The 288,358-nt window shown below is 40.3% G+C and overlaps 2 protein-coding genes across 9 annotated transcripts; one reads left to right on the forward strand and one right to left on the reverse strand.

Annotated features, from left to right (window-relative positions):
* Positions 1-7,387: 7,387 nt before the first annotated feature.
* MTFR1 (mitochondrial fission regulator 1) lies at positions 7,388-45,445 on the reverse strand. 6 transcript variants are annotated; one of them, XM_037892529.2, is made up of 9 exons: positions 31,852-31,986; positions 30,285-30,491; positions 28,349-28,447; positions 26,255-26,294; positions 20,036-20,154; positions 14,576-14,817; positions 11,169-11,427; positions 10,815-10,983; positions 7,388-9,355 (listed from the first exon to the last, which is right to left on the reverse strand). In XM_037892529.2, the coding sequence occupies exons 4-9, from the start codon at positions 26,279-26,281 to the stop codon at positions 9,296-9,298; spliced, it is 876 nt and encodes a 291-aa protein (XP_037748457.1). In that variant the 5' UTR covers positions 26,282-26,294; positions 28,349-28,447; positions 30,285-30,491; positions 31,852-31,986; the 3' UTR covers positions 7,388-9,295. The 6 variants fall into 6 exon arrangements, with proteins under 6 accessions (XP_037748457.1, XP_037748454.1, XP_043395500.1 ...); XM_037892526.2 differs by lacking the exons at positions 26,255-26,294; positions 30,285-30,491 and adding an exon at positions 45,179-45,445 and having other exon boundaries at positions 31,852-31,995; XM_043539565.1 differs by lacking the exons at positions 26,255-26,294; positions 30,285-30,491 and adding an exon at positions 45,179-45,384 and having other exon boundaries at positions 7,388-9,358; positions 10,836-10,983; positions 31,852-31,995.
* A 4,656-nt stretch (positions 45,446-50,101) lies between these two features.
* Positions 50,102-174,720, forward strand: ARMC1 (armadillo repeat containing 1). Of its 3 annotated transcripts, none has more exons than XM_007061443.4 (7): positions 50,105-50,417; positions 55,819-56,008; positions 61,910-62,001; positions 86,743-86,932; positions 91,169-91,285; positions 91,390-91,464; positions 92,029-94,245. In XM_007061443.4, the coding sequence occupies exons 2-7, from the start codon at positions 55,835-55,837 to the stop codon at positions 92,218-92,220; spliced, it is 840 nt and encodes a 279-aa protein (XP_007061505.1). In that variant the 5' UTR covers positions 50,105-50,417; positions 55,819-55,834; the 3' UTR covers positions 92,221-94,245. The 3 variants fall into 3 exon arrangements, with proteins under 3 accessions (XP_043395504.1, XP_007061505.1, XP_043395503.1); XM_043539568.1 differs by having other exon boundaries at positions 50,167-50,577; XM_043539569.1 differs by lacking the exons at positions 86,743-86,932; positions 91,169-91,285; positions 91,390-91,464; positions 92,029-94,245 and adding exons at positions 156,270-156,359; positions 170,638-170,692; positions 174,103-174,720 and having other exon boundaries at positions 50,102-50,417.
* Positions 174,721-288,358: the final 113,638 nt, after the last annotated feature.

A 288,358-nucleotide genomic window follows, 5' to 3' on the forward strand; every position in this document is an offset into this window, starting at 1 on the left:
CTGCACCCCAATCCCCTGCCCCAGCCTGGAACCCCCTCCTGCACCCAAACTCCCGCCCAGAGCTTGCACCCCTCACCTCCTCCTGGACCCCAACCCCGTCCAAGGCTCAACCCAGAGCCCCCTCCCACACTGCAAATCCCTCGGCCCCAGCCAAGAGCCCGCACCCACTTCCCAACCCCATACCTCAGCCCGCTGAAAGTGAGTGAGGGTGGGGGAGAGCAAGTGACAGAGAGAGGGGGGATGGAGCGAGTGGAGCAGGGCTTTGGGGAAGGGACAGGGCAACACTGGGGTTGCCCTTACATTCAAAAAGTGATCTTGGGCATAAAAAGGTTGGAGACCACTGATTTAAATTTTGTAAACGGGAAGCAAAATGAACTGTGGCTTGTGTTCAGCAACAATCCAGATAAGAATTACCAGGAACTTCAGATGTACTTCAGATAGGTTAAAGTTGGGCCATGGAATTTAGTTCAATGGCACATACCAAAATATATTACCACATCATTTACGACATATTCAATCGTTTCTTGTAATTTGAGTAATGTGAAAGACATAATGGCTGATTCATCACGTTCCTTTGTGATGTGCTGTCTAAAAACCAGAGATGTATAGAAAGGACGTTATAATTAGAGCTGGTCAGGAGCTTTTTGAAATGTTTTTAGTTGGAAAATGATGACTTGACTAAATGAACATTTCCACAAAATTCACTTTAAATGAACCTTCCATTGGGAAGGTTTCTTGGGTTCACAATGGAATTTCTGATCAATACCAGAATGAGTATATTCCTGCCCCAGAATATCCAATAACCCAGTGGTTAGGGCGCTTACCAGGGATATGCGGGAGGCTCAGGTTTAAGTTCCTGCTCTGCCTGATTTAGATTAGGGACTTGAATGTGGGTCGCCCACATCTCCGCTGAGTGCTCTAACCACTAGGCTATGGTTATTAGTGGATGGGGGAAGGGGGTCTCTATTTTTCAGTGAAAAACCTCAAAGGGCCTTAGTTTTATTCTGCATCTGACTGAAGAAAAATGTCAAAACCAAGTCTTTTGCAAAATGGATTTTTGTTTTCTGGCCACCCTTAGTTGTAATTGAACATTTTGGGTTTCCTTAGGCATTTATTTTACTATAGATTCCAGAAATACTTCAGTTAAGCCTATTAGGCTTGAAGTAAATGTGCATTAAGAGAAATTTGCATGTGTTACTTCAAATACCAATTTTTAAGCAGGTGGTATATGAACGAATAAAGTTTGGGAACCACTGATTTTCAACATTAAGTGACCTGAAAAGAATTTTTTTATGGCATTGCTGTTCACTTCATGATTAAAAAAGGGAATGGAGAGAGTATATTTTTTAACCTAAGGAAGGTCTTTTTTTCCTGGAGATCTCTGAAAATGTGAACTGAAATCTTGCCTTCATATTGTTTCTGCCCACTGTTGAGTTAGTCACTAGAGTTAAAAGGTGCTTGCAAAAAAGCTATTTGAAAGTGAGACATAACACTGAGCAATCCAAAGGAAGAAAAGGTTACTGACCTTACAGTAACTTGATTTCTTCAAGATGTTTTGTCCCTATGGATGCTCCACCATAGCATGCATGCACACCCATGTACTCTCTACCGTAAATGCAGAGCAGTTTCTGCGGGCCTGCAGACACAGCAGCACCTTGTGCCTTCAATGAGGGCATGTAAGGAGGCACATGGACCCACCACCACTCAGTTCCTTTTTGACCACGAAGTAGAGCCTCCACAGAAAGGGGAAAGAGGGCAGGGAGGTGGAACACCCATAGGGACAAAACACCTCAAAGAACTCAAATTACTGTAAGGCAAGTAACCTCTCTGAGTATATGTTCCTATGGGTGCTCCACTGTAGGAGACTCCCAGGCAGTAACTCAATGAGGAGGTTCGACTGTTCAAAGGACTGCCAGAAGTAGGATCATCCCTGGAAACAGGTAAGATGGCGTAATGCTTGGCAAAGGTACGGATGAAAGACCACGTTGCAGTCCTACAGATTTCTGTTATGGGATTGTATTTCAGTAGAGCTATGGATATGGACAGGGCTCTAATGGAGTGCACTATGAGGGCTATATCCCAGCAGATTTGTAGCAGGGTAAAATGCAACCCAAAACCCACTTTAACAGTCTTTGAGTGGAAGTGGGTTGTCCCTTCATCCTCTTCAAATGATACAGATAATCTAGGAGAGGCCTGGAAGGTCTTAGTTCTGTCAAGGTACATAGTGAGAGTCCTTCTGACATCTAGTGTATGTAGGCTCGCCTCCTCTCTGGAGGCGTGAGGCTTTGAGTAAAGCACTTGTAGATGGATCTCTTGATTTAATATGGAATTATAAAGAGACCTCAGGGAGGAAGTGAGGATGGGAACACAGTGTAATCTTGTCTTTATAGAAGGTAGTTAATGGCAGATCTTCCATAAGAGCAGAGTCTGTCACTTTTCAAGCTGAAGTGATAGCCGTATGGAACCAAGTCTAAGGGAGAAGTGGAGGAGAAAACAGGCAGTCATCGGTTCAAATGGAGGTTTTCTCAGGCCATTGAAAATCAAATTAAGGTCCCACTGGGTGGCCAAGGGCTATACAGGGGAAACAAGTTGTGTAAGCCCTCAAGGAATCTGGTGCTAGTGGGATGTGCAAAAACTGAGATGCTTCGATAGGCGAGTGGAAGACTGTGATAGCAGCCAAATGTACTCTGAATGAGCTCATTGATAGACCTAGTCTTCAAATTCAACAGGCAAGTCTAGGGTTCTGGAGAGCAGAATGTCTGATGCTTGAGAATAGTGAAGAGAACACCAGAAATTGAAGAGTTTCCGCTTTTGAAGGTAAGTTTTGCAAGTACTAAGTTTCCTGATAAAACTGACTAGACCTTATCCAAACAGGTTAGCACCATCCTCGAGAATCATCTAAGAACTGTGCTCTCAGGTTCAGGAAAAAGGGGTTGGAATGGATCAGGGTCTCAGAGTTCTGTGACAGGAGATCCTTCGTGAGATGAACTCAAGAGAGGCACTGCCAGAGGGAGGTGAAGGAGGTTTGAGTGTACACTTGTCTTGGCCAGGATGGTGCTGTGAAGATAATCATTGTTCTTACTTGTCACAGTTTGAGTAAGGTTTTGAGAATCAGAGGTAGAGGTGGGTAAGCATATAGCAGGATATAGGGCTATGGTGTTATCAGGGCATCTCCCAATGAATTGTGACTGTTTCCTCCCTTGGAGCAGAAAAAACAACATTTTGCATTGGATGGAGTAGCAAAGAGGAGGTGGTGCACTCTGCCTTAACTTTTATTACAGTGGTTAATATGCTAAGAGGCTGGAGCCTGAGTTTCAAATTCTCACTGTCTGCTGTGGCATAAGGGCAGTCTCCTGGAAGGTGGGAGACCCAGCTACTGGGATCTGGGGTATTCTGGGGCTGGTTTCTGTGTCTCCTGTTGGAGGTGTCCCTCTGCATATACTTTGGTCTCTGGCCCAATGAATATTCAGAGTAACTAGTGGTTAGGGCACTCAGCTGAGACACCCCTCCCCCCGGGTTCAATGAATAGTTATTTATATACAATGGAATGGTTTCATTGACCAATGTGATCCCACAGTACCTTATTGTCCAGTGGGTAGGGTACTTGGCAGGGAAGCGGGAGACCTAAGTTCTAATCCTTTCTCTATGGTGCACGGGGGAGGGGGGGGCGGACTTCAACCTGGGTCTCCCACATGGTGAGTGAGTGAAGGATGGGGACAGTTTATATACTTAACTCCCATAGAGAGTTCATGGCTCTGAATACCAAGTGGAGGGAGGTGGCTCCCTATGGCCAAGACTTATGCTCCTAAATCTCTTTGAGTGATGGGTCTTAGGGTATGTCTACACTACGAAATTAGGTCGAATTTATAGAAGTCGGTTTTTTAGAAATCGGTTTTATATATTCGAGTGTGTATGTCCCCACAGAAAATGCTCTAAGTGCATTAACTCGGCGGAGTGCTTCCACAGTACTGAGGCAAGCGTCGACTTCTGGAGTGTTGCACTGTGGGTAGCTATCCCACAGTTCCCGCAGTCTCCGCTGCCCATTGGAATTCTGGGTTGAGATCCCAATGCCTGATGGGGCTAAAACATTGTCGCGGGTGGTTCTGGGTACATGTCGTCAGGCCCCCCTTCCTTCCCTCCCTCCGTGAAAGAAGGGGCAGACAATCGTTTTGCACCTTTTTTCCTGGGTTACCCGTGCAGACGCCATACCACGGCAAGCATGGAGCCCGCTCAGCTCACTGTCACCGTAAGTCTCCTGGGTGCTGGCAGACATGGTACTGCATTGCTACACAGCAGCAGCAACCCATTGCCTTATGGCAGCAGATGGTACAGTAGGACTGGTAGCCATCATCGTCATGTCTGAGGTGCTCCTGGTCGCCTCTGTTAGGTCGATCAGGAGCGCCTGGGCAGACATGGGCACAGGGACTAAATTTGGAGTGACTTGATCAGGTCATTCTCTTTAGTCCTGCAGTCAGTCCTATTGAACCATCTTATGGTGAGCAGGCAGGCAATACGGATTGCTAGCAGTCCTCTTGTACCATCTTCTACCGGGCAGGCAAGAGATGAGGATGGCTAGCAGTCCTATTGTACCATCTTCTGCCGGGCAGGCAAGAGATGAGGATGGCTAGCAGTCCTTCTGCACCGTCTGCTGCCAGCCAAAGATGTAAAAGATAGATGGAGTGTATCAAAACAAGAAATAGACCAGATTTGTTTTGTACTCATTTGCAACCCCGCCCCCCCAGCCCCCCGTCTAGGGGACTCATTCCTATAGGTCACACTGCAGTCACTCACAGAGAAGGTGCAGCGAGGTAAATCTAGCCATGTATCAATCAGAGGCCAGACCAACCTGCTTGTTCCAATAAGAACAATAACTTACGTGCACCATTTCTTTTTGGAACCCTCCGTGAAGTCCTGCCTGAAATATTCCTTGATGTAAAGCGACCCCCTTTGTTGAGTTTAACTCCCTGCACGCCAATCCTGTAAGCCATGTCGTCAGTCGCCCCTCCCTGCGTCAGAGCAATGGCAGACAATTGTGCATCTGAGCTGAGAGTGCTGTCCAGAGCAGTCACAATGGAGCACTCTGGGATAGCTCCCGGAGGCCAATACCATCAAATTGTGTCCACAGTACCCCAAATTCAACCCGGCAAGGCTGATTTAAGCGCTAATCCACTTGTCAGGGGTGGAGTAAGGAAATTGATTTTAAGAGCCCTTTAAGTAGAAATAAAGGGCTTCATCGTGTGGACGGGTGCAGGTTTACATCAATTTAACATGCTAAATTCGACCTAAAGTCCTAGTGTAGACCAGGGCTTAGGCTACACCCATCTCCTTGGCATTTCCTAGTATTTGGCTTAGGCAGCTCCTTGCTCAGCAGACCGGTTTTTGTGAACCCCATTCTTAGCAGAATTTTAGGCTGGGATTTTCAGTTATAGCCCTCAGTTAACTAATCTAAACAAACAAGTTAGCTGACTTGTTTGGTGGAAGGGAAGGTTCAGAGTTCAGTTTTGACCCCTAAGCCATGTCTCTGTGCATTATGAGTGCAAAACATTTAAATGCCCTTTTGTAAACTACTCATTGTGTTACTAAGTTACATGTGCTACCGGTCTGATAAATTAGGATTACAACTGAAATATCTCATTTGACAATTTGACTCATGAGCTATGAAATTAGTAAAGTGGGGACCATGTTACAAACCTTAAGATACTGTTTCTATAGGCAGTGCAATATGAAGGTAAATATTAACCTGATTTTGGAGGGTGTGAGGAAGCAAAATGCAAGGTTAACAATATGGACTAGCTTCATAATGAGATATAGGCATTACAGTGCCTAACTTGTAGGCACCTAGAAAAACACTGGGATTCCTAAAGTCTAGGTAAGCCAGCACAATAGGCAGCTGCCTGCCTAAACTAATCAATGGGAGATGCTGAGCAGAGCCATGTTTCCTAAGCCCTGCCCCTCTCCTGGAGTTAGGCACTTTTTTTTTTTTTTTTTGGAGGGGGGCAGAAATGAGGATTGCTGTCCACCTTAATTTAACCCAGTTGTCAAAGCACTGCCTCTGTATGTGCAAGACCTGGGTTGATTTCTGCCTGCAGGGGGAGAAAAAATTTGAGCAGGTGTCTTTCACCTCTCAGTGCTCTAACCATTTGAGAATGACCTATTCTGCAGTGGGTCTTCCTCTAATCTCTGGTTGAAGCTGTATATAAATACATACTCACTGGAACAGGGGAACTGGCTCCTGGGTCTCCCACCTGGGAGTGTCCTAACCACCAGCATTACTCATTCTCTTCTCTCTCTGGCCCTATGACTTTATGCACCCTGGATAGTTTCAACAGGAGAGCATGAGAAAGACCTATCAGAATAGCCCAATCATTTGCACACTTTCTGGAGCTGGAGTTGGAGATGACTGTTCAAATCCTTCTTTTCACCATAGTCCCCACCAATCAGGCAGAGGGGGAAATTAAACCTGGAGCTATATAATCCTGCGGGAGTGATCAAACTACTGGGCTCATAAGCACCTCCTTACAGAGTTTGAATGGGCCCTGACCTGCTAGGTGGCCTCAGCTCCTGCCTACTGGATTGGGCCCGGCAGATGAATGCTTATCTTCCCCTGCTTTGTGTATCATGCCAGGGCATAAGTGTCTGGCTGCCTAGAATGAGGCACCAGTGTACATGCCCAGAGACAAAAACTTAAGCACTTAAGAACTTTTTCAGCAAAAATTTAGGCACTGATTTTAGGTGCCTACAGAGGTAGGAGGAAACAACACAGGTGTTTTGTGAGTGCCAAGGGCACTTAAAGTGCTCGATGAAAGTGGAGATAGAATGATCCACTGAAAAGGTTCCTTGGATTGTATAGCATTGGGTGGAACCTGCTGATTTGCAAACCTCTACATGTGTCAAGCCAAGAAAATAGGGTAACCCACCTGAAAGCATGGTTACTGAGGAGTCTGGGAGAAAAAAAGTCTTGTGGAGGAGGGGAAGGAAATGCTAATCAATGTTATTGAGGAATGGATCTCTGAACTCCGCTACATAACTAAGAGGAAGGAAGTCTGGAAGAATCCATACTTAGGCACCAAAAGTAAAAAGGAAGTGGCCTTTGCTCACTTGCCTCCATAGAACAAGCAGCTGCAATTTAAATTCAAATACCCACACTGCTTTTCCCAGCCTGTTTCCACCATGCTGCTGTGCAGGAGTAGCAGGTTTTCATAGCACACACTCTAATCCGGTGACATAGGAGTAAAGTGCCATACTGGAGCTGGATACTTTTAATATCTTAGGAGGATGCAACTAGACTCCCTTCAGAGCTCTACCACTTCTGAATTTGTTTTCAGACTGACCATTTCTCCCCGCAAAGCCAGCCAACTAATGCACATATGATCAAGACAGACAGTGCCTAAGTCAAGTCAGCATTTTATTTTTTCTATTTTGTACATCTCAGTGTAGCACTAAATACAGAACACTCTTTGGAGACCAAGTAATGGGACTTTGCTCTTCTAAATGCTTTGAACAATATTTTTTTCAAAGTAAAAGGAATTTTTCGTTAAAACTTTTTTTTTTTTTTTTTTTACTTTTAAACAGCTTTGTAAATACAACACTTTCAAGTATTATATCAGAAATAAAGCCCTTTGTTGATCATACTATTTAAATCTCAATTTGTTAATACTGACTAGCATGAAGGTGGATGGAAAATGCTGCACTTTTCTAGTAGTTGGAGGGAGATGGGGGGGGGGAGTTTCAAGAACAAGCACTCACATCACAACTCCAGTAACCAGCTGTTCCTTTAAAACAAGATTGCTGACTCACCTTCTCTACCTGTATTTATCCACATTCAAAAGAAACTTGCTGTCAGTTTACTTGATATATAGCCAAGCTAGATCTGTTGTGTTCCTGCTTGTTAGTCCTGTGAATGCCAGAATGTTTTCTACCCAAATTTCAATACTTGAGAAAACTGGATTGCATTTGTGTACAGAAAGCCTCAGATTGTTTTCCCCTGATGATCCAAGCTCAGTGCTGATCAGGAGAACAAAGCTGCCATACAGCAGGTGCCTAGAGGATTTCCCCAGGTGGTCCTCAGGTGACCCACACCAATGCTTTCCTGGAACTAGTGCAGGGATCGTAGTCAAGATATCCCTGACTGCTGAAATATTATCTTGGGGCCATGGGCAGTTATCACAAATAAGGGTAGCCTTCAGTCTCTTCTGCTTTATGCTAAGGGACTAACCCAGCACAAGACCTCCCCATTAACTGTGTAGAGGGTAAAAACATCTCTGTGTGTCAAGCACTCCCCAGCTGCAACAGAGAACAGGGCCTCTGAAAGCAGTAAGATTTTACTGACAAACACCCTATAGTTCATTTTATAAGCACTCCATTTCTTCTCATCTCTACTACTTTGTGACTTCCACATTTGCTCACTCAGACACATACCCTGACATTCTGTCTGAAGTATTTTAATCTACACTGCTATTCTACCCTATTTCACACACATTGGTCTACTTTTTGACAGAGGACTGAACCTGAAGCTAGCTGTGGCCAGTTGCTCAAGATCAAATTCACCTTTAAGGCACTATATGTATTGGAGGGAAAAAATAGAACATTCTGCATTGAGAGAAGGGCAGTCTCATTTGAGAAATCTTGCTATTTTTGAAATGCTCTATTCCATACCACTCAGCTTTGTAACAAGTAAAATCAATGAAGCTTATCAGAGATTATCTGTTTCTCCTTCATTATTAACTGAACAGTTTGATACCCTTGCATGAGCTGTTTATGCTTTTTAGGCTAAAAACAGCAAAAGCTGTGTTAAACTAATGAGATCTCATTTGGAACTGAAGTTGCTAGTCTCAAACTAAATTCTGCAGTGCAAGAAACTTGTTACATCAGCTATTACATGAGAGATAAAATGACTGACAGTACTTCATTCCCATTATTATCATTTACACGAACTGTCTGAAGACTGTCAGTCACGTATATAAAAACATTTGTACAGATAAATTAGTGTTAAAATAAAACCACCACAGAAAAGTCTTAGTATTTTAGGTATTGAAAGCTAGATTTTAAAGTTTACTTTATAGGTTTAAAAACTTGTACTGTCTCTCAACTCAACCCTCTTGTTAAAAGTCACATAAGGACAAGTATCTCTAGACTCCAAAATGTAAAACAAAGGCACTACGTTTTTATAATTTGATATCAGTATTTTTTTTGGTTTGTTTTGTAGGAGGGCACTAAATACCAAGAGACACTTATTACATAACACTGATTTCTAATAAAAGCAGCTGAATAGTCTCTTGTAGTGATATAAAAGTAGTTAAGATTTTTCAATTAAAGTCTTCATTTTTCCTGTAGGCTTCAGCATGTGTGGTCCAAACTGAAAAGGGAAAAACAAGTACATTACAATATGTACAGATCCTGGAAATTGTAGCATCATTTTATAATCCAAATTCATAAGTGACCCTAGAACTCAAGCAGAGGCCATCCATCATTTGTCCACTTTGCCTTGCTGCCATGGATGCAAACGGGATTTGATTTAGATGCATTTTACCCACAAAGTTAACTAGAAATTGTCTCACAGGGGAAATGCATATCAGGAACCAAGTGAAGTTACTCAGATGAACCAGATGACTCCACTCCCAGAACAAGTCTGCTGACAGATTTTTTCCTGCACCTGTTGCAAGTCCTCTGTAAATCACGTATAATGAAATGTGAGGACCAGACTGGGGGAGTATGGGGCGGGGGCGCGAGAAGAAGGCTGCCTAAGGGCCACTCCCAGTAACTGATAAGGTTAAAAATGTTACTAGACCACAACTAGTGTTAGTCACCACCACAATATTCTCTGTCAAAGGCTTCCAGCCGGTTCTATTAGCCTCTGATGTTTACCATCCAATCCCTTGCCCCAACAAAAGATGGATCACAATCTCAGAGTGGAAATAGTAATGAACATTCCATGCCACAAGTCAAATATTAATTCCATGTTCTCTCAAGTCTTGTGACATTTGTGCTCTTAAAATTCCCAGCTCCTGGAGGCAAGTAATCAAGTAATAGCAGCCCTTGTTACAAAAAATTATAGCCCTCATGGTTGTAGAGAAGAAATGTGACCTGAATGTACACCAGAAAACCCAACCTTTATTATTTTAAGTCTCCTGATTTTTGAGTGCTTATGGTTGGTAATCTAGTTCTTCCTCAATCAGGCCCAGAACACAACCAGCTGTATGAGTAAGGTTATTAGGCTTTCTACCTCTTTTGTTGTTTGCTTTCACTTTTGTTTTCCAAGCTGAGTGAAGGGCAAGAGATTAATCTGATCATTTATTTGTTCTCCCTTTCTAGCCCACCATGCTCAATGACTGCTTACCAGACTGCAGGCAAAGTTTACTGCCCAGCAAAACTGGATTTCACTAGAAATGCGGAGAGATGCATTGCAGGCACTACTTGAAAGAATTTCTGAACACTTACCATTGGAGTTTCACTTCAATTTCAGTCTTTTTAAAACACAATTTAATGAGTTTTCCCAGCACCATGATTAATGTATTTATTTTTAAAATGGAACCCAGTTGTCTTTTAAGGTCTTAGTGATGCAATAAAACCTCTCTACCTGCTCATGGTTTACCTGGTCAGCAGAAGCCCTAGATAAAGTTGCCCCCTGCAGTGCTTTGAATGGCTGTCTCTCCACTCCCCAGCACTCCTGATGCACAAGCCAAGCTTTCTGGATTCTCACTGGGGTTCTGTGGAGCTGGTCTGAGAGCCAGCTAAGGTTTTTGAAGAGAGATTTACCTCAGCTTTAATGTATGTAGGACCAAATCCCAGGATGTGTCCAGAATCTCAATACTCACCAGCATCATTTCAGGCTTTGCCTTTGTTTCAGACTCTGGAATCTGTTTTTCCGTTTCACTTTGGTTATCACTTCTGTATCGATAAGCAAATTTCTTTTTGAGAGCTTCAGCTATTAGTGCTACAGGATCAGTCGGGTCAGGTGATTTGCATGTTGTGCCTTCTGCTGGTCTTCAAAGGGAAAGGGAAATTAACAGTCACAGCAAGTCTTTAGAATGTAGTTAGAGCATCTTTGCATTTCCGTGCTGCCTTTCAAATGTTAGATCAGCAACAGTCCAAAATTCAAATGTTTCTCCATGAAAACTACTGAGTAAGACTTTGCATTAATAAAATTACACAACTTATTGTGTACTCACCTTTTCACTGCACGCAGTTTGACACTGTTCATGTCTTTGAGGATCTCTAGCATATTTGGTATTTCAGGCTTCTTTGGACCATTATCTATCAAAGTCTGTCCCGCGTTTATTTTCTTGCCTTTCCGCTCTTTAATGAGATCAATAGCAGACATACTCCGATGTACCCCAGAAGGTGGAAGAGGCGGTGGAGGAGGAGGAGGAGGAGGTGGTGGTGGTGGTGGTGGTGGTGCAGGAGCTGATGCAGTAGGACTTAATCCAGCTAAAACACACCAAGACATTCATTCCCCGTAAGAACTAAATGCCCTTTTAAAGAAAGCTTGATACATCAAGTATTTTGAAAAGGAACAGATTTGCTGCATATCAATTTTTTCCTCAAAGGGTTGTCTTGTCACAAGACTACTGGCCCGGTTTAAGTCCTAAACCGCCTAAAAATGACAGCATTAAAACAATCACCTCAGCTAATTACTGTTCCAAAAGGATGTTCAGTTCCCAGTTCAGATACTAACAGTAGATGCACATCCATGTCAGACCTACAAAACTTGTTCAACACCAGGACCCGTTTCCACCAACTCTGCCCCCTGTTGGGGTCTATCAGTATTTAATGATGCTTGGAGAGAGTTTGAAAGGCAATGCAAAGTTATATTCTTAAGGCAGCCACTGTGCCTGGAAGAAATCACTGTTTAGAAATAATTTTACACATTAATGACAGTTTGGCCGGACAACAGCAATGAATGCACCCCAAGTAAAAATTCCAATTATACTTGTCATTTGCCAAGACAAGATTCTAAATGAAACTGTTTATTGACTGTAATCACAATCCCTAGATAAGCAGTAGTTATTCGTGCTGTTTTCAGAAAGGAAGGACTTCTCTTGTGAGATTCTTAAACCTGAATGGCAGAGGTCAGAAAGTTGTGTGAAGCCCAGTTAAAAAGTCTTCACCTTGTTTCTGTTACCGCCCATGTTTTTCTTTAAGTTTTTTGAATGTCTTCCTAAGACTCAAGAGGAGAGATTTGGCAACTAACTGAACCAATTAGGTTGTAACAAAAATCTAAAATTAAAGCTTCTTGCACCACTTTAGGTGAATATTAAGTCAGTGTTACAGGAGTCACCAAAGATATTACACAGGTCTTGGCAGAGAGTGAGAACTTCCCAAGTGTTTTGTTTCTAAAAGACGTCTATGGAATTTAAGTCACTGACTCTGCTCATGCAAATTAGGACCTTATTTTTATTTAACAAAAATCTTCACCCCACCCACCCTTAATTAATCTTAAAAGTGAACCAAACCAACTATCTGGGACAGACAGATATATAATGTTAACATATTTAAAGCAGTTGCCATATTCTACCAGAAGAGGGAGATAAAGGAAAATGTTATTTAAATTGAAATCTAGATTGAAAGCCTTCTACTGAACAGAAGGAAAAAAATCACACCTAGAAAAAATATTAACCAAGGGCATGTGTCATTTAGGTGATTATTAGCATTTTAGCAATTTGGTATGTTTAGAAGTGTGTTAATTTCAAGCTACTGTTGCTTTCAAAAGGAGGAATGGAACGGAATTATCTTTCAAACTATTTCAGTGCAATGAGTTAATTGCACATATAATGGTCACATTATTTCCCTATTCGCTCCCAGATTTGGATGCTGAACTCTACAATCTTGTCAGGAGAGCCAGCATTCATGATCTAATGGCTAAAGCCCAGGAAAGAATCAGTATACCTATTCCCAGCTTTCCCACACACCTGCTAGGTGACTGTGGCCAAGCCACTTAAGGGTGAGAAACTGCGTCAGAGGTTCATTCCTATCTGTAATGGGTACAGAATACAGAATAGGCCCTACTATCCTTGTGAGCTGCAACAATTCAAGTTTGTAAAGCACGCCAAGTATCTCAGTGGAAGGTGCTATATAATACAAAGTATTGTTGGGGTTCGAAGGGATGCTGACTATGGGACTGAGGTTAGGACATTCATATCAGGGGCCCTGTATGATTTTTAGCTTCCATCTGAACAGAAACTGGCACTCAAGAGCCCTCAGACCAACATGTGATCCCAAGAATGGCTCCTGTAGCAATTCAACCCTTTCCTCCTGCCCCAAAGCCCTTGTGTGTTATTGCACTGACTTATATGAGCCCATTTTCATGGGGAGGATTTAACTTGTGAACTTCTGCCCCAGAGACAAGTGAGTCAATGATATTAGAAACCAATACTAAGAAATAAGCAGCCATTGTAACAAGTTACAATTCTCTGAAGAGTACTAGGTCTGTTATAAGCTGTGAGAAGATATCACAAGTACTGTGCTTACTTATTCTTAGTCATGTAATAAGCACTGAAGTTCGTTAGAGATTTCTGCTGTCCTTGAACATTTCTAGCAACATGTCACTGTTTCGTAAGCCATTTGAAATATGTATTATATTCCAAAAGCATAGTATCTCAGTGACACTAGACCTCATGACATTACTGATACTCTGTGGGACTTAAGTATCCTAATAATACTTAACAGCTATATTATGCCTTTGGTTTCATTCATATTTGCGCCAAGCTTTGTTCTAGAAATCCTATTAAATGCTAATTATCTGCAGAATTCAGAACTCAAGACACTCTGCACAAATATTTGAAGAAATGATTTTTAAAAGTACGAAATATAAGAATCTGGAGGTGTTGGTCCCCCTCTACCATTGGAGAAACATCTGTGTGGTCCCTGTTAGTATACTGTACCCACTCTCTTGAATGTGGGAAGTGAAAATAACGTGAAGTCCAGGCAGAAGGAGGAGTTAATACTAAACCTGATCTGCAGAAGGTTAGGATAGTGAATATCTGAAGTCTCATCTATTTGATATTTAATAGATAAATTTTGACCACCAGTCAGGCAGGTTTTTGGGAGTTGCCATCACACCACTACATGCACGTCTATCAGCTACGACTCGGTGGTGAAAAACACCATTTGCTCTTTACAATGGAAGTCAGATAACATGACTACGGCTCACGGTCAATCAAGTTTTAGGTTTCCACGGCAGTTCACTACTGCATATGAATAAACCCATTCATGTACAACTGGGCTAGTAAAGGGCACACACTGTTTTCCTCTCACAGGTTTCAATTTCCATCCCACAACTCCAGATGGAATTTTAAAAAAAGAGCCTTTTACCCATCACCTGCAAGTTTACTTTGTACTGTAGTTTCACAGTAAGACAGCACAGATATCCTGGAATCAAGCCTCAGTGAGGCTCTGTACAACCACTATAAATGAAATTTGGTGCTAGCACTTCTTACAACCCTACAAACTTCACTATCAATCCTGCAATATCTCACAAAAATGACTTCATTATACTTACATGTATCGGTCAATCAGTTTTAAAGGAGCAGATTCCTTTTTAGCTAATTTGATATGAAAGTGAGACAGAGTTTAATACCTGCTGGCAGATTCTGCTGTTCTTGCAAGATTACAATTTTGGCTATTTGTGCCCTTAAACTGGCAAGTTCATTTTCTAGAGCACTAATCTTCTGCAGAGCTTCATCATTCTTGGTCACCACACCCTTGGGGGCTGGCTCTTCTTGTAATAGGTTTGGTAAGGATACTTGTCTACTTGGTGGTCTTCCAGAGCAATATGGTTCATGTGGAAGAGGTGGAGCCGATTTTGACCAGACTTCTGATCTGTAACAAAGCAACAATTGTCACATGGGGCTGGTCTGTAGTAAGTGCTTCTACCAAGTCTTCCAAGCTGCTAAGAGGAGAGAGCAAAACAGTTAAGTGTAAGCACTGAGCCAAACATTAAGATTGGACCTTCAAACCGAACTACTTACTTTTGGCCTTTTAAGAAGGAATCAAAAAACCCTCAGGTAAACATCTTCTCACCTGCTTCAGAAGTTTTTATATCCCTCTTTCTACAATGAAATACTTGCAAGTAACGTCTGGCAGAATCTGACTCATAGATCCCTAAAAACTAAAGTTGAAGTGGCATTGGTTTTAAGTTTTTGTTGTTTGTGTGTGTTTTTTTGGAGGGCGGAGCGGGGTGCGGGGGGGGAGGAGAGGATGGAATGCTGCCTCAGAAACACTGAGAGCCTAGTAGTGCTACAGACATTTACTAGTAATTATGATATACAAGTTATATAAGCAACAAAGATCTTGATATGAACACATTCCACCTTTGTTCTAATAGTGTGAATAAGAGAACACAAATTTAAGCTAAGGCAAGATTCAGGCTAGATATCAGGAAGGGCTTATAATCAAAGTAATTAGTATGTGAATCGGCCTAACAAAATAGTAAATACTACTAATAAAAGGGACACTATCAAGTTAAGTTAGGCCCAAAATTAAGGTTTGGTAAAAGTAAACTTTTATTAATAAACGAAGAGAGACCTGTTTATAAAAGCTTTTTGTGATTAAAAAGCTTTCCAATGGAATTTACACGTTCCCCTGCAGTGTTCACAACCTGATATTGCAGCACTAATGTACTGCACAATAACTTAAGTGTCATTTCATTGCCCAAGATGAAAAAGCATACTTGGAATACTTTCAGTTAAATTTGAAGTGTTAAATTACAAGCAAGACAATAAATTTTAGCAGCCCCATGGGTTACACTAAAAAGTTAGAGATAATAGGGTTTTTGACATTCAGTGAATAAAATAGTCTCATCTAGTCTATTACTCAGCTCTTGGCAGGGCAATCTGAAACTCTAAGTATAAATACTAATTTTTCTAGCTCCAATCTGTTTTTCCTCTGAATGCCTTGTATGAACAGTTACTTCTAAGTTTTCACATTTGTTTGCTTTGCTGTTGGAATGAAGCTTCTTTAAAAACTTGCCTTAAAATCACTGACAATTTTAGATTTTTTCCACCTGAGAATTTTTTTGTATGCAATTTGTTCCTTTTGAGATGGAATAGCTTTCCATGTTCTACAAAGTCCACTTTCCACCTATACTGTCCCGCTGCATAGACAACCCTAGTTTGATAGGATTCTTCAGATTCTTGTTCTCAGAATTGTCAAGGGGCATGAAGCTTTGTGGCAAAGTTTAATGTTACAAAAGCTGTTTAGTAGGAGAATAATGCATCGTAAGAAGAACAGGGGAGAAGAGAAGCCTCATGCACTAAAAAAATTCTTTTTATGAGTCCCTCCCTTCATGGTATGTAACCAGTAAAGGAATGAAAACATAGGCTGTGTTTGCTGCTTCCCTTCTTATACCTGTCAAAGAAACCCAGAATATTTTAACACTCTGATATTAAAATATAGGAAGTTTCCTGCTTATTTGATTAGCTTTCAAGATCTGAAGTTGATACCAAGGTACCAGAAATATTGTTCAAGGCAATAGTACAACTAATGCTCATTACTGAGATAGAGGATTACAAGAATGAACTAAGATACTGTAGCTGCAGAAGAAAAGCCCATATATTTAATTAACTCCCACTTGAATTCTTACCATTCCTCAAGCATATCAGGATCTTGGGTTTCTGTGGCACTGCTTGGTCAAACACTGGGGAAAGAATTCTGAATAGAAATAGGACTTTTTGAAATACCTCATCTGCAGATTTCAGAGTAGCAGCCGTGTTAGTCTGTATTCGCAATAAGAAAAGGAGTACTTGTGGCACGTTAGAGACTAACACATTTATTTGAGCATAAGCTTTTGTGAGCTACAGCTCACTTCATCGGATGCATCCAATGAAGTGAAAGCTTATGCTCAAATAAATGTGTTAGTCTCTAAGGTGCCACAAGTGCTCATCTGCAGAATGTGCTTTAAGTTACCCAGTTCATGGCCCTGGTTTAATCAGAGTTTCAGTTGTACTCTTATAGTAGTATTGGCTGCCCGGCCAATATATTTGTAGCGCTTGCTCCTATTTAAATGGAGAAAGCCCATACAGGAGATTTTAGGGTCTTTTAAGGCTAAAAGGGACCCATTAGGATCTTACTTCCTGCCTAACACGGGCCACAGAACTTAACCCAGGGATAACAGACAAACAAGTAAGGTGGACGTTGCAGGCTTTGCAGCTAGTCCATCCTTCATAGAAAAGTAAATTAACTGCAGACAAAAGAATCCCCAATTGCTGTTTATTGCGGTATCTGTAATTCATACTCTATTTGTATGTTTATCACTGTTGAGAAGTGCTGAATTGACAGCAATGGAAACAATATCCACAGAATACATACTGCCTAGACAGGAGCAGGTACAGTTTTTTTGGATTCTTGGATGTCTGTCCACCCAGAGCTGTACTAAGACAAAACACTCCTCCTTTCACTCAACATCTGAACTGGTGACCTAGAGGGGGGAGGTTTCAAATCCTATTACCAGCTATCTGCAACACCCAGGTCCTGCCTATTTAATATTATTACTTTGACTTTTGAACTGGGGACCACTACTTTACAGATTGCACATTTATCTCTAATAGTTTTAGGACTGTTCTTATTTTTAAGGTAATGCAAAATTAAAATAAAGAAATAAATAAAATAAAATAAATGTTGTATCCTCCCAGGACAGAATGCAGGATTTTCATAGGGTTCCTGGAACCATAAATCCTGGGTAGCATCTTGGATTTACTCCAGAGGACCTTATCCCCTTGGTTCCCCCGACAGCTTTTAAAGCTTCATTTTGTATTGAAAAAGAAGAGCTGAACACTAGCTATGTACAACTGGAATGTGAAGTATTTATTCAACACAATTAATCCATACCGATAAAATATCTGCTTAAGAGTCAACATTTCAGTGTGCGTAGGTGATGAATTTCATTGTCTGGCCTGGGGCTATTATTGCCAAGTTATTTTTACTTCCTTCAGTGCTGACTTAAATCATGCCACTGAATTTTTGAATTAACAGCACTTTATTCACACAGATTAAATGAAAGACATTCAATAATACTTCAAATTGATTTGATTTTTTAAAAAGCTTATTTAAATACTGTAGTAAAGGGACTTTATATAATAAGGTACTTTGATGCACAGTAAGTTTATTGAAATATATTTGTTTCAGTAGAACATTTGGAATTTACCACTTGAAAAATACATGTCTGAAATGTGACTATAGCATTCAGTGTACAGGGGGACAAAATGATGTGCAGTTTAGTTCTGCAAGGCTGTTAATAGATCTGTTTTTGACAATGTAGAGAAAGTGGATCTCATCCTCTGTTAGCAGGTATATATATTGACATAGGGACATCAGCCTTCATAGTGAACTACTTGTTAAGCATTTTATGGGAAGTAGATATTGCAAATACATATCTTTATATTTATGTGGGCTTCTTGGACCAGGGATTGCCCTTCTAGAGAGTGTTTGAAAGCACCTACTGAACATTACTGTAATTAATGTTAAATATTTCACATGTACAAGTAACAAGCCAAATTTAAGACCCTGTCTAACAAAGTAATTTTTAGAGCTACCCTGTAAACTCACCGTTTGCTGTCCAACTGTCAACTTTTGAGTTCAAGGATAAGATCACTTTACACAATGTTCCTTAGCGAGTTCTCCCCAAATAGCAATTTCAACTAACAATACCCAAGTTCCACAACAATCTGTAGGTGCTTCCTTGAAGCAAAGAGCTGCTCTTCCCATTGATACTATAAAGCTGAATGACTGTACAAGTCAGCTCTCACACAAGAGCCCAGGAGTTGAACAGCCATTCCTTGTGCTGAAATGTACCTATCAAAGGGATTTATCTCTGAAAAGTCAAGTTGATGGATTTCTGCTACTCCCTTTGGAGTTATTGACATCAACAGTGGCTTGCAGCCATATTCCTATTATGCAATATTTCACTATAGCAAGTTGTGTTGGAGGGCACTGAGGTCATCACTAAATTCATGCTTTTAAAACAGGTGTCCTTTGGAGGAAGCTACTACATCTGTGAATACCAAAGCCATCAGTCAGGGCCCTCAGATGCTCCTTATTTAAAGTAAACAGAAACCTGGTCTACTCTAGAAAGCCTATGCCACTGAAGCCTGCACCAGCATGACTGAACCAGTGAAACCTGTAATAATACAGTGTCCACAATAGCCATCTCATTCCAGGTGTATACAGAGCACTATACCCATAAAAACACTCCCTGCCCACTGCAGTAGTACCTGTCCTACAGCTGTGGGCGAGGCTCCCTAGTCACTGCCTGCCCATTTTCATGCTTATAAAAATTAAGTACAAAATGCAAGTGTGTGTGTGTTTTTACAAGCACAAGTGTCTCTGCTCTGCACTGCAGAGCCTTAACCAGAGAGGTCAGTAGAGGCAGGTCAGATATTGAGGGACACCACCAGAAAGACCAATTGCACAAGTGTAGCTGAATCCCTATTGCTTGTTTAGCACTGCAATCCCACAGAAGCAAGGTTCAGGACCAGCAGCAATAACCCCTGCTCAAAACAAGTGCAGCAACAACAAAAACAAGAGAGCGTTGACAATGGTCCCATATCGTAGAGAGCATTTTTGTGGGGACACAACAGTGATATGCAAAAAGAAAAGGAGTACTTGTGGCGCCTTAGAGACTAACCAATTTATTTGAGCATAAGCTTTCGTGAGCTACAGCTCACTTCATCGGATGCATCCGATGAAGTGAGCTGTAGCTCACGAAAGCTCATGCTCAAATAAATTGGTTAGTCTCTAAGGTGCCACAAGTACTCCTTTTCTTTTTGCGAATACAGACTAACACGGCTGTTACTCTGAAACAGTGATATGGGTGCCTGCAATGCTAGAACTATCTAGTGCATAGCCTGTGTTTCCTGGATCAAAGCCCCATGTCCGCTCAAGTTGTGGTCCTTCTATTCATAAACCTGACTTCAGTTTCTTCCCTCCTTGCTCCCCACAATACTGAAATCCGTGCACACCTATAGTGTTAAGTACACTAGATAGCAAGTGCTACGATTTGAGGGGAACCTATGATGAAATCGAGGAGATTTAACAAACATACCTGAGCCTTGTAGAGACTTCACTTTCTTCTTGCGCAACCCATCCCACATCTGCAAAAGAGGCTACCGTGTCTTCTCTGAGATGTTTAGAGTGGTTTCTTTCTGTAGAGTGAGAGGTAACCTAGAATTTTCAAGACAAAAGTTCATTTTTTAAAGTTAATAAGGGATTGTTCCTTTTGAAAGCACTCTCCAACCCATTTTACAGTTGCATTTGAAGGAGTACAAGAGCTTGATACTGTATGTAGCTATCAAGAATACACACAAGACACCAGGGATCTTAGCATACTTGGTACTAAGATAGTATCCAAAGCCCTAAGATAGTATCCAAAGCCCACTGAAGTTAAGGACTTCCACAAGCATTGGATCAGACCCCTTGTTTTTACTGAGATTATTTTTGCTATTTAAAAGGTCATGGCAAGTTTCCTAGGCTATACCAGCTTATTTAGCACTATAAAGCCAATGCAAGTTATTTGTTATATAGGAGATAAGCAACAAAAGTACTTCACTGGCACAGGCAGGCAAAGTATTCCAAGTCTACAAACAGTCACCACTCAATTATATTATATTAAATCATACGTTTTAATAGTCAATTTAATAGGGTCACTAGAACTTCCTATTTTGATCAGATTTATTTAATGTCATTTATTTTGAGAGTGAAATATTTTAGGTGGTACTCGACCCTTCCCTCCTTCAAAACTGATGTTCTCTCTGCAAATGTCAGGACTTGAAAGAAGTTAGTATTTACATGACCACTGCAGAAATCAGAAAACTGAAAAAAACTGACACAAGTGAGCAAGTTATTGAAACTTCCCAGTCCAACCATTACAAGTCTTTTAATGTGCAAGAGGGAGGGAAGAGATGGGAGGGAATGGGGACACGACACGAAGGTTTTAACGAATTGTCTGTCCCTGTGAGCCCCGTACCAAACAAACTCAAACTGCTTTTAAAATGGGATCTGTTGTATTTGTTTAAAAACTTTGCAGTCATGGGGCAGACAAAGCTTCAGAGACTGGAACTGTTTGTACAACTGATTTAAACCTGCTTTCACAGGGTTTAACTAATAGATGAGAATTATTTTGGCCACCAAAACAGTCTACAGCAGCAGCTCAGACTAGCTTTAAGACCAGTTTGAAAGGCTGGAAGAGGTTCCCCAGTGAAAGCAAAGCCACGTAGTTTGAACCTGTATACCCACCCCAGGTGATCACTATTACCTTCAGTACACTAGCAAACCGAAATAAAGTTGAAAATGGTTTTCAGCAACAGTTCATCCCGAACCAACAATGAAAAATGGTTTCAGTGTTATATAGGCCAGGCAAAACCTGTTCATATTTCAGAAAGCGGGCTGGCTGTGTCTATACTTCTGAACTTCATGCCTGTAACTCACCCCAGTGCAGCTCTACCATTGCTAACACCAGGAGAAGCTGCAGCATAGATGGGGTGCTTTTACTACCTGCCGAACTAGCATACCATATCAGCTGTGGGTGAACACTTTTCACAAAGCAATCACTCTGTATCTGACTTCAGTCCTCATCCTCAAAGGAAACCTGCACAACACTTTCAAGACATGAGCCTGGGAGCTCATAAGTTTGCTATATACTAAAACTCATGGACTCAACAGAGACACGAGATTTATGGCTTATTACAAGAATCTATACTACACTAACCACTACAGCTGCCTTCCCACTTCTTCCTTACTTCTGGGAGAATTCTGTGCCACTGCTCAATGCAGAATTTGCACTGAATTAATGTTCCGCACAAATTTCATTCCCCCCCCACAGAATTGGTGCTGCAGAGCTGCTGGCCCCCACTTGAGACCACTGGGCCCAGTAAATAAAATGCAGGACACTACTGGAGGGGCAGAGGAGGGGGAGCTGGAGGGTTCTGGACAGCTGTGGTTACCAACATATCCTGAAGGAAGGAGGTAGAGTTCAGGAAACTCTATACAAGCCCAGGATCCAGCATAAGACTGTTTCTTTCTCTGGAGCCCTGGGCTCTGGGACGAGAGAGTGTGGGTGTCTGGGCTTGAGGGGGGGCACCCTGTGGCTGGGCTCTGGGACGAGGGTGTGCGGGTGTCTGAGACCCGAAGGGTAGAGTTTTCCCCCCCAAGATGTGCCAAGCTGACACATATGACAAACCCAGACTGAGGTGCCCAAACAAAAGCATAACAGAGAAACAGGAACTGGGTTGTTGTAGAGATTTCTTTAACTCTCTACTACTGGGGGAATCTTTTTTGTTATCTGTATTGTTACAGACATACTTATGAACAGGTATTTTGACAAATAAAATCTGCAGAATTTTGCAGTTTTTGAAATTTTTTGGTGCAGAATTCCCCCAGGGGTACATCCCTTTCCTCCCTATGACTGGAGGAGTGTTAACCAGCCACTTCACCTTGAATGTTTAGCATAAGTAAACACATCTCAAGGGATCAATCTGTCTCATCTTGTATTTAGCTGTGACACTGGGTACATTTCCCAGACCTGAAGAGCAGCTCTATATATTCTGGAAAGCTTGTCTCCCTCGCTAACAGAAGTTGGTCCAATAAAAGACATCACCTCACCCACCTTGTCTCTCTAGGGGCATGGCTACACTTGCAGATGTAGATCGCTTCGCAGAGCACAGTATGGAAAGTGCTGCAGTCTGTCCACACCGACAGCTGATAATGCACTGGCGTGGCTACATTTGCAGCGCTTGCAGCGGCATTGGGAGTGGTGCATTATGGGCAGCTATCCCAGCATGCAAGTGACTGCAACATGCTTTTCAAATGAGGGGTGGGGTGGGATGGAGTGTGACAGGGAGTGTGTTGTGTGTATGTGGGGGAAGAGAGTGGGTTTTGGGGGTGCTGAGTGTGTGTCAGCATGCTGTCTTGTAAGTTCAGACTCCCCCGCCTCTCTCTCACTCACTCAAGCAAACAGTAAATGTTTGCTTTTTCTCCGAGCTGTAAGCAGCCAGCTTCTCTGAAACGGAGCTTTGAAAGGGCATTTCTGCATTCCTACAGCCGATTTCACAACAATGACAAGAGTGGCCACTTGACTTAAGGGGATTATGGGACGTTTCCGTAGGCTGATCAGAGCGCAGTAATGCAACACCTCGTTCACACTAGCGCCGCGGCGCTCCAGTGAGGGCGCAGCAACCGTTATTCCACTCGCTGAGGTGGAGTACCAGCAGCGCCATAGCCGCAGAGTCAGCGTGCTCTACATGCCTTGCCAGTGTGGACGTGGAGTGAGCTAGGACGCCCGGGGCTCCACTACTGCGCTGTAACTCGCAAGCGTAGACAAGCCCTAATATCCTGGGACCGACACAGCTACAACTCTTCATACAAACTAGCACTTACGTTATCAGTAGTACTGGAGACGCTGCACCTGTAGCTGATGATGATTGAGTTCAGTAGACAAGGCTAGTAATCCTACTTACAACTCTATTAACATTGCTTCGTAGGTAGCAGACGGGGTGGACAGGCCAAATTTGAATACGTGTTGCTGCAACCGTATGTACCAGGTTGCAATAGGTGGAGCAGGGACCTGGACCCAGGCCCAGGCCCAGCCCCATGGCACAAGAACCACCGCTGAGGGGTAAGCGTGGGGAGAACTCGCTCTCCAACCCCTCCCCTGGGGCTTCTTTTCTGCACCCGGCCAGGAGCAGTGTGCTTGCCTAGGGCCCCACAACCCATCAGAGGGTCGGGATTTACCGATTGGGAAACACTAGCATAGAGTACTGCATTACAACTCTCACTGCTCCATTGGAGGTGTCTTTTGGTTAAAAGAACCAAAAGAAGTTAGGACCAGATATGACACCTGTATTCACATTAAGGGTGATAAATAGAATATCACAATTAAAATACTTCTAGCCATTTAATCCGTGTTGTCACAGATTTTTCTTGTGATATTGGACACACCAGAGCTATCACCATGACAGGATTAATAGTTAAGATTCAAATAACAGAGACAATTTGCTCTTACCTCAGGAACTGTGCTTTAGAAAAGAGATTAAATTCTATAAATCACATTTACGAAGTCAAGTTACCTAAACATCAGTGGTGATTGAAAGCTGAATCCCACATATTTAGAAACAAGTTTTGCTGGTATATTGAGAGTTTTTTGTACTTGCCCCCCCCCCCTTTATTTTTTTAAACTCTAAGGAGGTTTGTACGAAAATAGAATCTTTGCTGCTTGTGTGCTCTCTCTCTCATTCATATATATATCTATCTTATTTCTGACCACCTTAAGATCTCCATAATAGCTAACTGCAACATCATAGATGATTTGGATGTCTAGAAAAGAAAAAAATTGCAACATGAGCTTGCTCTCTATAATTGAAGTTTTCCAAAAAGCTTTGTATGAAGCGTGAGCAAGTCTTTAAATGAAAGATTTAAAATAGTGCATAATCCACCTCCAAGAATCTTTATTTTATCCTCTATTACATCAGATTTCAATACATTTTCAAGTCATATACTACTTCACCAGCCCCCTCTGTGGCTTCCTGACCGAAGATAGAGTCTGGATCACTGCTTTAACATCATGAGCAGTGGGGAACCAGGGAGCTGACAGGCATCTCCCTGCAGGTGCTATGATGTATGATCCAGCTAGGAGAGACAGCAAGAGGCCCATGCCAACTGATCTCTTCTACAGGACACACTAGGTAGCAGGAGTTGAGCCAGGGAGGGCAGCGTGCTGCTAGTGCCAGAGAGAAAGGACCCAGCTTTGACCAGCGGTCTCAGGTTTTTCTCCCCAGCTCTCAGCCCATCCAAGGCTAGGTCTACACTTGGAGTGAGGGTGTGATTCCCAGCTTGCGTACACACACTCACATGAGTTCTCCTCAAGCTAGTGAGCTAAATATAGTCGTGTAGCTGCAGTAGCACAGGCCGTGGCAGCACAGGCTAGCTGCCCGGAGTACAGACTCTCCTGGACCCCGAGTATGTACTTGAGGATGGCTAGCCCATGTCACTGCTGCCCATGCTACTACTTGGGGTGGCTAGCCCATGTTACACTGCTATTTTTTTAGCACACTAGCTCAACGAGAGCTAGCATGAGTATGTCTACGCAAGCTGGGAATCATACCCCTCGTGCCAAGTGTAGACGTAGCCTAAATGCATAATATGTGAACATATCTACTGGAATTACTTGAGTTCCCACCCCCCCTGCTCACAGACACCTCTCAAAGCTACCTCCCCTCCCTCCCCATAAAAATTAAGTACAACTGTTCTGCTCTGGGTGTTGTCACAGCACGCTCCCAACCACTTTTTGCCTTCACTCAAGGTATGGCTGAAGGCACTGGAGAAATACCATCTAAAGTTTCTGAAGCTTAGAAAGTTCTGAATAAAGACTTACTAGTCTGGAATCAACACCTTGGGATATTTTAAACAAACACTGGGAATAACTTCTCTTTGAGCAAGTTAACTACATCCACGGCCATGTTTGTTGGGTTAGTGCATTAGCCTTTCACTTGGAAAGCCTCAGATGAATACTAAGGTCAAAAAAGTTTGACAAATTCAACTTATTTCCCTAGCAGATGCTTGTCTGACAAAGGCAGACAATACAATACAACTGGGAATCATTAGTGCACAGAAAAGAGACATAGGACTAGAATGTTACAATTGAACAATAGTGGATTTAAGGGCATTGGCTGAGCTGGATGAGGAAGCTTGCGCAGCTCCTCTGTATTAAGCCTGGCCCTAACTTGTACTAGTTCCTCAACTACACTCATGAATAAGGATAGACTGAGTGAGCCAGACACTCTCACTTTTACTCTTCCATACCTCCCCTTACAGCAAGTGATTTACAGTGTCAGGTGTAGTTTATATAGTACATGCATTAAGCTGCTACATTATAGGTTACTGAATACTAAGAGCCTCGCATACAATATGGAAAGTCAACTGCATCTGCCATTACATGTTTGTTTGGTTTTTTTTAATTCCAATGAAATCCTCAGAGACCAATAGAAAGGAAAGCAATAGCTTTCCCTAAGACATTAAACCCTCAAATAAAACTTTAGGCTATGTCAGTCTCTATTGTTTTAAGATTGGTGGAATGAAGGCTTGCCATGTTGTAAAGCACATATGAACATGGTAGTAACAGATACATATCTCCAACCTGTTTATCAGAAGTTCATGGTGAAATGAAGACTTGTAGAGAATATGGGTTATGGTTCTTAGCTGGAGTTAAGACACACTGATTATAGGCATGCACTAATGGCTGAAACAAGTAATTTAAAAAAAATTAACTTACAGCAGGTTCAGTGCATGGTCCTTTCATACTATAGCTAAAGCTAGCAGGAAAGAAAAAAGGAAAAGAGATATCTATAGGAAAGTTTCAGCATAGCAACAGTCTAAAAGGAAAACAGTCAAGACAGGTGCTGAAAAGAACACTCAGAATTCCATCTTCTGAGTCAAACACACAGAGATACATAATTCTGGTTTCTAACATGTTGGACAAGACCAAAAGACTTGTATACAGTGCTTTAAACAAACAACTTTAATGGGATTTGAAGGTTTAATTTACAAGATTTCAAAGTCAGTTCACTAGAACAGCTGTGCTTCTACTTCTTCAGATCATCATCTTTCATCCACTGTATTATCACAATCAGATTTATATACTAAAGGTAAATACAAATTTTAAACTTAAGTGACTTTATTCCTGAAGTAGTTTATTCTTCAAAATGTCTGTGAAATGCCAAATACTTCATTAATAATAATGCAAAGTTTAGATTGAAATATTAATATTTGATTCATATAAGAAGCAGGAAAGTCAAGTTAGGGCTCCTACAGGCACAGTGTTCTTGTAAGAAGACAATACAAGACACAGGGTTTCCTCTCATCCTATAAGAAATGAAGTTATCTGGCTAATAAAATGGTAAGGAACTTAATTTCTCTTTAATAGCAGAGGGAGGTCTTCCTATCAACATCACCCATGATATTAACTCCTATGCTATTAAAGAAAATTAGAGAAGCAAATATATTTTAAGCAGTGAAAAGCCTACATTTGTTTGAATTACTAAGCCTTAAAATGGACATTTCCCAACCACGAAACTTTCTACACAAAGCCGCCTTCTCCTCTCCCCACATCTCAAAAAGACTGATGCGGTTTCTTTCTCAGCTCAAGAATTTCAGCCCCTCCAAATTATCCTATTTGGAAACTTTTCTTTGCTATCCAAAACAGAGTTTTAGAAAGCACGTGTTGCAGTTTCTGTATTTTCCATCTGTTCCAGAAAGACTTCTTGTTGCAACACAAGGAGGACAAAATAACCACCTCTTGTTTATATCATTACCATCCCCCCCCCACCCAACTTCCTAGTCTGTTCACATTAGAAGTGCACAATTCAGAGTGCAGCACAGAATTTGACATTCTTTCACCTACACAGTTCAAGTCTACATTTAAAGACTGAACAAATAGTGAGCTCACACTATCTTGTTTACCATGTTCACCTTCAGAGAATTTGTATCATGTGCATAAGCAACATGTATTTACTTTCCACTCATTCTTAAGTAACATTGTTTGCCTTTCCATTACCCAGATTTATAAACCCAATTTATCAGTTAAATACAGCTTTGGAAGTGATGTCTGATGATACTTATTTTTTGGCCACAGCGGAGATTGCTTTTTTACTTTTGTAGCCAAAAAAGTCTCTTGCCTTGGAAGAAAGCAGTCAAGAACGGCAAGCTGCTAAGTTTTCCTGAAGAGGTTTTTTTGTTTTGTTTTTTTTTTTTTTTAAAGAGAAACATACAATAAATTCTGTGGTGAATGCCCCCAGACAATAAAGGCATTCAGGAGATTATGAACTTGCCTCTTACATCCTTAGAAGTCAACGCAGAGGACTCTCACTTTTGTGAGGAGCTAGCATACGCTGCAGTAGCAACGTTTACCACAGCTCCACTACAGATTGGAGCAGGCCAATTGAAGTAGAGCTCTTTGAAATACTGCTTATTTTTAAAAACAGGGACTACTTTACAGACAAAGCTCTACAAGAGCCACACAGTGCTATTTTACAAATTAACATTCTTAGAGGTTCAATGAAGCGTGTTGGAAGTGTCATGGTATAAACACCAATGTCACATTTGCTGGGGTATCAGAGTAGAAACTGAAGAGACTAGACTTTGGCAAGACATGGTGGTGGACAGTGAGGAGGAGGGAGGAAAACTAACTTTGGTATGAACAAGGGGCCTCTTCTACTCTGCTTATTTGAAGCATCCAAGACATAACCTACACATTTTGTTTTAAATGCACCTGCAGATCAACTTTAAAGTCCTCTAACACAAAACAAACGCCATAGAGAAAAATGGAAAAGTATTTTAAGAAGGTTTTTAAACTGTGGAGAATTCCTACCTGAAACTGAACTCTTGGGCACTGGATAAGAGAGAGATTAGTACCAATTTTCCTTACAATACTTCGAGATGAACCATAAGGCTTTCCTGACCAGAGCACCTGAGGGAAAAAATTCGGTGAACTGTTATAGTACTTGTTAGATCATTTACCCAATATACAATTAAGATACAATAAAGTTATTTGCTCCATCCAGCAATATTTGTACTGTATAATGTTTAAATGTACACATACCAAAATTACATATTCCCCTGCAGCATGGAAGACATGCTATGGACTCAAATTCCTACTGGTGACCCACACTATTTTGACAGTCATACTTTAACTTGCTTGCATCAGCACAAATAATTTTAAGTATTTGCAGCATGTTCAATGCTATTCAAAGACAGTCTTCTGCCCTAAGGAATTCACATTCTATGTGACAGACCTCAAGTCACAACACATTGAGACACTCAGAACAGAGCTAACTTTTTTTTTTCTTTAAATAGATAAAGCATGTTAAGTTGGGGGAAGAAAAGGAATTTGAAGTAGGTCAAATACCTCCTTCCAAGACATGGACAAAAGCAGAGTTTAATAATTATAAAAAACCCTAATAAGTTATCCCTAGCTCTGTTTCCCAGCACATTCTCTTTCTCACCTTAGAATGAAAGCTCTTTGGGTCAGGGACTGCCTTTACTTATGTATCATACAGCACAAGGCACACTGATGCTGCTAGGATCGCTACCAACTAGCACAGGCTGGCCAAGCAGTTATGGGATTCCTTGATAGTTTATTGTGAAAGTTTGCATGTTCTATTAAACATACTGTAATGTATGCTATGCATCTTAACACTTGAACTGTGCCCCTGCAAACACTACATACTCTTATGGACTCAATAATTACACTGTCTACCTGCTTAAGATGAAACGTTAATATTATCTTAGAATTGATATGCAGACCTGTCCAGTCTTTGTTAAATTTAGGCCAGGGATCATCGAGGTAACACAGTATAGCTATTCTTATGTCAATACCACACTAATAATGACGAAGGGTATCTACTCAAATCAGAAGGGTCTCTAGCACACTGAGACTGGGGCTCTGGCAAATAGCATATCAGCACAAATTCAGGATTCTGAAAATAAGAAATCTGACCTCAGTATCAGAGAGAGGAATTGTTTAGGCAGTACAGTACTGAATAATGAGAGGAAGTTTATCATTTTTTCCCCTAACAGTGAAATCTAGACTACAGGCTACATAACCAGTGGAAGTCACTCAAAATTGGATTTGAGAATGTACCTGAACATAGTGTATAGTGGGGAGAGGAGGAGAATCAGCAGCTGATAAGAGGAAGCAAGTAGGCTAGGTGACTTAACTGCCTCAACCCCACAAATGAGAAATGTTATAAAAATCTACACCACTTGGTGTTTGGAAATTTAATTGTTACCACAAGCCTGCTATGGAAGAGAAAGGGCAGGAGGAGGGGGACAAAAAAGGGAAAAAAAAAGAAAGAAAGAAAGAAAGAAAGAAGAAACTGGAGCTGTTCTTTCCCATATTAAGAATATTTTTTAAAAACTGGACCCAAAGATATAGGACAATGACTATGTCAATACAGATTGGTTTGATGCTATGAATTGGTTGTGAAGAGGATCCAGTGAGGTTGCTCAGGATTTCTACGGTTGTACATCTCAGTTTTGTGTTCAAAGAACTGGTGTCTGGTATGAATTTGTGTTCCTATTCTCTAACCTCTATTTTAGATCATCATAAGGCACTAATTAGGTCATATGTAAACTGAGTTTTATAATTTCAGCTTGCCAGCTCTCCTGACAAAAAGGTCATCAATCTACAATAATCTGGCAAAATAAAAATTTAAATATAATACAATTGCAAATCTTCCTTTCCCACCCTCCCTGTGCATTTAAGAGGAAGAATATGTAGGAGGTCTCACAGCGGAGGACTGCACCTAAGCTACTGCTTCTGTTCAGAGTGGCTCCCGACCGTGTCAATAGGAAAATGGTTGCTGTGCAACTGTTTTAGTTTTGATCTGCTGCTTCTGCTGAGCAGTGAAAGGGCTACAGTGCTGCATGAGGCAGGGTGTCGAGAAGTGTACATGCTCCTTTCTGCTTCCCCTCAGAGAATGCAGCTCTTCTGCTCTTGCACATAGCACAGCCTTCAAAGAGAGAAGCACAGACAACACAATTAGGATCACAATTAGTTTTGTGGTGCTTTGCTGGGGGCTTGGAAATTATGGCAGGAATAAGAATATGTTATGGGCTCCTGGGAAGGAGGGAAAGAAGAGAAAGATTACAGTGAAACAGGAAATTTTATGGGGTGTGGAGAAGAGGCAAAGGGGAAAAGAACATGGTGTGGTTGGCTGGCTGATCGACAACATGTGCAAAACAAGGTCAAGAATGGTCTCTATCACCATTGCCCCTCCCTTGAGGTGGGGAAAGGTTTTGGGATAGGTGAAGCCAGGAGAGTACCACTTCTGCAGCTCTCAGACCTACTAGAATGGGAGAAAGGGGTGTTACTGAACAGACTACAGGGTATGTCTACACAGCAATAGTGAGTCCGAGCTCAGGTATACAGACTCAGGCTCATGCTACAGCACTAAAACAAAACAACAACAACAATCATGCAGACATTCTGGCTCAGGCTTGCACTCTGAAACGCACCCACTTCCCTGGGCTTCAGAGCCTGAACATCTACATGGCTATTTTTAGCTTCTTAGGGCTTGTCTACACTGGCACTTTACAGCGCTTCAACTTTCCTGCTCAGGGGTGTGAAAAACATCCTCCTGAGCACTGAAAGTTTCAGTGCTGTAAAGTGCCCCTGTAGACAGTGCACCAGCTATTCCCCTCATGGGGGTGGTTTTTTTTTTTTTAAGAGCGCTGAGAGCTCTCCCAGCAGTATGCTGCGACTACACAAGCCACGGCAGCACTTTAACGCTGCCAGTGAAGACATGACCTTAGTAAGAGCCCGAGTTTGTGGTCCAGAGCTCAGACTCATCGCTGCAGGTATTTTTTTTGCCATGTAGACATACCCGCAAAGACTTGCTAAGTACCACTGTGTTTTACAAGCATTTCAGGAACCTGAACTGGTACTAGAATAGCCAAGAGACTGTATGGGAGGTGAACCTATTGCATCATACTAGTTTATATGGAAATTAATTCCCCCTTTGAGAAAAAACAAGTAAATGTCCTTTCAATTTCAAAGTGTTTAGAAAACCCCTTCTTTGTGCACCCTGCATGGCAGTGTTCCACTATAAGTTATACGTTTTGTCATTAAAGCCAGCAGGAACACAACAGCCTGTTTTAACTTTTAATATAGCAACTATGATCATATACCGAAGCATTAGGTTTCATAACCTTATGTCAATCAAGTTAAATTAATTAATGTAAGAATTATACCAACACTGCATAAAATTTAAAATGCAGTCCCATGTGCTCTCACTGTGAACTATATATTTAAGTGGATTACATTTGAAATATTTGCACTTAATAGAATTTCAATGAAACTGGAACACTTACTGATTCCATGTTTAGTCCAACTTGTGCAAAAACCATCCTAATTACACGTTTAATCCAGCAGATCATCTGGAGTGGCAAAAAGTCTTCACAAACTGGTATTTAAACCTTCCAAACCTACAGGGCTGCTGAGGTTCCATAGTCCCTCTGAAATAAAAGGCAAACATTGTAAAAAGGCTTTCTTGAAGTCCGACAAAATTACACACATTCCAACAATGATCAGTAGAAACTGACTCTGAATGCAGAATTTTTCAGCAACAGCTCTTCCCAGTACTTTCACAATAGCCACGTATTCTAAATAGGCTCTAGATTTTAAAACAAAAATATGTCACATTTAAGGCACTAAAACTGCTGTTGCAGAATGCAGTAACGGTTTCCATGGCATAATGGCTTTACTTCAGCAATAAGCAGGAGAAGGTCCTAAACATAATTATCTGATAGTAAGTGAGCAAGGGTCACTTGGAACATCTGTAAACAGCGAATGGCATTTTGGACACCATCAGTTTACAAGTAGCTTCTGTCAAATCCCTTCCCTAGTAATTGTTACAACTAAGATTACTGTAAATAGATTAGAGAAACAAGGAGTTCTCCTCACAATCTTGTTTACTGTGTTACTCTGTGTTGTTTTAAGTTGGCTTCAAAGGCCAGAGCAGAAGATGAATAAAAGTCCAACCCAAGCCTCATTCTTTTATCACAAAAGTATTTGTGCTGCCACTCGATGACAATTAGTTACCACTCTAGATTCTGGATCATTTTTGGCTTCATCTGACAGTTTATATGCAAAGTCTAAGTCACTGAATCATTCTGAACAACAGGAATATTGTAGTATGAACTATATATATTGATTTGTTGGAAGCTAATAAAATTCCTTAGCCCTGGTCTACACTGCGGGGTTAGGTCGAATTTAGCTGCGTTAGGTCGATTTTAAAATGAATGCGTCTACACAACCAACCCCGTTCCGTCGACCTAAGGGGCTCTTAAATTTGACCTCTGTACTCCTCCCCAGCGAGGGGAGTAGTGCTAAAATCAACCTTCCTGGATTGAAGTTGGGGTAGTGCAGACAATTCGACGGTATTGGCCTCTGAGAGCTATCCCAGAGTGCTCCAATGTGACTGCTCTGGACAGCACTTTGAACTCCGATGCATTAGCCAGGTACACAGGAAGAGCCCCGGGAAATTTTGAATTTCATTTCCTGTTTGGTCAGCGTGGCAAGCTCAGCAGCACAGGTGACCATGCAGTCCCCCCAGAATCGCAAATGAGCTCCAGCATGAACCGAAAGGGAGACACTGGATCTGATTGCTGTATGGGGAGAAGAATCTGTGCAGGCCGAACTCCGATCAAAAAGAAGAAATGCTAATATATATGCCAAAATCGCACAGGGCATGGTGGAGAGAGGCTACAATAGGGATACACAGCAGTGCCGCGTGAAAGTTAAGGAGCTCAGGCAAGCCTACCAAAAGACAAAGAAGGTAAATGGTTGCTTTGGGTCGGAGCCCCATACATGCCACTTCTATGATCAGCTGCATGGCATTCTGGGGGGGACCCTACCACTACCCCACCACTGTCTGCGGACACCTGCAAGGGGGGAGTCTCACGCAACAGGGAGGAGGATTTTGTGGATGAGGAGGAGGAGAATGCGCAGCAGGCAAGCAGTGAATCCATTCTCCCCGGAAGCCAGGACCTTTTCATCACCCTGGAGCCAATACCCTCTCAAGGCGGGATCCCCAACCCTGAAGCCGGAGAAGGCAGCTCTGGTGAGTGGACATTTGTAACCACAGTACAGGATTTAAAAGCAATAGTGTTTAATTTGCCCTGAAGAATTGGGATGATTCGTGGCCAGTACAGCTACTGGAAAAGTCTGTTAACATGTCTGGGGATGAAGCGGGAATCCTCCAGGGACATCTCCTGGAGGTACTCAAAGCCTTTGCAGAAGGTTTCTGGGGAGGGCTGCCTTATTTCGTCCTCCATGGTAGGACACTTTACCATGCCAAGCCAGTAGCAAGTAGTCTGGAATCATTGCAGCACAAAGCATGGCAGCGAATGGTCCTGGGTTTTGGTCACATTCAAGCAACATTTGGTCTATATCTTTCTTTGTTAGCCTCAGGAGAGTGATATCATTCAAGGTCACCTGGCGGAAATAATGGAATTTTTGTAAGGGAACAGTAAAAGGACCCCGTTCATGCTGGGTTGTTTGCACTTGGCTAAAGGCATCATCCCAGGGAATAGCCACGCAGTGGGGTGGGGGGAGGTGTGTGCTGCACATCCACCTGAAAACCTCAGCCCCTCCTTTTAAAATGTGATACCCAACCGGCTTTGCTTGCTATGGGAAAGGAGGGTGCTGCAGTTTGAAACATTTCCCACACGTTATGAAGGCGTAAGAAGCCAATGCCACATACCAAAAGGCTTACCGTGGCTGCCTGGAAACCAAATTCTGTTGCCCAGCCGTTTGTGATGTGTCACCATACCGGCAGGTGCTCAATATAAAAGGCAAAATGCGACCTTGTACCTAAAGCACATTTGCTGTCTACTGTGAATTGCTTGATTCACTGTGAAAGAGTCTCCCTTTTGTTCTCAGAAATGTAACATCTTAATTTTACTCTCCCTTTTTATCTTCCCCCAGGTGTAAATGTTTCTACGCTCCCCCTATCATCTCCATCCCTGAGGTTATCACAGATTAGAAGATGAAAAAAAACGTACTCGCGATGACGTGTTTTCCGAGCTCATGCAGTCCTCCCGCACTGATAGGGCACAACTTAATATACGGAGGCATTCAGTTGCAGAGGCCAGGAAAGCATTAAGTGAGAGTGAAGAGCAGAGGCAGGAGGCGATGCTAAGGCTAATAGGGGAGCAAATAGACACAATGAAGCATCTGTTGGAGCTGCAGGAAAGCCCACAAGAGCACAGACCCCCCCCTCCCCAGCATCCATTGTATAACCGCCTGACCTCCTCCCCAAGTTCCATATCCTCCTCAGCCAGGCGTCCAAGAACGCGGGCTGGGCAGGCTCTGGGCACCCAGCCACTCCAGAGGATGGCCCAAGCAACAGAAGCCTGTCATTCGAACAGTTTTGATTTGTAGTGTGGCTACAATAAACAATGTGGCCTTGTCCTTCCCTCCTCCCCCACCCCACCCCACCCGGGCTACCTTGTCAGTTATCTCACTTTTTTTTTTTTTAATTAAGAAAGAATGCATGGTTTCAAAACAATAGTGACTTTATTTCCTTTGCCAGCTGTGATTGAAGGGGGGAGGGTGGTTAGCTTACAGGAAATTAAAATCAACAAAGGGGGTGGGTTTGCATCAAGGAAAAACACACAGCTGTCACACTGCCAGTCATGAAACTGGTTTTCAAAGCCTCTCTGATGCGCAGCGCACCTAGCTGTGCTCTTCTAATCGCCCTGGTGTCTGGCTGCTCAAAATTGGCCACGAGGCGATTTGCCTCAACCTCCCACCCCGCCATAAATGTCTCCCCCTTACTCTCACAGATATTATGGAGCACACAGCAAGCAGCAATAACAATGGGAATGTTAGTTGTGCTGAGGTCTAACTTGGTCAGCAAACAGCGCCAGCAAGCTTTTAAATGTCCAAAGGCACCATTCTGTACTTGCTCAGCCTATAGCTGAACTGCTCCTTACTACTGTCCAGGCTGCCTGTGTACAGATTCATGAGCCATAGGAGCAAGGGGGAGGCTGGGTCCCCAAGGATAACTATTGGCATTTCAACATCCCCAACAGTAATTTTCTGGTCTGGGAAGTAAGTCCCTGCTTGCAACTGCTCAAACAGCCCTGAGTTCCTAAAGATTTGAGCGTCATGCACCTTTCCCGGCCATCCCACGTTGATGTCGGTGAAACGTCCCTTGTGATCCACCAGTTCTTGCAGCACCATTGAGAAGTACCCCTTGTGGTTTATGTACTGGTTGGAAAGGTGGTCCGGTGCCAAGATAGGGATATGTGTTCCATCTATTGCCCCACCACAGTTAGGGAACCCCATTGCAGCAAAGCCATTCAGTATGACCTGCACATTTCCCAGAGTCACTACCCTTGATAACAGAATGTCAATGATTGCATTGCCTGCTTGGATCACAGCGGTTCCCACAATAGATTTGCCCACTCCAAATTGATTCCTGACTGACCTGTAGCAGTCAGGCGTTGAAAGCTTCCACAGGGCTATCGCCACTCACTTCTCAACTGTCAGGGCAGCTCTCATCTTGGTATTCCTGCCCTTCAGGGCAGGAGAAAGCAACTCACAAAGTTCAAGGAAAGTGGCCTTATGCATGCAAAAGTTTCGCAGCCACTGTGAATCATCCCATACCTGCAACACTGTGCAGTCCCACCAGTCTGTGCTTGTTCTCCGGGCCCAGAATCGGCATTCCACTGTATCAACCAGCCCCATTGCCACCATGTCGTCCCAATTGCCACAGCCTGTGCTTTCAGGAATGTCTGTGTCCATGTCCTCCTCACAATCATCCTCGTGCTGGTGTCTCTTAGCCAGGTTCTGCACATACTACAGAATAATGTGCAAGGTGTTTACAATGCTCACAAAAGCACCGGTGAGCTGGTGAGCACCGGGCTCCATGCTTGCCATAGTATGGCGTCTGCACGGGTAGCCCAGGAAAAAAGGCGCAAAGCGATTGTCTGCCGTGGCTTTCACAGAGGGAGGGAGGGGCAACTGACGACATGTACCCAAAACCACCCGCAACAATGTTTTTGCCCCATCAGGCATTGGGAGCTTAACACAGAATTCCAATGGGCAGCAGAGACTGTGGGAACTGTGGGATAGCTACCTACAGTGCACCACTCCATAAATCGATCCTAGACACGGTATTGAGGACACACTCCGACTTAATGCGCTTAGTGGGGACATACACAATTGACTGTATAAAGTCCATTTCTAAAAATCGACTTCTATAAAGTCAACTTAATTTCGTAGTGTAGACATACCCTTAGTCACCGTTAAAAAAAAAAAATGCTAAAGTACTGGGAAAGAAATGACATGCAGGAAATATTCTCAAGCCAGAGGATTAGAAGAGACATGAGAATGCCTGCAAGCGTAATAGTTAGGACTGCCAGTGTTTCCATTACAAACATGTTTTTTCCCCAACAGTTTACAACTCCTATGCCAAGTTTCCATATGCAGTTATTACCAAGAACTCAGCTCTAAAGTTTTTTTTTTTTTTTAAGGTGAGGTTAAAAAAGCTGGTTTGACTGAGTTCCTCACCACTACCACAAGTAGTGTAGATGTTTAAGATTTTTTTGCACTTGGCGAGAGATTAAAGTTTGATAGAACAGCTATTCTACAACAGAGTTATTTAGAGAAGTTGACTATTTATAATTCAGTGTGTAAACCACTTCAGTTTTAAGCAAGGTTTAGACCAGTGATACTCAGACCTCAGTGGTTCAGGAACCAAATTAGCACTCAGTGTTACTCAAAAGAACCACAGTAGTGTGAATTCATTGTTTTATTTACTATTTTAACATTCATAATTCTCACAGCAAAATGACTGATCAAGTTTTATTTTATCAACTGCAATTGGTTAATAACATAGTAAAAGCATGCTGATTAATAATTAAAATCACACAATGTTTTAATATGACATGTTACAAAGAACCACAGGAGACACATTAAAGAGCCACTTGCAGCTCTCAAGCCTCAGTCTGAGTATCACTGGTTTAGATACTTAAGGCATTCTAGGGTTCAGGGCACCAATTTTACATCATTTAGTTCCTTGCTGAAGGTGGTCTTGATCTGGCTCTCACAGAAGTTAATGCAAGTTGTACCATTTACATCAATAGAATCAGAACCATTAAAGCATGAAAATCTGTTTCAGATCTACTGCATGCTAGCACTGAGTATCCCTCTAGAACGCTACATTAACCCAGAACAAATAGTCTTAATGTTTTTATAATCTCCAATTAAGATGTCATCTAAAAGAAAACAAAATACTCAAACAATATTTCACCTTGATGTTTTTATGAGATCCACTCATTTTCTAGAGTTATCACAACCACCCCAGACATTTGTTTTACCTATATTCTACTGCACTCTACCCTTCTTCATAAATTACAACTCTTCCACAATCTACTTATATCCCAAGAATGCAAAGATTTCATCCTCAATGAAATTGCTAGACAGCAATAACAGAAATTTCTAGAACGTGTCTCGCCTGTACTTTATGTAGCTGCCAAATTTGAGAAGGAGAAATTCAACATTTGTTCACTTTACCATCCCTAGCAAAAACCTTCATTTGAACTACTTTAAGTAGCAGCAAGATGTTATCCTAAAGAACAAAAGTTACTTGGCACAGTTTTCTATCTTTTCTCTTGAAACTACAGACATGGATAATATTTAATGTTGGCATACTCATCAGCATGACCAAGTGACGGTCGCCTCCTAAATGTAGGTTATAGTTTGGAAATTCCTGCTGCCAAGTGCCTAAGAAATAAAAAGAACGAGGAGTACTTGTGGCACCTTAGAGACTAACAAACTTATTTGAGCATAAGCTTTCGTGGCCAATGCATGAATCCGACGAAGTAGGTTTTACCCCACGACAGCTTATGCTCAAATAAGTTTGTTAGTCTCTAAGGTGCCACAAGTACTCCTCATTCTTTTTGCTGATACAGACTAACACGGCTACCACTCTGAAACTTAAGAAATAAAAGTAATGCACTGAAATAGCCTATTCAACTTAGCCTTCCTGAGAGGAGAAACTCAAGCGACCCATTTTTGCAGACTTTGGGTGTTCATTTAAAAAGTTTCTAGCTTTTATGTTTGCAAAATAACCCTCTAAGTATTAAGTTAACAAACAAAATGATTCAGTAATTGCTGCTGCTCATAGCTTTCTCAAACAAGTGAAGAGAGACTGGTCAGTCTGACAAAGGGCATTGGCAACCTTGGGGACTGCAGATAAACTGACAAGAGTCATGTCAATTTCTCCTTTATATTTACAAAAAGAACAGGAGTAGGTTAGTCTAAGGTGCCACAAGTACTCCTGCTCTTTTTGTGCATACAGACTAACACGGCTACTACTCTGAAACCTGTCTTTATATTTACAGTAATTCAGAATACTGCAATACCCCTGCTGTAAGATGCAGCACTTCATTGGTAGTTATTAATTCAGGTTGTGAAGGCTATAAGCAGCTTGTCTCAGAGAAGGAAGACTCCCAACAGAATCTGGGAGAAAAGCAGTGAAGATTAATATCCCACTCCAACTAGGTAAATTTGGAAGGAAAGAGGGAAACCCTCCCCCTCTTCCCCCCAACAGCAAGAAGTCCTCCTTTATAGACACCTGCTTACCCAAAAACTGACACAATGTTCAGTGACCCTAATCTGGAAGGAATTCCAGACACACTTCTACTCCCCAGGGAGTGCTGTATTTCTAACATGAGCCTTGCTATGCTCTGCTTCCCCCATTTTTCACATTTGCCTCTGTCTTGTATATATTACCCAACATTTTTATATCAGACATTGATTTATAAATTAAGGAAATAATACTGATTATTTAATAACGAGTTAGAGTAAATCTAAAAGCACTTTTCAGATTCAAACAGAAAACAATGTACTGTGGAGAAAAGTTATAATGAAACACTCAACCAAGGCTTATAGCGCTACACAGAAATGGAGAGAAGAAAAAAAATTAAAACAGACACCACCTCGACGTAGACACATTTATGAAAAAAGTAGCTTCAAGTCTTTTATCTGTCTGAATCTCTGTCCACAGTTGTCATTTTCCACCTTTTAAAGTGAAAGAGTCACATTTTCCTTCCTAAAAATCTCCCCTTCCCACCCATTTATGTGAAACCTATGCAGGCAAAAGAAGAAACTGACTGCATATAATCAATTTACTGTATTTGTATAAAGTGTTGTAAAATGCACAAACTAAACAAAAAGAAAAAAAATATAAAGGAAAACCTCTCTAATCCCGTACAGAGAACAGAGGTGTTACTTGCAGGTACAAGATTAAGAGAAATATAATCTTGAAGTAGGCAGTTTCCCTCTAAAGCAGATACCTTAAAATCGGGTTTACCCACTTTATCAGGGATGCATGTCTGCAGTTGTTAATGCTGGCACATGCCCCAACATCATCTGATGAAATGGCACCTATAAAAGCGAGTATACCGAGGTCATGTCTACCTCGGGAACTATAGCAGCTTACCTAAGCTCTGTAGCTATGCCACCATAACCCCATAGTGTAGACACTGACTACAGCACCAGATGGTGTTTTTCTGCTGCTGTAGAAACATCACCTCTGTGAGAGACAATAGCTAGGTCAATAGAAGAATGCTTCCACGCACTTAGCAGTGTCTACACTAGGAGTTAGGTCTGCATAGCTACGGCGCTCAGGGGGTATGGATTTTTCCACACTCATAGCACCATAGCTACATTTACCTAAACTTTAAGCATAAACCAGGCCTGAGTGTCAAAGAAAGAACGAGATTTCAGACAAAAAACCACTGCAGCAGTATACTGAAGAGCCATCAAGAATCTTTTAATGTAGGACCAGCTTGAAGACTATCCATTTCCCAAACTAGTGCAGACTAGATATTTATAAAGGGTGACATGACTAGTAAGCAAAGATTGCACAGTCACTACTAGGAGCTACTTATTTCTGAGCACCAGAGTAACAGTCTTAGTGCTTGTCTATGCTCCAGTTTCCAGAGAGATTCCAACAAATAAAAACAAATGCTACAATATATTCTAAACTTTATATTTAAGTTTTATAAAACAGAAGCATAACAAAGTCATAGTATAGAAGAATGACAGTGTCATATCTTGCCAGCTACAAAAGAGTAATTTAAAGAAAAACCCACATGAATTTAGAGGTTTGACTACTTGTCTTCAGAAGTATCTGTTCATCACAGATCTAAACTTCACTATCCTGATGTTCATAAACAGAGGCTCCTCCTCTTGCTTTTGCACTCAAGTGCATCTGTTTTTTCAGAGACAACAGAACTACAATTCAATTTCTGCAGTTAACTAATAATTTATAAATTACAATCACACCATGTTGCGAGATCATAAAAAACATTCCACGATCATTTTCCACTTGGAATGACTTTAGTAATTACTTTGACGTCGAAATGAACTGGACTGGAATCAAGCTACTGTAAGCCGTCATATCCTGTTACGAATCTGAAGTCACCTAGCTTCCATATCTGAATTGTGCTAGATGCAGTCACATGTAGTGCCTACATATGGCAAACTGAAATAAAACACTGCTATCTCCATACAAGGTACCAGATGTCCTCAGACAGGAAAAATGACCGAGCCTGCAACCTCCCACTTTGAAATGCTCTTATAACATAAGAACGGCCCTAATGGGTCAGACCAAAGGTCCATCTACCCCAGTATCCTGTCTTCCGACAGTGGCCAGTGCCAGGTGCCCCTGAGGGAATGAACAGAACAGATAATCATCAAGTGATCCATCCCGTCGCTCATTCCCAGCTTCTGGCAAACAGGGACAGGAATGATGTCCCTAGCCTATCCTAGCTAATAGCCATTGATGGACCTATCCTCCATGAATTTACCTAGTTCTTTTTTGAAACCTGTTATGGTATTAGCCTTCACAACATCCTCTGGCAAGGAGTTCCACAAGGAGTTGACTGTGTGTTGTGTGAAGAAATACATCCTCTTATTTGTTTTAAACCTGCTGTCTACTAATTTCATTTGGTAACCCCTAGTTCTTGTGTTATGAGAAGAAGTAAACAACGCTTCCTTATTTACTTTCTCTACACCTGTCATGATTTTATAGACCTCAATCCTATCTCCCCTTAACCATCTCTTTTCCAAGCTGAAAAGTCCCAGTTTTATTAATCTCTCCTCATACAGAAGCCATTCCATACCCCTAATAATTTCTGTTGCCCTTTTCTGAACCCTTTCCAATTCCAACATATCTTTTTTGCGATGGGGCGACCACATCTGCACACCGTATTCAAGATGTGGGCGTACCATGGATTTATAGAGGCAACATATTTTCTGTCCTATTATTTGTTTGCTTTTTTGACTGCAGCTGCATACTGAGTGGATGTTTTCAGAGAACTATCCACAATTATTCCAAGATCTTTTTGAGTGGTAACAGCTAATTTAGACCCCATCATTTTATATGTATAGGTGGGATTATGCCTTCCAATGTGCATCACTTTGCACTTATCAACATTAAATTTCATCTGCCATTTTGTTGCCCAGTCACCCAGTTTTGAGAGATCCTTTTGAGGCTCTTTGCAGTCTGCCTGGGTCTTAATTATCTTTAGTAATTTTGTATCATATGCAAAATTTGCCACCTCACTGTTTACCCCTTTTTCCAGATCATTTATGAATATGTTGAATAGGACTGGTCCCAGAACAGACCCCTAGGGGACACCACTATTTACCTCTCTCTGTTCTGAAAACTGACCATTTATACCTCCCCTTTGTTTTCTATCTTTTACCAATCCATGAGAGCACCTTCCCGCTTACCCCATGGCAGTTTACTCTGCATAAGAGCCTTTGGTGAGGGACCTTGTCAAAGGCTTTCTGAAAATTTAAGTACACTATATCCACTGGATCCCCTTGGTCCACTTGCTTGTTGACCCCCTCAAAGAATTCTAGTAGCGAGGCATCATTTCCCTTTACAAAAACCATGTTGACTCTTCCTCAACAAATTATGTTCATCTATCTGTCTGACAATATTGTTCTTTATTATAGTTTCAGCCAGTTTGCCTGATACTGAAGTCAGGTTTACAGGCCTGTAGTTGCAGGGATCACCTCTGGAGCCATTTTTAAAAATTAGCTATTAGCCATTAGCTATTGTCCAGTCATGTGGTACAGAAGCTGATTTAAATGATAGGTTACAGGCTACAGTTAGTAGTTTTGCAATTTCACATTTGAGTTCTTTCAGAACTCTTGGGTGAATACCATCTGGTCCTTGTGACTTATTGCTGTTTAATTTATCAATTTGTTCCAAAACCTCCTCTAATGATACCTCAATCTGGAACAGTTCCTCAGATCTGTCACCTAAAAAGAATGACTCAGGTTTGGGAATCTCCCTCACATCCTCAGCCCGTGAAGACCAATGCAAAGAATTCATTTAGTTTCTCCGCAATGGCCTTATTGTCCTTGAGTGATCCTTTAGCACCTCAATTGTCCAGTGGGGTCAATGGACGTTTAGCAGGCTTCCTGCCTCTGATGAACTTACTTTCTGAATCTTTGGCTAACTGTTCCTCAAATTCTTTTTTGGCCTTCCTAATTGCATTTTTACACTTCATTTGCCAGTGTTTATGCTCCTTTCTAGTTTCCTCACTAGGATTTAGCTTCACTTTTTAAGGATGCCTTTTTGCCTCTCACTGCTTCTTTTACTTTATTGTTTAGCCACAAAAGGTGGCTCTTTTTTGGTTCTCTTACTATGTTTTTTAATTTGGCGTATATATTTAAGTTAATCCCCTATTATGGTGTCTTTAAAAAGTTTCCATGCAGCTTGCAGAGATTTCACTTTTGGCACTGTACCCTTTAATTTCTGATTAACTAGTGTAGTTCTCCTTTCTGAAATTAAATGCTACAGTGTTGGGCCACTGTGGTGTTTTTCCTGTCACAGGGATATAATATATAACTTAATATTATGGTCACTATTACCAAGTGGTCCAGCTATATTCACCTCTTGGACCAGCTCCTGTGCTCCACTTAGGACTAAATCAAGAATTGCTTCTCCTCTGGTGGGTTCCAGGACCAGCTGCTCCAAGAAACAGTCATTTAAGGTGTCAAGAAACTTTATCTCTGCATCCCGTCCTGAGGTGACATGTATCCAGTCACCATGGGGATAACTGAAATCCCACATTATTATTATTATTATTAATTATTATTATTATTGAGTTTTTTATTTTTAATAGCCTCTCTAATCTCCCTGAGCATTTCGCAGTCACTATCATCATCCCTACTGCTATATTCTTATTATTAAAGCATGGAATGTCTATCCCTAGAGATTCTATGGTACAGTTTGATTCATTTACGATTTTTAGTTCATTTGATTCTATGCTTTCTTTCACATATAATGCCTTTCACATATCTCCCTTCCTCCCTTCAAAGCTCTCCTTAGAACTTGTGGATGTTAACTCAAGGTTTGTTTGATTCTTTTTTTTAATATTAACAGTTACCTACAATCTTGTACTTGTATCTGATTTAGATTGCAAAATCTCTGGCAGTGACCACAGCACCCCGCTCTGCCGACACAGTGACACAGATCTCTCTGTCAACACTCACGAGATTAGCAAAGTGGGAAGGAAAAGATCTGTAAGGCTAGTAAGTGAAGAAGCAATAGGAATTTAGTAAGCCAATTGGTGTGTATGCCTGTACTAAACACTGTTCATTCAGGATCACCTTTAGGTCCCATTCATCCTAAGGCTGGAGCTGTAATAGCAACAGCCATGCTTGAAGCAGGGCCTCCCTGGAGCTGCATATAAAGTTGGTTTCTACTGTGCCGTCGCGACCAGCTGATCAGAAAGGCCATCAGAAAGCTGTTCAGAAAGGCATTCCACTGAATGCATCCGATGAAGTGAGCTGTAGCTCACGAAAGCTTATGCTCAAATAAATTGGTTAGTCTCTAAGGTGCCACAAGTACTCCTGTTCTTTTTGCGAATACAGACTGACACGGCTGCTACTCTGAAACCAATCATCAGGCAGGCTCCCTCCAGTGAGCTGACGGAGGCTACACGTGGCTGTTACTAGCACCGATGGCCCTGCTACGGCTCACAGGGTCGCACTACGGGAGGGCGGAAACCACAGACGCTCCCAGAGCTAATAGTCACCGGTAAGGGCGGGGTCCCCTGTAAGTGCCGCCACCCAGGGAGCGCGCCTTGGCCAACGGAAGTGGGGGACCCCCGCGCACAGCCTCCGAGGGCCCCTCCGACTCGCAGTTTACCCTTCCCGTGTTTCGCCCGCCCTGAAGGATCCGCCCGCCCGGGGGCAGGGAGAGGGGCTTGGGGCGGAAGGCCTGCTCGCACCCAGGCAGGCCAAGGAGCGTGTGGTAGGGGAGCGGGGCAGGAGGTAGGGACCCCGGCTCCCCCCCGCTGCCCAGCAGGAGGGAGAGCCTGTGGGGAGAGGATCGGCACGTCAGACTGAGCTCTGAACCGAGCTGCCCGCCCTCGCCCCAGGACGCGGCTCTACCGCGTCCCCACCACCTCCGTGGCTCCGGGCCCTGATGCCCCGCGGCGGTTTCCAGCGAAGGCGCCGCGCCCCCCCAGGACCATCAGGCTCCCGGCCCCGACAGCGTGCGCGGACTCACGGGAGGGGGAGCCACACACGCGACCCGAGAGGTCCCGGTACTGCCGGCTACCTGGCAGCGCCCAACGCAACCCCGCCCAGACTCACCCGCTGCCCCGCCAGGGCCTCCGCGCTCACTCGCCGGTCACCGGCTCTTCGGTTCCGGAGGCTCCGCTTGGAGCTCAGCCCCCTCCGCACAGCCAATCGCGAGCTGCACGGGACTGACCAATCGCCGCCGCGCCTGCGAGAGGCGGGACCTAACCTACACCTCACTCGCGGGCCAGAGCGCCGCAACCGCAGCGGCAGCCGCCGGGCTCCGGTCTGGGAGTGACAAGTTGCCGCCTTCCCCGCCCAGGGGCCGGGCCACCCGCCCACGCCCGCGATTGAAGGGCGCCTGCCAAGAGTCAATCCCGTGACGTCGCCTCCTGGGCGGCCCAGCAAGCCCTGATTGGCCGTTCAGTGTGCGCGCGCGGGCCCGGGATCCTGCGCGCCGTGGTGACATGCTGCTGGCCCCGGTGGAAGAGTCAAGGACAAGCACCCGGACCTTGTTCCCTGCGTGATCCTGTCTCTGTCTGTCCGATCAGCTGCGCTCTGGGACTGGTTCTCCCCCTTCCCTGGATGGTGCTGCGGTTTGGTCTCCTCCAGCGCTGGGTGCTGTTGTGTTTGGGTTTCCAGCACAGCACAAGAATTATTATTTTTTAAAAAGTTAGTGAATGGTTTATTTTAAACCCATAAAATAGTTCTCTTTGTGTTACTATTATTTTAACAAATGACTAATCTGGGGCTAAAATTAATCCCTCGCTTTTACTATTCATGGTTTTGGTGCACAGAAAAGCAAAGCACTTTGTCCGCTCTGCACTTGTATGGCTCATTGGCATGGTGTGACACTGGGTTTGTACCACAGGAAGCCTGGTTGAGCTCATCCTTTTTTCTGAATACTATTGAATACACCCCTGCTGGGGATGATTTATATATCCATTAAAGCATTCCTGAAGAATGAAGTTCTTACTTTTAGTTGGTGAGAAAGGGCATGCATGTTTGTTATAAATTAAAGGCGGCTGATAGCGTCTATATGTGTATCAAAAAAAAAATCTATTCTTGACCCTTCTAAAAGCTCTTGTGACAGATATTTAACTGCATGTAATATCTTTAGGGACCATGTTTTTTATGTATGTATCACTGTGGACATTATATGCAACTGCAGGGCAGGAGGGTGACCACAGCTCCTCTAAGAAATAAAAACAGCGGGGAGCGATTAAATCGAGTCATAGAATCATAGAATATTAGGGGTTGGAAGAGACCTCAGGAGGTCATCTAGTTCAAGCCCCTCCTCAAAGCAGGACCAATACCAACAAAATCATCCCAGCCAGGGCTCTGTCAAGCCGGGCCTTAAAAACCTCTAAGGATGGAGACTCCACCACCTCCCTAGGTAACTCATTCCAGTGCTTCACCACCCTCCTAGAGAAATAGTTTTCAGAGTAGCAGCTGTGTTAGTCTGTATCCACAAAAAGAATAGGAGTACTTGTGGCACCTTAGAGACTAACAAATTTATTTGAGCATAAGCTTTCATGAGCATCCGATGAAGTGAGCTGTAGCTCACGAAAGCTTATGCTCAAATAAATTTGTTAGTCTCTAAGGTGCCACAAGTACTCCTGTTCTTTCTAGAGAAATAGTATTTCCTAATATCCAACCTAGACCTCCCCCACCGCAACTTGAGACCATTGCTTCTTGTTCTGTCATCTGCCATCACTGAGAACAGCCTATCTCCACCCTCTTTGGAACCCCCCATCAGGTAGTTGAAGGCTGCTATCAAATCCCCTCTCACTCTTTTCTTCTGCAGACTAAATAACCCCAGTTCCCTCAGCCTCTCCTCATAAATCATGTGCCCCAGCCCCCTAATCATTTTCATTTCCCTCCACTGGACTCTCTCCAATTTGTCCACATCCCTTCTGTAGTGGGGGGGACCAAAACTGGACACAGTACTCCAGGTGTGGCCTCACCAGTGCCGAATAGAGGGGAGTAATTACTTCCCTCTATCTGCTGGCAATGCTCCTACTAATACTAGCCCAGTATGCCATTGGCCTTCTTGGCAAGAAGGGCACACTGCTGACTCATATCCAGCTTCTCCTCCACTGTAATCCTCAGGTCCTTTTCTGCAGAATTGCCGCTTAGCCAGTCAGTCTCCAGCCTGTAGCGGTGCCTGTGATTCTTCCTTCCTAAGTGCAGGACTCTGCACTTGTCCTTGTTGAACCTCATCAGATTTCTTTTGGCCCAATCCTCCAATTTGTCTAGGTCACTCTGGACCCTATCCCTACCCTCCAGCATATCTACCTCTCCCCCAGCTTAGTGTCATCTGCAAACTTGCTGAGGGTGCAATTCATCCCATCATCCAGATCATTAATAAAGATGTTGAACAGAACTGGCCCCAGGACTGACCCCGGGGCACTCTGCTTGATACTGGCTGCCAACTAGACATCAAGCCGTTGATCACTACCCATTGAGCCCGACAATCTAGCCAGCTTTCTATCCACTTTATAGTCCATTCATCCAATCCATACTTCTTTAACTTGCTGGCAAGAATACTGTGGGAGACCGTATAAAAAGCTTTACTAAAGTCAAGATATATCACATCTACCACTTACCCCATATCCACAGAGCCAGTTATGTCATCATAGAAGGCAATCAGGTTGGTCAGGTATGACTTGCCCTTGGTAAATCCATGTTGACTGTTCCTGATCACCTTCCTCTCCTCCAAGTGCTTCATTCAAGTGCTTGAGTCACTCAGGTTGTAAATGCCTCCAAAGAGGTACCACCATATAGTGTTTCAGACTGGGTTTTCCAGCAGACAAAGGGCTTTTTTGGCACGAAAAGGTGAGCTTGACCCAGCACAGACAGAATGTTCTTTCCAAGGGAGGGGAGCAACTCTAGGGGAACAGGGGAAGGATTGGAAAGACTGTGGTCTACTGAGTCCCATAAGACTGGTTGATAACTCCTGGTACATTTAGTGTGTTTAAATCAGTTTACTGGTTTTTTTGTATGTTTTCTCTGTAATGATTTGACCATAAGAATAAATGTATTGTGCTTTGTGAAGGTTGGCTGGTAATGGTGTACATACACTGTTGTAGGCCCTGAAGAAAGGTTAACTACAGGTGCTGGGACTTGGTCAGAACTGCTGGGGAAATCACAGTGAGGTGCAGAGGCACTGCAAGCCTAAAGCCCTGGTCCAAGGGGGAGAGATGTGGGTCTCTGCCTGAGAGAGGTGATGGCTGGAGCCTGAAACCTTAAGTAGGCGCCCTGGAGGGGGGCAGGGGTAGGAATCAAAGGTGCTGTTCACCGTGAAACTGTGACAGCTCTCTTGGTCTGCTTTATTTTAATTGAATTGAAAAATGCATCCCTATTTGTCTCTTCAAATTGGCCTTTTCATAGATTATTGTGTATGTTACTCTGTTCAGACACCACTCATACGACAAAAGAAATGCAATTTAATAGTATTGCTGGAATTCTTAAACCCAACACACTGAGCTGTGAGTAAAGCAATGTTTTTCAAAGTGTAAGACTTATCACTAGAGAGAGGGAGAGAGGACTAGTAGGTGCAGGAGGTGCACACACAGATCCCTTACTTGTTCAGAGTCTCAACTTTCATTAAAAAGAATGGTCGGTTTGGAAGGAAAATTTTCAAAATTTTAAGTGGATATCCATATAATCTTGCAGAGAGTCTTAAGGTGTGGACTGCTCCATTCTTTTCAATAGGTGCTAACTGAAATGCCAGTGATACTTTATATGTCAATATTGCTAACAATTTCACTGCTCAAGAAAGCACGTAAGAAAGGAGAGAAGTATAATATTATGAAAATCTACATAAGTTTTTCCATGAAGGACTAGCTAGCTGTGAGGGTGCAGAAGATGTATACATTAAGATGGGTAGGCCTCTATCATCGCAAACCAAGGTTGCAAGAGGGGCATAATTGGTTTCATTTTCCGAAAAGAGTAGAGCGGTTCAGCTTTCCAAATTTTGGAACACAGTAACATTGGATTAAACAGTCAATTTAAATTTAGCTTCAAATTTAAATGCTGATAAAAAAAAGCTTTTATAAAACCTAAAAAAATTACAAATGTTTCCACAAATAAAAAAAATCAAACAAAAATGAAAACTTTTTTTAAAAAAAATTAACATTCACCTGCAATGGTTATAGCAGAAAAAGGGCCTGATTGTTTCTTGTCAGTTTCAAATTTGAAACTTTTCATTGTACAAGCTGAGAGAAGTGCAGAAGTAAACAAAAAGCATAAATAGTGTAAACGGGATTTGTAATATTATTTAACTTTAAAATCTAATCTAAATTGATAATAGAAACACAGGTAAAGATATTCGTCTGCAACGTTTTGTTTGTTTAGTTGACAGTGGTCTTTAAAGAGGCATTTCAATCAAATTATTTTGCCTTAGATCCGTAAAGTGACAGGATTCTAGATTACCGGATCTGTTCTAGTTTTGCAGTGCACTCTTTGTGTCACGACTGGTTCTATGAAACCAGGGATTTTGTTGCACCTTCTGTAGAACTGAATAAGGGACACTGAATACTTTCCCCTACTTGGAAGCTGTGCTGTGATCACAATTAAGGCACTTGAATGGGAGAATATCCCCTGCCATATATGGAAAGGTTGACTGTATTGAAGCCTTTTGTACCACAGATTGCCTTGCATTACATTTTCAGTAAAAGTAGTAACCTCCCGTGCATATCAGGGTTATCCACAGTAGCCCACTACTGCCTAGATTAAATCAATTTATACAACGCTGCCAAACTTCAGGGGTTTGAGCATGCGGCGACTACAGCATGCAATGTTCCTGAGGGTTCACAGAGACTGCGGATCCCAGCATGCAATGTTCCAGCGGCACGTCAGTAGACAACAGGTAGCAAAACGCAAGGCATCGCTGGACCAGAGTGGCCAACAAACTACACTGTGGAGCATGCAGTGCTCCTGGTAGAGCCATAGCCGCACCGAGAGTATATATCCCATCATGCATTTCTCCAGCGGGAGCCCGGGCGCGCCAGGCACAGGCACTGGAACGTGTAGTTTCCCTGGGCTGACCCTAGTGTACCCACAATGCCCTAGGAGCGGCCAATCAGACTGTGGTGTAACAACGTTTGCTGTGAATGGCGGAGGGGCGCTGTTCGCTTCAGCCAATCGGGGTGCCGTAGGTGGTCCCGGTGGGTGCCGTGTGTGTAGAGGATCTGAATTCCCTTCCCCCCCTATTGTCCCCCACTGACGCCCGTTACCAGGCCTCAGCGACGCAAAGCCCGGCCCGGGCACGATGCTGAGGCGCCCGGGCCTGTGAAACCTTCCTGCAGCGGTAAGTGGGCTGGGGAAGGCGCCTTGTCCCGGCGGAGCAAGGCAGGAACTTGGGTCGGGTCCTGAGAAGAGGGTGAAGCAGCTGGAGGGGACAGGGGGCCGGAGTAAGGGGAAGTGGACTTGCCCAAGGAGCGGGTCGGCTGAGGAGGCAGCTGGAGACGGTGAGGCGGGAGCAGTGGGGTTTAAAGGCTGCGACCCCGGGCACACACTTTTCAGGCTGGAAGGGGTGTGAGGAGAGTGATGGCCGCAGGGGTTGGGTTGGCCTTTGTGCAGCGTGGTACGGCCGGGGGCGCAGAATCTGTAGTTGCTGAGGGTTGGGTGCGGGCAGCTGAGTTAGCGGACTAGGTCCAGTGGCAGGATCTAAACAAGTCCTAGCGGTTTTTTGCTCCTTCGAGCAACAGTTTTTCCCACTAGCGAAGAGGGAAGAAAGTAACTGGGTTATTCTGGACTCAGTCATCTGTTGCTGCTTTTGCAAATTGAGTGCTTATATGCAACAACCTTACTAGTTTCCACATTACTGCAGTTAGGAGGGTTTGGATTATTTTTTAAAAAGTGTAGGGGATGGGTTTCTGAAAATGATGTTTTTCCATGAGTATGAGTAATAACGCTACATTCTGCGATGCCCTAACCAAGGATTTCAAAGCACTTACAAATACTAATGTGTTCTCACAAAACCCATGTGAGGTCAGTAAATATCTCCAGTGTACAGATGATAAGGAAACTAAAGCAGAGTGAGATTGTTATTTTCTGAGATCACATAGAAAGTCTGTGTAAAAGATGTGAAAATAATTTAGGAGTTATGATGTCCAGACAGGTTTCAGAGTAACAGCCGTGTTAGTCTGTATTCGCAAAAAGAAAAGGAGTACTTGTGGCACCTTAGAGACTAACCAATTTATTTGAGCATAAGCCTTCATGAGCTACAGCTCACTTCATTGGATGCATACTGTACTTAATCCACAGATTCTTGCTATTTTGGGGGGGGGGGAGGAGGAGGATTAGAAACATGGCTTTGCCTTTTTTAAATTAAAAACATTGTATAAAAATAACAGAATTATTTGTATGCAGTGTTGTTGTAGCCTTGTTGGTCCCAGTAAGTTAGAAAGACAAGGTGGGTGAGGTAATGTCTTTTATTGGACTAGCTTCTGTTGGTGAGAGAAACAAACTTTTCAGCTTACACAAAGCTCTTCTTCAGGCCTGAGTTAATTTCTTAGACCTGAAAGAAGAGCTCTGTGTAAGCTCAAAACCTTGTCTCTCTCATCAACAGAAGTTGGTCCAATAAAATAATTATTTGTAGTATATAATAAAAGGGTATGAATGATCTGATGCATTGAGCATGGGACTGGAAATAAAGCACTCTGGTTACAATCTTAGCTCTGTAATTGACTTGATGTCTGGTTTTAGGTAAATTACTTAAAGTATCTGTGCCTGTTTTGCCATCTATAAAGTGGGAATGATAATAGTTAACTGGTTTACAGGGATTTTGTGAAAATTGTGTGCAGAATGCTTTGCAAATGTAAAATGCTAATTATTATGTGAAATGGTAGCTTCTTATTTGATCTGTATAGATCTTATGGTGTTAATGGAAAAATTAACCTTGAAGCTGGTCATTTGCACCAGTTCTTCACTTTAACACTCTGTGTGAAGGAAATATTAGTAATATAAACGGACACCATCACACCTGAATCTCACATTGGTCTGAAAACTTTAGTACCGGGCAAACTGGTTGAAACTATAGGAAAGAACAGAATTATCATACACATAGGTGAACATGATTTGTTGGGGAAGAGTCAACATGCTTTTTGTAAAGGGAAATGATGCTTCACCAATCTACTAGAATTCTTTGAGGGGGTCAACAAGCATGAGGACAATGGGGATCCAGTGGACATAGTGTACTTAGATTTTCAGAAAGCCTTTGACAAGGTCCCTCACCAAAGGTTCTCAACCTTTTTCTTTCTGAGGCCTCCCCAACATTCTACAAAAACTCCACGGCCCATCTGTGCCACAACAACGGCTTTTCTGCATATAAAAGCCAGGGCCAGCGTTCGGGGTTAGCAAGCACAGCAGTTGCCTGGGGCCCCATGAAGCTATGTTTCCCAGGCGGCGGGGCTTCGCCTTTCTGCCCTGAGCTCCAGCAAGTCTAATTCCGGCCCTGTTTGGCGGACCCTGCGAAACCGGCTTGCAGCCCCCCAGGGGGCCTTGGAGCCCTGGTTGAGAAACACTGTCTTAAGCAAAGTAAGCAGTCATGGGATAAAAGGGAAGGTTAAAACATATAAAAGGAAGTATTGCTTTACACAACACACAGTCAACCTGTGGAACTCTTTGGCAGAGGATGTTGTGAAGGCCAAGTCTATAACGGGGTTCAAAAAAGAACTAGGTAAATTCATGGAGGATAGGTCCATCAATGGTTATTAGCTAGGAAGGGCTGGGATAGTGTACCTAGCCCAGGAGTTGCCACATGCGGCTCTTCAGAAGTTAATGTGCGGATCCTTGTATAGGCACAGACTCCGGGGCTGGAGCTACAGGCGTCAACTTTTCAATGGGGCGGGGGGGTGCTCGCTGCTCTGCCACAGGCCCTGCCCCCACTCCACCCATTCCCACCCCTTCCCATGAGCCTGGAATGCCCTCGCTCCCCCCGGGCCTCCTGCACGCCACAAAACAGCTGATTAGGAGGTGTGAGGAGGGGGGGAGGGGCTGCTGGTGGGTGAGAGGCACGGGGAGCTGATGGGGGGGGCTGTTGACATATGGCTGTGGCTCTTTGGCAATGTACATTCGTAAATTCTGGTTCCTTCTCAGGCTCAGGTTGGCCACCCCTGCCCTAGCCTGTGTTTGCCTGAAGCTGGGAATGAGTGACAGGGGATGGATTACTTGATGATTATGTGTTCTGTTCATTCCCTCTGGGTCACCTGGCATTGGCCACTGTCAGAAGACAGGATATTGGGCTAGATGGACCTTTGCTCTGACCCAGTATGACTGTTCTTATGTTCTTAACTTTTGAACCTACTATAGTTACAAGTAAAACCTAAGATTTTTTTCTTTCTTTTTGTGTGTGTGTTTATTTTGAGTATTTAATGACTTTCAGGGTGGATAAAAATCAATGATTTAAAAAAAAATCAGATTTTTTTTATTTAAATCGGATTTTTTTTTTTTTTTGATAAAATGCTTTTGGAGGAAAAAAACCTATCTAAAGATAGATATATTATGGCTCAAAGATATCTCATCATGGAATAGGGATTATAAATTCTAATTCTACAGTATGAGACAATATATTCATGTAATATTTAAGAAAGTTTTATATTGAATTCCAATAAGTTCATGGATTAGGGACTCAATCTTATGGGGCTCCAGGGGCTTTTGTATAGATTATTTAGGTTAATATTTCCATCTACCCAATGGGACTCAGTGCTCAGTCTAGAAGATACCATCAGAGATGCTTAGTTTTGCTGTTCTCAAACTGTGGATTTGTGTCTCCAGAGATAACATGCTTGTTAACAGCAAAAAATGTTTTTAAATAAATAATGTATAGAGGTGAGAAATAACAGACCTCAACCCTATTGCCCCTCTGCAAATTTGTGTACACAGAGTCAATCCCTTACCTTTCTCTAAAAGTGCAAAATTTCAAAAAGTTCAATGAATAGAAGATTGTTGGGGATGGAATAGATCTAAAATATTTCATTTAACTATTTTAGTTAAAAACAATTTTAACAAAAACAAACCTGATTTTAAAAAGCTTGAATGTTTAACTAAATTCAAAAATCTAGAATACATAATGTTGTTTTAATTAAAACAATTTAAATGTCTGTCTGGTGATGTTCTCCTCCTAATACAGCATGTCAAGAAAATCCTCCAAATATTAATGATTATCCTGTTGAACTGGAGATAGTTCACCTCCCAGTGACTTCATAAATATCTGCTTCAATTATCTTTGGTAAATGAAATAACCAAACAATCATTCATTTTCTGATATAGTTATAAAACTAATCTGAAAAGTTTTCAAAATAAATTACTTTAAAAATGTCTAGTATGTACCTTCCAAAAATGAAACCTACATCTGTCTCTGAGTTGTGAAGAATATGTATTAAGGTTATAACAACCCACAAGAATGCACTTTTATGTAGAAATCCATGATTAAATTGAGTCGTCTTGACTTGTGATTTAAATCATGATTTAAATCCACCCTGATATGATGAGTTTCACTGTTTCCTCCACAGAGTGTTTCTTTTTTTCTGAAAAGGTCTTTATAAACTTCAAGATGAGAGCAGAAGAAACTGTATACAATTTTTCTTCAACATTTTTTTTAAAAAAACAGGGCATACTGTTTAAAGAGTGATCTGTTAGAAACTTGGATTTTTTTTTTTTTATAAAAAATCAATCCATTTAAAAAGAAAAGTCAAGCTGACAATGTTGCTTTAATCATACTCATGAGTATTAAAGTTAAGTACTTGAGTTAGTGCTGTCAAGAACAGGTCCGTAGTCTGTACTCTACTTGTCAGTCTCAGAACAACTGAGGATCCGTCCTCTGATCTTAACTAACTTTTCACCTCAAGATATGGTTCCTCCACTAGTGAGGGGCATCCCATAGGAAAATTTGTGCTGTTGCTATCCAGGATGTAACTGTTCTCTCTTTAGGCAGCTTTAGAGTCCAGTGCTGTCCACCCAACATCTCCTTCATTCAAAATCAAACTGGTTCCCCTTGTCTTTGGTAGGAGCAAGATAAAGCCCATGCCTTATTTATTTATTTTAAGACAGAGAATACCAAAAGTATTCAGTAGAGAGAGAATACCAAAGGTACTTTGTAAGGGGCTTGAATTTGTGCTGGGTTATACATATTTGATATGTAATTCCAGAATGAAGTAAAACGTTAGAAGTGCCTGATGACATGGATACAAATTTTGATTTGCTTTTTTCGTACACATTTGTTGTGTGTAAGAGATTAATATGAAAGCTGAAACTTGCAGTTTAAAACATTTATTATGGAAACATGGATTGTATGTTTCTTTACAGATTTACTTTAGATATAATACAGAATTGGGATGATACGTTTTAGGTTTCCATAGACAGTGTCATCGTTAATAAACTGTTGGTTCTTCATCTATGACCATAATTGGTCTAAACAGTATTTGACAATACTTTTATCAATTATTGCCTATGTATCTTCTGTAAAGGTTGTCAGGCCTAAAAATTATACTTGAAGATTGAACTAGTAGACAATTAACAAAAATTGTCGTTCTCTGTATATGGACTCTTATATTTCCAGTTTCAGTGGTATAGAGTCCACATATTGTGAGTTCCATTTGTCTGTATGCCCCTAAGAACAAGACAGAGTGTTGCATTCTATATTGACTGCAGTTTAATCAGAGATTCATTAATAATGAACTGTTACTAATACAGAATTTATTCAACAGGTGTTGGCATAGGAAAATGAACTCCACTATGAGTGAGGAGCCTGATGCGCTAGCAGTAGTTAACCAGCTGCGAGACCTAGCAGCTGACCCTTTAAATAGACGAGCCATCGTTCAGGATCAGGGATGTCTGCCAGGCCTTATTTTGTTTTTGGATCACCCTAGCCCTCCAGTTGTTCACTCAGCGTTACTAGTAAGTAATTGATTTTTTTTTTCTTTTAGATCAGTGGGCTTTTTATTTGCTTTGTTTGCTGCTTGTACCTTATGTCAAATTATTGTCACTGTCGTGCTTAATTTTCTGCCACCCCCATTTCAACAATTAATGAGTGACAAAATCATTCTGAAATTGGAGAACAAGTTGTTATAGATTAATTTACTCTGTGTGTGTGTGTGTTTTAGAAGGTAACCTTCTAACTTTGCGTATGCAGAGGGAAAAGCTATAATGTAGCTTGTCACATGTAACTGTATGCATGCTTCTCTTCAGACTTTGCTTGTACCTGATGAATGTGAATAATGTGACTCTTAAAATCTAAGTACTAAACTGACATAATGCCTTTTCTCTTGATTGGAAGTGGGTGAATAAAAATCAATTTTTTTAAAAAAATCATAATTTTTTTATTTAAATAGATTTTTAAATTTTACTTCATGTTGTATTATGTATATAGTGCTAGCTTTTTCCTGTCTTCCCATTTCATAGTTTTAAATTCCTAAAATGGATGGGTTTGTTTTACTTGTTTCTTTAGTTTTCCTAATTGTTAGTAGAGTTTCAGATTTTACATAGATTTCTTTTCCTACTGAGAGGTTCCACACTTTAAAAGCTCATCTGTTCTGATAGGGAGAAGTCTATGGCCTCATTAACATCCTTATTGTAAAAACAACACAAACTTAAACACAAAATTGATAAACAGAGATAAATATAGCCTGTGCTATATTTGCAACAAACTTCACCCTCAAATACAGTGAATTTCCACAAATCAAGAAACCTGAAATGCTTCCACCTGCTATGCTTCTCCATCAAGGTTTGCAATTTGAAGTCAGGTGACTTAGGACCACAAGTCCCATTGAGTGCTTTTGAAAATTCCACCTGCAGGTGCCATAATATTGTCTTTGGAGAATAAGTTTGGGTTCCTGTTTCGTCAAAAATTTGACCTGCATGTATTTAAAAAAATCACTCTAACTGTATGTATTAACAATGAGAAGTTCTTTAGACTTTTAACACTGAAGCAATTTCTGTTTGAAGTTACAAAGATTTTATGCCACTAAGTTTTTAATACAAATACCATCTTAGTGCCTGATATTGCAAACACTGCCAAAAGGAGAGGATTATAGTTACTTCATAGGAGCATTTTGCCTATTAATGTGTTAATATCTGTAAAGTGACTTGATATCCTCAGATGGAAGAAGCTGTATAAATGTGGATGTCATTGAAATCCAGCAACCCAAGAGTGAAGAGCTTAAAATGAGCGATTATCTTGAGTCCCTACTTGATTCTACATTAAAAAAATCAGAAACTTTATGGTTAACTAGGTGTATCTAATCCTTTTTTTAAAACTTGAACTAAGATTTTCAAAAATTAAATCCACATTGAGGTGACTAAGCAAAGTCCTAAATCAGGAAGGTTACTTAAACCTATGCTTATCATCAATGGGGCTACTGATGTGCTTAATGTTTGTCACATCCTTAAGTATGCTGAATTGGGCCTGATCTGTGAAATTCAGCCTGACTCTTTCATCTGACTTGAGTAGGCTTTGGATCAGGCCCTAAATGACCTCATTTTTGAAAATGCTGACTGAGCATCCAGCAGCTCCCATTTGTAACAAATCATGTAGTGTTACAGAATGTGTGATTTGAGCTAAAAATCTTTGATATTGAATAGTGAGCCAAAGGAGAAGTTAATATAAGCAAAACAATTAATCTATTGCTTTGCGAATAGACAGCTGTTTGTCTCAACATGGAAATACTGTGCTCAGGTCTTTAATTCCAATGACTGTTTAGACAGACTTCTAGAAGTGTTTGAATAGCGGTGCAGAGAAACTCAGACTATAAGTGGAAATGATTAGTAGAGTTTGATAGAAGTATATGAGTCTCCACATCTTGGCAGGATAGCAAAGGTTGTAATTAAACTGTCATAAATGTAGAACCAGAGACTTTAAAGGACTTTAGATTACTCAGATGGAAATAAAATGGCCTTGCATTCTAACTATGAAACATGCCAAAAATAAAGGTAGGATTTGAGAATAAATGTTAGAAATACATCTTTGGAAAGAACAATGTATAGCTACCATAAAAATAATTAAGGGACTAGGCACACTGTTGTGAGGTGTTCATTGAGCAACAGACCTGCTGTATGATTCCATTTAGGGAATGAGTCAACTTTCACAATTTATTGTCACAAAACCAATTATGTAACACACTGAGTACTTGTGCAAAGTCCTCAGCTATTTGGTTATATCTCAGGTATGAGTCTGTCATGTGTGGTCCTGGAATGGAGGTAGATAAGCTAGTGCTTTTGAGGAAAACCTTCAAGCACAATACTGTATTGACCTTGGGAGCCACCTCCCTTTCCCCCCACAAAAAGGTAGCACTGGAAATACAATACATCTCATCAGCTGAGAAATTTGAGATTATAACCAAGAAAGTGGTATTGCAAACAAAGCAGTGCCAATAATCAGTTGCTGGAAACCTCTAGTCAGCAGTATCAAATTTTGCAGAAAAGTTCATCTGTAAAGACAAGAAAACAAAACCTTGGGCAGCAAATAAGTCCATATCACAGGCTTGGGGAACAGCAATCAAAGCTCTACCTGGATACGAAATAGATTAAAGCTATCAAATCATTAGCTGTAAGGTGCCTCTGAAGCTTTGCCACAGTCGTCATCTTAAAAACCTTTTTCAGATTTTTCTTTTTTTCTTGTCATAGGAGAGTAATTAGCAGTATGCCCTTGAGGTAGTTTAATAAAATGAAATTTCTGTTAAAGTTATGGCATCGTGAACAATGATTCCAAACACATCAGATGAACATTACATATAATATCCAGGAATCCCATGAACGAGATACATTTTTCACTTTCTAGCTGTTGATCAAAAAAATGGAGAAACTATGTAATACAAATAAATTGAGACTTGGAGGCTGAAAAATCTTTGAGTTCTTTCGCCTGGTATTTCCGTCCCACTTCAGTACTCCTCTTTTTGTTTCAACAGCTTTTTGATAAAAGAGCAGTATCTATTCTGTACATTGTGGCACATTCTACTGCTCTTCTTTTTATTTATTTCTTCGGTTTGAGGCTACAACATCCTCTTTGTGGCATGCCCAAAATCTTAAAAAATCACTCTTTATTAGAAGTGGAGCCCTAGCAATAGCAATGATTAAGGCTACTCAAGGGTTTCCTTTATAAATCTATGTTTACAGTCAGACTATTATCTGAAATGTTGGTTCTTTTTTTGAAGTATGAGTATAAACAGTAGAGCTGCTGTTGAGTATTCAGAAAGTAGATACATAAACTACTTTCTCTCATTAAGAATTTTTATTAAATATGGCTTTTTTTTATGGCTGTAATGGTGATGTGACTGAGGGCAGAAGCGTCTTAGAAGAAGCCCCTTTGAGTGTTCTGGTGAAAGTTGTTTTTGTTTTCATTGAGTTTTGAGCCTTTAAAAATTGCACATTGCACTTGGGCAGTAAATTAACATGCTAGTAATATTTCTTACCGCAGTTCTCCAGTGTGGAAGATAGGATGCCTTGTGCATATATTGTAGTTAATTTGGTTGTCTACTAAAAGTTCAAATTTAGTTGAAGCTTTCACGTTGAATAAGGCAGAGATCCTGTGGTGCCCTGCCTTGTTCAAAGTGTTTTGGCTTGCACAGCTGAAAACTGGGGGTGGTGTATCTCATCCATATTTCTGCAACACTGAAAATTTTGCTTTTTACATAACATTTGCAATGGCACGAGATGTAGGCTCCCAAGAAGGGTTCCACAGGCACCTTTATCTTGCTGTTCAAGGGACACATTAAACAAGGTGGGGATCCCCCTTGCCAAACAATTCCAGATTATCCTTTTTTTTTAAAGAGAAAATGACAAATCTAAGGAATGCCATAAATACTGTAGCATATCCTTAACAGATTTTAATCAAAATACGGTTCTGTGGGTAAGTTTGCCTGCATTAAGAAGGTGTTGCACATGCAGTCTTACAACAAGCTGTTCAGCACCCCTGTGAAATACTTAAGCTGTGTTGTCATTTATAAAATGGAAATAAGGACAGAGAAAGCAAGTGACTTTACCAGTGTTTCTTCCATAGAACCTGGGAGCCTTGATTCCTAGTCCCCTGCATCAACAGGCACATTTTTCCAATAGATCTACTAGGAGGGTCACACACTTCTTGAGCAGGGAGCATACATCAGGGGCTCATTGTATTCCTCCATGCCCCCATAAGCTCCTTGTGTGCCACCCTTCCATCCCCCTTCATTTCGGGGTTCCCTGAAACTTCTCCATATCTCTCTAGTAGTAGGGGTTCTGTGTGCCCCCATTCCTCCCTTCCACCTGTACCAAGGTCCCCCAATTTCCTCCCACCAGGGAGTCTGTGTCCATCATTTCACCACTCTGCCGTTATTACAGTTATTTATCATTTGTATTATCATAGCAGCCAGGAGTTCCAGGCATGGACTAGGACCCCATAATACTGACGCTATACAAATACAGAACAAAAAGACAATCTCTACTCCAGAGAGCTTAAAAAGAGATAACAGCTGGGTACAACCAGACTGGAGAATACAACAAAGCAATGAGACAGTATTGGTCAGTGTGATCACTGGTGGTCAAAGTTTTTGTAGGCCTCTGAGCAAACTGGAGTTTATAGGAGGGTTTTGAAGGAGAATAATGAGTTAATTTTGAAAATGTATATGGGGAGCTTTTCCAAAGCATGAGGAGCACCCTGGGTCTCCCATTTTCCCGGTCAAACCAGGGTTTCTATGTGCATCCCTTCCCCCGCTTCCTCTCCCCTTCCATATTATGGTTTTCCATTCTGCCCCAATGGGAGAGTCTCTGTGCCCCCCATTCCTACTTCTCTCTACATGGCAGGATCTCTGTGTGCCCCCCATTTCCCTATTCACCTGTATGCTAGGGACTCTGTATTCCTCCCTGCCCCCCATTTCCGTATTCACCTGTATGCTAGGGACTCTGTGTGCCACCCTCCCAACAATACCAGGGTACCCTAACTTCTCCTCCCACTGCCAGGGGTTCTTTGTGGCCCCCCCTCCCCATTCTTCCTCTCCCCCATGCTAGATTCTGTGCACACATTCACATTCCCCTTCCTCTCCCTGCCATTATTATTTGTCTGAGAGAGAAATCATTCAGGACATCAGTGTGTTAAACTCTGTTGGGGATAGGCAGAAATGAGATGGGGTATTGTTATACCTGAAGGTTTTAATGGCTGCTGTCAACTAGTTGATAGATCTGTAGACAATTTCAGAGGTGCTTTAAAGCTGTAGCTGTGCTAAACAGATGATCATGTTTGGAATTGATTGGATCTGGTGTTCAAAAATACATACAAACAGAGAGCTGCCATTGAGTTATGCGTAAGGTTTTCATGAGTTCAGCCAACTGTTTCTGTATTCCATGAAAGAGGAGACCCATGAGAATAATCAGTATAAGAACTCTTAAATGCAAACTTTGAGTGTCTCAGAAAGATTTTCTTTTCTTGGGACCCCACCTCCAGAATGTGTATTGTATTGCATTTGTGAATCTCAGAAAGGGTACATTTCAACTATTTCTTTGTATCTATTAACAATGTTCAGACTTTCCCTAATACTCACAAAAGAGAGTGGTAACGGTGGCAGTCTTCTGTTCCAGGTTCTGTCTGAATATTCTAAAGAGGCATCTTGTGCCTGTAATTGCTGCTTCTTTTTTGCACGTAGCACGATGTGGCAAATGTCTCTGAGGTGGAGCTGGTGCACTGAAATTGCATATTCTAACTATCCAACACCTTTTTTTTATTTTAGAACTATAAATTGTTAAATAGTTAATTATTTGAAATATCAGAAATAGAAAATAATGATGAAATAACAGAAGCAGCTTCTGATGGCTATTATCCTTCTTTTCTTTTAGGCTCTCCGGTATTTGGCAGAATGCCGGGCCAACAGAGAAAAGATGAAAAGTGAACTGGGTATGATGCTGAGCTTACAAACTGTAATACAAAGGTAAGTCTGTAGGGGCTGCCAGATCTGAAAACAGACAGGCCACATTGTTTTGTGTAATAACAAGTTAGTATCAAATAAAACTCTACCACCTGAATTTATGTAATGAATTTCATGACTGTATAGCATGCATTTGTTCCTCTTTGGATCTTATGGTTTAAAGCTATTACTAGTTTGAATTTTATTCAGTATAACAGATCAATTAAATGTTATTACACTACAAGTGCCCAGTTGAAAGGAGCTTGCCTACTGAGGGAGGTTTCAACTGCTCAGAGTTCAGTTCTATATACTATAGGTTCTTATATCGCTTTCATCACTGTAGTATCCAAGTGCCTTCCAGTAATGAATTAAGTGACTTGACTAACATGTCACTTGTGGTTCATTCTTTCGCTCGTAGTCTCTCCAGAGGGAGACTAGTGTGTGCAGTATCGTGTTTTGTTTGAGTGGGTTTTTGTGTACCTGCTGCTATGTCCTTGAGAAAGCAAGGTTGATATGTGCCTTGCACTTGAAGTGGAAGATGGTGAGATTTGTAATCGTCCTTAATTTCTGTGGGAGTTAGTTTGTGGTCTTGGATCAACCTGTGGGATTGCTGTGTCTCCTGCACAGATTAAGCTTTACCTTTATGGCAGAAAGTTCCATTGTGCCTCAGGAGAAGAGTTGTTGACCACACTATTCATCCTGGAACTTTAGAGAATCTGTTAGATATGCTGGACCCAGGGAAAGTTAATATGTGCTGCAGAATTTGAACAGTCCTTATTTAAAAAGAAAAGAAATCAGAATAACCTTTAAATTGTACCAGGTGTCAAATCTCTTTTTTTGGGGGGGGGGGAGGGAGGATTCTTTTATTACTAACAAGAATACTGCTATCTAGTTACTAAATCTCATAGTAGTCATCCACCTATTTCAGGACTACATTAGTGATCAGTGTAGTAAGCGAGTAGTCCCTCATATTGACACATACCATTTTTATTTGCCTCGGAAAACATGGTGCTGTCTTAGTTGGTCAGAATGACATAGTTGAGCAGGACACCTTAATGTGATACTTTTGTGTCATATCAAAGCTAGAAATATTAATATAAATGTTGAAGTTGTCAACAGTGATCATTCAGAAAGAGCTAGTGAAACATTTCCAGAAACTCTTGGAGAAGAATATATGAGCCAACTGGGTGCATTTGTTTGAGAATACTCTAAATCTAAATTTCAGTAAAATGAGCGACTCACAAGGTTGGATAATGGTTAGCTGAAACCACCCAGTTTCTTTCATATAAATCATTGGAAGTCTGTCATTAATACTCAACTGGTAAAATAGTGAAAGGAATTATTTAGGGTTTAAACCAGACTTGAGCTGTTAGGGATTAGGATGAGATAGACCTTTTTGCAGGGCAGGTTATGTCACATCTGCCTGCGGTGGGGTATTTGCACCTTCCTCTGAAGTATCTGGCGCTGGACACAGGATACTGGACTGGATGAATTACAGGTCTGATCCATTATGACAATTTCCATGTTCTTGTAGTGGTAGTGTTCTTGGTTTTTGGTAGTTTCACAGCATGGGGTAGATGCTGTATAAGGCTCATACCATTTCCAAAATTGGATGATCTTCAGTTCTAGAATTATATTAAATATATGAATATATATATATATATAAATGTATGAATTTCAAGAAGGACTTTTCTGTAAAGGATGGAAAAATCAGCTAACGAGTTAAGCTTTCAAAGTCCTGTCCTCAGACTTTTGTATCTTGCAATACAATTTTGACAGAATTCATGTCATGTTACAGCAACTGAGAACAATAATGGTGCTATCCCAACTATTCTGGAATTCCTGCAGGTAGGACTGAATGAAAGCTTTGATATCAGTATCCTTCAGGTTCAGGCATTTGTGGGCAGTGCCCCTCTGGCTTCTCACCACTGATGTAAGGTTAGGCCCTCAGTCTTGGAAGCCTGAACCTAATTCTTTTTTCATCTAAAAAAAGATTTGTAATTTCTCACCTACTGCCTTTGTACTTTCTCCTTTCCCCTAAATAAACTCCCAACCCTCCACTTTCAATTTCCCTTTCTACCAGATTGCATCATTGGCAGAGCAAGGGAGCCAGGTTTGTGTTTTGTTTTGTTTTGTTGTTTATTTAAAAGCAGGCAGGAGGCTGCACACTCATTCTACAGTTATAAATTATATCCAGGTCTTGTTGGATGTGATGTTTGTTCAGGGACCTGTGTCCAGTCTATTACTCTGACCAATACAAGGATGTAATCAGACTTGCAGCTCTCTTCTGCGTTCAGATGAATTGACACTCAGGTGCATATGGGTTTTTTGGTTGTCTGAGTGACTACTACTCTGAAATTAGCATCAGAGACATCCAGACCACAGAAACACATTTCCTCATCACCTTCCGTTCCGCGATCCCTCCACAACTCAGCAAATTAGTGTGGTCTGCAAACTTCTAAATCATTAATTTCAATGGTTAAACATTTCTGAGTTGGTGGTTGGTTATTTATTTGTATAGTCGTAGCGCCTAGGAACCTCCTTGTGCTAGGTGCAAACATGGAACAAAAAGATGGTCACTTGTCCTAAAGAATTGACAATCTAAATAATGATTCATTTGAAGCTAGAGAAGTTCTCATATGAAGAGAAACAGGAAATCTAACTCCTAGGAACCCCCAGACGGCAAGAGAAATCTTAATTAGGATTGTACAGTCTACATTGGTATCAGCGGATCACAGAAAATGGGTAGAAAATATTTTTGCATGGGTGCACCCATGTGTGCTTGTGACACATCCAAGTTTGCTTACTGTCATTCTCTGCTTATAGGTCTGTTTTATGCCTCACTTCACAAATTACTGGGCCTGTAGAATTCTCTGTTCAGATTTTGAAGGTTTGTTTTTTTTTTTTTTAATTGGTGTTATATCTCAATTGTTGAGGTTATTCCACTACTTAAACTGGCTAGTATACTGATTCACCATTAATATTACGTCACAATTAAGGAACCGAAAAGGAGTTTTAGGTTCACTATTATTTTGTTTTGCCCTGTACATAATTGCTAGTCTCTTGCTAGCATAGAAATAATAGTAAATATTGGGGGCCAGAGTCATTCAGCTCTAGAGTCCTGTGTCAGGAGAAACACAAAATGTCAACTCAGTGGAATAGTAAAGTTGAGTTTAAAGACATGTTTTGGGGTTTTCTAGGTTCTTTCAGACTTACTTTGATTTGGAATATGTTTTATAAAGCTTTGTGGATATTTCATAAGAAGGTTGTTATAAAATGCTGCTTGTTGCAATAGCATATGGGAAATCCAGGTTAAAACTGCATGTTTTCATAGAAAACTTTGAAGAGCCATTTTATTTAGAAACACTTCTATCTACATGTCCCATATTTTCTACATTCTTCTGTATTAGTAAGATTTGTATGAAAACAATATTTTAGCTTCTCAGTAGTTCTTCTATTCCTGCTGATTGTCCTTCACTGTAGCTTGATTTTCCTCTCCCTTATGCTTACTAAATCAAGAGTAACGTCATTTTAATGGACTTAAATTATCATAGTGAGATGAGAGTCCAGCCCTTGTAGCCCTAATTCTTTGTAATGTTATTCTTTCCTCAGCAACCAGTTGTGTTATAATTGGAAATTGAGGTATTTTCAGGTGATGAATAAGCAGCTGGAGTAAACACTTTTAAATGAAAATCTTGTTTCCATTCAATTTATTCTTTGTTGTGGTAGTGTCCTCATGAGGACCAGGGACCTGTTGTGTAGTGCATTAGGAAGACATGATTCCTGTCCTGGTAAACTTTACCAATGAGAGAGAGAGATTGTGTGTGTATGTGTTTGTGTTTAAAATAATAATAATTAAAAAGGGAAGGAATGGAGAATTTTCTCAAAACTAAGTGTTTCAGAGTTTTCCAGGAGGCATCAGCAGCTCTTTAATGTTACATACTGATGTAGTCATTGGTTTCCTGGTGTGGGGAACTTAATGTGTCTGCTTGGACTTTATAAAATATTATTAGCAACTTCTAGAATTAATTAGGATTTATAGCCTATAAGAAAATACTCATGTTCTGTTCAGAATGAAAGTGACTCTTGATGGACAGTAAAGATTAAAGTTCACAATTATTTCATAATCTTTGAGCATCATAATGGTACTCTTTCAATATAACTGACGTATTAAAAAAAAATACTGATGAGTAATCAATATACCAAATAGCTCTTATTGCAGAATGGCAAATTGCTGAGAGTAAAATTCCAATTACTTAGCTAAAAGAGCTTTTCAAGATAGTCTTCCTTTATCAGGGTGTCATGTTTAACAAGCTGAACTAAAGCCAGCGTATTAATCAGCTCTTCCAATTTATTACTTGCCTAAGAAGATTAGGGCAATTAATATGTGTTTAATTATACAGAGTCCCTTGCAGATATGGTGAAATGCATGCACTTCTGTAATTCCTGACTTCTTATTCAATTTTAATTTTGGGTAGTCTTAATTACCTATAGTTTTTGAAAATTTAATTACTCCCTGGAACTGGCAAAGCTCAGATGTATTATGTTTAGCTTAAAAAAAATCAAAGTAATTCAGGTAATATTTGCTGAAACTGATACAATAAGAGATGCAGAATCACATTGGTTTTATTTATGTTCATTGTATAATGTCTTCCTTTTGATTTTGGGGGAAGGGGAGAACGCTTGGGGGGAAAAAGAGTAAAGTCCAAATAAAGCAAATCTGAATATTAGAGGGGTAATAGGAGGGGAAAATGTTGGTTGGAGAATTGTCCTTTTAATTTTATGCAAATCAGTGTACAAATATTTCATGTACTTGTCACATATCTGCTGTATACTTTAAATATGTTAGTTTAAATATTTAAACTTGCATGTCTAAAGGAGGGTCAATAGGGTCCTTAAAAGTTGCAACAATTTGTTCTCTGTGTTATGTATACCCTCAAGAAAAGGAGGGTGGGAGTGATGAAAAACCTTATTCTTTTTTGTGATATCTTCTGTGAGGGGAGGATCAACTGTGCAGTGGTTGTGGGCATATACTAACAATTGTTGCATTTTCTGTGTGGGAGCTTGCATGTTTGTAAATCTCCATCTTCACTATTCTTGTTAACATAGAAACTGATGGAGCAACTGCTCTCTGAAACGCTTGAAGCTGAAGTTTGGTAATTATAACATATCATCTTGTACAAGCATAATGTAGATGTGCAAACCCTATTTGTATTACTCTGACTTTCTTGGCCCACACCCTAACCTGTTTGTTTGTCTCATCCATGGTTTTGTTTTCTAGATGGTAAACTCTCTGGACCAGAGATTCATTTTCCACAATGGGAGACCCTGTCTAGTAGGCCTTTAGGTACTGTCGCAACATAACTGTTAATAATAGATGGTCACAGCAAGGAGCTGGAAAGACACTCTGTATACTCGTTTGGTCTCTATTTGGAACCAGCTCTAGTAAGTCAAATTTTAGGTCTACTGGTTACAGCAGGTGTTAGATTAAAAAGAGTGTTTTTCAAGACTTAAAACTTAGTGGCGTTCCAAGCTAGTTGGCTCTCAGGTTTTCTGGACAGCGTAGAGGACAGCAAACATGTTATGCATTTCTATGATGATCTGTCTTATAAACTGGCTCATTATGAGATTGTACTTACAGATTGTTTGCAGGGAACAGGTGTGTGGTGATGTCATCCAACCATCATGTTTTAGGTCTTCCGGCATGTCTTTTCCATCATGCTTTCATTGGGTCAAATTCAAAGATGATTCTTGCAGGGAAGTTGGTAGACTTTCCGAGCAAATGACCTTACCACGTTAGAGAGCCTTGGGCGACTGAGAGCCGGACCTGTTTAGTTAGAAGATAGATCTGTTCATGTGGCTTAAATTTGAACCACTGAATATTTTAAATCACTCAGAGATGCTTCAACTGAATAGTGTCCAACTTCTTTTCAATCTTGACCACCAAAGCCTTGTATTATCCTCAGTTTTGTGCTCTGCTTATCAAGATCTTTAGTTTTCAAAGACGCTGTTGATGAAGTGTTCTATTAACAAGGCTTCTGCAGTGCAGGTTTCAATTTTCTCAGTGCCACCCAGATTATCCGATTAACAGAGCTGAGGTAGGTGAAATTACCGGCACTCTTAACTGTGTGATCACATGTTCAGAATTGCTGACCAAAAGAATTGTGGTTTTTGCCCTAATTAATTTTCAGGCTGACTTTTGCCCATGGATTTTTCACATGGCAAAGTGCCACAACCAGCTTGTCCATTGATTCAACAACTAGCGCAAAATCATTGGCAAAATCAATGTGGGTAAGGCTCTTGTCATCCAGGGGTATGCCTAAGATGCATTTACTTAATGTCTGGTCAAGTATTCCTAGGCTGCTCCTATTACTAGTCTGACCATAAGCAGAGCAACCTCATAAGACTTGAAGTGGACAACTATTTTGAAGAGTGAATCAAATAATTTTGTTTTTGTCAGCATTGTAGAGTAGATTTTATAGCTGGGCTGGTAAATAATAACAGTTTTGCAAAGCTAAAGTTCATTTGCAAAATCACACGTTCTCTGTGATCAAAGCTCAGTGAAATATCATGCAATATATGTGGCATCAGTTTGTTTAGTATCTCTCCTTGGAGATATAGGGAGTGTTGTTTGCGTAGTATTTCTTGTCATTGTGCTATGTCTGTGCGTTCAGTGCTCCTGCAGAACATACAAAAAATCACTCTCTGCCCTAGGACATTTACAATTCAAGCAGACACATGCCAGAACTAAAATTATATATGTAAAGCACTAAATAGCCAAGCAGTGGAGATTCCTGGTAGTGCAACAGGTGTTATGTTAATCCTAACCGTTCAGAAACAACAAGGAATCCTTGTGGCACCTTAGAGACTAACAAAGTATTCCTCGTTGTTTTTGCTGATGCAGACTAACATGGCTACAACTCTGAAACCTAACAGTTCAGGGTTTGATAGCCAACTCTAGTAGGTTTCATGACAGGAGTGTGGTTTTTGAGGAGGGATTTGAAAAAGAAAAAGATGGATGCATAAAAGGTAGACTGCAAGAGCAATCCCATTAAAATGATAGACTTGAAATTTCAGACCAAACTTTATAAAGATTAAAATAAGGTTTATTTGTATTTGCAAGGATTATTATAACAGATCTGAGTTGCCTTCGTTATTGTCCATATGCATCTCAAAATAAACGAAAAATTAGCAAGGTTTGAAAATGAGAGGTGATCACTGGGCAAAATCTGAAAATGGAACAGTTTGTAAGAATCCGCTGCCTATGTTCAAAAAGGTGTTGCTCAACCATTTTATCAAGCTGTATGATGCTAAATGGATAAAGACTTTTTCTGTGCTGGTTACTGAAGAAAGTGGACGTTATTCTTGTATTAGCTTATTGGCAGAGAAAGGCTCATAATCATTGTTTAGTTTGAGCTCTGTGCCTTCATGGTTAAATGCGAAGAGGACTATAAAATTGCAAAATGCACTAGCAGTTTAAACATAATCCTTGGTCACAACCGAGGAATTTTGTGAAGCGGTTAAATGTAATCTCAAAATAGAAAAGTGAGATTTGAAATTTATTGCGAGAACATACTAAGTCTGAACTGGTATAATAGAAATAAACTTGTTAATCTCTAAGGTACCACAAGTACTCCTTTTCTTTTTGAGAAATAAACTTGTTTGGCAAGCACATTGAAAACATCTGTATTCAATCTGCTGTTTTAGAAACTCTGATGACAAGGGTCAACCAATAGCATTAGTTTAGGGGATCTCCATGTAATTTGGAATTTTCAATGTGTTCTTCAGCATTTAATGTTTCATTTTACATCACAAGTGTCTGCCCCTTCTATCTGTGAAGTTTTCTTTCTACATATAATCAGTGCAATACTGTTTCCCTGGTCTTCAGGGACAGACTGAAGCAATAGTTTTGATGTATATGAACAATCCATTCATCTCTGTAGTGTAAAAGCTGATACCGAACAATTTAAATATCAACTGTTTTAATTGCTGATCATATAAAAAACATCTTGCTAATTTGCTGAATTTAATGTGTCAAGATTAACTTTAAAAGGCATTCCAGGGGAAAGACCTATTTGCATCTCTAAAACCTGCGTCCATTCTGTCTGTCTGTATGAGGGAAGGAAGGGTTGCACACTCAAGATTGGAATGTGGAAGAGAAAGGAGGACTCATGTAAATTAGCAGAGAGGAAGGTTTAATAACAGGAACACAGAGTGTCTTTAACACTAATTAAACCTTGCAGTCAGCCAATGTCAAATACATTCTAGAAATACGGTGTCCTTCCTTGGTAGCTGTTCAGTTTACAAGACAAAATGCTGAGGCAGGTTCTTCTGCAGAATTGCCAACCCCAAATGTTCACAAAATCTAATATTTTTACATAATCTCATGATTTTTTTGTTCTTTTTATTTGCCTTCAGCTTTTTGAGCCTTTAGGGTGCAATAGGGTCACATTTTGAAGCTTTTTTTCCACAGTCGCAAGGGATAGAAACGTACTTTTTCTTTAAGAATGAAGGCTGAAATCATCACACATCCACTTGACTCAAGGAGCTAGGGCTTTAAGAAAAACAATAATTATCATCAAAAACAACGAGGAGTCCTTGTGGCACCTTAGAGACTAACATATTTATTTGGGCATGATCTTTCATGGGCTAAAACCACTTCATTAAATGCATGGAGTGAAAAATACAGTAAGCAGAATATATAGATATATATGTGCCAGCAATGCCCCTCTGCCACGTACACTGTCCAAACAGTCTCTATGCAAAAGAATAAATGGACACAAATCAGACATCAAGAACTGTAATATTCAAAAACCATTAGGAGAACACTTCAGTCTCCCTGGACACTCAATAACAGACTTAAAAGTGGCAATTCTTCAACAAAAAACCTTCAAAAACAGACTAACGAGAAACTGCAGAACTGGAATTAATTTGTAAACTCGACACCATCAAATTAGGCCTTAATCAAGACAGAGTGGATGGGTCACTACAAAAAGTAATTTTCCCTCTGCTGATACTCACACCTTCTTGGCAACTGTTGGAAATGGACCACCTTGATTACATTGGCCTCGTTAGCACTACAAAAGTAATTTTCCTTCCCTTAGTATTTACCCCTTCCTGTCAACTGTTGAGAATAGGCCACTTCCACCTTAATTGAATTGGCTCATTAGAACTGACCCCCCACTTGGTAAGGCAACTCCCATCTTTTCATGTGCTATAATATATATTCTGCTTACTGTATTTTTCACTCCATGCATCTGATAAAGTGGGTTTTAGCCCACGAAAGCTTGTGCCCGGATAAATTTGTTAGTCTCTAAGGTGCCACAAGGACTCCTCATTGTTTTTGCTGATACAGACTAACACAGCTACCACTCTGAAATAATTATCATGAGACTCATGACAGAATCATGAGTGGACGACACTGCTTCTGTGATATGCTGACTCTGACAGCTCTCTGGAATAAAGAGCAAAAATTGCCAAAATATTTTTTTTAAAAGGGGCTGCAGATTCTTTTTTAGTGAATTTAGTACCCGTAAAGATGCCAGATTGATAGTGTTGGAGACCAAAGTCACTTATCTGTGAAAAAGGAACAACACAGGCAGTTGGCAGTACAAATTTCCCCACCCTTCCTTGCCAGTATTGGGCCTCCAACCCGAGCTTGTGGGGAGCATCTCCACATGTGATGCCAGTCTACATGCCCCATTAGTCCTTGGCCCCTTTTGTTGAGTGTCAACAAAAATGCCAGTTGTCATGTTGGTTTTTATGAAGCAGGTGCGGGTCTATTAGGAAGTGGACTGAGATCACTAATTTATTGTACACAACCCAGCAAATGATAGAAATGTTGTGTAAGGGCTTGTCTACATGGGGAAACAGACTAGCATAGCTCTTGGGTTATTCTCGAATAGCTCCCCATGTGGACACTCAAATTATTCCAGAATAAAGTGATTTTTATGCTGGAATAGAGAGTTTATAGTGAAGTAATTATTCCAGAAAGAACACACTTTTATTCCTGAATAATGAGTACTCACAGTGAAGTATTCTGCAATACTTATTCCAATCAATTTCCCCATGTAGAGAAGTCCTAAGTAGCAACTTTGGACAAATTACAATGGTGACCTATTTTCATGCGTTAGGGCCAAAAGGGAACATTCTGATCTAGTCTAACCTCCTGTATAGCACAGGCCATGGAACTTCCTGAAAATAATTCCTACGGCGTAGCTTTTAGAAAAACATCCAATCTGAAGTTTAAAATTGCCAGTGATGGAGATTCCACCATAACTTTTGGTAAATTGTTCCATTACCATTCATTCCAGTCCACCGAGGGGTACAGAAGGTTTTTGAAGTTTTAACACATGTTCCATTCTCTATATCACTGGTTCTCAACCCACGGGCCACATGCAGCTTATTTAGCTCACAGCTGTGTGCTTAAAAAAAATTCAAAATTTGCCTCTCTGGTCTGGCAGGGAGCGGTGCTAGCTTATGGGGGAAGACACCGTCTTGCAGCCTGCACCAGCGCTTCTGCCATCAGGGGGCTGGTGAGTGCCATAGGGAGTGGGAGAGTGGGTCTGTGGGAAGGTTTGAGGGGGCGCTGGGACCCAAGGGTTTTCTGGGGTGCTGCAGCACCCCCAGATTTTCAGTGGGGCTCTGCTCCTAGCCCCGCTTCTTGGGTCCTGGCTGCTGGCCTGTGCCGGGTACTTCGCTCCTGGCCTCAGTAATGTGAGGTTTCTCATAAAAGTACACATTGTGATATCAACGTGGAAGTAGTTTTAGGAGCACTGAAACAGGAAATAATATTATTACCTAAACAATCTTCATTTTCAAGTACATTCTCTATATTGCATTGATTAACATTAGCAGTGTTAATCATCTACCCCTTTGAAAATTTTCTAGATTGTAAAGCTATTTGTCTCTCTTGCCTTACCACAAGTTTCTTCTTCTGGTAATTTTAAATTCTATGAGAGCAAGACTTTATTTTATGGGAACTGAGCTCCAATTCAGCGTTCCAGGAGCATGAAAACTTTAATGCGGAATCTGTTTCTGCATTTAACTCTTTCCAGAGTTTTCTACATTGAAAATCTTTTGAATAAATCCTAGCTACAGTATTTAGCCTCATAGCTCCCAACATAAGCAAAAGTTACAACATACATGTGTGAAATGAAGTAATTAAATTCAGTGTTGTTTTTTTTTAAATATATTTCTGCAGATAACAAGCCCTTTCTTTTCAGTGACAGCTAGCCAACTGGACACTTTCATCATGAATGAATAGAAATAGTTCATCATACTGATGCTTGGTAGTAGTACCACAACTTGACTCTTCAGGATTTTGAAAGCCCACAGCTCTTTGCTATTATGACTGCATGTTGGTATCAGGCTTTTCCTGTTCATTCATGTTATGACTGGGATTAGGTTAATTCTTAACCTTTTCAAGGCATGGTTTTGCTTTTTATTGGTAGGTTTCAGAAAAATAAAACCATCTGAAATTTACCACTGAAAACCAAGATTAAGTAATCCCGTAAATATTTTCCTGGAAAGGTACTTATTTTTTAATAAAAAAATGTTAACCAGAAGTAGAGTTTTCCCTCAATGCTATCAGCACTACTGTTAATCTTGCTCTTTCAGGATGGTCACTGACAAAGGGCAGGAATGACTTTATATACATCATTAATGTCATAGAGTGGGGGTGGGATAGATAGAGGAGGTGCTCCTCATGTTACCATTAAATCATTGTAGCAGAAGTACCATGAAAATGATTCTTGCCATAAACATATATTACATTAAGTGATCGCTGTTCACTACTGGGACAAGCTGTTTCAACTAAATACTGTGAAACTCAGCATGAAGTTCTATTAGAGAGACAAGGTAGGTGAAGTAATATTTTTTGAAAGCTTGTCTCTCTCACCAACAGAAGTTGGTCCAATAAAAGATATTACCTCACCCACCTTGTCCCTTCAATATCCTGGGACTGACATAGCTACAACACTGAAGTTCTATGTCTATTAGGCCCAATTTTATCTAGCAAATGCTAAAAGCCTGAAATTTCATTGAGTAATAGGGCCTGATTTTGATGGAATGTGTCCATCTGGTAGATACCAAGCTGTGGAAGTTTAAATACTGACCTCCCTTTTAGTGTGTGTGTGTATATATAGCAAGAGTTAAATGAAATTGGACAAATAGCTGGGATAAGCATATGACATCTGTTTAAATCTATTGTTACACTATGGTTTAAAGTTTGTATTCTTTTCTGGTGATAAACGGATAATAGGCTGAACTAGTGAACACTCGATGCCTAGTTAGCATTGTGTATTTTTATTAAATAGTAAAATAATTACATTGCAATAACAAGAGATTAGTGGTTTTGCACTATTAACGCTATACACGAAGGGGAATTAATTTATTGCTTTCAGGAGCATTTGTGAGACTATAGATATAGCATGCAAAAACCTACATTTGGTTCCTCGAGAGTACAGGTTCATCCCACAATTTAATATTCATGTCATAATAGAATGGGAACAGATGATCAAGGAAACTGGAGAAATTTAGAGTGATTACGTAAATGTCATAAAATATTTCTTGAGCACACTGTCTTTGTCTTGCATAAAATGGACAGTCTAAATGCAGAGCTCGCTCTTATTGAAACTTTCCCTAGTTTAGTATATCACAGGTAATTTGTAAAGTTAGTATGCTAAGGAGATAACAGATCTGCTGCTTGTAATTCATCTTGCAGGTCTGTCATACCTTTCCTTCATGACCAGTAAAATTTTCTCTTTTTCAATACCCTGTAGCCTTGGGGAAGGCACATTAATCCTAGCTCTTCTACCGACTGCTTTTAATATTTCTTTATACTTTGCAACCCTTACTAGCCAAGACTTCATGCCTCTAACTTAGGGGAGGTATAACTACCAGTCACACATTGTACAGCTAATGTAACAGATGTTTGGCAAGGTTATTTATTTTTTTTAAGATATATTTAAGACAGAACGTCATTATGTACAATTAAGAACCGTACAAAGTGTTACACTCTCCTTTTAATGTGTAAAACAGATCCATATAGATTGTCCAAAAATATTTAACAAACTTGCACACACGGATTTATTGCTTTAACTGGCAATTGTATTGATTGGCATTTATAGTAAGAAATGCTATAGCCAAGAGTTGTTCTTGAAAGCTCTACTACTGCTCACCCCAAAAGGCTTGGCAACACATGTTGCACTCAGGCCCTGGTAGCCCTCAATGCTGTCCCCATCCCTGGCGAGGACTGCCTACAGGTAGGTTGTGCTGGGACCTTGTTATAACTCTTATGTTCTGGAGCTACTGGAAAGACAAATCGTCCAAATTTGCAGTGCAAATTCTCTCAATACCATGAGCACAGCATGGCTGGATTAGAAGAAGGATCCATGGGTCTTAAAAGACCCCGAGATATGTTTAGGATTTACTTTAAAACTGCCAGTTTAAGCAGCAGTAGCACACCTGCTAGACTGACCAATACAAGTTTGGCTTATCTTTGCATAAGATCTATAACATGTCCACCACCAGATTACCCAAGTTTTTCACCTAAGCAGACAGAGCAGTGATAATTTTGGTATGAGGCCAGCTCGAACGTCACACTGCCATACACAGATGAGGGTCCCAGGTTCAAATCTAAAATTTCACACTAGCAAGCTTTTAATTTCAAAAGACCACCCCCACATCCCATGCACAAACAAATTATTTAGCATCAGCTTAAAGCTATACATTCAGCGCCAACACAAAATGAGTGTGGCGTGTGAAGAGGCAGAGGAAAACGGGTTAGGGCTTAAACTGATTTAAGATTGCAAGGCTGAAGTTCTTCAGACCATATGTGTTTAAGATGCAGGTTAATTGTCAGGCAGAGCTGGGAATAGAACTCAGATCTCTGTGACAGACCCAAGTCTCATTCATGTTGCCACGCTTCCTTTTAGGTGAAATAGGCTCAATTAGGCTAGGTTTCTCAAGGAAATAACAGAATGTGGCTCTCTTCCCTCTCTAGTAGCCCTCAAAATTAGAGACGTTTGAGTCTGTTACTGCCCCCATGCTAGTGAAAATGGTCCTTTTGCTGAAGTGATAGAAGTACATGTTTTAGTTTTAGAGATCCCGGGTTCAGCAGCTGACTGCACTTGTCTGTGTTTAAACCACTGGCCCATACTCTGCCCCCAGAATCAGGAATAGAAACCTGGAATACTTATAGCCAACATTCAGTGCTAATTCACAAATAGTTGTCATCGTCTTTGGGATGTTCCTCATAGAGAATAACAGCATGCCTCCACTACCACTTACTCCTATAACTGAAGTGAAGAGCTCTGAGCTGTGCATCTGAAGGTTGTAGGTTCAAATTTGGATGATGAATCATGTGGGGAAAAATATATATGTTAGTATTAGGATTTTGGTATAGTTTTTGAGAGGATTTTGCATTGCAGAACATATTTGAATGTCGAGTTAATAGTTGTTTAGTGTATTTTGGTTAATGAGTGCAGTGCTTTTAAAAACAGGGTGGGGGGCACGTATTAGGGTATGTTTGAAGAAGACTGAGAGCAGTGTATGTGAGATGGTGGTTGTGTGTGCAGAAAGTGGGAAGACCCTGCCCGTGTAAGCTCTGGAAAGGTCAGATCTTGATTTAATAAATATTCTTTCCAGAAAACTTCACTCTTGAAGGTGTAATAGTAGCACTTATTAGGGCACTGGATGCCTCTGGGCATTGCTAATGAGCTTCAGAGACTTTTGCCTGTAGGTCACCAATATGAAACCAGACACTGGAATTAATGTTATCAATACCGTCAAACAATCAATATCATCAAACACTAGTTCAACCATAAATTGCTTTATTAAATCCAAAGGCTAAATAATATTTGTACAATTGCTCTAAACATGTCTAAAAATCCTACACAATAAGCAATTCCTACCTCCATTCAGTAACAATCATTCATAAGCATTTGATCAAGATACTCATGAAAGGGCTAGACCTGGGTGCTTAAACCCTTCAAGAGTTCACTCTTTAACAAACAAGTGATGTCATTGCAATTGCTGACCTTAGCTAAGAAACAGATTTGGGCACTCTGGGGTTGGACTCTTTTCTTAGGCCTGGACTAGACAAGAATTATAACTGGGTTGCTTTCTTCAAGATAATATTGATATGTTAAAGGACACTACCAGTACATTACTGAACACTTTTAATCACTTCATGACCATCTTCTATAATTTAGAGTGTTTTTCAAGGACTTTTCCTCCTATCTTATCAGTTACCTTTTAATGTCCGCATTCTTCCCAAAACTTGTCTTTTAAACGTATTTTCAAGGCCTTGTTACATTCACCTCCAACCTCTCTGTTTTCAAAGCATTTTCATGGCTGCTAAAAACTCCTTTGTTTTAGTTAAACTGCAAAATATATATTTTCCTTCCTTCCTTACACCAGCCCAATTCAGTTAGGGATTAACAGTTGTTCTTTTCTAATGGATGCTTGGTAGCCCTCTTTATGAGATGAGTTTGGGTCTCAGTTCCAGCTCCCATATGGTCACAAAGTAACTACCACAAGTAACTTTGCTTTGATTGGCAGACTCAGCAGAGAGGCCAAAAATTTCATGGGCCATGGAATAAGTCCCACCTGTTACTTGTAAAGGTAATTCCTCCAGCTAAAGGTTGAGGTATGATGGCTGGGCAGTGTGTTGCTCTGCTGCTGCCCAATAGATAAGCAGAGGGCTTTTTTCAGTAGGGCTGTATGGGCACTCATATTGTTAAAGCTGGAGTTTTTGGTTATATGCAGATATCTCATTTTGTTAAAGCTATCTAATGAGCATATGGAGCTGAACAAACCTAGGCAGCTGTGCAGTTACTGACAGACGGATGAAGGTGAAGAGGAAAACAAATGCTCTTCTCTTGCTGAAGCAATGCAATCTGGGCCCTCCAGATCTCTCTGCCTAATGTGTCAAACCTCTCTAGATCATCTGCTGCTAGTCATGGCTTTGGGAGAGGCTGGAGCTTTCACATCAGCAACAGCATGTTCAAAAGGCCAAGGGTCAACCTAGCACGTAATGTGAGATACAAAGGGGGTCTGGTTACCGTATGGGATATTATCTTCCATTTCCATCCTTTAATTCAGACCTCTCTTCTTCCCAGTACTATGTGGAGGATCCTTTACCCACTGTGGTGAAAATCCAGAGAGCCACCTGGGAAATAAGCTATTGAAAAATCTCCCTCTGAGATGCTAGTCAATTTCAAGTTAGTTAATACTCAAAAATTTCTAGTGATACATATCTTCTAAGAAGTTACTTACCTTTTGAGGAACTGGGTTCAGAAGGGTACCAGAGCATTAGATTCAACTGTCCGCTACTCCAGATTTGTCTCCAGGCCCTGGCTGGATTTGAATGACCAGATTTCTCAAGTGATAACAGTCTCACGGCAGCGGTTCCAGACAAATCACAATTTTATTTTCTTGGCGAGCCTACTGATTCTGTGCAAGAATAATATTGATTGTCTCCTATAGGGAATCTCAAACATTAGTAACTTTTGAGTTATGTAATTTGTCTTCAACAAGTGGTCCAGAAATAAATAAATTCTGTGCAGCCCAGCATACCTATTCCACTTGCTAATTCTCTATACAGGCTTCCTGATGAAAAGGATGACCAATTCTTTACCCACTGAAATCTTAGTCTTAGGACAAGAATTGGATAAGCTTTTTTTATTTTCATTTTCCCCTCATAACTTACTCCTTTTGATTTACTCCCTCTACACTTCTTAGACTCTAATTGACCACATTGCTGAGATCAACCCTCTTGAAGAGCTGCTCTTACAGTCCTAAGAGGCTCTTTCCCTTTGTAGAGGACCCTGATGGCTTGCAGGATTGCATCCATTTATCCACCTGATTTATTGCTGGGCACATGTTAGCCCACCATCGTTACTGAAGTCATAACGGGATCATTCATCAGTTGTGCTAAATTTGACATCATGGCCCTGCCATATAGTGACAGCCAGATGTTCAGGGAACCTTTAGACTAGGACTCGAAGAAAATAAAAAGGTGAATAATGTGCCTATCACACAGGAAAAGTTGGAAGCTTTCGTTTCCAGTTCTAATTTTTATGCCCAGCCAGACTTCAGGTATACCTCTTCATTTGATATACCAGAAAGAATAAGAAGCTCCTGTTCTTGTCAGGTCTGTGGTACTGCTTGTGGTGGCAGTGTCCATCCCCAGTTCTATCAAAAGTCATAAGAACATGAAAACAGCCATACTGGGTCAGACCAAAGGTCCATTTAGCCCAGTATCCGGTCTTCCGACAATGGCCAATGCCAGGTGCCCCAGAGGGAATGAACAGAACAGATAATCATCAAGTAATCCATTCTCTGTTGCCCATTGCGAGTTTCTGCCAAACAGAGGCTAGGGACACCATCCCTGCCCATCCTGGCTAATAACCATTGATGGACCTATCCTCCATGAATTTATTTAGTTCTTTTTGAACCCTGTTATAGTCTTGGCCTTCACAACATCCTTTTGACTAGAGGGGCTTCTTTGCTTTCAACACTTAAGACAGAAGAGTTGGATCATTTGTCAAAAGCAGTTACTTCCTGCTTCTTTCCTTGCTGTCCTGCTTCCTTGTAGTCTGGAGAAGAAATCTAGGGTATTAAAGAGATTATTCAATACCTGTTCAGCAATAGAGGCAATGTTGAGCAACTCTCAGAATCCTGATCAATTTTGTTGATCGAAAAGAGATCTCAAAACGATTACCCTATCTTAGAGAACCAACTCAATGTCCTTAGCAATTATACCATATAATATTTTAGCCTCCAAAATGCTTGCCTACTTTTTACATAATCCCCAAGCAGAAGTAATCCCTATGGTTTTGTCTTGCAAGTCTTCTTCAATATTGTGCTCTGCCTTTTGGATTTTCATCTGTGCTGTAAATTTTCAGCAAGCTAGTGTTAGTGACAGATCCATTTCTGGAAACAAGTGTTGGCAACTTTTCCCTATTTAGCTGATTGCCATCAACATGCCGTGGAGTATCCAATCTTGTGCACCATAGTGCCGATCAAAACTATCCCAACTGACTGAAACTATCTTGAACATAAGAATAGTGAAGCTTATGAGAAATTGGCCATCTGAAAATGAATAGATTGAGGGACAGTTGGGTATATTTGATAAAAGCATATAGTTAAAGTGTATATAGAAAGATTTGTTATCCTATTATAATTTTAATAAAACAAAATTATAACCCTTATTTGAAGTGTTAGTTTATACATTTAACTCTTGAAAAATTCTTAACACCTGCCCACAGTGTGTTGAATTTGTAATGGGTAACTTAGAGCTTCCTTCCATGTACTTTCAATATCGTGTAGGATAAAGTCTCTCTGACATTTAATTGGTGCACTGTGGTGATTGGAAATGAAATAATTTATCAGTTATGGCAAAAATCAGCTGATTTTTTGTGAACCTATATTTAACTGGAGAGTGCCTCTGTCAAGCATATTTATACAGTAGAACCTCAGAGTTATGAGCACTAGAGTTACGAACTGACCAACCACACACCTCATTTGGGACCAGAAGTACACAGTCAGGCACCTGCAGAAACCCCCTCCCCACAAAGGAAGCAAATACAGTACTGTGTTAAAATGTACACTATTAAAAAAAAAAAAAAAGAAAGCAGCAGCATTCTTCTGCGTAGTAAAGTTTCAAAGCTGTATTATGTCAATATTCAGTTGTAAACTTCTGAAAGAACCATAACTTTTTTTCTGAATTATGAACAACCTCCATTCCTGAGGTCTCTAATTACTGTATTTCAGTATTAAAAATATGCATTGTGGCCCTCTGGAAATGCTGACTTCTAACAAAACATACACTTTCCCAAACGTTGTTTGGAAAGACAATTGAGGTTCATTGTAAGAATGGGTTTCTCCAAATAGATGTCTTTAGAGAGAATACTTTGAGTCCTTTCATATTATATATTTCTTTACTGATTTCAGTTGAAGCATTCGATAATAAAAGGGCAGTTTAAATGTGAGGTTTTTATATCAGTGCTTCAGACTTTTCAGTAAGATTCCTGAGACCATATGTAACAGGGAATGTAAATCGCCCTGTGCAGAAACCACACTGGTTAGCTCTCATTTTAGTGTTAAGACAGAAATTCACTCGGTTCAGTACTATGAACATAAACAGCTTCCCTGGGACTCATAACAGGTGCTGTTTTCCATGAATATGTAAACTCATAGAATAGCAAAGGAAGGATTACATTAAATGAAACTTAACTTTAAAATGTTAGGATCCGATTCTTCAGACACTTTCCATTTGGAATAGCTTTGATTACCATAAGTTATCCCATTGACAACAGTGTTAGTAGGATCAGTTACTTGCTCTTTATAAAATTTACTCACTATTTTTGACCTCTTAAATATTTGTGTGTCATGGGGTAGATACACCCCAACACGAGGTGTCAGGTCGCATGCGACAAATAATGGGTTACAGCTCAAGTGGCTAGAATAGATACTAATGTCCTAGCCTATAAAGCAGGGCACCGTGGCCGGAGCCCCACGGGGCTGGAGCCCTTGAGTAGTGCCTGCACCCTGAGGTAGGTATGGGGCAGGGCAGGGGAACCCTGGCCCACCCTTCTCCACCAGGTCCTGACCCAGGCCCCTGTAAAATCAGGAGTCTGCAGTTTGGCTCAGTTTCCTATTTTGACAGTTGTGTTCCCTGGGTTGCTTCCTACCCTTGGTTCCTGCTCTGTGAGTTTTCCTGGGGGCGTCAGCGTTCCGATTCACTCTTCCTCCAAGGTCTGGTGGTTCTGCCGTTGATCCCAGCGGGTTGACCTCCATGGTCTGTAGCCCCTGCAGCTCCCTGGCAGGAGCCTCCAGTATGCATCTGCTCTCCTCCTCAGCCAGCCCAGACTGAGCTAGACCACTCCCTTTTATATCCTGTCTCCTGGTTGAGCATGCCCGGCAGAGGCAAGGGGGGTGGCCTCTTTGGTCCACAGTGTGCGGTTAACCTGAGCGGAGTCAGTGCAGGGTAGGTACACCCTGCCACACACTCTATCCCTCAAGCAAGGACCCAGCGAGGGTCCTTCTCCTTCGTCTTCCCCTCCCATTCAGGAAAAGAAGTCCGCATTAGCATGATCCCTACCTATAAGGTGTAGCACACTGAACTTGTAATCTTGGAGGGAGAGGTACCACCACATAATCTGGGCATTCGAGTCCTTCATGGTGTTGATCCAACGGAAAGGTGCATGGTCCGTGATGAGGCGGAAGGGGCCCCCTCATAGGTAATATCTTCGGGCCTCAATCGCCCACTTCACTGCTGAGCCCTCCTTCTTGATGGTGGAATATTTAGTCTCCCTGGGGTGTAGCTTCCGGCTCAGGTAGAGCATGGGGCGTTCCTCCCCATCCAGCTCCCGTGACAGTACCGCCCCAAACCCCACTTCTGAGGCATCCGTCTGTAGGATGAATGGCTTCGAAAAATCTGGGTGAAATAGATACACCCCATCACAAAGTGAAAGATAAGAACCCTGTGATGAACTGTACAAATTTAGTTGAGCGCACACACCATTGCTTCAGAGTTTACTGTATTTGCAATTAAGTTATTTTATTTTTTTTAAACAGGATCTATCTCACACATCCTCTCCTGACATATCACATACTACTTTGATCCAGTGTTGACAGTACTGCTAGAGCTTTGATTTAACTTCATTGTATTTTAGTCTTTGCTAGACTGTCTTGCCTGTTTACATTTGACTGTATTTATTCTGTGTATTAGTGGTTTACATTTTTATATTTTTTATTTTTATTTTTCCAGTAGCACCCATAGTGTTCTAGGTGCCATACAAACACAAAAGAACATAGAAGTTTTAAATATGGTATTGGTTTTACAATATATAGAGTGTATTTCCCTGGTCATGATCAACTTATTTTTCTGCCAAAAAGTGTTTAATTTTGTAATGATTGTATTAGTTTTTCATGCTTTCATCCTTAATTAATTATGTGGTGATGTTATATTGTTAGTCCCTTTAACTGAAACAGGAACAGGTTGGTGCAAGACTTAGATTTTACTCTATTTTACCAGCACATTAGAAACTGTAATGTATTTGGCATAATGCTATTTTTTGTTTGTAACTTAGTTATTGTAAGTATTGGCAGTATTGCATTATGTAGATGGATACTTCATATAACTTTTCTTTGACTGATATTCCTATTTCTGGTTTGTGTCTCTGATTTTATACTGTGGTGGTATCACTTCAGCTGGCCTCTCTTTGACTGTTCATTTATTTAGTTTCATTTTACTGCTATTGTTATAGTACGTATGTGATGTGAACTGAATCTTGTTGAGTAACTCGCTCCGTCAAGTAATACTTATGGTTGCGGGCAACCTGCTACAAACCCTTTACATTTTTAGAAAATTAGTTATCTGCAATTTATACTGTTAAGCTTTCTTAATGCATTGATTTACAGTTCAGTATTCAAATAGTGTCTAAACCTTTTCTGAAAAATAGAAACTCTTACGTTTTATCATCTTTGTGTGAACAGAGATTCTGGTACCCAATCCCAACTCCCATTAACTTGAATGGGAAGATAGTTTGTGTTCCCCTGCAGACTGATGAGTAGAAGTTGTTAATGATAATACATTTGTTCAATGTTTTTCCATAGCAGTTTTATTACTTTTTAAAAAAAGGATTGTTTTGGGGACAACCTAGAGAATACTTTTTTAATGTGTCTGTAAAAAATAGCAGATTTTGCTTTTTGTGCTGTCAAATTAGCAGGTTATTTTAATAATTAAGTTATATGAAGATAGCTGGAATTATATAAGAATTCCTGCCAGCTGTGATATTGGGAGCACTAAATATATGCAGCTTACTGTTACATTATACATTAAGTCCCATTTCATTATTAGATAGCATACCATTCAACTTCGAATTTTAAGTTTCTGTGCCTTTTTATGGCTAACGTTTTTAGTGGGATTTTTTTTTTAAGGAACTTTCATTATTGTAGTCTCTGTCTTTTCTGAACTGATTATTTTGTGTTCCATGATGTACTCTAAGGCTAAGATAAGAAACTTGTACAGTAACTCCTCGCTTAACATTGTAGTTATGTTCTTGAAAAATGCAATTTTAAGCGAAACGATGTTAAGCTAATCCAATTTCCCCATAAGAATTAATGTAAATTGTGGGGGTAAGGTTCCAGGGAAATTTTTTCAGCCAGACAAAAGACATTATATACATATACAGGATACATTTTAAACAGTTTTAAACAAACAATGTAATATAGGTATAAATTTTAAACAAACAATTTAATACTGTACTCAGCAACGATGATAGTGAAGCTTGGTTGAGGTGGTGGAGTCAGAGGTTGAAAGAGTGTGGATCATCCAGCTGCTCCTCTTGCTGTTCTTTCCAAAGTGCTGGGGGGTGCTCAACCTCTGGCTCTTCCAGCCGTCGCTGCACTCCCGCCCTGCCTTTTCCTACCCCTGCTCCACCTCCTCCTCCCGAGTGCCCCATGTCCTCGCTCCTCCCTGTGCCTCCCGCCTGCAGCTATCAGCTGTTTCGGGGTGTTCAGGAGGCTCTAGGGGGGAGGAGGAAGGCTGCGCAAGGGGTCACCCCCAGAGCCTCCTAAATGCTGCGAAACATCTGATTGCTGCAGGCGGGAGGTGCAGGGAGAGAGGGGAGAGTTGCTGATCTACGGGGCCACCAGCAGGCAGGAGGCACTGGGAGGGTGGAGGGGAGCTGTCAGCCCATCCTGGGTCCAAGCCCCCACAGCCAAACAATGTTATAAGCAAACATTGCGCAACATTAAATGAGTATGTTCTCTAATAGATCAATGACGTAACAACAAAACAACATTAACTAGGATGACGTTAAGTGAGGAGTTACTGTATTTAGGAAAAAGCTTTTGGGAAAAAGTTATACTGATTGTGAACTGGCCAGTTAAGTTTAATGGAAAAACAAATTATATTTGAAAGGGAATAGGTATTACAGAAGACTTTGCTTCTGTGTCTTTTAATTTTGTTGGACACAATTTAACATAACAAACGGCTGTTTAGTGTTACGGTGCCCTGTTAAGCTGTCATTTTCTTGAAAGTTAACTTATCGTTCCTTGAGGCATCAGCTCACATGGCACTGCTGTCAAATTTTAGCACCTAAATATAGACGCCATCCTTCAACTTCAAGCTGTGGACGACATGTACGCATTTTGTCCAATGAATCTGAGTATCATGGAAAAAAAAGCATGCATTTTTTTATATGACCTCGATTTACTTAAGTATGTGTTTCCTTGTAGAGGGATGAACTTAAGCATGTGCCTAATTTTAAGTGACTGTTTAAATGCTGTAGTGGTTCAGGCCCCAGTGTCTTGTTTTTTATCATCTTTAGGACAAACCTCACGGTATCACTTAAATTAAAGTGCAGGCATGGTGAACATTGTACAGATACTCAAATAAGATAGTTCTTCCCTAAAGAGTTTACAATCTAAAAGACAGTCACAGGGAAGAGAAGACAAGACTCAGTAGGAGACCCAGAGGGAGGGAATTGACTAAGATTTTGCTCCAACATTATTCTTCTGTGATATGAAATTGGGATGGAGGTAATGTTTGACCCGGGCTAGTTATTGGGATGAAATAGTAAGGAAGAAAGCTTCAAAGGAAAAACTTAGCTATTTACTACAATATATTTATGCCTATGATTGGCCACAGTAAGATGCATTGTACGATGTTCCTGTAGTGTTGTTTTTATTCATTCAAAATATTATAGTTTATTAATGATGGGTCAAATCCTGCCCTCCATTGAAGTCAGTGAAATTAATTCAGTGATGAATTTGGCCCATTAAATTCAGTTGTGATTAAGCATGAGAAAATAATGAAAGATGTCCAGTCTAATATCTAAATTCATTTCCTTTAAAGCTTCCCATATAGCTTATGCCACCAATTTTAACCTACTTTTAACTTATTTAATAGGGAATATCTCCACAATGCTATTTTTAAAGATCCACAGTCGAGAAGGGTGTGGAATGGTGGTTAGAGCAGGGACCTGGGAGTCTGAACTTGTGGGTTTTAGTCCCTGCTCTGCTGTTGACTTTCTGCAGAACTTTTGACTTGTTACTTAATCTCTGTGACTCTATTTAAAATGTAAAACTCCAGGTAAAATGGGAATGGTACCCCACAAGGTAGGTAAGAGATGGAATACTTATCTCTAAGGCAGTTTGATATCCTCTCGTACAGGGGCAACTATTTATGTTATATCTACAGCTGCATTTGCTTTCTTTTTGTAGCACCAGCTATGTCAACATAGTTCTGGGAACTGAGATTAATCAAAGATGCTATTAAGCAAATAGAACACAACATGGTTGCATTGTGTATCCTAATCTACATGTTGTGGGGAGGGGGGGTTATCAAAGTTTGTCAATCAGTTTAATTATTGTGTTTGCAAGTTTCTAAATAGATATGACACATAGCAGAGAGAGAAATAAAAACTAAAAGAGTTCTTGATATATCATTTAAAAATAATGGTGCAAAAGAAGCTCACAGGTATAAAATTAACATAAACATTCTGGCTTCAGTTTCAGGCTGGTAATAGCACTGGCATATGGATGATGGAAGTGGGTTGGGTAGACCCTCTCTTTTATTTTATTTTTTTTAAATTAAGGAATCTCTTCTTCTAACTGCATATTAGCTATATAAAATGCTTCCGTAGTGTGCTGATCATTCAAGTACTGAGTCATAAATGGGGCAGCTATTTGAAATAAAACTGTGAAAATAGATCCTTATAAATCTCAATGTATTATTTTTTCTTTAAGGACTACTACACCAGGAGAGACTAAACTTTTAGCCTCTGAAGTCTATGACATCCTTCAGGCTTCCAACATGTCAGACATGGATGGTGTGAATGAAATGAATTCTTGCCGGCGGAAAGCTCAGTTTTTCCTGGGCAGTACAAATAAACGTGCTAAAACAGTGGTTTTACATATAGATGGCCTTGATGATTCAGTAAGTAAATCCTAAGTACTTATCATTAGGAATCAGACTGGAAATGATAGGGAAATACTGTGATAATGTACATGCATGTTATATTCAAACATACTTTGCACCAAAAAAGAAGGGCATTCAAAGAATGCTTTTATTACTTTCATGTATGCCAGCAACTCCTGTGAGTCATATTTTGAAATACTGATATATAATTTAAAGACATTTAATGCAAGAAATATTTATGGCTAGTTGCTTTGTAACTTTGTATTTTTAAATAATTCCATTTCCATCTTTGCCAATTTTGTTTCCTGTTTCAGTCACCTTTAGAATAAATGAGGTACTGCCTTTTATCAATCTCGATTCATGATATTTCTCTGTGGTCAGAGCACTGGAATCAAAACCATTCCTTATTTTTCACAATTGCCTGTACAGCATGAGAGATTCTAGCCACTGACTAATCTTCTATTATAACTCTAATGTAAGGAACGTTGAATTTTGTTAGCGTCCTTTTGCTACATCTTCTTGTAGTCTGTGAGATGTTTTCTACTATAGTGACCACTATAGACTGGCACTTGAGATAGTGAGATCTCACTGAGTCTTTATGTAATGTCAAAATAACTTCTACAGATTTATCCACCATACCCTGTGTACAACACCCCAGGGCTATGTTTGCTTTTTTACGGCTGCCAAATAGCATGTAGATTTTTTAAGCATGTTCTTCACAAATGCCCTCAGGTCTCTGTATCTTCAGCTTTGTACCCATTTTAAATGATCAGACCTGATCCTTTGTTCTGTTACTTTACGTTTTTCCAAGTAAGCATGTCTGGGAACCCAGTTTATCAATAGCATTCCCTTCCTCATATTTTCTTGTCAGTACATTTAGCTCCTTTTGAAATTAGATTGTACTCCAAGTCATTTGTATGTGTAGTAAAGAAATAAATACTTACCTTGGAACCCTTCACTTGTTCGTTTATCAGCATCACTTGCTTTTGTATCTTCAAACCAGTTTTTAATACATTCCAATAGTATGCTCCTATTATGTTTACTAACATTGTAGATCATTTGTGCATCAGAGTCTCTAAAGCTTCTCTAAAACACAGATAAACTCTATCCACTTCTCCTTTGTCTGCCAATTCAAGTACATATAATCCTGTAAATGGACTGAGGCCAGCAGGTCTGAAGACCTCTTATCTGTGTTCCCTGACAAATGGAGCTAATGCAGCTCTTTGCAATTTCACTTTTTAAGCGTTGTGGCAAAGATATTCATTGCTATCCTAGTAAAAAGTGTATAACAAGGTATTTAGATGTTTGGATCCAGAGAGCAGAACTTCAGGCTTCTCCGGTTGCCTGGAATACACCAGCATGTTTTCTCAGCTCATTATTAAAGGAAAAGAAGAATCTGGCTGTGTGCTGGCTGGATTAGCTAATGTACATAGTTCTGAGTTTCATGAGACTATCAAAGAAACCCTACTGATATTCAAGGTGCCTGGAATAACACAGCAGCAGTAAAACATCCCTACAAAGCAGTTTTAAGTGTTAGAATAAGTTGGGAACTATACAATGGTAGAGGATGTGAACAATAACAATAATTTAGCTTTATATAGCACTTGACAAAGAAGATTCGGTCTGAGGTATGTGTGTAACTTCATCTATGTGTATGCGTATGCATGGCTGGCCTTAGCATTTTTTGCCAGGTCTGTGAAACATTCTTACTGTCAAATAACTAACTTCATCCCTGCCAAAATTAAAGCAAAAAAACCAGCTTCTGTCTGCAATGCTTCTTCCCTGCCCCCATAATTGACTCTTGTCTCCAGCGATGACCCATTACCTACCTCTGTGTATTCATGTGAATAAATAGCAGAGTCTGTTTTTATTAAATTATTTTTCTTTTTAAACTTAAGAACTATTTCAGTGTATCAAACAAATCTGCAGGAATTCAAAGTTTTGAATAGACTTGTCTGATTTTTTGGGCTTGCAAATTCATATGTCAGAGTTGACCTACTTAAGGCTTTTTACCAGTTCATGTTCTGTAAGAGTGATTGGAAATCCTGTAAATCTTTCTTGACTTGTTGGAGACCTGAAATAGTTCTTGATCAGTTCATTCAAAGTAAAGCTACATTCTATAGAGTTTGATAATGATCTCAGTCAAAAAACAAAAAATGTAGTACAACAGAAGTCTGTTGATTGATCTACTGCCGTCTAATCTTCCCAATAAGACTTCATAGTGGTAACAAATGGGTAGTCTGTATAATTTTAGCCGGAGTTGGCAGGATTTTTTGTCAGCCCCAAATAATCAGAATCTTTTATTAATTTTTAAGAACACTACACGAGAGGCAGCCTTAGCACTTTTGGGCCCACTTTTTGTTATCCCTCCCACTCCCCCACCAACTGTAAATGACTTGTCTACCATAATTACTGGTAAGGGGGGAGGGATAGCTCAGTGGTTTGAGCTTTGGCCTGCTAAACCCAGAGTTGTGAGTTCAATCCTTGAGGGGGCCTTTAGGGATATGGGGCAAAAATTGGGGATTGGTCCGGCTTTGAGCAGGGGGTTGGACTAGACGACTTCCTGAGGTCCCTTCCAACCCTGATATTCTGTGATACTTCACGGTACACAGAGTTGGCCTGATGGTTTTGGGAACAGTTGGCAAGATGAGTCTTTGATATGCATCTTGGACTTAACTGACTCATTATATAAAACATGGATACCTGAGTTACCTTTAGGTTTTGTTTTCCCCAACCCTAAGTTCCATGCTGTGGTAGAAGGATTGCCTAGCTGGGATTTGTTCATAGTTATCAATGGAAAGGACAGTTGTCCAAATAGCTGGAGGTTGCCAAGTCTCCAGCTAGTGAAGGGATTTGTACACACTCTGGTGAGGCTTAGCATTCATGTAGTGTTTTACAACTTAAAGTAGTAAACTATCTGTGGAATAGGTATTACTCCATTTAGGGAAACAGAGGCACAGATTATATGATTTGACCAAGCTCTCAGAAGGAGAGACTGTGTCAGTTAATATATGTATCCATGCAATCACCCCTTGTTTAGTCTACTAAACCATGTTGCCTCTCACCCTTTTGTGCCTTCCCTCCTCGTGGCCAGAGGTGGTTTTATTTGTCTTTCACTTGTACAATGCAGTTTGCCCCCCCACACACACTTTTGTGTAAAGATATTTAGCCCAGGCCTACTATATTGCCACAATTCTAATTATTAATGTTCTTTAATACAGTCCAAAATGACATTCATATGTGCATGGAAGTAAGCTGAGTTTTGCCTCTGTATAGTTTAGCTGAACCAATTAGTTAGCAGATTGATGAAATTAGTGTGCTTCTTCCTGTATTGAAACCACTGTTGTCTAAGTACTGCGCAGTAATTACTGTATAATAATATTATAGTGCTTTTCTTTCAAAGATCTCACAGCACTTTTCAATTAAAATTAAATACTAAGGTATATAGAAATCTGATTTTGAACCTAACACTTGAGTCTATAAGACAGTCAAGGTGTGTATATATGTATCTATCTCTGGTAACCCACTACAATGTAGCTTTTTTGTTTGTGGTAGCAGTCTCCCAAATAGATATTTTACTCTCTTTGTAGTAACCATCTTGTTTTCTAAATACTGAAAAAGTAAGAAAACATGTTAAGGTAATGTAGACTAGATGCAACCAGTATAGGTCAATGTAATGTTATTGCACAGTAGGCATTGTCACTTGCTTTAAACATAACAAGCAGTTGGTTTTTTAACCAAACATTTTTTCCCTTGAAATCAGAGTTAAGATTATGCTGTGCTTTGATGTCCATGAGCTGCCACAGATGAGGTAGCTGAAGGATACAACAGCTGCTTTGATGCATTCAGTCAGTATGGATACAAGGTGTCTGATAAATAGCAACTTAAACACTAACTACACATCAATGAGCTCTCCACTCAATCCGGACTTAACCTCAGGGGACTGTTTAGCTGATCATACGGAGAAAAACATTCTTTGCTTTTCAGCACTTTTTCCTGATTATTTACAGTTGATTCCATCCTTGTTTGACTTTTAAAATATAAGCAAAAATGTTGTAAATTTTGTTATGACAAGATTTGTAGCAATATGAAATGTCAGTATATGTTACAAATAATTGTAACCGGCACTATTTATTTTCTTTTGCAAAATTACCTTATTTACCAACTGTCTTAAAAGATGCAGGAGTTTGTCATAACATCCACGGTTATTACTTTTGTATGGCCTTTGCATGTTAATACTTTATTTTTTTCTAGTCTCGAAGGAATCTTTGTGAAGAAGCCTTGTTGAAAATTAAAGGAGTTATTAGCTTTACATTTCAAATGGCGGTTCAAAGATGTGTGGTCCGAATTCGCTCAGACTTAAAAGCAGAAGTAAGTACTTACAACTGTGCTTGCTTTAAGGCCTGTGCATCTGTTGCAGTTCTATAACACTAAAAGTCTTCCTTTATTTTCCTTGTATTTTCTCCCTCTTGTAGGCTTTGGCAACAGCAATAGCATCAACCAAAGTTATGAAAGCACAGCAAGTTGTGAAAAGTGAAAGTGGAGAGGAGGTGAGATACAGTTCCTTCTAACTAGAGGTGGATCTGGCTTGGATCTTTGGTACCTGTACTACAATGCCCATCACTTCTATTCTTAAGGAACTGTACGTTGTTGTACTTGTCAGAGATTCATACACAACATAAAGAGGTTAAAGTGTATACTGCCCAAAGATGTGAATCCATATAATAGTATTCCTAGAAATTATCGTTGAACTGTTAGCAAGAGGTGTAACCGTACAGGACAGCCATCTCCTGCTGACACTAGACTCTCCTGACCTGGAGAGATGAGTCTGGAAACTGAGATTTGGTTTCTGTCAAGAAGGCAAATCTCAATGATGTGGTTTTATTTCACAGCTGTAGAGAAAGATAGTCTGACTTTTTGGTGGTATGTTTTTACCTTAAACCTGTACTTTTCTTGCATATGGTCTAAATAAAGTGGATTGACAATGCCTAATATCTACCATGGCAGTTATTTAGGGAGGTGTTCATTGCCTCTCAGGATGAGGCCCTTATCTTTTTTTGTATTCATTTTGATTCACAGCATTTAACATTTTCTTGAACTCTTCTATTCATCAGGTGCTGGTTCCATTCCAAGATACTCCTGTAGAAGTAGAGCAAAATACAGATCTACCTGACTATTTGCCAGAGGATGAAAGCCCTACAAAGGAACAAGACAAAGCAGTATCCCGGGTTGGGTCACACCCAGAAGGTGCAGCCAGCTGGCTCAGCACAGCGGCAAACTTTCTGTCCAGGTCTTTCTACTGGTGACTTGCGTTGTGGTTAAAGGACTGCATGAACAACCAACAGGGTGGCCAGTTTTCCATTGGTGTGGTGAACTGCCAAGTGCAATTTGCAATAAATTATCACGAAAAGATTTTAGATTACACAAATGTATGCTGCATTTTACATTTTATTGGCCATTTAGCCTGTTAGGCAGGTCAAAGGACAGAGGCCTCAGATCAAGTCGCTTTTGTTTGTTTTCATGTACATTTTATTGTCTCCTTTTTTAAATGGGTCCATTATTAAAAACCAAACATTTATGCTTATGGAGCTTTAAGTTTGACTTCACACGAAGCAAGCGATAGGGAGAACCCATTCAACTCAAGTCTCAGGACCTCTGTGAAAGGAAATTCTTATTAGTTCTAGTTGTGCATGAATCAAAATGCCTTTTTTGTTTTGCCTTATTTCAGATTTATTTCTTTTGGTTTTCTAGACATTGACTCCAGATGAAAATATACTCTGCCTTTGTTTTGCCTTTTATTTTTGCCAACCATGTTCAGAACCAGCATTTCATATTAATTTTCTGTATGAAAATAAAATTGCTACACACTTGAACTTTATAACCCCTTATGTTTGTTGAAATATTTTTCAGCCCTTAAACCACTGGTGAGCTATGAGATTAACATGTAAGGGATTAAATGAGCAGAAAGAAGTATGTATGTATGTATATGTTATACAGTAAATAAACTGCTGTAGGAAAATCATTTCAATGATGGGTGTGAGTGACTTTGTGTATATAGTACCAGATACTACTGACTGCCATTTAGGCTGGTTAAGAAGATCATACTCCCAACAGCTGTGATCTGCTCAACTGCTTATTGCAGTTTCTTCTGAGAGAGAAGGTGGGTTGTTGGCCTTACTCAGTTATCAGATAGTGTCCACTATAAGTGATTATAATGGTAACTGAAACTTTATAAACTTGAAAAATAAAACAAATTGAATGCCTGTTCCGCCACAGTGCCACTCTCATAAATTTTGACTTTAAACTTTTATTGCTTGGCAGAAATCTGATCGGTAGTACTGTAGTTGTTTCCTCTTATTGCCTTCATTATTTTCCCATGAAAGCGCATCAACTTGGATAAGACAAAAACCATACCTGAACAATTGGTTTTGTCTTGTTATTTGCAGACAGTGTAAGTTTAAAGATGTCTTGGTCATTAACATCTTCTCTCTGTTTTGTGACCAGAAAAGATAACAAAAGTAGGTAGAATCTATGAAATTAGATATTGAAATATTAGTAAGCATTTTCAGTGTTCTGAAAACTACAGTACTGCTTTGTTGCTTCACAGGAATACAGCTAAAAAACTGTAATGCTATTATAAAACTGACAAAAAAAAAAAAATAGTTTTTTGTGATGACATCCATGCTATAACATTGGCTACATTTTCAATTTGGAGACTGAGACAAATGTTTGCTCCATAAAAGTTACTCCCCAGTGTTATGGGCAGGGAGTAAAATCATTCACAGGCTGTCATATTAATGCAACAGTGTACAGGAAAGAATAGTGTAAAATAACAACAGTAACAAAAGTCAGAGTTGACCCACTCAAATTCAGTGTCATTTGGGGACGAAAAAGGTTACTTGCAGACTAGATGTCTCTGTTTTTTAATGTAGCTAGCTCATTTTGATTCAGGTTTACACGCACAGATTGAAAATACAAGCTTTCCAGGGCATGTATTGCTTTAAATATGTAATATTACTCATTTTGCTGTCTAGAATGTTACAGTACCAAATGTGTTTGAAAAGCCCTCTGTTCTATAGCCATGAATGCAAAGTTTACTTTTCTCTGTTAACATTTGTTTGCATTTTGTATTACTGCACATCTACTTACTAAATTACTATACCCCTTTGGATATTAATGGTTCAATACAAGTAGGTATTACAGTTTGTGCATTCAGTCTTTAGGTATGCTATTTTTTGACAGTATTGCAGGTCTTGTAAAACAGTTAAGGCATCTGTACAAGTTTTTGAAATATATTGTAAAATAATAAAGGGTAATATAACTAAACTAAACATACTCCTGCATCCTGTGGTTTTTGGGGTATAGTAATGACAATTGACTTCTGTTATGTTCTTGGATTTTCTACTTCTAAAAGCTCATGCTCTTTATTTTTGGATTTCAAGAGAGAGAAACACAAATACCTCATCATAATATCAAATGACCCATGCTCAACCATTTCTTTAGTGTGTTATGTCTTGCATGCGGCAAATATTTTTAGAATGTGCTTTTATTTAAACAGTATTCTTCAAGTGACTGTGCATATTAACATAGGTTTTGTGCTATCTGGTGCAGCCAAATGGTAGGACCTTCTCCCAGCAGTGCCCATTAGAGTGCGCGTGCAGCTCAGCAATAGTGCCTGATTCTCTGCCTGAAGAGGAGGATGAGGAGATACTGTTCAACAAGAGGAGCTATCAGATGGATAGAGACTTTGATCCTGACTTGGCACCTGATGAACATATGGGTATTGCTTCTGTGTCATCTCCTTTTGAGAACATTTTGCAATTCTGTGACCTAGTGGATTCTATGGCATCCACTTTGAACTTACCTTCATTGTTGTGCGAAGACATTACATCTGGTATTCAATGTTTTTGGTGCTATTTTCAGGTGATTAGTGTTACCATCTGTGCTGGATGGTCTCTTGCAGCTTGCTGAGACTATTTGGGCTACCCATGCTTCTTGTCAGCCTGTATCTAAGAAAGCTGAAAAGTTGTATCAGACACCTTATAAGGGTTATTGTATTTTCACTCTCACCCTGTGCCAGACTCTCTAGTGGTTGCTGCTGCCAATAATAGGCTTCAGTCTGGTGAGGCCCATTCAACTGTGGACACAGAAGGGAAGAAAAGAATATTGATGCCCTGGGGCGGGGAGAGAGATTTTTGTTCTTCCTCATCTCCTCGAATTAGTGTGCCTTATTACCAGAAGGGTGATAGCCCATTACCAAGTCCATCTGTGGGAGAAGTTAGCTCTATTTGCACAGGAACTCTCAGATGATAAGAGGAGCTTGGCAAATGCATTATTGATGGAGGGACAACATCTACACACAACATCTTCATCACAGTCTCAGCATAAAAAGAAATAAATCCAATCCAGACCTAAATCAAAACAATCTGTTCCTTCCTCTTCATCTTTACTGAATACAAGGCCTCAAATTTGATGTGAGGATCAACAGTTGTTGACCAATTGGTGAGAATGCATCCCTTTCTTCATTTGGAGACATGTCAGCTCATTTTATTGATACATGCTTACTGCATCAGACACAAGGATCCTAGAAGTTATAGAAAAGGGCAGTGCAATACAATTTGAAAAGTTACCCCCTTTCAATTTCCCCTATCCTTCCCTTTTCAGGGAACCTTCTCATGAGGTTATTCTTCTATCAGAATTTCAGAAATTGCTCCTGATAGGTGCTGTTGAGAGGTACTCAAACATCTGTTGAGTTAACGGTTTTAGTCAACTGCCTGGTAGAGAAGAAAGATGGGGTGGGTTCCATTCAATTTTAGATTTAAAAAAATTGAACAGGTTTGTTCAGAAGTTTTGGTTTTGAATGCTAACTCTAGCCTCCATAATTCCCTCGCTGTCCAGTTATGGATTGGTTTACAACTCTCAATTTAAAGGATGCATATTTCTGTCCAACCAAATTGTCAGAAGTACTTTGTGTTTTGTAATGACGCAAAGATCTTTTCAGTATAAAGACCTACTATTTTACCTTTCTACAGCACTGCGTCTTTACAGAGTGCCTTTCTGTAGTAGCAGCAGCACATTTAAGAAAACAGAGTATCTTTGTTTACCAATATTTGGATGATTGGCTGCTAACGTCATCTTCACAGGAGGATCTCCTATTTCATATCAAATCTACAATATCCCTTCTTATGGCTTTGGAACTGTTTCTGAATGTCAAAAGTCAAATCTCTACTTGACTGAGAGAATTCAGTGAAAAGGCTGTATGCTGGACTCACTAGCTGGAAGAGTTTTCCTTTGGGAACAAACATTTTTTTGAAGATAAAACAGCCTGTTTCAAAGATTCAGTGTGTTGCACCCAGAAGATTATTTTCTTTTTAGGTCTAATAGATCTTATGCCAGTGACCACTTACATTACTCCATTTGCATGCCTCAGAATGAGATTAATGCAGCATTTGGATGTCACACTTTTCCAGACCCCATATGAACAGGCTTCGGATGTTTATCGCCCATGTCTCAGATGTTCTAAATTTGTTGATATGGTGGACAGACAGATCAAATGTTCTCAGAAGTGTCTTTTCAGTCCCTCTTTGCCATCTGTCACAATGACTTCCAATGTATCCAGCAAGGGATGGGGGAACTCAGCCACATCATTTTACAGTTCGAGGCCACTGGATGTCTCAAGGGAAGTACTTACATATAATTATTTTTTTTAATTAGGAGCCATTTATTTGGCTCTCAGATCTTTTCTTCCTCACTTAAATGGGGAAGGTTGTTCAGATAGCAATGAACAATACAACTGCTATGTATTATGTAAACAAGTTCATTCTTTCCTGTTATGTGCAGAGGTAATCAATTTATGGCACTGGTGCATTCTTCACAGTGTCTTTATCTGGTAGCCCGGCATTTAGCAGAGGAGAGCAATGTGTTAGCCGTCATTTCAGCAGGGACAGTTCTCAGATGCATGAGTGGTTCCTGAAGGATTAAGTTTTTTCCAGCTGGGATCAACCCAATGAAAACTTAGTTGCAACCATGTTCAATGCAAAGTGTCATCTGTGCTGTTCAAGAGCAGAAAGGGACAATCAATCCATCTCAGGTGCTTTCTTGCTGCATTGGGGAAGGGACCTTCTGCATGCTTTCCCCTCCTTTTCCATTAATTCAGAAAGCAATGAGGAAGATGAGTCATGACTGATTGCTCCGGGTTGTCTGACAGTAGGAGTATGTGGACCTGCTTCAGATGTCAGACAGAGTCTGCAAGTGTCTCCCTTTGTCTCCACACCTGATATTCCAGCAGTGAGCAGGATCCTTCATCCAGATCCATAGCCTTTCCATCTGACAGCTTGATCTATCAGACTTTGCCTGATCTTGAACAAGCCTGTTCCTTGCTCGTTCAAAATTTATTGCTCAGTTCTAGAAAATAGTCTGTAAGGATGTATTATTTGAAATGGACTAACTTTGTTTCTTGGATGCGAGGAAAATCTGATTAACCAGTTACAGCTTCTGTTCCTGTGTTTTATAGTATTTAATGTTTTAAAAGTCTGAAGGATGATCTAATTCTTCTTCAGAGTTCATTGGGCTGCTCTTTTAGTTTTTCATGTTTTAATCTTTGTTTATGCGATATAGTTCAAAGGTTAATGAAGGGGTTGTCTAACATGATCCCCTTTAAGGGATCCGGTTCCACGTGGAATCTTAATTTGGTTTTATCTATACTTATGAAACCACTTTTTGAACCCTAGGCAGCGTTCTTTATTAAACTTACCTATTAAAACTGTTATTGCTATAACATCAGCCAGAAGGGTGAGCAAATTGCATTCTTTGATGGTTAATTTACCTTTTACTACTTTCCATACAAACAAGGGGGTTCTTAGACCAGATCCCAGGTTTTTTACCACAAATAGTGCGAGTTTCATATCAGACTATTAATTTACTGGTATTTTTCCCAAAGTTGCATACTAATAAATGGGAATCTTTTTTACTTTAGATGCTAGAAAGATTCTAGCATGTTGTCTAAATAAAGCTAGAATTCTAAGGAATCATCTAAGTTGTTTCTTATGCTAAGAATTATATGCATCATAGTATATCCAGGTGCAGTTTTGTTGTAGCTGTGTTGGTCCCAGGATATTAGAGACACAAGGTGGGTGAGGTAATATCTTTTATGGGACCAACTTCAGTTGGTGAAAGAGACATGCTTTTGAGCTACAAAGAGCTCTTCTTCAGGTCTGAGAAGGGTACTCACTGTCACAGCCAAGTAAAAGTTAGAACAGATTGTTTAGTATAAGTAGTTAACATATATTTTAAGAGACCATTCAAGGTGAAGTGGCCCTCTGCAGTTAACACCTCTGGAGCGTTAGTGAGTTAGATGGTTATAATAAGCCATAAATCCAGTGTCTTTATTAAGACCATGATTTTTAATGTCTAGCAAAGTTATGAATTTAAATTCCCAGGCTTGTCTTTTGAAGAGGGTCCTACGCATGCCTGTCACAACATGTGATGTACCTCATCCAGTGCACTAAATGCCCCCATAACAACAATGTGGATGAAACTAGACAATCACTATGCTCTTGAATGAACTCACACAGAAAAGTGATCACTCCATATCCAGCCTCTCAGTTGTCTTCCTCAAAGGAAACCTGCACAACATCATCAAAAGACAAGCCTGGGAGCTTAAATTAATAATTTTGCTAGACACTAAACATCATGATCTTAACAAAGACAATGGATTTATAGTTTATTGCAACAATCTGTAATCCACTAACCCTTTTTATTTTTTTTTGTCCTATGACTGGAGAGGAGTTAACTGCAGAGGGCCACTTCACTTTGAATGGTCTCTTAGAATATGTATTAACTAGTTATGCTAACCAATTTGTTCCATCTGATATTTAGCTGTGACACTGCATACTTTTCCCTGACCTGAAGAAGAGCTCGAAAGCTTCTCTTTCACCAATAGAAATTGGTCCAATAAAAGATATTGCCTCCCTCAATTTGTCTCTATACTGTATCTGGTCAGATTATTTCCAGATGGGTTAAACAAGGTCATTGAATATAATAACTTAGTAGCTGTCCCTGTGCCTACACTTGTACGGTCTCAGCAAATAGCAGCATGTTCCTACTGGAGAAATCTGTAAGGCTGCTACCATGGAAGTCAATACATATCTTTATTAAACATTATGCTTTGGATTTAGCTTCAAGAGCAGTTGCTAGATTTGGTCAACTGGGGCATCAGTCATCTAATTGGGACTCTCCCTCCTGAGTTTTCAGCACTGCTTGCTGGACTACCCATAAGTGTGACTGTGCAGAGCCACTCAAAGAAGAAATGACCATTACTAGTACCAAGAGTTCTCTGAGGTGACTGCATATTCACACTTCCCACCAACCTTCCCCTCTTTCTCAAAGTACTATTGTGTTTTTTCTCGGTTGGCAGTGGAAGGAGCTGAGGTAGTAGAGTATGCAGTGCCCACAATGTAGCCATGCCCTCAGAACATCAGGAGTAGGTGCACATGTGCTCTAACGGGCACTACTTGAAGTAGGTTCATTCTGTGAGCTGCACCAGGTGGCGCAAAATGCATAAGTGTGAATATGTAGAGTCATCTTGAAGGACTCCAGTAACAAGTAACCTTCATTTTTGTAAAAAGTAATCAGGCACATGCTAGTGTAAGGACATGGGCTCAAGGAACTCATTTTTGGTTTTAAACCAGAATTTTGATAATGAGGGGAAGCTCAGGAGTACACAGGAATTCAGAAAAGAACACATTTAATTCATAAAAGGTTTGGATAGTCTTCACCAATCCCTAGTTTTGGTAAAATGCAAGAAATTAGTAAAGGTTGCCAATTTTAGAAGTCATGAGTTGCTGTCTGTACTGCCTGGGACCGAAATCAGGGATAAGAAAGTCCTTCAAAGCTGGTTTAAGGAGTTAAAATAAAAAGCTTGCAAAATCAGGGGCCTCAGAAAAAGAATTCAACTTGGGAAAGAAGTATTAAGGAGAACAGGTGTCATGTACTCCCCTTGGAAAGCACTGCTTACCAAGCAGGGTGCTACCTTCTGTACTAGTTAAAGAGCCTGGGTTGTCTCAAGGTGTAGCCCCATGTAGAGTGTAGTGTCTTTATCACTACCATATTCTTTCATAATGAGAATAAGTGCTGATAGGGTAGGTAGAGGCAAAATCAAGACCCCTAAATGTGACTCCATGTAAATAGCTGTCAAATACTGTAGAATGTTTACAGCACAACGAAGTACAATATAGGCTGTTCCTTCCCCACTCTCCAAACACCTATGGTTTGTTTCATACGAAAATAGCTGATGTTGCTTAGTTTTGCCATAGGGTATGTAAACTGAGAGGAGAGTAGAGTGGGGGGCTAACTCGAAAGTGAACATTGAATACCTGGGCAGATATAAACTGGCAAGTGTGAAGTATTCCTATAACTGTGTACACAGGAAAATAAAATGTGGGTTCTCCTTTTTGCCTCTGAACCACTCTCCAGCTGTCAACTAGTGGAGTTTACAAATACATCTAATAAAAATTAGCAGCAGCAGCAGCAGCCTTTGCTGTATTCCCCTTGTTTAGGCCTGAATCATGCATCCTCCCCTATTTCTAACTACCTTTTAGTGCCCAAAAATGCAAATGCAACAATTTATTAAAACTAAGCATTGAAAACAAATGAGGGAGAAGAAAATATACCCAACCCCTTTCACACAGATGAAGACTGTGACTCTCCGGGAATAGTTAAGTACACATTATTTAGTTGGAGGGTCACTGTCTCAGTGAGGTTCAGCATCTGACTAGAATGAGAGGTGAAACTTGCTGTTTAAATCTATGTTCTAAAACTTAGTGCAATAGCCTTCCATTAAGTTAAAACAAGAATCAAATATATCTGTCCTTATTTCTTACAGTTTACATACAGCAACCATTGATATTGTTACGTCTAATTTAAACATAAACTTGCAGCAATCTAATTAAAAGAGTGATTTTAAACAAGTATAACTTCGTGTGCTGACACTTGTATCAGTTTATATCTGCCTTATATCCATTTACGGTGCAAGTTATACCTATAAAAGCCACGTTTAAACTGATATAGGTGTCCACACAAGGGTTTGTGTTTCATAAACTAAATCCATTTTTAAACAGATTTAAGTTAACAAGTGCAATTCTCTGTGTGTAGACAAGCCCTTAGTGAGCAGAAGTGCGGCTGAGCCTCTCCGCCAAATAAATCTGAGATCAGCTGAATTAGTCAGTGGGGATGGTTGAAGATATACCTTGAAAACAGCTGTGAATGGATATCCAACTTGTACCACATTTCTTTTTGTAAAATGCAATGGTACAGGTTGTTTTATTGGGGTAGTTCCCAAACATACAATTTGGAGCAGAGCAGTGTACGAACAGAAGGAGGGACATGGTCCCTGCCCAGAATAGTTTTCAAATTGTTAGAGAGTTATAAATGCCTCCACATCTAAATAATTTACAACATTATCCTAATTTTAATAGTGGGCTAATGCTCATGGCTCTAGCCAATTCTCGGTGCTTGTGCTAGTATGACATACAATACTTATGGATTTCCAGGAAGTGATAGTGAAAATGGGTCTAGCACCAATTTTAATATATAGAAAGCATTTTTAATGTGAGCAATAAATGGTGAAAATGTGCACGTGCTACCCAAAAGGCTCTTTTAAATGCATGACATGAAACAAAGCAGAAGTCAATACCGCAGAAACCTTCCATAATACTTCTATGGGGTCACTGCCTTCTTCAGCTGTCACCTTCATCTTGACTGATCTCGTAACCTGGTGCTCAGATAGCATAGTCATAAACATACCATAATTATCTGGGATAGGGAAGTGGTCCACCCATGATCACACAGGAATCTTAAATATTATCAAAGATTAAGCCAGTCTGACTCCCAATTCTGTGCTTTAATTACTAGACTGGGCAGTCTCCCATGTAAAGGGCCTAGGTTTCTTCACTTTCCCCAGAAGACTCAAGCCAAGGGTGGAAAAATTCATTTACTAGTATGCCTGACTACATGTTTCCTACTGAATTACTGCATGCTGCATTTCAAAACAGGCATGCTGGAAAGCTAGTTTTCTTCTCAAATTAGACACTTGTGCTGTTAAAGTTCTATGGAAGGAAGAATCTGTGGCAACAGCCACTCCACACTCCATGATTTCCCCTAAATGGCGATTCTGATCTCTCAGTACCTTTCTGTATACTCTAATTAGGGTATTTCAGGCACTTTGGACACCAGCATTTACCTTACCAGCAGTAAATGTAGGTATAAATTTCAAAGGGCTTTTGTTCTCTTCTATTAAGGTTTTTATTCTGTGCCCATCACCATGGTATCTAAACACTTTCCAGTGATACATTAGGCAATGTGACTAGCATATGTAATGTGGTTCTTTCTTCATTCATCCTACGGGGAAACTTGTATGTGAATTTTTATTTATTAAGGTCAGCTTGAAATCTTGGAATGAAAAGCGCCAGCGTTTGTGACGGTCCTTGGCTTTTGCAGGAGCAAGTTGTATACTCTTGGACCAGCATTTAAGAGTACACTCCATTGCCTGTACACATGAGCTTTACCCTTTTAGCAGACTTTGTGCCACAGGAGCAGAGTTAGTTTAATCTTACATAAGAATGGAATAAAGACGATGTGTAATTGGTATTATTACAAGATTCATTTTTGCTAATAAAATATGAACTACCTCAAAACACTGGCTTATAAAAGCCTACATGAACCGTAGTGATTACGAAATTATACTGCAAATGTGAAAATGCCATGATTAATAGTGATATAGTAATCCCTTTAAAATTCTCTACAATGCTTATAAAATAAAAAAGTTATACATTTTCATGGTGTTATCTCTTTTATTACAATAAATATATGCTATTATGTTTTAGCAAATAACCATTATTGTTTATATACTGTAATTCAGTGAGACATAGTAAAATGACTTTTTTTAAAAGTCTATTTCTTGGTGTATAAAGTAACTGTAAAGCTTACTGATAGTGAATAGGGGCTACTACTTAACTCTCAATTGTTGGCTACATTACTGAAACAATGAAGACATATCACTGACTATAAGAGGGAAAAATAGCAGTCATTTAACATAGCTGAGCATTTACTATCATTTATGCTACAGAAGCAATCTCATTATTAAAGTGAATGTAACCAGTTTTGTTTCTGCATATGTTTAGATGTATTGGTACATAATATGAATTGCTGTTTGTAACAGTAAATTACATGAGCTGCAGGGCTATTTTGGCTGATTGAAATGAAGGTTTATCCAAACCCTTCAATTTAGTAAACAAAGATAAAGTTAATAAAGACTATATATTTTAAACCGCTTTTATTAGTAGCCTTTCAATAATGAAGGCTCATGCCTTCCTGCAAAATTTTGTTCTAAGAAAAAACAATAGATTAAATGGTGCTTGTACATAGAAATCTTCAGTGAGATAACAGGTTATTTTCAAATAACTTCTTTCTTAAGATGAGACCTTGCATTATTTATTACAAAATACAGAATGGTACATTTTATCCGTTCTGATGTGCATGCATTGTAGCTTAAACCTGGCACAGGCTGTTCACCAATCTGGATTTCCTGGAAACATACTGACCTTAGTCGATTGTTTGTGGCTTAGATTGGTGTGTCCAATGTCAGTCAAACAAGATTCTAGTATATTGTGCTATTCTAATCTTTTTCAACTTATCGTGTGTGTGCGCAAGGGGTGGGATGGGGATCTGAGTGCTTCTTTTATTGCAGTTTTGCATTTCATCAACACATACAGTTGATAAAATGAGTAGTTAATAATGCTACCCTCAACCTATAGAGTAAAATGAATTTTGAATCTGATATCAGTGCTGCAGTACTGTAATTTCATAGGCAATAAGGAATTGAGCAACAATTCCTATGTATAATCGAATGATGAAAATCAGACAGCCATTATCATATATATAATTTGACATTCATAAACTATGAAAAGTGAGCTGTGGTTCTCAGAGAGAACACCGAGTAGCTTAAGATTTTTTAAAATAGTAAATGTGACTATAAATATGTTAAAATATGTTTTATTGAGCTATTTCGACAAACGTACACTGGGGAAATCATACATTCTAATGATAGGGACTTTTGTGAAGCACTTTGAGGTCTACTGATGAAAAGTGTTATATAAGAACTAGGTAGTATTATCATTGGAGAGGAAAAGATATCTTATGTGCAAAGCAATGTTAACTGCATTATTTAAGTAAATCAAATTAGCAAAGAAAAAAATTCAACAGGAACTGCCTTAGGTCTGTATGATTGATGTAACTACATCAGATCCTGCTCTTCTAGGGACCCCATCTCTCTCACACAACCTCCTGATGCAAGCTGGAGTGGCTGTCTCAATTTTCTGACCAAAGTCCTATCTAACCCTGATATCAGATGAGCATGGCATAGAATGAGGCTCTAACTGCATTTCTTTTTTGGAAAGCAGTACTTTAGTTCTACTCCTAATTTCCTGGCCCATACAGGTGCATTGCCAGAAGCTGCAGAGTCATATATACAAAGGAATAGAGAATTGTCACAGGGTGACTGGAGAGGAGAAAACATAAACAGGAGGGGATGGGCCTAATCCTGTAGACTTTACTCACATGCAACTCCCATTGAATGAAGAAGAATACATTGGTGGAAGCTAGATGGATCATTGCAGATGTTACTTCCACTAGGAATGCAACTATTTGTACTTTAATATTCTTGTTGTCAACATGGTGGTATATACAGTCCACAGTCCAGAAAATAGGTTTCAGAGTAACAGCCGTGTTAGTCTGTATTCGCAAAAAGAAAAGGAGTACTTGTGGCACCTTAGAGACTAACCAATTTATTTGAGCATGAGCTTTCGTGAGCTACAGCTCACTTCATTGGATGCATACAGTATGCATCCGATGAAGTGAGCTGTAGCTCACGAAAGCTCATGCTCAAATAAATTGGTTAGTCTCTAAGGTGCCACAAGTACTCCTTTTCTTTTAGTCCAGAAAATAGGCATTTACAAGTCACCGTATGGGCAATCAATATCAAAGCACCAATAACTGTATTTCTAGTGAAAGAACAATACCATACCATGGCCAGTCAGACTGAGTCAAAGTCTCTTGTCAATGGCTGATGTAAAAATATATATGCTGCCAGGTGAAGTATGAGAGGTGTGTCTCAGCCAAAATCCTACAGATGAACAGCCCAAAGCTTTGGGAAAATGAAGATCTGGTTTTGAACTTCATGGTTTGAGCCCATTTCTACAAAGGGTCAAACTAAAACCCTGGGTTTAAACATCAGTGAACTTTATTTAGTTTGTATCTGAACCCAGGCATTGTGACTGGAGTCCATCGCTAGTACCTACCTACTTCTAGATAGAAGTGGTAGCGAGCATCAGTTTGGATATCAACTACTGACCCAGTCCACTTTTCCTTTACATCATTATTACAAAATAAGTCCTCCATCTGTATAGAATGCATGTCCTTATTAAACACTAACACTTGCACGGTGTAAAAATTGTCAGTGCTGATGAAAATGTCCACATATAATGCTGTTGTAATAGCAGCGTTGTCCCTTAGCATAATTGTTGAAATAGAAGTATGCTAATTTATCAGTATGCTCCACTGTAATATAAACAAAAGGCCATTGCCACTGAAACACTTTCTGCTGTAGAAATAAATGATGTTCCACTAGTAAAAATGATGTATGTATTTGGTTAATAGATCATGCGAATTATGTTGTGGTATTTAGACCTGTACGCTAATTTATGAAGTAGGTTTCAAATATAGCACATTAGTTGCTGTGATCCTTTGGTAGCTTACATATATTCAAGTGTCAAAGTCTCAACTGAGATATTTAAGTAATTTTATATTTTTTCATATTTGGTTTTAATGACCATTGCTTTATTCAGAATGGGCCCGGTGTGACTCCTATTTAAATACATGGGACTGTAACTAGGCATATGATATAATACAAATACTTATGAAAGAAATAAAAACAGTGATGGGAAAACAGACAAAATTAGCTTGCACTGCTGGAAACGTGAAACATCATCTTACAAATTGATAAAATCAGAAAGCAAAACGGACTGGTCTAGTTCCACCATCTGATATGAGTAAAATGCTCAAACAAATGCAATATGCATGATGAATATCAAGTTATGTTTTAAAAATGCTTTTCATGTTAATGATGTAAAATGGAACAGTAACACAGATAAGGAAATATAAACATGATCATCTTGATAAACGTTCCTTTTCACTTTTTAGAGTTTACTCCAATAATCCATTCTTATGTTAATTGTTAATAAAATAGCACCTTGCAATGCAGTAGTAATATGTAGTAGTATATAAAAGCAACCACTCCTTCTGTAATCAACCCTCCCTAGCACAGAAGTGCCCTTTGGTAGGAACTTCTTCCCAACATACCTTTCTGGGACTAGCCTTTTAAATCCTTCAGAGGAAAGCAGCTGTAGCCCTTCAGTCGCCATTTTGTAATTAGTGGCTGCTTGGTGCATTGCCTTTTCATGGAGTCCTAGACTGCAAGACCAGAAGGAACCATTGTGATCATCTAATCTGATCTCCTGTATAATACAACCCATAGAACTTCCCCAAAATAATTACTAGGCCATATTCTTCCAAGACAGTAAATATTTTTAACTCCTCTTATGTATTTCTCTAGTTTTGTCTTTTCTTTTACCGTGGCACATCCCTCAACGCCTAGTATAGAAAATATGTGTACCAGAATGACTGGTGTTGAAATAACTATAGTGGGTCCTGTTATCCCCTTAGTAACAAGTTACTGAAGTCTGAGCTCTGTACTTTCAGTTTAACAGACAAGTTTTTCTCCTGGTTAACCTCTCCTGTCTCTCTAACTTTCTCTTTTCCTCTAGTCTTTACCGTTATCTCCTACCTGCACTTATCTAATAATACTACAGAATCCTACATTAAAGGTTCTAACTACTGTAGGATTCCTATAGTACTATATAATATTGTAGGGTTAAAATGAATTCTTCAGGGTCTCTTTTCTTATTCCATTTCCATCTCCTGCTTTCTGTTTACTCTTTGTTCCCACCCCCTGCATTTCCCTCTTGCTCTGTCCTCTCCTTTTTGCCTCTTTTTTCCCCCTCTCCCTGTTTTTCCTGCTATCACCTTCTCCTCCTTTCTGTCCCCCTCTAATTTTGCCTTTCTGTCGCTGTAGTTCTTGGAATCTTTCTCCATGGGGATTCTGTGTGTGGTATGTATGCTTGTGAGATCGACTCTCTTGACCATCTGTGTTTCTAGGGCTACACCTGTGCCTTTCATGCCTTCATCTCCCCACCTGAGAACATCTAGGACAGAGAAGCCTTGGCTCAGTGCTGTCTTCCTGCCCATGGTGCAGAGAGAGAACTCCGCAGCGTCTACTGCTACCTCAAAACAACTTGTCTTTGTAGCTTCAGATAGAATTTTTTTCCTTCCTCTCAGCAGCTTCTTATTTGGTTTTGTTTTAAATGTAAACAGTGTGGTTCACTTTAGCACTGAGCTGCCATCCCACCAACTGGTTGAGCTCAAATCTTTGGGCATCAAGCCCTGCCCATCCTGCAGTGGTATTGTTCCTTCACTGGATGGTCATAATTGTTGCCTTTTGTGTGTGGGTGAGGGACATGTTCCAGATCATTGTTCCCTGTGCCAGTCTTCCTCCAACAGAACCCCTCACTCCAGAGATACGTGGCTAAAATGTTTTTCTGTTGGAGCAGTTCCTGAGGGGAGATTCAGAAAGATGTCCCTCTGATTCCCCAAAGGGACTATCCTCGCAAAAATCCCATTCCTTCAGGACCCCAGTAAGTAGGGACTCTATCCCTAAAACTCCTTTGGTCAGTGCTGAGAAGGGACTCTCTAATCCTTCAACAAGGTGCCTTTGTTTTCCCAAATCAAGCTCTACGCTAGTTGGGATCTCAGCTCTGAAGCTTGGTATCACCTCCACTTCACTGAGACTGAGCCGATCAGAAGGTTGTATCATGGGTGACTGTCAGTATTGATCCTCTTTCCCTGAGCATGAGAAACCAAAGAGGAGGAATAAAGTCATGAATCTTCTGACTGTTTTAAATCTCAGCCCCAAAAACCTGATCAATCCACATTGGTTAGTGAGCCAGGCCCTTTGCATCCTTCAGCACTGACTGAAGCAAAGGCAACTCCAGTGCTGTCTTGTGCCAAGGCTTGCCAGGGCTGAGCCCTGGGACCTCAAGGCTTGGTAGTTCATAGCCCCAGCACTTCTGGGCTTGCCATGTCAGTTATGAAAGTAAAAAATTGCTTGAACCCCAGCACTTCTTTCATTACAAATTAGCACTGCCTCTTGGCTCTCTCAGAGCAGCTCCATGGAGCTCAGCTCATACTTTTCAAACCATTATATCCTGGATCTGGCCAAATTTAGCATTGCAGTTCTGCAATCCTTATTTAGTTAACCACAGAGAGGTCTCCTCCACTTCTATTGCTGGGACACTGACAGCTAGCCACCACATATGGGATCTACAAAGATGTGAAGAAGAAGAAGAGAACAGTTTCTTTCCTTGAGGTAACTGTGCTTCTTTGAGATGTTTAGCCTATGCCCAGTCAACCATCCCTGCTACTTCACAGTCCACCTCTGCTGGGATTCTGCTGGGAACAGAGAGTCCATCAGGCCCATTCTGCCCTATGTATTCTGGAGTGGGGACATATGAGGAGAGACACAGTGCAGGTGCAGCCCCAACAGGCTGTGCTGGTCAGAGATTCCAGTCTTGTGTGAGGTGCACACACACTACAAATGGGATCCACCCAGACAAAACATTCAGAAAAATCAGTTACTGTAAAGTAAATACTTGCTTCCTCCAAAGCATACTCTGTCTTTAGCTTTTTGTACTCCTCCCTCTTGCTCTCTCTTCTACTTTCCTCTTTCCCAGTACTCAGTATTTCCAACCTCAAATATTAAAAATCATGAGTCAAGCCCGGCCCCCCCCTTCAAAAGAATGGTTTAAAATTCTGGGATCATTAATAAATAAATGTGGGTTCTTTTTATGTGCCATTTTTTTTGTTGGATTTTGGGTTATTTTTTAACCGTTGAGATGCACTTGGCAGCTTTTCTCTGCAACGGTGAGGGTTAGAAATTCTAATGAAAGTTGAGTTTCCCATAGAATTACTTCTTAAGAGTGGGGACTGTAAGAAAAACAAGCAACTAGCACAAAAGCAGTGATAAAATAGTGAGAGTTGCCAACACCATTTTGTTCACCTCCTACCCTCCACTGTTTAGTTTTCTGCTCCATGCTTTGATCTTAGCTCTCCTTTCTGCTTCCCTGCTCAGTGGTGCTCTTCCTTGCCCAGTTGGGCATATAAGGGCCAGAGAGGGAAGTTCTTTACTATGTGGCACTCTCCTTTCCTTTGTATGGTCCTGTGTGTCTTTTGCTCCAAGCAGAGCAGGGTACCAATTAGAGAAAGTCTTCCCTGCTCTCTCCAATTTGTGTATGTTCACATCTGGGTGCCTGTATCAAATCAGAGATGCTGAATGAGCAGGCCAACTCTGTAGGACCTGCATGAGCGGGGGTCCACCAATGGCTATTAGCCAGGATGGGCAGGGATGGTGTCCCTAGCCTCTGTTTGCCAGAAGCTGGGAATGAGCGACAGGGGAAGGATCACTTGATGATTACCTGCTCTGTTCATTCCCTCTGGGGAACCCGGCACTGGCCACTGTTGGAAGACAGGACACTGGGCTACATGGACCTTTGACCTGACCCAGTAGGGCCATTCTTATGTTCTTTTGGGTCCAGTGTAGAGTCCTGCACTACACAGCCTTACAAAACTGGAAGGATATTTCTGAAATGTGGATATTAGAGAGTGGGCATAGGTGTTTATTGGGCAACTAAATTGTGGAAGTCTCTAGAGTTTCAGGAGATACTTTTTTTTTTCATCCCAGCACTATGAGCTCCCAGCCCCAAAATTAGCTGTGGTACACAAACTTTTGATTACTTTGAGACCATTAGAAAAAGGACCGGGATCATGGGTGGCACATCAGTGGGAGTTCTGCGTGCCCAACAACAGTGGAATGTGGCCCTTATAGAGGGTTTGTAAGACTGAAAATTTTATGTTACTTTGTGTGGAGGTTGCAGTTCTTTACTAGGCATCCTGATTGAGCCAGGACTCTTTGAAGGCGAGAACTTGGAGAGTCTAATATGAGAGAACAACTGACTTGCTTTGTTTCTTTCAACTATATTTGGAAGGAAGTATTAGCACCCTGTCCTTTCAGAAAGACATTACTGTTAGTTTTGATGGGAAGAGCTGTGACTGGTATTACAGCTGATGTAGCTATATTCTTTTGGTTATTGAAAAATCCTGTGGAATTTGCCTAGTTCCCTAAACTCTTAGAGGTTACTTAAATGTTTCCACTTCTATATAAAAAGTTCTTAAGAACAGGCTAATTCTGGGGTTCTACCAAAGGATGAGACTATTTTCAGATTGTACGTTGGAGAAGGGTCATTTCCTTTTATGTTGTGCCTCTGGATATTGTGGCATTGAGTGAACATGAGGCCACATCTGTGTGTCTCAGCTACTTCCCATGCCATAGTTCAGCCTATGTGAAAGGATGCAGGTGAACTGGAGCTAGGTGTGCTGATATAGCTTCAAATTCCTCAAGTTATATTACACGCATCCATTCCTTCTGATATTTTTGTTCTTTGTTTCCCAATTAGCAAAGCTTAAATGTATTTTGACTGTAGTGTTGTACTTTCACTCAGTGATAATGGAGACCTCTGTGCTCTGAACTGTTTAATATAATGCCTTTATTTCAAGGTGACTTTTTATTGACTGACTGATTATGCTGATCTCCTATGGGGTATAAACACACTCTAATTTCTAATTGGGCCTACCATGTTTCAGATTTTTCCACTTCTCCAGATTTGTATTTCTCTACGCATTGGCTCAATCCTATAGCTGTTTCTTGTTTGCATAGTTCTATTGAACTCAGTAGGGGATGCAGGACTGGACCTTTACAATATCATTACATATAGTAAGTTCCTCGTATTAATCAGTTAATAATCATGCACGCTTACAGAAAAGAATTTCAGCATCTTTTTAAATTGTTTTGCAAACTGGGCATGAAGAAATCCTAATGAATGTTGTATCAAAATATGGGCTTCAATATAACTATTGGCCAGATGAAATGTATTCATAATAATTGCTATAGCAGGGAACTTGTAAAGTTGTGTTGTTTGGTGGGCACTGAAAATAAGTCATTTATATGTGGAAAAGGGGGTAGAGAGAGCTTTTCTCCCTATTAGTTTTAGCCACTGAGACAAGAAGCCTGTATTCTTTGAGCAGTGCACTAGATGGCAGCATAGAAATATTATTGCAAGCCCTTTCACAATACTAGAGGATATGGAATTTGACTCTAGAACGGTATAATTTTCCCTTGCATTTTGTTATGCCAAAAAAGTGTGGGTGGCGAAGGGGTTGTTTTTATGAACTGTTAGACCATTTTTCTCATCTTTAACATAAGGTAGTGGATTACTTTCCATCTTTAACTCCCTTTGATAGATGCATTTGCTTGGCTACTAAATTTTGGTGCGATTGTGATTGAATATTCAATTCCTTTGTTTTTCACTGTTAGATCTCAGTCTTATTTTTTACTTTTTACATGGATAACTTGCATGGGCCAGAGGCAAACCTCATCTAACTTGAGTGTCTGTTTTTCATTACAGAGGTAGTATTTGTAGTTATAAGCAAACTAACTTTCTTTAACCTGAGTTTTGAATCATCTTGTAAATGTAAGAAGCTTGTGTGTGTGTGTGTGTGTGTGTGTATATATATATATATATATATATATATAATATGTGTGTGTGTGTTTTTTCCCCCCATGCTGTAAATTCCATCTACTTTTAGTGGCAGAAGGTCTGATCTGATCTTATTTACACCAAACTAAATGTAGAGTAACTCAGCGGATATTATGGAGTGCCTCTGGATTCACACAGGTGTAACTGAGAGCAGAATTTAGCCCAGGATCTTTGTAAATAAACACTGAAGTTCTGGATTATCTTGATATTATGAAGACAATGGTACCTTATCTTTTGAGCCCTAGAGTGATGCTTTGTGTTGAGATCACAGCTTTGATTGGTAAAGCCCAGTAAGATTGCAAGGGTGTTTCTGTTCATATAAGTAAGTATCCACAAGTCTGGTTGTCCTATCCATAATCTCTTGGGTGTGCAAAATTGAGCTGTAAGTCTTTTGTAGTAGCCCATCTCATGTTATTTCTGGAATTTCCTGCTTCTGGTTGACTGGAAACATTATACCATGAGAAGAATCTCTCTTTCTCTTTTTCTCTCACTTCGTGCGGTACAGATAGGAACCTGGAGATGAAGCCATGTGAAAATACACAACAAACCGAGGTCTTGCCTATATACTGGTTTGTATCCTGGCTATATATAAGTATCCTACTGTGGATGCAGTTATACCAGTATAATCGTGCTTCTACTAGTATACCTTACTCCCCTCCCTGTAGCAATACAAGCACCTTTTATACCAGTGTAACTGCATCCACACTAGGAAGAATCTTACTACTTTAGCTACACCAGTATAATTTAAAGTGATACAACGTTTTTGTATAGACAAGCCCTAAGATCAAAATTGCACTCCTGTGTATGTGGTGTTAAGAGATTACTTCTCTCTGACCACTTTTGCGTCAGCACTTAGGAAAAGTGGGTTCCTCAGTTATGAAATCAGAACAAACCAAATTCTTCTTTTTCTTTGGCAGTGCATGTTGCAGCAGTCAGTAAGGTATTTTAATTAGCTTTGGCAGTGCATCAGCTAGACCCAGAGTAGATTAACTGATTTCTGCTTGTCAATATTTTGACACTGGGAGGCCAGATGCCAGCTCTTAATGAGGCTGCAGACATTAGCTAAGAACTGACAACCTCATAGCTGGAGACCAGACCAGGTCACCTGTTATGTTAGTTTTGCTCAAAATTGGTATAATTCTTGAAAGAATTATATTTAATGTTTAGATTCGGTGAAATGTTTCTGTGTTGCTGTGTGTATTAATCTCACTTGTAATATCTATATTCATGTCATAAGGTAATATTTAAGTGTTTGCTCTGAAACTATAAACCCCACAGTCAGGAGAGAAACATTACCAAGTGTGAAATACTAGTTTGCAACAAGAGGTGTTCTCGCCTGCCCAACAAAAGAAGGCCCAATTGACACCAGACATACCATTTTGGAACATCAGAGGACAGAAGACGTTGTTGATTGCTCCCCACCACTTGTGAAGAGGAGATGTGCATGTGAACTTGTCCCATCATCTTGAATTCTGGGGGAAGGGAATAAAAATCCCTGACAAGAAGAAACTGCATCTTTTTGGCTGTTTGAACTCTGAAGGACCAGAGACACTAGACTGTAGCCAGAGATCCCCAGGGACTGCCTCCTGGATCTACCCTGAAAGACAAATTGAATGTACAGATCACTACAGCTTTGTAGATGGTAACTCATTGGTGTGCATATGTTTGCTTGCTTTAACCTGTATATAACTCTGATTCCCTTTTCCTAGTTAATAAACCTTTAGATAGTTTATTACAGGATTGGCTGCAGGCGTTGTCTCTGTCGTAAGATCTAGGGCACCAATTGAGCTTAGGTAAGTGACCAGTCTCTTGGGACTGGAAGCAACCTGAATGTGGTGTGATTTATTTATTTATTTTTTTAGTGTAAATGACCATTTATCACTAAGTCCAGTTTGTCCGGGTGGCAAGATAGACTGGAGAGTCTAAGTGGACTGTCTGTGAATGGTAAGACTGTTATAGTGATCCAGGAGTTCACATTTGTTACTGGTTTGGTGAAATCTAAGAGTAAAACATACCCCACCAACTTGTCCTGTTTTTGACAGTCTGCCCTGAGGTAGGAACTCAGTCATGAGCCATTCCAGACAGCATGACAAATATAATATACAAATTCTATGCCAAACAATGAATTCTCCAGCACAGAAAAATTAACCCACCTTATTTTTATGCATTTACCTATTAGGGCTGTAAGTCCCGTTTACAATGGGCTTCAGAGAGATCAGTTCTGCAACTTTTACTCAGGGTGCATGTGCAGACGTGTGTGAGAGAGATTTCAGAGAGCTCTTGGCAAAGTACTGTGTACCTGTTTTGTCTCCAAAATATTAAATCCAATATTCTACTCCAGTCTTATGTGATATTTTAGGGTTCTTATATGTCATCAGATTGCCACACTTGCAAAGGCTTTAATATTCAATATTAGAACCCACAGTGTCTTTGTATTATGATCTATCTTTTCCCACTCTGTACCGATGTCATACTTATTGACTCTGTTCGAGATTACAAATGAACGTGCAGGTACACGTGCTGCTGCTGTTGCTTTCACTGGGATCCAGTGCTCTTCATGGTCCTCCAAAGCACTTCTCTGGAAAAGAAACTTAAGAGAAAGAAGATTCCCTTACTCAGAAATAGCATTTCCACCATTAAAATGAGAAAGATGTACCTGTTTCCTAGAAGAAAATAAGCCAAAACCACCAAAAAGTGTCTGAAGACACGATCATTCTATACTGACAGAAGCAATAAATGAAAGTTGTGGCTGTTATTGACTGTGCTACCAAATATTTTGATACCAATTACAGTGTAGTGCAGCTAAAGATGTTTTCATCACCATATGAGACAGAAGTACAAATACTGAGTCAGAGAATGAAAGTCAGGATAAGAGCTTGTGCCGCAACAGATGCAGAACAGAAAAGCAGCATGTATAGCAGAACATGATTCAGGAAGGCTGGGTACGGCATTATATATTATGTAGAAGTTGGAAGTTCAGGTCTCACGTTTTGGGTTGAGGGATCACCAAAAAGAGATAATCATCTTCTCCCAAGAGGCGGAATGAAAAGAGAATTAAGCCATAACTTCAAAAAATGCGCCAAATGGCAAGAAGTGGTTACCAAAAGGTCGAGAAGTCTCTGATCCAGAGACTTAAGTGAAGTTATACAGCCCAATGTTTATGCTTTTGTTCAATTTTCTTTATTTAACTAGAACAGGAATATATTAGTAAAGTGAAAATCTCCTTATTGCCTTGTTCCCAACAGTCCTTTCAGAAATATATGAGTCAAATACACTCTGGTGGAGATTTTCCAAGGCACAAGTGGCAATTAGGCTACTAAATCCCACTGAAAGTCAATGCCGTGTATGACTTGGAAAATCTCCCCCCATATGTTCCACTGGATTTTGTGTGTATGACTTCACATATACAGAATTGGAGGGAAAGAAGTGGTACGCAAACCAGCTATAACAGTCCCTCTCCCAACACTAGACAGCAATCAAAGCACAATATATAAGGTTGGCAAGTCCTGAGTGTCTATGTAAAACATAGCCTTTCTGTGTTAATATAGCAAAATCAAGAAGAAGCAATGAGAACTGAGTGCAAGCACAATCCACTTTGTCTCCAGAAACACAGGCATTCCCTACATCCAGAAGCAAAGGAAGAGATGATAGAAGCAGCTCATACAGTGTGACTTCAGGCAAGTCAATGGGAGTTAGGTACCTAAATACGTTTGAGGATCTGGGCTGAAGTCCCTCTGTGCCTCAGTTGTCCATCTGTAAAAGGGGAATAACAATACGTTGCTCTGTCGCAGAGGTTGGGGGGGGGGGTAAATACATTTAAAGAAGTTCAGATACTACAGTAATAGTGGCGTATAAGTACCTTAGCTAGCTAGTTTAGAGTTAGGTAGCCTTTCCTTTCTCCTAAAGTCCTTATAATTGGATCAGGCCCAGCTTAATCTACTTTTCCATTTTTTAGAATTTGAGGATCATTCTATATCAGACACTATTTCATTTATTTTTTTGAGCACCCAAAAATGTTTAATACCTCAGAAGAGCAAATAAAAATACAATTCCTGCAGCAGACAGACTCAATTGACAGGACACAACAGAGGAGAGTAATGAATAGGCAAAAAGAGGGGAGATCAGGATGACACCAGTAAGATCACATAATCACTCAGTTCAGTGAGGCATGTGCACATCATTGCATTACTTGTTTTTTCATCCCCGTGCTTCAAGATGCAATGACATAAGTGAGTTTATAGGAGGGATTTTGATGAGTTCAGCGTAAGTGAGCCTGGGAGAAGGTATATAGATGCTTGACAGATGATAAATAAGGTATTAAGACTGACATAATTAGTGGAACAGAAAAGGCCAGGGAATGCCAAAGAAGACGAGATCAGAGATGTTGACGGGGCTGCGTGATGTAGGGCCTTGAATATAATAATATTGGGATTTGCCAGATTGTCCTAACAAATTTTTGCTTAAACTTGTTTTTGAATGTGTTACCCAGGGTTTTCAGAACCCACAGCAGTGGTAACTTACCTGTTTCACTCCAGGCGGTGTCAGGAATAAATCAATGGGAACACAGCAATTCTGTCTGATAAAAGATTAATGCAAGTAAGCGTGCTCTATCTAAAACTGCAATTTGTTTGATTTAAGCACACACAGACATAAGCAATAGGTTTAAAACATCCCAAATATTTACCAAAAATCTGGAATGGTATTGAGTAATTAACAGGTTTGCAGTGGCCAGTTGCTCACCCACCAGGGAGAAAAGGTGTCAGGAAAAACATCTCCCAAGATGGCTTCAGAGGACTGCTTCAAGTACAAGACATTAGCTAGTCTTTTATAACTTCTACAAAACACATAGGTCATAGTGACCCCTACTAAATCATCACTTTTTCTAATGTTCAATAAACTATTTATCAACAAACATTCCTAACAATCTTCTATAGCATATGTGCTTAAATCCAAGGTTTGAAAACCTTGGTGGATGAAATCTCAATTGTTGACTTTTCTTTCCCATTCTGATTAGCAGAAATTCCCAGCTAGTTTTGACCTAACTTTCAAAAGCCTGCTTTCAAATTACCCATGTACTATGTGGTATTCTATTTTTATTCATTCATGGTGGCTGAAGCACATAATATGGTTGCAATTAGCTTGGGGGCACACACACCCCTCATATCCAGGGTAACAAATAAAGAGGCATTTAGATCTTCGAGAAATTTGTTTTGTTGATGCAGTTCTGTTTAGAAGCTGATAATATCACCAGTAGCACTGATTCTTTGCCTCAAATCTCTCTCTGCCTGAAATGACTTCTTAGGTAAAAAGCTATTGCCTATAGGTTCTTCAAGCAAACCAACCTGACAGCGTGTCAAAATGTTACCAAAGCCAAGGACAAGAAGTTTAAACTTGATGTGTAGTACAATAGGGCTATGTTAACAAAATCTGTGCTGGTTGCTCCATGCACAATTACCTTATCACCTCTTTCACCCAACAAAACACAAAGAAAACCTTTAGAAACTAGTTGAGAACCAAAGAAATGTGCCTCACTTTGACCCTTACCAATTTATGTTACTTTCTCAAAGTTTCTCTTTCAAGATTGGGCTTGAAATCTCTTCCTTTCAGTTCTTTCTCCTTTGTGAGTCCAAATAAAGCTACTGATCACATTGGGTGTGTCTATAACCCTCAGGATGTAATCTCCTCAGGTCTCCTGAAGTAAGAAGTGCTGGATTTGGACAGTATGTGGGTGGGAAAACTTCAAGGTAAACTGGAGATGGTGAAGGAAATCGTGTGGGATACTTAGTAGGTGGTACCCCAGCATGAAGTTAGGTATGGGGTACTGTGTAGGTATAGATGAAGATGTTTAGGTATGGTATAAAACTGAAGTTCTGACTACCTGCAACCAAGGAAATTTCCATAATATCTTTTGCAAGAGCAGAAATAGTGGAGTTAATGTCCTGGTTGACAATGCAGCTTGTGTAATTACATTGTGTATATCTTAAAACTTCACCTTTAGTTTCAAATGAATATAGTGTTCCTCTCCTGCCCTGAATCATTGTGTATTGTTATATTGTTGTCATGTTCTTCAAAGTGATATATGCATATGGTGTAGTCTGTGGAGCACTTTGGGCTCCTTGGTTGGAGGGTCTCATATACATGTCATTACCACATGAGTTGAATCCAGTCTGCTGCTTGGAGAGCAGGCAATATGAATATCCTCAAAATTAAACTTTCACAGTTTCCATCTGAAACCTGCATGAAGGCAAAAACTGTTTCCCATCGCCAGTACTGCATATTTAAAGACTAAAATAGTAGATATGTAGAAAACTTCCAAATCTACATATCAGCCCTACTTATGGCTGAGAGGATTTTTTTTTTTTGTGAACATCCATATAACAAAATGGATCTTTATTATGGAAACTGTTTAGTTCAGAGGTCTAGTATTGTCCTTCTTGGCTGGAATATTACACTAGTCTCCTGGCCATTCGTAGGGCTAAATCCTGATGTCTTTATTCAATTTTTATTCAGGCAAAAATCCTATTGACCTCAATGGCAGTTGTCTGACTAAATACTATGGTCTTTGGGATTTGACCTATTGATAATATGCTTGGTCAGACATTTAATTCAAGCTGCTTTGGACCTTACAGAAGCTTTTAGTCACTGACTTTGTCCTGGTCATCTTTGGGAATGAGGTTGAAAGAGCTCCAAAAAATAAAATCATAACAAATGACTTGATCTGGCAAATGGAAACATTTGTTTTATACTTTAAAAACAAGATGATTTTTTCCTGTCTTTAGTTTCTGTTCACATAGTTTTATAGTTTGCAATCTTCAGTAAGAAGATTTTTCTTTCAGTATCTGTGGAATAATAAACTTGAGTTCTGTCCAGTATGGCCCTGTTGTCATATTTAGCCCCATAAAGCTTGTATGTATTCTCTCCAGAACACTCATCTATTCCCATAGATAGCAGAGGGCAGGCTGCTCACCCTATGCAAGGTAGAGAACTGAGATTGGAAAAGTGCTAGCAATGTGTAATTATTTTATTGCTTAACTTTTTACTTGGCTCACAAAAAAGTCCAAGATGTAATGCAGGCACAGGAGGGGACTACATGTTTGTATAAGTGGATTTGGTTACCACTCCGCAGGGGCCATTGGATTCATAGATTCTGATTTTTATGTTCAAAACTAAATTTCTGTGATATGCTCATCCCAGTGGGGCGGGAAATGAAGTGCGGTATCTTGCTCCATTGCAGCCTCCTTCAATCCCTCCCAGAAAACTGCCCTTAAATGTTGTCCTGTAACCCTGGGATATGCTGCTGGAAGCTATAGCAGGGCTGAATCAAACACAGTGATTCTTGACATTTGTGTGTTCTTGCATGGCTGCAATGCTCTCTGTTCTGTGGATACATAAAGACTCTAGCCTTCAAAACTGCCAGTCCTGCACCTTTCATATCTCTCCCCTTCTCATGTGGGTGGCCAATGTCATCTCTGTGGGTGGACCCTGTCCAGGGCCTTTCCCAAACTTTGATAGTCAAATAGACCTGCACATTTCACAAGCTTCTAAATATTACACAATCAAAGAGCATCGAGTACAAAGCCATACCTAGTATAAGAGGGGTAGCCGTGTTAGTCTGTATCCACAGAAACAACGAGGAATCCGGTGGCACCTTAAAGACTAACAGATTTATTTGGCATAAACTTTCATGGGTAAAAAACCCACTTCTTTAGATGCATGGAGTGAAAAATTACAGAAACAGGCATAAATATATATTGCCACATGAAGAGAAGGGAGTTACCTTGCAAGTGGAGAACCAATGTTGAAGGCCAATTTAGTCAAGGTGGATGTGGTCCACTCCCAATATTGATGAGGAGTTGTCAATACCAAGAGAGGGAAAATTGCTTTTATAGTGAGCCAACCACTCCCAGTCCCTATTCAAGCCCAAATTGATGGCGTTAAGTTTGCAAATGAATTGTAGCTCAGCAGTTTCTCATTGAAGTCTGTTTTTGAAGTTTTTTTTTGGTTGAAGAATGGCTACATTTAAATCTGTTGAGTGTCCCGGAAAATTTAAGTGTTCTCCTACTGGCTTTTGTATGTTACCGTTCCTGATGTCTGATTTGTGTCCATTTATTCTTTTACATAGAGACTGTCCAGTTTGGCCAACATACATGGCAGAGGGGCATTGCTGGCACATGATGGCATATATCGCATTAGTAGATGTGCAGGTGAATGAGCCTCTGATGGTGTGGCCGGTGTGTTTGGGTCCTATGCTGGTGTCACTAGATATGGGGACAGAGAAGGCAATGCAGTTTGTTACAGGGATTGGTTCCTGGGTTAGTGTTTCTGTAGTGTGGTGTGTAGTTGCTGGTGAATATTTGCATCAGGTTGGGGAGCTGTCTGTAAGTGAGGATTGGCCTGCCTCCCAAGGCCTGTGAGAATGGGGGATCGTTGATGATGCGCTGGAGAGGTTTTAACTGGGGGCTGTACGTGATGGCCGATGGCGTTCTGTTATTTTCCTTGTTGGGCCTGTCCTGTAGTAGGTGACTACATGTAGATATTCATGTAGATAATGTCTGGTCCACAACTGAAAACATTAGTCTGAATTCTCAGTGGCTTTTTGGTTCCTCTGAATTCTCAATGGATTTTTGGTTCAACAGTATTTGTGGCCTGTAAATTGAGACCAACTCACTTTAGTTTGCATGAAAATTTGGGGAATGGCTATTGTTCTCATATGAATACCTGTATTTACATGTGAAAAAGGCTTTCAGATGCTATGGTGATGCGAGCAATACAAGTACCAAGGTGGATATTTGTGCACAAAGAAGAGTATTTATTAGTCACTGCTCATTGTCTGTCATTATTCTCCTGTTTAAAAGGATTGTTATCCAATCAGAAAGCAGAAGCAATCTCATGTGATTTAGATGACCAATCACACACCACAGATAGTAAATAGCTGGTGGAAACAACTGATAGGCTAAAATATGTTTGCTTAAACTATGCAGTGAATACTTGGAAATAACACATTCATAGAAATCAGACTCAATTTGTGAATGATTTAACAATTTAGAAAAGGGACTATATTTGTTTTATTTTAATGAAAAATTAGACTAGTTCTATTACAATGTATAAGGACAGAGTAAACTCACAACTACCGGTATAAAGGCAACATCTGCTATAAATCTTGGCTTTGGTCTTTATTTTCAGGATCAGCCTTAGATGTATTTAATACAAATAATGATCCCTAAATTGAAATATCTGAACCTACCTTCTGACAAGTGATTTTTGTAGGACTTGAATTTTTTCTTTTACAGCACATTCAGAAAATGGAAATGAAGATATTCTGAGACATATGTGTTTGTAAAACAAAATAGTTTAGCTTTTCACAGAATGCATAGGAATGAAGTCTAATTCTTCTCATTCCCATATTGCCTCTAGGATTCTTAGTGGAGATCTCATAGAGCACTATATTCCATCTATTTTCTCCAGTGGGATATTTCACCTGGGTTATTATCACCACTATTTTGCTATGTACAATGAAATTAACAATGATTCCATTTGCTGAAATCATATGGAGACTGCAACTGCACTCTGCCTTAGTACCAAATGAGTACAGTGTGCCCTTCAATAATTCTCTAAACTCTCAAATGCCTTGGAAATAATATGCTGGAATATTACTGAACTGTGACTGAAGCACCATTTGTGCTAAATGTGACAGTACACGAATGATATTCCTCAATAAAAGTTCAAACTACATTAATCTTTCACAGAGGTTCATTGACTGGGAAGATGCCTTAGATACAAAATAAAGATACTGTGGCCACATTTCAGATTATTTCTAAGCATTTTCCCGGGGTCTCTCTCCTTCAGAAACATGTACATTAATTTCTCTCTTATATATTTAAACCTAACCGATGGGAAGAATGCAATAAATTATAATATCCCTACAACCATATTAGTAAAAACTTTACATCTACATTTGCTGTAGAGAAATCCCCTCTTGGCCATGGTATCATTAAATATAATATGTAATGGTAGGCAATGTAATATACTTCTTATTTTCATTCCATAGGGATGACCATGCATAACTCATTTGTCGCTTTGCTTTCCTCTGCTATACTGAGTTACAGCCATTCCTGACGTGAAAAAGGGTTTTACTCTGGCAACAGTCAAACATTCTCTCTCATATTCTCCTTTCAACACCCCAATATAATAAAGAGAAAACACAAATGGAGATTCAAATTTTCTGAAATGCCCAGTCATTTAGGTTCCTGAACACCCAATTTTAGATACCTAGGGACTCATTCTGAAAGGCAGTGTGGTTTGGAACATTGGGGAACAATTAAACAACTAGGGCCTAATAACTGGTATCTGAATAAGCACTTTTAGAAATGCAGGCAAAATTGCTGGCCAGGCTTTCTTGGGGTAACTGAAGAATGATTTAGTAATATAGGTAAATTTTGAGCAAAAAGTTCCCTGAAAACCCAAGTCTGGAAAAGATAAGACAATCAAATCAAAAGGTGTGGTACCAAGTCAAAAGCCTTACACAAGTCTAAGCACATTATATCAGCACTATTACCTTGTATCAACTAAATTTTTAATCTCATTTAAGAAATGAGATATCAGATTACTTTGTCAGGCTCTATTTTGCATAAACCCATGTTGATTGGCATTAATTATATCATCCTTCTTTAATTCTCTATTAATCAAGTCCTGTATCAGCCACTCCACCCACTCGCTCCGGATCAAAGACAGACTGACAGTTCTATAATTACTCAGGTGATCCCATTTACCCTTTTAAAATATTGACACATTAGCTTTCTTGCAGTCTTCTGGAATGTCCCAGTGTATTAAGACTTATTAAAAATAATCATTAATGGTCCAGCGTGTTTCTCAGCCAGTTCTTTTAAAACTCTTGGATGTAAGTTATCCAGACCTGCTGATTTTAGTAATGCCTAACTTTAGTAACTGCTGTTTAACATCCTCCTGATATACTAACAAAATGTGAAGAGTGTTATCTATGATAGGACCACATCATCTGTTTTCCCAAATACTGAACAGAAATATTTATTGAACACTTCTACCTTTTCTGCATTATTACTGATAATTCTACGATATCCATGTAGTGATGGGCCAATACCATTGTTATTCTTTTCGTTCCTAATGTACTTAAAAACTCCTCCTTATAGTCCATAACTTTGCTGGCTATAGATTTCTCTTTGTGTCCCTTTGCTTCCCTTACTAGTGTTCTGCAATTCCTAGCTTCTGATTTAGATTCATTACTATCCACCACCTCTTTCTTACATTTGTTAATATTTTTTATAGTTGCCTTCACTTTTCCTCTAAACCAGGTTGGGTGTTTTTAACCAATATAGCCTTCTTCCTCGATTGTGGGATTATGGCTTCTAATAAAGTGTTCTTAAACAATTCCTAATTATCATTCACATTTTTCTGATTAAATTCTTCCTAGATGATTTGGCTTATAATTGTTTTCAGCTTTGTGAAAGTAGCCTTTTAAAAGCACCAAGTGGATATATTACAGGTCTGGACTTCCTTCTGATTGCTCATTATAAATGTGATCAAGTCATGATCACTTGTACCTAAGCTACCATTAATTTTTACTTCTGTGATCAGTTCCTCTTTATTTGTCAAGACAAGGTATAAAATAGAATTCTCCCATGTTGGATGCAAGTTAAGAAATTGTCATCTATAACATTTAGAACTTCCAAGATGTTTCAGTACTGGCAGCATGAGACCTCTAGCATATGTTGCTCATATTGAAGTTCCCCATGATCATAGAGCTTTTTTCCCTACACATTATAGATAGGTGTCAAGGTTCCTCCCCCACTCTGAACTCTAGGGTACAGATGTGGGGACCTGCATGAAAACCTCCTAAGCTTACTTTCACCAGCTTAGGTTAAAACTTCCCCAAGGTACAAATTAATTTTATCCTTTGACCCTGGATCTCCACTGCCACCACCAAACTAACTGGGTTTACTGGGAAACGTAGTTTGGACACGTCTTTCCCCCCAAAATCCTCCCAACCCTTGCACCCCACTTCCTGGGGAAGGTTTGGTAAAAATCCTCACCAATTTGCATAGGTGACCACAGACCCAAACCCTTGGATCTGAGAACAATGAAAAAGCATTCAGTTTTCTTACAAGAAGACTTTTAATAGAAGTAAAGGAATCACCTCTGTAAAATCAGGATGGTAGATACCTTACAGGGTAATTAGATTCAAAACATAGAAAATCCCTCTAGGCAAAACCTTAAGTTACAAAAAAGACACACAGACAGGAATAGTCATTCTATTCAGCACAGTTCTTTTCTCAGCCATTTAAAGAAATCATAATCTAACACATACCTAGCTAGATTACTTACTAAAAGTTCTAAGACTCCAATCCTGTTCTATCCCCGGCAAAAGCAGCATACAGACAGACACAGACCCTTTGTTTCTCTCCCTCCTCCCAGCTTTTGAAAGTATCTTGTCTCCTCATTGGTCATTTTGGTCAGGTGCCAGCGAGGTTACCTTTAGTTTCTTAACCCTTTACAGGTGAGAGGATTTTTCCTCTGGCCAGGAGGGATTTTAAAGGGGTTTACCCTTCCCTTTATATTTATGACAATAGGTATGTAAGGAGCCAGTCATTCTGTTTCCCTAGTGTGATTTCGCGATCTGTTGCAGACACCAACTAATACCCCATATTGTGTTTTATCTGTTAGGATGTTGATTTATAAGCATTCAAGATCACTTTTTTCTGAGTTTTCAGTGACTCGGAAACAGGTAATGCCATTTTTGACATAGAGTGCCACTCCCCCACCCCTTTTGTCAACTTTTTTCCTAAATAGGTTATAACCATCAATTTCAATATAACCATTGGTTTCAGTAATACCAACTAGATTAAATTTTCCTCCTGTTTGTTACCCAGACTCCTAGGAGGTCCTGGGTTCTAACCCTGGTTCTTTCCTGATTCATTCTGTGGTCTTGAGCACGTCCCTTCACCTTTTGTCTCATTTCCCTTCTATAAAATAGGAATACAGATATTTCCAGCCCATCTCACAAAGGTGTGTGAGCATCACTTAGCTATTATCTGAACAGTGCTTTGAACATATAAAAGTGTTATGAAAATGTGAAGCAAGATTTTTCACAAGTCCAGTTGACCTCACTGGGAGCTGCGAGTACTCACCCTTTCTGACAAACACGCCCTAGATGCCTCAAGTTTAGGCATCCAAAAACTGAGGCACCCAAAATTGGGTCTAAATTTTCCCACCCAAGTGACTTGCCCAGAGTCATGCAGGAAGGTTGCATTTCAGCCAATGAGTAACAGATTCAGTTCTTCTGACTTGCTGTCTTGTGCTATAAATACAAAACTCTTTTTCTTCCCTATATACGTATCATTTGTTTTGTCATATATTATCCAGACTTCTGTATTTTTAATGAAGTTTTGACATTCAAACTTGTCTCGGTAACTTCAGAGGTCAGAATCCATCCTGATGCTGCTTGATGATCTGGCTGTGGGCAGCAGCAGTGCACACCGGACTTGACATAAGCACCTGCCCTTCCAAAGTGGAATATCTGGGTGCAGCAATTGGGGAACTGCCCCTTAGGTAGTCTGTAGAAATCCACACTTAGTGGTGAATAAAAGTTAATGCATTTTTTTCCTACTATCAATCTGGAAAGTGCCTGCTTGAGCTCTGATCAGCTGACGGTCTGCTGTCACTTAGTTCATGTTGGAGCAAGAACTTAGTGCATTGCAAGAGCTAGCACAGTGTTGGTGCTATATAAATACAAATTCTGGGATGTTTCAGCATCATTCAGTACAAGGCAACACTGGGAACCGGATGAAGGAAATTAACAAAAAGGCAAGAGAATACAAGTATTTTCTGGAATGCCAGCCCATGTTTGGGTATTTGACTGCTTGTAATACAGCTGAGTCACTTTTTCTTACAGCATTTGTCACCTATGAGGCTCACTCCTGACATTTTACTAGTAAAGAATATTCCTTCCCACACTATATTGTCAGCTGTATTTGGTGCAACAATGTTTAATAAGCTAGTAGGTGATAAGTAAATATTTAACAATATTGTTCTTCAATTTGCCTTGAATGTAAAAGAGATACATTCACAGAATATTCATCTTCCTTAGGTTTGCCATCTCCCTTTGTGTCTTTTCATTTTTGACTTACGGGAGATATACCCATATGCTCTATATAATAGGGTGATTAGTGAGTCTTTATCATTCACTTATTGCACATTGGTTTTGCATCAGCTTGAGCTATAAAACCCTCCTAATGTTTACCCTAAGCTTGTCTCTCATCAATTTCCAATTACGGCCACGTGTATGCCAAAATTTTCAAGTGCTTTCTAATTTTGGCTGCCCGTTTTTAGACAGCTTGGGAATGATTTTCAAAGATGCTGAGTGATCACATTCCCCACTGAGGCATCCAAAATTAGAAAGCAATTTTTAAAATGTTGCTCATGACATCTCTTCCTGATGAGTCAAATGCGGCATCCCTTAGATGCTTTGACCTCCTTTTGGTTTTGAAATACTGTAATGATGCACTGCACACACTTCGATACCTTATCTCAGAACCAAACCTATTCCACCGCTGAAATCCTTGCTCCCTAAATGAGCCTCATTGCCCTTTGATATACTTGCTTTTAAACCTGAACCTCTGTCTTCGGGGTCAGTGCACTGAACAAATTACTTCACGTGTGGCCTTGTTAAAGGGACTTGTAATTTCCTTAGATTTTCAAGTAATTCCTTGGAACTGTATTTGTTGTCTTTTTTTTTTCTCTTGCCATTGAAAACTGGGCACCTGTTTTCTGTTACCTCTAGGATCTTTTACAGGTTTGCATTTACTGAAATTAAAGCTCATAAACTGTATTTTACATCATTACCCTTCTCTGATTAAATTGTCTTCACAATTCGTCATGTTTTTCTTGGTACAGTATTAGTAAATTTTTCTACTTCTCTGCTATTGGGAAACTCGGAATCAGCTGAAAAAGCTTTAAAAACTCTACATGAATGGATGGCCCAATAAAGTAGAGCCCACTGTTGATGACTTGTATACCACATGCCTATAAATATTCAAAGTTCTATTTAATGGCTCACTTTAGAGCATGCAACTCAGAGTACTGTGGTGGCAGGAACACAATTCCTTTCTCTTTAAGACTCAGTCATGAGAGGCCAGTGTGTAAAAACAGTTTGAGTTACAATCTTGTGGTACTGTTAAGAGCGCAGAACTTGAGAACTGGATACTTTGCTCCCAATAATAAAGTGGAGATCACATGGGCAGGATACAACACTGGCATTATTTCAGACAGACATACTGAAACTAGAGCCACATACTCTTTAGTGATTTAATAAAAGATTTCTTTAATTTCAATCACTGTGAAGGAGCTAGTGGTGAGATATGTCAGACCTTGAACAGGAAACTTCTGACACCATGGACTTTCCTGAGGCCCTGCTTGTGAAAAACATAATTTATATTTTTATTTCTTGACAGGAGGCAAACTGCAAAATTCTATTAGGTCAATTTTGGATTAGTGGTGGTTAGTTGGTATTCCTCTTCCCCCAAATGTGAGAGATCTGAATTTATATCTGCACATGTAAAAGGTATTGATGGGATTGAGAATTTACAAACCCATTCATGAAGTATGTATATAGAATCTGTTAACCACTCTTCTCACCTTTTTCCCCCCAAGAAGTAATTTGAAAAATGTAACAATATGCACGCGACAAATAGGATACCAATAAATCATAGTAAGTGCATGATCTATACTAATAACATGTTTATTTGCGGAATGCAGCCTGTCTTCCACTTTTCCTGAGGGAACACACTCACCGTCTGCTGTGGCTAGACTGCTCATTTGCTTGTGGAATTAAGAACCTATTGCCCCTTCTTTTATTGTTTTCATGTGCTGCCTCCCCACCTCCCATGTCCATTGATCCAGCCTAGGAGGCTTTCACATTTCCAAAGTGGCATTTGTAGAGCTTACACCACATTCTGCGTAGGTTGGTAGGATATCTGCTGGATAATTCACTCTAGGTTACCAGTTTTGCTTGCTATGGTCCCCAACCTTCCTTACCTATGTCAACAGTGGCTTAAAGGGTTCATTATGCTCTGGAGTTTAATACTATGGTGTAACTGTCCAATAGGTTACAAGCAATGCAAGCTTCCATTGTATCATGGGTTCATCCTGTAAAGCTCTGTCTGAATTTTAACAGCACTTATATCTGTATATTCTGTTTCTTAAAACCTTCAGTTGCCAACTGTCAGGGTTCCCTCCCCACTCTGAACTCTAGGGTACAGATGTGGGGACCGGCATGAAAGACCCCCTAAGCTTATTTTTGCTAGCTTAGGTTAAAAAATTTCCCAAGGCACAAATTTCACCTTGTCCTTGAACAGTATGCTGCCACCACCAAGTGATTTAGACAAAGAACAGGGAAAGGACCGTTTGGAGTTCCTATTTCCCCAAAATATCCCCCCCAAGCCCTTACACCCCCTTTCCTGGGGAGGCTTGAGAATAAACAAGATGAGCACAAACCAGCCTTGGATTTTTAAGACCCAAAAAACCCAATCAGATTCTTAAAAAAAGAGAGCTTTATTAGAAGAACCAAAAAAAAAAAAAAAAAAGATAAGAGAACAACTCTGTAAGATCAGAATGGAAGATAACCTTACAGGAAGTCAGATTCAAAACATAGAGAATCCCTCTAGGCAAAACCTTAAGTTACAAAAAGACACACAAACAGGAATACACATTTCCTCCAGCACAGTGAATTTCACAAGCCAAAACAAAGAAAACCTAACGCATTTTCTAGCTAGATTACTTACTAACTTTACAGGAGTTGGAGGGCTTGCATCCTTGATCTGTTTCTGGCAAATTCCAGTTTCTGTTGGACATTGCTTTCTGTCATCCTAGCCCCTTTGTTTTTAACCTAGTTATACCCAAGAGTTAGAAAGAAAGGAAGAAAGAAAGAAAGAAAGAAAGAAAGAAAGAAAGAAAGAAAGAAAGAACCTGCTTGTGAATTCCCAGTTTGCTGTGCTGTAACCTGATACCTTTGCCTCTGATAGCTGTTCTCAGCCTACAGAAAAATCCTTTTGTTAAAAACTAACACCTCTGCCTCCAGACAAAGAGACAGAAAACCCTCTAGCTGTTCTCAGCTTAAAAAAATACACACCTCTTCAGGTCTGTACTTTTGGTTCAAAATGATCTCTGGTTCAAAATGATCCCACTGCTCTGCCACCATGTCAGGGTTTCCTCCCCACTCTGAACTCTAGGGTACAGATGTGGGGACCCTCATGAAAGACCCCCAAGCTTATTTTTACCAGCTTAGGTTAAAACTTTCCCAAGGTACAAATTTTGCCTTGTCCTTGAACAGTATGCTGCCACCACCAAGTGATTTAGACGAAGAACAGGGAAAGGGCCACTTGGAGTTCCTTCTGTCTTTCCTCAGCTTCCAATCTGGACAGGAGGAACTCCAAGTGGTCCTTTCCCTATTCTTTGTCTAAATCACTTGGTGGTGGCAGCATACTGTTCAAGGACAAGGCAAAATTTGTACCTTGGGAAAGTTTTAACCTAAGCTGGTAAAAGTAAGCTTAGGGGGTCTTTCATGCGGGTCCCCACATCTGTACCCTAGAGTTCAGAGTGGGGAGGGAACCCTGACACCAACTATAATCTAGTCAGGGTCAGTCAGTAAAGGATGGATGGATGTGTGGTACAGGACTGGAAAGGAAGAGTCCTGGATCCTATACCTACCTTTGCTAGCAATTTCCTTGTGACCTTCTGCAAGTTGCTTAACTACACTGTGCTTCAGAGTCCTCATCAATAAAATGGAAATCACAACTACCTCCCAGCAGGATGGAGGGTTAATTTATTAATGTTTGTGAAGGCCTTTGACACCTACCACCAGTCTGCAGATATCCTACCACTTCTGTGAGTATCTTACAAAATACAACCTGCTTGCAAAACTGCTCACCTATAAAGTGTCAATCCCCTCTCTCCATATCTATGTGTATTAATACTGTTTCATAAAAACAAATTTAAAAACTCCCTCCCAATAAAAGTAATACAGTTCACCTTATAAAATTGGTAGTCTTTGAAAATAAAATATCTGGAGATTGGCCTGAAAATGCATCATAAATGTATTGTTCCAATAAAAGGAAAAGTGAGTGATAATATATGCCACTTCCTACAAAATATCATGTGTCAATATTTCCCCACCCGTGTTCAAATAGTAGTAGTGAGAAGTAAGGAAGTTAAATAGCCATCTATATCTCCCACCTACCTAATTCAAGCACTAGTGTCACTCTCATTGCAGTAAGTAGGAACCCTTCCTGTGAATTTGAAGTCCTGTCTATTCTTCAAAGCCTTGGGGGTAAAATTCTACCATGAGATACAACCATGAAACCCTCAGTGAGGATTGCATGAGTATAAGGTTAGGAAAAGTTAAGGCCAGAACTTGAATTAGTGTGCATACTTTCTGAGTGTTCCAGATTTTGCTTTAAGTTGCACCTTTTGTGTTGTTTAGCCTTCCTTTTCCACAATACTGCCAGGTGAGGCGATCTAAAGGGAACAGTGCAGTGTAATGGGAACCAGTATGCCATGGGTCCCTAGCTCACCTCTTCCACATTGACTGCTTTTCATATTTCTGTGCATTTCACACCCCTTACTATTGACTATGGCTTCAAGTGGTTGCACATGATGGAATTTTCGCTTTTTCCAGTTTTCCTTTTAAACAACTGGTTTATTTGATCTACAGAGTGAGAAAACAAACCATTAAAAACAGTTTTTAATAGTTAAAAGCCATTATGTGCGTTACGGTGTGATGTGCAACAAAACACAGGTGCTCATTGTGATGCTTTCCAGGGGTCCCCAGGGTTATGAGGCACATCACTGCCACCTGCCCTTAGCATGAGGAAGCCCTGTCTGTGCCTGATAGGCCGGGGGGTAGAGGGAGGCCCCCAAATCCACCAGCCATGGGCAACACAAGTGCTGCCCTCTAGGCCTACAGATGCCCTGCTGTTTTTCTACAGATTAACAATAGGTAGATTCTAACCTCTGGGCCCTCCAAGCATCTCCCTCAAGTGTCCAAACCTACAAATCCACTGGACACTCACAGTATTCACAGATTTGGTGCATCCAAAAGAAAAAGTACACCCCAGCTTACCAGTTTCATCTTAGATTGCTGCTTTTCTTATCACATGACACTTATACTGATTTCACTATAAATACATCTAAGTTTATTTAACAAAGCATAGAGATTCAAGTAATAGCAAGTAGAAGCATTGGAAACAAATGATTTAAATGTAAAACAAAATCATAACATGCTTTCTAGAGCCCAGACTTAATTAAGATACTCTCATGTCTTGTAGAATGTTGCTCATCCTTGCAGCATTTTACAGCCAGGCTGGCTGTGACCCTCCTTTGGTAAGACAAACATGCTGTTACCTTGCCTCCTCGGGGAAGGATCCAGTGTGTTCCTTTGCCTCCCAAGATACACAAGTCCCATCCTTTGTCTTCATTCATAAAAAGGACGTACCCCTTCTGTTTTGTTTCTTTATGGAGATTTTCTCCTGTGTAGATTTTGCACTGGTACCTGGCTCAGCCAGCAAATAGGCCTCTGTTGTGAGGCAGACAAACACATACCTGATCAGACAGGGAGATAAGCGTTTAACTCCTGCCTGAAAGGAACCTGTCAGAGGCATGTCACCTCCTGGTGACCTGCTTTAACTCCAAGACCTTAAGAATGCAATTTTCAGTAGAGATACTTAACTTCTTCAGTATTATCCATACCTGCATTTCACAAGGATTCTGATGACCAGTGGGCTCCTAGTTCTCAGTAGAGACCTCACATGCCACCCTCTCGTGAACTATTAGATGTATATCCAATACAGAGGATCTAAAACCCTGTGCCCTCTGCTATTGGCACCAAGAGGTCTGTGGGTCACATCCATATTTTGGTCATTTGTCACATATTTCAGTTGTTTTATTCAGACAGTGGCAACTTTGAAGGTTCAGACTAATGTTAGTGAGTGGAGCCTTGTTTTATTTTAAGTTGACCTACTCCTTTTGTTAATAAATTATCCTGGGCAAACAAGAGTGGCTTTCCTAAGGGGAACAAAGCATAATGCTTGGTGCTTCCTGTTTCTTAAAAAGAGAGAGAAATATCACAGAGAATTCTTTATACCAAAAAGTCTAGAGAACAAAGCTTTTGAACAAAAGACTTGCGTTCCATCTGTCATTTTCACCCACCACTAAATCTACCAAAGACCGAACATTTATCCTACTGAGTGCAATACTCTAATATCTAACCATGGGGCTATTGATCACTGTAGAGCATGGGCCTGGCTGCTTAGCTTTTGGAAACAGTTAACATAGATTTAAATGCGACAGAGGAGGCATGAAGCCATTATTGTTTTATTGGAATGCTCTAGATTGTCTCTCAGCAGGTGAGTTCAGTTCCTTCACTTAAAAGAATAACCTCCTAACCCTAGAACACTAATTAAAGCAGGAGCAGCCTTATTAGTTAAAACACACAACATAAATTAGAACTCTAACTCTATCGATAACTCCATTCAGTAGGGCTGACTTCATGGTTCCCAGGCTATATGGGAAAATCTTTAGCCCTTTTCATCCTTTAATGCATAGGAAGCAGCAGGTTAATGAAGAATTAGTGAGAGCATCCATATGACTTACTTAAAGAACACTCTAAGAATGTGTCAGTTTTACGAAGGCATAACGTTTCCATATGCCCTGCAATCTTTAGGATTTCATTTCAACGGTCAGTCTCAACAAGAAGTAGCATGTGTCTTGCCTATGTTTCTTCATCTAGGAAGAACTTGTTATATAAAAATACCTCTGTAGCAGCTTCATCTGAGGACCTTAACATAATTGCAGACATTAATGAGTTCAGCCTCATAACACCTCTCTGAGGTAGACAGAGATTACCTTAGTTTTAAAGATGAGGAAATTGAGTGTATGTCTACACTACAGACCTTACAGCGTCACAGTTGTACCGCTGCAGCTGTGCTGCTGTAAATTCTCCCGGGTAGCCGCCCTATGCCGATGGGAGAGAGCTCTCCCACTGGCATAATTAAAGCACCCCACAACGACTCGCAGTAGCAATGTTGGCGGGAGAGTGTCTCCCACCAACATAGCGCTGTCCATACTTGTGCTTTTGTTGGTAAAAGTTATGTCGGTCAGGGGTGTGGTTTTTTCAAGTAACAAAGAGGTTAAGGTCCAAATCTTCAAAAGTAGTCACTGATTTTGTGTGCCTCCATTTCTGTGAGACCAACTTGAGACACTGAGGGCCTGGTTTTCAGATGATCTGAGCACCTGCACATTCAGTTGAAATCAAAGAGTGTGGCAAGCACAGGTGGGAGAAGGGAACAAAAAGAGAACAAAAACCATGAGGCTTGGGAATAAAATAGACAGTGAAAATGAGAGCAGAAATTTAGGGAGGGTTGACGTGGTGCCAAGACTCCAAGTGTTTTTCCTTCATGTGACTGATCAGTCCTTACTTAAGTACCATGTGAATATGTGTCAGTCTGAAAAGGTTGTGGCATCAGCAAAAAGGAGTAGACCAATTAGTTCTGCCTCAGGTGTGTACGCTTCTAAGGACTTATCTGCACCCAGGTTTTGTACCAGTTTTGTTTTCTCAAGTTTAGAAACAGATCTAGTTAAACCAATGTGATCCTCTAGTGTGGATGCAATTATACCAGTATAAAGGTGCTTTATAGTAGTAGAGCTGATTCCTTTAAATCTAGAAGAAATTTTCAATCTCCTTAATCCTTAAAGTGCACGATTCAGCTCATAATCATTGCAGTCGTCTGACTCTAGTCTTGGGACTTTCTCAAATTGTGGCATTTGGTTATTAGTCTCTTCATTCACTTTTTACCATCTTGAATGTATTAGGTGCATGTTACAACAGATATTCCTGTATAGGTTTTTAGACAGCCCCCATCACTGTTGTATCTAAGTGCCTCACAATCATTCTGCATTTTTCAGTGTCACATCACCCTGTAAGATAGAGAAGTAGAAACATCCCCATTTTACAGCTGGGGAGCTGAGACACAGAGACATTTAGTGAATTGCTCAAGGTCACACACAAAGTTTGTTGCAGAGCTGGGAATTGAACCCTGGCGCTTTGAGGTAGGTGTGTGTGTGTTTGTGTGTGTGTGTGTGTGTACAATAATAGTGTCCACTTATAGTACTGTTTATCTCAGGTTTTTAAAGTGTAATGATTTCCAGTTGTGTAAATATCTGCATAGGGATGTAATGAATCTAACACAAATGTTCCTTGTCTGGAGAAACGTGAGGATGGGCTCTGGTTTATGACTTGTGGATGTTCCTCTGATCTCTGCTGGTAGGGGCTAGTATAAATGACTTTTATAGAGCAGTGAACTGAAAAACTAGATATACTACAAGTTGTAGACTAGGGGTGGCCAACCTGCGGCTCTGGAGCCACATGTGGCTCTTCAGAAGTTAATATGCGGCTCCTGGTATAGGTACAGACTCTGGGTCTGGAGCTACAGGCGCCAACTTTCCAGTTTGCCAGGGGGTGCTCGCTGCTCAACCCCTGTCTCTGCAACAGGCCCTGCCCCCACTCCACCCCTTCCAGCCCCCTCCCCTGAGCCTGCCGTGCCTTCACTCCTCCCCACTCCCCCCTCTCCCTCCGCGAGCCTCCTGCACACCATGAAACAGCTGATCGGGAGGTGCGGGGAGGGAGTGGGAGGTGCTGATTGGTGGGGCTGCTGGTGGGTGGGAGGTGCTGGGAGTGGGGTAGGGGAGCTGATGGTGGACTGCTGACATATTACTGTGGCTCTTTTGCAATGTACATTGGTAAATTCTGGCTTCTTCTTAGGCTCAGGTTGGCCACACCTGTAGTAGACCAATCAAGCAATGGGCTTCTCCCTGTAATTAATTTGTGACATGTGAGAATTGCTGTTTGTGTAGGGATAGCCTCCATGTACCATGCACCTACTCAAACCTGTCCATGCTTGGTTTATCTGGCCATCTGAAAGTTTTTTCTTGGTATGCAATCTTCTTGCAGGAATGTATCTCTCTGCCTCATTGACTCTCTTTTCAAATCTCATCTTAAAACATATCTTTTTTTCCCCTTGCCTATGTCTCTTAATTTCTCTCTCCCTTGGTTGTTGGCCTTATGACTGAATGGCTTAATTTATTCACCACACAGTCTTTATGACATTGCTTTCTGTAATTAATGTCATATACTGTCCACTCTCTGTGTTGTTTAATTCCATAAAACGTTTTAGGGTACAATTTGTTTGAAAGGCACTGTATGAAATAAAGACACCAGTCTGAAAACGCTTACTCATACAAGTAGCCTCATTAAAATCAATGAGACCACTCATGTGAGGAAGGGATTGCAGGCCTGGAACTTAATATGGTGTGTGTGTGCCACTGACTTGCTGGTTACAATGCTTTTTTAAAAAACATTGTGTTTTAGAAAATAATTTTAAAAAGCCTAGCTGAATTAATTACCACTTCAAGCCCATACCATAGCCAGAAATGAGACCTACTGCTTTGGAGAACTGGGCTTTTCAACACAAGGAGAAGGGGGCAATCCAACACTGTGCTGGGAGTAGTTAAGTGTTTCATGTTCTACCCTACCTTCAAATTTTGGATGCCATCACATTTGTTTATTTTGTTCCTGGACTTGTTAGCCCTGGAAGATGTATCTCTGCATTTGAAATTTCCCTGCTGGAAATGCTAGTTGGCTTATAATATAATGTCATTCCATGAAGGCCCTGCCTTATGGACATGTTGCATCTCAGGCATGCCACAGAAATACAGCCCATGAATAGGTAGGCATTTTTCAGGCATTCGCTGCTGCTAACTGGCAGGTAGCTCTAGCTTTAGCAGTACTCTATGGTGGTTTATGGCCTTCTTCCTGATGCTATTCATCAAATCACGAAACTGCAACATGCCAATTTATGGATCTTACTTTTAATTTTTTATAAATATGTTCTGCAGAATGGTGTTGCCACTGTTAGTGCTATTATGGGCACTAAGCACCCGCTAAAAATGGAAAGGGAGAGAAGTAACTCGGGATAAAAATTGAAATTAAAAAGAAAAAAAAAAGAAACTCCAAGAATCCTTTTCATGTAAGACTAATCTCAGCTGTGTTAAAATATACCCTGCTGGCATGTCTCCTCTCCAGAGTATCTTCAGTTCAGTAGTCTCAAATTATGACATGTATTCCTGAGTATGAAGGCTTTTGGCTGAGGTTGAATAAGCTCTCTGGTAAGACAGATGTTCACTCTTTAGATATGTAATAGAAAATCCATCCAATGTCTCATCAGCACAAAACTGATGATGTGATTCAAGTTCAGGTGCTTTGTCTCCTATGTAAACTTTTATATCTATTACTTGGAAAATGGAATGATGATTTCAAATTGGATTCTAGACGCTGATGGAAACCAGGTCCTAATTCATTGATATAACTAAGTCTTTATATTTATTATGTCCTGAAAAAATAGAAAACCCATAAATGGAGTTTCTCACTTTCTTTTTTTTAACCTTTCTTTTTGCTAAGTTTCCCTAGAATAGCCATTTGACTGTTTCCGCTGTTCAACATGATGGCTGAGCTGTTCCTGCTAAACCCAGTGACGGTTCTTTCTATTGGCCTCACCCTTTTCCATCTCCTCTAGCAGCTCAGGAATGACTTCAATCGTGTCAGGAAATCTTCCTGACAGTAATCCAGGCTTGTTTACACTACAGGTTATTTTGGTATATTTTATGTCACTCTCGGGTGTGAATAAGCCCACCGCCTCAAGCGGCGTAAGTTACACTGACCTAAGCTCCAGTGTGGACAGTGCTATGTCGGCGGGAGAGCTTCTCCGGCTGACATAGCTGCCACCTCTTGTGGAGGTGGTTTTGTTATGCTGACGGGAGAGCTCTCTCCCGTCGGCACAGAGTGTCTTCAGCAGATATGCTACAGTGGCTCAGTTGCACTGCTATAGCACTTCTAGTGTAGACTAGCTCTTTATTGTGCCAACCCAAATTCATCTGTGTACTTCTTGGACTCTGCAGCTGAAAAGTTCTGAAGGGTAATGAAATAGCCCAGAAAAACATATCAGACATTCTGCAGTCTCCCCATTTCCAGGGGCAACCAGCCCGATTTCTATAAATTAGCTCTTTGGAATGGTGTTAAGGGATCCACTTAGCAATTTTCTGACTATCTGAATATGAGAGAGTGCTTTTGACCCAAGTTCCTTTTTCTGTTCTTTTAAAAAAAATTATCCAGGGAGATTAAAAATGACGCTTTGCAGTCTGAAAACTCCTTTTTCTCCCACCCCCATGTTATACCAATAAAATAAAAATCAGCAGGATCTTATTAAAGGGGAAAAGGCAAAATACCACATTTATTGTGAATACAGAAAGAATCATAGTAAGCAGTTAGTTATATCTATAACATTCCATTCAATCTCATATTTATTCACACATTCATTCATACAAACACACACACACAGGTTCTGCAAGGTTGTTATCATAGTTACCAGCCTTAGAGTTGCTCATGCCAAGCCACTGGCCAGGTGGCCTGGACATGAGGAGGGAGCAGGGCCTCGTCAGATGCATATCTGATGCTCCTGGAAGTTGGTTTGCAGAATCAGACCCCAAAGTTCTCACTTTCTAGAGTCCATTTTTATAGGAATTTCTTCCTATGCCAGTCTATGGGAATTGCTTCATCATGCTGTTGCTGAATCAATCAGCAGATGGCACATTCCTGATGGCTCCGTGCTGCTAGATGTTATCTTGTTCTTTGGTTCTCCCATTCTTGAGGCTGTTGGGTGGATTCCAGTCTGCCCTCTGGGGGTCCTCTGGTTATTTCCACTTGATGCCTTCTTCAGCCGATGAACACTGGATTCTTAGGCTGGCACCTCCCTGATCATTCAGTTATTATCCACACCAAGCATCCATCCACATACATCCTCTATCTCTATTTTAATCACAATTGTTAACAAAGCAAGATGAATACAACAAAAGGGCGGGGTGCTGTTTCTGTTGTTACAGAGTATTGCTTTGAGTCTCTCTCTGTGTGAGCAGTTGTTATTACAAAGAATTGCTTTGAGAACAGACTCTGTCTTAGAATGTACTAACACAATTAGCAGCTTGCAAGTTTCACACATAGAGGGAGAGAAACAGTACCAAAAACCAAGAGACCTCTTAATTAGTAATACCATGGAATTTAAACTATGGGGAATCAAACTCATTTGTGATTTTAATACAGAACTTCTTTAATATGATCCAACACCCAAAAGAGAATATCATATGCCGGGGAACAGCAGCAATGAAGCTGTGGACCTCTTTGAAGCACTCCTTACGATGGGGGCATATGAGCGCCATATATAAGTATGGAGTATGTTGTAGAGACTGGTAATATCCTTTCTTCTACACCGGGCCATGCATAAGAATTAAGTCCAATGCACCCCCGTGTTGTGTGTCAGTTTGGGTGTTTATTATCATGAACTCTCCTTACCTTTCCCCCACAGTCAGCTTTGCAACTTGGATCTCTAAAATTTTCTTTTTTTGCTGGGGTGGGGAGGACTGAATTGACCAGTCTGGCCCACAGTTTCAGTTTACTTTCAGAGTTTGTACTACTCTGAAACCTATGAACAATGAGACCTGCTCTAAAGCCTATTGGAGACTCGAGTTGACTTCAGTGGGCTTTGGATCAGATCCATAGTAATGTGTATAGTTGTATTTAGTAGCTCAAAATAGAGCCGTGGGTGAAGTTCTGGTTGATTCTGTTCAAAAAGTGAAAATGGACTTTTTTTTTCATAAATTTTATCTCTTGAGGTTATATTAACAATAGTAATGTAGAGACTTGTTTTTTTAGTAGGAGCCATGTTATGATTAGTACTGTTGGAGCTTTAGTGGAAAATCTGCAACAGAGCATTCATGACATAGGATATGGAAGTTGAGGAAAAATTAATTTTCAAACTAACCAGATGCTGTTAAAGGTGATTAAATGATCGTTCTAGACCCTTTTTGAAATTAGAATGTTTACCTTAATGAAAAAAAAATATTTTCAGCAAATTTGTGGTATCTTTCCTTATAATCAAGTATCACTTAAAGTGGCTCACTGAGGCAAGAAAAATGAGACAAAGTATTTCAATTAGGAGACAAGAATATGACAGTGGTAGAAGAGAGTCATATTTATGGTAAATGTTGTGTTTTTAATTTACATTTAAACTTGGTTTCAAAGTATAAACAGAATGTTTAAATCAGTTACACCCTTGTATTCCAGCCAGTGAGAAATCCAAATGTAGAAACCAAGCCAAAGGCAGCAATTTCTTCTCTTGGAATAAAATAACAGGGCCTGATTTTCATTTTTATTATATAGGTAGCACATGGTTTACAAGTTTTGTTGAAACCCATTTGTGATGGTCTACAGCAGCGTTTCTCAACCAGGAGTCTGGGGCCCCCTAGGGGGCCGCAAGCAGCAGGGCCAGCTCTACTGTTTTTGCTGCCCCAAGCAGTGGAAAAAACTGCTGCGGTGGACGGCAAAAGGAAGAAGCTGCCGCCGAATTGCCGCCGCGACCGGAGGAACTGCCGCCCCTTTCTAACTGCCGCCCCAAGCACCTGCTTGGAACGCTGGTGCCTGGAGCCGGCCCCGGCAAGCAGGTTTCAGGGGGTCCGCCAAGCAGGGCCAACGTTAGACTCGCTGGGACCTGGGACAGAAAGCTGAAGCCCCACCGCATGGGGTTGAAGCCTGGGACCTGAGCCCTGCTGCCCGGGGCTGAAGCCAAAGCCTGAGCAATGTAGCTTCATAGGGACCCCGTGCAATTGCCCTGCTTGCTCGCCCCTAACACTGGCCCTGGCTTTTATATTCAGAAAACCAGTTATTGTGGCACAGGTGGGCCGTGGAGTTGTTATAGTATGTTGTGGGAGTGGGTGTTGGATTTCAGACAAAAAAGGGTTGACAACCCTTAGTCTACAGTACTGCACCTTTACCAAGGTTTGACCAGGTGTAGTTCTGCAGACCATCACAAATGGCTGCTAATAAAACTGTATACCGCGTGCTACCCTGGACTGTTGTTTGTCACCAGTTTACCTCAGTCAATCCTACCACTGCAGAAAGAAGCTATCAGAGAGCAGAACAGGGAAAAGAGGAGTGGAAGCAGGAAATGGAGTTAGCTCTCTAATCACCATTTAACAAGCTGTGAATTTTCACAGGTCCCAGTTAGTTCAGGCTGTCATTTTGTCCAACCGATATCTGAGCAAAATAGTGACAGTTGCTGACTGAACCATTATTGAATAGCTGAATTCTGATACACGTTGAGAACAGGTTTATTGTAGGATTTGCTTCAACCAATATAATCACATCCGAGTCATACAGCTGCTTGTTCTTAATGATACATTTTGCTTTATGAATAAACTGGTTTATCAATTGGTACCCAGCTGTCTGATTAGCGGACATTGATACTGTTTCATATAACTGCCCAGCTCAAGCATAACTGCTGCTTTTATAATATTGTCAATATCTGTTGTGTCCATCTGACTGCCACCCATGCTCGCTATATTCACACGTCAATATTCCTTTGGATATTTTTGAAGAAAAATATTGGCATTTCTGAAAGAAACCAGTAGTAACATTTATTTTCTGTAAATATCCAGAGTCCTGCTAGGGTTCAGTAATGGCCTCCTAAATTTCAGCACAAAACTTGGCAGGTTTTGAAATATAGCAATATATTACATTTCTCTCCTGCTTTCTATTCAAATATCTAACCTAACAAATCAAAAGATATATTTTCTGTAGGGTTGGGGGCCTGCCTGTCTGCCTGTGGTGGATGCAATTTGAAAATTTGGACTGTCTTTGCAAAATGAACAGTGGGAACAAATCTGGATACTTATACTTCTAGCTAGCTGATTTGGGGCTGCAATCCATTTTGCGGATGCAAATTTTGTGGGTACAGATTATGCCTGTAAAGGAGAGACCAGCTACCTGAAAATTTACCTGAACTCTCACAGCATTGTGAGGTAAGGAAGGCATATTTCCATTTTATAAATGGAGAAACTGTAAAATAGATGTTTACCATGCAATAGAAATGAGAGCACAATATCATGTTATGTTATGGTGATATTACCTTTCTATATCTGCAGTTCTGTCATAGCTGGACTAAATTACAATGGACTGAAATACATATTGTAATATGGCTATTGAGTTTCTACAGTCCTGCTTGCTAAAGGCAAATCTATTGTTTACTACACTGGAGTGAATAAATAGAAGAATGAACAATGCATATTCACTAGCTCATATGGTTGTCTGTTGCCTGGATATTTGCTGTCTGTACAGCATCAAAGTGGTTAATTATATGATGTTACACCACATTTGGTTAGTGGCTTAGCACTTTGTATGGATACCTGAGTTATTTCCCCCTGTTTCCTCACATCACTTTCAACTGGTTTAATCCTATGTCTGATTGTGGCACTTTCCACGATGCAGTGTAATTAACCACAGGCAAATATTCAACATATTAGAGCTGAAAAGCAACCCAGCATGCTTTCTATGGCTACGTGACATCTTAGGGTAGGGGGAAGAACAGCTTTATTATCTCCACAGCTTCTTTACCTCTCTTTAGTGAATGACCAGAATATTTGTCGGTAACTTTGCACATAGCTGCATATACCTAAAACATGTTATGATAATATTACTCCAGCCTCATTAAAAAGTCTCCATATACTATAAGAAAGGGAATGTTGGCAACTAGGTAATACATAACAGAAGAAATTAAATGCCTTTGACAGTAATTGCCTGAAGAAAATTTAGGAGATGAGATAGCAACAACACAGCGCAAACAAAATTACACGATTAAAAGCACAATAGCGGCCATATGTCAACTTTGTATTAAGTAAACAATGCTTAGAATGGTCAGGTCATAACTTTTGCTAAAAACCTGGACATGTGGTTGTCAAAACTGGTATTGGACTAGAAAGTAACATGGAAAAAAGTAAAACAACCCCTGCCTGAGATTAAAAATGGTGTGTCAAAATATTATTGATCACAGCAATTGACAATGGGTACTAACTGGAGAAGGAAATGTTAAAAGCAAAAAACAATTCTTTTTCCACTTCTCAGTCTACTTAGAAGTAAACGATACTAATAAAACAAGCGATAGCTGTCTAACAAAGTAATTTTTTTCCACGTGTAAAATCTTGATTTTTAATAGATTTGTATCACATCATGATCTCCCATCTCCAGGACTAAGATGAGTGACAAACTATTATGGTCTGAATTCAGTATGAAGTTTATTTCTCGGTTGTGCGATTCTGATAAAGATTGCGATGATGTCAGCAGTAGCTCTGTGAGTATTAAAGCTTTTTATAAATTATGAGCTACAAATGGCCTCTGATGGAGAACCTCCTTCGTTTCTTATAATGGAGGATATGATATGCCGTATAAATTATGGCCCAATTTATCAAATACTGCCTCCAAAATAGAATATTCAGAGTTTGTACAAATAGCCTTTTATATTTTCAAATATTGTATTTGGTTGTCTGAATACCTGGCTTTTGTATGTAAATGGGAAGGTTGTTGCTGCCTGCAGCTCCATACTTCCAAACATGGGAATTTTTAAAAGTTTAATCGCAACCTTTGGCATTCAGCTGTTAACTTAAGCTGCTCTTTTAAATAGTTATTTTAATGCTTACATTATCAATATGTATATAAAACCTTCTCTTTTAGCTTGATGAAGATTTTTGTCTGGGAATTCACTTTAAAATTCTGCTCTTGATCATTGTGATTGAGATTTTCAAAGCTGACTCAAATACTTAGCCACACAACTCCTATTTAAATTAAATGTTTAGTGAAATCCCCATGTCAGCTTTGAAAATCTCAGTTTATTTAACTCTGCTCCTTCTCAAATGAATTTAGCTGCATGTCAAATACATACATAATTAGCGCAAGAAATGGGTCATTATTAGCACCAGACTACTTTCAAACTAACCTAAAGAGAGAAACAGCTTTTTCAGTTAGATATTATGGATTGTTGTCTATTACTAATCACTTAAAATCTATTAAAACATTTTGTTGCAAGGAACTGAATGGCTCAGAGGCTTGGTAATAGATTTTAGAGCCTTCCACTTTGTAGGTCATTGATTCAAATCTATCTAAACACAGTTATTTGGGACTCGTCTACACTTGAAACTGGGGCTGATTTATCTATGAAAGCATTGTTAAAGTGACAACACCTTCCCAATTGTAAGGCGCTTGTACAGCTGCGGCCCATTTTGTATCTTGTGTTGACAGAAAACTTGTCTACTGTGCAATTTGGCACCTGTCATGAGCACTGCGTACCTGGGCACCATTTATCCAGCTACTATCATGATGTTTTGGATATTTGTATAATTTCAGCATTGTCAAAAATAATGAGCCAGGCCTAAAAAGCTCATTAGATTGGTTTAAAATAATGAAACTTTAAACAAAAACAATTTGGGGTTCTTATTCTACTCAGGGTTATAAGCTGCCCTTTGCAACCAACTATTTTCTAAAAATGAAAGCCATCTCTCGTAATCACTTAACTCCTGAAGGTGGAGCCTAATCAAAAATATCAAATATGAGACTTGTGCTAAAATTATGCGAGTTGGCAACACTGTACTATATTAATTCAAAAACATTAACCCCCCCCCAGTTTTTGCTATTGATTAAATCTTTAGTTTCATTGTTTAATCAATCATTTATTTTGTTAAATGCTACAAAGGAACAGTTTTATTGCTTAAATGAACATACCTACCGATGAATAATTTATTTTGATTCTATGTTCCCTTTTGCTAAAACTGCTAATAAATTTGGAGGAAAGGTTGATGGAAAAAATAATGATTGGTCTCTCCAATTTTGATTGGATAATGCTATATATTGAATAGAGGCTGAATATTTGGTTTATTTTAGGGTTATAAATACATTTGATATGTACTCAATATCGATATAGTAAAAGTTCCCCTGCTGGACTGGGTTAAATAAAAAGATCCATAGATGCATTGTATAATAATCAATTAATCTATTGTTTAATAAAAAAAAAACTTTTACTAGGTTTTTCAGGAAGTAGACAAAATGTTTTGAAAAACAGAGGTTACTACTTGGTTTAATAAAAAATACAATATAATCAGTGCTACATACTTACCAGGAGTCTAAATGTTCATATTCAAGCCATGTTAGGGCTTTCTCATGTTTAAAATCTATCCAGTAGAGTAGGTGGAAGGGTCATAAAGCATTCTGTGAAATCAGGCACTGATATATCACTCTTGAAGGGTGTTAATTTGGTTCTCCAGTTCTGATTTGTTTAGTAGAACATATTAATTGCTTGGTGGACAGAATTAAACTATTTTGTGCTCTGAAAAAAAAAAGAAGGAAATAACTGAAAATAAATAGCTGGATCTTAACAGGAGATTCATTCTGATTGTGGCAGCTTGTTTTGAAGATGGAACAAGATTATTTGATCTTTTGGGATCCTTGGACAGCTGTTAAAAGCAAACCCTGGTACAGATGAGAGATTAAAACAGTGAGATTTTTATTTTCAGGCAAATATTTTTCAGATCACGTTATGTGGTCTGCCTCTGCATCTCAACTCAAGTACAACTTGCCAGTCAGAAAAATGATTTCAGAAAGCAATTTTACTTGAAAGCAAAAGTGCAGGGTTCTGTCACAGCTGCTGGGACAGGAGAGACTTTAGGACCCCAATCTGTAAGTCTGTGTAGCTGGACTCCTTTGCTAGTGAGAATCCACACTGAAGTCAATGAGATTTAACCTGAGTACAGAAGTCCACCTTTATGGAGTCTACAGAAGGATCAGAACTTGTGTGCTTAAACTCAGAGTAAAGATGAGACCTTAAAAACTGAGATCCTGTGTGCTTGCATGATCTTTAGAAATACCCTGGCACGTTGGGTTAGCATAGCTAAAACATAGTATCTCTATGTGAGCTGGGAATCACACACCTAGCTCCTAGTGTAGCCGTAGGGTAGAAGTTTACCCCTGTGTCTTTGGCCAAATGGTAGAACATATAAAGATCGTGAGAGACAAACAGTAGTTATCCATATACTAAAAAGTGAAAGGCAAATGTTATGCTATTACCTCCCAGTTCTTCACGAAACAGATCACATGTAATAGAGTTATAACCAAATGAATTATTTAGAAATGTATCTAAAACATGAAGAATTTAATAGAGAAGGATATCCCTGCTGCAGAACTCTGTAAATTGGTTTAAAAATTGCATAGCAATGCTATCCTTCTCTATTCAATTCTATGGAACATTCCCATAAAGGGTACTATTTCTGATGTATGCTGCTTAATTTCTGTACACATAACAGTCCAACCCAGTTTATTCCTCTGATTTTCTAATAAGCCACAGAATATGGCTTTGTCTTGTAGCTAAAAACAAAAAGAGAACACCGTCCACACGTAATCTGATTTTAATAGAGGTTTGTATTCTCATGATATGATTAAAGTGATGTGAGAGCAGACAGAGGTTCAACATTTAGGGAAATGTTATAGGATATAATGAGCATCTCTACTTCATGGATGTAAACCATCTGAGGCCAGGAAGTCATTTTGATTAGTTGTTACTGTGTATTTATAGTCATAAAGTTGTAAGTGTGCTACCATTCATCTTGATCCAATGTGTTGCATCAAGCCACACCTATTCCTTTTGCAATAACAACGGAACAGAAAGGCCACTTGAGCTCTTGCTTTCTATGCTTCTAGAAACAAACTAAGAATTGATATGAATGTCAAATAAGACAAGATTTTAAGATAAGATATGATTTTAGCCAGTGTTTTTGGTTTGTTTGTCGTATTAGCTATATGTGCCAGACCTGGCCAGTGCTCCCTTTTTGGAAGCTTCTATATTTGCATTCCCATAATTTTTGAATATCCTTATTTGGTTTTCCTTGAAGTTATGTTTATTTTTTGAACATGTCAGGCTTAAGGACTAGAGCGGCTGGTTGCCCGTTCCATCTAATATGTTTTGTGGTGCCTACTTCATTTCTGTAACACCCAACCTTTCCCCCTTTTAAACTACTCGTGTGCTGTGTGACCGAGTGAGGATTCTTGCAGCAGGAAAGAAACTCCTCAGGACTCCCAAGCAAGGCATGGATAAACCCCTCCTCGCTATTACAGGATCTCTATCAGTGTATACTTAAATTGGTAATAGATTAAAGTGCCAGTAGATGGCACTCAAGAATATGCAGCATAGCTCCTTGCTTTTGTAGGACCGATAAAGCTTATTGTGTGCACTGCAAATGACTTCCTCAGGCTGATCTTCACAGCAGCTCTTAACACTCAGTTATCAAATTAATTTTCACCCCCCCCCCGCAACCAAATTCTTTCTAAAAAAGCCAGTCTATAGCCAACCAAATTCTTTTTAAATAGCCACATTCTCCTTATCCAGCTTAATCCTAGCATCTAGTCAGCAAATTCCTATGTGAGCCCAGCATCCTTTTAAGTTCCACCTGTTTACCTGAGATGTATTCAGGCAGTCTAGGGCTACAGCGTGTTAGGTGTTGTCTACATTAGAGAAATTTGCACGGGTGTCACTAAGCTGGCTGTCCCCTAATATAAATGTACTGCACAGATGGAAAATGGGTCTGACCCTGGTGTTGCATACTCCTGTAATGAACTAGACTAAGGACACACTGGCACTTATGTTAGTGTAACTTATGTCACTCAGGGCTGTGGTTTGTTCACACCCCTGAGCGACATAAGTTCTGTGGACATAAGCTAGAATGTAGACCTAGCCTAAATCACACTAATGTAAACTATGTTGATATAGTGACACTGGTGCAAACTCTTTTAATGTAGAGTGAGATTTATTCTCAGCTCAGGAACTTGCTTCCAGATGGGAGTCAGAAACCTGGTCCAGGCTCTTTACTGGAATTTACTCACTGTTTACCTCAGTAGGATTTCTCCCGAGAGAAACCACTCAAGTGAGGTGCATCATGGCTTTGGGGTCTCTTTCAATGTCACAAATATCCAAAAATACAGAATGTGTGTGCACAGCTGCAGAATAGGAATAGGATGAAATTTAATAGTGAGAAGTGTAAGGTCATGCATTTAGGGATTAATAACAAGAATTTTAGTTATAAGCTAGGGACGCATCAACTAGAAGTAACGGAGGAGGAAAAGGACCTTGGAGTATTGGTTGATCATAGGATGACTATGAGCTGCCAATGTGATATGGCTGTGAAAAAAGCTAATGTCGTCTTGGGATGCATCAGGAGAGGTATTTCCAGTAGGGATAAGGAGGTCTTAGTACCGTTATATAAGGCACTGGTGAGACCTCACCTGGAGTACTGTGTGCAGTTCTGGTCTCCCATGTTTAAGAAGGATGAATTCAAACTGGAACAGGTACAGAGAAGGGCTACTAGGATGATCCGAGGAATGGAAAACTTGTCTTATGAAAGGAGACTCAGGGAGCTTGGCTTGTTTAGCCTAACTAAAAGAAGGTTGAGGGGAGATATGATTGCTCTCTATAAATATATCAGAGGGATAAATACCGGAGAGGGAGAGGAATTATTTAAACTCAGTACCAATGTGGACACAAGAACAAATGGATATAAACTGGCCACTAGGAAATTTAGATTAGAAATTAGACGAAGGTTTCTAACCATCAGAGGAGTGAAGTTTTGGAATAGCCTTCCGAGGGAAGTAGTGGGGGCAAAAGATCTATCTTGCTTTAAGATTAAACTCGATAAGTTTATGGAGGAGATGGTATGATGGGATAACATGGCTTTGGTAATTAAATATTCATGGTAAATAGGCCCAATGGCCTGTGATGGGATATTAGATGGGGTAAGATCCAAGTTACCCGGGAAAGAATTTTCTGTAGTATCTGGCTGATGAATCTTGCCCATATGCTCAGGGTTTAGCTGATCGCCATATTTGGGGTCGGGAAGGAATTTTCCTCCAGGGCAGATTGGAAGGCCCTGGAGGTTTTTCGCCTTCCTCTGTAGCATGGGGCACGGATCACTTGCTGGAGGATTCTCTGCTCCTTGAGGTCTTTAAACTACAATTTGAGGACTTCAATAGCACAGATATAGGTGTGAGGTTTTTTTGTGGGAGTGGTGGGTGAAATTCTGTGGCCTGCGATGTGCAGGAGGTCAGACTAGATGATCATAATGGTCCCTTCTGACCTAAATATCTATGAATCTATGAATCTATGAATTTACTCCTTCTTCTGAATCTACCATATCATGGTTATCTCTTTGCTTAAGCCCACCTCTAATTCTGTGCATCTTTTGCAAAGACCAGATTCCAACATCTTACTGAACCACCAAAAAGACACTTACTGTGTTCCATTTCCTATATATCCCATGACATTTCTCTTAAATATTTTAAAGTGATTAAAATGAAGATGCAAATATCTCAATATGTTTGGCATTTCTGAGGATGTGGTGAATTAAAGGAACTCTAGCTTTACTCAGAGCAAACTTCAGCATACCTCATGTACTTGTTGTGAATGGGGAAATGACCTGTTGAAATAATTCTAAAAATAAACTAATGTGCTAAAATGACTACTGGATAAATTTAAAGGTCGGGACACTGAGCAGAAGTTTGGGACTCAATCCTACATGGTGTTAACTGCCCCCAACTTCTGTTGCATTCGGTGGGAATTGGGGGGCTCAGCATCTTTCAGGATTTGGTCCTAAATGACTAATATGATCAGTGCTAAAAGTATAATGGACTTTGCTATATAAGTTAGTATGTAAACTATTTAAGGATATTTGCTGAGAGCACTATATCTAACAAATTCCCTAAGGTTGGTGTGTGGGTGTCATGCCAGTGAAGTACCCAATGGCTACAGCTGGGCCAAAAAGGAGAACGTCCAAGATTCGGGAAGGGATAATCTAGCCTCTGGTTAACTGATGGAAATTTCTTCCTGTATATTGTGGAATAAGTACTGAAAAAAAGAAGAAATGTGAATATAGTCTGGATTTCCAGGTGTCACTTATTTAGCACTGCTAATATGTTTCTAATAGATGCAGATGTGTCAAATGTACCTTTGGAGTCTGTAAGATAAAATCCAATCTCAAATCAATTTTAAAAGTTGTGGGTTTTTTTTTTAAATTATGGTTTTGAACATATACAACAGTGAACACGCAATAATATTAGATTGTGGAGCAAAGTGGGGGAAAACGTGCTCCTCTGTGGTGCACCTCCAACTTACTACAACGATTGTCAATGTATAGCAAGAAACAATAGGTCCATTTAAAAAAAAAACAAGTAAAATGTCTGAATAAATACTCACAAAACAAAAGACAAGTAAATGTATCAAAAGGACTTGTTGTACAACAACGACAGTGGCAGCAATTTTACATAATTTCCACAGGAGAAAGCATGGATTGTGTATTTTCCTTTTCCATGTCACTTATCTTTCCTTATGCTTCATCAAACTGCTTTTACATCACCTTGAATCTTTATGATAATGGGAGTCCAACTTCGCAGGGGCGGAGTAGTTCAGAAAAGGCCAGAATCCGGGAGAAAACTGCACTTAACAAAAAATACCTGTCATTCATAGACTGCAATAATACAGTACCAACACCTATCGCTGAACGCAACATACAGTGGTTTTGCAGTTCTTGAAGTTCAATACCCATGTATCAGGCAGCAGAACAGCATTTGCAAACTCATATCACACAGCATATACAATGCACAGTATGTAGACTCACCCATTGTTGTGTAACAACAAACTGGGCTACAATGGGCTGGATTCTTGGCCTTGTTAAGGCTGCTTTGCCCGGTTTCAGCAGCACAAAGCAGTCTTGAATATGGAGTAACCAGCCAGTCGGGGATCCTCCCCTGTCTATGGCAATCTATGGGTCGTGCAAAGTCAGTTTAGTAGCTCCATCCCTTCCCATCTTGTGCAGAGTGCAGAAAGAGCACCCTTGCCATCTTGTGAACCTTGGCTGCCAGAGTGCTGGTCCTCTACTATTGGGCATCTGTCACCATCATATTGGAGTTTTGGGGCTATTAGATTGTGCAGTTTAAAGCAGCCTGAATTTTGCTGTAAGTTGCTCCTAGGACCAGCCTAGTGCCCAGTGACCCAAGGATTAAAACCTTCTCTACACACACACACAAAACCCAGGCTGTGCCAAGAACGGAAGAGTCTGCCCCAAAGATTTGGGCACTTTATTATTTTTGCTTTATCTTGACCTGATGGTTATGTCCCTTTGTTACCCACATATCTCACTTTGGTATGTGCCTTGCTAATGGGGAAACCCTGAAGTAAAATTAAGAGCAAATTATTCTTTCTCTTACCTAATTTCTGAAGAAGAATAGATCCAGTCTTGTACACCATCTGGTTCAGATTCTCAGGTGGTGAAAACTGGTCTTACTCCTTGGATGATGTGGCCTTCTGTGGCCCATAAGTCTCATTCTTAAAGGGAGTTCTGTGTGCTGAGCTTTTGCAGAAATAGGCCCACAGTAGACTATGTCTGATTTGCATAATTTTTGCTTGTAGATAAATCTTGCTATGAACTACAGAACAAATTTTGTTTGAACTCTGTGTGTGTCATAATTTTTTTTCCTTACTATCCTCAATATGTTTCTGCATTCAGAGTCTGGGAGACCTTCTGCAGCTAAGTTAACACATAGCAATTCCTATGGTTCGTAATAAAAAGCTGTTTAGCCTAGTAAAATTTTTCACAGATGCTAACCAAAGATTGTGTTGGATGAGGTGCTTGGCCTGAATGTCAAAGGTACTGAGTTCAAATCTTGAAAAGGTTGTATGTTTTAGCTTTGTGATTTGTGGGCTTGCTAATGAAAATACAGAACTATGAACCAGATATGGCAGTATTATCACAAATAAAATCAATGTGCAATTATTTTGTTACAATTGTTATTTAACATTTCTATCTAGTTTCATAGGAGCACATGGAGCTTCACACAGAGAATAAAGGCACAGGGGCTGATTCTCTAGTGCCTGGCACCTTAGGTGGTCATTTAGATCCTGCTCTTAAAAAGACAGGCATGTGTTTAACTTTAAACACGAGTGGTCTCATCAAAGTCAACTTCACTACTCATAGAGTTGAGTACATGCACATCAGGGCCTTTGACCTGTGAAAAATGAATGTAAAGCACTGCCAGATTTGATTAGAAGTGTTATACATTCACTTGGCCCAGATGTAATGACTACACAAGGTTAAGGTTGCCAACTTTCTGATTGCAGAAAACCAAACACTCTTGCCCCAGCCCCTACTCTGCCCCTTCTCTGAGGCTCCGTCCCCACTCTCTCTGTCGCTTGCTCTCCCCCACCCTTGCTCACTTGCTCATTTTCACCAGGCTGGGGCAGGGGATTGGGGTGCAGGAGGGGATGAGGGCTCCAGCTGGGGCTGTGGGTTCTGGGGGCCAAAGCTGAGGTGTTCTGGGTGTGGGAGGGGGCTGGGGTACAGGAGGGGATGAGGGCTCTGGCTGGGGGGGGGGCGGGCTCTGGGGTGGGGCCAGAGATGGCGGTTTGGGGTGCAGGAGGGCGCTCAGGGCTGGGGCAGGGGGTTGGGTGCAGGTGGGGGTGCAGGGTGTGGGCTCTGGGATGGAGTTTGGGTGTCAGAGGGGAGGGGACACAGGCCAGAGGCAGGCAGTTGGTGTGCGGGAGTGGGTGCAGGCTCCAGGAGGCAGTTGAGCTGTGGAAGGAGTTCAGGGCTGCAGGAGGGGGTTCTGGGTGTGGTGCAGGCTCTGGCCGCTGCTCACATCAGGTGACTCCCAGAACTGGCAACATGTCCTCTGGCTCCTAGGTACAGAGGTGGCCAGGTGGCTCGGCTCTGCGCACTGCTCTCGCCCACAGGCACTGCCCCTGCAGCTCCCATTGGCTGCGGTCCCGGCCAATGGGAGCTGCAGAGCTGGCGCTCTGGGCAGGGGCAGTGCGTGGAGGCTCCCTTGCTGCGCCTGTGCCTAAGGGCCACAGGGATATGCCAGCCACCTCCGGGAGCTGCGTGGAGCCATGGCAGGCAGGGAGCCTGCCTTAGCCCCGCCGACTGGACTTTTAACGCCCCAATCATCAGTGTTGACTGGAGCTGCCACGGTCCCTTTTTGACTGGGTGTTCCAGTTGAAAACCAGTGGCAATCCTACACGAGGTGCAAGGCTGTAGAAAATTGGCCTCTCTGTGCAAAAACTGGATCTTATGGCATGGGTGTTACAAACATTGATTGCCACATACAAACCAATACAAAAAAGGTAAACAGTCCTCTCTCAGGATTCTAATGTGTATTATAAAATTAACTTCCTACAGTTACACAGACTCCTTCCCTATCAGGAGTAGCTTTTTTAAAAAAAGGTAGTTAAGGGGGTTAGATAAGACCACACTGTCTACAGACTGACAACAGTGAATCGGACCGACTGGTTTATACCAATCAAGGTTCATAAAACCCAGAGGGTTTTTAATTATTAATGAGAAACACATTGTTCAGGGTAAAACAAAATTACAAATTTGTCTGCCCAGTGGTATATGAATTAATGCAGACTGACAGGAAAGAAAGAGCGAGCGCTATCTTGAGTGAATTACTATGAGCAAGAACAATAGGTCTCTGCATTCAGGGGCCTCCATTAGAATATACAGTAGCTGGGCGAAATGATCCCTCTTCTTAGGAACTATGGTAATAAGCCTCTGTGTCCAGTGCAGTGCCTGAGTAGTTTCACAGGCATGTTATACACTCTAGTTTTAACAGGAAAATGCAATTTTGGCAAATATAGAACAAAGCAAATGTTCTGTAAATATGACAGCTGCTCCATAAATAGTTGGATCAAGTTGGATACACCTGAGTTCTCTTCTTAGCTGTCCCGTAGAACTTGGGCCCCAAATCTTGGGTGCATCTTACAGCTCTGGAGAGCCTATTAAATCGTGATGGGCCCTTCTCCTTCAGTGTAAGCAAGAGTGACTGAAAATACTCCATAGGGTTAGGATCCCAGCAAGCTTTCAAGGAAATATTGCAAAACTTTACAGGTGCAATGATTGTTCAATTATTAAATTTTAAGTGTTAATAATAATTATTATTATTATGATAATCCCCATAGGGTTTAGCATAAAAGGGAGTGTTGGCTATTATTACGAGTGTTTAATAAGTGATTTTCTACTTTCAGACAAGAGTGTTAAAATAAGTCACTTTAGCTCTTCCTAGCTTGGCCCCCAAGCCTGAAAACATGTATTCATGTGTTAAACTTTACTCAGTGAATTGAAATAATCCTAGTTACTGTAGTTTGATCTCATGAAGTCAATGGGACTACTCTACTCATGTGAGTAAAGTTAAGAACTTAAATCTTTATTTGATAAATTCAGCAGTATATAGAGGACTACTTCAAATATTCAAAGGGAAAAAAAGAAAGGTTTTAAAGAGAAAATATGGATTTAGGACTACTTTAAAATAACAATACACACAAAATTTATAGGCTGAACTGTTTATACCTTCTGCCTAATGTTAGGCTTTTCAAATCCATATTTGGGCATCTTTATAAAAGTGACTTTAGCGCCCACTGAATCCATGGGAACTGCGGGTGCTCAACATCTCTGGAAATCAGATGATTTTATTTGTCTAAATATGGGTTTGAGCCTAACTTTAGGCATAAAGTTTGAAAATTTTGGCCCAAGCCTTTTCATGCCAGTCTAGAATTACAGATTTTTGGATTCTGCTTTACAATGAGTTTGCTCACATCTGTGTCATATATGAGCTGTAAAATCCTTTTAAAAACTTTTAAAAATTACTTTTTGTATGCAGTATAAACTGCAAAACATTTTATGGTCTCCATGTTAAATTCACCAGACGTGTGGGCACTTGGAATTTAGGCATATACATACTGCATACCCGACATAGGCATGAAGTTTTATTAGTATAAAAATGAAAATTATTTTTGCTGTTGATATACATTGGCCATCCCTGAATTTGTATCCTGGCAAGAATAGATACAAACCCTTATCTGGGGCAAGGGAAAGAGAGCTCTTGTATACAGATTTCAAATGAGTTACATGGAAAATGAAGGCGCATGGCTTAAGCACAGTTCTGGGAGGCAGGAACTGCTGAACTCTAATCCTGTCTCTGATACTGACTTCAGTTATGGCCTGTAGGCATTTACAAATGCCTCCAGTTTTTCACCCACAGTTTTGTAGGCACTAGGAGTGATGCTCAGGCATCTGACTGCATCCTCAAATTGGGTAGTTAGACAGCTAAGTGCCAATTTTATTATTGCAAAATTGCACCTGCAACTGATTGTGGATATGCAGTTGAAGGTCCTGTTGAGACACCTTTCAAAATAATGACAGGTTTCAGAGTAACAGCCATGTTAGTCTGTATTCGCAAAAAGAAAAGGAGTACTTGTGGCACCTTAGAGACTAACCAATTTATTTGAGCATAAGCTTTCGTGAGCTACAGCTCACTTCATCGGATGCATACTGTGGAAAGTGTAGAAGATCTTTTTATACACACAAAGCATGAAAAAATACCTCCCCCCAATAAGCTATTACCAGCAGGAGAGTGGGGTGGGGGGAGGTATTTTTTCATGATTTGTGTGTATAAAAAGATCTTCTACACTTTCCACAGTATGCATCTGATGAAGTGAGCTGTAGCTCACGAAAGCTTATGCTCAAATAAATTGGTTAGTCTCTAAGGTGCCACAAGTACTCCTTTTCTTCTTTCAAAATAAGGTTCAAATCTCTCCGCCTTATTTTCTCTGCCTCTGAAAATGAGGATAATACATATCTATCTGCCTCACAGAGGTGTTGCAAGGGTTAATTCATGCTTGGGTTGAAAAGTGCTAAGAACTCATAGTATTCTTATAAAGGACTAGATCTTTAATTTTAGGAGAAATTTTAAGAGAACTGTAAGTTGAACAGAGTATGCACATCCATGTACTGCCCTTGAATGCATGGGGAGAGCTCCCACTGAAATGCACACATCAATGGGTAGAATTGGGATTAAAAGAGCATTGAGAGACCTCTCAGCTAAATGGCTTTCACAAAGCTGAATTATAACCCCTACTCAATATTCTGCTGCACTATCCTGCAAGGATTTTGAGTGGCTTTAACTTCCCATGGAAGGCAATGGCAACTGGTGTTCAGCACCTCTCAGGATTGGGCCAAATCCTGCTACAACTGATTTATATAAGCAATCCTTATTCTGACAAGTCCTACTGACTTCAGTGGAACGATTCACCTGACTAAGGGTCTGCAGCATCAGGGCAACTAATTTCAGTCATTAACCCTCAGTGAGCAAGGAATTCATATCACATCCTTAAAAAACAAAACATTACATACCCCGGTTTTCTGCTCTTCTGCCTTTGGACATCACAGTCTATCTTTGATGCAAGGCCTTTCTGCTCTCTTCTCATGATATAGATGGGGTAAAAAAGCTGAAGAATTGCTTTTTCATGAAGAGAGTCCCTCATGGTGTATAATTTATATGCTTGGATAATCATAACTTTGCTGGTATCTTTAATAAAATTGATAAAGGATATTAGATGATGTTGTTCTTGTGAATGTATGTAATACGATGTGTTAATCATAACATCACACAATAAATGAATGATAAAATGAAGTAATTGGCTACAATGGGGAATGTTACTATTAATCTTTGCTAGCCATGAATGTCTGAAAATTTCACAGTCGGGTCCCTAGTGATCTTATTGAAAGGCTTTGTGTGTGGGCGGTTGAAAATATGGTACTTGGCCTTTGGTGCCAAACTTTTTGACAGTATCATCTGTCTTTACACAAAAGATGTGGCAGAATATGTTACTTCCCATTTAATATTCAGAGCTCTGTTAATCTTGTCACCAGAATAATATACATGTAAAGGGGAGTGCAGATTGTCGGTAGTCTATGTCTACTACACCCTCCGCTAATGAAGTTGTTGTGTCCAACCTTTGTGTGTGTGTGTGTGTGGGGGGGGGGGGGGACAAGGGGGTCTGAGAACTTCATATAGGAGACTGCTAAATTCAGCCTCTTTCATTTGAGCTTCTTCTGTTTCTCTCATTCAAATTAATGGCCTTGCATGTCTTTTTTTTTTTTTTGACTACCACAGTAATTGGTTGCTATGTAAGTAGTGTTTTAATTTTAAACTTCCAAGATGCTCAATCAGCTTCCCTTGGTTGATATCTATGCTACATTGGATGCAAATAGCTTGAAAGGTGTTTTTCTAGCCAATGGAACCTGCCACACTTGTGGAAGGAATGTTCTCATTTAGGGTAGCAGGTCGCATCACCGAAAGTGTGGGAGAATGGATACAGCCTTATTCTACTCCCCTTCTTGTTGGTGCTTCTTCTCTTTCTACTGCCTTGTCAGGTGAAGCCACTTTAGCCCTGGAGTTACAAGAAAAGGTAGGTAGATTTGAGAATGAGAAAGAGAGACCTGTACAAAGAGAGGTCCTGAAGAAGGGTGGGAGGGGGCCTTGAAAATGAGAGGATGAGACCAAACAAGGATGAGAGTAGGAGAAATAGGAACAAGCACAGAGATATATCAAATGACTGAGGAGAGCTTGAGGCCCAGGAAAATGTTAGCCTAGCATTTATGAGTGTCTGTTTCACCATTAATGTGTTTATCATTTTTCATTCTTTTTAAATTAGGTCCATGAAAGTCAATGGAGAAACCTTGCAAAGGAAACTCAGCACGTGGCTGCCGTGGCATTCTCTTGTGAGCCACCATTTTGGTGTGAGGTAAAATGATGATTGCTTTGCTTTGCGGAGCAAGGGCTCACAGCAAATTCCATCTCTGAACATTTATCACTCTTAAATGATAAAAACAAGAAAACTGTCTCCCTTTCACTTGTGTGTACATGTGTACACACATATTGTAAGCACAGCCATAATGGCCCATGTGCTGTTTAGATACACAAAAGCAGGCAACTTATTATTTTTAAATGGAGTATTTCAGTTCATATTGATAAAGAAGCACAACCCCTCCCCCACCCCCATATCCACATCATTGTCTCTTCAATAGTCAAGATAACACTGAAAAAAAGTTTAGTGCTCAGTAATTTAGAGAAAGTGTGTGTGTGTGTATGTATGTGTATATATATATATATATGTAAAAATAAAAGATAAACTGTAAACTGTTCGTTCTCTCTGTAGCAAACCATATTGCAGATTAACCACTGCTTTCATAAACTACAAGTGGGCCATTTAAAGTATTTCACCACTGGTTAATGTACTGTCTTGTGCTCACTCTTTCTATAGTACCTAGCTTGTGTTTTGTTTTTATTAGAAATTCACCTATCCTTGACTACTGAGGAGAAAAGAAATTATCCTACAGAGCCCTGCAGCCCATAAAATGGCAGAGATTCCTAAATAAGACTGGCCTGAAACGGAAACCTCTGTCTGCCTGCACTGTAATGAAATGCATGACTATAGGAGATAATAATAATTGCAGCAATAGCTCGTTACAGCTCCCAGATGATTTGGTGCTGTCAGGAGTGCACTGTCCTCTGACATCCCAGGAGGCGAGCAGCATCACTGACTGCAGGCCCTGATTGGTGTGGTGAAATATTGCTGGCAAAAATTAAAAGGTCTTGGTGTCAAAATAATTCATGATATGCATATCTTCCATTCTGATGAAACGGCTGATATCCGGATTAGCAAGATAATAAAACTGATCAGGCTACAGTTAAACAATTTAAGTTGGAGAGCTGTTCATTTTGTAGGTGTCACTTGTCAGATCAAGGGGTCAAAGCGGAATGAAAGGCTCTCCCCAGTAACCTTCTGATGATTTGGATCTGGAATGTTCTTCATGATTTGTCCAAAGTTTTCATCACAGTGCTGCCGAATAGCATTACCACAGCAGGCTGTATTCTGACATTCAAATCCTGGGAATGACAGGTTATTAGGAGAAGAGAACTGGCTGTACATACATTAAGCCCCATATCTCTGACCTGTAATTTGAACTGATAGTGATATTGTAATTGAGTGAGTAAAAAGGGGAATTCTTTATTAAAACACAGGAAGATGGAGAAAACGTTTATTTTCAGGAGATTTATGGGTTCATAAAATAAGCTTTTTGATGATGATTTATTTTACAGTTTTTGAAATGCTGAGCTGTGTGCTTAGTATTTATTTTGTGGAACAGCTATTTAAAATAGCTCTCTACCTCTCATATATTCTCAGCCTGTTCTCCAGAACCCACGTCTGTGCAGATGGAAGGATATTTGTTTCATATGGGAGTTCATGTATCTGAATAGTTCAAAGATTATTCCAGTAAAATGAGCCTAGGGAAAATATTGTACCCAGTTAATGCTCATTGCTTCAGGGACCCCTAATGTCCTTCCTTGACACGTTATTGCAGGCTATTACTACACAATGGATCTTAAGTCAGATGGTTATGGGGAGTGGGGCAGAGCTGTACTATCAGGGTAATTGAGTCCATTGTGTGGTAGTGTTACACACTTGAGTAACTAATTTAATGGGATGTGTTTTCATGTTCTTCTGCTCAGGCCTCTTGCTGAATAATTCTCCTGTCAGGTACAGAGCAATTCAGGACAGGTGAGGAGGGTCACAAGGACTCATGATTTCCCCAAGACAAGACTGTTCTGGAACACAGGTGCTCATGCAGCTAGCACCCAAATTAGATTCATTGCCAACAAAACAACTGCCTTTTAACCTGAATATGTTAAATTAGGGTTAAGAACAATTCACTACTTTCAAAGGGAGCAAAGCTGGACCATAAATATGTAAGGCACATAAACAGGAAGACCTTCCTTTGCCAGTTGTTCCTGAAGCAGTTCATTAGTTTTTTTGCACAATTTAGCTTTAAGCTTTTACATAAAGCACATAAATGACATGTTGAGAGAGGTGAACATACTATATATCTGTCTGCTGCAAAGGTTTGCACGTGTGTGAAGGATAAGGGCTCAATTGGGCATCCACTGAAATTGGTGGGAGTTTTGCCCCAATGCAGTCAGTTCTTTGTATGTGTGTTTGCAGAATTTAGCAACCTGTACAGAAAAGGAAATGGGTAACTATGTCACCATAGCAGCTGGACATGCAAGTGCTGAATATTTACAAAGCCCTCCCAATTCCCCTTCTCTTCCAATGAAGGGAAAGCAGACCTATTGCTTGCTGCTATATTTCAGTTGCACCATTTGTTATTTCTGTTCCTAGTGATGAATTGAAATGAAGCCCCAAAGTGTCTACAGTGCTATAGTGTCAACTAGTGCTTTTATTTCTCATCGGTTACAGTGTGGCAATTTAGTGTTGAATGTTTTGTCACATTATAGGCATTTGATAGCTCCGGTTTCACACAATATTTATTTTCACAAGCAAGAATATTGATTACTGACAAGTGATGTACTTATAATTTTGTTAATGGGCATATCCGCTCAGATAAAGGAGGACTTGACTTACTCATAATTCATTAAAAATGAAGAACCCAATCCTGCAAACATTCACATCACTTTAAATGTGTGATTAGTGAGTTCAGACTGCTTTGCCTTTGCATCTGGTGCATTCAAAAGAAAAAAAGTTCACTCAATTTAAAAATCATAACTACCCACTCTGCATGTAATTACATCATATTTATCAGGTGAATATTGATACCTACATAAGTAAAGGGTTGGCCATGAAAGTACAGTGTGGTTATATATTTGTATAATTGTAAAAATTACACCATTTCAGAGTGTAAATTTTATGGCTCCATTCCTGCAAAGAGATTCACATAGGTTGACCCTCACACTCAGAGTACCACTGAAATCAATGCAATTACTCAGCACCTAAAAAATTGTTTTCACAGTCAGGCCCAAAGACTTCCGTTGTATAAAGACAAGACCTCTGACATTGACGCAGACTCCCATGGACTTTGGTGGGACTGTGTAAGGGTCCGTACGCATAAAAGCTTTTGCAGGATTGGGAGGCCATTAGAGTTTAAGCGTTGGAAGCAGTTTCTTTTTACATTGTACAAACATAATATGTGCACAATTTGTTTTCATGATGATTGTTGACCACTGAACTATAAATGTATCAATATTTCCCTGGTAGTTGCAATGTAATCCCAAGCAAAAGAAATAGTTATTTTGATTTTTGAAGTAAATTGAAGCTTGCAAGATATTTTCTTTTGTATGTACCAAGTATAATCACCAAGCAATCTGCAGGAACATGTGTTTGAGTAGTTGTGTAGCCACATTGTATTTCAAGCTAGTTAGAGCAGGATTTTGTACTGCCACTTATTACCCTAGTGGCTGACTGTCTCCCACGGGAATTAGATTGCTATAGTAAGGTCCATAATGAACTTCTGGGGGCCTTCAGCTCATCTCCCTTCTCAGGTATAGGGCCAGATTCTTGCTTTGTTTGCTTTTGTTTTTTGGTGGAGATGTGTAGGATTGGTTATTGTAAATGTCTTCAGGGTTATGGTGGAAAAAAATTATGAAGCTTCTCCTTCCCCATCTCTCCCTCTCTCTGCTTTCCTGGTGCAAACCAAAACCAAATAACTCAGGTTAGTTCTCTTGTTTGTTTGTTTATATAAGTGACTGTAGTGATTTTGTCCTTACCAACAGAAGTCATAGGGAGCAAGAGAGAAAGTCATGCTTGCTGTGGAGAGAAGGCTGCAGTGTTTTGGAATTCAACAACTTATATAAATCAAGAAGCAACAATCCTTGGGATGTTTCATCAGTTTATATATCACAAAACTGAACCAAGATTCAAGATTATGTGTGTGTGTCTCCTCTGTTTCTGCATTTCAGACTAGAATCGTTTTTGAAACGTATACATAAGCCTTTACATTTCTCCTTCTCAGTAAGTAGTGAATCCTGGTCAAAGAGAAACTAATTGCTTATTTTCAATGAATTAGCATGTGTTTGATTCAACTTCATTTCACATATACAATATGTAAATATATCTATTAGTCAATTCAGAAAATACATAAACTGGGCAAGTTTCATCTGTAAAACATATTGCTTGGTAATATATTTTTATATTTAAATTATACTTTGTTATACTGTCCAATCATGCTATAATGCGATGGGCCCATTCTTAACATAACAAATATATTGGAAATACTATAACATATGTCTGTCTATATCTAAGTTCAATTAATTGACCATGCATGTATAAAATATATATGAATATATTGTTTCCATATGAGATGTACATTTTGGGATTATCTAACAACTGACTCAGTAGCTAAGCTTATTTGATTTTCCTTAACAGGTTGAGGTCTCTACCCCATTTTAATTTTTCATTAGAATATAATAATAGTCACAGGAAAGGGTGATTTGGTATGTGATATATTTCATTATGTTTCTATGGTAAGGGCAGAATCTAAAGTGGGAGAGCTCACTAATTTTTCGGCAGAGTAATTTATTCCACAGTATTTAAATGTTGTAATTTTCACACTGAGGCACATGCTGCCACATCTATCTTCCCCTGGACCAGTCTCTGTCTTGCTCTTTCCTTTTCATCTGTTTTGTTTTTTGCATTTTTTTCATAAATTCGACAGATGGCCTCTTGATGAATCCTTGATAATACTGTCATGTAAAGCTGCTAAGACTAGAAATCATCTCGCAACAATTTTTCATTGCAAAGAGAAAATTGAACGGAGACAAACATCACTAAGTCCATCACAACAGCAACAAAATACCTACTTCATGTAAATAAAGAAGACAAGCTTTCCTCATAATGCTCAAGCACAAATGCCACTATCCTTGTAAAGCCCCTTGATTTTTTTTTTAATGCTACATTTAATTCACGTTTCAAGCCTTGGATATGTTTAGTATTTTATTGGTTTCATATTCAGAACATTTTCCAGGCTTTTAATGTGTTCTCCCTCCTCCCTGTTCCCCCTCCTTTTAGGTCTTTATAATTGTGGATCAGGTGAAGTTTGATTCCCCTCATTTCAAGGTCATGCACCACTAGGACCATTTTCCTGACTCAGAGGGCACGTAATTTCACAGCCGTGTACTCCTCATTAATCCACCCTGAGTGGGTGCTCAGGAAGTTCCAGATCACAGATTTGTTTTTGTCTTGTTCTCTGACTCAGTGCTTCACAAAAGGATTAGATTAACCCCTTTTGATTGTATTTATATCTTACTGCATCATGTTAGAAATAAAGTGATTTCTTCTTCTCTCCACATGGTCCCCAGTGTGGGAAGCAGGGGAAGGAGGGGGTTCACATCATTTCTTTACAAATAGGTCTTAGTTAGTTAAAGTGAAGCTTGTGGCAGACACAGAAAATTATTAGTTTGTTTTCTTGTTCGGTTATTACTGCAGCTTCAGTGATTGATTCCCCTCTTCCCCAGTTAGAGACTTGTTTATAAACTCTGAATGTCTCTGTATAAATGAAAACTGCTGCAGTCCACTGGGCCCTGAACTGGGTCTCATCTGGACCTGAATTGTCCTGTTCCCAAAAAATTAGATGTGTTGAACATTGGAGAGGACCCATTGTTTTTGGAGAAGGGTTCCAGCCAAGAGCATGAGCAATAGTTCTTCACTGTGAGGCATTCTTTCCTCGTTTGGTGTCCATTTTCTTCCCCGTAGGGGCTGTAGAAGGGGGGTATTTCTCTGTATGGAGGTAGTGTGACCCAGTGGCTAAAGCCCTCGATTGGCACGTCAGAGGCCTGGGTTCTAGTCCCAGCTTGTCAGGGTGATCTTGTGTAAGTGACTTGCACCTCCCTATGCCTTAGTTTCCACATCTTGTTGAATGGGGATAGTGATGCTTACCTCCTTAGGCCATGTCTACACTTACGGGTAAATTGGCACTGCTGCGATTGATGCAGCACTGTCAATTTAGCAGGTCTGGTGAAGACCCTCTAAGTCGATGGCAGAGTACTCTCCTGTCGACTCTGGTACTCCAACTCCCCAAGAAGAATAAGGTAAGTCATCAGAAGAGCATCTCCTGTCCACACAGAGTGGTGTAGACATTGTGGTAAATTGACCTAAGCTACGTTGCCTTCCGTTATGTTATTCACATACATGAAGTAGCGTAACTTAAATCGACTTACCACAGTAGTATACAAAGCCTTAATCAAGAACTTTGAGATCTACTGAGGAAAAATATTATAAAATAATGTATTATATGGCAGGATGGGAGAAAGTATGGTTCAATATTTAGAGCAGATGGCTGGGACTACAAATTTTTTCCCCAGTTCTGGTGCTGACTTACTATATGGTCTTGCCTATATCTCCATCTGTAAATGGGGCTAATGTTTGCCTACCTTTGTAAAGTGCTTTTAGAAACCTTAGTTTCTTTCTTCCCCTCATCTTCCTCTTAGAAGGAATCTTGTCAATTTTAGTTGGATATATTCCTGGAGGTTTCATCACATGACATCATCTTTAATTAAAGATTAATCTTTGATTCCTGGAGACTCCAGGACAATCTTGGAGAGTTGGCAACCCTACTTCCTCTTGGAGAGAAGGAACTGCACAGACTCAGCTCTGGGAGCTAATGTAAGCAATTCTCCTGAGTGAGGCCTAGTGGCTGGGAGGATTGAAGAGCTTGTCCTCATGGACACCCCAGATCCATTGGGTTGGGCCCAATATTGCCTGTCCATTCAGGGGCTCCAAAGGGCTAATGGGGCAGCCCCACCAAACTGCTGCAAACCACTGCCCCCACAAGGAAAAACATAAATGCTCTCCTTGAAACCATGGAGATTTCAGACAATATGGCCCTGCTTCCTTGGGTCTTGCTGTGTGAGGGAAGCATTACATTTGGAAGAAGAGGAGGTTGTTATACTGCAGTGGGAGTAAATTTTACCCTTTGTGATTAATTTCAGATTACTTCTATGGTGTGTTACCTTAAAAAATTCTTCTTGTTTTACAGCTAAAACACTGTTTCTTTTCATAGGTTCATAGTTTCCAGTGCCAAAAGGGACCATTCCGATCATCTGGTCTGACCTCCTGTAAACCCAGGCCATAGAACTTCCCCAAAGTAATGCCTTTCCAAATAGAGCATCTCTTTTAAAAAAAAAACCCTCAATCTTGATTTAAAAATTGCAGTGAAGGAGAATCCACCACAACCCTTGGTAAATTGTCCCAATGGTTAATTACCCTTCCTGTTAAAAAATTATGCTTTATTTTCAGTCTGAATTTGTCTGACTTCAGCCATAATGTGCCAGGTGATTTTTCCCATTAGCTATACTATAAGAACGATCTTTCTCTCAGCCTTTTCACTGTAACCAAAGGCACTGGTTTCTTTCTTTGGAATCACAAAGTCAAAAGACCATGACATGAATATGTCCTGCATTTCAATTAGGCAATAAGAAAAAGCAGAGCTGTGTGAAGCAACCAGCTTTTCTCCTCCATGAAACATTTGCTATGAAAACTGAATTTAGCTTGCAAATGCTGAGATATGGAGCATTGCCTAATTCTGGTAGTACACCACTTCTTGGTATTTTTAAGGAGTTCTTGTTAATATTGCACAAAGTTTCTCTAGAAAAAGAGGTTGCCTTTGCTATAGCATGAAATACCAAGAATTTTAGGTAAACATGCCATGACTTGCATTGTGCCTTTAATCCTCCTGCACAACTCCTATGCCATCAAACAAGTGTGTTAGGCACGAATGGAAGGTATATTATGTCTCCAGTTAGCTTATCAGAGGTTATGTTTTGTAAGCTTCAGCCACACTAGGGAAATGTATGCTGTTCAAATTTACTGGCTCAAAGGTCAAATACTTAAATGTGCTTACACAAATGCAGTAGTATGGGATCTGAGCAAGAAGATCTGAGAAGTTAATAGGCTTCATTTATTGTGCAAAAGTGTTCATTTAAAAATGTTTTTATGAACCATTTCCCTCATAAATGTGGTTATTGTTAGTTAGCATTTTTGTTGAAGTAGCACCTAGAGAGTTAAACCAGAGAGGGCTCACATTGTGCTAGGTACTGTACAAACATATAATCCGTTTCAGTCCATGCCCCAAAGAGGTGTGACACTTAACTTTGTTAATGGCTTTAATTTTTTTTTCTTGAGACTAGGCTACACTCTACATTTAATGATCCTGTTTAAAACTATTTTTTTGCAAAGTTATGTCATATCCACATTGGTGGCACAACTTTGCTAGGTGAAACCATTATTAAAAAGGGCACTGTTTTTGCTACCTAAAAGAGACCAGTATATGGGAGGTCAGGAGTTGGTGGGTGCAACTGAAATCTGGTGTGGTGATTCTTATAAATGGAACATCAGTATAGATGGCTACTGAAGGAGAGTGAGAATGAAAAATACTCAGATCAACTCTTGAACAATTTTAACCAGAAGACACCATGTTCATGGGGAACGCTAATGATCCTGATGTGGGGTGGATAACTAGTACAACCAACCAACCAACCGTCCTTCAGAAGGTTCCAAAGTTACAATGAAGATGATGTTGTGATCCACAAAGAGAACAGAGTAGCATCTCCAACAAGAAGAGTTGCAATCTTGGATCTGCTTCTCATTGATAGGAGTGAGAATATGAGAGTGATAAAGAATACAGCAAAGAATGGATTGAGTTAACAGAACATACCCAATCAGAAATTGTACCAGTTCTCAGCACACTGAATGCACGTGGCTTTCAGTCTTCTGTCTTTGTGGGATACCAGAACCCTGTGCGTATCTTGGAATAATTACATGATTTGTCATATGGTATGTTGCTTGCTTATGTATATATTTTACAATGCTCAACAGATAATAAATGGGATGAAAGTGAGTATAACGTTCAAATATCACATAAATAAATTACATTGCTCTTCTCTTCTGCAGACTAAATAACCCCAGTTCCCTCAGCCTCTCCTCTTAAGTCATGTGTCCCAGCCCCCTAATCATTTTCGTTACGCTCCTCTGGACTCTCTCCAATTGGTCCACATCCCTTCTGTAATGGGGGGGGGGGCCCAAAACTGGACACAGTACTGCAGATGTGGCCTCACCAGTGTCGAATAGAGAGGAATAATCACTTCCCTCGATCTGCTCGCAGTGCTCCTACTAATGCAGCCCAATATGCCATTAGCCTTCTTGGCAACAAGGACACACTGTTGACTCATATCCAGCTTCTCGTCCACTGTAATCCCCAGGTCATTTTTTGCAGAACTGCTGCTTGGCCAGTTGGTCCCCAGCCTGTAGCAGTGCATGGGATTCCTCCTTCCTAAGTGCAGGACTCTGCACTTGTCCTTCTTGAACCTCATCAGATTTCTTTTGGCCAAATCCTCAAATTTGTCAAGGTCACTCTGGACCCTATCCCTACCCTCCAACATATCTACCTCTCCCCCCAAGCTTAGTGTCACCTGTGAACTTGCTGAGGCTGCAATTCATCCCATCATCCAGATCATTAATAAAGATGTTGAACAGAACCAGCCCCAGGACTGAGCCCTGGGGCACTCCACTTGATACTGGCTGCCAACTAGACATCAAGCCATTGATCACTACCCACTGAGCCCGACAATCTAGCCAGCTTTCTATCTACTTTATAGTCCATTCATCCAATCCATACTTCTTTAACTTGCTGGCAAGGATGCTGTGGGAGACCATATAAAAAGCTTTGCTAAAGTCAAGATATATCACATCGACCGCTTACCCCATATCCACAGAGCCAGTTATGTCATCATAGAAGGCAATCAGGTTGGTCAGGTATGACTTGCCCTTGGTGAATCCATGTTGACTGTTCCTGATCACCTTCCTCTCCTCCAAGTGCTTCAAAATGGATTCCTTGAGGACCTGCTCCATGATTTTGCTGGGGACTGAAGTGAGGCTGACCGGTCTGTAGTTCCCCGGGTTCTCTTTCTTCCCTTTTTAAAATATGGGCACTATATTTGCCTTTTTCCAATTGTCTGGGACCTCCCCCAGTTGCCACGAGTTTTCAAAGATAATGGCTAATGGCTCTGCAATCACATCAGCAAACTCCCTCAGCACCCTCGGATGTGTTAGATCTGGACCCATGGACTTGTGCATGTCCAGCTTTTCTAAATAGTCCTTAACCTGTTCTTTTACCACTGAGGGCTGCTCACCTCCTCCCCATACTGTGTTGCCCAGTGTGGCAGTCTGGGAGCTTACTTTGTCTGTGAAGACTGAGGCAAAAAAAGCATTGAGTACTTCAGCTTTTTCCACATCATCTGTCACTATGTTGCCTCCCCCATTCAGTAAGGGTCCCACACTTTCCCTGACCACCTTCTTGTTGCTCGAAGGAGCCAGTTGTTCTCCTATGATCTGCTCAAAGCTTAATCAGCATGGGCTTGGAGACCCCTGTCCTGGTGTGCAGAGGATTCACAAATACTCCTTTGTGGTCACTGCATACCCCCCCCTGCTCCCAGGGGTACCACAATTGCTTTTTTGGAATCCTGGAAAGTGGTGTGTTTTTTTTTAACCGCAACTGCTAATGGAAGTACATGATTTTAAATAATTTACATTTCCATCTGGTTTGAAAAACACCAGGTGGAGATTGCAGATCAGGATGAGTCCAAATGGAAGGAAATCTTAGTTTAAAATATTAAAGCTAAAAACAAACATTTATGTGAACCACATTTTTACGGTCCACAGTCGTGACTTCTTATGTCTTCTCTCCCATCGTTTTGGTTGTGCAAGGAGTATGCTTCCCTTCCTTGGCTGTGTTACACGAGTTATTCAGAATTAGGATGGGGGAACTGGGGAGCAGTGGAAAATGAAGAGATTGTGTGTGGAATGTTGGAGGAATTAGGGGTTAGAGGGTTTCTTCAGCATATTACTTTGAGCATTAAAATGATCTCCCCTCTGCTTTTTTAGGGAACCATATTAAGCCCTTAAATGCATGCATGGGACTCCCTTTATGGCCAGTGGGAGTCACCTGTGTTCATCTTAGGGCACCCATCTGGGTCTGCTGCCTCCCTCCAGTAGGACCCCTGGACCCAGATTAGAGCTGTACATGGGAGAGATCCCCTCCATTTTGGTAGCACTGCCATACAGGTGGCACCTCCCCTCTCCCTGTCATGTGGCCTTGGGGTAAAACTGCAGAGGAGCCAGCCAGAGACTCCAGCTGGTAGGAGCAGAAAGCAGGGACTTTTGAGTATTCACAGAACTTTCTACAGCTTTGACTGGCCTTTCTCTGCCCTGTGCTGATTGTCTGTTTGCTCCAACTCTCTCTCTCACCCTCGGTCACAGTCTCTTCACCTCAGTTTCACTCCACACCTGCCCCTTTTACTCTCTTCTCTGTTGCCCTCTCCTCCTCACCCCTCCTCCCTTCTCTTTCCATTTAGCTTTACCCCTCTTAACTAATCCCATCCCCCCCCAAAAGGCGTTACTAACGTGTTTGTTTCCATCAAATAGTTCACTCTGCTTTTGTGTTGTAGCCCTTTCCCCCTCCCCCCCCCCCCGTGGTGTGGCTGTCTGTTTAGATGTAAGATCTATAGGGGCAGGGATCATCTACCACTCTGTGTACAGTGTCTAGTACAATGGGGCTCCATTTTTTGTTGATCCTGAGGCACTGCCATAATAAACATGATTAATAATAATAATAGGAATGTAGCTCCTTGAGGTTGTTGGTTTTTTTTTTAAGTTGTGTTGGGTAAGGACTGAAGGATTGGACCCTCGCTGGTCAACATGCTAAACCATCCATCAGCTAAGAGCTATCCTTCCTTCCCACTTCCCTCACTGCTGAGCCAACTGGCAAACTTTTATTCTAAAATGAGTATAAACATCATCAAAGGCTCTGTTTTGTAAAACTTTTTCTGATAGATGTTCCTTGTATCTTATCAACACCATGATGGACTCCCCCATTTTCAGCGTACATTTTGCAAGAGCAGCTAAATCCTTCAAATCAAGACGAATTTTATGGTGAGGCTCCACTCTATTAACTGTTTTCCCATAGAGATGTTCATACCCCTTCCTGCAGAATTTTTCCAGATGATGAAACTACTGAAGCTGGTGAGTTTAAAAGAAACAATTTCTTATACGGCTCACAAATACATGGGCTATAATAACTGTTCAGTCTGATTTTCTTACATTTTTTTTTAAAATAGAGATTATGAAGTCTCATTGTAAGCCAGTAATCTTATTGGACCAAATTCATCCCTGTTGTAATGCCATTGATTTTAATGGTGTTACGTCACAGTTGAATTTGCCTCATTGTGTCAAAACTCCAAGTTCTACAAAATGGAAAAGATGTTGTATGTTTAGATTAAAAATATTTGAGACAGAGTTAAAGTTGTCTTTTAATCTTCCAATATTAACCCAGTGTGGCCATTCTTATGTACTGTGTTCCCCATTAATGCTACCAATCATCCCTCAGATAGCTTTTGTGTTTGATTTGATAGATACAAAGTGGCCCAGAGAAAACTGTACATACTGGCCTGTAATCTAAATTTCCCATGCTAGCTATGCTATGGGGACCCATTTCTCCAGAACATTGACCAGAATTGCCATTCACGTGTGGTCCACAAAGACCCTCTCCACTATTCCATTGGCTTCTGAAAACTTCATCCTGCCCAAACCATCCCGCCCAAACTGGTCAATCTGCATACAAGACAGAGAGTAACTTTTTCCATATGTACCCTGAATGGATAGGCCTCAGACTCCAGTGCTGTACATATCCTTTCAAAATGAGCCAAAGATCCCCACATATGCTGGATTTTTCAAAATGGACTAAAGCAGCAAGGTGCACAACATCCATTGAAAGTCAATCAATATCCCTTAGAAAGGGTAGATGCAGATTGTATGGTCATACAAGAGCCTGAAGTATCATAATCTGCATATGCAATAGGAAGGCTTAAGTATCTATAATGTAGCAACTAATGGGGTTGTCTTTCCAGTAGATACAGTTTGTCTGAAAGATACAATAACGATATAATTGATCTATTCTAGGAAAGGGTTGCTTTTTTTTAATAGGAGAATGTGACAATAGATTCAAATTGGTTGGAGACTCACCATGGACCTGCAAACGGGAAGGACATAATCATCAAATTAATTAAACTTTGTTAGAGCTTACAGTGACAGTGGACAGGCACAAAGTAGCAGATTTAGTTTACTTGGATTTAAAAAAGGCTTCCATACTGTACTGCATAAGACTAATGTCTAAGACTAAAAAGTATGGTAGTGTTAATGAAAGATTAGATAAAGACTCGCTTGGTAAATAGAGGGCATGTGCAGGGGGTAGCTACATACTTACTTACCTATCAGGTAGGTGAAAACTTGAGTGTTCTAACAATCTGTGTTGGATCATATTCACACTGTACACCGATGGCTTTGAAGAAAGAATAGTGGTGAAAAGTGCAAAATTGCCAATGACACAAAGGTGGAAGGAATTGCTAATACCAAAAAGAATGTGTTTGCATCTAACCTGGGGCATGGGCTGAAAGTGGTTCATGCACTTTAATATAGTTAAGTAATGAGCATATGACTCCCCACTGTATTTTCCACTGAATGCATCCAATGAAGTGAGCTGTAGCTCATGAAAGCTTATGCTCAAATAAATTTGTTAGTCTCTAAGGTGCCACAAGTCCTCCTTTTCTTTTTGTGGTTACAGACTAACACGGCTGCTACTCTGAAACCTAGCATACGACTGAAAATGTCAAAAGGGTTTGTCTTCAATTGTTACTAGTTGCAAGGCACAGATCAGAAGAGTTAAAGGACTTCAGTGAGACTCAAGGATGCTCAACAGCTCACAGGACTGGGCCTCAAGGTGACGGTGCGAACACTCCAATGCTGTAGTTGCACTTACAGATGGGCTGCATGGGTCTCTTCTCCTAAAATGATACTTTGATGTTGCTTGGTTAAGATGAATCTAGTCCTCCTCTTAATGACCTTGCCACTGACCTAAGGAGTCTGACCTGCGTTTGGGAGGTTTTATGGGAAGGTTTTTTAAAAATTGTTCCTCTTCTCCTACCTCCATTATTTTTGTAAACATCCCTTACCCTATCTCATTAATATGAGACCCTGTGTGGTCTTTGGAGGCATAGCTGTGAGGCTCTTCATCTGTACACATGAAAGAACTTGCATTTTGTACATTTGCATCTAAGCTTCTCCTATATTCGACTGCATAGTAGGTGACTTTGACTTTCTTCTTGTTTCCATCCCCTTTTAGACATTTTTTTAGCAATATCAGGAAAAAAAAAGCACTCTACACAATATCATTAAAGGTAAGTAAACTAATAACACATAGATCTAAATGTTTACTGGTTTGTGTCAGTGTCTGGCAATACAATGAATAATTCATATCAAACTAGTAGAATGTAACATTTACATAAAATAATACTTTGCAAATTTATGGTAAGTACTAATTACTTGCCTTATTTGCCATGACTATGATATTAAATATTCATAAAAATGTGATTATTTCTTTGATTTGGCAGGCATTTAGATTTCTCTACAGCTTTTCACACTGCTAATTTTAATCCAGTAAATTATCTGGAAGAAAACAGTATGCAGCCTAAAAACTGTTCAAAATTCACTCCAACATTGAGCACATTATGGACGTAATGATCCATTACAACCAAACTTCAAGAAGGTCTTGCAAGAAAACTGAGAATTAAACAAAGAAATATGGAGACTATCATCATTATTTATCAGATATATTTATTAGGGGTTGTTTTTTTTTAACATACAGTGGAAAACTTTTAAATAGTTACATATGTGGTAAATATACTCCCAAGTGGTTAGTTCTTTGTCAGATAAGTGTTTAAGAAAACTTATCTGTATTGATGTCATAGCTTGATGTTCCGAGGATATATCCTTTAACCGGTTTAATGAAAGAATCTTAATTTTGTGATTGAGTGCACTAGAAATATATTCTTTGTGGCTATCACTTAAGGGAATAACAATAAGCCTCCAGCTAGGCATTTCTAAGGTGGCTATCACCTTGGGATCTAGGATAAACAACCGAATACTTTGCACTTACTTTAGAGTTTTTCATACATGAGTTCAAAGCTGTTTACTCATATTAATTAAATCCTCATACACATATCTCTGTAGATACATACTCTGAATCAAGCAGAAAAGGGACTAGAATGTGGGTCTCCCCCATCCCACTCAAATGCCTTAACCACTAGGCTACTGCTGTCATATTTTTTTGTGTGAAAAGTTTCAAATGGTCTCGCTTTCATGTTGCATTAGAATGAAAACAAATGTCAAAACCTCCAAATTTCCCCCGGAAGAGAATTGGTGTATTTCCAGCCACCCCTAATGAATACATCTAGGTCACTGGGCACCTGTTCATTTTAAATGTTGTTGCTCGCAGAGGCCCCAATTCAGCAGGTACTTCTGCATGTGTGACACTTCCTAAGGTGCACAAATCTTTTATAAACTTTGATTAAACAATTTGATAACTTGAAAAATGTTGCTAACCTTATGTATTCATGTACCATGCCTTAAAATAGATTTTTGGAAAAGATTTGAAATATCAACTCTCAATCACTCCATACATCAGAAATCTAAAACAAAACATAAGTTTCTAAACCTAAAGACCAAGAACCAAATTTTACCCTGAGTGTGTCACCTTGTGCAGCCCATTGATTTCAGTGGGTAGCCCACTGATTTCAGTGGGCAGCCCATTGATTTCAGTGGGCAGCACGGGCTGTTTAGTCAGGGCAGAATTTGGCCATGAGAGCTGTATTTTTTTTTCTTGCCTAGAAAACGAGGGCCAGGATATGTAATCTGAACATTGCAAGTTAAGACTGAAGGAGTTTCAGAAGCTTTTTCCCTGTGCAGGGAAGATTTTATAATCTTATAGGAAGAAACAGGGAAGGTGGACTTTATCCTGCAATGATGTAGAATGTTAACATAGAAATTCAGTTCCATTCCTAAATCTCTGGGCCTTCCATATGGACAGGTGGATGCTTTTCTCTGCTCACCAGTGTCCTCTTGCCATGGCTCACTCAAGAACCATGCTTCTATGTGCTTCCTTTCCCTGTGCGCCACACTTCTTCCTTTTTCTAGTGGGATAGGTTGTAGGGGGCAGCATCTCGTCTTGTAAAAATATCCACTTGGAAATCCACTTGGTTTTGAGGGACACTATTCAAAGAACTCCTGTCTTCACCAATCACCAGCTCTCACAAGTCTATGAAACCTCAACTGCATGTCCTTGTAGGGGAATCTGCAGGCTCAGGGGAAGCATTCTGTATTCACTCTGCTCCCCGTTCTGTAGATCTAGGACCCTTATGGCTTTTTTCTGGTTTATTTGCACCTCTCTCTACTTACATTTGAGGGGAGCATAGGACCCTAACTAAAACCCTTAGAAATACTATAACACAGCATGAGACAATGATGACCCAGTTTCTTGTTTGAGGGAGAAGTCCTCCAAAAACCTTCTGCAGCTTTGTATAGTTTAAGACACCTTTTGTATGTGTAAAAATGTTGGCAAGTGGCTTGTTACCTGTGAATGCTGTATATAATTAAACTCTTCCTAAAGTCAAATGCTTTTATTTAAAGTTGCTTCTCTAAATGAAAGTAAAACCAATTGTTGTATGTGTTTGCCAGGTTTTGACAATGTGAAAATGGGACAAGGACAGTACAGTGGAACAGAGACTGAAAATCCTCAATGGAAGCCATCCTGTTCTCTCTGCATTGGTCGTAGGGTTGAATAAGGAGCTCATTTAAAATAAGCATTTTCTATGTGTCAAGGAGAGAAATTATTGATTTGTACTCCTATTCACCAAGAACAAAAATCAATCCCTTCAGACTGGAAAAGGACTTGTGTGTAGTGATGAAATGACCCCATGAGCTGCGTAACAGAGGCCTAGTTCTAGGAAAAGGGAAGCCAAAGGAAAATGGCATTGAGGAGGTCAAAACAGTTCATATGGCTCATCAGCAACTGCTTGTGCCATCTGACCATCCAAAGGCAACTTCAGAGCAGTCTGTACAATATGTGGAGCTTACCAGAGATCTAGAAGCTGCTGCTGTAATGTCATTTTTCCTAAAGGAACTTGACAAAATTGGCATTGTGTTCTCTCATGGCCTGCGGTGCCAATGGTTGGCATAATTCGCAGCCCTAGTACTGGAAAAGAGAGGAAGGAATTGAAGCCTGTTGTTCACTGTACATTAAATAGTATGACTCTATTAATGAGAACCATTAGCATCCAGTTTTATGCTCTTAAATGAAAAATGTGTAGCAGAGCCTGATTTGATCAGTCTGAATCTAAATGAAACCATGAACTAGAAGAGACTGGGTGACACAGCGTGTTACTGGTCTAGACTTTCATCTGTCCAAGGGCCTCTAGGTTTACATTTGGTTTGGGTCACAAGTGAAATAAGTTTTTGATCTCAATTTTAGGCTAGGCAGTAAGAAGGGTGTGTGTGTATGGGGTAACATCTTTTACTCACCAAGGAGCACTAGTGGAAGACATGATGTGGTAAAGACATGCTCTTTTTGTTTTTAATGACTAAATGAATGTCTAATGTCATGTTTGAATCACGTCAGGAAGTGGGTCTGAAGAAGAGGGAAGGGGCCTTGTGGATCAGCTCAGGAAGGGCACATTGATTTTTGTTGTATTAAATCTGTGGCTGATGAAATACACTAAGTGCAAAACTTTCAGTTGATGACAAATTCAAATAGGATATTCCCTTCTTCTGCCTAACTGCCACACTACACACAGTATACAACATCACCGTCCAACTGCACTTTCGAATACTGATCCTGCAAACAGACGTACACAACTCTCTTCACCTGAGGAGTACCACTGACATCAATGGGACTTCTTGGGTGAGTAAAACTTCACACCTGCGAAAGAGTTTAGGATGGGACCTTAGAAAGGGGAAGAGAGATGAAACTGCTTTTTTGACAGTGATAAAATGGTTGACAGTAAATCCAATACAAAGGGTCCCCCCACATACTAACCTGAGCAAAACCCTGGTACATTAAGGATGAGCAAAAATTTTTGTCTGAAACTTTTTTCACCAAAGCCTTTTGTTAATTTGTGTCAATAATGACAAACTTTAAAAAAAGAAAAAGAAACAAAAAAAGCTGATCCACTGTATAGCTAATTAAATATTCATTGGAGCAGGGACTGGAAGCTAGGTGTCCTGCCTACCAAGCAAGTGCCCTAAACACTAGGCTATATAGAGTCTGTGTCCCAAGAAGTATTTTACTATTTCTACAAAGTGGAACAGTTTCAAGAGAAGAGGTTGGGAGAGACATACCCCAGAATAACCTTGTGGTTGTATGCCAGTGACTGGGGTATTCAGCTGGAGGGTGCCGGGGGGACGGGGACACTGGGTTCAAGTCCCTGCTCTAGAGTGGGGTTTTGAATCTGGGTTTCCCATATTAGTGCCCCACTAACTGGACTACTGGGGGAGGGGGGCATCACCACCACTGTTGTTTTGTGACTGGCAGCTACGTCTCCTTGTGCATTAAGTCTTCTGTTTCAAAATTTCCTTTGTTTTTATTAATAGAAGGGTACAAATTCCCAGAAATGAAACTGTTTTTCAGGTTGAATGAAACAATTTTTTTGAATTTTTTTATTTTCTGAAAATTCCAAAAAAATTCAGTTTTTCGGTTGACATGAAACAATTTTTTTTCCAATTATTTTGAGCTGCCACAAAACTGAGAAATAAGTTCTTCTCACAGAGCTACCCTACATAGTCTTGCCCAGAGACTGATATTGTATGGCATAGTTTGTACAGTGCACAGCTCATACAGTTCTGTGATGAAAGACACTATGTAAGTAGCTGACTTATTTTAATGTACTTTACCACTATATCAAGACACACGTCAGAGCCCATCTTGTGCTGTCCCTCTGGAAAGACAATCTGCCACAAGTCTGGGTTTTGAGGGATCATTCTGAGAAGTGTTGGAATTGCTATATGCAGAAATAGAAGTGTTACAAACTTCAATCACTGCAGGAAATTTGTTAGAAAATGTGGCTGCTCAGTTAATGAATCTGGACAGTCAGATGGGCACAGTGAAACAGGAGGAGAATGTACTGAAACTAACATTTCTGCTCTAAGAGCTGGCCAATAAATTTGTTAAGTCTTATGAGATCCTACTTAAATGCTTTACTGTTCCCTACCGCTGCCTTTGAGGTTCAACCACTGCTCCCAAAGTGACATCACCAGCCAAGGCCCATAAAACCTGAGGAGCAGGGTCAGATTAAGGCAATCTGTCACATGGCTGCTTCTGAGCCCACTTCTGTTTGAGGTGGTAGTGGTAGAAGCCCTCACACAAGAGCCATCTACTCGGCTGGTCTGTGGACCTGCTGCTACTCCTGTTTGCGTAGGCTAGGACTTTCCCGACCACAACAGCTTCCTGTGTCCCAAGGGGGCTGGGATCTGTCTTTGTCGGAGGTAAGGGGAGTCCCTGTTGACGCCATTCAAGGAGAGGTGTGTGTGTGTGTGTGTGTGTATGTGACCCACCAACACCACTGCAGAACAGGCATGACTGACAGAGTGAACCCTTTCCCCCAATAGTCATCTGCTGAATGTCGTCTGTTAAATTTGCTCTACTATAAACAATAAAGTTTGAATTAGAAAGGTGTCAGCCTTAGCCTTTGTCAGTTTTGAGTGCATTTCTTTATTGAAGGTGTATATTTTCCCAGTTTCCTTGTCATGTTGTTGGTGCTCTCTCTCTCATATCAAAGTTCTGCTCAGGGTAAGTGGATTGAAAGTTTAAGACAAAGGAAAATACTATCCTGTTGTAAATTTCTGAAACTGACTAGGATAGATTTTTGCCTTACTGTCTACAATTCAAAAGAGAAAGTAACTGATTGGGCAAGTATCAGGTTTTCAAATCTCCTTATTCAATATCATTCACAATGAAAATCAGGAAATTGATATAGGTGAGAGCTCTTTTATTCAAACAGACCCCTTTTGGGGAAATTAAGGAAGCAGGCTGGATTTTCTGTTGTATTTGATAAAAACATTTTTCTGTATGTCCCTCAAAACAACTAACCATGTGGTGTGAACCAACTCAATGTATGTATGTAAAAATCAGAACATGCAGCTCTTTCAGTAACAAGCAATAATGCACCCTCATCTTTAAAGATCTCTGATGGCAAACACCACATGACAATAACACTATGCATTCAATCAAACAATTCCTTGCTAGTGCTGCTAGAGGAAACTCTGGTGCATATAGTGATAATTCCCTTTGCACATACACCATAAGTTACACTGAGCAGAAATTTACATTGTGGGCAATTTCCAGAGCCTTTGGGACTCAGGCCGATAAAGACATGGAACACACATTCAGCTGCAGAGGTCTTTATACTCTGAAAGTGATAGCTGATTACAAAGCAGTCTGAAGATCTAATTACAATTGGCAAACGGGAGATGAGGAAAGACTGCAGACACATCTCCTCTACTTTTATACACAGTCCTTGTGGCATTCACATTGCTTTCAATAAATGTGCTTCTGGCAAAAACTGTCAATTATGATAATAGCCTGGATGACTGGGTACTGAGAGACTACAAGCCTAACCTTTGCTGTTGTAATCATCATCATCAGCGTGAGTATGCATGCCACCCAAAAGACAGAACAAGTAGCTTAACTAGGCAGTAATTGCCATTTGTTGATGATGATGCAGTTGATGATGCATTTTTGTTTGTGTTAATTGGAAAGGTATTACACTGGGTGATCTCTCTAGAAGGTGGAAGATTAATGCTCAAGGGAAGAGAAATCATGTGCTTAAACTAAAGTAAGAAGAATAAAGACTTCATACGTTACATACATTCTGATACCTTCACCTTACCAGCATATGAAAGTAACATGGATAGCACACTTCTGTTTAAAAGGGAGTTTTATGTAGGCACAGAGCTCAAACATCTGATTAAAAATGAGGTTAAAATGCTTCATCTAAACAATGTGACCCCATAAACTATCTAAGCCTGAAAAGTTTTGGTTTATAATCGTTGTTAAAATTGTGTATGGGCTCATCAGTGAAAACAATAGTGGAGCAAAAGGGGCCAAAGTATTGTTTAAGTTATACTGAGGACATGTGTTGAGTTCAATGGGGCTGTGTTTGTGTAAGAGAGAGGATAAGCTGGTCTAAGGACTCTCCCAGTGTACAGCACCCTTCTACAGAAGTGTTTGGGTTATAGTGGCACCCAAAAAAACCCAGATAGGAAGTAGCCTCTGTCTTGAAGAGCTTGTACTCTAAAAAGTTAGTGCCCAGTTGTGGGAGGGAATGTATATAACAAACTAACCCAGTTGATTAAGGTGATGGCTGGCACACACCTCTTGTTCATTCCTTGCTTTATTTACAGTAGAAAGGCATAGCCTTAAGGGTTTTTTTAAGGGGGAATTACAGATACAGCTTGGAAGAGGCAGAATTGTTTATATATGAGAAAGTTGTATATACAGGGAGCATGATGTCAGGCTGTGAAAGTACTACTGCTGGTGAAGTTCCTGATGTGGTGGTAGGAAGCGGGGACTGGTGAGCACAGTGTCCTTGGTGGGTCTTGCATCTCATGTGAGGAGCTGGAAAGCTAGGATTCACCCCTGGCGCCATTGGCTTTAGCTAGTCCTGGATGATTTGGGAAGGAGCACGGACGGTCAGTGGCTCACTTCCCCCATCAAATTTGCAATAATCTTATATTAGATACTTTATTTTCCACAGTGATCATTACAGTTTATTGTCTTTCTACTAGTCTAAATCTCTAATGGCATTTGCAACATACATAACAGACTTTGGAAGCTTGTTGTCTGTGCCTTTCTTATCGTTGACCAATGCTAAAATAGATTATTTAATGTGTTCTCACTCATCTCCAGAGAGAAAGCACTAGATACTAAGTTGTATTTCCCTGCAGAATGTCCTCCTTAGTACTTCCCACTCTTCCTAGAAGTGTGGAAACCCTAATTATAATTTTTATTATTTTTTTATTATATTTATATAATATATAAATTATTTTTTATTATATTTATATAATATATTTTTATATATTTATTTATTATAATTAAAAATAATTGCACCATACAAATGTTTTTTTGGGGTGGAGGGTTTTTCTCATCATTAGAATTGGTTGGGAATTTTTTGACTACATGTTTTTTCATGGAAAACAGCTGATTTGTCTAAACCAAAACTGTTTACGAATCAGAGTGAATCTCCCAACTTGAAACAAAGTTGAAAATAAGTTTCAAAATTGAAATAAATTCCACTTTACTGATTGTCACAGAGTCACCAGGCAATGCTCTGGAACTACTCCATACAAAGCCAGTGAGGACTCTGGGGGAGCATGCCTCCTCTCTCTGAGCACACTGTCTCCAGGGCAAGAAGTTTACACAACTTCGGCCTTCCTGGGTCTGACCTCGGAGCATTCAGAATCCCCTCTTTACACCGTGTGCTTCCCACAGCGAGTTCGCAAAGGTGGGGCTCCTGGGGAAGCCAGAGGGCCCTACATCCGAACTCCGCAGTCAGACATGACTCTCGGCCAGCGTAAAACAGAAGGTTTATTCATAGACAGGACCACAGCATAGAACAGAGCCTATTATTACAAACATCAGTGACTTTCAGCCAAGACCATCTTGGGAATCCTGGGCCAGACGCCCTGGATTCTCCCTCTTCCAGTCCCCCAAGCAGGGTGCCAGCCACCCGACCTCCAACACCCCCCATGTTGCCCCTCTTCCTTCTCTTTGTCTTGCTTCCCGGGCCAAAGGTGTCTCACCCCCCTCCTGGGTCTCAGGTTACATAGCTGCAAATAGCTAGGCAGTCTACCCTGAGGGCCTCAGCAAAATCACACACCCAATTCCCACCACCTACGTATTGGTGTAGTACACAGGGAAACTAAGGTACACACAGTATTAGTATAGGACAGTAAGACTCACATGCAACATAGCAAGATGGATAAAACCCCACTGATTCACACTGTCACACTGATTCAAAAGGATAAGCCAGTTAGAATTTAGACTAATTAGACTAAAAAAGATTTTTTTAAAAGTCAAAATCAAAATGTTTTGATTGACCGGAACCAAAGTTTTTCTGTTTTTTTGAGGTCATGAGCATTTGAGATTTTGACTTTTTGTCCTGATTTGAGACAGGGAAAATTTTTTTAGCTCTTGAAAATACTCAAGAGATGGGAAAACCGTTTCCTGCCCAGCTAGAATTGTCTTCTACTTCCTCTTGCAACCAATTATTAAACATTTATCCTTTCTTTTCAACTTCCTGCTTTTCTACTTTTTTACCCTGAGGTAGCTGGTCAGCATTTCTTCCCTCATTTTGTTATCCTGACTTTTTCAATAGCTGCTTGAATTTCGTGGCTTCCGCAAGGGACTCAAATGTGCCTTGGCAGCTTTTGGAGCACTGCTTCATATGCCACTCTCTGAATCATGAAACCTTCTTCCTCCCTGTGCCCCCCCATCTCTCTGCCTCCTCCCAGAGTTCATAAGCAGCACGTTTTTATTCCTACTTTTTGTCAGCTCTGTATTTCTTGATAGTGGACCAAATTCATCCCTGATGCAACTCAGCTGATTTCATTCAAGTTACACCCAGGATGAATTTGGCTCAGTTTTTCCTTTCCTTGCATGATCTGACTGGTATTCTCCTTTAGTTCTCTGAAGCTTGCAAAAATCACTACAATAAATGAAAAAACATAAGAGGTTCCAGGCAGAAGTTACTGACAAAAGAATGGAGGGATTTCTTCTGCTGCAGTGTAACCCACCACTGTTCAAAATGTTTTGCCCATTAGATTGAATTCAGGAAAAATAATGGACAAACTATATGGAATTCAGTATTTTCAGAGGTGTCATGTAGTTCCCCAAAAGCAATATGGGTAACGGGACAAAAGATCTTGTAAATCATCTTCTCTTTATTAATAAGAGAGAGCCGAATTCCACCCTGAAACCTATGCTCACACACTCATCCAAAAGGGAACTGCAGGCTTCTATCCAAGGTCTGAATTTAGCTCGTGTAGCTAGTCATTCACAAGGAACACAATCCTGTGACCCCTGTGATCTCAAAACTCTCATTGACTTAAGCTGGAATTTTGGGTGTGGAGAGCTTGCAGGTCCAACCCCAGGGATTGTCCCTTCCTAGAAATTATCATATGAAGTTGGAGGTTGTGCAAGCATCTCAAATTAATTGTTAGTGTTTGCAAATATCTAGATGGGTTCTCCACTCCCCAGAGCCAGGGCTGTGTCAATTAAACATGCCTGGTTATTTCCCCACAACTATAGGGAAATCAGTGCTATGTATTAGGCCTAGAATAACCTCTCCAACCAAAAGTTCAGGTGGCATAGATGCATGCCTTATGCCAGTGGTTCTCAACCTATTTACCATTGTGGGCCCACAGTGTGTTATGTGGGCCACATCTAATACTATCTGTATGGCCCTGAGGATGTCACATGGGCTGCAGCTTTGTGGATTGGGCCGCAAGCAACCTGCAGGCTGCAGGTTGAGAACCACTGCCATATGCCCTGTGTTCATCTTTTCACTAGTTTGCCAGAGCTTCAAAGTCAGACATGCATATTTTTTTACCACAACATCTTGTGGATATAAATATCAAGCATGCATTCACCAATCAGGTATATGTGTATACACTTGGCCAGTTTGCTGATGACCAGTTACCCAGTAATTACTCTTACATCTTCCCTTGGAGAAATATTTTATAGAACTTAAAAGGCACGAGACTAATATGTTTCTATAGAAATTACATAAAAAACTGTGGAATGTAATAGAGAATAATATCCCTCCTCTAGAATGATGGCTTAAATATTCTCTAAAAGGGTTATCATTCTCTTAAGTGCATGTTATCTACATAAACATGTAATTACATTGTAGTCGTTATCAATGGCAAGAGTGAATGAGTAGAGAGGGGCAGATTTTGTGTAAGGCCTTGAACTTGATGCAAACAAAGAGTGAGGGACCAAAGACTTTCTGAAGAATAAGCCTACATTTTTTTCTTGATTTAGTTTAAAGATCATTAGGTCTTGGTTCAAATCTGGACCATACGAGTCAAGACTGAAAGTTGTTACCATCCTCTAGAATTTCAGCAGCCTGTATGAAATCAATCGATCTCATATGAATTCCTGTGGATATGTCCACATCATAAAGAACACCGTTACATAGGACACTCACTGGTGCTCTTGCTGATTGGCTTAGCCTAATAGCTCAAAGATTTCAAATGAGTTGGTCCCCAGAACTGGGCTGAGGCACATTGCTGCTCATGCTGTACCCCTTTGGATAAATAAAGGACTTAACATTAATACAGGACCTTTCAAGACTATGTTCACTTAAAAATAACAGTGGGCCAAATTAATTTCTGGCTTTACTCTACCTACTTTGTTCAGCTTACATCAGGCATGAATTTGCTTCAATAGCTTTAAATCTTGGATCTGCGAGATGAATTTCAATTCTACACAAATCAATTCTGGCAGCACTTCCAATTACAGCATATATTTCAATGTGAACTTGGTCTCAGTGTGGACGGGATACTGATTGCTCCTCCTCTGATAGTAAGTATCTTGTGGGGCCCAATGGGACAGCAGCTAAAATTTGACTCCTATTTAATGTCACCTTCTGAGGTGGAATTAAGTGTACTTAGTGACACATTAATACCTAGTTTTCTGGCCAGGGATGACTGAATATTTCTGAAATTGAATTATAGGGAAGGATAGCTTTATGTGGAGGGAAAAACCAGGAGTTGAGGGCAGCAGATAAAGGTAAAGGATTGTACATTTATCCACATCAGTATCTCATTTGAATCATGAGTGAACCAGTACAGAGCTTGGCTTTATGTGTAATGTTTATGAAACACCTTTATGCACAGAAAATGCAATTCCTTCTGGAGCTAATCCTTTTTTGTTGTTGTTGCCAAAGACAGCTCTAGCTTTGTCCATTCCTCCGCAGAACTAACTTATAATAATAATAATAATAATTTATACTTACAGTACGTAGCACTTTTCATACCAATGGATCCCAAAGCACTGTGAAAATATAACAAAGTGATATAGAGAACTGATATAGTATAGTACAATGGACACCTATACAATTAGCATTTACCAATGGCTACCACATGGTAGTCCGAAATAGTGCAGTAATTTACAGTTCTAGTTATAGGAAATGTAAGTAATTGCTGTATCTATACCCTTGGGTAATGACTATTGGTAAGTATTGACTTTTTAATGGTGACCATTACATAAAAATAAATTAGTTCTTGTAAAATACTGGAGTAGAATGTGTACTGTATGGAGACTTAAAACTTATGAGTACAGGAGAAAGGCAAGGTACTTTCAAAGTTGTTAGATAATTTATTGCGTAGGCACTTTGGTTAAATCATTTGTTAAATCAAGTCTTGAATTTACTTTTTATTATGCAAAAATATGCTCATTTTATTGTTATCTTCTTGTCCCCCTCCTACATATTTCTCTGTTACATCCATCTGTTGTCTTGTCATAAACCTGGCTTGTAAGCTATCTGGGGTCGGATCTGTCCTTTTTACTAGATATCTATAAATCACCGAGCATGATCGGGGCACTGTTCTTTGACTGGAGCCTCTTTACTTACATTACGTTAGTAATCAGTAATATATTTCTTAAAAATGATCTTACAACAATTTAAAATTCTCCTGCCTTTCTCATTCAAACGGTGAACTGCAATTTCTGCTGGAAGATGTGTGGGTAAATCCTTTGTGCTCTTTTAAAAATGTCAGCCATCAGGCTTTTTCATACCAAGCCCAGTGTCCTTCCCCCCAGGGCTAATAAGTAATTCTTCAAAAGATGGCAAAAACTTCTATAATGCACTTGTGCAATTGTGCAATGCTGTTCTCAGGGACACTGAAATAGTAATAAGTTTAAATATATAAAAAACAAACCAAAACCAGCCATACAAAAAAACCTCTCTTGAAAATGCATGTATATGTGTACATATAATTAATATAAAATACACAATCAAGTACTGGTTGCAGTGTCACCCACAAAGAATTAGAAGCAAAAATGTGCTACTCACATTTTGTGTTTTCAGAGAGATTTAGTCTTTGGAATATTTTTGAATATTCAGGCAACACTTCAGCATTCCCTCTCTTCCTTTGGGTGTTGAGGAAGGCATAGTCTCCACAAACAGCTGTTCATTATGATGGCACTAAGGCCCCTCTCTGTATTTTTAGCTTTGGAATTCAGAGCTACCATTAATTGATGTATGTAGATCTATACAAACATCAAAAATAAACCATAATAAATTTGAACCTGCCCTCCAAATGTTCAAATATTTCAAAATTAACATTTAAATGACTTCCATCTATTTTGTAAAAAATTCCTCCATATTTTGTAGCCTATTAAATGTAAATACTTGAAAAATAAAGAAGTCATACACGTTTCCCTGAAGGAAGAAAGGATATATTTTAACAATGAAGAAAACCATATTTTTTTTCTAGCCAAGAATGTCAGAAAAACTTTTGATATTGAAATCTGAATTTACTTTTTGTTAGATAGCACTACTTTAGTGCTTTTCTCTGCTAAACCGAATGTTACTCTTACTGATCATTAAGATGTTAGGAAAGTGGTGTCAAACTACTTCCCAAGCTGTCTAGCAAAAAGGAAGGATAATTTGAATAATAATATGGATGGTCCTGACCATGATACAATTTCAGAGGCTTTCTTAGGAAATATGATTAGACCTGGTTACTTATATAGTTTTGTATTTCATTTTGTTTGTGAATTGTCACTTATGATATGAATTCTAACCATTGTAGGTTTAAAAAAAAGTCAGTTTTGAAAACCAAAACCTGAAAAGTTTGATTATAAAAATTTCAGTTTGGGGTTTCTGGGTTTTCATAAATACTGTTTAGTTTGGTCAAAAAAAATGTTGATGAAAATATTTCACTAGCTCTAATAATGATTGCATTATGACTTTAAAAGTACTCGGAATGTGGCAAATTTCCTGCTCATTGTACAACTGTACAAAAAAAAGAAAAAGAAAAAGGAAAGCCTGGTGGCTGACCTGCTGTCTCAGGCTTTGGCCTGAAAGATCACTTCCAGCCCTACTGAATCAGGGACTTTACTAGAGTGCTGTTCTTTATCAACACAAAGCAGTGCTCCTGGAGTGCCCTAGCTCCATCTGACATAGTCTGGGACACCAAGTTCACCTGCTGCCCAAGACCCATAAATAACTTTCTGATTTTCTTCAACAAGCTAGAGGTTAATAATGTGGGGATGTTGGATTCCCTGCTGTTTTAAATAATTTCATGGAAAACTTAATGCAGTAAGACACTGGTTAGAAAGGCTATTACCCTCATTCAAACCACTGCACTTCTTTCTTATTATTTTCCACCAATTTCTTGGCCTTGTACCTCCTCTCCCTTCATTTACCGCAAATGATTCTTCAAAATGACACTCTGTGGTTGGGTGGAGACAGTACTGAAGAAAACTTAATCCCTAATCAGTGTCCTGTCAGTGCTAGTAGTAGTGTGAATTTTTCTTCCTCCTCTTGCTTGCCGGAGCCTATATACAATGCAGGAACCTAGAAATTCATTGCATTGTTGTCATTCAAACTACATTTTCTTGCCCTCTAGCCAGGCTGCTCTTGCTGCATTCTTGTGAAAGTGTCAGCCAGTGGCCTCTAACTTAACTGACCAAACAAAATGATGGTGATCCAAAATATCCCAAGCAAACAAAATCCCGCGTTTTGCTTGTTTATTCCCTTTCCTGTTCTCCTCCTCTTGCACTGTTGTCCTTGTCTGTAACATCTCACCCTTCTCTATATTTTCATTTTTTCATCTAAAATGTCTTCAAGGTATTTTTTTCTTTTCTAATTTGACTTCTCCTTCTCTGTATGCTTAGCTTCAGTATGTTTCCTCATTCCCCTCCATTTACTCTCATTTGCTCCTCCCTCTCTCCTTTCGTTGTTTTAGGGAGCGATTTAGAGCCTGTTCAGCTGTTGTGGGTGTTCTAGATAGTTAGCTAGTGGGAGACTGAATTGACAAGTGTCAGTCAATGCACATGAGTTGAGATCTCAGTTGAGATCCCTGAGCTAGTCACTTGACCTGTCAGTCACTGAGGAAAGAGGTTGTTTATCCAACTCCACTGTAGGCTGAGGTACTGTGCATAATCCAGTGGAGATGTCAACGGGTACATCCATCCCTTTGGGTATGTCTATTCTACATCTGGGAGTGACACTCCAAGCCCGGGTCCGCAATCGTGGGTTTGTGCTAGTGCACTAAATATAGCTGTGTAGATATTATTTTGACATTGTGACTTAGGCTGGAGCTCAGCCTCTCAACCCTAAGCATCTTATGGTGTGTCTGAGGCAAGCCCAGTATATTTGATTCTTAGGAATTAAATCAATGCGTTGTGCTAATATACTATTAGAACTGGTCAATTTTTTTTGTCCAAAATATTTCAAATGAAAAATGGCCTTTTTTAAAAATGAAAATTTTCATAGACAAGCACAAATATTTTTCCTTAAATGTTCTGTTTTTTTTAAACAAAACAAAATCTTCTCAGTTTTTACTTTGTTTTTCATTTTCTCATTTTGTTTTTGTTTTCCCTCTTGCTCCCCCTTTTTTCAATGGCAAAATGGAAATGGCAGGGAGGGAATGAAAATGTTTTAAAAATGTAACTTGAATAAGATTTTTTTATTTTTGAAAAAATCAAAGTGTTCATTCCTTTCTGAAACATACCGAATGGGAAATTATGAACTTTTCAATTTTTTTTTGCAAAAAGTGATTTGCATTTTTTGACAATGTTACCCTTTACTATAGTTCCACTAATACTTGATCCATGGAGGAGCTTAAGTTTGAAAGAAAATAATTGCATGCGAAGGGCTTGATCCATTGCTCATATAAACATGGCTTTGCATCAGTGTGTATCTTATACAATCTCTTACTGAGCACATGTGTGCTAGCGCAGCTGATTTTACAAGATGGAATCATAGACATGTATGGCTGGAAGAGACCACAAGAGGTCCTCTAGTTAATCCCCCTGTTGCGCTGTGGCAGGAATAAGTATACCTAGATTAGCCCTGATCTAACCTCATCTCAAAAACCTCCAGTGATGGGGATTCCACAACTTCCTTTGGCAATCTGTTCCAGTGCTTAGCTATCCTTATGGTTAGGAATTTTTTTTTCTAATATCAAACCTAAATCAACCTTGCTGCATATTAAACTGATTACTTCTTGGCGGACATGGAGAACAATTGATCACCGTCTTCTTTATAACAACATTTTACATATTTGAAGACTGTTCACATGCCCCCTCAGCATTTCCTTTTCTAGGCCTCATGTGCCCAATTATTTCAATGTTGCAAGAATTATAATAACATAAGCCACTCTAAAGATTTCACTCATCACAGAAATAAATGTGTGTTTCTTAGAAATGACCCAACCTAAAAGCTGGATCAGAACACTGCTGCACTTTGGAGGAGTTTTGTAAACTGGCTCTGGACCTGAATCTAATTTTCAGAGCTGGTTCCTGGTGGTAAAATCCAATCACTCCTGAACCTTGGGATGTTCAGTATCCAAATCTGTATACAAAATGTGTGGTTCAAATGATATGTGAACATGTTTCTGAAGATTCATGTGAATTTTCTACAACCAAACACAGTAAAATTAATTTTGATTTCACTGATTGAGACAAAGACAAGCTAAGATATTAGTAAAATATCCTAATATATTTGGAATGATTAAAAATGTTAATTCTCTATTTGTCCCATTTTACTGTATAGTTATGAAGCTAGTAAAACACACTCTGATCAAAGCATGAAAGTTACCTGATCTAAATAAAATTTGTATGAATTCCATAAAGGTTTGAAGGCAAATGAAAAGTGGTGGGAGGGAAACATTCTCATGTGTAATCCTGGAATCTGTTTACAATTAAATGTTTTGAAAATTTTGAGGTTCTAGTTAGAGGGGTAAGCAAGAGTTGTGCCAATCTAAACAACAATTCCCAGGTGACATTCATGATAGGAAAGTGGGTGAAACTTCCCCAGAATGTTCTGCCTAAAAGCACTTTTGATTTTGCAGTTCATACAATGTACATTAATTAGCAGCTCCTGCAGTAGAGTTGAGACTGATATATGAAGGAAGGTAAAATACTAAAAGCTGGAGACCACAGGTTTTACTTGAGACACAGCGCTACCCATGAACCATATTTTAAAATGCATTTTGAGATTTCAGCTAATAATGTGAATGACATTCAGTGAGATTGCCAAATGCTGGTAATTTACTTTCATTTTCACATTAATGTGGGCCCACCTGTGATGAATTGGAAACTAAATAAGCACATCAGTTTTAATTAGATATTTCAGAGACTGGATCTAGTTAAACAGCAACATTCATTCTTATCTATTAAACAGTCAAAGAGAATAACACAGTAAGTTTTTCTCCAAGTTCACCTTCCTTGCTTTTTTCTTAGGAAAAAAACAAACCCCATTTCTTACTGGATTTTTTAAAATGAGATTACTTAAACTGGTATACACATACATAACATAAGGTTAATACCAAATGTATCACCTACTTGACTAAATTAATTATTTTTCCAAAGTAAGAGAGAGAAATTTTGCTATCTGCCACAAAACAAAATCATTCAAAAACCCAATGCAGTTTGCATGAATTTTCACTTGAGGCTTCACAAAATGGTGATTTATTTCCATTGGATCTTACCTTTCCACTGTGCCTTTGGGATCCAAAACTAGTACTGTGTGTACCAACTAGAACGCTATTCTTGTATATCAGTCATGCTGTGCCACTATTTTCCGGAGGAAAAAAATGTTTGAGAAGGGAGTCAGACTGACAGCTCTAGAGATGGAAGGTCCTCTGTCCTTTGGATAGGTACAGCATGGGCAGTGACAGCCAAAAGTTCGTCATGCAGTCCCACATGTGTACTTCAGTTTTTTCCATTGGAGGGTTTACCTCTAGGAGTTAGAGGGTTCAGTCTTCATATCTGTTTAATCCATGGCATCTTGATCTTGGGTCTCTTTCATCTTCAGTTGACTCTAGATCTTCTACATCTCCAGTGGGTGCCCTAAACACTGGGCTATAGAGTCAGTTTCTCTCTCTCTCTGGTCCAATGAACAATTAATTTATACACAATGGAATAACTCCCGCAGGAAACAGAGATTACTGTAGTCTATAGAGATTGGTGATGGAACCTAGATCACTTTGAATTTTGAGGACAGTTCATATCCCCAGGTTAGAACATGCTTTTCAGTTTTAATTCTAAAACAGATTTAAATATGGTAGGGGCCTATTTTCCAGTTTAAGTTTACATAATATGCACAATACAGAAACAATTCTTTACACAGAAGCACCTTCCTTGGTGACTGCCTATTCCCTAGTGATGCTCCTTAATGGAGAGTTGCCATTTTATCAGAACTTTCCCAGAATGCCTTTCTATGGCTAGCCCTTTAAATTTAGCAAACGTACCTAAAGTGGCCATTCTGTAACTGGCTACTGCTTGTTGCCTCTCCCTCTTTTCTTGTTGGTAAGTACTCTTACCTTTTGTTACATTTTCCTTTTCTCATTCCTCAGGACATGACGCATTCTCACAGTTCAGATGTCAAAAATATCAGATTTTAAGAATGAGCCCAATCTCACAAGATTTCTGCAAACTCTTGAAGGTGCTCAAGAGATTTTTGAATCAGGGGCCTTGAAATCGTAGCCATAATTCAGTTCCTAACCTAACCCAAATCCAAGTCAGCACACTGCCTCAGCCCATTTCTAACAGAAGGGCCCCTGCACTGTTTTTGTCCCCTGCTAGTTGTCCCCCAGTTAAACAGATTTTCTATGTCTCAAAGTGCCAGCAATGTGGTTAGTGACGGAGCATACAATGCACTGCCTTTTCTTCCCCCAATCAAAACCACATTTTCCTGCTGGCGTTTTAGCAATGCTGGGAACTGACTGTGTGTTCCTATGTGCTATGTGGATTAATAATGCTGAGCCAGGTGTGTGTTGGTTCAATGGTCTCAGTCCAAGAATCTGGGCAAAAGTTACATCACAGGGGAATGGGGATTTATTGAGCTTGATAATACCACAAATGAGAAGGAGAAACTTGGAATCAGAGGTTTTAGACATTTTCCTATAACCTGTGCATCCCAAACCAAAATCAGTGGGTTTGATAAAGCCAAATGTGACAACAGCCCATCTCTAGTTTAAGCTGTTCTTGGGCTGCAAAGCTGCTACTTTCACAAAAGGCAAAAATGCAGTTCAAAAAAAAAAATCAGCTTGATCCTAGCTTTCTATACTGTCCAGCACATCTAGTAAACCCTTTAAAAGTGTGGATGCATGTCAGCCTTTTTGGTATCTAAGACATCCAATCCGTCCTTGGCGGAATATGATTTTTTAAAAAAATCTTTCTTTAAAAAACAACTGTGGTTTCCTTTTAAAGTTGGTTAATGTAGAGAGTGCACATCATGAAAGAGGAAGTGTGCATTGAACATAGCATTAGCAGACAAGAAGACCCAGGTCCTAGTCACTCCCAGCTTTGCCACTGTATTGCAATGTGTCCTTGGATAGTCTGATTTTCAGAGGGTCTGATCCCTTGCAACACCAGTTGAAGTCAATGGGCATTTTAGAAGCTCAGGCTTTTAATCCCTCTACTTCCATTTCCCAGTCAGTAAAATGGGGAAAATAATATTTAGCTGCCTCAGTGGGTGTTGAGATTAAAGTTGGTGTACAAAGCAATTTGACTATTTAGTGCTTTACAATAGAGTAAGTGTTCAGTAAGGACTAAGACATTCACAGAGTTTAATAGAACTGGGTTTCTAGCGATTCAGATAAATTGCTTTACAAACAAGGCAGAAATTTTCAGGGCAGATCTCATTCAGAATGTACAAAGAGGAACAAATGGGTTAAATACTCTATGTCGATGTTGACTCATCGTGTAACAAAACCTGCTAGAGCTGGTTAATGATGTGTCTGATACTTTAGCAAGTGACATAATGTTGAAACTTGGAATCAAAGCTGTCAGGAAATTGCTCTTCACTCAAACACAAAATAATCAATATGAAAACCTGTTGAAATGCCCCTCTCCGTAGCCAAGATACTAATGGGGCAAGAGAGGGCATTGCCTCACCACAGATCTTGCTGATCCTTCTAGAAATGTGGCAGCTTTGCACAGAAGTTTATGGTTGCAAAGAAAAGCTTGAAATCATGAATCAGGTGTAAATCAATGCAGTGGCGTTTGTCTGAGTCTGCAGACAGCTTCCAGCAGAAGGAAGTACAGAAGGCTTTCAGGGAGGAAGCCACTAGACTTCATCACCACCGTCGGAGCTGTGCCTGCCCTTGTTGCCCTGGAAGGTCCCACTGATATTGCTATAAGGGTATGTCTGGGATCCCAGATTGTCTTAATTCTGCTCCACATATATCAATCAAGGTTTATTGTGAGGATTAGTGTATTCTTTGATGATAGATACAGCACTACCCCTGCAATTTTAATTTAAAATAAGTGCCAAATGGTGCTTTTGGGATTCTTCTTGTTGAGTATGGAAGGGTGGGACCAAACCCACTGTCAAAGCTGAAAAACACCTTCTTGAAGTTCTTAATTCTTCTGTGGACTATTGGTGCCATTTCAAACCTCCAGGCCTGTTACAGTGTAAACTACTCTTTAGACCCCTTTCAGTCCCTCTCGAGTTACACCTCTTTGGGGCCAGGTTTCTCTACCTTCCTCCTCTCTGGGTGGAACACACAGTCCAACCACTCTGGGACTTGATCTCTGGGTGCCAACCCCAGCTTTCTCAACCATGTTAATCACCCAGGTCCAGCTCTGTTTGGTACCTTTTTCTTCAGGAGCCCATGATGTCAACTGATTCAAGTGACTCAAAGCCAACTTTTTCAAAACAATGATCTCTTTATTTATTCACCCAAAGTTACATAGCATTTGGAGAACAAAGGGTAAAAAAACCAACAAAAGCCCTGGCTGCACATCTCCTTACCTAAGCTTAATCTCTCTCTCCATAGCTCAGGCCGGTTCAATTTATTCCCATCTCTGGGCTGAGACAGTCACCCTACTTGCTGTAGTCCCTGTGTCTCTCTGTCAGCTGGGGTGTCAGCCTTAGTCTGCTGACAACTCACTCAGCCCTATCCTTCCTGAGATCAGAATCTTTAAAATTTAGGATCCCCTTTGATTCTAGATTTTGATCTGGGAAGAATAAACCATGCCAGCCTGGATGGAGCCAGATAGGTAACTACTTCCCAATTTATGACCCAAACATTGGTAAAGCCATTTATCCCAGCCATTTAAATTTATGAGATTTAAAAGAAAAAAATACGACATGTAACTCTCTCATTCTCCATATGCAACATGAGATTGATAAAAGATACTACATGTAACTTTCTCATTCTCCACATGCATTCCCACATGCAGGGCAATACAAAGCAGCAAGAGAAATTTGATTATACTAGCCACTATTTTTCAGTAATATTTAATCCGAATTGAGTCCAGACACCTTTTCCTTACAGAGTAGAAACCGACATCATGTTTCCCTTTGAGATAAGATTATGTGCGGATATCACTACATTTTACCTTCTACATACTGGGCCAGATTCAGCTCTCTTAAACTGGTGAAACTGCACAAGAATCCGTTGGGAATTGTATCACTGTAACCAGGGGCAGAGTTTAGCTTACTGTTGAATAATTGCAAATAAAAATTATAGTTAGCTACTATTTTAAAGCTATCTGTCTAGAACTAGTTACTTTTTATATAAGTATCTTCCGTTTATTAATAGGGCAATATCTATATATGTACATATTAAAGTGTGAATAAATCTGGTAGCACTAATGAAAGTGAGGCATAGTACTGGAAAGCACTGTGCAAATTTCCACACAGCACTACCAGTATAGCCCTTGTTACCTGCAACTCCCTTGACATTCCTGTCTTGGGCTTCTCTTGATCAGAAATGGAGAATCATATCAAGTTGTGCCAAACTATGATTTGTGTGATGTATTCAAAAGACAACTAGCACATATGTTTGTTTTTTCATTTAGTGTATACAATTTTTACCATTATTTTAACTAGGGAAGTACTACCGAGGGAACACAAAACAGAAGGAGACAAGTTGTAGATACAAATTAAGTGTTATTAAGTCTCTGATGCTTCTTTGTAGCAGGTAAAAGGAAATGTTTAGGATTTGGTATAGGGGAACTGACTTAGGTAAACTCCCTTTCTTCCTACCACCCGAGCTCCTTTATCCAAAAGACAGCCTGACCCCAAATTTGACTATTTAGCTCTTTTGCATGGCTATGCTCTTCTGTTTTCAGCCAAGACAGAAAGCGTAAGTGCCAAAACACTGTCAGAAAGGCTGTTTCCATGGTACTTCTGGCTGGGAGCAAGGAGTACAGGATATCTCACAAGAGAGTCTGAGCTTTTTATCTGTTTTTTCCAGAACCAAGAGTTTCAGATAGTTTGAATGCTTAAACTTTTGGGTGATTCTTTAAAATCAAATCTCCCAAGTTTACCTGGGAGAGTGCAAGGTGTAGAGCAGGGATCTGAAAGTTTCTGTTTCCATCTGTGCAGCTTGGGTAAGTCACCTGACCTGTCCCTTTCCCTATCTGTAGGACTATACTGAGCTATCGTACAGGAGTGTTATAAGGATTAATATTTGTGAAGTTCTTTGAGATGCTTCTACAAGAAGTGCCACATGGTACCAAGTGTTGTTGTTTTCCGATCTGAGCTGATAAGTATCTATTTGCTACATTGAGTACTCTGGGAATTCTGTCACGGTTGCAGTTAGCAACACAGGAAGTGCTATTGTTGGAATTTTTGAGCTAAGGTTCATGAGTCAGTGGAAGAAAGGCTAGCAGTGATCCATGATGGTGGTAGTGCAGTGGTGAGGAATTTTCAGAAATGAGCTAGTATGTTGTTGACTGATCGCTTTATTGAATATGAAAAAAAGGATCACAAGACCTTTTTAACTCATTGATTGAATCACTGGGATCTTTAGCACAGCCTAATTTTGGAGAACTTCAGTGATTTATATAAGGAAAAGCTATTGTACAGCATGCTCCTCCATTGCTTATAATTCGAAGAAAGACCCATGCCATCTTAGCAGTAAACATAGCATTCAAGGATTAAGCAGATTTTAGAACTGGCCAGAAATAATGTTCAGTTTTCATGGGAGTTGGTCATCCATTTATTTTAAAATTCAGATTTCTATGGGTGAAAAAAATCTAAAGTCACATAAAGCTAACATACATTACTTTGTGGCTATCTCAAACATTGAGAAAGAATTTTAGTTAAAAATGTTTCATATCAAAAGGAAATGCCTTTACTCTCAGCAGAAGTATATCATACTCACTTTAGTACCCACTGCGCTCAGTTTTTCAATTAGAACTTTGAATCACATTCCTTGATTAGTAACAAGCAATCAATCATAATTAATTAGTTAAAATGTTCAACCGTTAAAATCATTACCATTAATTAAAATAATTATCTCTATTTTGGCTGCACTTCATTACCATTTCAGGGAAATGTGTTGCTTTAACTGTACCTTTTGGACTCAGCACAGGATTTTGGTGAATGAAATGCACACTAGGGTTGGTGTATAACTACGAAGAAGCTGGCTTTTGTAGTAATTTTTTTAGTTTGCTTTAAATAGACGAAGGTTACTAATATACTATTATTTTAACTAAAATGTTTATAAAATGAGCTTTATACATATATCCAAAGGTTGAAGAGATGCATCAGTAGGGGAGTGAGGTTTATTCTGAGGGATTTATGTCTCATAAGCAGGCAATTACTTTTTGTGTGTAAAATGTGTCACATACAGTTTTGATGTAATATCCCTGGTATGGTTCACTGTTATGGACTCTCTTCTTGTAAATGTATATGCAGGTGAGTGCAAACTTCTGTTGAAGAATGAAGGAAAGAAGATGATCTGTCTCTATTGGACAAAGAAACTTGATTCATGAATGATTGATTCATGAATCTTAGGTCTACTCTGGGGGGGTGGCGCGGGGGTCGACCTAAGATACGCAACTTCAGCTACTAGAATAGCGTAGCTGAAGTCGACGTATCTTAGGTCGACTTACCTCGCATCCTCACGGCACAGGGTCGACTGCCACCGCTCCCCTGTCGACTCCACTTCCGCCTCTCACCGCTGTGGAGTACAGGAGTCGACAGCAGAGCGATCGGGGATTGATTTATTGCATCTACACTAGACATGATAAACCAATCCCAGATAGATCGATCACGACCTGCCGATCCGGCGGATAGTGTAGACGTTAGTGTTCTAAATACCCAGTGTTAAAAAGTGTTCTGAATACCCAGGTTCAAATTTATTTGTGTAGCTTTAAGTCCAAGGGCCAAATCCCACTCCTTAAGCTGTTTGTATGGAGAGTTGTGCACCAGAGAAAGTAATGACCTTTTGCTGTAGAAAAGAGGACAAAGTTTGGAGGCCTTCCATATGGAGTCTGCATCCTCCTTTCCTATCATACAGCCCTGTTCTAGGAGAGTTCCTTGGACTGCATCATGCAGGTATTTTCTGGGGAGTGAGGAGGGACAGGCTGAGAAGAAGTGAGGATGGGTTGGATCGCCAATTATGCAGATCCACTGGCCACTCTAGCACAGTGTGCATTGGGAGAGAGGGTATTGATGAAGTTGCTGGAGTAACTACTCCACAAGTTTGTGTGGGGAAGGCTTCCTGCACTCACAAAGAAACACAGCACGCAGCTGGGCTGCTCAGTCTGCATCCTGGGTTGAGGATTTGGCGCCAAGGCCACCTAGATCTAATTTACTGGCAGTATAGCTTTCTGATATCGTTCATTGCAAAACCTATGTGTTGAGAAGATCTGTGCCCTACTGTGCTGACATGTATGTGATGCAGCTAATCAATGACAGAAGCCTGGTGATGATGTCTAGACTCTGCATGGTATCTGTTTATTGATTTGATGAGTGACAGGGACAAGGGTGCCCTTTTTTTTTTTCAACGCTTACTGTGTTTTCGGGCAGATGGCTGGCCTGTGGTTAAGGCACAGCACAGGAGACGTGGGTTCTGTTTCTGGCTCTGGCACAAATCCTTTGTGCAACCTTAAACAAGTCACTTAGCAACTGGTCCAAAGCCCCCTGGATCAACGGGACTCTTTCCATTGACTTTTGAATTAGGCCCTTAACCTTTCTGTGGCTCGCTGCTCTATCTTTATAGTGAGGATAGTAATATCTACCTGCCTCATGAAGGTGTCACAGAACTAAATTCACTAATATCTGTAAAGTACTATGGGATCCCACCTGGGTAGATAGTGCTATACAAGTGCAAAGCATTATATCACCTTTAGAAGCACTAACATAAGTGTTACCATTTTCCTGAAAAACCATGATTGCTTTTCACCACCTTTTTAAAGAAATACTTGCCATTTCAAGTTTTTCTAAGGAATTCAGCATCCTCTGAAGCATGCAGGGTTCGGTCTAGAAACATACCTCCATGGCTTATTCCATCTACCAGTGTGAAGGCAAAGATCAGTTTCACTGAATTGGAAATAAAGTTTTATGCATTTGAACTTTCAGACACTAAGGTAGCAGGGGTCATTCACATTGTGTTATGGGAACATGACTTAACAATGCAACTAGATGTGACATGATGTCACAAAGTGATCCTTCAGCCTGGCAAACTGGAAACAGTTTTCAGAAAGGTGAGGGTGGGGAAGAGGTTCATAGCTCTTCTTAAAGGTTGTTTTAGAAAGGTAATCTAATAAAAAAAAGAAGGTCTTACATTTACCTATGGGTGATTAGTGTGCAAACTGGTATATAACCTCCTTTCTGGTGTATCTGAACAACGCTGGATGGTTCATTTCATATCTGTGTTTGGGGAAAAAACAAAACTAAACTAAACAGACTCTAACCCCTGGTTTTTTTTTTTAAAGGTTTGAAATAACTTGGTAAAAAATCTGAACTATCTTCATATGCACACATGCTTCCTGGTTTTGTCTGAAATCAGAAGCAGTCATACCCACATAATGCAAGACAGGATATTTTTGTATTTCCTATTTGGCTAGAATCACAAGAGGCTATTTTAGGTATAGTTTCCATCTTCAGATCTAGATCAAACAAATTCCAATCAGCATCCAAGCTTCTGATCTTAACAACTCAAGCTTATCTGAACCAGCCCTCCAAACCTTGTGAGGTTCCCATCACCAACTGACCTTCACTTGTTCTGAGTTTACAGAACACTGCTTGCAAATTGAAGGATACAGAAGAGAAACGGGTAATGATCTGACATACACTTATTGTGAACTGGAGATTAGCATGAGTGGCGAAGTTCAGAGCAAATTCAGGAATGTTGGGATATCTAGTATTCTGATTTGAGCTCATCTCCTCTGTGAACATATTTGTTCATAGCATATTGAACTACACATTTCCACTGAAATATCATGTTACTCTCCCCCCTCTATTTATGCAAGAACTTCAGATTTTGGACAAAATAAGCAAAACCAAAGAAACCTTTTTAGTAATACAATTGAATATAGAAAATTGATGCTAGGTCAAACAATATTAAATATTAACTATGCCCTGAAATTATTTTTAAATATGATTTAGCCTTCTACTCTTGCCTTCCTGGTTCAGATGCTTTGCTAATCATATCTGTCCATAGGTCCATAGAAGTCCACTGTTGTGCTCACTGACACTAGCACTGTCAATCTTGTTATAGCAGGCAGAAAACCAGTGTACTTTATAGTCGGCTCGTTGGAGTTGATGTAGTGGCAATAATGGAAAAAGCTACTTGAAGAATTAAAGAACTTGCTAATCAGTCTGTTAATTGAGGATATGAGCTTCATATAACACAAAAGCAAACTGTGAAGGTGACAATGGTAGACAGACTTCATCTGTTGAAGTCAGAATTAACGATGAACAAAATAAAGATCCCTTTGTGGCTGATTCTCATCCAGCTGCTCCCAACTATAAAAGAACCATTAAAGAAATCAACTCATTAGTTGGTAATTCTGTACAACTTCAAAAGGAAATCCATAAACTAACATCAATCAAACTCTGACAACATCTTCATGTTTGCAAGTTGGTGGTAAAAGCTGTTTTTGAAAAAAAAACAAAAAAACCCAAACTCATTCTTCAGACTCAAAGAAATGGCCTGCAGGACCGGGCTTAAACTAGAGCTTTTAAAAACAGATCTATCCATAGATAGAATAGTCAAGCTGCAAATATATTCTGACATGCAAAATCTCCCCCAGTCACCCATGTCATACAGTGTCAATGGTCTGTCTGTTTCAAAGACAAAACCCCACTACATTTAAATAATCTGAATATTGTAACAAAAGCTGACAAAAAACAGTGAATTCAGAAATAAGGCTGCCACTCTGCCCTTAGCTCACTGCCATTCTGTTGGTAACTTTCCCCATTCGGGAAAGTTGCCAAACCCAGGGTGAAATAAGGAATTGTGTCAGTATTAAATCTGAATGTAATAATTTTCAGGGCTTGGTCCCTCAGCCCTTACTCATGCAACTAGCCTTACTAACAAGACCAGTCCAGCTGGCTAATGGAATGTCTAGCTGTAAGTTTGTCATTTACATTTGTTTAAATGTATCTCAGTGGGATTACTTTTGTGAGTAGGGATTTCAGGATTGGGCATTTAATTTACGATTTAGTGCCTGGGATTCTATAAATTGCTGTGTTTCTCTTTCAAGGTGCTGTACACACCTTCCAGGTGTGCCCATTAACGTTTTATATAAGACTGTAATTACGTCTGTCATATTGTCTTTACATTTCCTATTGGCTTTTAAATGTAGTTAAAAAGGTAACTGAGTTGTGAAGTGAATAAGAATTTAGATTTGTGTAAAGGCTTATTGTGGTATTCTAATTTCATAACAGACTGAAATGGGGGGTGAGGGTGTGTGTGTATGTATGTGTGTGTATATATACGCACACACACACATATATATATGTGTGCGTGTGTCTTATTAGGCTTTTTATTCTGTTTTCATTAAGTTGTACACAGTGTATTGAGCCATCTAACCATAAAGATGTTGCATATATAAAATTATTATAGTATGATGGTCCAAAAAAGCTATTCTAGTCAACAGTTAGCTGTTTTTTGTTACATGTACCATTTTTTAAATGTTTCTACCATATTTTATCTTTGCCATTGTTACCATCTGTCATTCAAATCTGCATGCTGGTGTAAGTGCTGTACTCATTTTGGAAGTTTCTAGTGGGAAATTTGCAAGTTTAAGCATTTTTTCAAAACACAGATTGAAACAATAGATCACAAGGGCTACTTCTAACTGCATCACCTTGATTCTTCTTTGATGCCGTCATATTGTTTGGATGAGGGATGTGCACAGGAATGGAACCTGAGAACTCAAATGAACTACCTGTCACATTGGGCAGACTGGGATTCAGAGTCAAGTCCCTATTTGACTGTACGCTTTTGAGTCCTTTCTTCTTATTTTTTACAGTGATCAGGATTACTGGGGGGAGAAGTAGGCGTTCTCTAGCACCCCCTCAGTGTGGTCCTTGGGAAGATGTTAAATTTTACTTTTCACTTGTACTGTCCAACATAGTAGTGGAGGGTCTTCTATTCTCCCAATTATTATGGCTGTTAAAATACTGCTGAGCACCCTTCCCCATAACTGAGTGGAGGGTAATATGTCTCTGCCTAAGATTGCTAGTGATCTCTGGTCAGTACACTCAGCAAGCAGATCCGTTGCCTAGTAAAAATCAGTTCAATGCTTGGGGTGCATTTTCTGGAGTAAACCCACTCATTTTGATGAGTCTCAAACAGACTCTCACTGCCTCTAATCCCAAATGTCACAGCCATATTTGGGGATTTGGGTATAATGACCCCAGATTTTTAAACAGTAAAACTGTTTCGTGCCATGTTGTAGGACCTGGCAATTCATGATCCAGTCCAAGGCAAACACTTATCACTTAGTTTGAAAATTCTGAAATGCAAGGTTTTTAGTGGACTTCCTTAACTGCACTGGTTTGAATGTACTGTCATTGACTGTGCTGCTTTATAAGGGCCTGGTCCTGTCGGATGGGGCTGAGCATCAACAATTGCCACAGCACTTGAAGGCACTAAACCACTTGTGAGCTCGTGGCCTTTAGGGGGTGATGTGCACATCCCAGGAGGAATATATTAATCAAGCTTTTTCAATATTGCCCTTACCAAAGGGAAATGGTTAGAACTAGAGCTGGCTGAATTAGTAATTGTGAATAATAGTCATTGTCTGCTTATCCCCTTTTTTCTGTTTTTCTGATATCTGTGACTGTATTTATTTGGAACTGGGCTTATTTAGTCTGCAGCAGAGAGACGTGAGGGGGGATTTGATAGCAGCCTTCAACTTCCTGAAGGGGGGTTATGACATTCCCCTCTGGTGTTGTCTGGACCTGTGATCTGCTAGGCCACTCCAATCCAGCCCAATCCTTGACTCCAATCCTCTGGCATGTAAGCTGCTCCTTAGATTATGCAACCGAATGACAATAGCCAATATCTCTGGTCCCAGACACAACCTTAGGAACCTCTGTCTTGCAGGGTCCAGTTATGCCTGCTGGATGCTGCAAGCTTATGAGAGTTCATCAATTTAACAAAGAAATTGATATGTACCAGGCTTGTTATCCTAAGAGGATTCATAGATTCATGGACATTTAGATCAGAAGGAACCATTATGATCATCTAGTCTGACCTCCCGCACAACGCAGGCCACAGAATCTCACCCACCCACTCCTGCGAAAAACCTCTCACCTATGTTTGAGCTATTGAAGTCCTCAAATCGTGGTTTAAAGGCTCCAAGAGGAGTCTCTGACACACTTCAAACCGAACGTACTGCTTCAGGTAGAATAAACAAACAGATTTATTAACTACAAAGATAAATTTTAAGTGATTATAAGTCAGATTTGGTCAAATGAAATAAAAGCAAAACGTATTCTAAGCTGCTCTTAACACTTTCAATTCCTTTACAAACTTAGATGCTTCTTACCACAGGCCGGCTGGTTGCTCTTCAGCCAGGCTCTCCCCTTTGATCAGCACTTCATTCGCTTGGTATGGTGTCTGAAGTTGTAGGTGGAAGAGAGAGAGAGAGCATGGCAAATGTCTCTCCCTTTTATCATGTCCTTTCTTCTCTCTTGGCTTTGCCCCCGCATTCAGAGTCAGATGAGCATTACCCTATCGCAGTTCCAAACTGACCAAAGGAAGAGGGCTGACTCTCTCGAGAGTCCAACAGATTTTTTTGTTGCTGCCTAGGCCAGCATCCTTTGTTCCCGTGAGGCTGGGCTGGGTTTGTCCCCTATATGCCCTGATGAGGTGTGAACTGCCTCTCAGCTCTTGGAGAGCTTTTGCCTGGGCTTATTTTAAGCCATGAGGATACATTTTCAGCCTCATAACTACATACATGAAATTATAACCTATAACCTTACTATAACCTTACTATAACAACAATGCTCAGTGCTGAGCCTTCCGAAGACACCTGACAGGACAAACTTTGCATTGGATGCCACAGGGGGTTGGACTAGGTGACCTCCTGAGGTCTCTTCTAACCCTAATCATCTTTGATTCTATGAATAGAGCGGACCAGCTTGTTCACTTAAACTATTTGCCATTCGTGTGGGATCAATCACTGAAGTCACATGGTTTTGTTTCTTCTCCCTGATAGGATGACTGAAACTATTACAGCTAGAAGATAACAGTTTAATAGTGAATAACACACAGTATGGATATTTGGACAATTTATTTTAAAATTCAAGGAACTCTTGAGTTTCATGAGGATTCTCCCAAGTGTGTGATCATTCTGAATGCTTGCAAGCAGCATAGCATCACAAAAACAAATAAACTCAGTGCTTTTATTCTCAAAGTCAGTTTTATATTTGACCAGCGTCCATTTAAAACCATGGTTTTATCATGAGGCCTTCAACAGCAATGATCTGCAAATATATTTAAAAAGAGGCAATACTGGGAGACACCTGGAAAATAATATTCAAATGGGAAGAAAATAAGTGGGTGGGTACATGTTGGTGTGAGTGGAACATTTTGTACAGCAATGTGTTCTTTCTTGCTGAATTCACAATTCACGAACAAATCCTATAATTAATATGTTACCTTTACCAATCAATGCAATGAAGTGGGATTAAGGAGAATTGGCAAAATTGCTGTTACTCATGCAGAGTCCATTCCAATCAAACTCACTCCTATAATGTTAAAAAATGATTGTCAAGTGGAGGAAAGATGCCATAAGTCGGTATTCTGGGTGTGAGCCTTTCTGCTCTTCAGCCCTTTGGTTTCTACTGATTCTATTGGATTTCATTCAAGTTAAGTTGGCATGTGCTGTTGCTTAGTGACAGCATGCAGTCTACTTTTGTACTAGCCCATGGAAATGCTGTCTGTCTGGAACGTGCCATTCAGCAATATGGCTCTATTAAATTGAAATCTTTTAGGAGTCCTTCCCAGTTCCTCTAATATGTTAGCTGAACAGTCTCCAGAAAGAGATCTCTGTCATGCTCTGAGATGACCCACTCATTCTCTTTACCTAATACCAGGCACAATGAAGACTAGGGAACTAGAAAGACCTGCAGTGACTTGGTCTGTTTAAGGCCATGATTGCTACAGGAATAAGGACACACAGAATCATTACAATGCATGAGTAATATTAGGCACAGTATGTCTTCCCTGCTTGAAGAAATCTGTGTTCTCACTACTATTAACGGACCAACTACTCATTCTGTATGCTTTTAAACTCTAGTATCAGCACCTTATTCAAATTTAACCCTTTGTGTAATGTGTGTATTGATGCTACCTGCATCCATTTTCTTCTTGGATAACATTTATACTAGTGCTTGTTCTGTTCCCCACAAATGGCTCCAGCTCCAGAATAAAAACAATCCTATATATTGATATTGGGCCTTGGGAATGATCTCAGTTGGATAAGAAAATAGATTGTGCCTGATCAGACAAGGCCATTTGATCTATCCATTGTGACATGTAGCCTCTGGCAATGGCCAAAAAGTGATGCCTTAGAGGAAGAAAGAACTCTCTCTCATAATTAAACTGGCTGTCTATGGAAGATGAAAAAGTTCCCTCCTGATTCCTGCAGCAGCTTACTTTATGCTCTAAAGCATGTTAATTAGGCATCCTTTTTTTTTTTTAACTTTTTGAAGATCATATATATTGTTTTTAGATTGGGGTTCTTTTCTGCCCTGCAGTTTCTTGCAAGGTTTTTGTCTTCCAAGAGCTTCTTGGTGAGTCTATTTGGTTTCCCCGAGCTTCCTCCGGAAAACTTCTTCCTAAAAATTTAAAGCACACTCCAGTGACTGAGCTACGGAAATCCCACAGAGAGTTGCTGGGCCAGATCCCAGCACTCTCAAAATGTAGGGGCAGGTCATCATCTATGCCAGTGGTTGGTCTTCATTGTGCTAATGAAGGTCATGCAACAAAAGCTTTTTTGGCAGAAAACTTGGCTTCCTTTTACCCTCTGGAATACAGAAGTGCTTTGTTAAATGCATCTTTCTAGTCTAACGTTGTTGCCCTAAGTGCCTGTGGTTATTGAAATTACGGAGCAATTTTAATATATTCTATTTTACTACACAGCATGCTCAGGATTATTTGACTGTTCATGCAAACAGTATATTCAATGCAGTCGGAGTAGTGAAACCAATGGCTTATCCTGAGAACAAACTAATTTTTTTCTAGAAAAGTACAAGCCATAGAGGAACTAAAATGTGTCTCTTTTTGTCTCAGTGAGAGTCTTTTCTCCCCAAATTCACAAACCGCCCCAGTGATGGAACACTAATGAATCATACTATCCATATAGGCTCTATGTAAACTTCCACAAGCATCTGACTTGATAAGGAACTTCTCTATTATTCCAGGAAGAGCCGATCCTGAGCAGAAAGAATTATTACCAATTGTGGGATGATTCTGTAACTATTTTTATTATGCATTTCTATAATACTGTTCATTGTATACAGACATATGTCGAGTGGTGTAGCCTTTTATTTAATGTTAATTACACTACAGTGGGTTAGGCTCTGGCAGACACAGTCTCAAGTTCAATAGCGTTATCTCTGTTTGTTCTGGTTCTAGAGCTCTTACGAACACATACAAGGCAAGTTACACATACAATCACAAGAACAAGGTCCACTATCTTTTTAGCAGTTTTATTAAAGTTACCAACAAAGTTATAAATGTCACAGCATAAACAATTCCTAAATGTATCCATGTATCAGTTATAACTAGACATACTGCCATTCTCCTAGATGGTGTTAGTCTGTTGATCATGGACTGATCATCAATAGGGGGTGGTTTCTGCTGGAATTTCCCTGCTCTGGGCACCCTTTTTTATACTGTGATTCGGTCTATACCTACATTCTGCACATGTACATGAAAGTGTCAGCCCTCTCTTTCTTATTGGTCTGTGTCCCATAGAAACACAAGGGATCCTGAATTCCACAGGCTATGTAGGTTCTCATTAATATTGACATACCACCTTTATCCTCAAAAAGAACAGGAGAACTTGTGGCACCTTAGAGACTAACAAATCTATTTGCGCATAAGCTTTCGTGAGCTACAGCTCACTTCATCAGATGCATGCAGTGGAAAATACAGTGGGGAGATTTTATATACACAGAGAACATGAAACAATGGGTGTTACCATACATACTGTAATGAGAGTGATCAGGTAAGGTGAGCTATTATCAGCAGGAGAGGGGAAAAAAATAACAAAAAAAAACAAACAACCTTTTGTGTCCACATATCTATTCAGGGGACACCATCATAGGGCGTAATCACATCAGCCACACTATCAGAGGCTCATTTACCTGCACATCTACCAATGTGATATATGCCATCATGTGCCAGCAATGCCCCTTTGCTATGTACATTGGCCAAACCGGACAGTCTCTACGTAAAAGAATAAATGGACACAAATCAGACGACAAGAATTATAATATTCAAAAACCAGTCGGAGAACACTTCAATCTGTCTGGTCACTCGATTTCAGACCTAAAATTTGCAATTCTTCAACAAAAATACTTCAAAAACAGACTCAAACGAGAGACTGCTGAATTGGAATTAATTTGCAAACTGGACACCATTACGTTAGGCTTGAATAAAGACTGGGAGTGGATGTGTCATTACACAAAGTAAAACTATTTCCCCATGTTTATTTCCCCCACCCACACACACACACTGTTCCTCATAGGTTCTTGTCAGGTGCTGGAAATGGCCCACGTTGATTATCACTACAAAAGGTTTTTTTTTTCCCTCTCCTGCTGATAATAGCTCACCTTACCTGATCACTCTCCTTACAGTGTGTATGGTAACACCCATTGTTTCATGTTCTCTGTGTATATAAAATCTCCCCACTCTATTTTCCACTGAATGCATCCGATGAAGTGAGCTGTAGCTCACGAAAGCTTATGCTCAAATAAATTTGTTCGTCTCTAAGGTGCCACAAGTTCTCCTGTTCTTTTTGCAGACACAGACTAACACGGCTGCTACTCTGACACCTTTATCCTGTGGTTAAGACACATGTTGGAGATGATATTTGCTGTTACAGCATTTTATAATTTAAAATTTAATTTCCAAGCTAGATTTTTGCAATATTACCAGTTGGTACCTCTTTTCCCATAATCTTTCGGGTTATTTCTCGGTCATTAATTTATGTCAGCATTTCTCATTTCCAAGGCATAAAATAGCTAAGCTAAAGTCTTGCAGGCCTCAGCCTACAGGTTCTTGCGTTTAGCTTGTCTTACTTATGTTTAATATTTGGTTCCTCTAAATACTGATCAATCTTCTACTTTTATAATCCTACAAATTAACTAGAATTGACGTAGAACGAATGTATATAACATGATTAATCATAGCATCACAGAATAAATGGATAATAAACGAAAATCATTGGCTACAGTGGTGACTACATGGAGGTTACTGCACTGATCTAAAGTTGAACTATTCCACAGAGCCACACCTAGCACAAGACCTTTGTTTCAGAAAACTTGAGTAAGAATGTTTCCTGGTGTCAGTCTGTGGAACTTCATTTGTGCTCTCACTGGGCTTCTTTACATTTTATATGGAAGCTGAAAAGTCTCCCAAAACTCTTGTTCATTCTGCCTATTGGTGAAAGCTAAATCACTTAATGGCTATAAACTATTTTGAAAATAGGTTAGTCAATTTCTCCTTTTATTTCTCTGTAGAGGGTAGTTAGCGTACCATAGGCCTTGCCTGTACATGCATGTATGATTTAAATATGTGTTAAAGAATGGATGGGATTGAGGAATTCTATTTGTACCAGTGATGAGAAAAAGCTGATAATTCATAAAGCCCTAAGTGACTCACAAAGGTTTTTCTTTATGGGTAGGATAAAGCTAACAGCTGTTCTTCTACATTCCATTTGCTCAAGTCAACAGGCCCATTCTAATAGTTTGTTGATTGTTTTACATTTGTAAATATTGTGGTATGATTTCCATATTTGCTTTTTCTATTACTCAGATTGACAGTGTTTTATTTTGAGAGTTATGAGAGAGCACATTGGGTAGGATGATCTAAATGATTTAGCATGAGTTGTCATTCTTAGTAGACTATTTTGTAGCAGGTGCAGCAGTACTCCAGGCGCTAGATATGTATTTTTCTTGTTCTCTTTTTCCCCTAATCCCCAGTCAAGGAAATTTTTTTCCTATAGTCAGTGACGTAGGTCAGTTAGTTTTTGTCACAAGCAGAACAGCTCGGTTGGCTTATTAAGTAAGGGTGCTCTTCTTAAAGAGGCAAATCACTTCTTTCCTGCGCCATTTTGCCATCACGGGGCAAGGGGGTGAGACCATTGCTGCACACAGGCAAGCTTCATAGGGGTCAGGGTGGTAGCCGTCCCGGGACCTTCCGTTCCCTCCTCCCCGTGTCTGCTGATGAATGTTTTCATTTGACTCTCTCCTCCGGTTGTTGTCTTTTAATAAAAGATTTGTGTTTCTTTGAAAGCAATCTTTACTCTATAAGTGAAAGCAAAAAGAGCACTGCAAAGCAACATACAATAATGTTAAGCCCCCTTCTTGCATCATGTGCACCAATCACCTCCTAGTATTACAAACACTGCAATCCCAAGCATAGCAACAAATATTAGTGGCTTTCAGCTTCAAATTGCTGCCTCAAGGCATCCCTGATCCTTATGGCCCTGCTCTGTGCCCCTCTAATAGCCCTGGTCTTTGGCTGTTCAAACTCAGCCTCCAGGTGCTAAGCCTCTTCAGTCTGGCCCTGATGTTAGCTGTCACCCTTCCCTTCACAACTATTACGGGGAGTACAGCACGTGGCTATAAGCCTAGGAATATTGTCATCGGCAAGGTCCAGCTTCCCATACAGGCATCGCCAGTGGGCTTTTAAATGGCCAAAAGCACACTCAACAGTCATTCTGCACTTGCTCAGCCTGTTGTTGAACTGCTCCTTGCTGCTGTCAAGGTGTCCCATGTATGGCTTCATAAGCCACGGCATTAAGGGGTAGGCGGGGTCTCCCAGGATCACAATGGGCATTTTGACTTCCCCTATGGTGATCTTCTGGTCCGGGAAGAAAGTCCCGGCTTGCAACTTCTTGAACAGGCCAGTGTTCCAAAAGATGCGTGTGTCATGCACCTTTCCCGACCAGCCTGCGTTAATGTCTGTGAAATGCCCACGGTGATCCACGAGCGCCTGGAGAACCATTGAGAAATACGCCTTCCGATTAATGTACTGGGTGGCTAGGTGATCTGGTGCCAGAATTGGAATCGCCGTCTATTGCCGCTCCGCAGGTAGGGAAGCCCATTTGTGCAAAGCCATCCACAATGTCACGCACGTTGCCCAGAGTCATGGTCTTTTGGAGCAGGATGCGATTAATGGCCCTGCACACTTCCATCAACACGACTCCAATGGTCGACTTTCCCACTCTGAACTGGTTAGTGACTAATCGATAGCAGTCTGGAGTAGCCAGCTTCCACAGTGCAATCGCCACGTGCTTCTCCAGCGACAGGGCAGCTCTCATTCTCGTGTCCTTGCGCCGCAGGGCTGGGGTGAGCTCATCACACAGGCCCATGAATGTGGCTTTCCTCCTGCGAAAGTTCTGCAGCCACTGCTCGTCATCCCAGACGTGCATCACAATGTGATCCCACCATTCAGTGCTTGTTCCCGAGCCCAAAGGCGGTGTTCCACTGTGGTCAACACCTCCGTGAATCATAGAATATCAGGGTTGGAAGGGACCTCAGGAGATCATCTTGTGCAACCCCCTGCTCAAAGCAAGACCAATCCCCAATGTTTGACCCAGATCCCTAAATGGCCCCCTCAAGGATTGAACTCACAACCCTGGGTTTACAGGCCAATGCTCAAACCACTGAACTATCTCTTCCCCAATGCCACAAGCAATCTTGTGTCATAGCTACTATGCATGGCGAGATCAGTGTTGCACTCCTCTTGCCTTTGTAGTTTAAGGAATAACTCCACTGTCACTCATGCCGTGTTGGTCAGAGCAAGCAGCATACTGGTCAGCAGTTCGGGATCCATACCTGCAGCCCGAAAGAGGCAAGGCAGGGCGTGCAGTACACAAACTGTTGAAAGATGGTGCCAAATGCGGATGGAAGCACAGGGATTGCTGGGATGCAAAGCAATGCATCATGGGGCATTGGGACAGGACCCAGGATGCCCTGCGACCATCCCTCCCCCCGTCTTCCCACAAGCCTTAACAGCAAAAGAGAAAGAGGTGGTCTGTGGGATAGCTGCCCAGAGTGCACCGCTCCGAATACTGCTGCAAGTGCCGCAAGTGTGAACACGCTATTGTGCAGGCAGCTGACAGTGTGAACACACAACAGCGGTTTTCCTTCTGCGCTCTCTGCGCAGCATTGTAACTGCCGGCGCTGTAACTTTGCCAGTGTAGACGTGCCCTAAGTCTCCCACTTATCAGCACATATAGTGCTGTAGCATTAATACTAGTAATCTGATTTGCTATGCCACTCAAAAGTACACACTACATTTATATAGGATTTCCTAATATTTCACAACTCTAATCATTGACAAATTTATGTTACTTCTTTTCATGCTTGCAAGGGCAAGAAATGTAATGACTTACTGTAATTAAATCTTCCTAACTTACTTTATCACAGCAAATCTTAACTATACATTTTCACCTTTCCACTGTCTGTAAGATGATGGAAATGACAGAAAGAGAAGATACTGCTAAAGCTGCACGAATGCCTGAATGCAAATTAATCTTAAATTAATCTGAAAAAAACATTACATTTATTTAAAATTTAATGAAACTCTCAACTTTTGGGAAGTCAAGCTTAATTTGGCTCAGAGTATGAATAAAGGTTGTTGCTCTTTATGCTCAGTGGTGATCACTGTTCCCTCTAAGCTGTGCGCGTGTGCATGCGCACACAGATCCTAAACCCCACACACACGGCGAAACACTGCGTGCACAAAAATTTGCACAGAAGCACAACAATTTGCACAGAAGAAATTTTTTGTGCACATGGCCTGTCAAAAACTAGAGGGAACATTGGTGGTGATACAACCCTCGATCTGGGAGTCAGAATTCCTACCCTTAATGCAATCTAACATAATGACTTTCACACTTTAGACTTTAAGGCCAGAAGGGACCACCAGCATCATCTAGTCTGACCTCCTGCACATTGCTGGCCATGGAACCTCACTCCACCACTCCTGTAACAGACCCATAATCTGGCTGAGTTAGTGAAGTCCTCAGATCATAATTTAAAGACTTCAAGTTATAGAAAATCCACTATTTACACACAGGTGTTTCTTAGTGTAGCTCTCTAGCAACAGTGTGATTAATATTGTCAAATTTGTCATTTTAGCTGGAGTGAAAAAATTTCTGTCAACACTTCTTTGAGTAGGAGGATCAATTTGAAATGCTTTTTGTAATTTCTATACTGCTAGTTTCACCCAACTCACAAAACCTTAATAGTGACCACACTGATGTTAAGCTAGAATAACTTTCCAAATGAATGGATGGTGTGATAGTAATACACACTTTAAGGTTGTACATGAGAGTTGCTTTTGACTATCTCTTGGAGACAGAAGTGAATGCCTTACTGAATGCTGGAGTGTCTCATTAGGAGGATGGTAGGTGATGTCATGGTGACAAGGAATGCTGGAGATTTTTTCTTTTCTTGCTTTCAAGATGAGTCCCAATGCGTCTTTAACTGTCACTTGATAGTTTTAGTTTGTTATATAAACTAGAAACTGTTGGATGAGAGACTTCTGACTAGTCCCTTGTCTGACAAAGCATTAGAAATATTGACTTAGGTTAGCATGTTATCATTACTGTCCTAAACTAGCTTTTAGGCACTGAATTGAGTAATTTACTGATGAACAAACATTAGAAGCTCATCCAGTGTCACCTGATGTATGCTATGTACATTTGAATTACTTCACTTGTGAGCTGGTCAGCTTTCAGGAAGTTCCTCCTGTCCTGAACAAGAGAAAGAATTGCAAATAGAAAATAAATCTCAGACAAGGTCAATATATTTCTTTTACTGAGTTAAAAAATGGATGACAGAAAATGACAAATATTCGGCCCTCTCCCTCTCCCACCCCCCCAAGATCTTGCGTGTCTATTTTCAAGCACAAAAGCCAAATCAATCAAAAATAGTTTATATACGTAAAGCATCAAAGCTGATAACTCTCTCCACACAATTACCCAACTTCACCTGTTGCAAGCTGAGGCTAACAACTATTTTAGACTTGATTCTGACCATCAGGGAGGAATTGGTTGTGAATCTGAAAATGGGAGGCAGTTGGGTGAAAGTGGTCATGAAATAGGTTTCTAAGGAAAGGAAGAAATGAGAGCAGCAGAATAAGGACAGTGGACTTCAAAAAACCAAACTGAAACAAACCTTGGAGAACTGGTAGGTAAGGTCCCATGGGAAGAAAATCTAGGAGATAAAGGATTTCTGGAGAGCAGTAGTTTCTCAAGGAGACTATTAAAGGCACAACTGCAAACTATCCTGATGTGAAGGAAACATAGGGAAAATAGTAAGAGGCCAATATGGCTCCATCAGGAGCTCTTTAATGACCTGGAAATCAAAAAGGAATTCTACAAAAAAACGGAACCATGGACAAATTGTTAAGGACAATTACAAAAGAAGAGCACAGGTACGTAGGGACAAAATCAGAAAGGTTAAGGCACAAGAGGAGTTACATTTAACAGGGACATAAAAAGTAAAAAGAGGAGGTGCTTTAAGTACATTAGTAGTAAGAGAATGACAAAGGGAAGTGTAGGTGTTCTAATTAGTAGGGAAAGAGAGCTTATAACTGAAGGCATCAAGAAGGCTGAGTTGTTTAATGCCTATTTTTCTTCAGTCTTGACTGAAAAGGCTAATAGTGACCCGATACTCAACAGAATTAATAATATCCCCTTGCAGGGAAAGAACACAAGTCAAAATAGGGAAAGAAAGGGTAAAAGAATACGCAAATAAGTTAAATGTATTCAAGTCATCAGGGCCTGATGAAATTCATTCTAGGGTACTTAAAGAACTAGCAGAAGTAATCTAGGAACCCTTAGCAATCATCTTCAAGAACTCATGGATGGTGTGTGAGGTCCCAGAGGACTGGGGAAGGGCAAACACAGTACCTATCTTTAAAAGAGGGAACAAAGAGGACCCAGGAAATTGTAGACCACTCTGCTAACTTCTATACTTGGAAAGATGCTGGAACAAATTATTATATAATCAGTTTGTAAGTATGTAGAGGATAATAGGATTATAACAATAGATAGAATAGATTTGTCAAGAACAAATCATGCCAAACCAACCTAATTTCCTTCTTTGACAGCATTTTGGGCCTAGTAGATGGAGGGGAAGCAGTAAATATGATATATCTTGATTTTTAGTAAGGATTCTGACTGTCCCACATGATGTTCTCCTACGCAAACTAGGGAAATGTGGCCTAGATGAAATTACTATAAGATGGGTGCATTACTGATTGAAAGATCATATTCAAAGAGTAGTTATCAATGATTTGCTGTCAGACTAGGATGGCGTATTCAGTGGGGTCCTGCATGGATCTGTCCAGAGTCTGGTGCTACAAAATATTTTCATTAATGATTTTGATGATGGAGTAGAGAGTATGCTTATAAAATTTGCAGATGACACCAAACATTTTGGAGGACAGGACTAGAATTCAAAATGACCTTGAAAAATTGGTCTGAATTTAACAAGATGAATTTCAATAAAGACAAATAGAAAGTACTATACTTAAGAAGGAAAAATCAAATGTACAACTACAAAATTGTGAACTGGCTAGGCAGTAGTACTGCGGAAAAGGATCTGGGGACTACAGTGGATCACAAATTGAATATGAGTCAGCAATGTGGTGCAGTTGCAAAAAAGGCTAATATCATTCTGGGACATTGTGACTGGTATATCAGTCCCCCACTGGTACAGCAGGCGTTAACCCTTCTGTCTTAGCCAAGGAGGCTACACACCCCCGGCTCTGCTGGGCATGCTCCAGCTGGAAGCAGGGTACAAAAGCCAGCAGAGCAGCTCAGTCTGGGCTGACTGCCGGCAGGGAAGTCAGTGAATCACTAGCTCCTGAGGGAGGACCTCCTGCATTCCAAGGCGCAGAGACTAGCCAGTTGGAGATGGACCCCGACACACTGGCTTGGGGCGGCGCAGACCGTGGTGAGATTGGAGAATCCCAGAGACGGACAATCCCAGAGTCTTGGGTAGGAAGTAACCCAGGGAGGTTTTGTGGGGAAACAGTTACAGAACCGGAGCAAGGCTCTGCGTGTTTTGGTTGGAGCCCTGCTGAGCTGGTGTCGGTCAACCCCACCACTGATAGGGCCCTGGATTGGGACCTCGTGGAGAAGGTGGTCCCGGGTCCCCCTATCCTGGCCACTACCCACCGGGGGTCATGACCCAACTCACCAGGATTATGGACTCTGGCTGCTAGGCTGCACTGCCCTGAGAGCAAGGGCCATACCATTGACTCGAGCCATTGGGCTGCACTGCCCCGACAGTAGGGGCTGTAGCATTGACTCTGGCCATTGGTCCGCGCTGTCCTGAGAACAAGGGCTGTATTACTGACTCTGGCCACTGGGCCAAACTGCCCTGATAACAGGGGCTGTATCATTGACTCCGGCCATCAGGCCGTACTGCCCTGATCACAAGGGTCATCGGACTAAGGCCACACAGCCCTCAGGCCGGGGGCAGCCCTATAAACACAACTGTGGGGCCAGAACGCCCCCACCCCTGCCTCCCAAAGGGTGATGGGTGTATCAGCCCCACGACAGACGTATTAACAGGAGTGTCGTATGCAAGACACAGGACTTAACTCTCCTGCTTGGCACTGGTGAGGCCTCAGCTGGATTACTGCATCCAATTCTGGGCACCACACTTTAAGAAAGATGTGGATAAACTGGAAAGAGTCCAGAGGAGAGCAACAAAAATAATAATAGGTTTAGAAACCCTGATCTAGGAGAAAAGGTTAAAAACAGGGCATGTTTAGTCTTGAGAAAAGAAGACTGAGGGGACACCTGATAACAGTCTTCAGATATGTTAAGGGCTATTATAGGAAGGACTGTGATCAATTGTTCTCCTTGTCCTACCCACAGTAAACATGAAGTCATGAGCTTACTCTGCTGCAATGGAGATTGAGGTTAGATGTTAGAAAAAACTTTCCAACTATTAGGGTAATTAAGCTCTGGAATAGGCTTCTACGGGAGGTTATGGAATCCCCATTGTTGGAGGTTTTTATGAACAGGTTTACTTGTTTCTGTCTCAGTACCAGGATGTCCCTTGCACCCCTTTCTAACTCTTTTTACATTAAGGTTATTTGGCTTTCTAATTTTGTATCTGAGATTGCAAGAGGTTCTGAAAAGTGTCCTTCTTTTTGTGGTGTTTTGAGAATTTTCTGTTTCAATTCAACATGGTCCATGAACTGCATGTTTTTTTTATTCTGCAGAATGATCTCTCCTTCTAGCATCTCGTTGAGGAGTCAGTGAGATTAAGAGATTTGCTAGACTTTTGTACAGTATTTCTAGTTCACAAGCTCTGGAATTTTATTACTAAATACTCCTAAAAATGAACACTTCAGATCTTCAGGCAAGAAATAGGATGAGACTTCCTACTTATTTCTGGGCAAGACAACCCCAATGTTTTCCACATCAACTGACAGTGACAGACAAAACAAAGATAATCTGACTACCAGCCAGAGAAAACAACATGACATGAGAAGACATAGCTGACTTGGAGTAGGAATTTAAATAAGAGACCTGTATACGTTCTCTGGTTGAGCAGTTGCCACCTGGCTCCCAAGTTCAGATCTCCTGCCCCACCAGGAGTTGTCTTTTCTCCTTGCCTCACCTCCACCCACAACCATCCTCTCCAGTCACAGAATCATAGAAATCAAAGGTGGAAAAGAAAAGCAGTATTGGTTCATCTAGCCTATCTCCCTGCCAGTGCAAGGGTGCTTCCTATATTATATTTACTAGCATTTGTTCAATCTAGTTTGAAGTGTCTTAAATAATTGAACTTCAACCGCTTCCTCTGAGACACTATGCCAAAGGTTAACATATCTCACTGTCAAAGCTTTTCCTGACATTCAGCTTGTTTCCCTGTTCTTATTTTCATCCCTGTTTACTCTTCATTATTTGCCATTAAACAATTCTGCATAATTGTTACTCTGTGGTATAAATAAATATCCTCCCATAGTTGTGGATAGTTTCTCACACCATTTCTTCTACTCCACAGCAAATGCTTAATCCTGTGAAGAAAAAGTATCAGGCGATTTGCAAGGTAGGCCTTGATGTTTTGGTCACCCGGGCCCACTTCTGCCAAAGAAGGATTTAATGGACTAGTCTGTGCTCTTTGAAACAAAAATAGAGGAGCAGTCTATGCTACACAAGTTTAATACTTTATTTTTACATGATACCAGGTGCTGCTGAAATATAGTAAGAATCTATGGTAGTTATTTTTTTGTACTACAACATCAATTTGTGTGATACAGCTAGTAAGTTTAAAAATCTGTTTCAAAGACTGATCTGGCCCGCTACACCAAATAAACCCTCTGGAAACTAAAGGGGGGAAATTGGAGGGTTCCCCCCCCCCAACAAAGATATAGTAGATTTTATATTAAAGTCATGACATGAGATAACATATTTAAAATACCCTCCCCCCCGACACACACACTAGCAAGAAACCTGAAAATTATGGACTGATTGAAACCATAGATAGGAGTTCTGGAACAAGCTCATTTTAGCACTATTGCATTCTGAATTTAGAACATCAGCCTGGGAATTTCCCGCTTCCAGCATGATATAGTTAATGCACACAATTACAGAGACCCCCAGCTCTTCTTGTTCTATTCATCAGAATTTAACCTTCGTGGATTCATCTCTGTTTTGACGGGTTTTCCTACACAGTTGGTTTGAGCAGCACAGATTAATCATTTGAGAGTGACAGTAATAAGCCAGCACTCCCCACTGTATCCTGAGTTATAGATGGACTGGTTTGAAAAACTGAAAACCCCATGTCAGGAAGCATGGAGTAATTTTCATATCTAATAGCAAGTAAAATCCCATTGAGATGAAAGGATTCGTTTGTCGGGGAGAGAGAAACTGCTTTAAAAGGTTTCAAGTCCATTTATATATAAGATGTTCTACAACCTTTATCACCCTGGCATAGTACCTCTGTCATAGAATCATAGAAGATTAGGGTTGGAAAAGATATCAGGAGGTCATCTAGTTCAACCCCCTGCTCAAAGAAAGACCAACCCCGACTAAATCATCCCAACCAGGGCTTTGTCAAGCTGGGCCTTAAAAACCTCTAAGGATGGAGATTCCACCATCTCCCTAGGTAATCCATTCGATTGCTTCACTACCCTCTTAGTGAAATAGTTTTTCCTAATATCCAACCTAGACTTCCCCCACTGCAACTTCAGACCGTTACTCCTGGTTCTGTCATCTGCCACCACTGAGAACAGCCTAGCTCCACTCTCTTTGGAACCCCCCTTCAGGTAGTTGAAGGCTGCTATCAAATGCCCCCTCACTCGTCTCTTCTGCAGACTAAATAAGCCCAGTTCCCACAGCCTCGCCTCACAAATTATGTGTCCCAGCCCTCTAATAATTTTTTGTTGCCCTCCACTGGACTCTCTCCAATTTTTCCACATCCCTTTCTGTAGTGGGGGGCCCAAAACTGGACACAATACTCCGAATGTGGCCTCACCAGTGCCGATTAGAGGGGAGTAATCACTTCCCTCAATCTGCTGGCAATGCTCCTACTAATGCAGCCCAATATGCTGTTAGCCTTCTTGGCAACAAGGGTACACTGTTGACTCATATCCAGCTTCTCGTCCATTGTAATCTCCAGGTCCTTTTCTGCAGAACTGCTGCTTAGCCAGTCGGTCCCCAGCCTGCAGCAGTGCATGGGATTCTTCTGTATTAAGTGCAGGATTCTGCACTTGTCCTTCTTGAACCTCATCAGATTCATTTTGGCCCAATCCTCCAATTTGTCTAAGTCACTCTGGACCCTATCCCTACCCTCCCGCGTATCTTCCTCTCCCGCAAGTTTAGTGTCATCCACGAACTTGCTGAGGGTGCAGTCCATTCCATCATCCAGATCATTAATGAAGATGTTGAACAAAACCGGCCCCAGAACAGACCCCTGGGGCACTCCGCTCGATACTGGCTGCCAACTCGACATCAAGCTATTGATCACTACCTGTTGAGCCTGACAATCTAGTCAGTTTTCTATCCACCTTATCGTCTATTCATCCAATCCATACTTTTTTAACTTGCTGGCAAGAATACTGTGGGAGACCGTATCAAAAACTTTGCTAAAGTCAAGATATATCACTTCCACCACTTTTCCCATAGCCACAGAGTCAGTTATCTCATCATAGAATGCAATCAGGTTGGTCTGGCATGACTTGCCCTTGGTGAATCCATACTGACTGTTCCTGATCACCTTCCTCTCCTCCAAGTGCTTCAAAATGGGTTCCTTGAGGACTTGCTCCATGATTTTTCCAGGGACTGAGGTGAGGCTGACCAGTTTGTAGTTCCCCAGATTCTCCTTCTTCCCTTTTATAAAGATGGGCACTATAATTTCCTTTTTCCAATTGTCCGGGACCTCCCCTAATTGCCACGAATTTTCAAAGATAATGGCCAATGGCTCTGCAATAAAATCAGCCATCTCCTTGCTCAGCATGTTCCGATACATTAGATCCGGCCCCATGGACTTGTACATGTCCAGCTTTTCTAAGTAGTCCTGTTCTTTTACCATCGAGGGCTGCTCACTTCCTCCCCATACTGTGCTGCCCAGTGCAGCAGTCTGGGAGCTGATCTTGTCTGTGAAGACCAAGGCAAAAAAGGCATTGAATACTTCAACTTTTGCCACATAGTCTGTCATTAGGTTGCCTCCCCCATTCAGTAAGGGTCCCACACTTTCCCTGACCACCTTCCTGTTGCTAACATACCTGTTGAAACCCTTCTTGTTACCCTTCACATTCCTTGCTAGCTGCAACTCCAATTGTACTTTGGCCTTACCGATTATATTCCTGCATGCTTGAGCAATATTTTTATAGTCCTCCCGAGTCATCTGTCCAAGTTTCCACTTCTTGTAAGCTTCTTTTTTGTGTTTAAGCTCACCGAAGCTTTCTCTGTTAAGCCAAGCTGGTCGCCTGCCATATTTGCTATTGTTTCTGCACATCAGGATGGTTTGTTCCTGCACCCTCAATAAGGCTTATTTAAAATATAGCCAGCTTTCCTGGACTCCTTTCCCCCTCATATTAGCCTCACAGGGGATCCTGCCCATCAGTTCCCTGAGGGAATCAAAGTCTGCTTTTGTAAAGTCCAGGGTCTGTATTCTGCTGCTCTCTGTTCTTCCTTTTGTCAGGATCCTGAACTTGACCATCTCATGGTCACTGCTGCCCAGGTTGCCACCCCCTTCTGCTTCCCCTACCAATTCTTCCCTGTTTCTGAGCAGTTGCTTTCCCCTACTCTTATCTGGGTCATCTTAGGTGCAGATGTTTTTCGGTCCAATGTCTCAAAAACTAAGATTAGGCCTGTAACAAATCAGAATCTTGGGGATGAATAGATGGTAAGTATGAAACTTTGCCATCCCCTTTTCATATATGTCTCCAGTAGACACCTATGACTTGTGGGGTAAGTGCTTGTTTGACATATAATTATTTTTTAACATTTTTACAGTGGCTGACTTACGTGTGGTATTTGACAGGCATTTCCAGCACACAGCCTCTGCCTACACATGCTTCAATTGAAGTCAGAAAACGTATAGATGGGAGTTGTTGGTATTACAGTCATGTGACTATGTGCCATTGAGGTGTACCGTGCCTATTGTGTCCTGGTATTTCAAAACTTTGTGTGTATATATTGTGTGTGTGATTCTATTTATAATGTTTGTAGGCAAGAGAGTGGAAAAGGATAATTAGAAACAAAGGCTAAGTGAGAGGTCAGCTTTTAGGGGAGACATGAGAGCAGAGTGTGGGTGCTTGGTACACCAGATCAGGGAGGCTGTTTGGGCATACTGGGTAGCCTGAAAAAGGCAGTGGTGTTAAGATGGAGAAGGTAATGAATACAGTGAGCTAAGAGTGCATGAGCAAAGGTGTAGTGGGAAATGGGGCCAGAAGGCTGTTCTTTTATAATCATCACTTAAGTTTATTCATATTTAAATGTTAGTGTTATGATGGCAGAAATAAAGGAACACTACTAGTGTATAAATATAGGTATACCCAGAAGAGGCTTAAAAAGCTTCCAAGAGCAAAACCAGCCTTGTATAATCTTTCATGCCTTTAAAAATGGAATCAAACACAGATAAATACAAACAATGGCATGCAACAAATGCAAATACAGAGTTTTAAGCCAGCCAGCAGCCTACAGTTCTGTGTGTTCACATATCCCTAAATAGAAATTTGAGTTTGATGGCTGCTGAACCAGTATACATTTCCCCAATGAATCACAATTACAGCAACACCTGGATTAATAAATTTCTGCTGATTCACTGGGGAAATTCACTTTGTTTAGTAGCCCTCAAATTTTTAAACAAATTTGCTTATCTGTGGTGGGTGAACTAGTTTGTTCCATGCTGGGCTGCAGATTAAAGCTTGTAAGGGCATTATTTCAAGGGCACAGTGGATCAATTAGGTTTTAGGGATGTTATACAGTAACATTGAGGTTTAAAAAAAAATCCCATAATAAGATAAAATAAAAATCTAACATTGACGTTTGGAACATCACAGCTACTGTAAAGTCCTTTCCTCCATTAACTCTAGTGATGACTGAGTACCCAACCCACACTGGTTGGATTGCAGTGCATGGGTCAGATTGCTTGTGGGTATTTTGGTGATACTAAAGTTAGTGCCTTGGAGGTTCTGGTATTTCAGTATCTACCAATCTCAACCCTTATGTCATTATGCTGGTCTTTATTCATCAATAGGTAAATACTCCTGTTTTTGGACATTACAAGGGAACAATTTGTTTCAGCGCCATCCCCCCCCCCTCCCCCCAGCAAAATCTGTTCCAGCTGGGTCTCCTTAAACTGATCATATTAACGTTACTTTGCCCGAATTTGACAATCTTCTATTGGTACTTCTACAACATTTTAGGAGATGAGCCATTCGTTGGATCGTTTCTTCTTGGATTGCAATCTTTAATCCTTGAGAGAGAGAAGTGAGAAAATAGATTGTTGGAACTTGATTCCTAAACTGCATCCCACGGGAGATCCACATGTGGAATGTGATCTTGCATTCTCAGTGATCCATGACTTTCTTCATATTAAATCACAATTATCTCCAATGCTTAAGTCGGGTAAAACAAAAATGGGCAAAGAATAAAACTGTACTCTATACTCAAGGAATTTAGGACTGTACAGATGGCATTACAGTAAATGTGCAAGATGACGCTAGCCTTGTAAAAAAAATTCCTCAGTAATGCTGCTTAAGTTGACAGCTTCAGGTATGTGATAGATAAGTGTTGAGCCGTGTTAGTTATGGCTGGAGTAGGATAGATCCTAAATGATAACCAAACTTTTTAGACTTGTTCTGAAGTTTATAATTAAGGAAGTGCATTTTATTATTATCATAGAAGCTCCACTTTCCCATCTTTTCTGCCCCTTTTAGACACGTGCAGCCCTAAAGAGATACAGGCTTCCACTAGATTCACTTGCACATCCTTTAAAAAATGGAAGTCAAATCTGACTGAGGAAAATAGAAAGGAGCATAAACTCTGAGAAGTCCAGTGTAAAAGTATAATTAGGCAGGCCAAAAAAGAATTTGAGGAGCAACTAGCAAAAGACACAAAAACAATAGCAATTTCTTCAAGTACATCAGAAGCAGGAAGCCAGCCAAACAATCAGTAGAGCCACTGGACAATTGAGCTGCTAAAGGAGCACTCAAGGAAGACAAGGCTGTTGCAGAGAAGATAAATGAATTCTTTGTCTCGGTCTTCACCGAAAAGGATGTGAGGGAGAGTCCCACACCCCAGCCATTATTTTTAGGTAACAGATCTGAGGAACTTTCCCAGATTGAGGAAGGGTTGGAACAAACTGATAAATTAAACAGTCATAAGTCACTAGGCCCAGATGTCAGAGTAACAGCCGTGTTAGTCTGTATTCGCAAAAAGAAAAGGAGTACTTGTGGCACCTTAGAGACTAGCCAATTTATTTGAGCTGTAGCTCACGAAAGCTTATGCTCAAATAAATTGGTTAGTCTCTAAGGTGCCACAAGTACTCCTTTTCTTTAGGCCCAGATGGTATTCATCCAAGAGTTCTAATGGAACTGAGATATGAAATTGAAGAACTACTAACTGTGGTATGTAACCTATCACTTAAATCAGCTTCTGTACCAGATGACTGGAGGATAGCTAATGTGACACCAATTTTTTAAAAAGCTCCAGAGACCAACCTGGCAATTACATGCCAATAAGTCTAATTGGTTGAAACTACAGTAAAGAACAGAATTATCAGATACATAGATGAACATGATTTGTTAGGGAAGAATTAATACTGCTTTTGTAAATGGAAATCATGCCTCACCAATCTATTAGAATTCTTTGAGGGGTCAACAAACATGGATGGGGTGATCCCGTGGATACAGTGTACTTGGACTTTCAGAAAGCCTTTGACAGGGTTCCTCATCAAAAGCTCTTAAGCAAAGTAAGCAGATAAGAGGGAAGGTCCTTTCGTGGGTCAGTAACTGGTTAAAATACAGGAAACAAAAGGTAGAAATAAATGGTCAGTTTTCAGAATGGAAACAGGTAAATAGCAGTGTCTCACAAGGATCTGTTCTGGGACCAGATCTGTTCAACATATTCATAAATGATCTGGAAAAAGAGGTAACAGGGAGGGAGCAAAGTTTGCAGACAATACAAAATTACTCAAGATAGTTAAGTCCAAGGCAGAATGTGAAGAGATACAAAGGGATCTCACAAAACTGGGTAACTGCGTAACAAAACAGTCAATGAAATTCGGCGTTGATAAATGCAAAGTAATGAATATTGGAAAACATAATCCCAATTATACATACGGAAAGATGGGGGTCTAAATTAGATGTTACCATTCAAGAAAGAGATCTTGGAGTCACTGTGGATAGTTCTCTGAGAACATCTGCTCAATGTGCCGTGGCAGTCAAAAAATGTAAAGAATGTTATGAACCACATGAGGGGAGATTAAAAAGACTGGGACTGTTCCTCTTGGAAAAGAGATGATTGAGGGGGGGATAGGATAGGATAGAAGTCTATAAAATCATACAAGGTGTGGACAAAGTGAATAAGGACATATTATTTACTCCTTCACATAACACAGAAACTAGAGGTCGCTCAATGAAATTAATAGGCAGCAGGTTTAAAACAAAAGGAGCACAGTCACCCTGTGGAATTAGTTGTCAGGGGATGTTGTGAAGGCCAAAACTATAACGGGGTTCAAAAAAGATGGAGGATAGGTCCATCAATGGCTATTAGCCAAGATGGTCAGGGATGCAACCCCATGCTTTGGGTGTCCCTAAGCCTCTGACTGCCAGATGCCGGGACTGGATGAAAGGGGATGTATCACTTGATAATTGCACAGTTCTGTTCATTCCCTCTGAAGCATCTGGCATTGGCCACTGTAGGAAGACAGGAGACTGGGCTGGAGGGACCATTGGTCTGACCCATTATGACTGTTTTTATGTTCTGACTGGTTTAAGACATACCCATGCTGCATTATTTACACAGTAATTCCCTGCTTATTCTGCCCAATTGAGACATGTTGAATATATACAGGGTTTGTCTTATTGATAAATGGTGCTCTGCAGTATTTAGAAACATGTACATTGGGGGATGATAATTATGATTCAGGTGACATAAAGTCCTGAGAATTATTAACACTGTGGTGTTCAAATTCATCAGTGAATAAAAACATAACATTGCTCTATTTCAGACTGAAACAAGCTGTTAAATCAAGCTGCTCTCAGACAGCTAGCATTCACATCTGCTAAGTCCTAAATAAGCCTTGCACCTTCCATAGATTTATAGATTCCAAGGCTAGAAGGGACCACCATGATCATCTTGTCTGACCTCCTGTATAATACAGAGCATAGAAGTTCCACAAGATAACTCCAAAAGCAGATCAATTAGAAAAACATCCAATCTTGATTTAAAAATGGTGAGTGCGGGAGAGTCTGCCATGACCTTTGGCAAGTTTTTCCAATGGTTAATTACTCTCACTGTTAAAAATTTACACCTTTTTTCTAATCTGAATTTGCTAAATTTCAACTTCCAGCTGTTGGATCATGTTATACCTTTCTTTGCTAGAGTCATACAATCATAGAAGAATCATAGAAGATTAGGGTTGGAAGAGAACTCAGGAGGTCATCTAGTTCAACCCTCTGCTCATAGCAAGACCAACCCCAACTAAATCATCCCAGCCAAGGCTTTGTCAAGCTGGGCCTTAAAAACCTCTAAGGATGGAGATTCCACTACCTCCCTAGGCAACCCATTCCAGTGCTTCGTCACCCTCCATAGTTTTTCCTAATCTCCAATTTAGACCTCCCCCACTGCAACTTGAGACCATTGTTCCTTGTTCTGTCATCTGCCACCACTGAGAACAGCCTAGCTCTATTCTCTTTGGAACCCCCCTTCAGGTAGATGAAGGTTGCTATCAAATGCCCCATCTCTCTTCTCTTCTGCAGACTAAATAAGCCCAGTTCCCGCAGCCTCGCCTCATAAATTATGAGCCCCAGCCCTCTAATAATTTTTTGTCCCCCACTGGACTCTCTCCAATTTTTCCACATCCTTTCTGTAGTGGGGGGCCCAAAACTGGACACAATACTCCGAATGTGGCCTTACCAGTGCCGATTAGAGGGGAGTAATCACTTCCCTCAATCTGCTGGTAACGCTCCTACTAATGCAGCCCAATATGCCGTTAGCCTTCTTGGCAACAAGGGCACACTGGTGACTCATATCCAGCTTCTCGTCCATTGTAATCCCCAGGTCCTTTTCTGCAGAACTGCTGCTTAGCCAGTCGGTCCCCAGCCTGCAGCAGTGCATGGGATTCTTCCGTATTAAGTGCAGGATTCTGCACTTGTCCTTCTTGAACCTCATCAGATTCATTTTGGCCCAATCCTCCAATTTGTCTAAGTCACTCTGGACCCTATCCCTACCCTCCAGCATATCTTCCTCTCCCGCCAGCTTCGTGTCATCCACGAACTTGCTGAGGGTGCAGTCCATTCCATCATACAGATCATTAATGAAGATGTTGAACAGAACCGGCCCCAGGATCAACTCCTGGGGCACTCTGCTTGATACCGGCTGGCAACTAGACATCAAGCTGTTGATCACTACTGTTGAGCCTGATGATCTAGTCAGCTTTCTATCCACCTTATAGTCCATTCATCCAATCCATACTTTTTTAACTTGCTGGCAAGAATACTGTGGGAGACCGTATCAAAAGCTTTGCTGAAGTCAAGATATATCACTTCCACCACTTTTCCCATAGCCACAGAGTCAGTTATCTCATCATAGAATGCAATCAGGTTAGTCAGGCATGACTTGCCCTTGGTGAATCCATATTGACTGTTCCTGATCATCTTCCACTCCTTCAAATGCTTCAAAATGGGTTCCTTGAGGACTTGCTCCATGATTTTTCCAGGGACTGAGGTGAGGCTGACCAGTTTGTAGTTCCCCAGATTCTCCTTCTTCCCTTTTATAAAGATGGGCACTATAATTTCCTTTTTCCAATTGTCCGGGACCTCCCCCAATTGCCATGAGTTTTCAAAGATAATCATAGAATCATAGAATCATAGAATATCAGGGTTGGAAGGGACCCCAGAAGGTCATCTAGTCCAACCCCCTGCTCAAAGCAGGACCAAGTCCCAGTTAAATCATCCCAGCCAGGGCTTTGTCAAGCCTGACCTTAAAAACCTGTAAGGAAGGAGATTCTACCACCTCCCTAGGTAACGCATTCCAGTGTTTCACCACCCTCTTAGTGAAAAAGTTTTTCCTAATATCCAATCTAAACCTCCCCCATTGCAACTTGAGACCATTACTCCTCGTTCTGTCATCTGCTACCATTGAGAACAGTCTAGAGCCATCCTCTTTGGAACCCCCTTTCAGGTAGTTGAAAGCAGCTATCAAATCCCCCCTCATTCTTCTCTTCTGCAGACTAAACAATCCCAGCTCCCTCAGCCTCTCCTCATAAGTCATGTGCTCTAGACCCCTAATCATTTTTGTTGCCCTTCGCTGGACTCTTTCCAATTTATCCACATCCTTCTTGTAGTGTGGGGCCCAAAACTGGACACAGTACTCCAGATGAGGCCTCACCAGTGTCGAATAGAGGGGAACGATCACGTCCCTCGATCTGCTCGCTATGCCCCTACTTATACATCCCAAAATGCCATTGGCCTTCTTGGCAACAAGGGCACACTGCTGACTCATATCCAGCTTCTCGTCCACTGTCACCCCTAGGTCCTTTTCCGCAGAACTGCTGCCTAGCCATTCGGTCCCTAGTCTGTAGCGGTGCATTGGGTTCTTCCGTCCTAAGTGCAGGACCCTGCACTTATCCCTATTGAACCTCATCAGATTTCTTTTGGCCCAATCCTCCAATTTGTCTAGGTCCTTCTGTATCCTATCCCTCCCCTCCAGCGTATCTACCACTCCTCCCAGTTTAGTATCATCCGCAAATTTGCTGAGAGTGCAATCCACACCATCCTCCAGATCATTTATGAAGATATTGAACAAAACCGGCCCCAGGACCGACCCCTGGGGCACTCCACTTGACACCGGCTGCCAACTAGACATGGAGCCATTGATCACTACCCGTTGAGCCCGACAATCTAGCCAGCTTTCTACCCACCTTATAGTGCATTCATCCAGCCCATACTGGACCCATCTCATGGTCACTGCTGCCCAGGTTGCCACCCCCTTCTGCCAATGGCCAATGGCTCTGCAATCACATCAGCCATCTCCCTGCTCAGCACCCTCGGATGCATTAGATTGGTCCATGAGACCCTATGGACTTGTATATGTCCAGCTTTTCTAAATAGTCCTTAACCTGTTCTTTCGCCACTGAGGGCTGCTCACTTCCTCCCCATACTGTGCTGCCCAGTGCAGCAGTCTGGGAGCTGACCTTGTCTGTGAATACTGAGGCAAAAAAAGCATTGAGTACTTCAGCTTTTGCCACATTGTCTGTCATTAGGTTGCCTCTCCCTAAAGCCTTAAAGATGCAAAGTAAATAAATAGAATCCAACTATGCAGTATTTCTTTTTAATGGGGGCTCAGTCAACTTGATGTTAATTGGAATGTTTGTATTGCATAGTTCTGAATGATTGCCATTGAACTTGCTTGAATATGAGTAATTTTACCAGATGTCCCTTATTCAGCATAGGGAAATATGGTCACCCTATCAGTGAGGCTTCTTTAAAATGAAGCCAGCTCTCCTGGACTCCTTTCCCCTCATATTAGCCTCACTGGGATCCTGCCCATCAGTTCCCTGAGGGAGTCAAAGTCTGCTTTTCTGAAGTCCAGGGTCCACATTCCGCTGCTCTCTGTTCTTCCTTTTGTCAGGATCCTGAACTTGACCATCTCATGGTCACTGCTGCCCAGGTTGCCACCCCCTTCTGCTTTCCCTACCAATTCTTCCCTGTTTGTGAGCAGCAGGTCAAGAGGAGCATGGCCCCTAATTGGTTCCTCCAGGACTTGCACCAGGAAGTTGTCCCCAACACTCTCCAAAAACTTCCTGGATTGTCTGTGAACTGCTGTGTTGCACTCCCAGCAGATGTCAGCGTGATTGAAGTCCCCCAGGAGAACCAGGGCCTGTGATCTGGAAAGTTCTGTTAGTTGTCCGAAGAAAGCCTCGTCTACCTCATCCTTGTGGTCTGGTGGGCTATAGTAGCCGCCCACCACGACATCACCCTTGTTGCTCTTGTCTGTAAACTTAATCCAAAGGCTCTCAACAGGCTTTTCTCCAGTTTCATACTGGAGCTCTGAGCAACCATACTGCTCTCTTACATACAGTGCAACTCTTCCACCTTTTCTTCCCCGCCTGTCCTTCCTGAACAGTTTATACCTATCCATGACAGTGCTCCAGTCATGTGAGCTACCCCACCAAGTCTCTGTTATTCCAAGCACATCATAGTTCCTTCACTGTGCCAAGACTTCCAATTCTTCCTGTTTGTTTCCCAGACTTCTTGCATTTGTGAACAGGCACCTAAGATAACAAACCTTTTGCCCTATTTTCTCAGTAGGAATCAAGAGGCCTCCCCTGTTTCACCCTCCTCCTTGTGTTTCCTCCTGGTATCCCACTTCCCCACTTACCTCAAGGCTTAGGTCACCATCCCCTCGCGAACCTAGTTTAGAGCCCTCCTTACTAGGTTAGCAAGCCTGCCTGTGAAGATGCTCTTCCCTCTCTTCATTAGGTGGATCCCACCTCTTCCTAGCAATCCTTCTTCCTGGAACAACATCCCATGGTCAAAGAATCCAAAGCAAACACCGCCTGCATAACCATGCATTTACCTCCACAATTCGATGGTCCTTTCCTGGGCCTTTTTCTTGAACAGGGAGGAAGGACGAGTACATGACTTGTGCCTCAAACATCTTTATCCTTCTTCCCAGAGCCACGTACTCTGCAGTGACCCGCTCAAGGTCATTCTTGATAGTATCATTGGTGCACACATGGAGAAGTGGGAAGGGGTAGCAGCCCGAGGGCTTGATCAGTCTCGGCAGACACTCCATCACATCCTGAATTGTAGCTCCAGGCAAACAGCACACTTCTCGAGCTTAAAGAGTTTCTCGAGATTAAACAGCTCATTGTTAAATATTTGTTTCCTATGTACATACTTAACAACAAGTCACCCCTTAACCTTCTCTTTGTTAAGCTAAATAGATTGAGCTCTTTGAGTCTGTTACTATAAGGCATGCTTTCTAATCCTTCAGTCATGCTCAGGATTTTCTCCAATTTATCAACATCATGACTTGTGGACACCAGAATGGGACACAATTGTGACACCAATATCAAATACAGAGATAAAATATCCTCTCTACTCCTACTTGAGATCCCCCTGTTTATGCAGCCAAGGATTGCATTAGCCCTTTTGGCCCCAGTGTCGCTCATGTCAGCTGTTATCCATCAAGGCCCCCACATCTTTTCAGAGTCACTGCTTCCCAGGACAGAGTCCCCCATTGTATAAGTATGGCTTACATTCTTTGGTCCTTGTTGTATACATTTAGCAATATTAAAAGGCATATTGTTTTCATGCACCCAGCTTTCCAAGTGATCCAGATTACTTTAAGGTAGAAAAAATTGGAAGGTTCAGGAAGTTGGAACTGTGTTGTGTCTGTAATTTTTGAAAGGTGTTAACTTTTTGAATAAGATCCGTAAAATCACTAAGCCTTATCGGTGGTCTTTTAAACCAAAGGACTGATAAAAGAGCAGAAGTTAGGTCTATGGGGAAGACATTTTTGTCTGAGAAAATCTTGTAGAAGAGACCTGTGAGCTGGAGATTCTGTACCTGACTTCTAAGCAACGTTGGAGAAAAGAATGTAGACTGATAGGTAAACCAGGAGGGAAAGATGTGGGAAACTAGAGGTTCAATGAAAGAGAAACACAAGTTGTGTTTTAAACCATATTGTCTCTGTTAGATTGAAGGTATTATCTATTTTTTGCCTAGCTGTATGAGTTATTGTAAACATTGGACAGTAAAACAGCCAGAAACCTATAACTAATGTATATAAATTGCTCATTATTTTTAAACTAGTAGCTTTTATGAATGTCGATGAAAATGGGAATGTTTAAGAGAAAACTTTGCATCAGTTTGGACTATATTCTTTACTTTAAAAGTTATAATAAAAACACAGCCCTGGTATCCGTTGTTTTAAAAGTAATTTGGGCAGAAAATTGAAATCATATCAAGCATGGAAGAATATGGAGCTGGTTAAATTGTGTTAAGTACACATACACTTTATATTTTACTCTAGTGTGTCACGTTTTCATTTGTGTACTAGCAATAATTAAACAGGAGTCGTAGCTGGTGGAAATGGACGATTTGTACAGCCACCATAGACCAGCTCCTCAATAAAGTCATCGGAGTTTACACCAATTTACACCAGCCCAGGATTTTGCCCCTTTTCTCTTATGTAGTATAGTCTAGTAGTCTGGTTTATTGTATTCATTGTTGCCCTGAGCTGTATTGTACAGGCTGTATATTTTTCTTTGCATAAATATAATAGGGAAAAGAATATTACTGTGAAAGGATAGATCTTGTACCACTGTTGTAACAGTCATGGAACATGGGACGATGTGAAACACACCAATATAGCTGCTTTAGTCAGAAAATAGCATTGCAAAGCATTTGACAAAGAACAAATAATAGTAAGACTTACCAGTAGAGCATGGTGAATAACAGATTTTTCAGCTCTGACAATTCAAAAAATGTTGGGGGGGGGGGAAATCACTCCAGATCATATCAAAAACAAAATGTTCCAAAATTTGTGGGAAATCAAAAAATGAAAACCAAAAAATTACTTTGTTTTTAAAAAAGCATTTTGTTTAGACACAATGGAAATGTTTAATTTAATTTCTGAGCATTTTTTTAAAAATAAAATTTCCTTTAATTTTCAAACAAAAGCTGTTTAAATAAAAATAATTGAAATTTTGAAAATGTCTGAACAAAACATTTTGAGATTGGGGGGATGCGCCGCCTCCCCCCCCCCCCCCGCAAACAATTCAGTGACACTGACACACATTCGCAAAACAGTTTGTTGTCACCAAATCTACATTAGTCACCAAATAAATAAATAAAAATTTGTAGAAAAAATGTTGCCCAGCTCTCCTTACTGATCAGTGAGGTTGTATGTGTCAAGCTCTTCAGGGCAGTGACTATCCATTACTCTGTACAGTGCCTACCACAAGCAGCCCCATTCTTGGTTGGTCTCTAGGTACGACTGTAATAAACATGATCAATAATAATACTATGTGGATACTTTTCAATGTACACCAGAAGCATAAAATTCATCCAAGATGCTGAATTCTTGTATGGCTGTGTTTACGTATAGATAGATAAACTAACTCATGGTTTTATTGCAAGTCTTGGATTATTTGAGCCTTTTCTAAAGCCCCTACTGGAGTCAGGTGAATACATGAGATAAGTAAGTTTCTTGACCTCATGGTCACAGAGAAAATCTGACCCATGTGCACCCTATAGAACCCAACATGTATTATTTTAAAGCCAGTCTCAACATTTGAGGCCTGACTTATATTTGAATCCTTGGACTTGACCATAATGACATATATAGCACACACACGTGCATACACGTGCACAGACACATATATACAGACAAGCCTTATGTAGTGGTAATAATCATGATACTTACAACTTATGTGCTTTTGACTGTATCACCTGCACCCTGCCTTCTCCTTCATTTCTCCGGGACAACTGCTAACATTCCAAACCTCTCAACACCCAATTTAAAACATCCCGCCAGAGAAATGTTTCCTCTCAAATTTGACATTTCTCCCCACAAATTACACTTCCCCATGGTTCAGAATGGGAAATATTCAGTCATGGCCCAGTGACTGGTTTAAAGTCCAGTATCCTGTGTCCAGCCAAGGGAAGAAATGGGCTTTCTGTATCACTAGAAAGTCAGGAATTCTTCTCTCCAAAAGTACAAGGCTGCTGGGTAGACATCAAGAAATCTGGAAGATATCAAGAAATCAAGTCACACGTTCTTGACATTATTATTTTTAGAGAATGTCTCCTTGGCCATTTTCAGCAGTTTCTAAAATGTATTAGTAACTCTTTTTTCCTCTCCTTCAGAAATCTAAGAGTTTTATTCACAGTACTAAGGGAACCTGGCTTTACAGGCTACGTGGTGTAAAAAGGCTAGTAAAATGTTTTAGAACTGCTAAAACATTTTTAAACAAGCCCCTCTGTAACAAGTGTGACATGGACAGACTAGCAAGGTATGATGTGCTATGAAGGTTTTATTGGCACTTGTGTGGTAACCTACATAAAATCACTTTTGCTTATGCCGCACACATACAGCCATCCCAGGCAAATGTCAGTGGAGCCCTGATAGCCAATCACCCAATATAATGTCCACCTTGACAAGTTAGTTTAGCCAACTGGTCACTTGGTTTGTATATTTATTAGCATCAGTCTATTTGCTGCTGATGTTATATTTTCATCTCTCGAAAAGTAAAGCTGGCAAGATGCTCCTCTTCTGGTAAATAGCTATCTCCTCAGACCTTAATGGCACAGAATGTCACTCCACATCTGGGGTGGTAAGTTCTTTGCTTACCAAATTGATAAATACCCTGTGGTTACAAGCAATGAATTCTCTGTACCCATCCTTTATATCCATATGCATCTATAAAACAAGAACTGATGAAAATAGCCCTTTTGAGGCCATTATGAGACTTTCAACTCCTCTTTAGGATACTTATTTTTGATTTACAAACATTCCACATCTTGCATCTACTCCTCTTGTTAGCTACTGTCACTGGGTTTTCTCTCTTTAGACCACTGTTAAGGAAAGGTATGTTTGTGACCTGGGAGTCCCTCAATGCCAACTGGCAGAAGGCCCCACATAGTGTGACTAACATCAGGCCTGACACACTCATTACCACAATACACTATTGTCATAATATGTATTCCAAAGGTATCATGTAAGGTGGTATATGTAAACTGGTGACATGCTAGTACTGAAAATCATTGTGTGATGTATGTACAGGTTGTGCACAATGAGTTTATAGATGTGTGCTGGAAATATGTTCTTAAAATGTGTTTGGGAGGCAGAATATAAAAGCAGCCTACCCTAGACAAAGGAATGCACAGTCACCTGTGTGACCGGTTTAGTTATAGGCAGAGAACAATGAACATACATTTACATATCAGGTACACAAAGCCATAAGCTAAATTAACAGGGGAGAAGACCCTTCAACAATCATGCCGGGGGAGAGAAACCTTCCTGGCTCTTGCCGCAGGAAACCTTCCTGGCTCTTGAGGCAGAGACAATGGACTTTGAGTATTATAAGGGGAGCAAAAAAGACATTTGAGTTCTCTATCACTTAGGAAAAATAAAGGGACAGCACCCTCTGAGCCTATGAAATCTGGATCCTTTTGGCTTGAAAAGCAAGAGCTGCTGGAAACATGATGTAAGTGAGAAACATGCTTAGACAAAGATTGCAACTTGCTGAAATCATTTTGGTCACTAGAAAGCATTTTGATTGGTTTTGTTTGTAACAAAACTCATTGATATTTGCTTAGTATCATGTACATCTCGGTTCTTTATTAATAACTCATTCTTGTTTTATTACAAAACCATTTCAGTGCAGTGTATTAACAGTGGAGGGAGAGTCCTCAGTACTGTAAACCTAACAGGCTGGTTTGTACACTGCCTCTTTGGAGGCAGCAAACTTAACTTCTGTGAGTGGGACTGGACACTGCAGGGAGACATCTCTGGGGAACTTGGGAATTGGTGTTCACTGATTGTCACCTGCAAGGCAAGGTTTAGACTGGCAGAGTCCTGAGGATTTTGCTAGTAAGGTAGACAAGCTGGTGTGTCAGGGAACTGACACACAGGGGGCAAAGCTCCTTGCTAGGCAGAGCAGTAACATAGTGGCTCACAGTTCTGGGTGTCCTCCTCAAAATGTCCCAATATTAGCTCTCTTTTCTGAGGTCTAAGGCTTGTCCCCATCCAAAATTGATAAATCTTTCTGACTTGTGAAAATCTGCCAGTGTCACTGTTCCTTAATTGGATGTAATCCAAATTTCATCAGGCTCATAGATTTGCCCAAATTATGTCTGCCAGTTCTTGCCAATGATCTGATTTAAACCGTGAGGTGATTTTGTCCACCTACGCTTGTTAAGGGAACATGGGGCCTGACTCTGTTTCCATTGTTTAGCAATAGCAAAATTTCTACTGAACTGACGGCAGAATCAGGGCATTGATATGCAAATCAAGGAAGGTTTTAAAGATATGAGATACCTTCCTAAATACTTCTGAGATATTTGCAAAGTTATTTGGGTTCTTATTTTTGTGCTAGAATAGGTTAACTAGGAATTGCATTAGAAGCAATCTTAGTTTTTGAAAAGCCAAAAATAGCAGACCAAATGCAAAAGCCATGACTCTAGCTTTATATTAATTAACATAAAATTAGTTATGACATTAGACATTACTCACATAAATAACCCTTGCAAAATAGTTCAATATATAAAGCATGCAAGTGGTGGTTAGTATGGCTAACATCAGGCTCTAGTTTCCAGATACTTTTGTTGTGGCTCAGGTTGTCTTTCTTTAACTGTTATATGATGTATGCTGGAGCAAATTACTTTCTGTTGTTGAGACTGAAAGTTTTCCAAGACACCCCTTTTTTTTTCCTTTCACGACAGACTAAAGAACTCATTGGTGCTGTAATGAAAGGCAGGCTGCGTTCCCTGTCATGTCAAGAACGCTGCAGTCGGGAAAGTCGACATGATTTCATGGCTAATGATTCACTCACTAATATCAATGTGGGCTGCAGTGAAGATAAGCAAGTTGAGCTGTCTTAGATCAAATGATTCAATTAGGCCAGCTGTCCCTATTTGTCATGGCTCAACTCGCTTTCAAATTACCTTTCCAAAGTGCATACGTGCCTCAGCATAGAACTTAACAGCTCAACTGTTTTACAAAAAATAAATAAAATAAAATAGGGATATTTGGGGGGGGGGGGGGGAAATCACCTCTTTTCATATGCAATGAATATTTTTTTCTTAGCAGTTAGTTACAATATGTGTTTGCTAAGATAACCTTTAACATCTGAAAAAAGCGTGAACTGTTGTAGTCTAATGATTACATTGCTCTTTCGTAGTTTTTGGCTATCCTTGGGCAGATTTATAATTTAAAAAAAATACCAGATAAGGTAAGTGGATGGCTCAGGCGGACTGATAAGAACACACTGCGTCCACCACATCTAAGCCTCTGGTTCAAATCTGGCAGAGGTTGGTAGTGGCCAAAAGATCAACAATTTGATGTCTGCTTAGAGACTTATCTGAAATGTGTTGGTGGTCTCAGCCTAGCTGCTAATCAACAAACATCTGGATCCCAACGACTGTGCTCCCATCTGGTATTAATTGCTGCCCCAACTCCTAATACTGCAGTGATGGGTATTTTGCAAATGCCTAAGATAGATAAATAGGTACAGTGTCCTTATTGGCAATGTCAGCAGACAGACAGAGGATTGAATAGGCATGGAAATTAACTTACCCTTGGTGGTGGTCCCTGGAGGGCAGTGTGGGGAAGCTTACACTGCCATTGCTCAGGCTTCATTCAGTCTGTGAATATAAACAAGACTTGAGTTGCTGGTGCTTCCTTCACCTGTGGAGGCTAACTCACTTTGTCCCCCCTTTGCAATAGATGGGGTGGAAGAACTGATTGCAAAAGGTGAAAATTAAAATGGGTGTCACAACATCTACAGCACAGCTGTTGATGAAGTCCTATGCACTTTCTTACTGAAGGTTTTTATAGATAATTCAGGCTTTCTCACTTTAAGCAGTTTTAAAGAGCTATAGGATTTTTAAAGTTCTCTTATACTGTACACGTACCATATCTTGCACTAGATATTTTTTAAATTTTACCCAAGCTCTTTTTTAACAGACCTATGAAAAGAAATATATCAATGTTATTTACAACAAAAAAAGGAAACTTTTTTTTCTGCTCTGAGCTGGTTTAATTTTCATATAATTTTGTGATCATACTATCAGGCCAAATTTAGTGTTGTTTTTGACAAGATGGGGGTGGAGGAAGTATATTTTATTTAACTGGGGGAACAGATACAATCTAAGCAGATTCCTTAAGTTTTTTTAATTGAAAATGGAAATTTCAATGGAAGAATGCGCTGAAATATTAAAATTCAGAAAATTTTGATCATCTCATGTTAAGATTTGTTCAGCTTATTATTTTAATGAGCATTCATCTGTAAGGTTTGTAGAATTGGTTGGAGGTAGACATTAATGTACTTACTGACAATGATCATCAGATGCTGAGAGAGAGAGAGAGAAGCAATAAACCATAATTTGAGTTGTGTGGGTCCAGCACAACTCTGCAGAATCACAATTGCTCAGAATTGCAATTAGACCCACCACACACTGAGATTTACAGAAGGAGAGTCACAATTTACAGAGAAAAGAGTCTGTGCAGCCTCTGGAAAGGCCACTTAGAGAATTTCTGATGAGTAGAGCCCGGGGAAACTCTGAAAATAAGCCGCAGTGTTATTTGAGTTCCACATTAGTGAGACTATTACGAAATGTTTGGTGTGCCACAATGATAAGAGTATGAACATTTAGTAGATCTTGCATTGAAAAATCTCAGGAAGTTGTCTGCTTTTGCAGGAAATTGTGTGGATATTTGCCAGGTTTTAAAAATATCATCCTTTGGCAGGACCAAACCAGAGACCAAGTTGCCAGGCTCACAGAGGGATAGAGTGTGCCTTGTCCCACACTAGTGGGGAGAGTAGCCTTCACTGAGGCCCTTTGTGCTTCTCCAGGGCAGCCAAGGGCTGAAGAGCTGCAGTCTCTTCCATAATGATAATTGATCTTCCATCTAGGTATTACATATCTTTTTTGTTCCTAACTTCCTGCACCTGCAGGGCCAATCGGAATCAGCAGGGAATGTTGAGACATTTTGCTTAAATTTTTATCCAGAGTTTGTAGTTTTACTGGCCCTTTGCATCACAAATTTAAATAACGAACCACTTTTTAAATGTCCACAGTCTCAGATTAAGATTAAATCCTCTCATCTTTGGTTTTCAGGTGTACACACTCACCCATGTAGGTGATGCTACCTTTACTCTGCCTGTCTCCTCCATTTCATTTCCAAGCTTGTAATACTGCTCTCCAACACCAATGTAAATGGACGGTACAATGTATAAATCTCCCCTCCATCTTGAGTGAAACATATGGTCAACAAATGGCCTATGAACAATTTAAGTTCCACTTATGCCCTGTTTTGTGTAAATTAGTACAATTTAAACTGGCCTACTGCACGGGGTGAATTTAATACCTTGTCTAACTGTATGAGTTTGTGATCAGTCATGAACAAAACTGATACCCTGCATTTGCTGCTGACGGTCACCTAGCAAAGCTGAGGTGATAACATGTTCTTTGTTACAGCCTTTGTTCTCGGTGGCTGAGATACTTTATTCATGATTAAGAAAACATTTTCTTCTAAAACATTATTTTTTAAAGTTGAGTTAAATCGTGGATCTGTCAGCATTGGTAGTATCGCTTTGATCTATTTCGGAGATGTGCTTTCAGTGAGAGTATACGTATAACATTGTAGCTCTGTGTTAGATTTCATAATGCCACGCTGGCAGCTTTACATGTTATAAACTTAACATATGCTTAATAAGTTGAAAACTGCAACATTGCACAGAGCTTGGGCTTCCATTCTCCAGGCCTGTAAGAAGCTGGACATTGAAACATAGACATGTACGGGACAAAGATTCAACAGTGTCTGCTTCCTGCTGTTGAAGAAACAGCTATAGGATCTACTCACAACCCCTCCTCACCATTCCACAGACGCATGAACCTTTTCCCCAGTCTAAATCCCACAGACTGTCAGTACACCCTGGAGTAAATTCCTTCCTGAATTGGCTTTTGAAGTTAGCTTCTAGTTCATGACATCACAAGAGTCTAAAATGTTTCTACTTTACCTACCCTTCTATCCTGCAGAAGCTTGAGCGTGGGTCATATCACACTCTGTATCCCAAATTCCTTTAGTCTATTTGTGATGCAACTGTAAGAAACTACATATGCTGAATCCTCTAGGCAGGAGGCAAAGCAACACATTGTAAATGTGATACTTAAAAATATTAAGGAACAGAAAGAGCTAAGAAACATCTAGTTTCTTTGAGGCCTAGGCAGTGTGGCATGTGCAATGACGGGGCCAATGGAGACTCCATCCTGTACCAGTTGGGTGGTGATAACTAAAACTGATTGAAGAAAGTTAGAACTATACACCACTGGAATATGTGGTTCTATCAAAATTAAAAAGGGTCAATTTCACTGGAATGTTTTTTTTTTTTTTTTTTTTTAAACTGGGGGAAAAAGTTAGGACAAAGATGAAATATCCCATTTCAACATGTTTGAATGAAACAATTTGATTTTTCATTTTGAAAATTGTTTTGTTTATCCTTTTGAAAAATTTGTATTGTACAATATGTTCAAAATAAAAAAGTCAAAACTGAAACATTTTGGCCAACCTCAAACTATTTTTTTTCAGAATTTTTCTTTGCCCCAAAGCCATTAGTCATAAATACAATCCATTTTGGTATGGGTAGTCCCTGACTCTCATTCTGCAAAAGATATAAATGTAAATAGGAAAAATATCCGGCTGAATAAAAATATCCAAATTTTGGCCAAGTTTCAGTATTTCAAAACTGAATTGCAGAAGAACCTTAAGATAATGATCAGGGAGATCAGATCAAGTTGATGTCATAGGGCTTTCGCCCATCGCTTTATTCTGGCTACTACTTTCCTACTCCTGCTACACAAATCTGAGCAATCCAGCCTATATCCAAGAGGGCTGACATTTTCCTTCCTTGTGTACTTTGGCTTTAACCCAGCTGCTGAAAGATGCTGGAGGTTGACTTGTTAACTACCCTCTGATGGGGCAGTGAGTTTTGGCATTGTATTCATGGTTCTTGTCACTGTGGCACTGATGTGTGAGAGTCAAACTTACAATATAGGAATTGCCCTGTTCCATCAGACCTATGGTCCACCACCTCCAGAACCCTGCCTATAACAGTGGCCAACACCAGATGCTTCAGAAGAAGGTGCAAGTTACATCCTAATCCCTCATAGTTAGAAAGAGACTTAAACCCTGAAACTTGAGGTTTAATAGCTCTTCCAAAATACATTATTATTAACTATTATAACTGTAGATATTCTTGTTATCCATATCCATATCGAACCCATGTTTTGAATCGTGCTAAGTTTTTGGACTCAGTGAACATCCTGTTGCAATGAGTTCCACCGTATAAGTATGTGTTGTGTGAAAAAAGTATTTACTTTTATTGATTTTGAATTTGCCGCCTTTTAAATTTCATTGAATGCCCCCTTCATCTGTGTTATGAGACAAGTAAAACAGAAGCTACGTTCTCTAGACCATTCATACTTTTATCACATCCCCTCTCACTAGTTTCCTTTCTAAGGTAAACTATCCCAATCTTTTCAAACCTTCCTTCATATGGGAATTTTTCCAGTCCCACATAATTCTCATTGCTTCTCTCTGAAACCTCGCTAATTCTGCAATATCCTTTCTGAGAAAGAGTGACCAGTTCTGTGCACAATATTGTAGATAGGCTTCAGTGGTAGCCGGGTTAGTCTGTATCAGCAAAAAAAAAAAAAAAAAGAAGTCCTTGTGGCACCTTAGAGACTAACAAATTTATTTGGGCATACGCTTTCGTGGGCTAGAACCCACTTCATCAGATGTATGAAGTAAAAGATACAGGAGTAGGTATAAATACATGAAAGGATGTGGGTTGCTTTACCAAGTGTTAGGTCAGTCTAAGGAGATAAATCAATTAACAGCAGGATACCAAGGGAGGAGAAATAACTTCTGAACTGGTAAGAGAGTGGCCCATTACAGACAGCTGACAAGAAGGTGTGAATAACAGTAGGGAGAAATTAGTGTTGGGGAAATTAAGTTTAGGTTTTGTAATGACCCAACCACTCCCAGTCTTTATTCAGGCCTAATCTGATGGTATCTAGTTTGCAAATTAATTCCCGTTCTGCAGCTTCTTGTTGGAGTCTGTTTTTGAAGTTTTTTTGTTGAAGAATTGCCACTTCGAGGTCTGTTATTGAATGACCAGAGAGATTGAAGTGTTTTCCTACTGGTTTTTGAATGTTATGATTCCTGATGTCAGATTTGTGTCCATTTATTCTTTTGCGTAGAGACTTTCTGGTTTGGCCAATGTACATGGCAGAGGGGCATTGCTGGCACATGATGGCATATATCACATTGGTAGATGTGCAGGTGAACGAGCCCCGGATGGTGTGGGTAAGTCCTATGATGGTGTCCCTTGAATAGATATGAATTTTACAGTGGCATTGTAATATTTTCTTTTTTTCCTCAATCCAGCTTGGTTTGACCATGGTAGCATTGTGATTTAATTAACCATGGAGTTATGAGGCTGCTCCTTGACTTGCTCTTTTAAAGCTCGGGGAGTGTAAGGAAAAATAGTTTATAGATCTAAGATTCAATTTTGTGCCTAAACATCTCAAAACCACTTTAAATAAATAAGAGTTCTCAAAAAGTCTTATTGCAGTTCAATTAATTTTTTTAGCTGGCTGTGATTTTAAAAGGAAAAGAGTCTGCTAAAGGTATCCTTGGTTACGCTTGAGACTTATGCTGATAAATGTATCGCTACCATTACCTACCTTGTTGTGCCCACCATCTTGTCTTATGTGTGGCAATGGCTCAGGAGGAGTCATTCTGGTCTTTCAAACAAAAGAATGATTTCAGTTCTATTCTATTCTTACTCAGATGGAGTAGTATTTCCTTCAACAAGTAGCTCCAATTAAGTGGCTACCACTGAAATCATTGCTGCAACTTAAATCAGTTGGGAATACTATATGTGTAAGTACTACTCATGTGAGTAAGTGTTGCAGAATCGTGCTCAAGTATGAATTTTATAGCTTTCCCCGTATTAATCTTCTTGAAAATGTGTAAAGTACAAACTCCATCCACAAAGCAAGAAAAGTCAGGGATTTTAAGTTAAGAGGAACACGCTATCCTGGCTTTTCTCCAGTTCACTCCATTTTTCCTCACTGGGGCATGACAGAGTTCCAGATGAACTTTGAACTTCCAGGCTTTTGTCAGTTTGTCACAAGTTTATTTCTATTTTTAACTAAATTTGATTCTTTTAAAACATTAAAAACCAACCCCAGCCCCTGACCTGCTTTGGCATATAGACAGCAAAGAATTGTGAAGTGCTAATGGTGTACATTGTGCCGTATGTATCTTAGCTTCCTGTTCTGCAGCTGCTACACAAAGCAGAACAGAAGAGTGTAAAAACAACAAAAATATGAAAGCTGTAAAGATATTTAATGTGTAAAAAGGACCAACTAATATGTGTCAGCTCAGCCGGATGCCGGAGGCTAAATCTCTCAATGTGAGATGGTGATTCAGCTGTCAAGGTGCCTGAGTGGACTTGTGGTCATCACAATGATTGGCTAAGGACTGATTCCCCCCCCCCCCCCCCCGCAAGAAGGCAATAACAGGAAAGGTCAAATTTATTCAAATGAATCAACAGAACATTTTGGTGAAAATACGGGCGGGCTCGTTAAGTCGATTCACATCTTTTGTGTCAGTTTTCTAACATACCATACATCTGGAAAAATGCAGTGATTTGTAAAAGATATAATGTGCCTCTTTCCCCAAAAGGCTTTGTTTACAGTATGTAATAAAATATGATACAGTTTTTCATGGAGATGGATCTGATAATTTGCTTAGATATAATTTGAAAGTATCAGTCTGTGAAATGAACAGCATAAAAAGAAAAAGTGTTGAGGAGATGTCAGCTAACAAAAAGTCAAATTCCAAATCAAGGGCTCAAGTGAGAATTAAGGGCTTAAGCAAGAAATTTTTTTGCTGAAAATTGATCCCTTCAGCCAATGTCTTAAATTTTGGCTCTGACTACAGTTTGTGTAGATGTGTTTTGCACTGGAAAAACAAACAAACATGATTTACCTTGAGCAAGCTATTTGAACAACGAATTTGCTCCTCAGGTTTTTAGATGCCATAAAGTATTGTGTCATCATTATTGCAACAGATCTGCCTTAATAGCAAAGGCAAGCAAAGAGGTTTTAAAAAAAGAATTTAAGTGGGATTGAACACTTGGTATATGCCAATGCAGATTTTTCCCTTCTAGTTCTCTGATGTGCTTTGTTTTATTAAATGCGATCAGGCACTTTATTCTGTGTAGTATTTTTTTTTTCTTCAAAATTGTGGTGTGATATAGTGCAGTGTGTCAGAAGTTTGCAGTTAAAACCCAGCCTTTTCCTGTCAGCTTGTGCAGGTGTTCTCAGCTTTTAAAAGCAACCGTTTGTTGCAGTCCACGTTTGCAAACTGTCAGAAAGCAAATTACATGTTTGTGAGAAGCAGGTTTTACTTTTGTGCTGGCAAGGTGGAGGCATATGTGTTTTGTGGGTGGCCAGAAGCTAGCCACGTAGGACTTATTTGGGAAACTGAAAGGCACTTGCAGACAGAACATGGTTCAGTTTTGTGCCAATATGCTTTAATTTTGCTAGAATAAAGACAACTTTGCCTAAAAATGATTGGGGGGGGGTGGTAAAGGGGCAGGGGAGGGGGAGAAAACAACCTTTTCCTAATGGAAACTTGAAAGATTCAGCTGACCATGTGCTGAAGGCCTCAGACCACTCATTTACTCTCCAACTGGGTTAACCCCCACGTGCCAGGATTCAGACATGTGAGAGCGCAAGGCATCCCAAGCAACGAATGCCATGGTGCCAAGGGGTTAACAAACAATTTATGTAAAGTCTTAGTATTCCACAAAATGAAATGTGCATGTGAAATGAAAAAAAAAAAAAAAAGGAAAAGATTATATTTGTCAGCTGTGCCGCCATATGTTGCTCTGGCGGAAGCGCAGCAAAATGGTGACAATTTCTATTTTATTGAATGAGGGTCTGTGTTGATTCCTGTTATTTGAGAGCTTCTCTGGAAAAACAGAAGTACTCCTCACTGCCACATAAACCTACATTCACCTGTAACCTATAGTATCCCCATCTACAGTATAACCCTGGCACCCCTGTCTCTTTGAACATAAAATAGCAGAGAATCAGTGCAGTCCATCTGCATATTTTTAATGGATTTAGCCCTTGTAGGGAATGGGGTGAAAGTCCTGTGAGAAGATAGGTGGCATACAGGAAATACAGAGAAATGTGGAGCCCTTTAAAATTTTAGCAACCCAGATACTCATTTGGGTAATTAGAACAAATACATTGAAAGGCTTTTGTGGTAGTGAACTACCCTCAATCATCTGGTCATGGAATACTGCCTTCCTCTTTATTCTAGGGTCATTTTCTTTTCACAATACACTTTTCAACTTGTCAGTGGCCAAACATGGGACAAAGCAGGCCACGTTCCAAATGTAGCTGAACATTCACAGTGTCCGCTGAGTTGTGGGTGCTCAGCACACCCTTGGATCATGTGCTGAAATATGAGAGACAAAACCACAGGAAGCTAGAAATGAGGTAAGATCTGAGGGTTTTATGCTGGTGCTTCCCAGAGCACTAAAAGTTAACTCTTAGGCTCCTCTTCTGCATACAAATATTTTGCACTTCTATAGTGGCTCTAAGGACTTCACAAGCATTGCACATCACATCACAGCCCCTCTGTGAGGTGGGTATAATCCTCATTTTATAGATAGTGAAGCTACAGTACAGAGAGATTAAGTGACTTGGCCAAGGTTACAAAGTCAGTGGCAAAAATGGGAGCTGTATTGAATTCCTGACTCCCTGGCCTGGGCACCAGTCTGTGACAGAGAATCTTGTCTTGTTTCTGCAGGTGGGATTAGTGTGGTTCTTTTCCTGGCCAGCTAGCACAGGATCAATCAGTAAAAGCTCAGGTTTCAGAGTAACAGCCGTGTTAGTCTGTATTTGCAAAAAGAAAAGAAGTACTTGTGGCACCTTAGAGACTAACCAATTTATTTGAGCATAAGCTTTCGTGAGCTACAGCTCACTTCATCGGATGCATACTGTGGAAAGTATAGAAGATCTTTTTATACACACAAAGCATGAAAAAATGGGTGTTTACCACTACAAAAGGTTTTCTCTCCCCCCACCCCACTCTCCTGCTGGTAACAGCTTATCTAAAGTGATCACTCTCCTTACAATGGGTATGATAATCAAGTTGGGCCATTTCCAGCACAAATCCAGGTTCCCCCCCCCCCCCCCCCCCCCCCCCCGCCACACACACACACACATAGACCCACTCTCCTGGGTTCTCAACCTGAGCGACACAAACAGGTGTCAGAGAGTCATGGCCACCCAGCCCTTCTGATATAGCTCAATTGGAAGAGGGTCTCCACTAGATCCCAACTAGAAGGCAGAGGGATCCTGTATGGAAAAGAGGGTCACAGAATAGAAAAAGCTGAGAACCACTGGTACAATAATAGCGTTTCCTAGTACTTCAAATTCATAATATTGTAGTTTGGGTAAATAATTTGCAACAAAAAGTGGTGATATTTTAACATGTCATTTATTTGGGGGAGTGGTAAATTTCTGTCTAAAATTAAGGACCTTCTCTGTAATGAAACCAAATGTACTGATTTGCCTCTTCACCCTATCTCTTTTTTCCAGCAAAAAATATCTGGACTGAGCAATCACTGACACTTGGATTACTGTGATTCTGGGCACTGAATCAATGCTACTGCATGTTATTAAGGAGTGTTGTGCTGCTAGAGGTGCCATATTTCGGAAGAAATAGAAAACCAAGGTCCTGATTGCATATGGTCGTTAAAGATGCTATGGCATTTTCATAGGAGTTAGCCTGTGTTACCCTCAGTGCTGTGGCCAAATGCTAGTTCAGATAATTTGATTCAGTCTATCTAAATTCCCCATGCAGTTTCACTTGGATGTAATGTTCTTCCCTTCCTGTCCTGAATTATTGTTTGGTGTTTCTATATTGTCTCAGGCAGCTGCTGCATCTCATTGGTGTGTAAAACTCCTATTTCAGATATTGTGACACTTGTGTTGTGATTGTAAAGTGTGTAGTGATCTTGGGGTTCATTAAATAACAAACCAGTTAATGAGAAAGGAATAACATTTTTAATAAAACAAACTAGAGAGCTTCTGTGGTGAACTGCTGTACATTGCTACATTGTGTTCTCCACCCCAGCTTCCGGGGCACATCTCTAAATTCCTATATTCATAATACTGTCCCTTATGAGGGAGCATCTCTAAATTATAATCTTCCACAAACATATCTCTACAAAGTGTTTTGAGAACCTTGAACTGAAAGGCAGTATACAAGTGCAACTTGCCATTATTATTGTATTAAACAAAATTCACCTGTCTTGATTTTACACTTCTCTTTTGGTCATAGTAGTTCTGCTGTAGTTTTATATACTACCTGTTCTATATTGTCCAGTTATCACTTCGGCAGAGGAACTGTCATACCAGAGCAGACCAGTGGTCCATCCAGTCCAGTATCCTATGTCTGACAGTGTGTGGTTAATAGCAGATATACTGGAGTAGGGTAGAAGAAATGTCATAGTGGACAATTATGGAATAACTTGTGTCGGAAAAGCTTCATCCTGAATTCCATCAAATACTGGTTGGTTTATGCCCTTAATCTTGAGAGTTTATCTCTCTTCCAAAAATGTTTATCCTATGCAGTGTAAATTTTGGTTGTATGCTCTCATTAGCTATACAGAGATATGATCCATTTTTGAGTCTTACTAAACTCTTGACCTCAATAAATCTTGTGGAAATGAGTTTCGCAGATTAATTGCTCACCGTGTAAAGAATTTCCTTTGATCACTTTTAGGGTCTTTCAGATAAACAGCAAGCACCCATGTCTCATCTGCATACCATTAATTATTTTGCATATTTCTAGCACATAGTATCTTGTTAATCTCCTTTCTGAACTAAGCAGCAACATTCTTTTTGGTCCCAATGGAAGTCTCTTCATTCCTCTAATCATCTTAGTTGCCCTGCTCTGAACCGCCTTTGCTGCTGTTGTATCTTTTTGGATATGGTATGATTGGAACTGAACACAGTATTCCAGGTGAGGGTCTACCATTGATTTATATGTAACTTTTTTAGAGTTTTCTGTCCCATTCTTTTTCAGTCCTAATATTTGCTTTTTGTGGTTGCACATGGAATAGACATTCTAATTGAGCTGTCCACATTGTACCCAGGTCCTTGGCTAATTATTTTTCCCTGAATCTGATCCATCTAATTTGGGCTAAGATGCTAAAAGTTAGTTGTGGGGACATTATTAATAGCTACTTCTCAAGTAATACTATTTTCAGTTCTTTAAGGCCAGTGAAATAGCTGGTTTAGGGAAGAGGACTGAACTTGGTTTCTAGTAATTCTCTTTGATCTCAAAGGGAAAGAAATTTTCTAGACAAGTAACTAATCTTTTGCACTCTTCTGTCAACATAGCTGCATCTGCTGGGGATTTTGTCGGAATAGCTATGTGAGTCCACACCCCTGACTGATGTAGCTAAGTACCCGCTGGAAATGATATGCCGATATAACTTTTAAAATATAGACCAACCTGAAGATTTTAGCAGATTTAGTGATTATAACCTAAAGAATTTATTACCTTAAGTAACCCTGATACTTATTCGGTTTTCTTTAAGGCTCTGTTTCCTGCTAACTCCGACAATATGAAACGAAACTTTGACCAGATATTGCAGAAGCTGTGATTACATATATAGTTGTCTGTGATCAGCAATTGAAGATTAAATTGTCAAAAGATAAAGTCCTAATTTAAAAGGACTGCCTGGAAGTAAAAAGTCTGCTAGGCCCAGTCGATATGGGTAAGGCTTTTTTTTCTTTTTTTTTTTTCAGTATTTGTTTTTCATAATAAACTGTCTTGCATCCACACACAAATAATGTTATCTCACTTTCTTACCTCCTATCCTGCTATCATAATTATCACTTTGGAAGTGACATAACTATTTCAGAATCCCTTATGTTGCTATAAGGTTCATGTGTACACATCTTCATTTCAAATGAACTATACTCCTTCATGTAGCGTAGATCTCCTGCAGCTATCCCACACTGCATTGCTTCACACCTGGATTGGCCTGTCTAGCTACCTGTGTGCTCTCCACTGTTCCAGCATCATCTTGACCAATGTCCCTATGCCCCAGGGACCGCTTGGTGCCAAATGGCAGAGGGCATTGGGGGTGCATAAGGTTGTACAGTGATCCTCTGGGTCAGCTATATGCATAATAGCTCACTGAAGGGTGGCATCTGAGGTCCCTACTGAGAGCCAGTAGCACACTGGTCACCATAATCATTGCAAAATGTATGTATGGATAACATTTAAGGAATATCTATGTATATACCTATCTATGAATCTAGACTAAAAAATATATTCTTAAGGTCTTGGAGTTAAGTCAGGGCAACAGGAGGTGACCTCTCAGAAGGTTCTTTTCAGGCAGGAGATAACAGACATCTATCTCCCTGTATGGTTATTTGTGTATTGTGTATTTTATGTTCCACAATATAGACCTATTTTCATACTGACCCACAGGCAAAATAAGAGATTGTGAAGGTTAGTTATGGTATATCCTGCTGTAAAAGAAACACATTGGGTCCTTCACAGAGAAGGCAGAATGGATAGTGTGATTATCTGTTGGGGTAGGTTGCCAGGTGTCTGGTTTTCGATCGGAACACCATGTCAGAAAGGGATCCTGGTGGCTCTAGTCAGCACTGCTAACCGGGCCATTAAAAGTCTGGTTGGCCGCCTGCAGTAGGGCAGGCAGGCAGGCTGCCTGCCTGGCTCCACATGGCTCCTGGAAGTGGCCGGCATGTCCCTCCTCTGGGTTCTTGGCACAGGGGCAGCCACGGGGGCTCCGCGGGCTGCCCCAGCCCTAGGTACCAGCTCTGCAGTGCCCATTGGCCGGGAACTGCAACCAATGGGAGCTGTGGGGGAAGCACCTGCAGGGAGGGGCAGTGCGCAGCACCACCTGGCCGCCCCTTTGCCAAGGAGCCAGGGGAGGGACATGCTGGCTGCTTCTGGGAGCTGCCTGAGGTAAGCACCATCCGGAGCCCTCACCCCCTCCCATACCCCAACCCCCTGCCCCAGCCCTGAGCCCCCTCCCGCACCCAAACATCCTCCAAGAGCCTGCATCCTGAACCCCATCCCGCACTCCAACCCTCTGCCTCAGCCCTGAGCCCCTCCCCATAACCTGAACCCCTTATTTCTGGCCCCACTCTGAAGCCTGCACCCCCTCCTGCACCCCAACCCCCTGTCCCAGCCCGGTGAAAATGAGTGAGTGAGTGAGGGTGGGGTAGAGCGAACGATGGAGGGAGGGGGGTGGGACAGGGCAGGGGACAGGGAAAGTGTATTTGGTTTTCTGTAAATAGAAAGCTGGCAACCCTAGTTGGGGAGGGGGAGCATGTCATAGCCCACCTGGCTGTAAAGCACTGCAAGAATTTTGAGTGAGCATTACTACAAGACAGGAGAGTATCTTGTTAGATAAGTCAAGATTCTAGGATGCATATTATGATTTTAATTAGTTTTGTCCAAAAGTTCTGCTTACTACTACTTGAATCTCTATGCTTAGTTAAGTAAACTCATACTTGATTTCACTACGAACCTAGCAAAATGCTGCATGTTAAGCTGAGCAGTGATCTGGGGTGGAACTTGTAAATTGGGGTGTAAGCAGTGAATCAGTGAATACTGCTCATGTGCAATGGGTCAGTTGTTGGGCACTTTAGAAGGACACTCAGAGGACTCGAGGGTTGGAGGTGTGACATTGTACTCCATATATTTTATGGAAATATGCTTATGAGTGTGAATATGATGTAACTGGAATATGCTTTATGCAAAAGGTCTCTTGTAAGGTATCATAATAAAGATATAACCTACTGAATATATTCCTCCTATTTGTATGAATGTATCATTCTTGTATCTGAAGCTAGAAATATGAACTATAAGTCTGAGGTCCTATTGTAATTATGCAAAGTGTGGGCCCTTAATAGTGATTTAGAATCTTGATGGCTCTCATTGACTAGAACAATTGGTTGTAAATGGTTTATTTACCTGCACGCCTTCCTGTGTACATGTGGGCCGACCCAGGAAGAATGGAGACTAGGGGTCTTGCAGTGATACTGGATACCATTCCACATGATACTGGAATCCATCTTAATCCTTGTACTTTTCCATGGATGAAGCAGTGGTGGGGACAAGCAGAGACAAAAGATTCCTAACTTGTGCCAAAGTTATAAAAGGGGGTGGAGCAGGACAAAAGGGGAGGCCAGTTATGAGAAAACTCCTGCTTACTATCTGAGATGTCTGCTGGATCTAACAAAAACTGTACCAGGGAAAGGATTGGGCCCAGACTAGGAAGGAGTCTAGTTTGTCAAAGAAGCTTATTGGAACATCTCTGAGGGGGAGATTTACCTGCATTTAGTTTCCTACTGTATTAGGCTTAGACATGCATGTTTTGATTTATTTTGCTTTGTGACTTACTTTGTTCTGTCTGTTATTACTCGAAACCACTTAAATCCTACTTTTATACTTAACAAAATCACTTTTGTTTATTAATAAACCCAGAGTAAGTGATTAATACCTGGGGGAGCAAACAGCTGTGCATATCTCTCTATCAGTGTTATAGAGGATGGACAATTTATGAGTTTACCCTGTATAAGCTTTATACAGAGTAAAATGGATTTATCTGGGGTTTGGATCCCATTGGAAACTGGGTGTATGTGTGCTGAAGCCAGGTAACCTGCTGAGCTGTTTTCAGTTAAGTCTGCAGCTTTGGGGGCATGGACCAGACCCTGGGTCTGTGTTGCAGCAGGCTAGCGTGTCTGGCTCAACAAGACAGGGTTCTGGAGTCCCAAGCGGGCAGGGAAAACAGGCTCAGAAGTAATTTTAGCACATCAGGTGACAGTCCCAAGGGGGCCTCTGTGACCCAACCCATCACAGGAGGGTGCAGATCATTAACCTGTAGAATAACAGCAAGTCAGGTGAGAGCAAGGTGCCTTATAACTCTGGGTACCTTGGAAAGCATCATGGTCCCCCTCTGTGTAAATACTGACACACACCCAAATGCATCTCTTTGCACTGGTTCAAAGCCCATAGGCTTCAGCAGGCATCAGATTGTCCCCTTAGTGAGAGAAACCTTAAATTTTAATAGTAATCTAACACTACCACTAAACTGAATTAATAAAGTCATTTATAACTGAAATATTAAAAATTAATAAATGTACAATGATGGCATATTTTGATGGCCACCCAATCAGTGAAGTAACCCCCACCTCAATAATTTCACTCATTAAGGCTTGTATTAAACTACCTTGATTTAGACAAATCATTTTCTTGTGGCTCCTGTGTTATGGTAATCTTCTCAGAGTAGGATTAGAGACTGTGGAAGAATATGTGATGCATGCTGTCACTTCATTGTATGCAATCATTTGTAGTCTGCTCAGGCACCATTAAAGTATCTACTAGAAAATTTCCGTGGAAAGAAAAACACCTTAAAAAGAAAAAGAAATCTCTTAAATAAAAAAAAAACAGTTAAAGAGGAAGCTGCCATTTTGATTGTTTGCTGACGCAAAAGAGAGCAAAAAGAGCCTGCTTTTCCCTTTAGGAAGTGTTGAGAACTAAAATTTCCATGTTTTAATGAGCCAGCTTAATTCTAGTTAAAAAAGTATATGTTTTTGATAAATAAACAACCGTTTTGTAACTTCCTGGGTTTCCATCACTTTCTAATGGGATAGCCATGTATTTGTTCCTAGTTTCCAGAACTTAGAAGGATTTAAGAAAAGATTAGACATTTATGTATAATAAGTACATCCACAATTATATTAAACAGAATAAACATTTTTATGAGAAAGAGAAACTCTCATACTTCAGGAGATTAGCAACAATCGATGGAGGCTAGGAAGAAACTTCCTCTAAGGCAAGAGTTATTCCTAAATTGTTCACTATGGAATTTTGTGCTCCTTCTTCTAAAGCACCTGTACTAGGACACGGTCAGGCAGGATATGGGGCTTGGTGGACCACAGTGTAATCCAGTTTAACCATTCCTTTGTTCCTGTCACATAGCACAGAAAAAGGGACTCATATTCTCTAGGATTCCAGTTCCTAGCTCTATCTTGCCCTCAAATGAGATATATAAAAGCAAGGGCAGCATAAGACTAGGATATCATTAAAATGCTTTGATTTCTATGTGAACTGTTTCTCTAATCATTTCTAGTGATTTTATTGTTTAGAATTGGCATTTGCCAGTGTTAATACTAATGGAAAGCTAATCTACTGATGATATGGCTGAGGTTTTGGAATGGTACACAGAAGAATACTAATGGATGGTTCTGTAGGTGGTATTGTAGTCAGAAATGTTTGAAAAGTGGTTCGAGCCACAATCAAAACCCTTTGAAGTTCTCCTACTCCTAAACAAAACAAGGCAAGAATTAAATGAGTGTACAAATTCTGTTTTGTACCTGTGGCCAAAGAATTGATTTAATACAGTGTCCTTTTGAGATACAGTATTGTGATGTAAATGTTGCTCTAGTTGGGTACTGAAGAACCTGAGGAGATGTCCATATGGCATTTCTATGGCAACTGATGATTGCAGTTTCCATGCTTCATTGTATTTGATAGTCCAAGTGCTGCAGTATTTAGTTTGTCTCTGGAATCTGACTTGAGAGGTTGTTTAGTTGCTCTAACTCATTGAGTGGGAATGAATTGGGAGAAATCGCCATCTTCTAAATAGCCTAACAGAGACAGAGATCTACTAAATACCTCCTTTGAGATGACCTGACAAATTAAAAGGAGAGATTGTTGGAAATTCCCTGATGAGACTGGAAAGATACCAAGAGAATGTCTTCAGGGTATTAATCTCTGCGGGAGGACAATGATAATGATTCATAAAGTAATTAGATAAGGACAAGTTATCATTTTTGGTTAAGAAGTTATTTCTGAATTTTTTGCTGAGTATATATAAAATGTGTTTTCCCTCTGTTATAACATGTGTATATAGTTCAACACTTGCTTCTATAATTTCTTGTACATATTTAGCCAGTAGTGTTTTATGTTAGACTTAAGAATAAACTTGTTTTGTCACTTTCCCTCACCTTCTGTCTGCTATTTATAACTATATAGAACAGTAATTAAGGAAAGAAGGAAGCAGTCTAATGTGACTGCCCTTGAAACAGCCTACGATAACACAGAGGGAATTGGGGATACCATTCTCTATGCAAGCAAAAATAGTTAATTGTCAATTAATTCTTTATTAAACATCCCTCTAAAAGTGGATCACCCAAATTCCCTTGTTATAGGTGGATTTTGGGAGTGAAGGAGTCAGGTATAATGATGTCACTTTTAAAAAGTTGCTGCCATTATGTTGTTCCATCTATGGGCAGAATGTATCTTAATGATGGATAAAGTGTTTAATTTAACCATCTTTATGGGGGGAATTAAAAAGCAAAGTGAAAAATGCCCCATATAATAATCTCACACATCAGAGGTCTCTACAGAGAACCATGTATATTGTAGGACAGAGAATAGAAGAAAATAAATACTTCCAAATGTATTAAAACTAGGATGTACTCTTGTGTGCCTATCTTTTTTTTGAATGGTCCAAATTCACAATTGTTTACTTAGTGTAGTCTGCATATTAAAAAAGCTCTAACATGTAAAAATCTTCTCTTCATGTACCATGTTAGAAATCATGCAGATGATTATTTCACAAAGTGTTCTATTCTGTTCTATTCAGGTATTTTACCACATCCAGTGCCATGGTATCTGAATTCTTCCCAATAGCATTAAATGACATGACTAGAATCTGTCACATGTGGTTTACTCTTGTAGTTGTAGTCCCCATTAGGTCAAAATGTTCTTCATCTTTCATACTTGAATCAGATAGTCTCTATTAATATTAGTTTTTTTTTTCTTGCAGTAGTCTCTTCTTCAATACTTTCATCAAATTTGGTATCCAGATTATAGTGATTAGTTACCTCCAACTGTCTGGGGTCCAAAATGTTCTGTTGAATCAGTCTTGGAACAAATACGTAACATCTTGGAGCTCATTCCCGTATGCCTTGTTCACCAAAAAATTCCCATTGAAATGACAAAGTTAATTATTTTCTTTGTCATGGTGTAGAGCCAAATGCAGCCTGTCATTGTGGGGTTAATATCACTTAAATTGTACGCTCTTCCGGGCAAAGACCACCTTTTTGCTATATGTGTAAACAGTGCTTGGGGCCCTGATGCCTTGACTGATGTCCTCTGCATGCTGTTGAAATACAAATGATTAACCATAATAAGTAAAAACTACTCCCACCTTATCCAGATTCTCAAAGATCTTGGAATTTCAGGTGCTCAAAGAGTCCTGAAAGAAAGTCTTTTATATGCACGCTTACCAAATAGGCAATAGAAGGTGCTGAATTTGGCATTTTTTTCTATGCTGTTGGACCAACCAAAACTCTTGGTTTGTATCCAAAAGTGAAAATACTTTTGAATGTTGAGGTCTAGACTTGACCTCAACAGCTCTCATCATTGAGTAGCTGTCACATTTGATAACCTAATTCAAATCGTTTAGATCTCTACAAAGACTTACCAAATTGGGTTTTATATGGTGACAATACTATTAACCCAACCAGTTGGGGTCTAAATTAGCTAAGTAACATCTAGCTTCATTCTGTCAGTGCTAACAGGACTTTACATGGTGCATGTATTTTGATGGTGTCATAAATTTAAAGGGAAGGGTAACCACCTTTCTGTATACAGTGCTATAAAATCCCTCCTGGCCAGAGGCAACATCCTGTTATCTGTAAAGGGTTAAGAAGCTCAGCTAACCTGGCTGGCACCTGACTCAAAGGACCAATAAGGGGACAAGATACTTTCAAATCTTGGGGTGGGGGGGTGGGAAGGCTTTTGTTTGTGCTCTTTGTTAACGTGGTTGTTCTCTCTTCGGAATGAGAGAGGCCAGACAGAAATCCAACTTCTCCAACCCATCCTAATCCAAATCTCCAATATTGCAACCAGTATAGGTAAACCAGGCAAGGCGGATTAGTTTCTCTTTTGTTTTATGTGAATTTTCCCTGTGTTAAGAGGGAGGTTTATTCCTGTTTTCTGTAGCTTTAAGGTTTTTCCCAGTGGGGGATCCTCTGTGTTTTGAATCTGAATACCCTGTAAAGTATTTTCCAACCTGATTTTACAGAGATGATTTTTACCTTTCTTTTTTTTTTTTAATAAAATCGCCTTTTTAAGAACCTGACTGATTTTTCCATTGTTCCAAGATTCAGGGGTTTGGGTCTTTGATGATTTTGGAACCAATTGGTTAGGATATTATTCTCAAGCCTCCCCAGGAAAGGGTGTGTGTAGGGCTTGGTGGGATATTTGGGGGGTGGGGGGAGGAAGACGTCTCCAAGTGGTCTCTTTCCCTGTTCTTTGTTTAAAACGCTTGGTGGTGGCAGCATACTGTTCAAGGACAAGGCAAAGTTTGTACCTTGGGGAAGTTTTTAACCTAAGCTTGTAAGAATAAGCTTAGGGGGTCTTTCATGCGGGTCTCCACATCTGTACCCTAGAGTTCAGAGTGGGGAAGGAACCCTGACTGGCATACTGGAACTATGATGCATTATACCCTTAAAGCATCTCAGTCTGCTACACACCTCATGAAATTATTTAAGAATATCTTTTGCATGCTGTTTGTGGACAAAGTTATTCACCTTTTTGATAATCTGCACTTGATGCTTTTTCAACTAAGCACTCTTTAAAACACTGTTGACTAGCATACGTCTACACAGACATGCCAATATGATTTTGCCTCTTGAGCTCATTTTGTGCAAACTATATGAAACAAATGTAGCATTTGATATTAATAATTTTGTATGTACTTGGTATGACTAATTCATTTAGCTCCCGTATCTATTTTGAAATTCACTTTGCGTGTTTATTTCCAGTTTCACACACCAATCTGTTGCTAAATCCTGCTTTATTCATGGGACCCCAAAATTACCTCTGTTTTGGTAACATCGTCATCCGAGCTTTGTCTTGTAGCTGTACAGTTATGAATATGTTTTTTTTTTATATTTCTTTGCAACTTGTGCTGAGATTGACACACTCTGGCAAAATGATATATTTTATGAGATACATGAAACAGCACTCCTTGCACTGAGCACCTTTGTGTCATGTTGTGATTGCCTCCATATTTTTTTGCAAACAAATCTGGCCCCTATCATTTGTTTACTCTGGCATTTTGTCTCTATGCATTCATATGTAGATGTACTTTTTCTTTTATGCCTTGATAATGCTTTCATTTTGGAAGCATAGTTTTTACTAGTTCAGTAAATATTCACTGTTCTTAGAGTATGTGAGAACAGTGAATATAAACTATATCTAATGTGTGGTATAACCCAACAGTGAGGTCAACACAAGATTATTATGAGAAATGAACTTGAGGATGTTGGGTTATGCCACACATAATTCAGTCTGTTATCACTCCACCTGTTCAATGTTCAAATTCACATTATTTAGGTTAATTGCACTGGTCTGTAACATCATGGTCTAAGGCCCTACCTTGTCGGTGGTTTCTCATAGAGAAAATGTGCCTTGGGCCTTATTCTCATCTCATGTATACCATTAAACTCCATTTTCTTCAGTGGAATTACTCTGTAGTTGCACAAGGATGACATAAAAATCAGGTCAATGTGACAAATTGAGTCAAAGAGCTACAAAGTAATCACGGCACAATGTCTTGACTATTCTTGGTGATGGTTTCATGGTGAAGTTGCATCCATATATAATAATATTTATCTAACAGTGTACTCACAGTGTGAGAATCTGAATAAAAGCAGTCATTGATGGAATACCCGGACACACTATATTGCAATGTTAGGAGATCATACCAAAGCAGGAGCCCCTTCCTGCTAGATACTGGCTTTATTCAGATTGCTGGCATATTATAATAATTGGACCTACAAATTTATTCTAATTGTGAGCTCAACTGTAAAAAGTATGTGAAAGTTCATAAGGTGTCATAATAACCTATAATAACAAATGTTGATGGGAAAAGGTGTGAGAAGGAGACAGACTGAATTAATCTAAACAAAAAGGCCTACTGATATAACTCGAGGACTGCATTGAAATCATGCCTGGTAAAAACAGAAGATGCGGAATCTGAAATTAATGAACCAAAATGGGTGTGTCAGGTATTAGGCCTAACTGGGGGACAAATAATGAGGCGATGGGCAGTTCCACCCATCACTCTCTTTTTTAAAGAAAGAGACTTTTTGGGGGGGAAATAAGAACAGATGGAGGATATTGGAGCAAACTTCACCATCATGACTGCGACCTTCACCATCTCCTGGGACCCGGGTCTTTGTCATCCTAATTCTGAGATCCTAATGACTGGGCCACAGAGAGGGACCCAGATAACATCACTACCTTTATTAGCACCAGCTGAATCCCAAACATCACCTGCGATGAAATGAGATCAGACTTTTACAACACCAACTCCAGCAATGACAGCTCCAGCTCATCTCAACTGACTTCTTCTCTTTTACCCCCAAGGACAATCATTACCATCTTTGATGGCATATAAGAGGCTGTCAACACTCTCTCCAGCTTAAGGGAAAGGGAACAAAAAATGTTGTTAAAATGGAAATCTTACTTAATACTTTACATTTCAAAGGCCTTAACCACTTCCCCATGTTTTCTGTATCCTTAATGAAGGGTTAAAAACATTTTTAATGGTGTGTTTGCCATGGTGCTAAGCAGGCTGAGGTCTCTGTATACCAAACCCTGGACCTTGTTTAACTTTGGACAGTGACTAGCTTATGTTAACACCTTTGGCCCATTTATTGCATCTAAATTAATACAACAGGCGGCATTACTGCTCAGGATGCAAGTCCCATGCTTTGTAGCTGTCTGAGATGGTGTTTGGTGGCAAAATGGCTATGGTGCTATTGCTCTAACCTCACTACAAGTATTAACTCTATAACAAAATCTAACTGCATTAGTTGGCTTTCAAAAACAAGCCTCCTGTTCATATTGACTCTTTTCTCTCTCTCCCCATTGCATTCATTTATTTAGGTGTACCATGTTTCAGTTGGTATAATTACATTATGGGCCCATATGGTGAACATAGGACCTAAAAGTCAACCCAATAATGTACAATACTGGCTACCTAGTATTCAACCTAATTAAGTCAGGACTTATGGAGACTTTACTCAGTAATGCTAGAGCACCTGTTTTAGTCAGAGTAGGAGGTAGATTGCTAAAGTGAACCACCAAGATCTCAGTCTATGGCCTGTCAGCTAAATAATCTGTTACCTTTAAATTCACTACAATTGAATTCTGCTTCTTCCAACCTCATGGGAACACCACAGCTCCCTAGAGTGGGAAGACTTAAGGCATTCATACAGTTAAATGATTGAGTTGGTTGCAAGTGTGTTAAGCCAATGAGAGACCTTCAGTTGGATTTTGTAGGATTTTTAGGATTCCATTTGTACTAATAACAGAGCAGACTAGCATGACCAACCAGCATAGTTCAATGAAATACTTTCAGGTCAAATTTTGCCAATGATTTATCTTTTGTGAATAATTCTTCACAAAACCTAATGACTAATAATTTTTCTGTAAAACAAACAAACAAGCAAAAAAGAAAACAAGCCCCCAAAATAGATTTTTTTCAACAAACATTCCCCTGTACTGTTTGATTACAAACACTATAGCATTTTGCTAGGGCAGAAGGGACATAGTATGAAACTGAAAGAAAAATAGCTGTAAAAAACTGAATGTCTAATTAAATTTCAGGCTCCAAGTTGAGAGAAATGCAAAAAATAAACAGCACAAATAGGGAAGAATAAATTAGAGTACACTTTTACTTTTTTCCCCCACTGTTGTAATTTAAGTTTACAGCATTTGTAACCAAAATAAGACACTTTCTAATATGAATTTTTAACATGACAATATCCATTAAAATAACCCTCAAAAGGCTTTCACACATGTTTATACCCTATTAAGTACAAGCAGTGTTTTCTTTCTTTCTCTAGTATCTTCTGAAAGAGGTTAGTTGGTCTGATCTAATTTTCTTTTTATCCAATAATACCTCTTTCTCTGAGGAGGAAGTTACATTTCCTTTTTATTGATGAGATATAATTAGAGGTGAGCCATATTTTTCAGAGCTGCCGTTGAAAGTCACTGAAGCCCATCTCTCTTCCCTCCTCTCCTGCTACTTATCAGAAAGTAGACCAGGTACCATCACCTGATTGATGGCAAACTCCTGTGAGACTTCATCAGTGGTGTTTTCATAAAATGTTGTTTTCCTACAAGATTTTACAGAGTTCCTGGTTTGTACAAGATTTTTAGGACAGCAAATCTCTGACTTGTGTTTGATTTGGATATCAGACCAAATGGATATTTTACCAAATGGAAAACATCTAAACGTTTCTAATGAGCTTCACTGAAGGAGTGAATACTGTTACTCTTCCCCCATCTGAAGGAGGCATGATATATACTTAGGAGTAACAGGATACTCACTGGTAGCCTTTTGCATTTTTAATGTAAACGTGTTCATTTATGTTTGCTATTTAGTTGAATCAAATAAAGAGAGGCTATTTTTTAAAAATTAGTGAACTTTAGTAATCCAAAAAAAAATGATTGAATTGACACAGTGAATGATAAACTGTACTATTCATTTACATTGCTTTTTGTTGTATCCCATTCCTTTTTCCATATTTATATGTTGTTTAGGGACCTTGTGTTCCTGCCTGCCTGTAGAGAGCTTTGCTTGCTGCTATACAAATAACAATATAATCGTACCATGGCAAAAATGGAGCTAAGATCCTTCTCTGGTAATTTTACTTTTTTTCTCCTCATTGATTCCCTTGGATCCTCTCAAATGTGAAAAAAAAAGGAGTACTTGTGGCACCTTAGAGACTAACCAATTTATTTGAGCATAAGCTTTCGTGAGCTACAGCTCACTTCATCGGATGCATACTGTGGAAAGTATAGAAGATCTTTTTATATACACAAAGCATGAAAAAATGGGTGTTTACCACTACAAAAGGTTTTCTCTCCCCCCACCCCGCTCTCCTGCTGGTAATAGCTTATCTAAAGTGATCACTCTCCTTACAATGGGTATGATAATCAAGTTGGGCCATTTCCAGCACAAATCCAGGTTTTCTCCTCCCCCCGCCCCCACATACAGACCCACTCTACGTAAAAGAATAAATGGACACAAATCAGATGTCAAGAATTATAACATTCATAAACCAGTCGGAGAACACTTCAATCTCTCTGCTCACGCAATTACAGACATGAAAGTTGTGATATTACAACAAAAAAACTTCAGAACCAGACTCCAGCGAGAGACTGTTGAATTGGAATTCATTTGCAAATTTGGATACAATTAACTTAGGCTTGAATAGAGACTGGGAGTGGCTAAGTCATTATGCAAGGTAACCTATTTCCCCTTGTTTTTTCCTACCCTCTCCCCCTCTCCTCAGACGTTCTTGTTAAACCCTGGATTTGTGCTGGAAATGGCCCACCTTGATTATCATACACATTGTAAGGAGAGTGATCACTTTAGATAAGCTATTACCAGCAGGAGAGTGGGGTGGGGGGAGAGAAAACCTTTTGTAGTGGTAAACACCCATTTTTTCATGCTTTGTGTGTATAGAAAGATCTTCTATACTTTCCACAGTATGCATCCGATGAAGTGAGCTGTAGCTCACGAAAGCTTATGCTCAAATAAATTGGTTAGTCTCTAAGGTGCCACAAGTACTCCTTTTCTTTTTGCGAATACAGACTAACACGGCTGTTACTCTGAAACCTCTCAAATGTGATAATCCCAACTGGTTGTATTCTCCAAGGGTAGTAAAAAAATATCACACCAATAAAGAAATTGTGATATCATCAGCCAAACTCTGGGAGTACTTCTGCCAGGGTATTTCTCAATGACGTTAATCTGTTCAGCAGTGCTGAACAAGACAATGAGAAAATAAGGAATTTGTTCTATACCAAATGGAAAGATTTCGTATTGATGCATTTCAAAGGAATACAAGAGATTTCATGTGGCTTTTTTTCTTACTAATCTGAGACACTGGCATATTGTTTTCTAGAATACTCTAGAAATATTCTATAAGTTCTTGGGTTCTGTATGTTTGTTTCTCAGATCCACATTTGGCAGCATCCCGTGACAGATCAGGGCTTTATTTAGGCAGACACTGGAGAATCCATCGTTATCAGCTGACATTGGGTTGTTTCAATCTGTGGCTATTTCAGCCTTTTCATGGGTTACATTTTTGTGGTTGTGGGTACAGTCAGAAACCTCAACATGAGTTTTGTCCCTTCTCTGTTCTTCCCCTTCCAATGGGATCTTTGTTTGTGTTTCAAGGCTCTTGAATACAAATGTTCGTTTTATCACTTTAATTTTCTACATGGAAACAATCTGTCTATTTGTAGTAGCTGGAAGGATTCCCTTGGCTTGGTGGTCTCCAGTTACTGTGGAGGTCTCCAGAGGCTGCAGGTGTCGCTGGTGCCTATGTCTACCATCATGCTTTAAACCGAGCAGCTGAAATAGAGATTTGATTTAAATTTAAAATATGTGGTAATCACTGTAAATTAAATAGAATTATTAAGACATGCTGTATAAATTCTTCATAATTACATACTTGTTATGCCACAGAACTTGATAGCTAATAATAGTATTATTGGTATTTATGGAACATGTGATGATTGTATTAGTATTGGTATTTATGGAACATGTGATGATTATTCAATTAAATTGTAAATTAATAATCTAATATTAGGGTCTCTTAAAATGACCCAAGCTGTGGTTAAAAACAAAAAACCAAAACCAAAATAATCTACAACTTGCAAAAATAAATCTTACACCTTAGGTGTCAATATGTTTGACATGAATGCTGAGGTCTGATTTTTGTGCTTCTCACATGCATAATGAAATGCATTTCTTTGGAGCTGACCAGTGTATAAACTGCAGGGAGATGTTTTAATTGGATTCATTGTGATTAGGAGTTGTGGAATAGCAATGTTAGAATGCCACAACTGTTTGATAGGAGACATTTCAATCTGTCATCATCTTGTGTGCCCTGACCCCAATAATACACCCCATTCAACCTGAGACACAAACAGAAATGGTGAGGTAGGGTTAGATTTATTTTATTTTATTTTTTTTAATACAGTACTAGTCAAACCTATCTGGGCTCTTGAGAGAAGAAAAAGATTTTTTATTCCTCATGCTGTTGATCTCCTGCCTACTGTTTTTAAAAGGTGCTTTGTTTTCCTGAAACACAATAAACAAATAGAAGGGGGAAAATCCTTCTTTAGGTAACCTCAGAACAGAAGAACTTTGTGCATTATGCAGCCCAGGCCATGCCAAAATGCAATTTGGAGGGTGTCCAGCACTTCATTGGAAAGTAATGGTTTTCACTGAACTGAGTTATGACCAGCTGTTTACAGACAGTCTGTGACATACTGATAGAGCAGAACACCGTATGTTGCTTTCCAAATCAAATGATACAAGAAGTGTGACAGAGTGGAGAAACATCTGTCATTAGCAATTTTCAGCACGCTTCACTAATTCTGGACAAAATACGAGTAATGAACTTACCGCAGGAAACTTCAAATACTACCACTGCTGAAACAAGGATATAAACAGCTAGTGCTCCTAATGGTGTCTAATTTAATTCATTTGCAGTAAGAAACAAACAAAGTGGGTTATTTTGTTTTTGATCATGGGGTAGTAAATAGTAATGCTGATCACAAACGTTCATTTTAATCAAAGAAAAGGGCTCATGGAACTCAACTTTCCTCAAGTTCAGGCAGAAGTAATTATCTCTTTTTCTTACCCCTTAATTGTTGTTCATCTCTTTTTAGCAAGACAGTTTTAGGCCAAACAGGAACAAAGACAATCATTCCTCTCTTTCCTTTCAGTTTCCCTCCATGAGCAAAATCTCAAGTATCCTGGATAATATCACGCCACCGAACTTTGGAGTGAGAGGGGATGATGGAAATAATACAGTACAGCACTGTCTGATGTTCCATTCATGAGGTAGTTCAGATTGCTTTAAACCTTCTGACTTTTTAGGATGTTTCTTGCCTATCACACCCTTTTCACGTGTTATATCACCATGAGTATGTTCAAAATCTCACAATTCCACTTTTTTTCTTTTGAAAAGCAGTGCTTTAATGAGCGCATGGCTCTTACGCATTATGCACATTATTCTTTTCCGGTTGACATGTTCACGATATCTGGAGCCCAACCACTGTAACTTTGTGATGATTTTAGTTTTATGTCTCTGAAATCAATTGACTTGTTATGCCATTCTCATTCAGTGCCTAATAACAGAACAAAATCCTGAAACTGTTAGGATTAAGTGGCAGTCCACAGCGGGAAAAGGGGAGAAAATGAAAGGACAGGTTGTTACTCTTTATCTGAACTTTCAACTAATGTTCACACAAAGCTATAATATAAAATGTGGAGGACAGATTTAGTCAAATCCATTGGTGTTCCACCTATGGGACCTACTTTGGAATGCATCCCAGACCAAAGAGACTGAAAGCCATTCGGAACCGATGACTGTAAAATGAGTGTAGGAGGTCTTTGAGTAGCTGCGTAATTACAAAATTATTCATGATGAAAAAGCACTAATCTAGAATTCCCAGTTTCTTATAAATTTTACCGAGAACCCACATAAAAATGGTTTAACTTTCTAACATCTTGGATAAACCAAACTGTTCCCAGTACAATATATTGAGGAGGAAGCAAAAATTATTTGAAAATTTTTTAAATGAGATTATGCTAGAAATATTTTTCACACTCTTTTTTTTTAATGAAGAAAAATTGAATGGTTCATAAATATTCCAAGTTCTGCAAACGCAAAGTTCCTCTGACTTTTATAGACACCTGCATAGGAAAGCAAGACAAAGGGAAAACCATAGCTGTTTTTGAAACCCATCATTACGGTTGTGATCTAGACAATAAAGCAAGCAGACCCAAGCAATTCGCTAACACTAACGCTATTCTTTACATAAACAGTAAATGTTTAGATTTTCCTGTTCACTGACTAACAGCACACATATCATAAACACTAAGCTGTTATAGTACGTTTCGTGTGTTGATTCACTTTAACAGTTGTTAGTGTGAAGACAGGAAAAGAAAAGTGGGTGTAATGAGACCATGTGCAGTATGCTGTGAAAACAGAGGCCCTTATTTGGCATAATGGGTTGCACCATAAGGGCCATAAAATTGTGCATGTGTTAGTATCATTTTAATTATTACGGGTGCCACATGTTAAGCAGAATAGCGGAACTACTAAAACGGCTTCAAAATCCTTACTGCTGATCGCTGCATTTAATTACAAATAGGAACATTTGGAGATAGGTCACCATAAAACCCTTCTGTTGTCAAATGAGCTCAGATCTGATTTTTGTAATGATGTTTTTATGCCACAGATCCTGTTGAATAGCTATAGGGAATAAAATTTTAATAAGTACTGATTAAATACAGGTACATCTTGCTTCCTAAGAATATTTATGAATGTTTTTCACCACTTAAAGCAAGGTACTATCACTATTTTTGCTTTGGTCACTGCTGATCATTCAATCTTAATGCAAATAAGATGAATAAATTTATATGTGCCATGAAATATTGTTTTTTCTAGTGAAGCATAAAAGCACTGGATTTCAATTATTCATTATTTGCTAGGACTGTGTACAATACTGTAATCTTCTAGTACTGAAGCACTTTCATAATACCACTACATGTCACACAGAGTACAATATTATAATTAACCTTCCTAAGGAAGAGTTTTAGTCTAAGAAATTACAACTTTTGTAGATTTTTTTTCTCCTTTTCTATTATAACAACATATTCCTAAGATCATATCAGTAATGAAAAAATAACGCTCTTCATTAATATCGAAATGAATATGATAAATCAACTTATCAAAATGTATCAAAGTATTTAAAGTCAGTAAGCATACAGAATATGTAAAGTAGGGCTGTCGATTAATCGCAGTTAACTCACATGATTAACTCAAAAAATTAATAGTGATTTAAAAAGATTAATTGCGATTAATTGCACTGTAAATAGAATACCAAATTGAAATTTATTAAATATTTTTGGATGTTTTTGTACACTTTCAAACATATACATTTCAATTGTACGCTTTCTATTCTGTGTTATAGTGCTCACTTTATATTATGTTTATTACAAATATTTGTACTGTAAAATGATAAACAAAAGGAAGAGTATTTTTCAGTTCACCTCATACAAGCACTGTAGTGCAATCTCTTTATCATGAAAGTGCAACTTACAAATGTCTTTTTTTTTGTTACAGAGTGTGTTAATGTAACACTTTAGAGCCTACAGTGCCACACAGTCCTACTTCTCGTTCAACCAATCGCTAAGAGAAACAAGTTTGTTTACGTTTACAGGAGATGATGCTGCCTACTTCTTAATTACAATGTCACCTGAAAGTGAGAACAGGCGTTTGCATGGCACTGTTGTAGCTGGCGTCACAAGATATTTATGTGCCAGATGAGCTAAAGATTCATATGCCTCACATGCTTCAGACGTTGCTCCAGAGGACATGCTTCCATGCTGGAGACGCTCATTTAAAAAAAAAAGCATTAATTAAATTTGTGACTGAACTCCTTGGGGGAGAATTGTATGTATCCTGCTCTGTTTTATCCACATTCTGCCATATATTTCATGTTATAGCTGTCTCGGCTGATGATTCAGCACATATTGTCCGTTTTAAGAACACTTTCACTGCGGATTTGACAAAATGCAAAGAAGATACCAATGTGAAAGATAGCTACAGCACTCAACCCAAGATTTAAGAATCTGAAGTGCCTTCCAAAATCTGAGAGGGATGAGGTGTGGAGCATGCTTTCAGAAGTCCTAAAAGAGCACCACTCCGATGCAGAAACTACAGAATCCAAACCACCAACAAAGAAAATCAGGCTTCTGCTGGTGGCATCTGACTCATGATGAAAATGAACATGCGTCGGTCCACACTGCTTTGGATTGTTATCGAGCAGAACCCATCATCAGCATGGATGCATGTCCCCTGGAATGGTGGTTGAAGCACGAAGGGACATATGAATCTTTAGCGCATTTGGCATGTAAATATTTTGTGATGTCGGCTACAACAGTGTCATGTGAACACCTGTTCTCACTTTCAGGTGACCTTGTAAACAAGAAGCGGGCAGCATTATCTTCTGCAAATGTAAGCAAACTTGTTTGTCTGAGCGCTTGGCTGAACAAGAAGTAGGACTGATTGGACTTATAGGCTCTAAAGTTTCACACTGTTTTATTGAATTCAGGTTTTTTTGTACATAATTCTACATTTGTAAGTTCAACTTTCATGATAAAGAGATTGCACTACAGTATTTGTATTAAGTGAATTGAAAAATACAATTTATTTTGTTTTTTACAGTGCAAATATTTGTAATCAAATATAAAGTGAGCACTGTACACTTTGTATTCTGTGTTGTAATTGAAATCAATATATTTGAAAATGTAGAAAACATTCAAAAATATTTAAATATATGGCATTCTATCATTGTTTAACAGCATGATTAATCGTGATTAATTTTTTTAATCGTGTGATTAATCGTGATTAAATATTTTTTTTTTATCGCTTGACAGCCCTAATATAAAGCCCTTCATTTTCAGTTTTTACTGATTTTTTTTTTTTTACTGAAAAGTTCCTGGACTTTACAAAAACTTACATTTTTACTTATTTTCATCTGAATTTTGGACCACTCAAGTGCGTGAAAATTCTGATTATGTCAAGAAAATCCAATACATTACATTAGGTAGATATGGTTATGTTTGTAATAAATGAGTCTAAGTGTAAATGTATGACTGCTGACGTAAGACAATGTAGTGGAAGATACATATATATGTACACACGTGTATGTACTGTTAATAGGCAGTTCATAAAATAAACCACAGCATTAACTGCTTGTGCTTTCAGTAGTCTCACTTTTTCTATTTGTTGCTTTTTTCTGTGCTGCTGCCCCCCCCAATATTAACCCTGATATATTTTTTGCACTGATTTTTACCCATTTTTTAAATTTTAGTAATAAACATGATAAATTCCCAGGAAATTTTAAACAAAATGAAAACTGAAAACCAGATACATATGTTTCTATTTTATGAAGATATTGTGTAGAAAGTTTTCTAAACAAAGATTAATAGTTGGGGGAGGGGAAATGACAAACCTATATTCACATGCAATATATTTTGTAAAGTAAATGACAGGTGGAAATAAAATAGATACATGATTTCTATATATTGTAAATTCAATATAGATTATAAGCCTAATTCTAATTTACACTAGTGTTAGACCAAGAATAGCTCTAGCAAAGACAATGGCATTATACTGATATAAAACCAATCTAAGTGTGAGATCATATTTAGAACCACTTTGACTCAATAGCTATATTATGTATCTATCTGTGTGTATTTGTTGATGGTTGACAGGGGCCTCCCTTGCTTTTGGTGAAATATAAATCCCTTAGATAGACAAGATATGACCCGGTCACAAGGATCTTGCAGTTTAAATGTTGTCACAAAATATGACAAGTTTCATGATGCTTAAACGTGTTCGTATTTTATTTCAGTTGAAAGAGTGTAATTTCAATGGGATGAGATGTATCTTCATGAGAAATTGTCACAAAGGGTGTGAACTAGAACCCATTTTACCAGACAAATTAAAGAAACAACCCTATTAGCAAAGCATATGAGTGGAGTACTTAATCCACAGCACTTCAGAGGTAGTTAAACCCTGCTCATCTTGAGATGCAGCTCACTAACTCAGGAACAAGCTCCAGCCCTAGTGTAGATGTCCTGAATCTAGATTCCATCAACGTAATAAAAAGATATACAATGCTTCTTGTACACACATTGCAAAATTGTCATAAGAAGAACATTCTAATACCAGGGGCACTTCAGTGCACTACCGCTGTGTTTACAACTGTAGGGTAAACGGAGAAGCATTTAAACCTCATAACAGCCCAAATCTTGAAGTCCTTACTCAGGCAAAAATCTCATAGATGTCAGTATAGGTTTTCCCTAATACTGAGTGAATGTGAAGTGAATCAGGACTTCAGGTAATAGCCCAAACTGAATTAAAGGTTTATGAGTGTCAACAAAAAAAATGTTTGCATGTACCTTTATGGGTTTATACCCGTCCCACCTTTTAGTCCCTGCACATGATTCTTATGAATAGTTATGCATATGCAACAAGGGGAAAATAACCACTTCTTATAGATCCAAGCTACCCAGTCACCAGAATGGCATGTATCTAATATAAATCTGAGTAGGTGAAAGAACAAATACTAACAAAAACAGATTTTTTTGGGCTTGATTCTGATCTCATTTGCACCAGCTGTACCAATATACTGTAATTCCATTGATGCCTTTGGAGTTAATCCTGAGTTTCACCTGAGGAAGTGAGAGGAGAATCAGCCCCGCATGATGATGTTTGGCCCAGGGCTGGAATTAAACTTTGTTTGTAAACCTCACAAAACTGCCTCTCTCTAGTGTGAAATACTAATTGGACAATGTCCCCCCCACCCCCTCCATTTTTTCTCTGAAATTCAGGTTGCTGAAATCAAACACTTGACAGCAATTCTTCCACCGTTATTCTGAAACACTGTGTAGCTCTGGGTGTGCTCTTATTCCACACTGTAAGGGGTGCTTGGTGTGGGATGGAATTATGTTCTTGTAGAGGAAAAGCAATAATAAAGGCATGTCAGGAACACTCAGCTGATTAACTGTGTTGTAAATGGGGGGTGGGTGGAATAAAGGGAGCATTTTATTCTTGGGGCTTGTGACAGTATTGTGGGACCATTAATTGATGTTGCCATGCCATAGAAGCAAGTTCTGTAATAAGGGAGATGAGGTGGAAATCAGCATGAACGACTGACAGATTATTAGGAATGATAACGTTACCTTTTGCTACCAGTGCTCAGACTATAGGCATTACATAAACTGCATAGGTATTACACCCCTGCTACTGCATCTCCCCACTGCATCTCCCCTTTCTGGGTCCAGCGGGCCCTGGGGAGTAGTGTGAGAGAAGTCCCAGTGCTCCCCTGAGTGAAAGGACCTGTACGTGTGTGTGGCTCGCAGAAGGGCCTGGCACAAGTGGAAAAGAAGGTGGGTGCCTTCCTACCCATGCACACCCAGTGCAAAATGCTTACGTAAGTAAACAGTAAGGTGTATAGCCATAGCCTAGGGGTAATTTGGTACAGCTATATTAACTTCACTTGTAATGGGATGATTTACATCTGCTGAGGGATAGGGCTCATTAACTTAATTCTGCTTAGACTGATTTTACTACAGTATCTATCTTAAGGATTCCGTGGTAGCTCCCACCACCATAGTATCTGAGAGATTTTCATTAAAAACGTTTATTACAGTGCTGAAATTCAGTTATTCATGTGGCCAACATGCTTAACTTATCATGCTTTGTACCTTAACCTGTTGTAGTACAACAAATACTTTCCTCATGGATTGCATTTTCTAAATGGACAACCAATCTAATTCTCAATTACTGAGGGACAATCTTCACTCATTGATATATTTTGCTTTCCACCACCAACTCTCTGTATAACTTTTTTCATGAGTAAGGTACCCAAATGCATGGAAGATAGATATCTAAACTGTATTCTTAAATTCATTCACCTAAATTTGGGTTATTGCTGATTATACACTATATGTATCTTATGACTTTAAAAGCAAACTTTGTATTTGTGGATAATTTAACCCGCATGTACAGACACTCTTTTCTCAACCCATGTATTATATAATTTTTTTAACATTAGCTTTAATAAAAATTTTAATTCTATTTCCCTTGGCTATGCTACCTATATTTTAAGGAATAAACAATGAACAAGTTGGCTATTCAAATGTGTTTGAATTTCACAGTTTTGAGCACCTTATGTTTGCTGGTATTTTTCTCTTGAGTATTTTTATTCCTAATTTGTACGGAAGCTTTGGAGGCGATTTCAATATTGATGGCAAGGTAAAAGGTTTTCTGAGTTCCTAGCTGTCCCTTGAACACTTTGAGGCATAAATCAATCAACAAATAAAAGTTCTGAACTGTGACTTTTAGCTGCCAAGGGCTTGGAAGATCTCAGTTACACTTACTAAGTACTTTGCTTCCAAAAATCCTAGTTACCGAGGCCATGCACATGGTCATGTTTTTACAATAATACAATTTGCATACTGTATAATATCATATTGCTGGTGACTCTGCTTTATGAGATTTGCCTCAAGAATATTGACTCCATCCCATCAGCTACAACACAAAGTACCATATGAAGCAATGGGCCCTAAGTCACATATCTGGAAGGAAATTCAGTATGATGTTTTGCATTGTAACCGTTACATTTTAATGTAATCATAGAGAATACCAAAAAAGCACAATCATCTCTTTATGTCATCTGCCAAAGGGTATGATTGCATCTCAAAAATCTTTCTTCTGTTTTCCTTTGACAAGGAAGATGTCTGCATTCATATTAGTGGCTGTTCTGCTAAGAATTTTGCAGTCATCGTGTTGTTTGTCCAGTGCATGGCAAAGTAGTGCCCTGATCTTTACTGGGGTCTGTAAGTGCTACTGCAGTAAAAGTAATAACTAACAGTGCAGATGGGCTCAAACGAAAACCCACAAAGCAAACATCCCTGAACTTGGGGTTAGTCCACATCTACTTTGTGACTTTGGCCCATCGCTACTAATTTGATTTCTTGTCTCCTTGAGAATCTGTATGCTATGGGAATATTCCAGAAAACTGATTATTCCATCCTTTTACTCTGGAAATTGAGTTCCAAATCCTGAAGCCCTTATAGGCCATTATCCTCTGATCCCACTGAGGATTACCAAAAGAAACTACACTATCTGCTCAAGAAACTCCCTGAAAAAGCACAAGAAAAAATCTGCACACACACACCCGTAGAACCCCGAGCAGGGGTATTCTATCTGCTACCCAAGATCCATAAACCTGGAAATCCTGGATGCCCCATTGGCTCCCTGACAGCAGGATTGTCTGGCTATGTAGACTCCCTCCTCAGGCCCTACGCTACCAGCACTCCTAGCTATCTTCGAGACACCACTGACTTTCTTGAGGAAACTATAATTCATCGGTGATCTTCCAGAAAACACCCTCCTGGCCACTATGAATGTAGAAGCCCTCTACACCAACATTCCACATAAAGATGGACTACAAGCCGTCAGGAACAGTATCCCGGATAATGTCATGGCAAACCTGGTGGCTGACCTTTGTGACTTTGTCCTCACCCACAACTATTTCACATTTGGGGACAAGTCTGCGGCACTGCTATGGGTACCCGCATGGCCCCACAGTATGCCAACATTTTTATAGCTGACTTAGAACAACGCTTCCTTAGCTCTCATCCCCTAACGCCCCTACTCTACTTGTGCTACATTGATGACATCATCATCTGGACCCATGGAAAAGAAGCCCTTGAGGAATTCGACCATGATTTCAACAATTTCCATCCCACCATCAACCTCAGCCTAGGCCAATCCACACAAGCGGACCATTTCCTGGACACTACTGTGCTAATAAGTGATGGTCACATAAACACCACCCTATACCAGAAACCTGCTGACTGCTATACTTACCTACACGCCTCCAGCTTCCATCCAGGACACACCACACGATCCACTGTCTACAGCCAAGCTCTAAGATACAACCACATTTGCTCCAATCCCTCAGACAGAGACAGACACCTACAAGATCTCTATCAAGCATTCTTAAAACTACAATACCCACCGGCTGAAGTGAAAAAACAGATTGACAGAGTCAGAAGAGTATCAGAAGTCACCTACTACAGGACAGGCCCAACAAAGAAAATAACAGAACGCCACTAGCCGTCACCTCCAGCCCCCAACTAAAACCTCTCCAACGCATCATCACAGATTTAGAACCTATCCTGAAAAATGATCCCTCACTCTCACAGATCTTGGGAGACAGACCAGTCCTCGCTTACAGACAGCCCCCCAACCTGAAGCAAATACTCACCAGCGATCACACACCACATAACAAAAACACTAAGCCAGGAACCTATCCTTGCAACAAAGCCTGATGCCAACTCTGCCCACATATTTATTCAAGTGACACCATCATAGGATCTAATCACATTAGCCATGCCATCAGGGGCTTGTTCACCTGCACATCTACCAATGTGATAAATGCCATCATGTGCCAGCAATGCCCCTCTGCCATGTACATTGGCCAAACCAGACAGTCTCTACGCAAAAGAATAAATGGACACAAATCTGACATCAGGAATCATAACATTCAAAAGCTGGTAGGCGAACACTTCAACCTCTCTGGCCACTCAGTAAAAGATTAAGGGTGGCAATTTTGCAAGAGAAAAGCTTCAAAAACAGACTCCAATGAGAAACTGCTGAGCTTGAATTAATATGCAAACTAGATACCATTAACTTGGGTTTGAATAGAGCCTGGGAGTGGCTGAGTCATTACACATATTGAACCTATTTCCCCATGTTAAGTATCCTCACACCTTCTTGTCAACAGTCTAAATGGGCCATCTTGATTATCACTACAAAAGTTTTTTTCTCCTGCTGATAATAGCTCATCTTAACTAAATAGCCTCTCACAGTTTGTATGGTAACTTCCAACTTATCTGTATGTATATATATATATATATATATCTTACTAAATGTTCCATTCTATGCATCTGATGAAGTGGGCTGTAGCCCATGAAAGCTTATGCTCTAATAAATTTGTTAGTCTCTAAGGTGCCACAAGTACTCCTGTTTTTTTTGCGGCTACAGACTAACACGGCTGCTACTCTGAATCCTCTATTACTGGTACTCAGTAGGGACCTGATGTATATAACATATTATTCAAGTTTGTTGCAGTTATATTTGCTGGAATACACAGGCAGCACAACAATAACACTGGAGGCAACTTTACTGTAAGCTCCAAATCAGCAATGTAGCTGTATGAGTAAAGTATCCACAAAGGAAAGAAATAGTGAATGTCTATAATATGTTGGTGGTACTACTGTCATGTGCCTGTGGGACTCCACTTGATATGTCATTGCAGCTTGACTGTGAACCACTGACAACTACTCTCTGGGAATGGTTTTCCAACCAGTTATGCACCCACCTGTTAGTAGCTCCATCTAGGTTGTATTTCTCTAGTTTGTTTATAAGAAGGTCTGCAGGGTAGTTTCAAAAGCCTTACTAAAGTCAAGATATACCACATCTACTGCTTCCCCCCATTAACAAGGCCTGTTAACCTTTCAAAGAAAGCTATTAGGTTGGTTTGACACGATTTGTTCTTGACAAATCCATGCTGACTGTTATTTATCACCTTATTATTTTCTAGGTGTTTGCAAATTGCAAATTTTGCAGAGTTATTGATGAGTGACTGTGTTTGCAATTGTCCTCCAATAATCACAAATTGCGGAAACCTCATTAGATTAGTTGATCACCAAGGTTAGACGTTGACTCATGCAATGGACATTAAGAGTAGCTGCGTGTTCATCTGAATGAGTTCCTGAGCTCAAGAAAAGCATCCATCCATTTCAATAACTCTCGTGACAACAAAGTCTAAGTTCACCAGTCCACTGAGAAGCACTGTTAAGGTATGCAGATCAGTTACTCTCTTCTCTGTTATGCCTCTTACAAAAACACATATCTTTATAGATTGAAAGACGTTCTTTCTGGCATTGTGCAAGTGCCTTAAGCAAAGGGTAATTTATTTCTTTATCCCCTCTGCTTGTTGTTTTGTCTGCAATCCGCTTGTAAACTTTGAAATGATTAGTTTAGTGTGTTGTTATTTCTTGACAAACAGTCATCTGATTTTGAATAGGTTTTTTTATTTTGTGCATTTTTGAACCATATTTTAGAGGATTTTACAACCCCTTCTTATCAACATCAACAAATGCATGAACACTCTTATTCAGTATTCCATCATTCTGAGCAGAGCAATTCTCTAAGATAGGACTGTCATCCCGGCTTCCACAAAATGGTGGTCTGCAATGTCCAGGAACAAAGTTTGTCAGTATAATTTTATATGGGCTCTTTCTGTTTCTCTCAATTGATTTGGCTAAGCTGACTGCAAATATCAGATGCTCCATTAGTGTCTATCAGGGAGTTCTTTGCCAACTCTGTGTTCTTGTTCATCATATGCTGTTTTATTGTGATCTGAAAGTATATAGGTCTTTAAGGTTTTTTTTCACTAATATCCGAACTTCTGTGAATCATGAGACAACAGAAAAGCTGTACAGCTATTCAACTGATGATGAGCATGATGAAGATAGTGTTTTTCTGTAGCGTCTCTAGCACTGATGATGGAGTGAGGCACAACAAATGTGCAGTCTGGTACCCATATGTGCAGAAAAACATCTTTGCATTCAAGAACCCTTGAAGACGGTGCTCAGATAGGTGTTAATGGAGAAGGCCCAACAGAGAGTTACAATGCTGGTAATGCAGCAGATGTAGATGGGGTGTATTTATTAACCATATTGCAGTAGAACCCAAAGACCCTCATTGGGATTGCCCAGAACAGACATATACGGGCATGGTTTCTGCCCCCAAAAGCTTGCTATTTAACTAAAGTCAAGATGAAACAAGTGAGAAACAATACAAAGGATGAGGGGAGGGAGGACAGGCTACGGTAACAGTAATAAGTAAGACAAGCTTATGGCTTTACATAAGCTTCCTCTGTCCACAGTTAAATACTATTGAATGCTTTAAGCATTATATTTTAGAGAAATTGTCAATTTAGGAATTCCCTGTCAACCCATAACCCTCTGTTCTCCCATCTTACACACAGTCCATCCTGGAAAGAGCAATTCAGGGTGCTCTGGCTATTATTTTTATATTATTTTATTGATTAACTTATTTCTAGAAACAGCAGTTGTTAAAGAAGGATGAAACGTTGGAGTAGGTAAATTATGAGATGCCATCGTGCAGAAGCAGCTGAAGATGGGATAACCCAAGAGGATAATTCATGTACTGAAACAGGAGCAGATGTTAATAGAGACAGCTTGTCTGGTTGTTTGGATGATGATTCTGTAGCCTGTATTGACGGGGCAAGACTGTCAGACAGACTGTATGTGAAGTTCAGCGTTGCCTGTCTTAATCAGTTGTTAGAGGGAGGTGACATTTTGTTGTGTGCAATTGTGAACTGAATTTTTTTAAATGGTTTAGAATGAACCACAACTATATTACCCAGCAGTGTCCTTCTTGAAAATGAAAAATCCAGTTGAAATATTATTTCCCTTTTATAAACAAAGAGTGACAGGAAGCCAGACTCCAGGATTCTGTGTCCTGTGCAGAGTTATTCTGCTCACTCACCCTGTCAGCAAGACTAGGAGGGGCTTATGAGGAGCTTAACAAGGAAGGATAGTCCCTCTGGACAAAATGCTATGCAGACAGGTCATTCAAGAAAAAGCCTTAACAGCCAACATATTTTGGAAGAGAGGCTTGCTCAGATTGTGGACTATATGGTGATTTTACATCTAGATGGGGAAAAAAATAAGTAGTGTCCACCTGGCTTACACCAACACTCAAATTTACAACTTTCAGCTGAAATATTAAATTAATACGTAAAAAAACTCACTTTAAAATGAAATATCCAGTTGCATAACTAGAAGTGGCTTTTTAAAATAATCAGAAGTGCCCCTTATCTTGTATGAAGCCCAAGGCTATTAGGGAATCCATGAGTTTTTTTGCAGACAGCTCAAGACCAAAGAACATCCCTAACAAAAGAATGATAAAGTTCATGAGTTGAAACTCAGAGAATATCCTCTCCCCACCATGGATTTTCCCCAGGTGTTAGGAAAACCTGGGCCCTCAGATTTTACTCAGTCCTTCTTCAGACTCAACTCCCATTGACTTCAATAGTTTTGTCCATAGAAGGAGCTCAGATCTGAATCATTGTTAATTTTCTACTGTTAAAATACATTTTTCTGAAATAAACGACTGATTTCAATGGCAGAAATTTGCCTCAATGGGCCAAATTAATTCTTGGTGTAAACGCATTGAACTCAGTGAATTTGTCAAAGAGTCTCATATTTGAGACTTGCCCTTTGAGTATGTTTTAAGAGAAATGTATTGAGCCATTTTAGGGCATTTCCATGTACCTCTGCTGTTTCTTGGAGGGAGAATTGTAGATTGTGGTTAACGAATACTAAAGACAGGTCAAATAGAATGAATATAGATGTATTTTGCCACTCTGTGCACAGAAAGAGGTCATACACTAAAGCAACAAGTTCTGTCTCTGTACCTTACTCCTGGGAGAATTCTGTGCCACTGCACAAGTGCAGAATTAATGTCCCCCACAGATTTCCCCCCCAACAGAATAATTGATTCTGACAGGGAGGCAAAGGAAAGCCGTGAGAGGGGTCACGCTGCAATTACACCCTTTGACCACCAGGGGCTGATGTGGTGCCAGAAGAGAGGACAGCTGACTAACAGGCTGGAACATCCACCTGTGGAGAGGGAGGGGGCAGAGGGTGCCTTCCTCACAGCACTCTGCCTGCATGGTCAGGTGAGGAGACACGAGATATGGGGGGATGGAACACAGGGATAGTGCTGAGGGATAGTGGCGGGGACAGGAGCTAGTGGGGTGACAACGTTGAATCGGGGCTGAATGAGAGTGCGGGTGCAGGACACATGGGGATGGGGCAGCTATGCCTGGATGAATGGGAAGTGGGGGTGCAGGGACACACAGGGATGGGTCAGATATGCCTGACTGAATTGGAAATGCTAGGGGTCAATCAGGGTCTGCTTGGGGGAGGCTCTCCAACTCCCAAACAATCCTTCCCCCCTCCCAAAAAAAACCTGTCCCAGACTTCTACCGACACCCAACAACCTGTTCACTCCCAGGCTCCTTCCCAGCAATTACTTCCCTTTCCCTCAGGTCCATTTCCTCTGAGTGCCCTAAGCCTTTGCACTGCTTCTACGAGATGAGGGAAACTAGTTTTTGTATTGTAGTTTAAATTAATTATTACTCAAAGTTCTATATTAACATGCCTAGTTAGAAATCTTTGTCAAAAAAAAACATTTCCTGAATCTTTTTTTTGTTGTCTATATTGTTACAGACATACTTGCTGACAGGTATTTTGAAATAAATTACCAAAATAATTGAAACTGGCATGATTATATTGGGTTACTTTGAGAAATAAAATATGCAGAATTTTAAAATATTGTATGCAGAACTTTTAATTTTTTTGGTGCATAATTTTAATTTTTTGGGTGCAGAATTCCCCAGGCGTAGTACCATGTTCTAGCCTGAACCTGGACTCCGATGGTTTGGAGACCCTTTTTTTTTCCCCCTTTGGTCAGTTTCTTTTGCTTAGCTGCTTAGGGGAAGGAAGGTTTGACAGAGTGGCAACTGACAAGGTCACCTGCACTGAGTGATGGTTTCTTCAGCACAGGCTGGGCTATTGAATACTTGATTTTGTGTATGTGTGTGCGTTTGTACACTTTACACTACTTGGTCAATGAAAACATATAGCCAGTTTCACTTTTGTTTATAATCTGTTTCTAACCAATTTTACTTGTTGGCACTAGAGCAATGTTGCAAACACTGAAGAGGAATATTCTAGATGCATTTATATATATTTTTATGATGCTTCTCATTAGGATTGAATCCACACAAACCGTTTTAAATTGAAATTTTAAACAATCATAGTGTTTTTGTTGATCCTAGATTTTGTAAAACTCTGTTTCTACAAAACCTAAATTTTGGTCCTAAACTAATCTGAGAATCATATTGGACCCCTCTCTCTTTTCATCCTGCATTAAAGCTGTTGCCAAACCTGCTCTATCTGTTCTTCCATTAAAACACCTCCAATATCTGTCCTTCCTTTTCATCATGACTCCTAAACTCCTGTCTGTGCCTGGGTCATTTTGATTTAATTTCTGTAATGTCCTCCTCTCCACCCTCCTTGCTGCTTCTTCTCACTTCCCTGGAGTGCATCCGAAATCTGGTTGCTAACATCTTTTTCCTCACTTGCTGTTACTTAATTTCTCCACTGGTAATCTTCTCCCATTCTTCTCTTTGTGCCTTCTTCTAAACTACCGCTTATGTTTGGAGTAGCCTTCCGCTTCCTGGGTGCCAGCCAGCCATCTTCTTGTCATTCAAATTCTTTATTATGTAAGCGGGGGAATAGTCCTGCTATTGTGGGGAACTTTCCTGGCTTCTGCACTACTCCGGTGAAGTGGGCTAGCGAAAGGATCTGAGTCCTCGCTCCTACTTCCTTTATCCAGTGGCCTCCCTGGCCTTGAGGACTCCCCTTCCACTCTCCTGTCTGGCAGAGTCCTCGTAACCCCAACAAGGCTGGGCCCAGGATTCCTGGGGGGCTCGACCCCCAACCCTGCTGTGGTCACCTAGGACAGGGGCTAGGGTGTCCCCACTCCAGGGTACTCTCTCTGCACTGGGCACTTCTCTGACCCACTGACCATTACATAAAAGTTAAAGCAAGTGCAAGTTATTTAATCAACAATTAATTTTAAAAAGAATAAGGAAAAATGGGAAAGGTTAAAGGAAACACCTCAACCCGCTCTGTGGCAGGGAACATCACAAACAGTATCTCTGGAACGTCAGGGCAGTTCACAGTCTGTTCCTTGTAAGTCCCAGGCCGCCTTCTCAGGCCCTGGCTTTGCTGCAGGGATGCTGTGGGTAGGACACTTGCTCTGGTGGTGGCCACATGCTCTCAGGTTCTAAGTGGTAGGACCCTTCTCCCCAGTGTCGCCCCTGCCCTGTCGGGGTTACGATCCAAGCCTGGCCTGCAGAGCCTCTTGGCTGAGGCGTCTCCCTGTGCTGGGCCCACTGCCCAGGGTCCCCCTCGGTCTTCCCAGCTGCTCACTGCACCCGGCTCCGGACTGCTCCAGCCCTAGCTCCACCACTCTCTCTCTGCTGCTCTGCCTCCAGCTCCCTGGGCTGCTTCTTTGGCCCCTCTGGCTCTGGTTGCTGCAGCTCTGCTCCCAGGACAGGTCTGCTCTGCAGGCTGCTTCTGTGACTCTGCTCCCAGCACTGACCTGCTTCGTGGGCTGCTTTTCTGGCCCCTCTGCCTCTGGTTGCTGCAGCTCTGCTCCCAGGGCAAGTCTGCTCTCTCTGGGCTGTGCCTCTGGCTTTGGGGCCGCAGCTCTGCTCCCAGGAGAGGGTCTGCTCTCTCTGGGCTGCTTTTCTGGTCCCTCTGGATCTGGCACAGCTCTGCTCCCCAGCTTAGCTTGGGCCCCTGCTTTCTCCTTAGCTCGGCCCCACTCTGTCTGACCCAGGCAAATCCAGCTCACACGGAGGATGGGACCTCCCTGGCCTCCTGACTCCCTGATTAGCCTGCTCGCCCTGTCATTCAGGCTGACCTGGAGCATTGGCCTCTCCCCATTGTTCCTGGGGACTGTCAGTCTCAGGGTCCTGATTCCCCATCGACCCTTCCCCCTTTTTAGTACTGGGAGCTAGCAACTAAAACACCCCAACTGAATGTTAGTAAGGGGGCAACAGTCCCCTTACACTTAGAACACATCCTCTGTGAACTCATGCAAGTGATAACTTCTCCTAAAGTAAGAAATATGTATTATAAACTGTTGTCTGGCCATGCTGGAAGAAATACAACAGGCAATGGATGTGGTTTAATTAGACCACAACTTTATTCACTTAAAATAGCTCTGAGCACCTGGCAGTAAATTGTACAGTGCAGGTCACCATCCTTTTCTTAATCATTTCCAAGTAATCCCTGACCAGGTCCCAGACATCCTGCTGCTGAGACCCCACTACGAACCCCACTTCTGAGGGTTAAGGGGGTTGTAAAAGGAGGGGGGTTGACTCCCTGCTTTAACAGATGTAGGCGCCCCAACCTCCATTCCTCAGCTCCCTTAAGGGATATTTTCCCTTCAATCCTCTGCCAATCCTTTTAGCTGATAACCAGACCCCTTCCACACCAAATACGTTCACTGGACATCTGCCACAAGTTTTATATATTAAGTTGCGACATTATAACCTAATCTTCTGCCCCACCCCACATGGTCCCAAACCTGTTGTGGGGAAGGTGAAAAAACAGGCCCTGCCTTGGCTAATTTGGCAGTGAAGGAAAAAATCCTTCTCAGTCACCAAAGAAATAGGGGTGATTAGCATAAAGCCCACAGATGATTATGAAGGGACCCGCTCCTCTCTCAGATTTCCTGGGTGGGAGGATGGGTGCTGCCAGCCCAATCCAGGTCAGAGAGGGCTTCTTCAGAGCTGCAGCCCACTCTTCTATTCAGTTGGAAGGGCCATGACCCCCATACCTGTTCCAGCCACTTCCTCCTCTTCCCTGCTGTATCCGGTAAACTTTCCCCTTCCTCTCGCTCTGCTACCAGTTGCAAAGGGAGCTCTGAAAGGGGCAACAACCCCTTTCCTTCTGGTCAGCGGAACAAGGATCCACTGTGTACAGTTGTGGTGAGCACAACTCCTCAGAGACAAACAAAATGTAACAATCGAGACCTGCAATACGTAACTTACGTGATCAGCTCCTCCTAGAAACACTTCCGCACCCAGCAATATGCTCTCTCTTTGTTTCCTCTTGTGTCCCATTTCCTTCTACGTGCCATGCCCTGTTGTCATTTTCATTGTCAATCTAACTTAGACCCTGCTGCTGGGGATAGGTGTACTAGTGAGGATCCTTACACCGAGACAGAGTCTCACTGATGTGAATCTGACTCCATGATGGTGTAAAGGTCTGTACTAGCACATCTATTTGCCATTTCTGGGCCTTAAGCTGAAAGCTCCTCAGGGCTCTGATGTTTGTATGTGAAGTATCATGCATACCTATGGCACTATATAAATAATATTAATAGATTCAATTAGATAGCCTTCAGAGGTTAAACTTCATTCCACTCGTTTTGCTTCAATGGAAACCAGGTGTTTCTATGTGCCAACCATGGCATAAACACCAAGAAAATGGAGCTGAAAACTATTGTTAGAACTCATGAGCATCAGCTTGCATTTTCAACAGTGTAGTCTAATTTGCCTGTTTAATTTATACCAGTGTGTGTTTACATATATGACTAACTATGCCTATGCTTTAAAAACCTTACTTATTTGTATTTGTACCTAATTTTGTGTTTCTCAGAATTTTTCTGTCCTTTCATATTGCTTTATGGTGTGTTGCTTGAGTCTATTCTCTGTAAGTGTGAACAGTCAGGAGGAGAGTTCACAGCAGGTTGATGGCCTGGAGATTAAAAGTCTGTCTAAGGACATTTCAAAGTTGTAAAGGTATTATTCTCACATGTACTTATTTCTCAGAGGGTGTGAACAACAGCAACTCATCAAGCTGGTGTAGTGTGAAATAGTTTCCTGTGAAATGATGTGCAGACATATGCAGAAAGCCACATGGATTGTACATGCACAGACTCCATCCCTGATTTATGAGCACTGGAATTCTTGCTACTAAAAGAGCTAGGCAGGAAGATAGGGGCATCCAACATTTTAATTACCCATACGACTATGTTGTCTTTTCTCTGCATGCTACTAGGGGCGAAAGTGCTATTCTGTCCTGGTGCTTTGGTAGTAGCCTTCTGTACTGCAGCACAAGAGACCTTAGTCTGGAAATGACCCTGGGAGTCTCACTGCTTGGGTCATTAGCACACAGGCCTATTACAAAAATTCCTAGAGATTCACTGGCCACAGATTTTGAACATGATGATCACTTGCATTTTAATCCTGACATTCTGAAGGGCAGAAGAGCGGTTGGGGACAGAGGAGGGGGCAGTAAATTCTTTGGCTCCCTGTACTAAAGACATGAGAGAATGGTACAAGGCTGTGGATACAGTTACTGCTGGATATTGAGGTATTACGTTCTTTATTTTACTTTACCTATTTTTAATATGTATATTATGGAGGTATTAATAGTGACTTTGTAGTTAGGATACACTGCGATTTCCTCCCAAAGCAGAACTAAAATTATTATGTTTCACATTTTAATGCTTGAATTTAGTCTCCAAATGTGGCACACTAAATGGTCAGGTGACAATTGAATTTTCTATAGAATTGTTCAAGGAGAGTATTTACTAAGTTTTGCAAAGTTTAACATTTAAAAACATTCTTTTACCAAAAACATGCCCTCATTTTTTTCAAATTTTTTGGAGTCCTTTAATTAAATAACGAAATTCTGTCACTTATGTATTCGGGTAACATTGTGAACGTAAGGCACTTCTGAACTTTTTAAAAGTAAGCACCCACTGTTTCCTTTTTTCTAGAAAACGTAGGTGCTTAGTTTAGGTGGTAGAACTGTTCAGATCCATCATCTAATTCCTTGTCTGACTAAATCAAAAATGAAAAGGTTCATGGATTTTTATTTCTGCTTTTCATTGAAATGTTGTTTTGTTTAAATTTTCCAACCAGCTCTACTAGAAATTCAGGGGAACATATGATGGTGAATACCTGAAAGAGGAGCTCCTGAATGTCCCATCCCTGCCAGCTCTTGTTGGGTAGTTATTGGTATCTTATATAGCAGTGTTCCTCAACCTATTTATCATTGTGGGCCGCATATACCGCACAATGTGTTACTGGGCTGCAGGTTGAGAACCACAGTGCCCCCCCAAGTCCTCCACAGACCTCTATACCCTGCCCCCCTGCCCAGAGACCCCTCCACAGAGTGGGACCAGGAGCAGAGCCACGGGCAGCCAGGTGGCTGGGCATCTGGGGCCCTGGACCCTGCCACACCAGGTGGCCTAGTCCCCGGACCCTGCCCCCACACCGGGCAGCCTGGAACCCGGACCCTGCCGCATGGGCCAGGTGGCCTTTAGCACACAGCTGGGCTGCAGCTGTGTGCTATTTGGGCCATGGGTTGAGAACCACTGTTATATAGCGATAAATTCAGAAATAAAATTTAAGAACTACTGGCATTTAGTAAGGAAGAAAAAGTATTCCACTGTACTAATTTATATATTTGACATCCGATGACAGTTGGCACTCAACATAGTTTTGCTTACCTTTATCATGTTACTTTATTAAACACTGAACATTCAAACAATCCTTGTTTCAAATTTGATTCCTACCAGTGACCTCCCCTTGCATTTCTTGGCTGTTTTGTGCCGGAATCTCAGCCTGGCTTTGTTGGATTTTTTATTTATTTTTTGCAGTCTTCATGGCTGTGTATTCCCTCCTACCACATGTTCTGCTGTGCAGTCTACCCACCCCTTTTACATGGTCTCAGGTGGAAAAACTGAAGCGAGAGCATTTTGATCAAGACAATTCTGAAAGCCTGAAGAAGTTTAAACAAAGCTGCTGTGCCACAGAACATAATGGAAATCAGTGTGTTGAAAACCTTAACTCCAGGCTTTAGTCACTTTCTCATGTAGTTTGATGAGCTCCATCTTGCAGTTTTTATCCATTTATGTGCATGTCACCCTGGAGTGACATGCACAGTCCATATGATGTTGCTCAGTCCATATGATGTCCATAACAAGTTCAGTTTCTTGTTCTCAAGGGCTCAGTAAAGGAAATGAAACCAAGCTAGAAAAGGCAATTCGAGACCTTAAAGATGCTGATGTCTGGGATTCTATCCACTCTCTCTGATAGCTTATCATACATGTCTATTGGGATGCATTCTACAGCGATGGTCTTATTGGTCCTCTAATCGTCCAGGATACTAGGATACTGATAAGCTGTACGGGCACTTCAGCCAATATTCTGTGATTGGTACCGCTTTCAAGATAAATTAATAGGCAGTTCTGTTTGAGACTAAAACAACTAATACAGAACAAGACAGACATGGCCCAGGTACTGTCACTGCTTGAAGGAATGGAAGTTCACATCTCCTGCTAGAGCAGTGGTTCTCAAACTATGGGGCGGGCCTCCCAAGGTAGCCCTGGGAATGTGTCAAGGGAAGTGAGCGGTGTGCTTTTTTTTTTTTTTTTTTTTTTTTAAGAGCTCTGGCTGTCAGCCCTGTGTGGCTGGAGTTTGTGCAAAAGGGCCGTGCACACCCGTAAGGTGGGGATAAAGGGGAAAATGGAGCCCTGCGGCTCGGGCTCTGTCCCCCCGCCCATCCCTCACCAGGAAGCAGCCCAGGCTTGGGCTCTCCCCCGCCCCCAATCCTCCAATTAGAGGCAGTGGGACTCCAGCTGTCAGCCCCGGGGTGATGGCAGCAGCACAGAAGTAAGGGTGGCAATGGGGCGCTGAGACTGCTGTGAAAAGTGATATTGACGAATATCACTTTTCACATTGCCACCCTTACTTCTGTGCTGTGCTGGCACAGCGCTGCCTTCAGAACTAGGCACCCAGCCAGCAGCTGCTGCTCTCCCCTCTGCCTTCAGAGATGGGTGGCAGTACATGTACTTGTGGGAGAGGGGTGCAAACAACAACAGGCACAAAGAAAGGGGGCGCGATTAAGTTTGAGAACCACTGTCCTAGAGTGTTTGTGCCCTTCCAAGCCAGACCAAGAAAATGAAACAAAGCTTGAAAAAAACATGCCATGAAACTCCTCTGTTCTCAGTCCTGCCTCTGTGGGATTGGTCACTTAAGTTAGATATTGCTTCTGTTCTATGACTAGATCAGCACAATTTTATAAAGATGGGGCATATACTTCTAGAGCAAGAAAAACTGCAATTCCTAAAACATTTGTGTGACGTTACACTCCATATTCTTTATGGAAATAAGCTTATGAGATGAATATGGCATAACTGAGATATATATTATACAAAATGGGTCTTGTAAGGTATCATTGGAAAGGTTATAATTTACTGATTCTGATTATCCAATTTGAATGCATGTATAATTTCTTTATCTAAAGTCAGGAATATTAACTAGGTAACAATTACAGCTGTACTTGGGAAACACCCACCAGACAACAGGCCATCAGCCTTGATGGGCCATTAAGAAGAAACAAGAAGACTTTCAAGATACTAATTTCTCTCCCTCCTGAGAGGCGTCCTGGGACTTTATTGTGGCACTATTAGCTCATGTGTTCATGTCACCTGGAACTAAACACCATCTTGGACTTCTAGTAATTTTCCACTAAAAGGAGGGGGAGATCAAGGTTGGGAAACAAAAGATTCCTGCCTTATATAAATCTTATTTAAGCTTATTTAAGGCTGGGGAGTAAGTTGATCTAGGTTCACCCTTCACTGAATTCCCACCCAGAATGACTGCTGGAAACACCTAAGGATTCAAGGAACAAGGACAAAGGGAAGCGGGGAGGAGTACTGAAAAGGGATCTGGTCTGTGAATAAGATACCTGAAGATTTAAGCTTCAGCAGGGTAGCCAACCTTCAAGATTTTCTGCAACCTGCCCAAAATCAACGTTTAGGGTGAGAAATGACCACTTGTAACCAGTTTCTTTAAGATCTTAAGCTTCGTATGCTTGTTTTGTTTTATTTGCTTATTAATCTGCTTTGTTCTGTTTGCTATCCCTTATAATCACTTAAACCTTACCTTTTATAGTTAAAAAACTTGTTTTTTAGTTTATTCCAAAACCCAGTTTATGCAATTCTTATCAGGGGTGGGGGGAGGAGGGGCAAAAAGCTGTGCATACCTCTCCCCATTGAGGGAAAGGGTGAATTTTTATGAGCTTGCGCTGTGCAGATCTTTCTATACAGCACAAGACAATATTATTTTGGGTTTACTCCCCAAAGTGGGTGTGCAATTTCCTAGCTGAATCTTCCCATAGAGAGCTGCTCGCAGACTCTGTGTGATTCTACAGCTGGTGTGTCCCTACTTGTGTGTGTCCCTACCAGAGACCGGCGAGCCTGATTCAGCAAAACAGGGAGAGGGAGCCCAGGCTAGTGGAGCAGGCTGGCTAAGTGAAACCCCAGTATATCAGGTGGCATCCTGTATAGAGGGATCCAACCCTTCACAATCTGTGTGGAGAAAATCGCTTTCTCATGAATGTTCATGAAGGGAACAAAAAAGGTGCTGATATTGACAAATCAGGGAGATATAGAATTTTTGCTAAAATGTTCACAAATTAGATTTCCCACTGTCCTTCTAGCTGTGACGTAGGTATTACCATTTGTCTGGCAAAATTAAGAAGGAGGAAAAGGCTTAACTAGTTTTAAGATGGAGCTTGATATATTTAGGAATGGGATTATATGATGAGGTTGTCTGTGATACCAGGGGACTGGACTTGATGACCCAGGAGGTCCCTTCAGATTCTATGCCCCTGTTCCTGTGTGTAATCTGGATGGATTGGATGCAAAAAGGAGATAAATTCAGATGGGTGAGTTTCATTTTTCAGGTGCAATTTGTATCTCAGAATTTGCCCCGCCGATTCAACTGAGCACATGGATCAGAGAAGTTGCACCTCTTGTGACTACCTGACTTGTGACAACAGAAGAGAAAGTACTCTGACTTCTGCCTGCAAAAATGTAAGTGCAGTTTTTGTGAGTGTAATTTACATACTCAAACGTGGAGGCTGGATTTTAGTTCAAATGAAAATATATCCCCTGATGCACAAAGATTTTAAATTGAATGCAACCCTTATAATTAAGGGTTTCAGAGTAACAGCCGTGTTAGTCTGTATTCGCAAAAAGAAAAGGAGTACTTGTGGCACCTTAGAGACTAACCAATTTATTTAAGCATAAGCTTTCGTGAGCTACAGCTCACTTCATCGGATGCATACTGTGGAAAGTGTAGAAGATCTTTTTATATACACACAAAGCATGAAAAAATACCTCCCCCCACCCCACTCTCCTGCTGGTAATAGCTTATCTAAAGTGACCACTCTCCTTACAATGTGTATGATAATCAAGGTGGGCCATTTCCAGCACAAATCCAGGGTCTAACAAGAACGTCTGAGGAGGGGGGGGGGTAGGAAGAAACAAGGGAAAATAGGTTACCTTGCATAATGACTTAGCCACTCCCAGTCTCTATTCAAGCCTAAGTTAATTGTATCCAATTTGCAAATGAATTCCAATTCAACAGTTTCTCGCTGGAGTCTGGATTTGAAGTTTTTTTGTTGTAATATCGCAACTTTCATGTCTGTAATCGTGTGACCAGAGAGATTGAAGTGTTCTCCGACTGGTTTATGAATGTTATAATTCTTGACATCTGATTTGTGTCCATTTATTCTTTTACGTAGAGACTGTCCAGTTTGACCAATGTACATGGCAGAGGGGCATTGCTGGCACATGATGGCATATATCACATTGGTGGATGTGCAGGTGAACGAGCCTCTGATAGTGTGACTGATGTTATTAGGCCCTGTGATGGTGTCCCCTGAATAGATATGTGGGCACAGTTGGCAACGGGCTTTGTTGCAAGGATAGGTTCCTGGGTTAGTGGTTCTGTTGTGTGGTATGTGGTTGCTGGTGAGTATTTGCTTCAGGTTGGGGGGCTGTCTGTAGGCAAGGACTGGCCTGTCTCCCAAGATTTGTGAGAGTGTTGGGTCATCCTTCAGGATAGGTTGTAGATCCTTAATAATGCGTTGGAGGGGTTTTAGTTGGGGGCTGAAGGTGACGGCTAGTGGCGTTCTGTTATTTTCTTTGTTAGGCCTGTCCTGTAGTAGGTGACCAGTCAGAGAACACTTCAATCTCTCTGGTCACGCGATTACAGACATGAAAGTTGCGATATTACAACAAAAAAACTTCAAATCCAGACTCCAGCGAGAAACTGTTGAATTGGAATTCATTTGCAAATTGGATACAATTAACTTAGGCTTGAATAGAGACTGGGAGTGGCTAAGTCATTATGCAAGGTAACCTATTTCCCCTTGTTTTTTCCTAACCCCCCCCCCCCCCCCAGACGTTCTTGTTAAACCCTGGATTTGTGCTGGAAATGGCCCACCTTGGTTATCATACACATTGTAAGGAGAGTGGTCACTTTAGATAAGCTATTACCAGCAGGAGAGTGGGGTGGGAGGAGGTATTTTTTCATGCTTTGTGTGTATATAAAAAGATCTTCTACACTTTCCACAGTATGCATCCGATGAAGTGAGCTGTAGCTCACGAAAGCTTATGCTCAAATAAATTGGTTAGTCTCTAAGGTGCCACAAGTACTCCTTTTCTTTTTTCCTTTAGAGAGATTGTTCAATAATAGTGGACTTTACTGATAGGAATTTTTGAAGTGACATGTTTCCTCCAATTTATTCAATTACTGCTAATACACTGTGATGTTCTGGGGACCGCCCAGATCAGTAAGGGGTTTTGTGACTGCCTGTCTTGTAACTTTGTGCCCGTGCAGCTATGGTTCAGATCACTGACACCAGCAGCCAGCTCACAAGCATAAGGGCTCATTATGGCTCTCAGCAATCCAGTTACTCTTTGCAGGGTAACAGTAAGAGCCTTCCAGTCCCGAGTCTTCCCAAATCTATCCTTCCCGAGTTCTTAAATACCAGACACTCGGACCGTTCCTCTCTGGCTTGTCACTGCCAAAAGTGTGAAACCAGCCCCCCCCGGGATACCACCTTACTTTGGCACATGCACTCCATGCAGCTTGCACACCAGAGACCTGCTTGAGGTAGAAGTAAACAAAATGTTTATTTAATAGAAAGCCCCCAGATTCAAAGATGAAATAGTAAGGCAAAGCAAACATAGACAAGTTACACAGAAAATAAATGCAACATCACACTTTACAGTTCCATATTAATTGAAATCCCTTTTCTAGTACAAACTATGTATTGCATTTAAATAATTTCCTAGCATACCCCTTAGCTATAGGGGGCATTCAGCATTCACAGACAGCTTCCCGCCTAGAGACGGTCCCTCAGTTTCTGGATCCCCAAACTCAGTTTCATGCCTCCTTTTATAAAAGACTTTTTCCTTTCCCCTTGTCTTCTGGCATGCTGACTCATGGTTATTCAAAGAAGAGAAAAATCTCCTCTTGTCTTGATAGTTGGACTGTGTGAGAGGCTTTCCACTACCACTAAAGGCCCAAACATCATTGTCTTTTCCTGATTTGCACAATGGACTGTTACTTGAGTCCGCTTTTTGTAAACACCTGGTTTGGGAGGTGCCGCTCCCGTCTGATCACTCATGGCCCTGCTGTGAGGAGGAGCTGAAGTTTATGAGCACAGTTCTGTCTGTACACCATCATCTGTATACATATCTCATAATAACCATCAAGTTCAAAACGTTACAAGCTTTCATAAAAGACCTTCCTTGATATATTTTTATAGTACAATAACATTGTATACAATTAGTTGATTTAACTACTTATATTTGGGGTTTTTAAACCTGCTGCTTTCCCCTTGGAGTGTCTGGAACCTGATTGTCACATACACCTATTAACTGTTGTCTGTTATAGGAACATAGGGAAGCATTGCTTCTTGGCCATCCTAGCATATACACTCTTCCATATAATCATCTTAAATATTGAACCATGGGTTTGATTCCTGACTTGTATTGCTGCTTTTGCTTGCCTAACTTCAGCTGTTAATGTTCACAAGATTGCTCAGGTCCCTTAAGGTTCCTGCTTCATGATTTACCTCAGGAACTTCCTCCAGCAGTGAACTGCAGTTGATGATATGGCTTGTAAAGAAGCAATATTATGCAAGCCTTTTCAATTTCATTGAGTGCTGCCTTTTCCAGTTATGGGACTGGTAAAAAAGGCGTCTATGATCAGCTCTCAGTCTATCTGGGGACCTATGACAATCAGCTAGCAACAGTTATCTCCTGACTCCTTTTTACTTTGTGCTCCATTATTATCAGTAAAATGAGACTCAATTATTATGTCAGAGTGCATTTTGTCAAAATGCAGTGTTTATATGAGTGAATTCTACAAATTTTGTGCCCAGAATAAAAGTTGAGTTGGTGAAGAACTCAAAAAGTTGGTGGAGTCAAACTTAGCAAGGTAAAGAATTTCCTTCACGGAGTGCTAGATTCTGCCACACTGAACTCATACGCAGCAGAACCTGAGACCCAGATGCTGCATTTTTTTCTGTGCTGGTGAAGAACAAATTGCAGGATCAAGGCTTTAAACTGCAAGTAGCCGCATTCATTTAGTGGGGTTAATTAGGGAATAAGGCATTACTCAGTGTGAAGAAAGGGGGCAGAATATGGCCCTGAATAAATGTTAATTTTTTCAGCCAGTACTTAGATTAAGCTAAGGAGGACATGGGCCAAAGAAAGTAGACCAGAATTCTAACAGGGGATTTAACAGCTTCAGAAAAAGCAGCCCATATTAATTGTGGCAGTCAGCCCATTTTCAAAACAAATGACCTAATCCCCAAACATGGCAAGCACATTTCACATTAAAGCTTATAATAGAAACAGTGACAAAGGAAACTTAGACATAAGATTTAGATAAAATAGCCCCCAGCAAAGTAAAATTGGTTTAATATTTTAAATGAATATTACAGTTTGTTAAACATTTATTCACTAAGCAGAAAGATAGCATCAGTGCAATCCTGTATCAGTCTATTTTGCACTCTTGTTTTCTTATCTACAGGATTTCCCTGAAGTGAAATAGAAAAGAACAAAATAGTGAAAACGGCCCATTTGGTGAAATTATCATTAAACATGAATGCCATTGTCTGTGATCAAGCACTGTTCCCGTCAAAAAATGAATCCCAGAGCTGTTCATCATGATGCATGTTTTCTCATATCCGAGTCTCTCAGTAGGGGTAGGGCTTATGCCTCCAAAAATGATGGATTTCCTTCTCTCTCATCCCTTCCCCAAAGGAAATGGCTTTTCTTACCTTTTTGCTTTTTTCACCTCTTTCTAACCCCTTTATTATTTTCAGTCACTAGTAGTGAGAGACTGGGGCCATGGCTGCCCACGTATGTGTGTCTCCCAATTCAAGCAAATGTTTGTTAAGAGGAAATAGTCATATGTTTTAGCCAGATTGTTCTATCATAAGCCCCCCTTTCATCCGTCCCACTGTAACACAAGAAAGAGATAATGTTACTGATCAATAGTACGGATTGTCTGTGTTAGGGGAGAAATTTCTAGTCCACCCTATCAACTAGTTTTATGAGGTGGTTTTGAAGTTACAACTAGAAAAAAAATTACCCATTTTCCACATTTAGAAAAAATCTTCCCCCCGCCCCCTCTTAAACAAGAAATGTATTCATGTTGACAGTCAGAAATTTCTCTATCTATGGCATAGAAGATTCCATTAAACTTCCTGCTTCAGCAGTGGTGTTGAAAATGTTCCCTGCCAGCAGGATGGTACAGGGAACACTTTTTCTATCACCTCTTGGCTTGTGGGGATTAAACTAGGCCTAATTTTTAGCTGGACTCAGTAATATATAGAAGCATCTTTATTTCTGTGCACAAAGCCCCAAATTTGCAAACAAAAACCAAGCATTTGTGCATGAAGCATTAAGTGGCTGGGACTGGGAGTCAGCAGATCTGGATTCTGTTTCTAGCTCTGTCACTAACTCACTCTGTGGCCTTGAACAAATCACTTAGAGACAGGTTCTGATACCCTTACACATGCTGGGTAGCAGCTTACTTCAGATGTGGTCCCACTAAATTCATTGGGACTCTTCATGGAATAAGGTACTTTTCGACTTAAGTAAGGATGTCTGAATCTGGCCCTTAACCCTTCTGAATCTGTTTCCTGAATGGAGGGGTGGAGACAGGAGTGTAGGGGAGAAGAGTGAGTTTAGGGATAATTATGATTACCCAACTTTTATAAAGCTCTTTGGAGTCTATGGCTGACAGGTTCTATATAAGTGAAAAGTATTGTCGTTGTCATTATTATCATTACGTCTTTGTTGTTTGTTAGTTGGGTACCTAACTACAATTGGTATATACAAATGCATGTTTAAGTATGTATAGACAAAAACAACGAGGAGTCCTTGTGGCACCTTAGAGACTAACTTGTTAAGGTGCCTCAAGGACTCCTCGTTGTTTTTGCTGATACAGACTAACATGGCTACCACTCTGATACATATAGACA

Source organism: Chelonia mydas, chromosome 2, assembly GCF_015237465.2.
Source record: "Chelonia mydas isolate rCheMyd1 chromosome 2, rCheMyd1.pri.v2, whole genome shotgun sequence".
Taxonomy (NCBI): domain Eukaryota; kingdom Metazoa; phylum Chordata; order Testudines; family Cheloniidae; genus Chelonia; species Chelonia mydas.

Coding starts and splice junctions, on each gene's coding strand:
- MTFR1 (XM_037892526.2), bottom strand. CDS start 31,917: ATGATCTGCTGGATTAAACGTGTAATTAGGATGGTTTTTGCACAAGTT. Junction 10,984..11,168: donor AAACTGCGTGCAGTGAAAAG/GTGAGTACACAA, acceptor TTCCCTTTGAAG/ACCAGCAGAAGGCACAACAT. Junction 9,356..10,814: donor CAAAGCCTGAAATGATGCTG/GTGAGTATTGAG, acceptor TTCCCTTTTCAG/TTTGGACCACACATGCTGAA.
- ARMC1 (XM_007061443.4), top strand. CDS start 55,835: ATGAACTCCACTATGAGTGAGGAGCCTGATGCGCTAGCAGTAGTTAAC. Junction 86,933..91,168: donor TAGATGGCCTTGATGATTCA/GTAAGTAAATCC, acceptor ATTTTTTTCTAG/TCTCGAAGGAATCTTTGTGA. Junction 91,286..91,389: donor GCTCAGACTTAAAAGCAGAA/GTAAGTACTTAC, acceptor TCCCTCTTGTAG/GCTTTGGCAACAGCAATAGC.